Raw genomic sequence first — 221,569 nt, forward strand, 5'->3', positions numbered from 1 at the left:
ACTTATCTGTAGAAATACAGATGGCAGATTTGAATGCTCATCTGCATCGTAGGTGTGTTTAGTAGAGACTGGAGGCTTTGGAGTGAAATGATATGTGAAATATTCATTAAAGCACAAGCTGTCATCGTTACTTGGCGGCTTTTTTTTTTTTTTTTGCTTGCTTACCTTGTTTTTAAGTGCTGCTGTCGATGGTGTTTGACAAAAATGCTAGTGCTGTCAATTTTAATTGCGATTAATCCATTGAGGTCTGCCAATTGGGTCAAAAAAAAGTTAATTGTTTACAGTTCTCCATGAATTAATCACGATTAATTGCGATCAGTGCGATTAAATTGCGATCAATGCGATTAAAACTGACAGCGCTAAAAAATGCACATTTTTTTGAAGAAGAGTTCTATTTTTCCGGTTTGTCTGATTGTCTGAAAAAAAGTTTGCTCATCTGTAAAAAGTATTTAAGTATGAACCAAATTAGTACAAAAACAACCTGTAATTTGTAGCTTCCGCTCTGTTGTTGATGGACCTTTTAAAGCGGGACCCCCCACCGAGTCACGAGCTTAATCTCCTGCATCACAATGCCTGTGTGTAGCTCAGGTAATCTATTTTAATGCCGTTACCCATCGCTCAATGCCAGGGGACAGGTTCAGGAGAAGGGCAGAGAATTATCTCGGCTGGTCGCTGACATGTGGACGACCTGAGTGAGAGTCTGGACGGCGCATTGTTCCAAAGCTGGGAGGGCACCAGTAGACTCTACTGGAGGCTGCAGCACACTGCCGTGTGTGTGTGTGTGTGTGGGTGTGTGTGGGTTAGGTCTGGACTCATGATGCAGACGTCCGAAATTCATCAAATCTCCGTAAAAACCCAGAAACAAAACTGCACATTGAAAGCTACTCTGAATAAGTCTTGAGCTTATGTTTGGTAAAGCTCGGTCAGAAGAGAGAGCGAGAGTTAGCTCCAAAACATGCATTAACGATAATTACTGTAAATCTGAGCGTGTGTGAGTTTCTGTTTTGTGTTTGTGCACAAGCAGGCCTCACAGTTTTGTTGGGAACTTGCGGCAGTACGACCACAGTTTCACATTTGGCATGAATGCAGGCATGAGGCTGAAACGTGGGACCTCAGTTTAGCGGAGAGGAGAGGAAGGCCATTGTCAGCCGCACTCGCTGGAGAAAATTCCTCACATTCGCCGAGAGAGACGTTATCAGCACAGGCACCTCATTAAAAGACCTCACTGCGAGGCGAGGACCCTCAGGCCAGGAAGGATATTAAAGCTTAAGCAAATTCGCTGACGAGGCAGCGGAGGCTATTCTGAACATCAACAAGGAAAAAAAAAAAGAAGAAAAAAAAAACATCAAAATCAACAAACGTGGCAGATTCAAAGGGTGCTTCTGACTTCAGATGACTCCTATATACATAAAAAGGTGCTGAAGTCAGTAACATTTAACATTTTTTTACATAACACCTCCTCCAAACAGACAGAAAATGATGGGAAAGTATATTAAAAAGCACATCATTTTGTTTCCAATGTTTCCAATCACATGAGCCCCAGCATGGAGGAAACAATCCACAACCTGGCATCACTGCATGTTTGAATGAATGATGGTGAGAAGAAGCAGCAACAAAAAATAAACTATGCAAGAATACACTAATTCAATACATTAAAACTGCTCTCCACTTAGCAAAGTTTAAACATTTTTATTTCAGAATTCAAGGTGTTTTCCAGCGATTTGAAGGTGCCACCTTCTCCTAAACCTCGGAGCTTTACTTGTGTTCAGGCTCCTTTGTCCCTGTGTGCCACCTTCATTAATCCCCTTAGTCTCACCACCTACTGCCTTCCTATTATGTAAAGGCGGTAAGGAGGCGTTATAAGAGCTGACCAGACTGTCCCGCTGCAGACAACCGGGTGGAGGCCGAGGAGTGGAGGAGCGCGCCCCGACAGACTCCCTGTCAGCGGGTTTCCCGGCCCGGGGAGTCCAGGGAGAGGACAGAGCCAGACAGCCGAGTCTCATCCGGGCTGATTTCAGCGGTAGATCTTTGTGAAAAGGCTCCCAGGATGTTTCACAGGCTCCCCAGACTGACCCCTGGTTACATCAGGCTGCTGCAGGTGAGCGTCGCTCTCACTTTCACCATCAATAAAACACTGGAGAGGAAATTCTGTCAGCTTTAATGCTTGTAGCGAGTCTACGTTGTTCACAAGCAGTGAGTCATGTTCTGTTCTTAGTGACATTGGAAGCTTATTTTTAATTAATTCCAAGAGAGATCTGTTAATGTTTGTTGACAGGCTTCGTCCTGGGGGGGCCTCCAAACACCAGCCTCACAACCTTTTGTGAATCAGGGCTTGTCTTTTCCAAAATGATATTACTCTGATAAAACACTATTTTATTACAGCACTTGTTTTTTTGGAAAGTGTATAGAAAAAAATAAATATTTTAAAGAAGCTTTGGTGTAAAACATACTATTTGAAACAAATCGTCATAGAGCAAGACTTACCTCTTATACTTTAAAATCCACTAACGTACAGGGGGGAAAAAAATTAAACATGCAATATGTGCCTGAATGTAAAGCAGGGGCATTTCTTTTGTATCACTTGAAGGGAATTTAAAATGCTTCACATCAGAAAACATGACCATGCAGTTTGAGATACAGAAAACATGTACAAAAATAAAATAGATAAAAAAAGATTTTAAAAATGAAAGATATAAGTAGACCGGCAACAAAAAAAGATGATTTTAAGAGCGTGAATCTGATTGGATGAGAGAATTTCTAGATCTGGGAGACGTGGTTCTCTCCACCTCGCTGTTTCTTATGATACAATATTGTGTTTTGTAGAAATTATCAGCGATGGCACTGTGTGTTGGCAGAGACAAAACGAATTATTAATACATAAATCACATCCTTGGCTTTCGTTTTACATTATGTTGCTCAATAAATGCTGGAAGTGAACCAGAACGACACTCATGGTTGAGCCTGTGTCCTGAATATCATTGCATTTATTTAATTTCCATCACAAAACCAATTAAAGCAGTTCTGAAAATGTGTTTCAACAAAATAATTCTTAGCTTTACTTCTAATTAATTTCATTTTACCAGGAATTCTCTGAGTTCTCTAATGGAGAAAGTCATGATGTCAAAAGGCTTAACCCTGACCCTTGACCCCCCTGCAGCTGCTCTACACTCACTCCAATCAAAAAAAATAGTCTGTAGATTGCACAGTGCTGAGTTTTGTTTTGGTTTATAAAGAACCTTAGGAGTCACAGCGAGCGAAACAATCGACCTCTTGCAGCAAACAAACGTTGAAATTAGATTTTTTTGTTTCTTTTGTTTTGAGATGCAAAAGTGAGAATTGCCTCCTCATATTGAAAATGCATTGTCTGAGAGCAACTTTCTATCCCCTTGAAGTTTTACTTCCACCTTATATCAAATGTGACAATGTATTTCGATTTAAAACTCGACAACAAACAGACTTGCTCTGACTTGAAGACTTTTGCCGTGAGACTGAGGAACTCTCCCGTCTGTATAATAAGGTGTTTGCGAGCTCCTGGTTTTACGGTTACATCCAGAGGTTTATTGACGGAGACGGCACATAAAGCACTTTCATTTCAATATCATTCAGCCATTTTTTTTCCCCCTCCATTGTCTCACCAGACTCAGCTGAGACAAGATGATGAAACACACTGTTTTTTTTTTTATTATAAGCACAAACCCCAATTAGGAGGTATTTGGAGGCGGCTGCTGCAGTAATTGAGGGACGGCTTCTGTTTTAGCGGAGTGGTAGTCGTGTTTGTCACAAACAATGGAGGAATTGAGGCTGGTGACAGTCCATTGGGTTGTAAGTGGAAATGAGACCGGGGTGAGTGAGCTCCAGGAATGGCTTCCCAACAGCCTGTGACGCAGCTCCGTCCGAAACTATGAAGTTTCTGTAATTTACTCCTCCGCGCGTTTTAGAACCGTCAAGGGGCTCGCAGAGGAAACCGTCCGTGTCGCAGAAATAGATGAGCTTTTTGTTTGCTAAAAGAGATGCGCTCGCAATTTGGCAAATGAGAGAAGATGGGGTTTTAATGTGTGTGTGGGATTGGCGGGCGGTTTGACGCTCCTCTCTCCCTTTCAGACGCAGGCCTACCACAACGTGGCGGTGACCCCGCCGCCGGAGAGGACCATGCCGGGCGTGGCCATGCTGCTGGGCGCCGTGGGCATCGGGATGTGCGGCTACAGCTCCCGGCAGCTGGCCCTCCACCACCGGCCCTCCGCCCGCGTGCTGCAGTGGGTGGGCACGCACACCGACGCCAGCGCCGTGGCCCCGGCGGCGCACCGGACCCCCGTCCTGGACGTGACCCGCCGGGCCGCCGCCGCCGCCTGCCAGGAGATCCCGCCGCCCTCCTTCGTGGGCCAGAAAGTTCAGCTGTAGACGGGTGTAGGGTCGGCGGGTGAGGTCGGGTGTCTGTGGCCCTGTGCGTCGGAGATCGTAGCTGTGCCGGCCCGTCGCTCCGATGTGGCCCTCGTGCTCTCTCCAGACGTCTCGGCACCGATATCTGACTGCATCTGCGTGTTAGCGAAGGAATCCAGAGAGATATCTCGTAGCAGTTTCTAAAACTAGCGCAGGGCTTCGGATCGTATCGCATATTCGCGCGTAGAGGAGAGCACTGAACGGACATCAAGTGAGAACATGACTGCTGCTGGAACTTCCCAAAGACCGTCGCTGAATGTAGCTGCAATGAGCTACCGCGCTCAATTTGGAGGCATTGTGTGTCTTTTTGAGGCCTGGCGTAAAATGCTACTGACGCTTGGCGCTGGCCCCGTGTACACAGATGGTTGGCAACCGTGTGTCTGTAACCGCCCCCCCTATCCTCCTCCCCCCCCCAGCCCCTCCCGGCCCTCCTTCCCTTCCATCTTCTCTCAGGCAGAAAGCCATGTGTAAGTGCTCGAGCATCCAGTCCCCGCCCGTGACTTCGATTGATTTCCTCTGAGGAGGAGCAGGTGCCATCCATCAGAAGCCTCTGATGTATTCCGGCGTGGCGTGACTGGCTGTCAGTCAATAGGGAGACTCACAGGTTTGAATCGGCGACTGGTGCTCTCTGCTCTCGGGATGTTGACTGTCGGGGTGGATTTTTGCGGCTCGATAACAGTTTGTTTTTATTCTTCTTTAAACTTAATGAGACTTTAAATTTACCAAAGAGAAACACCTGTAGCAGCTGTCATGAAAAGTCACATCTGGTGTGAATTAAATCCAAGAGAAAGCGCACTGCTGTTTGGAAGAACACAGCTTAAGCGTCATCCACTTAAGTGTTTGTATTTACCACAACGCCATTATCCCGTTCGCCTGCTGTCGTGCGGCCCTGAACGTTAACCACACATCTGAAATTAACAAGACTTGCATAAGACTGGCACTATTGCTGGACCGCGAGTCCTAATTATCGTGACTGGTGCGTCGCGGGTGGCAGAGTGGAGCGGTGATTCCTGCCTGGATAAAGCGTGTGTCCTCGTCGGGGGATTAACCCCAGTGGAAAATCATCCCTGGCACACACACTCATTAACCTAATCTGGTATTAGAGTGACAGAGGAGACGAGAGGCTGTGAGAATCAGGCAGCGGACTGCACATCCCAACCTCGCGCCGTTCCCCCTGCGGTGTCCACCGTGAGTCTCATGTGGATGGAAGCGGCCAGATTTGCATCAACGCGTTAAAATCTCAAAGCAAATCCCTTTTGAGAGAAGAATCTGGGAAGTTTACACCCAGAGCGTCGCTGTGGAAAGAGACGTGAGATTCTGGCGAGACGCTGAGCGTGGTTGAGAATGCGTGCCGTGCCTTAGGGGAGTGTGTGGTGTTGCCGAGATTTATCAGCTGTGGAGATGGCGTTAGAAAGAAAAGTTTGCCTCTGCATGCAGGATGTTGGTGATAAAGTGAAGTGTTTGATCAGCTGGAGGTCGGACAGACCTTGAAATCCTTTTTTTTTAGCCATCCTTTATCCGTCTGCTAAATTGGACGAGTGGCTGGTGGGATGTTTTCAGTCGTCACCCCCTGGTAGCAGACCTCCAGAACACTAACACAGCAGGTCACCGACAAAATGGCGAGGATCCACTCTGCAGGGCGGACTAATGGCTCCGGCTGGCGTCCGTCTGGACAGACGCCGACACCCATAAGCAACTCCATAATGGTGTTTTGATGGTCTCAGATTCTGGAAGTCTGTAAATTTCTGCTCCACATGTGACAAGGTTTGTCGGGCATGCACCAGACACCGTCCTGCAGCCGCGCTGAGGCGGCGCACTCCCAGGACTCCCTGCAATCGATGTGGGTAAAAAGGGCTGGAGGCTGTGTAATGCACCTGGCTGGTTTTGATGGATTCTCTTGGTGCTGCAGTGGTGCACAGTGAGCACAGAGCACAGCGAAAACCTATTGATCTCAATCAGAGGGCGAGTGGGTGGGGGGGGGGGCATCTCCCCGCCGCAGCACACTTCCTGTTCCATACAGTTTATAGAGGGAGAGCCGCCGGGATGGAAGCATGCCGGGACATAAATGCAGGGGGAATGTTTGAAGGCGCGCCGTGCCGCCTGTGTCACACGTCAGTGCTCATCCATTATAGTCCGGGACGGGCGACAGACCCGAGTTCAGCTGCAGGAAGGATCTGTTCTGTTAGAGAAATACTACATATTTAATGAAAAGATGTTTGGAAGACAGTTATGGAATAAAAAGCTTTTGGCAAACACTCGGCCAGACTGTTTCTGTCCTAACCTTTATACAATCACATTGGTTTTCTTCTTGTGCGTGTGTGTGTGTGTGTGTGTGTGTGTGTGTGTGTGTTGATAAATAAATGTTTCAGTCGAGTTTCATGCAAATTTAACATAAACATGTTCAGTCCTGAGAAAAGAGAATCTCTTTGGAATGACGAAGGTCATTACTGCATGCTTCCTTTTTCCATATTGCTCAAATTCAGCTCACATTTCAGTTAATTCAAAATTTAATTAATTTTTTTACATTGCATCCATTGGTTGTGCGCTCTTTCATTCATCTATAAAAATTACAACAAAAACATTTTATAGATTGAATCAACTATGAATGTTTTATCTGCTTATAATAATTTCTCATTTCTAAAATGTGCATTTAAAGTCTCTCCAAAATAACTTGCACATCACCTGAAATAAAATAGCCAGTATCATTTTGTGTGTTGTGGAGCCGTTCATCACCGTGTAATATCTTTGCAGATTGTTTAATCATATTTCTTTTTTTCTTTTCTTTTTTTTTACTTTTATGTCTGTTTATGAACTTATAATTTCAAGTTAATCCACCAAATTTCATTGCTGGAGTCACTGAAATAGTTTTGATTCCAAGGTATACATTTCTGCCATTAGAGGTCAGAATTGCACAGCTTTTCACTATATATTAAAATAGATCAATTAAAACATGCTTTTCTGTGTATTTCGATCAATACGAACCCTTGCTGTCAACAACACTGAAAAACAGGAAGAGCTCAGTAAGGCTGTCAAAAAATTTGCCCCATTTGAACTTTGCAGATAAAATTCTGAATGAAGTATAAAATTATAAAAGACAGACTTTTAGCAGCTCAGTGTTACAGACAACAAAATACATTCATTAAAACTAAAAACAGTCTTCTATGTCTCAGCAGTTATGCAGCTTCTTTGTCTTCATGATGTGCTCCTGTGCTGCTCTTGGCAGTCATACACTAATAACTGATTATTGTTACACATACATATTGAGTCTGTATGTTGTACATTTGAACCGGTGTTTGATCCGGTGACACTGGGGGGACAAGAGGTTTTGAAAGACTAAATTAAACTGATTTGTTCCATCCTGTGGACAAACTGAACCTGCTGCATCAGACCTTAACTCATTTTAAAGGCATTTATCCAGCCTGAGGTTCATAATGTGTTTATCTGATAATCACAACTTTTAAAAAACATGAGAAATTAAATAACACCAGTGAATTTTCTTCCCAATTTGCTACCCAGACAATGAAGCTCTATTATAAAGGCTATTCTGCATCGTTACGGTCCAGTCTCATAAGACACAGAGCAATCTCCCCAGACATATTACATCTTTTTTTGACATCATCAGTAATGTTGTTTTCTATCTGAGGTTAATTTTAAAGAGAATGCTGAGCAAGTTGCCTGTCTTGTCTGAAATTATTGTTTGTCTTGGTTGAAAAACAACATCAAATTGAAGAAAAGAAAGCTTTTGTCTCAACTGTTACTATTGATCGCTGGCAGCATCATGACAGATAAGAGACTATATTAACCAAAATAAATATCAGCTTTTCTTTGTCAGGGCTGTCTGACAGTTTATCTCGGTTGTTTAATTGAATCTTTTGTCCATCAATCAGTTTGTTTCTTAAATAGCAGATCAAGAAAAGTTGAAGCAGTAGAATAGAAACCGTAATCAAATCTTAACTTTCAGCGAGCGTCTTTACACAATAGTCATGATTGATAATGTCACTCTCAGATCCTGATGATGAAGGCTGAAAATATGCACAATCTTAGTTGTTTGTACTAAAATAATTGTTGTGGTGATTTAACTAAAGAAAAGTACTTCAAGTTATTCAGACTCTGAGAGATCCAACTTTTTGTCTTCCCCACATGTTTGTGAAGATTTTTTTAAAGCAAACTCTGGAATTTTGTTACTTGAGAATGAATGTTACTTCAAGTGCAAACTGATTGTCTCAGAAAGCTGAAACTCTGTTCGATTGTTTCTCACACAACTTTGAAACCATGAACATGCATATAACAGCTTTGTATCCATAACATGGTAAAACGCACAGCTTCTTGAAATATAACCTTTACAGGTTCCTGGTATTATTCCTCTTACCTGCTTTTCATTAAATTCCATCAGTTAATGTATCTCTTGCATTTCCAGCCCTCTTGTGAATAAAATATGTTTGAAGCATTGGGGAATACTGTAAATATCGACTCTCAGAGAATTTAATGATCTCCACAGAATAAATTTCCCCGCCGCCTCAGGCCTCATGAGAATGATATCCAGTCCTGGATGCACAACAGCAACCTGGAACACTGTTGACAAACGGAGCTTTTCATTAACTCGCAGGCTAAGTGGAGTTTGAAGACCGATATTGTCCTGAGGCTGAGGGCTGCTTTGGATTGTCCCTGAGGATCAGTTTCTCCGCTTGGTTTATGTTTCTGATGACTTTTCACCTTTTCAGTTGATCTGAAGATATTAATCTTCTTCACCAAACTGTGACTCAGCGCTTCCTGTAAGAAGATCAATGAAATAATGGCAGCGAATAAATGAAAATAAGTAATTATTTGCCTTTGAATTTAATGTATGCATTTGAATTTTTTTCTTTTCCTTACTATTGATAAGTGTATTGATTTTTCTTAACTTTCTTGAGTATTTACGTACATTTTATATTCTCCTGAAGCCATTGAAATTATGAATGCAGACTTACTGAATTATGTAGAAAAAAGATTGAAATAACTCAAAATCTTTTATATTTTGCGTTCCTCAAAGTCACCACCTTTTGCTTAGACGACGGTGCTGCAAACCTTTGGTCTCTTTTGAGTTATTTCACACTTTATTGTTCACTGTTTTGTTTTGTTTTCTGATGTCTTATTCTTGCCATTTCCCTTCATCTCTCCCTATGGATTGGATCATTTTAACGTCTCATCTTCGTCTGCAATCCTTTTTTCTTTTTCATATACTTAGAAAGACAAAAAAAGGACAAACCAGAAAACACAGAGGTCTGGTTGGTGTGGGAGAGTTTCTGGGAGAGTTGTGCTGGATGGAGAACAAGCAGAGAGCGATGCAGGAACATCCACCACCTCCAGCAAGACGTCAAACCTGCCAGGAGATACCGGGATGGAACACTCCTCCAAGTGAAGCCGTGGATGAAGTACCTCCAAAAAATTATTCAGACAGAATTTCACTCTCAAACTCAGTACAACACAGTGCTTTGTAAGAAACATGCACGATTCAGGACAAAACAAAAACACACAAACTGACACAAATCTAAATCTAAATCTAAGAAGCAATCCACAGCAACTGCACCAAAATAGTTATCACCACACTGTCAGACAGTCGTCCCTGTAAAGAGGCACAAATATGAAAACTTTTGATTTTTTGTCTTGTCTTTGTGTGAACAAAAATGGTCTTTGTACTTCTTTCACATTCACAATACCATGCTATACTCAGACCACTGTTGCCCCACAGCTCTCAATTGTTCATGGGAAAGTATTCAACAGTGGAGAAGTACTTAATACCTTAAAAGAGAAACAAAACACAAATATACTATGAAACAGAACAAAGCATGCATCGCCCTCAATGTCCTTTTCAATGGAAAAGCCACATTTAATATAAGCAACACATATATTCAGTCAACATCTTTGGCAAAGTGTACAGATCAGTGCTAAAGGTGTCTCTCGGTGCTATTATGGCCCTTTTTCCACTGGTCAGACTTCGGCCTGGTCCAACTCAGGGTCAGCGCGTATATTTCCTGCTCAATGCTATCGTTCCACGCACAGCTATGGAGCACTCGGAGGAGCTGATCAGTTTTTGGTATTTCACAAGATGACGAGACTAAACTATCGGAAAGTACAGTTGAGTTTGGGAAGCCAGGCAGCAGTATGAAGCTGCAGATCACAGCAGATGAATGAGATGGTTAGCTAATGGTGGCTAACGCTACAGCAACAGTATATTGAGTTCTGCGGATAACGGAATGACCTGAAGTCATCACTATTAGGACACTTGGTGAAACGTCCAGCATCAACACCTGTAAAAAACAACTTTAATAATTCCCACAATAAAACATATTTCACATAACTTTTGATAATGCAAAGATATTCACTTCAAAAGAAGGTGAAAATTCTTACCTTGTCATGGAGGCTGAGGACACTCGAAAGAAGTTTTGCAAACTCTTCCGATGGCCTTGCTGGCATTCAGTCTGCAGACAGCGTCGGGCTTCCAGGGAAAAACAGCGTCCGTGACCTCCGCCTTCAGGTCAGCAGCAGCAGCCGCTGGTAAAGACATCACTGCGAATAACAATCATTCTGCCGGCATCTGGAGGAATCCATCAGCGAGACTTCTGAGGTGGGAGTTGTCCAAAAATAACATACTTTGCATTAAAGATTATAGTATGGAATAAAAAATATATACAGCCTATACAAAACAGGATACTTTTTTCTCATCAAACACCAATCTTACCTTCGTATCTTGTGACTCAGCTGGAGTGGCCAGCTCGTGCTTCTACAATGAAGTGAAACCTTTGTGCAGCATTTTGTCCACCAGAACCACCTCCTAGAATAAAATCACAACACACAAATATTGAACATCTGCCCTTTACAAATCTTTTTATGGAATAATGTATTCGTCTAATGATGTGAATGATGAAAACCCGTTAAAATATAAAATATTTAATGTTAAAATTGGCACACATGGAGCACTAGCAAGGCCAGGTTGCTGGAGCTGGACGACGAAGCATCTCCTTCCAAGCGGACTTGAGAGCTTGGAAACGGGCTTAGGACTTCAAGCGAGGCATCTAGAAAATATAAGTTAGCAAAACCATTTGACGGTTAACAACAAATCATTTGATCATGCAATATGCTGGGCTGGACACTGATTATTTTCCAAATGCAGAGCTTTTTACAGTAATATATGTTTATACTCCTCATTATTCTCCATTAAAAGTTAATTTTCACTAAACCTGCTGTGCATGATCAATTATGATGTAAAGAAAGCTCAAATAAGTTTAACCAGAAAGCAAAACAGTTAAAAACTACCTTTGTAGTACCTGGACCTAGGTAATATTCAACACCACGTGTTGAATATTTCTTCCTATATAGAAAGGCAGAAACCAGTAGCCAGCCAATCAGGAGCTCTGTGGAGGAAAGTCGGCGGTTCCGTACAGACAGATACCAAATGCTTGACCACATGAACTTGTTTGACCATTTTTTTATTGATTTCTTACGACAATTCATGAACAGCCCCTAATAGGTAAAGGTTCAACAGTACAGTGTAAACATTAAATGAATCGAACAAATGAAAGTCTCTCAGGAACTGGATTTATCAACTCAGCCCCCAAAATCAATCCCAGAACTGCTCTCTATGCTAATCTCAATTACGTACATTTCATTCCAGGTGCCTCCAAAGGTTTCTTCCAGAAACATTCAGTCCTTACTATCCCAGTCTTATCAACGTTATCACCTCAGATATCCTCCCTGTCCATATGCAGAGAGAAGACGGTTTATCTCCAATCCCTTCTAAACAGTTGTCAACATTAAAAGTGACTGTACAACTTCTTCACATTGTATAAAGAAGTCAGGAACATTTGAAGACAACAAAAACCATCTGCAGACACTAGTGCAGACTCTGTTCTGCACAGACTCTGTAACATACTGCCTTCCAAAATGTTTGAATTATACTATGGTACATTCCCACGAGCTCTGCAGTCTGGTGTGGTTTTACATTTGGGGAATCTGGGGAACTGTCTGTTGACACTTATGATAAATTTATAGTGAAATATAAATATTATATATTACTGTAGCTCTTTAAATCAGTATTTTGGAAGGCAACAGCACAATTTTATCCCATATATCCTCATATATTGCACACTCAAGCATTGTACACCATCGCCCCCATCAGAGAGCAATGGATTCTCTGTCCTGTGAGTAACTACGATCAACACCTGGACACTTTCACCTATGTGATTTAACTTGTGACTCCAGGGGAGGGCTGAGGCAACATCATGGATCCACGGCACCATCCACTGCAGAAAGATGCCTCTTCCTCCACAACATGAAGAGACAGCGGTCTCAGCAAAAAGCCCGGTGCTGGGACAAACAATGGAGGGCGACTGGCAAAGTACAGCGCATTGTCCCAATGCTGAGTGACTGGTGAGGTACAATGCGTCACTTCAGGCCCTGAACAGTTTCCGGTGAAGTTAAGCTTCCTCCTCCAACAAAGGACATTAAGGCATTATACACAGCAAGATAAACGTCTTCGTCCTGATGTGAAGAGTTCTGGTTTCTCCTGTATGAATCATAATGTTGTGTGTCTGGGACTGAATCTCACTGTTCCTGCACTGCATCCTGTAGGACTGTTTTCATATGTAAATACTTTTAGAACTATTTCCTGTTGTCATTGCATTGTTTTTATGAAAATGCTCTATCTTTTGTTTAAAGGATGTTTCTCAAGGTTTTCTATTTTCACAAGATATTCTAAGTTCTGCCTCTCATTGATGTTACATTTTAAACATTAATGGATATGGTAATTGATGACATTTGAAGTGAACTTTGCGATCGTTTTAAGGTCAAGGGGGTGAAGTGTAGTGGAAATTAGCGATGCCTGCAGTCTGCTGTCCTGCTGGAGGAAGTAACACCTCTGAGAATATGACTGTCATTGCTCCAGATGACGTCCCCTGCCTACACGTCTTCTCCTTCATCCAACTGTGAGATGGATTAATTAACAACTCAGATCTGAAGGTGGTCAAGAGATGCAGCAGTTATATATTTCATGTATTCATGTCTGCTTTAAAAGCATTAAAGTGTAAAATCACACGTTAGTTCTCTGTTCTAAATTGCAGGTAAAAGATGCGGTGTGGGAGTTTTTGTGATATTTTCTTCTCAAGAAAGTGCTGAGTAAAGAAACAAAGTAACCGGTACAGTTTGATCCCTGCAGATGATCAGTTCAGTGTTTAAAGAGCAAATAAAAAAAAAAAAGGCTCATTGAACAGCAAAGCAGCCAGGAATGGATTTGTGGGAAACACATTGCATGTGACAGAATAGAGATCGGGTTAATTGGCTGCATCTAAATGTCATAACATCCTCAAACAATACTGGAGCTCTTGGTAGAGCTGCCATTTGGTTTATTGGTGAATAATGTGCCAGATGAGGAGAATGAAACTGATGTGAATCCCAATTATATCTTCAATTCATTTGAACGCTGTGTCAAAAGAGAAAGTGGTCGACATCTTCAGACTGTTTTCTTCTCAGCAGAAAATGTGTAGAAACAGAAGAGACATGGAGGGAAACAGAGCATCTTTAATAATACAAAATATTCGACATATTCACCTCCAAAATGTTGAAAAGTCGTACAACAGAAGAACATTTCAAGAATTTGAGAGAATCCTCCTGTGTTTGTGTGGCAGACAGTCTCATGGGTGTGTTGTAGAAAGCTTGGTGTTCTCGTCTCTCAGCATGGGAACAATGTCTGTGATCCAGTATTGGAAGAGTGAAACGACGGCAGCGGTTTCCTCTGGAACACAGAGAGACCAAGAGAAACACGTCAGTTCCAGCTGAAGACACAGCAGCACATGAACGCTGCCTGTTTCCAGCAGAAGAGACACACACTGCTGTGTGCAGGAGGTAAAATAACCAATGCAAAGAAGAGCAGTGGAACCACTGTTATTTGTGAGAGGAAGTGAAAAACTATGCTTCCAGAAAACTTTGCTTCAGACGTCGGTCTGCAGTCGACTGATTGCCACTGCAGCAGCAGATGAAGTGAGAGGAGCTTTACTGGATTTATTTGAAAAGCTCTGAAAGCAGGCATGCATATGGATTAACTCCGGCACTAAATTACTGTTATGTTGAGGTACAAACAATGAAGGTTAATTAAAACTCCAAATAATTAAATAAATTCTCACAAATTGTGATTCATGGCTGTGAAACTGGATGCTGGATGCATCTTGGGTGCAATTACACTTCAAAACAAACCACAGTATTTCAGTCACAGCAGCTTTAACGTATTGGTTTTCAAAGAGAGAAAAACACACCTACTACCTTTATTCTTGCCTTATTTTCTTTTAACTAAAATCTATCAATTACTCTCTTGAAAGACACATTTTCAAAGTCTTATTGGAAGTTTAGCTGAAATTACATGAATTACAAAACAAACTTCAGAGCAAAGCAAACAGGTGTCAAACAGGTTTGAAAGTTTCAGATGACAAAGAAAGACTCAGATTTTTCAAATTTAATAGTCACACAAGTTATGGTTTTGCCTCAGGATCCCAACACCTGTGAACAATAATATATTTTAATTTTTGAAAAACTTTCCACCATCAACCAAAACACACCACTTGGAGAGTGACAAGACACTGCACTTATTATAATACTTGGAAATTTTATTGATTGCTTTTGTCAGTATTTCAAGATGTAGTTCATTTTTTTTATGTTTTATATTTTAAACAAAAATACTAATTTAAAAAATGTAACTAAAATCATACAGTTCAACGAGTGCTCTGTTAAAATTTTTGCCATTTTTAATTTTTTTTGTTTTGTTTTGTTTTTGATGAAGATAAATTGTGAATTATTTGCCATTTTTTCCGGATATTTCAAAAATAAGGAAAAGTTTTCAAAAGTGGACATACTTGTGATTTAAAATCAGGAAGACGTGTTTAATTGAAGGGTTAAAGGACAGCAGGGCCACCCGGAGGCGGTGCGGCACAGTGGAGCAGTGGGTCAGCCCGACGCGCCTCGTACCGGAGCAGCAGGTTGGCCGTGAGGCGGTAACGGTGGTGCCCTCCAGCGGACACATCCGGCGGATGTCGGTCAGCCGCGGTCAGAGTTGCTCTGTTTGCCATTGTTGTGCAAATTGGAGCCAGAGTTCCCCCCTCATGGAGAGCGGGGCGTCGTGCGGACTGAGCGGCGCTCGATGCGGGAGCTGCGGGAGCGTCTGTGCGCGCTGAGGAAAGAGGGGAGAGAGTCCACTGGATCTCAAGATTGGGGGCTTATTCATCGACTTTATACGGTTTGTGTGAACTTGTTACCGCGTTTTGATTGAGGAGGATAAGTGTGCGGGGGTCGGGGGGGACGTCAGGTTAGTGGACGACAGTTTCTTTTACGCACTTTTTTGAACTTTACAGGAGTTTGAAAGTTTTATTGCGCGTCACAAGGCGCGGTTTTTAACTGTCAGATTAATGATCTGACACTGGGCAAACAATCCACCTCCAGTTTGACCTGGATTACTTTCCCTGCATGCTGATGGCATGGATTGATCTATGTGTTTTTTTCTTATTTTACGCGCACGGTGGACTTGAACCTGTCAACAGTTTTGTTTGCCTCATGGTTCCAGCAGTTTGTCCTGCTGCTGCTTTCTGCCTCGCTGGGCAAGGGCATTGATTTCCCTACCATTCAAATGAGCAGCATGACATCCTTTAGACGGTCTGCCGTCGCTTTTAGTTGAAATCACTGGATTGATTCTGAGATTGTGTGTGTGTGTGTGTTTCACCTACAGAGTGTTTTTGGCCTTCGCTGACAGGAGGCACCTGCAGGCCCCCCTCCCTGGCCTTTACCCTGTGACTGCAGCATGGGCAACTTCTCCAGCAAGGACGGCCATGGACCCACAGGTAGGTCAGAGACAGGCACGGGTTGTTATTTTAACAAGTTCATCACCCCCACATCAAATGTTTTCCCCTCCTTTCCATCTCTGTGTTCTCTTGTGAAATGTCTGGCGTTGTGTGCAGACAGACGGCTGGCTCCATGTGTTGAGTTTTGTTGGAAGATGATGGCAGCCCACCCCAAAGATTTGATTCATGTAGTGAGGGGGAAAAAAAAAAGGAAAAGTGAGCAAAGTGAAGGAAAAAAACAAAACAAAAGACTGGATGAGGAGTAATCAGGAAATTGGGACACAGTAAAGGGAGAAGTGTGTGAGTGTGCGTGTGTGTGTGTGGCGGCAGGGATCTTGGCAGCCCTCCTGTGTGTTGTTCTGTGAGTGGTCATTCTCCTCGCGTCCCCGTGTGATTCGTTCTGGCCCCGCCGGGCCAGCTGTGATGAATCGGCAGAATTCCCCGGCTCAGCACAAGGGCAACGGATTAATCATACGCAGCCTAATGCTGTCTGACACACACACACACACTCTCCCTCTCTCATTCAGTCAAGCTGCCACCCATGCACATGGTTGAAGGAGCGCATTAAAGTTTGGAATGAAGAAATAAGAAGCCGGGCTGCTATGAGAGCGTTATTAAACCATCCTGTCGTTCTCTCTGGGCGATCTGGCCTCGCAGCAGGTGGTACATAACTTTACAAAATGTTCAACAACCCCCTTTTTTACACCACTTCGTCCAAAAAAGGCAGACTTTTGTCCAAACAAGGCAAAGGAGCAGTGAAAAGACGGCTGGTTCCCGTAGCTCCGGAGTCGTGGCCGTCATGGGTGGCATGCTGCTCGGAGCGGAGCCCAGAAGTGGAATTCACTCGTTCTTTTGTGTCAAGTCTGAACGTCGACTGCTGCACATATGTCTCTGTGTGGGAAGTGTGTGTGTGTGTGTGTGTTGAATGGGTGTCGCTGAGGATGAGCAGGCCAGGAGGAATGTCTCTATTAAAGCGCCGGTCTTCGGGGGCATGGCCGGGATGTTTGGCTGGTCAGTGAGGGCGGCGTTGTTCTGGCCGCATCGCTCAGCGGTGCTGTCAGTGTCAACATGCCAGACGGGTGACCGCTGAGCGCGTTTCTGTCTCCGTTACATCTGTTCTGTTCTGTCAGTGCGGAGAGGGAACCGTTTGAAAGCAGTCATGTTGGTTCATTAAAGCTTTTCTGTGCTCTTCCTCATTCAGGGGTCCATGCAGAAAGCTTCCACACCCCTCCCACGAGCCCCCAGAGTATTGAGGATGGGTTTCTGCCCGGCGTTCCCCACTTCCACTCTTCCCCCGGAGCTCCTGTTTCACCCCCGCCTCCGGCGCCGGGAGTCACATCCACCGGGAGGAAATCGCACCGCGGCACGCCGACCACCCCCACCCCCACCACCCCCCCTCCCGACTGGAGGCCTCCGCCGCCCGTCGCCTCAAACACCCCCGCGGTCGGCCCGGGAGTGAGTCCGGTGCACGGCAAACCCGGCAACGCAGCGACGGGCAGAGGACAGGCGTCCTCAGGGACGAACGGAGGGCCTCCCACCTCCACCCCGAGGACCCCGACCCCCCAGGAGACGAGCGATGCTGTCAGCCCGCTGAAGAGTCCCTCGTCTCAGTGCAGCGCCTCGCCGCCGCCGCCGGCCGGCGCGCTCAAGCATAACTGGAGGGAGCGGGACAGCGGGCTGTGTCAGTCTCTGCCGCCGGGGCAGGAATCTAAAGACGGCCACGGCGAGGAGCTGGAGAAGCTGCTGGAGGAGTGCAGGACGACACTGGGCATCGCCGCCTGTCAGGACGGCAGCATCAACACAACAGGCAAGTCAATACAACACAACATGCTTTATTGTCCCACTGTGCCATAAATGGCTTTACAACCACAGTGACCGAGAAAACATTTCCACAACAGTTACATAACGGTAACACACATTCCATGACGTTGCACATAACCCATATATACACCGCATGACCATAATAGTAAAAACACTATAAAAGTATTGCACAGTCTTCGGCCTCAAGCAGCATTGCCTCGGAATTTGATGGATGTTGGAATGAGTGAATTCTTAAAGCGGTTGAGTTTGCTGTCGAATGAGTGCATGAATTTGAGATTGATCCCAACCGGCTTTGACAAGTTATAGGAAGTCCTACATCTTACGGGATTGTCTACATGAGACTGCCCTTTTTTTAACCTGATTCTTCTTTACAATCCCAACAGCTAGCAGTCCCAGTATATTTGGATTTTCTAAATTTATTTGATGTTTTTGTCTGATGTGCTGCAAGAATAATTCAAACCACTGAGACGTCAGTCGCAGTAATAAAAACAATTTCAGTTTTTTTAACCATCCCAGCCAGTTACCCCAACTGTACAACTGTTTGTAGAGTTTTGAAACTTTCCATTTCATCGGGGGCCTCACATTTCCCTCTTTTTAAGAAGGGCAAGTCTGTTTCCTTGACATTTTTTGTGTTTGATATGCATGCCATATCTGCTGACATTTCTGTTTCCTCCCCTCAGAGATACTGAAGCATCTACTGACTGAAGTGAAAAGTCTGAAGAGTACTTTGGAGGTGAGATGTGCTTGAAGATTCTTTTCTCAATTTGAGACCCTCATGACTGAGAAAAACTACTCAGATTTCTTCTAAATTTCCATTTGAAGGTCTTTTCTGCATTCCTTACACAGCACACGCCTTTTTTTCTCTTTTTCTTGCTAAAACTGGAAGTGTTAAGAAGATTTGTCTGTAAACAGGAAGTCATGTAGAGGTCAATGTCGTACTTCTGACCTTTCAGCCTAGGAGATTACACCATAACTCCCCCTCCGGATCACAATAGGCCCTGGTATGCCCCCCCTGCTCGGCCCCCTGGGAGCTGAAGCTATGCTAATGAAGGTTTTCCTGTCCTCTGCCTCTCCCGAGAGGCCTGAAAGAGGAATAATATTCAGAGCATCATCTGTCCAGCAGCATCAAATGGTGTCATCTTAAAGGAAAATTGTGTGTCTCAACAGACAAATGTCATTACTATAGAGAAAAAAAGAGTCGCGCTTTAAACTGCGGAGTCAATTTTCTTTTTGCACGTGAGGCAAAAGACGCTTTTCCTCAAGAGATCTTTTTCTCCTTTTTCGAACCTGAACTGGAACAAACCTCGGCAAGATAAGAATGAAATACAACTCTGGAAGAATCCCCCAGTCAGCTTGCTGCAGCTCTCTCTGCTCTTTTGGGGATGCTGATATTTTGCGGTAATTTCCTGTCAGGCGTTCGTTCCAATTCCTGACCCTCCCTTATGAGGATTGTATCTGGAAGCTCCCAGTTTCCTCCAGATCTGCTGCCGATTACAGCGGCTGGAATATGATGTAGCTGCACCTCTTCCTTCCCCATCTTACGGGATCTTCTTCACTCTTCTGTCATTTATCCGAGACTAATCATAATTGTTCGCAAAAATCAAACACTCCTGAACATTGTGAATTCAGCTCCACGTTTCAGTTCCAGCACCCTGGTTTCCTTTCTTTCCTCGTACTTTCCCACAACCTTACTGGGGACCTGGAAACTCAAGCCTCAGAGAGGCCGGCGCAGCATTGAGAAGCAGACGGCGTTCTGGAAATGGTGGCGATCCAACGCTGTGTTTACACGGGCCCTCTGCGGGGAGATGTAAGCTGCTTCATGAACCCGCTCGTTCTGCCCTCGCAGTCCCGGGATCTTTTTCTTGTGGAGAGCCGGGGAAGGGGAGCGCAGTGCGGAGGAGGGGGGGGGGGTTCACATTCGGCCGTTCGGGAGACAAAACTTGTTTTGTTTTGTCCGTGCGGTGAGGTAGCGGGGGCCGAGGCTGGCCCTGACTGACTGGCCATGGAGTTTTTTTTTTTTTTTTTTTGTGCGAGCGGCACGTGAGACTGAAGACTCACAAGCATGTAGAGAAGAATTGAAAGTCTTGGCTTGGAGGAATGGCCTCCGCCCCCTCCTCCTGTCTTTTCTCCCTCGCTGTGCCTCTCTGCTTTCTCTTTCTTCATCAGTGAGCTGACCACTCCTCCTGGAGCACAAGGACTCAAACAGTTACACAAAAAAAACCTTATGCTGCAGTGGTCCTCCAACTCAGTGGTTCCCAACCTGGGGTTCGGGACACGCAGGAAATCAGAGGCTTTTGCGTCTATCGTTTTCTTTATTTGAATTTGTCTTGTTTTCTGTGTGACTGGATGAGTCCAGCAGCGTTCGGATTCACTGTGGCGGTTTGGAAAAGCAGTGATCCGAGTGAGCATCTGCTCTTTCTTAGAGCTAATCTGCTGTTTTGGGGAGGAGTGCTCTAACTTATCCTCTCTTTCCGGGTCCTTCCTTGTGCTCCCACTTCTCCTTTCACTCAAGGTTGTGTCCCCACCTGTTGATCGACCTTTATCTATTCAGTCTAAGCAGCCATAATTCTTCCAGTCACTTCCTGACAGCAGAGCCTTTCCTGTTCGCTCTCCTCGTCTGTCTTCATTACTGCTCTCTCGACTTTCCCCGTCCTTCAGGCGTGCTCGTTTCCAATGGACTGAAGTTAAAGAAGACACATGAATGCCCAATGTGCACTGGAACACCGCGCGTGTTCTCCAGTGTACCATCTGTTTGTACTTATGCGCACCACCAGTTCTCAGTTAACCAGGAGAAAGGAAAACGTTGCATTCATGCCTGGATAGTGGCTGTATGTGGGTGGCTGGTTAGATTTGTGTTCTCTCCTCGGGAGATTTGGTTGTTGAAGCCCCGACGTGGAATCAGTTCCAGGTGAGAGCCGCCGGAGATTTCCGGGAAGGATCTTCCGGCTCTTCCGGCTCCTTTTGGCCTACGCTAGGTTGATCCAACAAACCAGGGCCTGCAAGTGGAGGAATCCGTGGACGGTCACATGTAGAATATAGATTTAATGCATTTGGGAGGATTGGAGGAGGGGTGGTGGATGAGTGGGTGTGTTGAATTTGTAGTGCACGGGGAATGTGTTACTTGGAAACCTTGGTCACTGCAGACCGTTTGGCTTCTCTAAGCTGTTCCCCCGTGTGTCATTTGCCAGGAACTGCTTTCACTCTGCACTATATGTATAAAGTATCTTTCAGTACACTGGTTCCCAACCTCAAAAGACACTTTCTACAATCTTGAACACTTTGAAGGTTCCTGCTTTTGTTTGCTTGTGAGCGTGTCTGCCAGCGCTGTAATGTTTTAGCTAATCAGACATCGGCGAGCCGGTCGACAGTCTTTCTAAGATGCAATCTAGAAGGAAAGTTAAAGAAAGGAACCATTACAAAATTGACATGATTCCCTAAGTATGTGCTGGAAAAAAAAACTGGGTGTGGTGGTGAAGCAGGGACAGATGATTTCGACACACACACACACAAACACACACACTCACAAGATCTTCAATACTTGACTGGCGCATCAAACGAATGGACAACTGTTTGCACAGGGGTTGTGGAGACTGAACGCCACATCTGGTCTTGCAGTGGGGCACTGGGTCAGGTCTTGAGGGAATGTGAGTCTGTGTGTGTGTGTGTGTGTGTGAAGACTGACAACACACACCCTTATCTCGGCGTGAACTACGAAGCGCCCCTTCCTGTTTCCTTAAACAGACGCGCTCCAGTTGGAGTGTCCACGTTCAGATAACAAAGCCTTCATGAAAGGCTCGTACAAAGAGAGTGTGCCTGTGGACGCACGTGAGAAAACTGAACAGTGTGATTTGGTGTTGAGGTAGAAGAGCAGGGAGGGGTGTGTGTGTGTGTGTGTTGAGGGAGAGGGGAATATGATCTGTATGGCTGTGTGTGGGTGGGTGTGCTTCCAGTGTAATCTGGTCCAGCTGTGGTCTGAAGTCACTGGTCAGATGAGGGAGCGACTTGGCTCCGATGCTGCCGCCTCCGCCTCCTCCTCCTCCTCCTCCTCCTCCACATCTCCATCCATTCTTCATCTAATTACCATCCTCCTCATCCCCCCCTTCATCTTCATCCTCCTCTCACTTTACTGCTTTGCATTTTTCCACAGTCACACAGTGTTGTATATGTTTGTCATTTCAACCACTCTTTTATTGTCCTGCTGCTCTTCTGTCCCCGACCCTCCTGACTATCTTCTCTTTTAATTTTATTTTCAACTATTTTTTAACTTGTCTAGTGTTTATCGCTTGGCGTCAAGGGTTTAAAGGAATACTCCGAAGATTTTGGACCCATGCCCTTTCCCTATCATTGACAAAGTGAGACAAGCTCATAAATACCTTTTTTTGTGTCTGTGCGTCCAGTGGCTGGATCCCAGCTGTTAGCATCGTAGTTAGCTTAGCTGAATTGTTGGAGGTGAAGAGGAGTCAGAGCCGGACTGACGAAAGTGGACAAAATACTCCTTCCAGTGGTCCAGGGGACGGCGTATTAGCACGTGAAGTAAATCCGAATGGTTATAAAACATTTTAAAAGACGTGTTTTCTTTTCAATCCGTTAAAATAACGTTTTGATACACACAGACCTGCGCATGCGCAGTGCTCCGCAGAAGGATATACCGGAGCACAGCAGTAGAAGCCATAGACTCAGCCGCTGTGTGCCTGTATATCCTTCCGCGGCGCACTGTGGTTGTGCAGATCTGTGTGTATCAAAAAACGTTATTTTAACGGATTGAAAAGATAATACGTCTTTTAAAATGTTTTGTAACCATTCGGATTTACTTAACGTGCTAATACGCCGTCCCCTGGACCACTGGAAGGAGTATTTTTTCCACTTTCGTCAGTCAGGCTCTGTCTCCTCTTCACCTCCAGCAATTGAGCTAAGCTAACTACGATGCTAACGGCTGGGATTCAGCCACTGGACGCACAGACACAAAAAAAGGTATTTATGAGCTTATTTCACTTTGTCAATGATAGGGAAAGGACGTGGGTCCAAAATCTTCAGAGTATTCCTTTAAAGTGCCGTCTTGTTGATATGAGCCGGTGCTTTTTGTATGTGTGAGACCAGAAAACCGAAAACTTTTCTCCGTGTCAAACATTTCCAGGGCAGATGTTGCTCTGTTTGTTGAGATTAAACAGTCTTTATCTCCTTCTAGGAAGCAGTTGGAGGAACAGTTGAATGTCCAGGGTGGGTGGGGTGCTTTAAAACACATCCATCTTTTTCTTGCTGTGTTTCTGTGAAGTCCTGTTTACACAACAGCTTTCTGGGGTGAAACGGTCAACTTCCACTGTGTTTTTGGGTGTCCGATTCTGCTCGGAGCCACTGGAAACACCACCTTTTTGAAACGGCTGAACTTTTTGAAAATATCGACTCTGTTTACGTGAAAATCAACTTTCTGAAACGCTGCTATGCGCATGCACACCATAGCAGTGGTCAATATGAACATGTTCACTATTGTTGTAAACAGAGCCTAAATGTCTGAGTGGAGGGAGTAGTCACTTTAGAGAGTGTTTTATTACGCTCACCACCTACTGCCGTTCCTTTCTATTGTCCACGGTACAGCCGGTGAATCACACGGTGCAGCGGCGGGTCAGGAGGCTCCTTACGTCATGAATTTCAAGTAGAGGACAGGAAACAGAAACAGTTTAATCGATGGCTGTCACGTCAGTGTTGACACAGAAAGCGGTTTCACAATGTAGTGTTGGTCACGGTCCCAAAAACACTGTTTGGACAAGTTTCTGGTTCTTTGTATAAGCTTGAGTTATGGTTGTTTTTCAAAAGTTAAAAATTAAAAAAAAGAGAACCTTTGGCTCTTGGTTCTGTTTTTCCTCATTATAGACGGCTTGTCAGCCTTGCTGGTCTCTCTGATCAGTTCAGTTCAGCTTCTCTTCTGATTAGGTTTTGATTCTGTTTGACTCTTCATCTGATTCTATTAATGTCGAGAGAGAGTTCATCATCCTGTAGCAGGCACATGCAAGGTTTAAATATAATGCGCCCATTTTATCGGGTGGCTGTGGATCAGTTGGCAGAGCGAGTCATCTTCATATTGCAAGGTTGTGGATTTGAGTCCCGATCCCACCCCGTCCATATGTCGGTGTCCTTGAGCAAGACGCTGAGCTGGTTGGATATCTTAAAACTGATGTTGTGAGCAACACATTTGAATGAAAGCTTTTTAATCAATGCATTTGCTTTCTGCTGCAAATGTAAAAAAAATCAAACAGTTAACAATCCTCAGAGATGCGTGGCACCAGCAGTCAACTGATGGAAACGCTATTATGAGCAGGTTGAATACTGACAGTAACATAAGTTTACGCTCTTGGACCCCGAATGCATAGCTTTAGGTGATCTACATCCCGTAAAATTGAAGTTTTAAATCCCTGTGTTTTTTCCTCTTCCAGACTGAGCGTGGCGAATGGCTGCAGTTCCAGGCTGACCTCCAGGTGGCGGTGGCGGTGGCGGACCGCCTCAGAGCGGAGGCCGAGGAGGAGCTGACGGCTCTCCGGACGGCGCACAGGGACACGGAGCGGGAGCTGGCCGCCGCGCAGCAGAGGCAGAAGGACGCCGACGTGCAGCTGGCCACCGTGAGAGGAGAGCTGAACGAGAGCAGGCAGAGGCTGGCGGCCGCCGCCCAGCCTCAGGACAAGAGCGAGCGCCAGCGCCCCCGCCCGGAGCCCGACGGGCCCAATGAAGAGCCCCTCAGCTCGGACAGCGGCAATGGAAGCCAGAGGGGCAGGGTGGTGCAGAGACTGGGGCGGGAACCGGCGGAAAGCAGGAGTCAGAACGAGCCGACCAAGAACGCCGTGGGCCAGGAGGAGAGGACTGACTGTAAAGGAGTGGCGAAGCGTTACCTGAGAAATGTGACCAACGAGGAGAGGAGCGGCGACGGAGGGCGAGTCAGCGAGACACGGAGGATGTTAACCACAGAGAGGTCAAGGTGAGAGTGACCTCTTGACCTCTGATTCTATCCACAACACAGAAGACTCGGGCATGAAGCACATCTGATTTGTTTTTTGGGTTTTTACTTTTGCCAGATTTATTCCTTTTTTCTATAAGAGTTGCTTTATATTTCAGACATATCGTGCATGCCGTAAATTTAAACAGTAGCTGCTTCAAATTCCCAAATGAAGGCCCATTTACAAGACAATGTTCTCGAGTCAAAACACAAAATCTTTCTTGCATTATGGGAGTCCAGTGACGTGACAGTGGTGCTCGGAGTCACTGAGAACTCAACTTTTTGAAAAAACTCTCTGTGGAAATGAGGGGAAAATTCAACTTTCTAAAGGTGCTTGATCTCGATCTCTGTAGTTTTTCCATACATGCACGAGTAGGTGTACAGTAACAACAATGGCAGCCTTTTGGTGAGTTTTTCCACAACATTATTGTGAAAATGTGAATATTTTCTCATGAAAATGGAAAAATTGTCCATCTTTGCTTGAAATATCACATAAACTGGGCCTAAAAGTCGCCACTTTCACTATGAACCATCCCCAATTTCACTCTACTCCATTATAAATCGATCCAAATCCACAAGAATTACAGAAAAATGACCGATTCAGCAACTGCAGTCGCAGGAGTGACCGAACAGAACCACAGAGCAGCCTTGACGTGCCAAGCCTCGTTTGCTGGCAATCAGACAGTGTGAGTAAGAGTAATTTTCTGCAACTCACAACTTCACATATTTCAACACATTTCTTGATTTTCCCACAGCACAAATAAAAAAAAAAGACAGACCTGACCAAATACGGTTTGACTGTGGTTGTGGTTTCTTCTCACTCAGAGCTTCTCGAGGCCACTTGAGGACATTTTGGAAGGTTTAATTTACCGCAGAGTCAAACATCTGTCCCGGACAGAACGCCGTCTGAAACAGTTGCCTTAGCTTATGGAGTCTTGTCTTTTTAATATGCTGCAGAAGCCTGTCCAGATTACCTGCTTCCTCAGACTGCATCGCCCTGCAGAACGGACAGGGCGCCCACCCTGCGGAGACCGCCGGGCCAACGAAAACGGTGAGGGATCGTCTCCACCTTCAGGAAGCCTGAATAGAAGAGCTGTTTCATTTAATTGATATTTATTTTGTGTTTCAAGATTGCGGGGCGAGTACCGAGAAATCTGGACTGGCAGGATAGTCGGTCCAACGGTGAGACTGGTGAGTTTTCAATGCTTCAACTTTATTTAAATGCACAATCTGTACAAAATGTTCCCTTTTTTTATATTAGTACTTTAACAACTGACTGCTGTAATGTCCAAAGATAGCACTATATGTATATTTTAAGAGAAAAACCCTATTTTATTTGCTGCCTCTTTGAGTGTTTTGTGAGTTTCTGTTGCGAGTTTACTGTTACATTTATCAGGATTGGCAAACGGTGCTCTGCCCTTGAGTTCATCCTGAGGGTGAACAGGGCGTCTTCAAGGATCTCTAATTAATAGTTGAATGTTTGTACAAAGAAGGTTTATCACCCTTTCCTTGCCTTGTACACACAGCTCTGTGTCACAGTCTTGCTTGTGCATATTATCACGTTCTTTAGAGCAAATGGAATATTTGCATCTACACACAGGAACAGCGAGCAAAACAGCAGCTTTATCTGGAGTTTCGACAAACTGGAAAGCCACAACCAAAGTTATTGCAGAGGAAATTGGAGTTTGGAGCTGATAGTTCTTTAACAACAATTCATGTTTTAACCCCCCTAAAGAACAGACACTCTGAATATTTTGTTCAACAGTTAAGTTGTATTTTGAATTTCTTTGCAGGAAAACGTGAGGAGTCTCTAAACAAGTACAACTCGGCTCTCACTGAGCTGCCACCAGCCAAGTGAGTCTACAATTAAACACAAAAACGCACCGTGACATGAAGTCCAGTCCAGTCAAAACATCCTTTAGCTTAAATTAATTTGTCTGTGAAAATCAGAATGATGAGGCCGACACACCTTTTGAAGTTGTATAACCGAATCGACTCTGCAGGACCTTCCTCTCCACCCTCTCCTTCAGACTGGTGCTCTGTTTGTTTCTGCTCGCCGTCAGGTCTCAGGATGGCTTCAACCTGCTGCTGCGCCGCCACGGAGGGTCCAAGAGAAACTCGCTGCTGCGCTGGTGTCAGAATCGAACGCAAGGCTACAAGGTGACGGAGCCTTCATGGAACAGTAATTAGAAGAAAACACGAGTGTAACTTGATATCCTTGATTTAAAGCACAGTGGGGAGACGGAAAACCCTCTTCTTCTCATCTCCACTGACATAACCGACGCGCCCTCTGCTTCCCTCCCCGTGCAGAACATCGACATCACGAACTTCAGCAGCAGCTGGGCGGACGGCCTCGCCTTCTGCGCCGTGTACCACACCTACCTCCCCTCTCACATCCCGTTCAGCATCCTCAGCCCGGACAACAAGGTGAGGGCGCCGCACGGTTGTCCGTCTGTCTGACGGACGCCAGGGAGCCATTTCTCACTTGTGGATTCGATCTTTTCTTTGTCAGAAGGAGAATTTAAGTCTGGCGTTCAAGACCGGAGAAGACGTGGGGATCGTGCAGACTCTGGTAAGACCAGCACGGCGGCTGGAACCAGATGAAGGAACCGGCTCGGTGTGATGGATTTGCTTGTGGTCGTTGCTGAACAGACGGTGGAGGAGATGCTGAGAGCCGGCGGCCCCGACTGGCAGAGGGTGCTGAGCTACGTGGAGAGCATGTACCGCCACTTCGAGATGTGAGCGGCGGAGGTACGGAGCGGCGGTCCCACACAGGAGGCGCCACGACTCTTTCAACGGATCACATTCAGCCCCGCTTACAGCTTCACGTGAAAACAGAAATAACAGCGAAATCCCACCAAACACATAGTTTGATTTACACTGTGGTCAGTCCCATTTACATTTTTCTTTCAAAGTTTTTTTTAATTGAATTTTACAATCTTACAAATACATAAGATCAGAAAACCCCTCCGGAATAGATTTTCTCTCCCCTGTTAACGTTGTGTATTTCCTGCACAGCCCACAGTATTTACTTGAAGAGAGAGAATTAGGAAACAAATATAAGAAAATCCTTTTCATGTCAACTGATCGTCAGAAGGCAGACTTGTGTGATAAAGTGGAAGCTCCGGTACGTCCCCAAAAGTTCACACACAGTTGGATTTTTTTCACTGTATTGTCAACTAAAACATATTAAGTGTTTTTTTTTTGTTTTGTTTTGTTTCAGTCTTCATAATTCTTCATAAGTCTTTTAAATAAAGCATTCAGTATCTCAAAATATTACATTTCATACATTTAGATGTTTTACCTATCTTGGCCAAAACATGTTTTTTTATGCTGATGATTAAAAAAACATGAACTTTTCCACTTTTCTAAGATATTTAAATTTTCTGACAACACAAAGTCTTTTGCGCTCTTTTTGACCAATGTGAGTTTGTACTCGGTGTCTTTAAGTATCCAGGAGGATGTATATTTGCTGTAAGTGTCTCCACACTGGGACTTCACAGGCAGAACGTACTGTATTGCACGCGTGTGTTGAAATTTGGAAGCTTTTTAAGTGTGATTTTGTTTTTTTCCGTCTCGTCTTCGTCGGAACTCTACATGTGTGTGGTCCCTCTCAGCACTCTGTAAATAAGCACTTTTTCCCAGCAGCACCTTTGCGTGTGTCTGAATGCGAGTGTGTACGGTTGCAGCACTGTTCTCTTGAAAAGCCTCGAAGTTCGTGCAACTCCAGAAACGTCTGTGTCGCATCTGAGAATTTGTCCAAGATCAAGTTTCTGTTTTGGAATAACATAACACTCGGGATGAATACGGTGACCGCTGCACGGCTCGGTCCGAAACTCCAAGTGCCTGTCGGTGTTTTCACAAGTGTTGCAGTGCTGTTCTGGTGCTCAAGGATGTGCGTGACAAGAGTTAAAAAAAACAAACAAATACGAAAGCCTCCACAAGGCTGCACATCCGTGTTATCACATCTGCATCACTGAAAACACAGCTGGTGTAAAAAAAAAAAAAAAAAAAAAAGTGACCAAAGTTGTAAATGCCAAATGTACATTATGTCTATATGTAACTAATGTGGAAAATTGAATTATGCCGAAGCAATAAACAGTTAATGTGAAAAATGTAGTGTTGTGTAATCGGCTGTTGTTCAGTTGTTTTTTTAAAAAAAAAAATGTTCACCAGCTGCAGCAGATGCAGTCATGGACATCCAGAGTCTCCACGTCCTGCTGCCTGAGCAGGGTTTAACCAAGCTCGCAGCCCCATCTGGTGGTCATTTAGAGGTATTGCAAGCTTCAATGACGTTAAGATTCACTTTTCAGTAAATGGACCTAACTTTCCTCGTTATCCTCTAAGTTACTGTTTTCACTATCGACTCTAGCTAGTCTTTGAATTACATTTCACATTACTTGTGAGTCAAACAGAGTTTGATAAATTTCTCTAAAAAAAATAAAAGAATTATAGCTGTCTAACTTTTATAAAATTCTTACTCGGATACAATTCTACACCAGGGCTGTGAAACACAAGACCCGTGGGCCAAAACCAGCACGCTAAAGGATTCGATTTAGCCCAACCGTTGAATGAATGTCTTTTTTCAAATATATAAAATATATAAAAACAATGAATGTAACAAAAAACTTGGAAAAGGGTAAAATCAAGCATAATCTTATTGAATCCCTCTCCTACTGTTAATCTGTTTTTAGTTTTTTTTTTTTTAATACTTTCACACACAATTTTACACTCTTTTTTTCTAAATTACATGCTCAAAAGCAAAGTAATAAATCAATAAAAGTAATAAACTATGTAATAGAAGTGGGTGTGGCACACGTCTTATACCCTGTACCTTCTGAACACGATGTGTATGTTTCAAAATTGAAAATTACAAAGATTAAAGACCAATATTTTCCTTTTATTCCTAAAACCTCCGGGTTTTTTTCATATTGACATCGTTCATTGAAATATTTTTGTTTTTTTAAGCAATAGTTTCATCCATCCATGGGTACTTTAAAGTTCATGTTGTGAATAATGGCAGAAATACATTTAAAATAGGTTTGCATGCGACCTTTATGCATGTAAAATTCCTTGATGGCTACAAGTGATCTCTAAGAGAATGCCAAACTTTATGACACTTTAAAAAAAGCAATAAATCGACCATTGAACAAACATCAGGTTTTGACTGTGGAGCTCTAAAAAAAAGAGACAATTTGACTGTTTTTTACTGTAAGACACTGAAGACAGATTCCCTTTGCTACAATCTGAGTACATTTAAACCTAAATTGCTTTTCAGCTGCAGTGCCTCTGTTCTCTCGCTAGCTTTGGCTCCACCAAGATCCACCTGACCTTTATGTGGCCTTAAAATGAAAGTTTGCCGACCCAGTCTTACACCGTGATTTAGCCATTTTCAAAATCATAAGTCACTACTGGAATTTAAGCAACTGAAAACTGAAATTCCTCAAGCTTCTTGTGGATTTTTAGTCACATAACTCATGTATATTTCCTCTCGGTGTGTATACGACACCTGCCGGTCTCTCTGGGTTCAGCCAGGACTGGGAGTAGTCTGATCCTGAATGGACAGACGAGACACGCTCCCCGGGGCGTCAAGAGCGCCTGAACACCTGACTCCTCTTCATTCACCGCGCCCGACAAACAATCTGCGTGCCGTAATATGCTGAGATGTGTGTGTGAGCATGGGAGAGCGGCGGTGCGGTGGCAGGAGGTGGAGGGCTGAAGCAGTGTGGGTCCGACGCTCAACACATGGAAACATGAACAGGATGTGGACTCTGGTCGCGTCTTTGGAGGTTGTGTGTTTTACTGTGCTTGGATCGGCAGAAGATTCACCCAGGTGAGACATGCAAGTTGTTTTTAACCCGAGGATTTATTTTATTCCATTATCCAGGAACCTTTTGCGCTAATGCTTTGGATCTTCTTTCTCCTCTCGCAGTTCCACCTTGTTTCTGATCGCGGCTCCAGACGTGCTGCATGCTGGGACGAACACCTCACTGGCTCTCACCGTTTTCTCCGACTTCCCAGGGAGAGTGACAGCTGAGGTGGCTCATCGGGACTCCAGAGTGTCCCAAACACAGGACTTCCGAGGAGGTGAATCTACAGCTGATTGGATTTTTATGGATTTTTTCAAAGTGTGAACGGACGAGCTTCCTCTCACGCTTGTGACACACAATATTGGTTTGTAAGCAGGGATTCAAGCGATCGATCAAGTATGCACACAGCTGTCTAAAAAAGCTTACTTAATTCATAATTGTCCTACTTCCTGAATCCTCTGTGTTGTATTGATATTGGTAATAACCGAACGTATTGGTCTCCAATACAGCTGCAACAAATGTATTTCTAAAAATGTCTCATACAAGGTTTTGATTTTGCCTAAACGTGATCATATCTTCCAGGTTTGACCAGTGTCCTCACGCTTCCTCCTGTGAGTACGTCGCCCATTCGTGTCAGCAGTCATAATAAAAATGGAGACCTCAGAGAGGTTCTGTAATCTCTCTCCAGCTTCCTGGCGTCACTCCGCAGAGCTCCCCGCTCACTCTGACGGTGAGCGGCTACAGAGGAGAGACTCTGGTTTTCACCGGCTCCACCACCGTCGGCTTCAGCCTCAGGAGCGTCTCGTCCTTCATCCAAACCGACCGGTCGCACTACGAGCCGGGCGACACCGTCAGAGTCCGAATCGCGTCCGTCCAGCTGGACAATCGTCCGTATGACGGCGTGCTGCATTTCACAGCGCTGGTAGCTTCCTGTTTTCTGTTTTGAAGGAACACACACAGATCAGAGTGAAGTGTTTTTATTCTCTTGGAAGTTTGATTTCCTCTTGGTTCGCGCAGCATCCCAGTGGGAATGTGGCTGAAAGCTGGGCGTCCGCAGGACGTCAGGGGATTGTGCTGAAGGACTTCAGTCTGCCTGAAGCAGCTCCTGTTGGACAGTGGACCATCAAAACCACAATGAATGTAAAGTCAAGACAGCATGCTTTATTTTTACATTTTAGAAGACAGGAGCTTGATTCGAGTCAAATCTTCTCCTCCTTTTCTCTCAGGGTGTGACTGATGAGTCCGTCTTCACTGTGGGACATTCTGGTAATGTGTTTTCACACTGTGTGCAGTCGTGGTAGCAGTGTAAGCGCCGCATCCCGTCACATTAAGCCGGAATCTTCCTTCATCTTGCTGGCAGAGCGTCCTCAGTTTGACGTCCTGATCAAGACGCCTCCGCAGATCCTCGCTGGAGACGGCGTTTCGGGATCCGTGAGAGCAGTGTGAGTGTAACGAATCGTATCACACTGACCGGCCGAGAGAGTTTAGAGCGGCGCCATGTTTGTCTCTGCAGTCGCCCCACTGGCCAGCCTGTGAACGGGACTGTCGTGGTGTCTGTGACCTCCGACCCTCTTCTGACCTCTGCCGTTCCTTCCTTCCTGCTGACACAAACCAAAGAGGTTTGTTTAACTGTGCCTCATCTGCTGTAGACGTAGGTTAAGGATGAGGAGTGTGAAGAGCTGCGTAACCTCGTCTTTCAGATCTACGGTTCAGTGCAGTTTTCCTTCAGCGAGGAGGAACTTCAGAGCGCGCCCCTCCGTGATGCCGTGCATGTCACGGCCCGTGTTACCGACAGCCTCACAGGTGTTTATCTCTCTCGAACCGAGTCGTGCTTGAATTAAAATTCATCTGCAGCTTCGACCGAAAAGTTTTTGTTGTCGCTTCAGGAGTCGAGTTGAACAAAACGGTTGAAGTCCGACGGACGCAGAACGCATTTCAGCTCAGGTTCCACAGTCATCCCTCCACTCTGAAGCCCTCTCTACACTTCTCTGCAAATGTAAGTGAAGTGTTTCTGTTTTCCATTTTCATTTCGTTCCAGGCTGTTTCTCTCCTGACCCGCTGTGCTTGTGTCCCTCAGCTCAGCGTCTCTCGATACGACGGGAAGCCTCTCGCCTCCGAGGACCGGATGCTCCCTGTCGTAGCTGAAATCACCCAGACTACATCCGCACTCACAAATGAGTCTGAAACTCTGACATTTCCAGCACCCGAGGACGGGAATGTCCAAATTAAGTTTCGATTACAAGATCAAGTCGTGTCTCTTTCTATTCGGGTGAGTATTTTTGAGTCACGGTATCAGAGAGGCGTCAGAGCTCCTCTGGGAAAACAAGCACGCGGCAGTTTCACCGGACGTAAGACGAGTAGTTTCAGACTCCACACCTCGACCCGTGAGGAAAAATAACCCCGGGATGTATCGAATTCTTTGAATTCCCAAAGAAAAAACAAAAGAATTGAGGCCATTCTTGATAAAACCCTGGAAGGTATTTTAGATATTATTTTACACCTTTGAAACCATGTTTTTAATACTTCTGTTTATATTCAGGCCAGATTCCAGTCGGGTGAGGAGACGCTGACAGTCGACGCCGACGCCTCTCCAAGTGGCTCCTACATTCAGATCTCGCCCGTCAACGATTCACCTGCTCTGGTATCACTACTTCTTAAAAAAATAAAATAAAAAGAACATCGATGAGGGGTGTCCAACTCATTTCACTTCAGGGGCAAATACGGCTCAATTTCATCTCAGATGGAGCAGAATAGTAAATAATCCTGATCGCCTGAACTGACTCGCCACACAATGCAGACTGAAGTGGAAAAGGAATAAATTAGAACCCTGGTTTAATCAGTATGGTGCAGTTAATAATTGTAGTTTCACCATTCTGGTCCACAGACCATGCATTTGACACCCCGACACACATGTCTAAATTATAAAGGTCATTTTTTTTGCAGATCCTTCATTTAATCCTTTATTTTGTTTTGCTTTCAGATTGGAGTTCCATTTCATCTACAAGTGGAAAGCACCTTCCAACTGACAACGCTGCACTTTGTTGTGAGTATATATCTGTAAAACCATCTTATAAAGAAGACTGTGGTGATTGCAGCCAAGGATAAAACATCTTGCACATCCTCACATTACTGTAATTTGATAATGTCTTTCATATTTAGACTTTTGCTGAACTTCTTATTTTCAGGTGCATCATATCATTCACACTGAAGTCCAGCTCACACCATGTGATTCGCTTCACTGCTTTACAAAAAATAATTCAGTCATAAATTTAAATCATAAATTAACATGTATGGTTGAATGTACCAGACTTCCTGGTTAATTTCTCATAAACAGCGCCTCCCTCCTAGGTGAGCTCCAGGCGTCAAGTGGTTACAGCCGGGACCAGGAACTCTTCGTCTCTCTCTCTGACCCCGGCTCTGTCCTGGTCCCCTGAGGCCTGTGTCACCGTCTACTGCGTCCTCTCAGACGGAGAGGTTATCAGCGACAGCGTGCACGTCCCCATCAGTCAGCACAGCTCCGTGAGAACCGTTTAAAAGCGCATTTCTTCAATGGTTACAGCCGTCTTTCCTCTGATTCTCTTTGTTCTTGCTCTGCTCAGCTGTCTCTGACCTGGAGCGGTGACAGAGCGCGCCCGGGCCGGCTGGTCTCCCTCACCCTGAGCGCCCTTGAGCCCGGCGCCAAGGTGGGAGTCGTCGTGACGGGTCGACACGACGACCCGCCTCCGCGGTCGGATCTGGATTTGAAAGTGGAGCCGGTACGACAACACTTTACATCTGTCAGAGTTTAAAGGTCAGCCGGTTATGTTCAAGGCGACAGTGATTGTCCCGACTCTTGTATTTGGGCTCCCAGAAGCGGCGCTCCCCCGTAACCTCCTGAATAATTGATGTTTATGTCCGTGGACAAAAGAGCAAAATTTAATCTGTGAAATTTAAACGTCTGTGAACTTCTCGCCGAGCGTCACCTGTTTGACCGCCGTCGGATTCGCTTCATTTCTCCTTTGTACATTTCACAGTTTGGTTACAAAGAAGCCTTGGCCGTCACTGACGCACTCTTCCATTTAGATAATGTGTGTTCACTGAACCGGCTGGTCTGGATGTAACGTATCTGTTGTGCTTTGTTCCAAACCGACTCCTGTTTCGACGAGCCGGTAACTCTAGCGGGTTCAGAGCAGGACCTCGGGGTCAATAAAGGGTAGAAGATGGAGGAAACAAAGCTTTGTCACTTTTGCACAGCTCCACAGCTCTGGCGGTTTTCATTGTTTGAGACAGAAAGGATTAAGAGGGAGAAACCCACCGCCGACTTTCTCGCTGCTTCACATGTCACATCGTCTTCAACAGACCCGACCTGCATTTCTTACGCTGTGATGATTCTCACATTCTCCATCAAAGTACAACGAGGTGGTCAAACTGATGTGGCGAGCAAAGCAGACTTCAATTTTGAAGCTTATGGTGTTTTTTAGCTGTATCACAGATAATATTTAGCCCACCTGATGCCTTCCTGTGACGCTCATTTTTAAAAAATGTAAACATGAAATATATTTGTGTTAAAACATAAGAAATAAAGGGAAGGAGTTATAAAACAGAGTAATTTACTGAAGTGAAGAACAGATCTGTGTCAGATCTGCATCGCAGGAAAGAAGTGTGTGTATATCCTGCCTCTGTGTGTCACAGTAAATCGTGATATATTCTCAATATTTTGTCAAAATGCAGAAATGTGACCTTCGGATGTTGACAAATGCAAGACTGAATCCGAAGAATCAGCCTGATGGATCTGAAACCGGTAAAGAATTAAACTCCCTCTCTATCAGAGGAGCCCTCTTTGTGGCCATTCAGCATTTTTTTGTCATGTATTTTCAAATCAAAAGATAATTAGCTGTCTGATTGTCTTTTGTTTTGGAGGGATTTCAGAGGACGGCGTCCTGACGGTGCAGAAGTACTGGAGCCCCTGGATGAACGCTGCTGAGCCTTTGCTGTGGTTAGACACTGACGTGAGGTGAGGCTCGAGAGGTAAAGGTGATGGAAACTGATCAAATTCATCAATCGTTCTGTTTCGTTGCCTTTTTTCTTTCCATCTTTCAGCGGCGAGACGTGGACCAGCGAGGACATAACGGTGCCTGACGGCGTCACTTCTCTGAGGGCTTTGGCTCTGGAGATGTCTGAAAACCTGGGTCTGATTTTCACACCCGTTCCATCGCAGGTCACCGAGCATCTGCGCCATTTTCACTGACACCTTTCTAAATATGATCAACAAGGAGGACACTATCAGCTCTAAATACACATATTTATCTCGGCAACAGCTGGCTGTGTCCAAGGACTTCTCCTTGTCTCTGGACGTCCCGCCGCAGCTCATCAGAGGAGAGGAGATCGTGCTGGAAGTGAACGTCGTCAACCATCTAGAGGAGTACATCGACGTATGTCGAAATCCGTCCTTGTGGTTTTCAGTGTTGGCAGTTGGCATCACTAAAAGAAGCCCAGAGAGATTTAAAATGAAATACTTGTGAGCTGAGACACACTTTTTAAAAACGATTTACAGCTTCTTTTTTTCTTGTTTCATCCGCTCTTGGTGAGAATCTCAGACTGTGACTCAGGACTGACCTTTCCGTGCTCTTCATGCAGTCTGAAGCTGTGTAAACAAGCAGCATTAGCTTATATTGGCTCGACTGTTTAGTCTGTGGGAAGAAAATAACAGGAGGGTCATTTCATGTGAAGCCAGGAGAGGCTTCCTAATGCACCAGCAGAGATTTACACTCTGCTCCGTCATAGAACTGATGCTAATGTGCCATTTGCTGTGTGGAGAATGTCACAAGCACAGATCTTCTGGATGTTTTACAGTGGGCGTGAAGTGGTGCAGAGATGCAGAAGATGTGCAGGAAGGAAAAGGGATGTTGCACTAATTTCTGAAATTATTCTTTCATAAGTCATGATGCCCAACTTTCAGTAGAAACATGAGATAGGGCCTGGACCTTAGTCAGCTGGTTAAAAACTTTTTGCAGTAATGTTTTGAGGAGTGTGTAAGGGAACGGATCCAGCTGTGAAGGTTGTGTGGTGCTGATAGAGACAGAATTTCATGCTGTTTGTTTGAAAGGATTCTATAAATAGACGCATTTAGAGCATGGGTGTCAAACATGAGGCCTGTGAATCAAAATCGACCTGTGAGAGGCTCCGAACTAGCAAGCAAATTCGACAAAACTTCAAGGGAAACAGATATTTCTGATTAGTAGAGAAAATACTGAGACCTGAGCTGAGATATCAGTGATCGGTCAAATCTAGTCCTATAGAAATGTGCCAAAGGCAAGTAAAATGTGTTTACTGTTGCAGAAGGATGATTCTTGAGACAACCAGAATAATTATTGATTTGTGATGTTAAGGATAAACATCTATCACTGTCCTTCATGCTATCACTGCTATAACCATGTCGTGTTTTATTCCCACAGGTCATTGTGCTCATAGCACAAAGTGAGACTTTCGAGTTTGTTTTGTCAAGGAGAAGCAACTTGTCTGTTATAAACGCCCAGAAACTCACCTTAGGGAGTCACAGGTCTGCTGCAGCCCGGTTCCCAATCAGGCCTTTGTCTCTCGGGGACGTGGAAATCGCAGTGGATGCCGTCTCTGCAGAGGCGTCAGAAAGCCTTGTTCGGAGAATAACGGTGAAGGTACGGTGCCAGAGAAGTTACGAGGTGACGACTGCATACTAGATGTGCATTTACGCTGATGACTGCCACTTATTCTCTACGCCTCTGAAGCCTGAGGGGGTCGAACAGTTCTCCTCACAGACCCTGTTTCTGGAGCTGGACCCAGCGAGGAACTTCAGCTCCACACCCGTCTCCTTCTCCTTCCCGCCAGATGTGGTGCCGGGCAGCCAGAGGGCCCATGTGGCGTTGGTTGGTACGTTCGACCGTTGCTCCTTCCTGCCGTGCTGGTGGCCGCCCCATCCCAGCATCGTTTGTGTTTACTTCTAGCGAACGAGGCGTGCGTGTGATGCGCTCTCCATTTCCTTTCTGTTTAGATGATGAGTCCACAGATATGTGCTGAAAACATTTCTAGCAGTAAATGTGAAAAGAAAGGAGGGAAGGATGGACATCAAACAGGAATGTTTATGGCAGACAGATTCTGAACAGCTGTCAGGCTGTATGGCCTGGCTCCATTCAGATTCAGGGATGTTGGGCATTTGTCATGCTAGAGAGGAAAGCTTTAGGATTTTCCTGACTTGGAGCCAGAATTGAGTTTTTCGTGCTTGTTGTGACAGTGAGCTTTGCTGAGCGGTAAGCGGGACAACGGGTGTAAAAGTGGATTTCCACTTCCTGAGAATGAGTTTTATAGGTTTTTTTCTCCTCTTTTCCACATGGTGCATTTTAAAGGATTGACCTGACATTTGAATCGGACATCTACAGAAATATCATTTCAGTCTCATTTCCTGAAAAGTTGAGATGTAAAATGTAACTTCAATCTGGCTGTACTTCTTACATGATGTACAGCTCATTTCAGTTCAGGGTCCACAAACAATACGAACTCAATTAGGAAAGAGCAGTAAAATTATAGCATCGAAACCAATAAATACGGACAGAAAATATGTGAGTACATCTGGAAAATCTGCCCGAAACCGCCTGCATGTGTTCACAAACTCACTCCTCATGGTATATAGCTTTGATTCTCATGCCATTGTAACAACAGTGAGGTTGTTAACTCTGATTGCTGCACCAGTGATCTATCGGCCACGAGCGCTCTCATGCAAGCAACACTTGTACAAACACACTCCTTCCTAAATGGTTTGTACGAGTTTAGAGGGAAATTACGGTATTATATTTTTCTTTTCATGTTTTTAATTTTTCGTCTGGCACACAGACAAAAAACAGTTGTCCAGATTTGATATTACACAGTCAGTATACTGGTATCCACATCAGTTCTTCACTATTTCTTGTAATTTTAGAGTAAATTTCATTTTTAAAATATAATATTTATTTAATTCAAACATTTTCATGTAAAAGTATTGAGGCTTTTGCTTAAGATTTCAATACCAATGCTTCATCAGCTTTAGATTTCACTGGGTTTGTAGGATAATCTCAGTATTTCTAACACCAGATTCACTTTCTGCTTTCTTTCTGGGTCACTTCACACCTTGTGCAACAGTTAAATCTTTCCTCCTTCCCTCGTGTATCGCGTTACGCAGGTGATGTCTTGGCTTTGTCCATCAACAACATGGGCTCGCTGGTTCAGATGCCTCTGGGTTGCGGAGAGCAGAATATGATCCATTTTGCTCCGAGTGCTTATTTTCTCCACTACCTCAACATGTCGAGCAACGATGACGAAGAGATCAGGAGCACAGCTCTGAGCTATCTGAAAGACAGTAAGCTCCCTTTAGGATGGATTATCAATTCAGTTTTGCTACATACTGTTGATACACTGGGCTGCAAATGTATTCATACCCCTTGAACTTCTCCACATTTTGTCGCATTCCAGCCATAGATGTATTTTATTGAAAGTTTACGTGGCGGATAAACACAACATGAGGAATACTTGTGAAGCGGAAGGACAATCATACGCTGAAAAGTGTGTTGCGTGAATTCTTCCCTCCTGACTAAACACTTTGTAGAACCACCATTAGATGCAATCACAGCAGTAAGTCTTCTGGGGTCCTTTTCCTACCATCTTTGCACAGTGTCCGAGAAGGGTCACCACCAAGAGCAAAGATTACAACAGAAAAAAGATACCGCGAAAATGCAAAGGAGAAAACACAACAGCAAAAATCCACAATCCTCAATGGAAGTGCGTATTGTTGGGGAAAAATAGACTTTGTTTCAGGGGGAAAACATTTTTTTTTTTTTCTTGTGAAGGGCTTAAAATGGAACCATATAATGTATGGCGTTACAGCATCCATTTTATTGTATGTTTGATTACAAAAAGAAAAGTAATGTTATTATGACAATGTCAAAACAGTAATGAATGTTGCTGTGATTGAGCAGCAACATTTTACTTACACTTCATTAAACTGTCCTGTAATCAAAATAGTTTCTCAGAAAAATATTGTCCTACAGAAGCAAAGCCTGTTCTCCTGACCACTGCACTGTTGGGACTTCTGCTGTTGTGTTTTTTTGCCACTGTAGTGCTGCACCCCTAGAAACAGAATTTTTTCGCATTCTTCTTTTTAAAATAGTGCAACCAGATTGGATGGAGAGCAATTTTCAAGTCATGCCGGAGATTTTCAAGTGAATTAAAGTCTAAACTTTGACTTTTCCATTCTAACACATGAATAAGATCTAAACCTTTCAGCTCTGGCTGTATATTGAGGGTCTTTGTCCTGCTGGAAGATGAACCTCTGCCCAAGTCTCAAGTCTTTTCCTCATTGCCTTGTGTTTGTCTCCATCCATCTTCTCATCAGTTCTGAAAAACCTTCCTTCATGCTGCATGTTGTGTTGGTCTGTCACATAAAATCCCAATAAAGTACATTTACATTTGTGGTTGTAATGTGATAATGTGGAAAAGTTCCATCAGTATCAATAGTTTTATGAGCCATGCCTTCTGTCGTATTTCATGATGAGCGTGTTTTATATGTTGCAACAAGGCTATCGGAAGCAGCTGTTGTACCGACGAGACGATGGTTCCTTCAGTGGTTTTGGAAGCAGGGACGCCTCTGGGAGCACATGGTGGGTAATCAATGGGCCCTCTATGTTCATCCATCCATTTCTCAGGCCAGGTTTGACTCTGTTAGCAGCTGTTCAAGTGATTTAGTCCTAATTATGAAGCAGTTATACATAATATTTAGCAGTGATCTAAGTTTTATCGCTCTGATGTTCTTCTCGCTCTCTCTGTGATGCCAGGCTGACAGCCTTTGTGCTGCGATGCTTCATCTTGGCTAAACCCTACATGCACATAGACCAGAAGGTCTTGGACTCGGCCCGGACTTGGCTCATACAACGCCAAGGACCCGACGGGGAGTTCAGCGAGGCCGGCAGGGTGATCCACACCCAGATGCAGGAGGGAATCGATCGAGATTCAGTCGCTCTCACTGCTTATGTCCTGGTGGCTCTTCTGGAGGATGGAACCTTTGCTGTGAGAAATATTAACATCCACCAACAATTTGTGGTTGTTTCAATATGAAAACGAGCCTCGCAGAGGAAAATTTAAATGCGCTCATGTCAAATTTGCAGTGTAACGCGAAATCGGCAGATGAATCCGAGCAGCCAGCCCACGTGACTCTGGCCCAGACGTACCTGGAGAACAAGGTGTCGGGCGGAGGAGTCAGTAACTACAGCCTGGGCCTGGCTGCGTACGCTTTAGCCCTGACCGGCAGTCCCGTCACTGTTACTGTCCTCGATGAACTCAACAGGAGAGCCGACGACACAGGTGCATGAGAAAATTCTGCACCATTAATGATAACATCCGTCACCGCCACAAGTCTGACATCCAACCACAAATGCATCTTTCTTCCATCAGATGGAGTCAAGATGTGGAGCACATCTCCCGGTTCAAGTTCTCATGAGCAGCAGTGGCATTCGAGCCAGATCGAGATGGTCTCCTACGTCCTGCTGGCCCAGCTCAGCCGTGGCGGTTTTGTTGAAGGCATCGCTCTCATGAAGTGGTTAACCAGGCAGCTCAGCTCTTTCGGGGGCTTCGGGACGACGCAGGTGAGAGTAAAACCTTTTAACCGTCGCTGGCACAATAAAATAGAGCAGCAAAACAGTTCATTCACAACATTTTCTTTCGTTTCTTTCTTTCTATTCCTTCCTCCTCAGGACACGGTGGTCGCCCTCCAGGCTCTGGTCTGCTATGCCGTGTATAGCGGCGCAGACACCATTGAACTCAACTTCAACATTTCCGCCCCGTCGTCTTCTTTCACGTCTCTTTTTCATATCGACTCCACCAACTACCGAGAGCATCAGAGCCGAGAGGTGCGCTCGTGAGCCGCCCGATCAGATGATTTGCCTCAGCTGGAGTCGGACTCTCTTTAATCTAGAGTTTGACTTCATCTTCCCTAGCTGACTGCTGAACGTGATCTACATCTAAACATTTACATGGAAGGAAGAGGATTTACCATATTTCAGGTAAACTGTGTAACCATTTCATCCGTATCCATTACATCGCAGAAATGAGTTGCAGGCGGTAGATTTAAAGCGACCCTCACGTCGCAGGAATGCTTCTATATCTACAACATGTTTAGATCAACAAACAGCCCCACCGCCGGAGTGTGCCCAGAATAAATGGATCGCAGCAGCTGTGCATTACGGCTTCACCCGCAGCTCCGCGTCCTGCGTTATACATGCTAAATCGAAACAGCTAAACGCAAGTACTACACGATGACAGACTCCTATAGCAGGGAACATCTGGGGCACAGACCGCAGCCAGGCGCTCCTGGTGTACCTTCGCTGAGGACGACGGTGAAAAATAATCATTTCACCATGTTCCATACTTCCCAGAGATCCCACTTATGCTACATTTCCTGTTTTTGAAAGGCTTCGTAATGTTTTACGCTGAAACAAGTGAGAAAATGCAGAAATACACCTGGAGTTCATTTATTGTCTGTGGGATCAGATCTCAAAGCTTTTAACAGCACAGGAGGAACTATGCATTTCAGCTTTCCCTGGTGAGATTTCTCATCTGTTGAGTTTTAATCAGTTCTGTATTTTTGAATTCATCCAGCTTAATGTCTTCTACAACCTGGAGGCTGGAGCAGCGTCAAGGACCGTCCCACCTGTCAAAGAAGCTTTTTATCTCCACGTTAATCTGACTGATGATGGCGATCATAGTCACATGATCCTCTCTATCTGCACAAAGTGAGTCTAACACATGAAACTGTGTTAGTATAATCGATGATGTTCACGTGTCGGACTCAATTTTTGTCACCTCCTCCAGATTAAAGGACAGCGAGGCGATTCCCAGAACGGGGATGGTCATCATGGACGTCTGCATGCTCAGCGGTTTCGCTCTTTCTCCTGGAGCTGCCGCTTCAGCAGAGCTCATCAGGAAGGTGGAGATAAAACCTGACAAGATCAGCTTATATCTGGATTCAGTAAGTGTTTAATTAATGCGCTCTTTTTTTCACAGTCAGGTTCTGAACCATCCATCCATCCATCCATCCATCCATCTATCTATCTGCCCTTCATCTTAACCTGCTACATTCAGATTAGGCTTCAGTTTCTGTAAAACCCACAGAGATACAGGAGAACACAGCCTGCTCACCACTAAATAACCTTTACTGTAATTCAACCAAGCACTATGCGATTTACTCAACTCTCCTGGAAAAAAAAAAAAAAACCTCAAACCTAGAAATTATTAATGTCACGTCCTTCATTTAAACTTGAAACAATCTACATTCTGTTTATTTCACATGATAAAAACTACAATAAGATACTGTTGTTCTTGCTTCACGCCGATGCTGGTTTGGATTCTGTTAAATAGTCTGAAGCAGATGTTGTTGAAGAAAACAGTGTAATAAAGAGGACATATCCAACTTAATACTGATGTCGACTGTGGAAAATAGAGAAGTCATGCTCAGACAGAATTAAATTGACCAACAAAGCCAAGAGAAGTCTGTTTCTATTTGACCTTTATTCAACCAGACCAGTCATTAAGAACAGATTAAAGTGATGAGCTGGAGTTAAGATTATCAACAGGTTCTGAACACATGTAGGATTCGTAACAGCAAAATCAGACAATCTAGATGTGAAAGAGAGACATTGGTGGAAGTTTTACTTTATTTTAGGTGCTCTTCCAAGAACAACTCTTCCCTCATGTCCTCTGTTAATGTGAGGTTGAACGTATTTGCACTGTCTATACTTTATCTATCCCTCCATTTTTTCTAATTTTTTTCATGTCTTCTTGCAGATTACCAAGTCACAAGTTTGCATCCAACTTCCGATTGTCAGGAAGTTCAAAGTGGCTCGCACACAGGACGCCGCGGTGCTGGTTTATGACTACTATGAACCCAGTGAGTACAGTCGGTGGCTCTCAGCCATCGAAATACAGGTTAAAGGTCATGCCTTTCTGATGTACTGGCCTCTACAGTGCTAAGATGACGTTTAAGGGTCTTTGTTCAATTGATTTGTCTTTCAGCGAGGAGGGCAACAGCTTCGTACAACTCCCCCGAGCTCCACGCCGCCGACTCCTGCTTCTTCTGTGGCGAAGGCTGCTTCGACTGTTTCCCAGGATTCACCATCACCGTCTCCTCCCTGCAGTCTCAGTCCGCCGGTGCTGCAGCCCCCAAAATCACCTGCTTCTTTCTTTTAGCCGCTGTTTTACACACTGTGCTTTAATGAGAGGAAAAGCGAACAAACGCAAATGTCTTATAGATGATTCCAGTAAAGTGACATGCACTGGATGTTTCTGTTTCTCAATGTGCCTTCTGCTGTTTTTGCTTTTCATTTGTCAAAGATAAGAATCCAAACACGATCCTTGGCTGGATTGTTCTGAATTCCATACGTGTATCCAGCATATTTTTTTTGAGTTTTGCACATTATAAAACAAATAAATATTTCCACATTCCTCTTGAGGGCTGCTTTTGTTCGAGTCCACGTGTTGACTGAAAGTCATGTATAGTTGGCAGCAGAGCAAACAAAGTGGATTTATTCTCTCTCTTCCATATGTGTCCTGTTTTGTCTTGTTTCCAGCACTTTGGCCGAAAACACAGGCATTTTGAGCTGCCTGAATTCATATAAAGACTTAAAAAAGATCCTCCCTCTTCGGCTCTGGAGCTCTCTCCGCCAGTGAACGGCTGATTTTGGACTTGAAGGTGTTTTCACCCCTGTTGATCAGAAACAGTCTGACTGGAGGGGAGATCCAGACCCGGGTCAGTGTGTAAATACAGGAACCTGACGGGGAATGTGACCTCTGAGATCCTCTGGCGAGAGATGAAGCCCTTCGAGCTCCTTCGCTCCAGCACCTGACTGTGAGCCGGAGGAATGCACACTGCGCTGCACAAGCAACGCACACACACAAACACACACACACACACACACGCACGCAAGTCATCCCAGAGTTTGACGTCACAGACGTGATCATAACATACCAATGTTTATATGGAATCCAAAAGATCTGTAGATTCATAGTTTCAAGTATTTTTTTTGACTGAAGTGCTGTTTCTTTTTAAGGGGCAAAATGGTGAAGACCATGAGCTTTTGACTCAAAATAAGAAAAAAACAAAAATCAAAGAGCCTTTTTTACTCAACAAATGCACTGCAAACTGCAAAACTAAAAGTCTAAACAAGGTAATTAGTCTTGTTTTTAATAAAAATTCTCATCCCACTTGTTTCAAGATAAATTTAAGATAGACTCATTTCTGGGTGTAAAAATCTTATTTTATGATCTCTTATCACGTAAAATTTACTTGCCACATGATTCTGCAGATAATTTCACTAGTTTTACGAGTAATTTCCTCAAATTTATTGTCAATATATTTTAGCTACTCTTTTTTGCAGTGTGCAAGATTAGTAACCATTATGACTGTTGAAGGATGAAGTAAATCACAATGTAATCATTTTATTTTGGCACCAGTCTGCATGTTCTTCCTGTGTTGTGTGTGCTTGTTTATGGGTTCCTCTCTGTGTGTGGTCTGAGATAGACTGGTGACCTCTGCAGGGTGTAGACTTGCTCTCACTCAGAGACAGGATGAGCTCTGGACGCCTCCGTGACGCCAATTTAGCCAAAACTGGGTGTGAGTGATTGGTACATGTCAGGCAGCAGGTCAACGCTGGATACTGGGTCAGATCACCTCAAAACTGCAGTCCTGTGTTGATCCAGTGTCTAGTGGTCAATACCTTCATTCGATATCAGATTCATTGATGCATGTCATGTGGCTCCACAAAACTGATGGTGTTATGTGCTTTAACCTCTGCATATGCTGTGGTGTCAGATCTGAACTCCCTCCAGAGCCGAGCTTGAATATTTTAACTTTATGTTTGGTGTAAATTTTGCCCTTTGTAGATCTGAACCATGTGTTCTCTGACTGAAGTGCTGCAGGTTTTATTGTGTGCTGTGGTCACTTTAGGGTTTATTTTCATTTCTTTGTACAATGTCAACACGTGGCTCCATGTTGACAGCTTTACTCCTCACACAGACTCACACTTATTGTGCTTTAAAGCTTCATATATGCAGAAACGGTGCTGAATGTCGTCCAAAAAGTCTTTGCATTTGTTGAATCCTCACCAGCGGCTTGAGGTCTGAACAGCAGCCGCTGTATGATAATGTTTGACCTCGACATAATGTCATGTTTCTTCTTTTTGTTGTTTTGTTTGTTTTGAACATGTGCTGACTTGATCTTTGGTGTGTTAATGGATTTGCATGTCTGGTTTTATGTGTGTATGTTTTATGAGGCTCACAGCACAGCAGATTCCCTGCAGGGACAAATAAAGCCTTTCATTCATAAACACAAACAGACTCAGGATGGAAAATATGGGATGTTCTGCAAAAAGTAAATGCATACTGCGTACAGACACACACATGTTTGAGCAGTTAACGCCCGTGGCTTATGTTAGGTATGTAAAGAGTGTCCCTGAGTGACTCGCATCTGTTTATTCTCCACCTCTGATAATCACAGTTTATATTAATGAAGGAAGTTTTATGGTCAAGTACAAAATGTGCTGAGTAGGATTTCACATTTTGTTAATCCACAGAAGTTACCATCAATATATGAGCATATTTTATATTTTGACCATACATGAGCACGAGCCAAATCCTGAGCACAGCCTGCAGGCATCGTCACAGTCGCCCCGCAGCTCCTCCACTCCGCCTGAAAGCTGCACTTCCCTCTGCAGGAACACTAGATGGCAAGCTTGGTACCATAATCGTGGAGGTGTTTTAAGCTCACAGAAAACCTGGGGTCCAGAAAAGCTGATGGTTTTTCAGACAGAAAACACTTTTAGCATGTTCACGCTTTTATTTTTTTTTTTTGTACTGCGATGCTGCTGCGGTTAAATACAGAAGGTGATTATCATATTTGGAGGCTGTGGTCTCAAGATGATTCCAGGAAAGTTGCAGGCTCCTTTATGAACACAGAATAATAATAGCATCCTGTTTACCAGTCTGTACACCGCTCTAATGTTGAATTCCTGCAGATCTTTTTACTGCGTTGTGGCTCCGATTATGTATTCATGTGGAATAAATCTACACACAGAAAAGGTCACAGTGCGCGACCCCTGCCGGCCTGCACCTTGTTGTGGGTCAGGCTGCAAAAACAGACATCAATCAGGGGCGTACACTCGTCATGAGCTCATGCATTCAGCATGTCGGGGACCCGACGACTGTCTCCTGCAGCGGCCTTCGCTGACAGACGGGTCAGGCTAAGTGCAGCGAAAGTATTGAGAGTCTAAGGTGAGCCGAGGGATGTTTTTCTTTGCAAAAACCCGGATAGGCGGAGAAGAAGAAGATTAATGACCTCGCAGGGTATCTATCTTTCACCACTCTGTTGTCCAGAGCAAGAGGAGATTAGAAAGAAGATGTAAACTCCCTCAAAGTGAAGCCAGATTTATTGACAGTAATTGTTTTCTTTGACTCGTAATGAGTGTGTTTCCTACATGAACTCTGACACCTCTGAGAGACGACAGCAGCAGCGCTGTTTGTCTAAACTGGCCTGCCGATTGAGTTTCCAATCTGGTTCACAGGATGATCCTTCAAGCAAATGAAGTAATGAACTCATTGTGGTTATTTATGATTTACCTAGAAGAGATTGTACATTTTCATTGACAGATGCTGACGTAGCTCTAAGATTCAGGATTTAACAGCGGATGCCACTATTTGGCATTTTACAGAAATCACTTCTTTCTATTTTTGCTGAGGTTTCTGGGAGTTTCTGGGCAGAATCATTCCCAAGAACTTCAAAGGTCTCAAACGTCCACAGAGTCTGATGGCATTTTTATTGATATTCTCTCTTATTGATGTAGCCGTGCAGGAATAGTGCTGGCCACATGCCTGTCGCCAAGGAGACGCAAACGGGGCAAACAAAGTGAAGGCCATGTTTATTTACGAGCTGCAGCTCCTGATGGGAGCTACTGCAGAGACAAAAAATATTGTTGTTGGACTCTGTGACAGAAAGCAAGATGAAGTGAGTCTTTTGTTCGAGCAGGCGATTCACACCGTGCATGTGGATCTCCAGACTGTGCATGACTGAGAGAAAAGATGTTAAACAGATCTGATCCTCGGAGGAGTTAGCTGACAGTGCGACACATCCGACGTGACCACGCTGTGATATAGTGGCGTGCTGCGGTGATGGATCGCACCACGCCGACCAGCTCCGCGACCGCAGATCTTCCATGTAGGAGGACGCGGTTCGAATGTGCTTCTGGCAAATTTGAGGCTTTATTCAGTGCAAACTTTATCCCCAAAACAGATAGAAAATGACTCCCGGTGGCCTCTGCCCCCATGACTTCAGTCGGAAAAAATCACCACAACAAGCAGCCGCCATCTTATGGAAAACCCACTGTTGTTGGTGTGCTGACAGGAATCGGGGGTGGCAGCAGCAACAAAGATGAATCGGGAGGAAACGGCGAAGGTCCCCAGTGATGCTACCTAAACGACTCCCTCCGTCCGCGATGGGGAGGAGGATGATGCGTTTGTTTGGCGAGCCACGCTCCATTCACCGGGGCCAGTCATGGAAAATCCCTTTGAGCCTCCATCCCACCCAGAGCGAGGGAGTATTTACCCAACCTCTGGGCGACCCTGAGCGGGCCGACCCAGACAGACAGACGGATCCGCGCTCGGCGGCGGGGGACTCCACAGCGGCGGAGCGGCCCACTCCGCCGGCCTGCTTCTGGTAAAGCAGCCCCTGATCTCATCCTTATGGTATGATCCTCTCAGGTAGCAGACTCCAGGAGTATGGCTCATGCTGTGTCACCACCCCTCTCTGCGCTTGGCTGACGAGTGTGTGTGTGTGTGTGTATGTGTGTGTTTGTGCATCTAAAGATAAATACTTACGTGAGTCACTGCCTTTCGGCCTGTCAGCAACTTCTCAGCGCTGCTGCTGCTGTGTGTGCTGAGCGAGCTGCTGCAAGCCCGGCGACTGAGACTCACACACAGCTGCTCAGGTCCAGAAGTGATATGTCTGTGTTTATCTATCATCTGGAAACTCGTGGAAATGATGCAAACTGGTCGGTTTTTAGACGGCATCTTATGAAAGCGATAGCAGCATACGCCTTATTGTACATAAGTGGAAATCTGATGGAGATTCTGAGGGTAAAATAAAAAGTGAATTCTCACAGAAAATGTTTGATTCATTTGGTTCACCTTCTCTCTTTTGTTTCCGCTCCTCATGTTCGATTCCTGATGTCTTTCACCTGGTGACTTGGGTTTATAAAGGGCTTGTCTGAATCTGCTTGCTTTCCTCTCTGTCTGAACTCCCGAGTGTGAGTCTATCGCTTTCAATATTTGTTTGGGTTACGCTCCCTTAATTTTAAGTACTTTAGGTTTTTGGAATTTTGTTTTTGCCTGTGTTTGGCATTATGAGTTTCTCTATCAACAACAGCCGTGTCTGGCGTTCTGAGTCCTCATCTCCCCGCCAAAACATAACAGCCAAGACCTATCATTTACACATTTATTGGGAATCCTAAATTTAGCTTAAAAATCTGATTACAGATTGATAAAAATTAAGTTTTCAGCAGCGAATATTGATATTAAATGTATTGGCAACTAAAACTGAACTAGGAAGGACAGTAAAAAAGGTAGTAAAGAGAAAAAATCATTAATACATCTTGCATTATATATAATGTGTTTGATGTATCTTCATGTACAAACAGTAAATAACTTTCATTTACTTTCTGTACCTTAAAGAAAATTGAATACTAAAATAAATTGGAATTTAAAAAGTATTTTTTACACAAAATCACAGTTATAAAAGAGAACTGCTATCCTACATAGTTAAATTCAGTGAATGACTTTTTTCAGTGCTGTACTTATGATGTGGAAGTAATGATCACATGTTTGTGTTTGCAGAGGTGGAAAAAAATACGCAAAGACTCCTAATCAAACCGATTAAAACCAATTAGAACTGTTCCTGTATGAATCACTATTTCAGCACCATTTCACTCAGAACCATGGTTCATTTTTGATGTGCATCAAGTACTTTCCTCATTAAAATCTCATTAAAAGATTGAAATCCACAGAAATGACCACATTTTGATACCTTTTCCCAAATACGAACTGCCTGCTCACTGTAACAGCCTGGTGATTTTCGTCTCAAATGACCATTTTAAGTGTTAAATAAGCAGCATTTTACTCGTCTGCGGTTCGATATTGGGAATAGTCATATTCCTGTGACATCTGTGTACTTCCTGTTCTGTGACTGGACGACCGCTTTAGCCACTTCCCAGCCGCACGCTGACATTTATAAAAACAGAAAGAAGCTGTTTTCGTCCTGGTGAGAGGACATGACTTGCAGGAGGCTTCCACGGTCCCGGCTCCCGGGGCGCGAGCGGTTACTTCAGCCTGGCTCCGGACGCCTTCCTGACTCATCGCCTCTGCGCTCCATTTATCCGGCCTTGTAATCCCGAGCATCATGAGTCAGTGAGCGAGCGAGCGAGCGAGCGAGCGAGGGCCTGCCGGTGAGAGACAGACTAAACTCCACCGGTTTGCTTGGTTTGACCTCTCCCACCCACTCGTTTTAGTTTTTCCACTCATTTTTCACCGGGGTCAGCCTCCCCGGCCCCGGACTCGGCTGTCACACGTTTCCTCAGCCTCGGCGCCAATTATAGTAATCAGAAGCAGGTGGAAACGGGTTCACGCCGCCGCCGCCGCCGCCGTGCGCGGAGGGAAGGCACAAAGAAAAGGGAGACAATCAAAGCACGAGTGTTTATGTGTGGAAGCCTCGCACGGACGTGTCTGAGTGACGCGGGATTATTATGTGTCCAAACCGCAGAGCGAGAGGGAGTTCCTGCGCTCTGATTAGCAGCGCCCCGACGCCTCGTGAGACGTGTGGATTTGCGCGACGGAGCGTCCCGTGTGACACGAGGGGGTTCGCGCGGTAGCGGGAATCATGGGATTGATGAACCGAGGGAGCTGGGAAAATAAACCCTGGTGCTGCGTTGCTTCGCTGGCTGGATGATAATGAGGGCGTAAAAACGACCAGACCCGACTGCTGCTGGGAAAAGAGCGAGAGATGGCAGCACTTCATTCATCACATTTTATCTAGAGATGCTACGCGACTTTGAATGATCGAGTTCTGGATCACTAAAGGAGGTTTTGGAATTTCTTGGTTTAAAAAGTCACTTTTGTTCATTGAGAGAGAGAGAGAGAGCAGTTTTTGGTTGACATATCTTGAGATGCTACTCAGGGCATATATATATTTTCCAGTTGATATAAGTCGGTTCTTTGTCTTTTTGAGTAAAATGAATCTGACTTTCATTTTCTCATGTTTCCTTTCTCAGCATCTCCACCTTCGTTGCAGTGAAGTGAGCTTTATAACAGAATCCTAAGAAGATGCAATGGCACAAAGCAAGCATGACACTATTTCCATTTCATATCAGGTTTTCAGTTTAATTTCTTTTCATGATGCAGTGTTTACAGCGGTAACATTTCCAAGTGAAAACGGAACATTTTCTTTGTGTTTCTTGGGTCCATGTACATGACATCGGGAACTCAACTTTTTTAAAATGGCTCCCAAGGTGGAACTTTTATGAAATGCTACATAGTCAATAGTTACTCTCCACGGGTAGATAGCGAATGACCCCATGAGTCGGTTCACTTTACAGGGAGCGAGTGCCTCCTGTGTTTTTATTGAAAGTTGTGCATCCAAAGTATCAAACCTTGGTTGCAATTTTGTGATATTTTTTGTTCCAGGATCTCTTTGTCTTGCAATCTAAACAGTTATAATCTCCAGGTTCATACTTGTTTGAAGTGATTTCAGCATTTAATGGACAATATTTCAATCAGGTGCTTTGAAAAACTCACACTCTTCCATGTTAGTCCGTACGAAGCGAAACATCCTTCCAGTTTTAAAACAGGCCCTCCTCTCTCTGCTCTTTGCTTTCCTGTCGGTCCAGAGCTCCGGCTGGTCCCATCTGTCCTGTGATTTCAACAGACCTGATCTTGTTGTCTAAATATTTCCTGTCACAGCTAGTTTAAGGAGTTTTGCAGACGGGCGAATGGTATAAAACTCAGCAGCGTAACCCAGAGGGTTCGCTTTAATACACTGAGTGACAGGCTTATAGGGAGGCACCCTGGGTAGAGCCACGGAAGATAAGCAAAGCTCAGTCTTCCAGGGGTAAAATGCTGCCGTCCATTACCCTTAATGGCCACGGGTGTGCTCGGGTGTAAACGTTATTAGGGCGGCACTCGGGAGCGGCGCTCAGACGTGTGAAACCTTTTCATGAGATCATATATTCCGATAGCAAGGAAAAAAACACTGTAGATATAATGGTTTAGGTAATATATGAGTATATTTGTTCAAAATAAATTTGCTTCCTGAGCTCTTTTCAAGCTCTAATTCAACTTGATCTTATTCCCTGTCACAAGCCCATAAACTTTATAGCCCAGACTCTGGCCTGAGAGCCCCTCTGTGCGGTCATTCTGACGTTTTTCTCGTGGAGAATTCCAGGAAAAATGGGGCAACATTTGTCGAAAACAGATAATGTAACTCTATCCGGCTGAAGTATTCACCTCCTTTCCTACCTCTTCTCCTTTGCTTTATGATCTATTAGTACCGAAACGCTAAATTCTGGCTGATTGTGCACCTAATTGTCCTTCTCCATCTTTTGCTGCAGCTACCGTCAGGATAATGTGCTTCTCATTATTTGACTGCTGAGGTAATGTGAGACGATGTTTGGGAGTTTCTTGCAGGATAATTATAATCGGTTTCCTTTTCTTTTTTGGTGGTTACAGTGTGGTATCCAGCCACAGGGCGGGGTGAGGCCGGGGGGAACTCTGGTGGAAGCCCGTAGCGTTCATCCGACCTGATTACGGGGGCGTTGGACTAATCGAAGCATTGTTTCTGATATCTGGAGCTCAGCCTCGCAGTTTTGTCCGGTGAAACAAATGATTAAAGCTCTTGGTGATCGAATGTTCTCAACCTGTTCCCTGAATGTGTAAACAGAGATTGGGCCCAGCTTTTGGGAGCTGGATGAACCGACAGACTCTGTGTCCAGAGCAGTTTGGATTATCAGTCACTCTCGTAAATCCTTCACTCAATATTCATTACCAAAAAGAAGGCTTTGTTCATAAGAAGTTACCATGATGCAGTCCCAGTAAAATCCAGGGCTCACCCTCAAGTTACCTCACTGAGCTTGAAAAGCCGCCTCGTCATTTAGGAGAGACGGGGGAAATGTTACTTTTCTCCAACAGCGCCAACTCATGGCTCTGCATGCCAACTTTTCAGTGTTTCTGTGTGGACAAAATGTTGAGTAATCGCCAAGTTTTTCTGGAATGAAAACACCAGAATGATGAGTTTTCACTTGACACAATGTCCAACCCACCGGTGGCCACCGTTACATTTTTACCTCGGTCAAAGTAGTGATGTTTATTTGAATAACTTAACTTAGCTTGAGAAATGTATAGATACAATATTATATGTCTTAGTAGTTTTTGGAATCCATAGACAAGTAGCCATCTTAACCTTGTGTGCTTTTACTATGAATTTAATTCTGTGTTTGAAATTATTTTTTTTTATTGAACTGCAAATTTCAGTCTCATATTTTTTTTATGAGAGTATCAACAAAATTTTGTTGTGATTCTTATCAGCATTCAGACTTCCTCTGTGAATCTATGTCATGGAATTGTTTAAGTTTGGACGTTTGCTGTCTAGAGTTCAGAAAGTTGCATTCTCAAGTAATATAATTCACACCAATCAACAATGAGAATAAAAAAAGCATTACTCAATGCCAGCGTTGCAATGTTTTAGCATTTCTTGTTCCCACCAAAGCCTAGGTGGAGTTACACCATATTCAGTCCAGATTACTGCTTTATGATGACTAACTACCATCCAGAACAAGCGAGATGTCTGAAACTGCAGGGGAAAAAAGAATAACACAGCGTTTTAGTGGTACCGGTTAGTGACAGATAGAAACAACACAAACCCTCCAAACCCAGTGCGGCACTTTGACTCTCTCCTGCGGTTTCTCCTTCTCAAATACCTGCTCTCTGATTATGGCGAACATAAATGTGAGGTAAAAGGTTGCGCTGGGTTTCATCAATCAGCTCCATCACTGAAAACACGGACCTGGTGCCACCGCTCGCTGCATGCATATGCTTGTTAGCCGGAACCACGCTGTGTTTGGACCCTCATTCTAAACTCATGTGGCGTTTAAAGAGAGACCCTGTACTGAAATTAAGTCCATCAATCTCTTTCTCGTTTCCCAGCATGGTCAGTCCCAGGCTCACCGTCGGGCTGCGAACCCTCTTTGGCTCAAATCCTCCACATCTGAAGCCACCTGTCTGCTGAAGTCTTCAGTCCATCATCAGTTCCTGTATCCTAATGACTCCCTCTGATCTCCCCATACCACCATGCACCGTCAAGCCGCTGCTCGCTGCCGTTGAGTTATTGTTTGTACTCTGAGGAATTTTCTTTTCAACATCAGAGATCCACACGAGGCCAAACGGTCATCTGCTGCTTTGGATCATCTCCACCAGCTGCTGGAAATGATGCTTCAGTGTACCTGGAAAAACATCCAGCCCAGCAGAGCCACGCTTCCACATGTGATTCATGGTTACTGTACGTAAAAACACGCTAAAAGTGAGATGGAAATCATCACAGTGCAGTGATTGGGAACAAGGCGTCCGTGACAGTGTTCCGGTATTCAGTCAAATCACAGTCAGTGATGGATTTTCATGAGACGTATTGTAAACTTGGCTGTGAAGGTGCATCATTTGTCACAGAGAAACTGGATGTGGACTGTGTTACATTCCAAATCACATTTTTTCCTTCGTCGTCGTGTACCCAGAGCGGAAAAACTTACATTTCAAGGAAAAGTGTGGCCGCTTTGGAAAAGAGTTTGCTTATGTGCTGTCTTGACGGGATTAGAGAAAAAGTCAAATAGTATTTGTTTTTGTAGCCTTGAGCAAACTGGCTTTGCCAAAAGAACGAAACCGAAAACAGGATGATCTGAACTTTTAAACTGGTGAAAATAGTTTTTCCCCTTAATTTTAGAAAAATGCAACCAGCACTGTTAGGTTTCTTTGACAAAATCTGTGAATTCATGATGTCTTATTCATCAGTTAGAGCTTAACCACCAAACACCACTTTAGCAGTGACAGCTATAGGCTCACTGACTTTATCATGACAGGAAAACCAAAAGAAACTATTATTTTACACCAATCAGCCGTAACCGTCCACTTTAATGCATGTATCTAAAACAGTCTTGACCTGTGCATCCTTACACTCATCTGACATCCCTCCCCATGGTGTGCTGTGCTTCCTGCCAAGGTTGTTAGCAGAGGATCCTTTTAAGTCCTTGAAGTTGCGATGTGGGATTTCCATGGGTCCACGTGCATCAATGAGCCTTGTCACGACCATGACCCATTTGCTGGTTCAACACTTTTCCTTCCTTTGACCACTCTCGATCGATGCCGACACAAAAACACCCAACAAGAGCTGCAGTCTTTGAGGCGCTCTGACCCGGTTATCTGCCCATTAACATCTGACCCATGTCAGAGGCAGTCAAGTTGAACTCATTTCACCTTCAGGGCTCATCATGTTATCGTTTTTTGGATGTTAGGATTTTTTTTTTTCATTTGGAAGATTGTGTGAATTTGTTAAAAATATCTTCAAAATTGTTTTTGAGTATTTATGCTAAGATATAAAAAAACAGCTTTGAAGCTTAACTGAGGTATGCTTCCCAAAATATCAAACTATTCCCGTAATGTTTCTGATCCCATCAATCAGTGTTGAAGCTTAACTTTGGAGCGGACCTTCAGTTCGCTCAGTGGCGACAGCCAGACAGCGTGGATGTAAGCAGACAAAAGCTGGGAAGGTGTTGGTGGAAAAAGAGCACGCATGCTGAGCTAACCTTCCTGAAATACTTCAGAAATGTTCCATTGTCTCTTCTGTGTTGTGTTCCTTGTTTCCTCTGAGCGATGTTCCATCCATAAGGCAGAAACATCTACTGGATGGAGACGAATGGAGTCGAAGCACCCCGAACCCCCTAAATTGCTGAGACAGGGAACAAGAGTTGAAACGTAATAGCTTTGACCCAAATAGATTTTACAGCCGCTGCCTCTGAGCTCGGGGAGCCGACATATGCAAAAGGCATCAGGCGGAGGTGCGCTGCGGCAGGCACTATCATCCCCCTTCCTTCGCACGGTCTGGCATGAAATATAGTTGGGTTAAGCTCAATGCCATGCAGGCTGCAGCCTGCGGAGAGCCGGTGGGAACTGTAAAAGCCAGGCGTGCCAAGACTTACATAACCTCGTCTAGACTGGCTGTAATCCAGCTTTCCTGAACCTATATAGCGCCACCTCCTCCGCCAGGTAACCCCTGCAGGTTCTTAGAAAGTTGACTTTGAGAGAGACAGCGGATTTATTGTGTTGATAGAAAGTGTAAAGAAAGAAAGAAAGCACCGAGACGTTCAGGTGGGGGATGTACAGGAAGGTGAGGGTGGAGGACCTCGAAGGTAAAGACTGACCGAGCACCGCTTTTTCTCAGGAGTCTTCATGCTGTCTGGATTCCTTCTGATGTATGATGGAAGCCTTTTCTGTCTAATCCTGGGGGGGAGAGAGGGATGCACGTCCATCTGTATCAGAGACCGTCACCTCCCCGTCGCAGGCCTCTTTCCAGGAGACGCTACGGAGCCTCGGTCGTGAGCACCAGGAGCTGCTGACATTAGCTCATGGAAAATCTGGGCCTCAAAGCTTGTAATTGCTTAATTGGACGGCCTCACTCCCTCAACTATTTCTCTATTCTTTCTTTCGCTCTCCAGCGACAAGCATTGAAAAAAAAAAAAAAAGACAAACCAGAAAGCTGAATCTGAGATGAGCGTATACATATGTGCTCCTGCACGTGCATCTTGGTGACTGCTGGAGCTGAATTGTATCCTGCTGGTTGTGGTGGGCTGATTTAGAGCCATTTTTCCACTTCAAACCCAGGGGCTCACATGTGGGTTTCCTGGTCATGGAGTGTGTGTGTGTGTGTGTGTGTGTGTGTGTGTGTGTGTGAGCGTTCTTGTATTTCTATCCTTGTTGGGGCCAAATGTCCCCACAAGGATAGCAAAACGTGGAACGACGTGCCTTGTGGGGACCTTTTTCCGGTCCTAAGTAGGAGAAACAGTGTTTTCTTGACCATGTTGTTGTTACTGAAAAAAGTAAAAGTGCAAAAACATTTCTTTAGGGTTAGGCTTTGTTGTGGTGTGGGTTAGGGTTAGGGTAAGGGTCAGGGTTAGGGGCTAGACATGAATGAGAGTCAATGGACGGTCCCCACAAGGATAGAAATACAAGACTGGGCGTGTGTGTGTGTGTGTGTGTGTGTGTGTGTGTGTGTGTGTGTGTGAAAGGATTGATGACTTGTGTCGGCCTCTCCACCCACTGATGAGCAAAGAGCACAGAAACTGACCAGTGGAGTTACACTTCACTTTGTCCTAACTAACAGTGATTTTATCAGTTTCAGGGGCAATGAATTCTATAAACAGCCTCGTAAACCCGACAAATTATCATTCTGCACAACTCTTTGATAAAATTATTCCTCACGTGGGGAGGAATGGCGTAAAAAGCAGGCCACGTTTCCTTTAAACATCCTGAACTGACTTTTATAAACCCACAGAGAGACACTTGGCCCAATATGAGCCCACTATATACTTTACACTACAGAACATGGACTCTTCACGGCTCTCATGGGCCGCGCGCTCGCCACGCTCTCGCCACTGTGATGGTAATCCCAACATCAGATCTTGCTTTTCGGGTGGAACGCCGTGGTCAGCGTTCTTCCTGTCCGAGCCGCTCTGCCACTTGAGACTCAGAGTGATGTGAAAGGCAGCAGACCGTGCAGCTTGAAATCAGGGCCACCCGGATCCTGCAGAAGTCAGAGGAAAGTATTTGGATTTGCTCTCCTGTGAGACCTTATGGTCTGAGATGACTTGTTCTGAAAAAACAAGGCTTGCCTGACAGAACGGTTTAAAGTTCAGTCTGAATGTCTTTGTATATGTAGATAATAAGGAGAGTAACAACATACCTGCAATTCCCATTTCTCCTATTATTTTTCAGTGACCTTTTTGTCCAGTGGAACGATGATAAGCCGTACGACACGAGCATAAACATTCGATCACTGAGCTGTTGAGCAGATGCGCACCACGTCGAAGGATTTCCTCTTGTCCCGAGTTTCCACCATCCCCGCTCGTGCGTAGGAAACTTAAGACACACGCCGGCGCTGGTGTCGTAACTGTAGAGACGTTTCAACATCGGATCGGAGTACCTGCTGCAGACAGAGAGCAGGCTTCCACCCGGCATGTATGACTTAATTTTGGAGAAAAACATTTTGATTCACCTTCCCTGTGGTCTTGGCTTGCCTGCGGCTCGCCTCAATATTTTTGTTAGCGCCCGTACACGTTTTGACAGAGCACACCGGGTGATTACATTCAATCGCAGTTCTCACTGGAACATCGGAGCTGTGAAACTGTTGAGCGAACCCCGGCTGAGTCTGTGAAGGAGGAACTCAAATGAAGTGAAATCTCAAACAGACTCAAAAAAAAAAAAAGTTCAACGAGATTAATGAGCCCTGAGGCCTGAACATTCGCTCCTGGAAACGAAGTGTCCAACATGAAATCATGTTAAAATTAAAAAATGAATAAATAAATAAATAAATAAATAAATAAATAAACAAAATTACATCTTTTTCCGCATTCCATGAAAACGATACCACTGTCCTCTGTAGGTCAAGTACTTCTTGGTATCCACATCTCAGCTGACATCACCTGGAGGGCAAACGGTTCCCGTTTGGTGAGGACGGCCCACCAGAAGCTGCATTTCCTCCGGAAACTGACACAGGGTTCCCCTCCCCCGTTTCCTGCTGGTTAATGTCCTCCAGTCAGACATGGAGAGCCTCCTGACCTCCTGCTGTGGCCCCACAGCTGTAAGGACAACAGGAAGGACCTGCAGCAGGTGGGGAGGGTGGCAGAAGGCTTCATAAATACACCGCGAGTATTCTGTTCTTTCTGCTGTCGTTTTTGTCTTCATTGGCTGTCGTATGTTTGTATGAAGATGGTATCCCCTGTTTAAGTCGGTTGCTGATGCTGCTTATATTTTTCCAACCATGGTACATATTTAATGAAATTCCCGTCAAGCTCCAAACCAACATTTTTTTTAAAAAAATGTATGATTTATTGGTTTTGATCCCTCCTCAGCGATCTGGTCAGCTAAACAGTATGTTCTGCACAACAGGAAATACTCTCTCAAATGACAGCAGGTATAAAACAACAGAAAATGTTGCGTGTGCTCCGCGTCAGTGTGGAATAACAAGACTTTTTAATACACTTTCCAGACTTCTGCTATTTCCAAAACCTCAAGATCTGGACAGCATCCATCTATTTTCCACATTTCACTTGCCAGACCAGTCGGAGGAATTCTTTGTGTAGTTTACCATCTGCCCACAATCACAACAGTTAGTTTATCATTTGAGTTCAGAAAAATTATGAATAAATCTAAAGCATAAAAACATCCAATAGTCTCCTTCTTTTAAACTTTTGGACAGTTGCACCAAAAATCTGGAAAAATACTTGAAACAAAAGGAATAAAAGCAGCAATTTGTGAAAGAAGTGAAAAACAATAAAGCGCAGCTTCATGATATTCCATTTTATTATAGTAATAATTTTCACAAAGCTTTTGATCATTAGTTTCTTGTGCTTTACTGTAACATTAAATACTGCAGTAGCTTAACAGTTGTTTTACAATTTTATGGACATAACAGACTAATGCCTAACAGATATTTTATGGAGCTGCTTGATCATTGTGATATTCAACAGACCACAGATAACTTCCTTTTTAAAAAGGTAACAGATTTCCCAACCACACCTCATCCAAACCAGATGTTTTTGCAGTTTAATCTCACATTAGGTATTTAATGTCAACTAAATATCTTATTGATGTACTGTATATGAAGTGAATGAACTATTGTTTGGAAAACGGAGGCGTATTAAAGTGTCTACTAACGTAACACTGATGACAAACAATAAAAAAAGTGAAGTCCGCGACCTAAACTCAAAGTTTGAATGGGAGGTTGAGCTCTGAGTGTCTTCAACCTGCCTGATAAAAGTCATAAAAAATATTGGAATAAGATACAAAAAAAAAACAACAGCGTCAAAAACCCTCAACAGCCTCCATAACAGACACCAGTATGGCTTTGTCGTTCCTCCTGGTCGTTGCAGCTCTGCTTGTTCCTGGTTTTCATCTTCTCGTGTTGATACATTGAGTCTCAGTAAGAAAATTCAGTTATCCGGTATCGATTTGTGGTCAAAATGCTGTATATTGAGTCTATTCTTTATCGTTCACATCTTCTTTTATTGTCCTCTTGATGGGACATTTTGCAGTAAAGCCATTTAAACAGAATTCCTCCACTGATATATTCTCCACTTTAATTATTTTCATCATTATTAAAAATAGTTCATTCAGTTGTTTACGATCATGGTTTAGCCGCCACATTAAGGTCAGAACCGTTTCTGGTTTTCATTTCAGTAGAGTAGTAGTTGGTGTTTATCCCTAACTGTGGCCCAGTGATGCTAATGTGATAATGAGATTAACGGTCCGTCATTTGCTCATTTTCTTTGCAAGAAAGAAGTTCGAGGAAAAATGCATGAAGTCATGGCATCGGCTCAGCTCGACACAGTCGACTCGACCCCATTAACAATTTTTACTCCTGACACAACCGTCTGCTGAGGGAGTGAGCTCATACTTAATTCAACACATGGGGAAGCAACCTAAGTGGAAGGTGCTGATAGCAATACTTTCAGCGCTCAAGTTGCCCAAATTGATGAATAATCCAACTTAAAGAAATTCGTGTTACTGGTTTCTTTCTCCGTACGAGTGCAAAAGGAGTGAATATCCGGGTTTATCCAGGCCTCTGTCGACTGCAGGCAGCGGCGGAGAGTTTGCGTGTCGCAGCGCCCGCCGGGCCTCGTGATTACTTTCCAAGCCTTTCATGCAAATTCAGCTCCCCGGCTTTATTTTCCGCTCATTAAAAAGCAGGCCCTCAAACCCCGGTTCGACACGACAAACCTCTCCGGTCATCACATTTCTCCACTGAAACAATACAGCAGTGTGTCGACTCAGCACTTCCTGCACTTCCCACGTTTGTGGTGCGGCTGGTGGGCCCGGCTCTCCGGCTGCCATGTTTTATTGACTGTTAGAGGAGAGGTCTGGAGGCGCGCATGCTGCAGGTGGGGAATCGAGCACACACACACACACACACACACACACACACACACACACACACACACACTGAAGTCGCATTACATCACTGTGAGGTCTGGAAGTTTATGCTTCGAACCGGCGTTAGGTTACCTGGTGTTCCTCAAATCAAGAGTTCCCTTCCCCCGTTCCCCCCACTCTCCCCCTGTGTTTTTATGTGAGGGGACACCAGTGATTGCATGTGTAGACATAATCACCGTCCAGCAGGAAACGGCGTCGCCGGGATCGGCGCGATCATTACTTAAAGGCGTGACCTCACTCGGCTCTGGCAAACCAGTGTCAAACACTCTCACTGGAGTACGGCTGGTACCACAGCTATGAGCGAAAGGCATGTACGAGTTGTAGAGCTCAAATCCCCACTGTGCACTGCAGTCAGAGAAGTATAGCTCAAGAGTTTATCCATTCCACTTTTCACCTACTGCCCTACTTCTGACGCCATCCATCCAACTTTTACCCTGTTCAGTCAATTCTGAACCCATTTACACATTGTTTTTGGGTTTTTTTAACCCGCTCCGCTACTGAATTTCATGTAAGGAGAGTTCACTCCTGGTCTGGACTGACGTTAGGAATGAAAAAAAAAGAGAGAGAAAAGTCTGCATCCAGGTTTGTTTTGCTGTGCACATAAATTAGAACGAACTGTCAGGATACGGTGTTCCTGAGGTCTGTCGCATCCAGTGTTCTGGTCGTCTTACTTACAGCTCTTTGATTCGCACCTTGTTGTTCACACTTCAGTCAAACCGCACAAGAATACACTCGCAAGTGTAAAGCGGCTCACTGGATCCCGGCCGCACAGCATTCAGTTAAATTAAACGTATCCTGGAGCGAGAACGCTGTGAACACCAGTCATTATCAGAAGTGTGAATGTTGGCATCGTCACTCTACTTCACACCAAATTCTTGGATCAGATGTTTGGATATCTTGTCTCAGCCTGTTTTGATGTTTGGAAACAGAACATTTAAAGCTGCTGTCTCTGCTGGAGAGCTTTGAAGGTTTTTGGTGGATCCCTGCCAGTGCTTTTGGCTTCTTTGAACATTTCAACACTGCTGTGAATTTTCAGATGTTCAGGTTACAAACACCAAACCACAGAAGAAGATAGCGTTGTGGTGGAAGTTCACTGCCAGGTCTCTTTATCTGGTTTAGTTTGCTCTATTTTTTGTGTCGGGTGTCTTAACTTCCTGCTCCCTTGTGTTCTGATGTGTTGATGCCTTTCTACCCTCGTTTCGTCCACATGCATCTCGTTGACCTCTTGTTTCCGTGTGTGTTCGGTAAACATCCTTCATGTTGTCAATGATCGGCCAACTCTGTTTTGTTTCTTGGTTTATCAATCATATTTTAACCAATCCAACTTTTCGCTTGACAAATACTCTGTTGACCGGCTCCTGGCTGCTTTTTCTGACCACAAGTTTTAACGTAAACCTCATGGACTTGTGAGCCGTGTAAGTGACTCCTCACATCATTATGAAAATTAGCTCAGTTAGGGCTTGATTTCCTAAATTGCGGTGTTCACGTAAATGGATTTTGGTTTCATTTTACGTGCGTTTGGCGGGTGATTTACGAAGAACAACACGATGGGTGACATCATGTGCGAAAAGGAGAATTCAAATGAAGTGATTTAGAGCCACTTTATATGAGATCAATATGGAAATAATATCGCTAACATGTCAGTGTTTTTGCAGTCACCATGGAGGGCTTGAATTCCCACCGCATGAAGATATGGAAGAAATTATTAGACATGTCAGAGCGCTACAATGAGTCTGAATTTGGAAAGAGGAAATAAAAGAAATCTTGAAAGTGCAAAATTCAAAAGTTCAGTTGCAACATGAGTATTTTGTGGGGTTTCAGAGTTCTGATGATCCCTATTCATAAAGCTAAATTCAATTTGATTCAATTCAGCTTTATTTATATAGCGCCAAGTACAACACAGTCATTTCTAGACACTTTTACAGAGAAAACCCGACAGTTCCACATGCGCAAGTAAAAGCACCTGTGGAAAAGAAAAGCTCCCTTTAAAAAGGAAGAAACCTTTACAGAAGGCTCAGAGATGGCGGCTTTCTGCTATTCCGGTTGGGGTGAGCGGACAGAAACAGATGTACATCTTTCCAGTACGTCCTTTGTTTTTACGGGGTTATGAATTGGTGAAAATACAAGCATACTAAGCAAAATGAATATGAGCTTTTTGGAATTTTTTTCTGTAGGAGGACAATCCTCCATCACAGAGTTTAAACCACATTGCGCCCCCAAAAACCACCGCTAACCAGACGCCTACCGAGCTCTAACCTGGTGTGGGAGCTGCTGTTTACTAATATATGGGCAATGGAAATTACACTTTCTGTGCCAGTTAGTGGCCTCCGATTTTAACTGTTCGTGTACAGCCTGCAGCTGTGAATGGCTTGAATTAATCCCAATTATCACAAATTTTATTTTAGAAATTAATATTTTATTAAAATGTTTCAGTTTCATCCCTCACCTATTGTTTTTTTTTTTTAAATCAGAATTACGTCTTACAAATGAATGGAGAGAAGCACTGCTCTAATTTAAAAATATCCCATGTTCTTCTTTCCAACACTGCTGTTGTCATAAATACAATGGCCAGTAGATGGCAGCATTCAACAACAAACAACTTTTTAGAAGCATTTTTTGTATTGACTATTGACAGAACTGACTCAAACCGATCAAACCTTATCACACTTTATGTGACTCATCCTATGAATGTAGTGGTCATTCTTTTTAACGATTTGTTTGGGTGTTAGAAACAGGAGTTGAAGCGGAAAGTGACAATAAGGGGCAGTAAAAGACGAACCAAAATGGACTTGTCAGCCGGTAGCGCTCTGGGAGCATTGTGAGGACAGCGTCACGGGCGACTGCATAACAGTGGTCACACCATATTCTGAAGCTCTGCTGCAGCTTTTTAGTGGTTTATTGATAAATGTGGAGAACAACTAAGAACGGTATTGTCTGACATCTGTTTATGATCGCAGAAACCTTTGCATGAGGTGCAGACAACAGTAAGCCAAGGATGTTTAAACAGTTGGGGGAATAAAAGACAGTCGAACAATAGTTTCTGAGTCACAAAGAGCCGCCACACACTTTGTTGGATCGTTGGATCGCTTTCTGTTTTTTGTCCAGGCAGTTTATCGTTGCAGAATGTGACTGAGGTGAATGTCAGGACAACTCGTCAAGTCAGAATTTGACATCTGGAGTTGATCACTTAAAAGACATGAAGCATCGATTTGAAGAATATCAATAGCACTTTTTTTGTATCACCTCTTGTATTTCCAGTTATTCAAAAACTAAAAAGAATGTTATTTTATTTTATTTTTCTGTGTTTTGGGATGAGATTTGTTTTGCATTTTCTTTGAGACAGAACTCATGTCCTTCCACAGGAAGAAAATCTTGAACTACTTGTTGCAGCTTTGCAGACAGAAGGGCAGTCGGCCTCTTTGAGTCAGAGCACACGTTCGCCATAATTTGAGCCGTGGAGGATTGCTTGGAAGCCGTGACCAGAGGCCGTCTGCCTCCATGCGGAGACTGGAGCAGATCAGGCCTCTCTTCCCCTCTTAAAGGCAGGATGTCCATAAACTCGTCCAAAGTTTTGGTCAGGTCAGACGGAGGAACTGCTCAGAGGCATTTTGAGGATTGTGTAACTTCAACACGCAGATGTTGACCGAATTCAGAGAGGAGGGCAAGAGAGAGAGAGAGACAGGGAGAGAGAGAGAGAGAGTTGGAAGCACAACATCTTGAGAAATCATGGCCATAACTTATGAGGTGGCTGCAGCCATTCAGAGAAAGTTTCACATGATGCTATCTGCATCTTGGTGGTGTTGGAAATAACACGTTATAAAGCAGAAGGTGTTAAAGAGCCACAGGCAGGCCAACGAAAACTGGAAGGGGAAACAGGAGTGAAAACAAAACAGTGACGTCTGTTTACACGGAAACAGCAGAAAAGCTCAAAAACAATGTAGTTAGCATGTGGAACCACTAGTGGGTGCTACTGTTCTGTACAGAAACCAAAACACTGCACATTGAGTGTACACTAGAAACATTAACAGTGATGAGAACATGGATGACCGTCAACTCTAAACCTACCAAGTTTCAGGAGAACATGGACTGGGAGTCAGGAATCACTGGAGGTAAACATAGTTGCTGTTGTTTATCTACTCAGGCATGTGCAGAAGAGCTATTTACTACCTGAGGTGTGTATAAGCAGAAGCAGCATTTAAACAAAACAAAAAAAAAGGCTGTGTTTCCCCCTGTTTACACTCGGATGGAGTGTTTTAAGAAAGTTGATTTTTCTCTAGTTTTCACAGAGACAGAGTCAAAGCAGTTTCAAACAGTTGTGTTTTCAGTGTCTCTGAATCGCTTAATCCCATAAAGGCATCCCCAAAACTCAACTACATTTTCAGTTTTCTCTTAAAAAATGCTGTTGTGTAAATGGAACCTTATATTCCAAGTTTTGTGACTTTACTAAACATAATGGCAAATGCCAGTGCACACTTTCCACGCTCCCATAATATGACTTTCATGCTTGTGCTGTTCTGCTGGCAAACGAGCTTTTTCTGATCCATTTTTCTAGAAATGGTGGCCGGGAACAGCACTTCCTGAACTCTGAAGTCAGCTTTTGGAGCTACTCTCTTTCTGTACCAACCGTTCACATTAGCCAGAGCTTTTATCTGACAGGTTACTTATGAAAGATGCATTGTTTTCTTCATTCTGAACTAACGGTAACTTAGAATGGAAGATGTAGCTACTTTGTCTTCACCTAATGGAAGCTGTCTGAAGCAGTTTGTATTTACCACTGTACTACTGTACTGTACGATTGTACATGTTGCACATAAAGGACAACATGCAAATAAAGGAAAGGCCTGGCCTGGATTTGACCACCAAATCTTCTCAGTATGAAGTTGGATCAGAGGTGGGTGACCTCCATCAATGTGTGGTCCCCAAACACTTCATCTTCAGTAGGAGAGGGCCAAATCAGGACCAAGATGTTTGACTGGAAGTATATATAATGGTAATGGCTTCTGATTTCACCAGCTGCTTTGTATTTTCAGAAACTAGTCGAACTCCACTACTGTATTCAAGTGCGAAGTTTCAGCGACTTTAACTGCCTGAAACGATAACTCACGGCGTCTTGCTTGAAGAAACAAGCATCCATGTGGTCTTCAGTCATTTAATTAGCCAAGAGGGGGCCACTGTGTGCACGGTGGAGCCAGAAGTCAGAATGTGTCCGACTGTATCCCGTCTCGCTGGCTACACTAATATGAAGGAGCAGGATCAGACGCCACAGTAATGCACTGCTTAACAGGCCTTTTATTTGTTATTCTTGGCTTCTTAAACCTTTTAAAGGGGTCACAGGTCACGGCGGCCGCCTGGGGAAGAGATGTAGATGTTGATTAAGTAAATAACATGGTGGCGGTATCAGCTGAGCCTGGAGGGACGCAGAGACACCGCAGATCCCTCAAGGGAGGCGGAGACGAGCAGAAAGTCTGTAATGGGATCCAGAGCGGTGAGTCCTGATGTCATGAAGAGAGACAGGCGAGGCAGGCGGGCCAGTGTGTGTGTGTGTGTGTGTGTGTGTGTGTGTGTGTGTGTGTGTGTGTGTGTGTGTGTGTGTGTGTGTGTGGATGGATATATGGAGCGACAACCTTGTGGACAGGCTGGAGATATTGACACCATCGCACACAGTGTTTGATCATGTTGGGCCTGCAGTTCGAATCCCTCCTTGTTATTATTCAGATGAGATCAAATTCCGTCTTTTATTATTTGTGCATGTGAGCTGCACACAGAGATCCGTCCCTCTCTCCAGAGTCCTAACGCAGGTCTTTCAGATGCTCCATTCACAATCACACACACCGCAGTTCAGTCATCCTGCAGCTCAAGGTGTGTGTGACCTCTGAGGGCGGGAGGGGTGGGGACCGTTAACCAGCAGGTGTCACTGTTCCTCTGCACCGGTTCCTGACTCAATGACAGCAAGAAAAATGTCCCCATGTAAAAAAAAAGAAATCACAACATGAGTGACTAAAGATCTGTGACCCTGCTGAGCTGAAGTTTGATGTGAAATTATAATGTGCTGTTAACCGGCTGCATTCTTGTAGTTTATCTATCAGAATTGTCATTTTTTGAAGGAAGAGGACAGATTGCTCCTCCCTGTTGTTCAAATACTGAATTATTTTCAGTTTGATGTTTTTCCTGGTTATTATTATTCCAAAATATCTTAAGTTTTCTTATTAGTCAGAATAGAATCATTATTTTGTGTCCAGCAATTTTCAATGTAACTAATACTCAGGTGAACAAAACTGAATCTTTGTACATTTCAGATTATTTATCATTGCAAAAAATAAATAGGCAAATGAATAAATTAAAAATAAAATAAATTTCATGTTTTGAAGACTGATTATGATGAACAGTCTCACATGAAGATCAGTTTGTGTGGCTTTGGGAAGTAACCATTACCTCCCGATGGCTTTGTTACAGGAAGTGGGGGCCTAGAGGCCAGAGAGGACTTGGATTTGGGGGTTTTCAGGTTTGATTCCCATAGAGGTCACAGGTCACTAGACCCTTGAGCAAGGCTCTTGACCCCAGCGCACTTTAATGTGGCTGCCTGGCGCTCCTAGAAAGAGGAAGTGTGAAAAAGATACAGAAAACATGATGACGTTTGTTAAATTACCAATAAATAAAATCAAATAAAAGTGCCCCACATAACTTTCTTTCTTTCTTTTTTTTTAGATCAAGAGGGCAAATTTTACATCATAACATGATGGTTCTGCAGGGAGCAGGAAGTTACTTAAATGCATATAAAAACTTTGATTCCACTTCTCTAATGCACATAAATCGAACTCTTGGCTTCGGAGATGAAAGTTTCCAGCTGTTCTGACAAGTTCATCCTCAAGGAGCAACATTTAATTTATAACTTCTAAATTTATCGAGTGCCTGCAGATAGAGATGAATGACAGCAGCTTCTGCTCGTTCTTTTCTCAAGAACTGTTGCTGGAAATGTGGCGTTGTAAACATTCCGGCAGGAACTGACTCAGTCTTCCAGCAAACCTGAGAGAGTTATGTCATTTGGCTTCACGTGGCTTTACCTTCCCCAGGTTTTATTGCACACAATAAAACAAATAAATTGATAAATCACTCGCTCACTGCTGTGCGCCCTGCTGCTTTAAAGCCTCGTCATTAAGATTACTATGAAATGTGGCTGAATTCCACAGGAGAGACAAGCATGGGCACCAGAGGGGGTAAAAGAACTGAAAATTTGCACTCAAGTACAATGACTTTAAGAGTCCTTAAATCAGGGGTGTCAGACATGTGGCCGGTGGACCAAAGTCGTATTTTTAACTAGGCAGTAACTGCTGTTCCTCATATCTCCACTGGAGGCAGTGTCACAAAATAACACTGAGACCAGGGAGTGAACGGCAGATGGCGGATTGTCAGCAAAACAGCATTAGCGGCAGGAAAATTGCAAGTTTCATCTGAGTATCAACAAAATTTCAGGTTGCACAAAGTTTCAAATCTTTCATCCCGGCTTACACCACAGGTTTTTGCTGCTGTTGTTGTTGTTGTTGTTGTTTGGTTGGTTGTACAACTTTAATTAAGATGTGACTGATGCATAAAAATATACCGGTACATATTGTTACACATCTTGGAAATGCATTGTTTTTGCATTTCAGAGAAATTGCGTGTTTCCATGGTAACATTTTAAGAATGACCTCTGTTTACATGGAAGCAGCAGAAATGCTGGAAATGATGTAGTTACCATGCCAAGACATGAGCTTCTGCATTTTTTGTTTTGGTAATGAAACCACACACACACATGAGCAGAAAATGATATAAACATTAACAACGGTGACATTTTCATGGACAGATGACAAAGTTGGATTGCTCTTCTGGGAGACTTTCAACTCTAAAACTAAAAAGTCCGGTAGAATATGGACTGGGAGTCGTGGCACTCTGACTGTTGATATTGTTCATCCACTCGCACATGTCCAGAAAAGCTTTTTACTTGGCCATGCACGTCAGCAGCGTTTCAGAAAAGCTATTTTCCCTTGCTTCCATGGAGTTGGAGCATTTTCAAAAAGTTGCATTTTCACCCATTTCAATAAGCATTCTTGAAAAGATCTACCTCAGGAGGCATTTCCTACAGTTGTATTTTAAGGGGCTCCAATCATTGTTGTCGTCAATACGGAGACCCAAAACAAAACGAAAGTTTTTCATTTTCACTTGAAAATATTGTCGCGTCAGCAGGGCCTGAGACAAGTAGATGGAATTGTACTACTGTGTTACCTCCATGACTCCTGTATACCACTGCAAGTAAAATGTAGCACAAAACTGCAGGATTTTAACATAAATATGTTAAGTTATGCAGGAAAGCAGAGGAACTGTCACTGTAATAAAGTAACGAAGGCTGATCATAGGTTAAAAACATGGCGAACAGCTGAGAAACATTCACTGAAGGTTTTTTAATGAGACTTAATGAGAGTGAAGTTGTGTCTTTGCATGTCTTTTACACCAATGTGACTTATGTGGCTTCCAGTCTTGAAAATACATTCAGTTCTTACATCCTTTTTCTTTTTTTTTTTAGAAATTTGAGCCCAGACTGGGCTGTATTTGGCCCCCTGAAGTTTAACACTCCTGACTATATAACGTCTAAAATCATTGTGTCCTGGCGCATGATTTCTGTCATTTCCTTGACTTCCGCTCGTCGTGTCTGATTGTTGCTGCCTGTCCTGATGTGTTTCTCCTGTGGTGAGTGTGTGACGGTCTTCACCTGGTCACAGCGGTGTATTTTATTCCTCTGTTCTGTGTTTTGTTGTGGGTTGCTGTGTTTCAGCGTGGTTTGTGTTCCTGTGATCTCTGTGATCATGTACAACCTATTATAGAACCAAAGGAAGACAAGCCTCTTTAATAACTAACTCTTGACACAAAGTTCACACAAACTCTCGTGTTTTTTTTAAAATACATTACGAAACCATCACGTCCTAAATGGTGATTGCTGCTTAATTTGGAAAGACTTGCTGCTTGCTTCCAGATGTGATCACCTGGCACTTTGATGAATCGTTTCCATCTCTCACCCGGACCCCCGGCGGAGGAGCCTTTTGTTTACATGCAAAACGCTCCAGTCGCACACAATCTTCTGATCACACGTTGCTGCCATGCTCCCTGTTTTCCATCAGAGCGTCTGGGCCTTGCTTCCGTTGATTAGCCTTTTCATGTCCGACCATTTCTTAGAGTTGTTTTCAAATTGAACATTTCCCTAATCATCTCATCTGTGGAGTTTTATTTCATGTCACATCTTTATACGATGGATAAATCTGGGTCTTCCTGCTTCAGGTCAGGTCATTTAGAGGTCGATGCCCGTGATACACATCTGGGGCATCTGGATGCTGCATTCACACACACACACACACACACACGTAAACCATGATTCATACCCACACATGTCAATTAGTTTAACATGCTTCCGTTATTTTTAGCGACATTTGCAGAAAAATACATCCACACATGTCCCTGACAGGAAGTTTGAGTCATGTTAGAAATGTATTCCTGCTGTCTGCATTACACTAAAACAAAACCTTCTACCTTCAGATTCCTGACATACCTGCAGGCTCAGTGGAACCAAAGCCAGGTTAACCTCCCCCCCCCCCAAATTGTCCCGTGATAACTTTAAAGACCCCTAATGGCTGATAATTGGTCCCTGTCTTTGAATAGGGGGGCAGACCAGAGGGAGGACCGTCAGGTTGGAAGGTAGCGGGTCCGAACACGAACGCAGGCCGTTCCTGTTTGTGCACATCTTTACTTGGCCGCTCTCTCATGTTATCATTGCAGCTTCTCACTTCCCTTTGGGTGGTAAACAAGATGAGAAAGGGTCTAATTAATCACTCGTAAACAATCCCGAGGCTGAGAAAAGTTGCAGCGAGGCAGTCTGAATGTGATTAATGGCATGTCTGAGGTTTTTCAAACCTCGGCTGAAAAAAGGGACAACGTGAGGTTTCTTTCCAAAACGTACAAGATTAAATCTCTGATGATCCTCTCAAAAACCAGTCAAATTACAGACACCACAAATATGAGTGGTCATCTGTTTACTGATTCCCATGGCTGTCTGTCGGCCACAGTCCTCTCTCTTTCTCCGTGTTGAGTAATTATATACAGTAACTAAACCCCAGTGTGAGAATGTTTTGTTTACTGAACTCTGTAATAATGAGCTAAAGGAAACCCCTACTTTCCTCATGTATAGGGGACATCAATCCATACCAGCAACCAAACCAAAGGCGCTCAGAGGCCGTGTGACTCTCAGTTGTGGCAGAGCAACATGCTTTTAATGGATCCCGTATCCACGGACTGAGGACAAGCCCTGAAATTTTCACCGTGTACCGTATGTTTGTCTTTTTCTGTCTGCCGAGCAGTTTTGGTGGCTGTTACAGATGCTGTGAGGCCTGCAGACCAGAATCCATGTGGCCTCCAGAGAGCAAAGTCAGTGAATTCACTGAACAGAAAGATGTTTCTTCAAATACGTGTTTTTGAAAAGAGTGCATGTAAGCTGATTTCTAACAGTGAAGCACAGATTTGATGCCGATTTTACCTGCAGAAAAAGATTATAAAGGCCGAAACAGAGGAATGTTTTCATAGTATTGAGACAAACTTGGCGTTTGGCGTCTTTTATTGACAAGTTCCGCCAATTTTAGAATTGAAATATCACAGAACTCACTCCACCAACTGAGCCACAGCAGCTACGACTTTATTTCAAATTTCGTTCGTGCACATTGTCTGCACAGCTGTTCGGCATGAAAACTTCTGATCTGTGCGACGGAACAAGAACATTTCTCCCCATGATGAAATCTCACAGAAACTCCCAGTTCGACCGCATTTAAATGGATTTTTCCCACTGGGATGAAGCTTTTTTCTGAAATACTCATGAACGTAGCATCGTTTTCAGAAGACCATGAATTCCCCGGAGTTTAACAGACTAAATGTTTTATTTGGGGTCATTTTTAAATGCCAAAACAAACCTCATGGACTAAATTCGGCACCTGGCTCCATTTAAAGATAACGATGTGGATGCGTTTTCTCATCACTAATCCTGCTTTTAGTAAATTAGGTTTTTAATATAATTCCAACCAAAGGAATTCAAGCTCCACTCACACAAAAGACTTATTTAGGTGGATCAACATTAAACTTTTAAGCTGCCATAACTTATAAATTTATTTTGCCAGACTACGAGTAATGTCAAACGTAATTATCACCCAGTATTAGACTTTTACTGAAGGCTACTGAAGGTTTTTACCATCTACCAGCGTATTATATCAGTTTAATGGCCTGTAGTTTTATTGTTTTATTCTCACTGCTCTCATTGTCCTTTTTGGCTGCAACAGTCAGCTGCTTTCAGCAAAACAGCCACATTATGGCCGTAGTGATTAGTCAGTGAGGATACTGTATCTTTTGGCAAAAAAGATATTTTTTTCTCAGTAGTTGCAGGAAAACAAATAAGGGATTATGTTTAGCAGAGGTGGAAGTGATGCATGAAAAATGCTGTAATTAAATAGTGTTTTGGGGGTACTTACTTAAAAATGACTAATAGTCCAATAACTTCCAATAATCTTGCAATTTAGGCCATTTTAAGATCAAAATGTGTGAGGAGTATGCAATCTACCTATTTTAATTACCACAATCTGCAAATAGCCTTTTATTTCTAAGAAACGATCGAATTAAAGATTTCAAATTTACATTTGTTGACTGTATTAATTACAATAGTGTGACTCAATTAACATTGCTCTGAAAATAAAGATCAAATGAATGCATTGATTTAAGTTTTAGTTAAAATGTGACTAATATTTTGGGGAGTTCTGTACTTTTACTTCAGGTTTTTAACATTTGACATATTTTCGCTTCCCTGTTTTACGTTCATCATTGTTGAATTTCCTCATTAAATCCATCTGGAAATAAACGAGACGAGAAGTCCCTGCCAGTGAGTATTGTCAGTGTTGTAGTTAAAGCAGGTTTCTCATGAAATGAGACAAAGTTACAACAGAATGCAGCTCGTTGGTTTGAGCGAAACAACATATGGGAACTTAAAATGTCTCATGTGGCCATTAGACTGTTGATGATCTCTTTAAACACAATCAAGCAGGTCATCTGCTCTTCAAGCAGAATTAATGAAGCCACAATCATCCGAAATGCTTAACGTCTCTGTTTAATCACAATCATTCCACTGCGAAAAGGTTTAAGATGAATCATTTTGCTTCTTGCTTCTCTTTTCTCCATACTGTTGCATAACAAAGATGATCATGAATACATCAAAAATAAAGATGACTGGAAGTTTTTTAAAAAAAAAAAATGTATTTATGGCTGAAGACAGAATTTGGAATACCCCTTTTTTTTGGCCAAGTGTTTAAAAAAGTATTTGTCTTGTAAGCGATCACATCCGGGCTCATGGCCAGACGAAAGCCATCAATGGGACGAATAACTCTGCCTGGTGATTTGTAATTCTGAACCTTTTTTGGAGTTCGAGTAGAAGTAATGAAAACCCGCCAGCTAAAGCACTGCGCCGGGGTGAGGTGAGAGGAAACCTGCAAAACAGCTTCAGAACAGGGGAAAAATATGAACACAGAAAATCAGAATGCAGGCAAATCCTTGCAGGGCTGATATCGATCGAGGGTTTGTAAAACCAGATTCGTGCACTCGTGAGTATTATAATGTTCACACAGTGTTTTGAAAGCAGTTTTTCTCTTGTTTCAGTGATTCGTACGAACAGCTGAAGTTACACACTCGCTGTGAACGAAATGAAGCGTTTTATTCTTATCGATGCCCAGACTGAGCTCGTGCAGCGACACACACCCAGATCGGATTTTCCCTGAAAGTCACGTCCTTCCAAGTTAAGAATTACGGAAATTGGAGACAGATCAGATCCTGAGTGGAAGTGAAACAGCTGCTTTTGCTGCAATCACTCGACAAATGACACAACTGTGATTTTGTGATCTGAGATCTTCCAAACTTTGATTTTTTTAAGCCCAGAACTCGAGTCCTCTGTTCCCCTGAAGCCGAAGCTGCCTCTCAGCCAGTGTTTGCGATCAGATCTCCATCTCTCATCCTCTGAGACGTGGCAAACGGAACAGGAGGAGGTTTCTGATGGCAGGGCGAATAAATCATTTGATGAGCAGTTGTCTTTGTGCCACGAAGATCCTTAAAATGTCATCAACTGAGATATGAATTTCATGAAAAAAAAAATGTGTTTCCATTTCCACAACAGCCACTATCAAAACAAATTTGCTCTTAAATGAGTCCGGAGAGGACAAATTACCTCCTTTCTATCTGTTTCTTCCATTTTTTTTTTCTTTTTTTATGTCCAGATGTGAGACACTCGCCGAGTTCTCATGGAGGGAGAAGACCGTTTGGGCTGCGTTGCGAGGGGTCAGTCGAGGAGAGTCTTTATGGGGAGAGGTTACAGTAATTCAAATATTTCCTCAGCTCTTTGTCTGCAGGTTTACCTTCAGATGCTCCCAGCTGTTCTCAGCACAGAGGAAAGCCATGAAACCGTTTGTTTCTTCTTTATGAGTCAGAACATTTAGAAAAATATTTGTGTTTTAAACATAAAAATACCACGAAAAAGCTTTTTCAAGACGTCCGCCCCGAGGAGGTGGCTGTAAAGACTTTGCCACGTCTGGTGAGGAAACTCAGTCACGTCTTTCTGGATCACAGCTTCACTGGTTCCACTCCCAGTGGCACCGAGGGAAACATTTTCAAATCAAATCAGCACAAAAGAAGAATATTGCTTTGGATCTCGCTCCGTAAACAGAACAGTGAAGTGTTTGATGACACACTTGTGGTGCAGCTCGATGGTCAGTTCATGAAAAAAACCAGTCTAAAGCTGAGGTTTGGTGTGATCAGGCTGCTGTGCTCCTCTTGAACTGGTTTTAACCGGACTGAGAGAACACGGCTCGACTGCCATGGATCAGATGATGCTCGTCTGCCTCGTTGGGATTTCAGCGTCTGGACTGAAGCAACTCGAGCACAGGAAGCGGCGACCGCATGTTTGCAGGAGTGTTGAAAGAAAATGCTGAGGTTGTGATATAGAAATGGTTAAAAAAAAAAAAAAAAAAAAAAAAAAGACAAATCCAAGTTTATCTAAACAAACAAACAAGAAAATATCCTTCAAACCAAACTCTCAAACAACAGAACATAAAACCAGCAACAGGTCAGAAGTTTTTTTGGTTTCTCAGATCGAGGCGATGAAAGGAAAAACAGACCCAGATGGAGGGATGGAGGGATGGAGGGATGGAGGGCGGAGAAGGTCAGAGCAGGATCTCAGAATCAGTCCAGGGAGAGAAAAGACAAGACGCTCGAGTCGAAGGAGCAGCCCTGAAATGACAGGCTTCGGGGATGGAATCCATTTATTTCATGACGATGGTTTAAACAAACATACACGGCTGGCTCTTTGCTGAGACTCATCTTTCTAAGAAATAAATGATTTTAGTCATATTTATTTGTAACTAATGCCATTTTTAAAAAAAAGTTCTGAAAGTTAAAGTTCAGTTTTAAATTTTGCTTCTATCGTCTAAGTTTCTATTTTCTACATTTTTTTCTTTTTTAATATAGATTCCAATCAACACAACTAAAAATAGAAGCCCTCAGCCTTCCTTTCTATCAATTTCAAGCTTGTTCATGTTCTTCATATAAAAACTTTGAAGTCTGAACGACTTGTATGCTACTTACATTTTTTTTTAATTTTTAGGGATTGTATGTGTAAGTTGCAAATTTTACTACCAACATCACCGAAAGTGTAGACAGGACACACCGTAATCATGTCCTGGTGAGCATGAAGATGTAAAAATCCTGCTAAAACAAGGGTGAGCAGCTTATTTTCCCAAAGGGAAAGGAAAAATTAACACTTCTGTTGAGAAAGTTGACTTGAGTTTTGAAATATATTCACTTTTTAAAATGAAATTCCTTCAAACCGGGAAAGAGCTTTTTCAGGCTTTTCCTAATCAGGATCTAATGTTTACAGCCACAAACAGGATGAGACCCAGCAGTAACTGGGACACAAGTCAAAATCCAAGGTATCAGCACCAACGGAGCCCCCCCTCACCGGTCTTTAATGAGATTCCTGAACGGTGTTTTCTGCACGTGAGCCTGAACAGACATTAACGTCAGCCTCTGCGGTTTGTGGGGGCAAACTGCTGCGCCGCGGTAATTCTAATGGGGGGGAAATCTGTTGTGTTTGTGGAGGCTTCAGGCAAACTTCATGCCAAAAGAGGTTTTGTTTCTTGAAATCATCATCATTATTCAGAGTCCAAGGCTTTCACCTGGAGGGGCGACAGAAACTGCTTTGTTGAATGGCTTAGGAAGCGAAATAAAGATAGCATCTAGACCAGGGGTGTCAAACTGGCCGTGTGAAAATAAAGACATTTTCGTCACCTTTACTCCGCATCACAAGAAAGAAAATTGTCAAAGTTTAAATTTAATCAATATTATGGCTCTACTTTACCTGAAGAAACCCTTCAGCCTTGCTTTTCTCTCTCGCTCTGCCAGCATGCAGCTTGTTCAGATGCCTCCAGGTGAGATCCCAGGCTGTTGGCAGGGATGTTTTCAGAGCGCCGTCCATAAAGACATTCTTATCATAAAATTAAGCACTTGCAGCTTTTACAGTGTTGGACTCAGCGTTTCCACATCACACCTCAGCATGCGAAGCCTGTCCTCAGCTATACACACAAAGCAGGTTGTTGTTGACGGAGGAGAAGGCAAACACTGCAGTTTTCAGTGTTTTTGCTTCAGCTGGACGAGATCATGGCTGTCAGTTGTTGTTATTCTCCACTAAAAATCCCAAACCCTCTGAAATGACAGCTTCCTGTGCACACAATTACTCCCAAAAGTAAGAGGATTATATTTCAGGAGTTAAAAAAAAACATGTTGAAAATAAACAACAGATTTAACCACAATGGACTTTCATTTAAAATTGATTGATTTAGACTCAAATAGTTCATTATGAGCCGTTTTCATGACTTTCATTCGATAACAAAAATGCAGTATTGTAACTGGACGTGTGTGTAATCAGTTCCATTCGAACAAATCCTCCTGTAATTGATGCTGCATGTCTCCCCCTCCCCTTTTTGCTGCAGCTGTAAGGATGTGTGTTGTGCTTCTACCAGTCCAGATGGGCCTTTTTACAAATCATCTGGTCTGAGCGCCGATTGGAGTCATAAATCCAGTGAAACCTGCTCAGAAAACACAGGTAAACCTCTGATCCACCGTTCAAGCCAATGTCGTGCTAAAATAATACCCATGCAGGTCTGTGGAGCAGATGCAGAACAATCCATCTAACGCATGAAGAAGTGGAAGTTTAGTATATTAGAGAACGATCTGCGTGCTTTTCATGTGCAAATGTTCTGATATTCTATGAATCTCTCTGTAAACAAATTTGGTTTCATTCATAGTTCTTGCTATTTTATTAATTTTATTTCGGTTTTAATTAGTTTTGTTCAAACAGTTGGTGATGCTTTTTTTTGTCCTTGGTCATCAAAAACCTTTTGAAATATGAGTATGGAGCAGTTGCACTCAGGAAAAATTCAAACCCAGACAATGAGGCAGCTTTTTAGCAAACCTTTTTCCACTTCATGACTCAAACTGACCTTTTTTCAATCTGCTTTTGCTTAGCTTGAAATTCTTGCTCCTGGCATGTGCTTATTTTATTTAGATATTATATCCTAGCAGATAAAATACAGTAGTAAACTCTAGAATCATGACTTTTGAAGCAATATTTTGTCTTTAAAAAAGCATTTTCCAGCAAATTGCTCATTTTAATCTCAGTTCACTGAAATAAAGGCAGTTTTTTTTTAACATAGAGTATACATTTTGAGAAAGTGCATGTTTTTGCAAAGCATTTCAGAAACATGAATTCATGAAAATGAATTCATGAAAATGAATCCAGTATCAACATAAAGCCAATTTTAATTATACTGTCTGATACAAAATGCTGTGAAATGCCACAAAGCTTTGCATTTTGTAGCCTTTTACATGCATGTTTTTATATTTTTACAAACTCCCAAAGACAGCATAGCTTTGAGACTTATGTCTGTTTGCTCGTTGGCAGTGACTGATGTCTCAACTCGGGTGTCAGAGTTGAGTTTTATCTGCTGCTCCTAAAAAAAAAAAAAAAAAAAAATGCTTAAAAGTTGTTGTCTGTACACAATTCGCTTGTTCTTTTCCTGGGCCATATTCAAGCCTATCCTGGTCTGGTTTTGGCCCGTGGGCCTTACACTGTAAGAAAAGTTTGTAAAAAAAAATACAGTAAAAAACTGTCAAACAGCAACAGCAAAGCACCGTCAATTCCAAAACTGTGTATCACCGTAGTAAATACACTGAATTTCTGTAAATCAAGATACTGTAAATCATAACTGTAATTTTCCAATGTATAAGAGACAGACAATTTTACTGTGATCTTTTCAAAGTCCAGTCCAGTCCGCACGCGGACTGCTCCCGGTGGCATGCTGTCGGACTGAACTCGCCTACATTTGTTTCCAGTGGCTGTGTCAAGGACAGATAGTGACGAGGTAATGAATCTAAATGAATCTAATGGTGGCTAAACAATGTTATATCATGATGTGACGCATGCCGTAAAGCAGTCCGCACATTTGGAGTTTTTTAGTGTGCAGGGTTCCTACCACCCTCCTCACAGCTGCTTAGTCCAAGTGAAAGCAATACTGACGCCCTCAGCCCGTGACAGAGGGGTCATTCAACTAGTTGTAAGTCGATGTATCATCACAAAAGATATTAAAATGTTTTATTAAGGTTGAAAAGTTCCTTAGTGTCGGTTTAAAGAAAAACAATATTTCACAATGACAGAATATCGACTGTTGTGTGAATGTGTGACAAACTGGTGAACTGTCCAGTGAGCCTGTCCTTGCCTGAAGTAGCTGGGATTGGCTCCAGCCCCCTGTGACCCTGAAAAGGACAAAGTGGCTTGGGAAATGAACAAATATTAATTCAATTAATTGTTGAAGTGTTGTGTTTATTACTGAGATAGACTGTAATTTTGACAGGAGATTATTGTAAACAGATAACAGTTTTATACAGCAAAATTTACAGTCACTATACCGCAGTCATCTACATGGTTACCGTAATTTTTACGGGAAATTTCTGGCAACCACAGCTGCCAGTATTTTATTGTAAATTCTGCGGATTTTTTTTTTTACAGTGTATGTTTGACAGAAATCGGAAATGCCCGTGGGGTGTGACATTCGCTGGTTCAAATCCCACGGAGGCAGAGAAATAATATCCCCTCAGAGGAGAGATTATCCATTGATTATCAATCAATTATCATGAAATTTAAAGTGGATGAGCTGATGAGGAGCAGCGTTCCGGGTGAACCTACACTCAAATCAGTCGATTTTCAGTGATTGAGTTTTAGTTTTCAAAACCTCTGAAACGAATCCTACACGGATGATCAGAGTGGCTGCAGCGGATTAATTCATCCGTACAATTCAGACTCTGGAGCTGACGTTCAGGGATGTGTCTGTTTAAAGACTGTGAGAAGCTCATCAATCAATCCATAACTATGCCAAAGAAAAACAAACGCTGAGTCCAGCCATGAATCTTCACGGCGCAGCAGCCGCATCGACTGCACGACTTAGATTTATGGAGCAATTAATGTCTGGAGAATTCCTCTAAATGGAAGTGGAAGGAGCTGCGCGCTTTACTTCTGAACGCACGTCCCAGACCAGAGAGGTAAGTGCTTCCTTATTGTTGTTATCCACGGCGCTCGCTGTCTTTAAAAGGAAGAAAAGCCAACGCTATTGTTTACCTTTCCTCATTGCAAAGCGGAGCAACTATGAAGTGATGCTATTTTCATGCAGCCAGAGCCTCCTCCTGTGTTTTCTGTTTCGATCCTTCATCCGGAGGAGCCATGTGATGGATACTGCCGTTTGCTGTAATGTATTGGGAAGTAAAACATAACTTTACTGTCACTACAGCTGACACCAGTAACTCATTACAATTACAGATATTATTAATAACTCATTTTAAAGGAACTTTTTTTTTCTCAGGTTATTGATGTTGTAGGAACATGGACTTTATTCCTGCTGCACATTTAACCTCATCAGCTGTACGTGTGTCAAACACTGAGTGTAAATGAGATTTAACACACTCACGACGGCGGTGACGCTGGCACGACGTGACTCACACACCACCGGGAGCAGCTCCGGGTTCAGCGTCTTGCTCAGGGACACTTCAACACGTGGACAGGCTTTGGTAGAGGATTCAACCACCAACCTGAGGCCTGGAAAACTCCCAGCTCCGCCACACCAAACACAAGGACAGCGGTACTGAGTTGTTTTGGGATTGTGTTTGGATTTGCTGACTGCAGGAGAAAGAGAACACCGCAACTCAAACCCTCTGAGTAATAAAACCGAATCTTCTTCTCTTGCGCGTCTTTTCGTAATTCACCGCGTCGTCTCAGCTGAAGGTTTCTATTCCTCCGAGAAAACATCAGTCCGTGAGGAAAGTGTTAGAAGAACGCACTTTATCAATAGACGGAGCTCGTTGCGGCCTGGAGAGGAGGAACGCCGCCGACTGTGCCGCTGAAAGCTTCATGCAGTCTGAAACGTGGAGCCTATCTGAACGCTGTGGCATCATTAATTCCAGACCCGCCCGAGAATATGACACTTTCTGATGACATACCAGTGCCATCTGAAATTATTTATGACGGTTTATGTTGGATAAATATTATGTGAGAGTTGTTTGGATAGTAATGAACCTGTCATGGATGGGGGGATTTATTTTGCTTTCTCTCGGTGGAGTCGGGCCCTCGTGGCGATTTGAAATAAGACGTCTCGCCGTGGAGGCCGCCTGCGGGACGGATCACCGGAGGAGGCCAAACTCTCGGCCTCACAACCAGCGTGACAAAGCCGAGGCGACGTTCATTAACAGCTGCCATGATGATTTGTCTGAGAATCTCCACACAGACTTTTCCACCTGCGGCATCTTCCACTGCGAGCAGAGGGACCGGAGCAGGACCGGTCTTTTCCAGCGATCCTCCTCTGGAACAATAAATTAGAGCTGACTGCTGGTATATAGGCAACCTTGATGAAAAGTAACGTCTGCAGCTATGGCTTGGTTGAAGTAAAGTAAAATACAGATGTGGAGCCTGTAGAGCTATTTGCTTTGACTTTTTCATGAAAGTGTTAGCTAGCTTCACGTGGAAAACAGGCCCACATTCTGTTTAATGGAGGGGTGTCAGCTGCCTCTCAGATGGACGTCGTCCCCGATACTGCTGTCCTTCAGTGGAATCAACGTCAGCTGGAGTCCACCACTGATTTTCAAGAAGTTACACAATGCTATTTATAATTAGACTTACTCTTAAAATTGTGGTAGTAAAACTGAATACCTTTATCTTCCCAGACACGACAATCGTAAAATCCAGAGGGCCGATCAAACCAAAGCCCTCAGACTGTTGTGGTTTTTGCTGGAAGGAAGCAATATGCAGCCGGATGAACTAAACAAAAAGGCATTCTTTCTTACAGATGAAAAATCCCAACACAGGAAATTTCTCAAAAAGAGGATGAAACGAAAACCAAAGTCAAACTTGCACAAGGAGCCGCCACAGTCTGGAGAGGAAGAGAGAGGAGCGGGGATAACGGATGAGGGACGGTGACGGGGATAAACAGAGCGCGGAGAAACGACTGAGGATCACAGGGAGGATCACAAACCAACCGACAACTGACAAGACGAGAGGTATACAGACTCAGACCGTCAGGAGACGACGAGGCACAGATCACAGCACGCAGAGGAAATCAGCAGAGACACAACGAGACAACAACACGAGACGCACACGAGGCCCCTGTTTACACCACAACACCCAAACACAAAACTCCCGCTGCCTTTCGGGTCGCCGTTTGCTTGACGGACGCTGCTCGGAGTCACTGAAAGCGTAGCTTTTTGAAGCTCCGTCTCCATGGAAACGGGGGAAGTCCTAACTTTCTGAGAATGCAGCTCATAGCCTGACACGCTAACTACAGAGTTTCATAATTTCTAATTGTTGTGTCCAGTAACATAGATGAACTATTTTACTTTTTTAAATCGACTAATCTGTGGTAAATTACTTGTTAATGTAAATGTAGGGAGAAAAGAAGATGAATCAGTAAATCATAATCCTGAAATCATCCTTAAGAGGCCAAATTAGAATTCCGGTTAGTTTACAATGATGTATATTTTTTGTTGTTCTGAGTAAAACTGGAATTCTAGAGGAGGAAAAGCTAAATTTAGAAGGTTGGTATTCAGATGGACCAACATGTGGGCCGTGCTGGTGTTCATGTCGCCCCAGTAATCATCCCGCAGGCCCCCTCCCAGCTCGTTCAGGCTCAGCGGTCTTTGTTGTGGGGGCCTCATATCTCCATGCAGACGAGCTCGAAGCCTGACTGACAGGCGGCAGTCAGAGAAAACCATAGGGTTTGTTTATGATGGCAGAAATAAACGTGTCAAGCACAGCTGAGGGGGGGGGAAACAAACGCAAAGCTTTGTAGTAAAGCCCACCACACCGTTGGTGTTGGAAACTACAAGCAGAGAAACCGGTGATTAAGTTCAGGGTTTGGTTTGAAGTGTGGATTAGTTTCACGACCGTCTGCAGAGAGCACCTGCTGCAGCGCAGACAGGTTTCAGTCCCGCTGAAACATGACATCAATACTTTTCCTCAAAGTGAAATAATCCACTTCAGCTCCACGCATACATGCAGAAAATCTTCACACACAATCTGCACCAAAACCAGTTTCCTGCACATTCCTCCATCTTGAATTTGACTGACCATGACCTCTCGGTGGTATTTGGGCCGGCAGCCAGGTCTGCAGAGGTTAACAGAAACACATGGAGGGAATCCCTCGTCTGCACACACCTATTTCTACCTGCTCCTCCTGCTGAGTGAGGCCGCAGTACATCTTCTCTCCTCTAGAGGCTACAGAAGATCACTGCGTCCTTCAGAGAGCATGTTGGATCAGGTTGACTATCAACGGCTGCAGAAAAAAGGCTTGAAAAACTCGACCCATCCTCTTCAGAGTGTTATTACAGGTACATTTACAAGTGTTGCATGTCAGGCTTAATTGCCTTAAATGCCACCGTGGCTTTGATTACAGACTGCCTCCATGTGGTAGCGGTTACAGTTTGTTAAGACAAGCTATTGCTTCAAATTAAAACCCTTTTAATGTAATTTCATGGCTTTCTGAGAATTTGTGGCATGGTTAGACACTGTTTTTCATCAGGGGTGATGTAATCCACAAATTTAGATGATATTTGCTCACTTGGATTATCCGCTCGACCACAGTTCATTTGCTCATCTTCATTAAATTTTCCAGGACTTGCCTCGTCCGTGCTTTACGACAAGTTATTTTTCCTTTTTTTTTTAAATTAGTGTCACGTTGTTGTTAACCTGGTGTGTCGACAACTTTCTAAAGGTCCAATATGTACAAATTGAACTAAAAAAAGGTAAAACATGTTTCATTGATGTGCTGTCTTGTCCTGCATCCATCATGTCTTCAGTCTGATAAGGAAAATGGCAGAATGTATCATTAAACCCAAAATCTTCCAGCTCTTTTCAAATTACATTACATGAATTCCATCAATATAGATGAATGATTGCAACCATTTAAAAAAAAAAATACATTTAAGCTGTAATAATTTATCTATTTCATTATGTAATACAAATTTTGTGTGTATAGATGAGAGTGAGCGTGTATGGACGTATTTAACTTCACTGTAATGCAATGGGAGATGAAATAAGGATTTAGCAGGCTTTTTTTTTCAGACCCTCTTGTTTGGCAGCTTTGTTGAAAACTGAATTCGATGCTCTTATTAAATTTGAAGCTTTACGTTTCCTCATCCGGATGAACATCTATATTACAATGAACATTTCAAATCCCATCAAAAAACATTAAGAGTAAAGGATACTGCAGGAAAACCTCAGTCACATGTGGAATATAGTTTTTTTCTTCTTTTTTTATAAGAAAGAATGGATCTAATTGTTATATTAGATTGTGGCTGTTTGAATCACTGTCTTTTGTATCTTAAATCTTCAAAGCAGAAAAGTTTCCAATAATGTGTTCAGACATAAAGAAATCTATTATTGAATTTATTCGGTAGTCCAAAACTTCACAAGTATCAGCACTTGTCATGACTTTGAAGAGTCCTTGAAACTTTAAACTGGAGCAAAAAATGGGGCTGTGTTATATTAGAGCTGAAAAAAGATGTTTGTTACTGAGGACTCAGGGCAAAATGGGTTGCGGAAATGTTAGTGTGGGCCCTCGGTAGGGGTCCCTATTCTGGCCCCGAGGCACTGAGGTGGGTTAATGCAGCCCTCATGTCAGGAAGCATCATCTGGAAACAATGACATGTGGTTCTGTTGCAGGAAAAGCTCCAAACATCGACTGTTACCTTGGAAGTTACAGGGAACCCTTATAACAAACATGCTGAGATCAGATGTGTGTTTCGTCTCCTGGAATTAAAGAGAAAGAACCGGTTTGGTGTGTGTTTGCTTCAAAGAAAGCAAGTATGGATTTTATGAAGCTAAAAATATTTCAAACCGTCTCTGGAATGAAATAGAAATGTCTTCCATCCCCGGAGCAGGCCGGCTTACAGTCCCGGGGAGCAGCAGAGGCCAGGTGCAGCAGAGGTCTCGGCGGTAATGAGCAGCAGACTCTCTGCCGATCGCTGTATTTCTGCCCGAAGCGGCCAGCGGCAGCGACGTAAACGTCTCACCGCACGAATCACGGGTTCCACAAATCACTCCGTCAAACGCCGCCTGTTTGGAAAGTGAGTAACGGCAAGAGGAGAGCTGACAAATCGCTGCTTCGTTTCCCATGATGGGCTCCCTGCTCCCTGTTCGCAGGCGCACATGTACACATTTTATATAGAAAAAACAGAAAATAGGGACAGGCGGCCAGAGACGGGGGGGAAAAAAACAGCACCGAGAACATCTGCAGCTCTTAACCATGCACATGAAAATCTGCTGAAAACATCATTCTGCACTTTTATTTATTCTTGAAACCTGCGACTCTTCTTTGAAACATGAAGACGGTTCAGCGCTAAGTGAATCTGCATGCGCTGTAATGAGCATTTCACGCAGTGGGAAACATGGATGGAGACGTTTTTAAGATGGGTTTAATCATTTCAAGAGGTGGGAAATAAAAGACTTAAATGGATCATTTACGTGACTTGAATATTTATTTTTCTCATCTTGAATTCAATTATTTGTGCTCTTCAATCATCATATTTCTAAAATTGGTTCAATACTTATTTTGATATTACGTAATCACATCACTCTCAAATGATTGGTATCCCCATGTTCATTTTGCAGTTTATTCAGCAAAGCGGAGAATAATCAAGAACTTACCGATAACATGAGAGTGTGTGAAGAGAGTCACAGTTCAAGTACAGCAACATGAGAGCACAACACACTGTCAAAGTGCAGCCCCGTTTACACACAGAACAGCGTTTCCAGGTGACAACGGAAAGCTTTCGTAGCATTTTGAGTTTCCATTTACGCTACGGTGTTTGGAGCCACTGAGAATATTACGACTCCCAAGGTGGAACTTTCTTGAAGACGCTCCAACTCTTTCCCAAGGAAATGTGCGCTGTCACTTTAAGAGGGAGACAAGAAAATGTGAAGTGTAAAGCTGGAAAAGAGAAAAACAAATGTAGTCTTGGACCAAATCTCACATGATCTTGTTTAATATTCAGAGTTGCAAGGCAAAGATGGGCTTGATTCTTGTGTTTAATTGAGGGAATTCTCAGGTATGTCTTCAAGAATCTTTCACAATTCTGTTGTCTCATTATAATCACCACATGGTAGCACAGCTGGTGACCCTAAATTGCCCCCACAGATGTGTGTGTGTGTGTGTTTGATGGACATATATACCAACAATAAATGAATAAACAAACAATAGATAAAGCATCGACATTGAAAAAAAAAATACATAAAACAATAAAATGATCAAGATCAAATAAAATAGTACAAATAGACCAAACCCTCCTCCCTCAACAGCTTCTCACTTTTAGTAGTATATTGTAGAATTACTCCTCGGATAGGGTTTGTTTGTATCTAGACTTACTTTTACTTAAGGTAATGAAAATGTAGTAAACATATCTATAAATGTTTTCTTTGAAATGATCATCATTATATATTCCACTCATCATGTCTGCAGCAGCCCTCACTGAAAAACTGTGCGTTTTTTTGTTAACTTGAGCCACTCGAGAGTGTGTGAGGCTGCACAGACGCTCTGACCTCAGGCAGGATGTAAACGTGTGAAAGCGACGGCGGCCGGCTCGGCGAGCGCCGCTCTGGTCAGGATCAGGTCTGACTTGTTGGCTGAACAGAGTCGAGGTGCGCCGGGTGTTTTGATAGAAGGCAAGTGACATGATGCCCAGAAAGCAGAGGTGGATTATATATCTCACACATCTGCTGAAACTCTCAGAGAGCTTTTTGGAAAACCCCAGGAGCCCCCCCGGGACCGCCGCAGCCAGGCAAAGCCCTGCGGTTGTGTAGCGGGGAATATTTCACCCGATACGATCACCTGAGCGTGATTTCTGAGGAATTCCACATGAGGATAACTTTAAAAGTCAGGCTACATCCTGAGATAAAAACAAAAATCTCTGGACCGAAGGCGATGCAACTGTGTGGTGGAAAGTCGGGGGTTTTATAATGCAAAATATTTTCCTTAATGCAGTGTCAAAAAAGGAAGATGCGGCCATTAGATTGAATTACGTTCCTGTGCTGGAGAAAGCAACTGGAAAAACGGGAAGGTGCCAGACCAGAAAACAGGCACCAGGAGCACAAAGTCGAATAAAAACAGCAGCTTTTACTTGTAACAGAGGTCTGATGTATATTCACGATGTGCTGTTAAGATGTTTTCAGTACATTAAGAACAGGACGGATTTTCTAACAATTATCATCCTCACTCTGGAAGAATTCATTTTCTCTAAAGGTGAAAGGCATCATAGTCTGGAAATCCAGCTTTCCAAAAGTTCTTTAACTAGATGGCAAACACACAGTATTCGTAATTTCTTAAATTTCCATCTGGCTCAAACCGGGAAATCAGCAGAGCAGACATATGAACTGAAACTCTTATTCAGGTAAGAATAGACCATTCAACAGACGAGGCCTCAAGCCAGCAGAGCTTTGACATTTCTCTGCGATTAAGCCTGGCGGCTTCCACAATACGCACACAAAGAAAGTACCTGGGAAGATCGTTAAATCTGCCTGTTTACTTTGGAAGGCTCGGAGGAAATCTTTCCTCCCGTTCTGGCAGGGCACATAAACAGGGACTGTCATAACAGCAAATCTTTTAAATAATATTATCATACTTCATCCGCTCTGTTTACAGAGGCATCGGGGCTGAAATTAGGAGATGCTCAATAAATTAAGGGCCATATAAACAGCGACGTGCGCCATAGGCGGGTGCCATACCGTATCACTGTGAAGTGAACGGAAGACTGAGCAGAAGTGCAGACATGTGTGTTAAAAACACCCGACTGAAACAACTTCATGAGTCAAGTGGAAGTGAGGAAGCGCTGAAATGCATTTGGGTGTGGAAGTACAGCCCATGTTCCAAAAAAAGCTGGGACACTGTGTTAAATGTGCATATTGGAGAAGGCAAAACTCATTTTTAACGTTTAAGATGAGGTTCAAATTTCAATCCTTGGTCTTCTATTAAATTAAGTTTATCATGTCAGTTGATTGAGAAATACCAACCTATCGTTTATGAGACCCACACACATGGAGAGAACATGCAAACTCCACACAGTTAGCTCCTGGCTGGGATTTGAACCCAGAGCTTCTCGAGTTCTAACCGCTGCACCATTATGCAATCGATGAAGAAAACACTTTGCCAAAACTCAATTTTTAAAAAAAATTTTTTTAATGAAGGTATTTTAGTGAGTTATTTCAAACAAAGTAATAAAAAGAAGGAAGGTATCCACTAACAAAGTATTCTTCCCAGCATGCATTGTTGTTGCTGTTTCAGAAATCATGTTGAAAATTCAAAGTGTAAACCTATCAAAAAATTGATTAAAATTTTAATTTTTCATGAACAAATTGTCACAGTTGAAAGCTATAGTAACCCATTATTATTAAGAAATACTTCCAAATTTCCATTTTCAGTTAAAAAACAAACTCTTTGTGAAATGCAGGAAATTGGCTCCGGTGTTACTGATGTTTTTCACTTTGTTTTCTCATCTGCAGTCGTTTCACAAGTAATGAGTCATTTTTTGGGGGGTATTTGAGTTCAAATGCAAGACGTAAAATACACATCACTAGCGAAAAATATACTTAATTACAATAATAAAGTCTTTGGTTTTGTTTTGGTCTCTACTTGTTGTTCATCAGAGGTCACTTGCAGGCTGGTAGCAAAAATGTTTGTTAGCTTTGCGGGTTAGAGAACAAAACACATTAAAAAAAGCAGGAATTTGCTATAATTTGCTTTTATTGGTGTGGATACAATCCACAAACCAAATATGCTAATGCACGAGTGTGTTAAAATGGTGATAGTATCTTCATGGCGCCTGAACATCTCCTCTCTTTCCTTCTTTTTTTTTTCCCGCCTCTGGTCTGTTGGTGAGACTTTCTGCTGATTGAGTATATTTCGCCCACGCTCTCTGATTAGCGTCCAGCTTAATTTCAAATCCAGTTGAGGTGTTTCCAGTGTTTTCTCGAAGCCTCAAACAAATCTCCTGGAAATACAAGCTTTCACTCAAACCGCAGGAGAGAAAAACGGCAGGAAAATGTTTCTGCACATGGCTGGCTGGAGATGCGGAGCGCCTCAGACGGTAATATATACTCCGCTTCCCTGACACTGCCAGATACCGCTGAACAACACAAATATTGATTATGTAAGGCGAAGGAATCACTTGACCTGCTGCCGGTCACGTAGTAATGCTGCTGAAGATGAATCACTATGTCAACACATCAGGCTGAAGCTACTGTTGACTGTGATGACAGATAAGGAGGAACTATAATTACTCACACCGAACTGTAAGAAGCTGATGGTGGAAGGAATACTTTGAGGAACTCCTCAATCCTGTCGCCTCATCTTTCGTGGAGGAAGCGGAGGCTGAGGTCTCAGAGGTGGACTCATCCATCACCCAAGCTGAAGTCATCGAGGTGGTTGGAAAGCTCCTCGATGGCAAGGCACCGGGGGGGGGGGGGGGGTTGGTCTCCTTTGGTAAAAAGGAGGACTGGAGGGGAACACACTCCTCAGACTTCCCGGGAAAGTCTATTCCAGGGTACTGGAGGATCCGACCGATAGTTGAACCTTGGATCCAGAAGGAGCAATGGCCGCAGAACATCTCCATACCGTCCATAAGGTGCTCGAGGGTTCGTGGGAGTTTTCCCAACCAGTCCACATGTGTTTTGTGAATTTGGAGAAGGGCGTCCCTCATGGTGCCTTGTGGGATGTGATTTGGGAGTATGGAGTCCATTGTAGGAGTCTGGTCCGCATTGCCGGCAGTAAGTCGGACCTGTTCCGGGTGCATGTTGGGCTCCGGCAGGGCTGCCCTTTGTCACCGGTTCTGTTCATAATCTTTATGGACAGAATTTCTAGGTTCAGCCAGGGGTTGGAGGAGGTCCAGTTCGAGGACCACAGGATTTCTTTTCTGATTGTTGCAGACGATGTTGTCCTGTTGGCTTCATCGAATCGAATGCAGTAGTTTGCAGCCGAGTGTGAAGCAACAGGGATGAGGATCAGCACCTCCAAATCCGGGGCCATGGTCCTCAACTGGAAAACAGTTGATCTGCCCTCTACAGGTTGGTGGAAAGACCCTGGCTCAAGTGGAGGAGTTCAAGTATGTTTTGGTTTTATTCACGAGTGGGGGACAGATGGAGCGTGAGATTGACAGGTGCAGAGACTGCAGTGATGCGATTGTTGTATTGGTCCGTTGTGGTAAAGAGGCAGCTAAGCTAAAAGGTGAAGTCACTGGTAAATCTTCACTCCTACCCTTACCTGTGGTCATGAGCTTTGGGTCATGACTGAAAGCACAAGATCTCAGATACAAGCGGCTGAAATGAACTTCCTCCATAGGGTGGCTGGGCGCTCCCTCAGGGATAGGGTGAGGAGCTTAGTCGCCAAGGAAGAACCCGGAGTAGAGCCGCTACTCCTCCACATCGAAAGGAGCCAGCTGAAGTGGCTCGGGCATCTGTTTAGGATGCCTCCTGTACGCCTCCCTGGGGAGGTGTTCCGGGCATGTCCCACCGGGAGGAGACCCCGGTGAAGACCCAGGACATGCTGGAGAGACTATCTTGGCTGGCCTGGGAACGCCTCGGGATCCTCCCGAAAGAGCTGGAGGAAGAGTCTGGAGACAGGGAAGTCTGGGCATCCCTGCTCAGGTTGCTCCCCTGCCACCCGACCTTGGATAAGCATGGATGGATGGATGGATGGATGGATGGATGGATGGATGGATGGATGGATGGATGAATGGACACAGAGCTTTGAGGGACTTTAGTATTAATAAAGTGTTACCCTTCATTCTTCTGCTATATTTCAGCACTGTCAACTAATGGAGCGTGTCACAAAAAGATGAAACACTGGTGTGGATTTGATCATATTTAAAGTGTCAGATTTAGAATTCCCCTAAAGCAGGGGTGTCCAACACATTTTACTTCAGAGAGCAAATGTCATCGTGCCATAATAACTTTATATTAATATTTTTTTTTTGTTTTTTGTTTTTAATTTCTCTGAAATGTTTCCAACATACTTGATGTGGTGAATTCAAGCCTCGTTCAGACTGGTTTTGGCCCATGGGTTTTATGATTGACACCCCACTAAATGTTGTTTTAACTGCTTTAACCATGGTGGTTCAAATGATCCATTATCTCATCCAAAATTCAAAACTAAATCATATTGTCCACACGCCATAACAGTTTTTGCATATGATATATGTTTTCTCACTTTTCTGTCTCCGACTGATCACCCAATGACCTTCCCAATTAATCTTGACTCAAACCAGAAAATCTTTTACTATGAGGCCAGATGGCGAACTATTAAACCACTATGCAGCGTGCATTGTAGTCTGTGGTTAAAAAAAATTAAAATAAAATAAAAACAGTTGTGACACTCTAAAATGTGTTGATTTCTTAACGTGTGACTGATTATATGTTCACTTCTTGTCTTTCAAATTTTCCACATTCACATGCGATGAAAAAGCCAATTTGTAGCAGCCATGGATGGAACCAGAATTTATTGGACTGTGTGCACCAATAATAAATCATTTTAGGCATATTTATAAACTTGGAAACCGCAGTAATCAAAGGGCCTGCTTCATTTTATGCAGAGATTTTTGAGCAAATCAGCCAGCTCTGAGGATAAACATCATTTGGTCACATTCGAATCTCAACACTCGCATGCCCCCAATCTTCCCCATGTACCTGTAAAATGTTGAAAATGAAATAAAAATAACCAAATAAACAAACACACATCTGCTAACAACGCGCCATAAAATTCCCAGATGTTTACAAGAGCTCTGGGACTTATTGAGGCACTTTGAACAAACACATTTTCCAGTTTGTTCTGTATCTTCGATCTTAAATTGAGGATGTAATCCCAGAAAAATCGCCTCCATCACCATCATTAAAACCCATTAGTGTGTGAGTGCAGTGATACAGCCAAATGCAGAAACAAGTAGGAGTGAGTGTGCGGGTGTTAGAGTCCGGTCTGCCGTTTGTTCGGAGATCACACCACAAGTCTGGCCAGACTGGGACTCCAAACCGATTTCCAGCACACACATTTCTGCAACATGGACGTAGAACTTTGATCTCCCTTCAGCGAATCGCATCCAAACTTCGCTCGTCCTCACTCCGTTCTGCTACCGATAAACAGCTCGGGTCAAAGTCAGGGTTCAGAGATGAGCACAATGTCCCTGGCATGATCCAGAGTTGATCCTTGTATATTGGATTTGAGCTTCATCCAGCTGAACAGACATCACAGTCATTTTGACAGGTATTAGATATGAAACACATTTATCACTGGCTACATACTATTTATATACATTATATATACCTCATCTGATAGAAGGATGAGGCCACCCAATCGTTTGGAGAGATCTATAAAGTCTTTATTTCTGTGCTTGGCAGGCTGGATCTGTAAAACTTTTCCTTTTCTTTAAAAGAACATCTGTGGTAAGACTCACAGGATTTAAAAAAAAAAAAAAACCAGAAGACGTTTCTGACAGAATGTTCCACTCATCTGAGAAAAGCTATGTAATAAATGAAATGGTTTTGAAGATTGAAGATGCAGGTAAAGACAGATATTACAAATTAAGAGCATCAAACAGGCTTTGGAGGAGTTCTGCAGTTATGAATCCAAAAGACAATTACATCCAAACATCTACTGGAATGTTTTATTAAAGGATCACGAGAGGCTGGAGCTGACCCAACGCTTCAATAGGAAAGCAAGGCATACTCTGGACCACCACTTCACCACAGGTCCAAACAAAATTGTATGAAATGAAAGTCTTGTGTGGACTCTGCCGAGCTCGCCTTACCTCCTGATCATGTAATCGTGATAAACACTTACAGACACACACTCACTCACCCAGAGACCAGCCTCCTCCTGATGACAACGCTGATGACAGTGAAGGTCTAAAACACACCCCCTGATGAAAACAAGCTCTTTGGAAGAAAACAACACCCTAGGAACAGTACATATGGTAAACACATCCATATTTTAAAGGAAGGGTATTGAGCAAAATCCACTTTTTTGAGCTTTGTATAATGCTGTAGTGTCATTTCCCCATTAAAAAGACGCATGGAGTTGTTTCCTGAACCATTCACGCATATTTGAGCAATCCCTGAACTCCACCCATAATGCACAGCTCCGCCCCATCCTTTATGTAGTCTGCATAGCTCCTCCTTCACAGCTCGCACTCCCTCGCTCCTCTCCACTCTCAGAGAATGCGCATGGAGATGGACGCTCTGAGGGGGGCGTGTCGCTAAGCTGAGGAGATTCTTAAAGAGACAGGAACTCATTTCCAGTCTTTGAGGCAGCCTGATGCAGCGGCAAATTTGATTTAAGTTGTTTTTGACATATGCAGCTTTCACCATCCAACTTTGGGCAGAGCTGTTGCTTGTAGATTGATACTAAAGGGCTAAAAAACATGTAGTACCCCCCCCCCCCCCCCCCCCCCCCCCCCTTCCTAATTAAGGCGTTCTTCCTAGCTGTGTAAACTTTACCTGTGATCCCAAATTAAAATAACTGAATTTCTCCTGCAGAATTCTTGTGGTCTTTCCACACTAAATTACAACCATTTGAATCCAGGCTCAATGTGAAATTTATAACCGCTACCCCGTTGTGCAGCAACAAGACAAAACAAGCAAAAGACCCCTCCTGCCTAAATTGAAACCTCAATGGGGATTAAAAGGAGGAAACTAAACACAACAAACAAGTGATTATTCAGAGACTGCTGATTATGATCATCAAAATCAAGGATCTGAATGAGCCTCGATTGGAGGATAGTTTGGTAAAGATGAAAGAACTCAAACATAAGAAGGAGCCTGCAGATGGCTTTCATTCCAGTGGTAAGATCATACTGGCTCCAGGTGAATCTGAGAAAAGGTTTCTAATAAATGAGTATTATTGTTAATGCTGGTAAAACACCTAAATTACTAATGATTTTCATAGAGGCTTGCAGCATTCTTTTTATTGCTTGTATGACGAGAACCTGACTTTCATCGAGTTGTTTTCACAGAAGCAGATTTGCTTGAGGGATCAAAGTAAAGCCCCACAAATTTGTGACATCAGTTTCAACTTTGGTGAACTTTGATATTCAAATGAATGCCTCTAAGCGCCGGCGCCAAATGCTTTTGGTTCTGCGTGTTTGGGAGAACAAAGAAATGGCCCAAATAGGAAGCAATCACAACTGATTAGTTTTATTTTGACATCCCGTTAGCAGTACAATCACCTCCTGTCACATCATAGGACAGCAGGAAAATTAAGGTCATGTGTTACAAATAAAGGACAACATCCGCAGATTAAACTGATCATAGGCAAATCACTGTAGTCCTTCTTAAACGGTCAATCAATGCAGATTACAACATTATGTATTTCTTATCAGACTATCGGTATGATCTATTAGAGGCTTGAATGAATAAAAAAGAAGTATAAACGTGATATCGTGTGCACACACTAAGGATGACCGACCTGACATATACTCAAAATAGCGCATGACAGATTTAGTATCTTCATGAAAATGAAATTATGGACACATGTTTGAAGGCATACATATAGTTTATACTAGCTGGATATAGTACAACACACAAAGAATTTTTTTTTTCAAGTTTTAAACACTTTTCAAAAGATAGAGCAAATCGGCGCAGAGATGCTGCTGTTATTGTGAAGAGAAGCATTTCCTCAACTGGCTCTCCATGACTTTTGTATGTGAACTTTACTATAACATATTTTCTGTGTTGAACTTCAGAAACAATACTGCTTCTCACCAGGTTGTTCTTCTATGAACAAGCTCTCTCTCAATCTGTCACTCAACCTCTTCATCCTATCTGGGACATAAAGCCACAATAATACTTGGCCACCAAACCATGTCCTGAGCTTTGGCCTATGTTTCACTCCAGTGATCCATCTCTTCTAGCTTTTTCACTGCAGTCTTTTTCTAAATGGTATTGCCTGCCTCTTTTCTTCCTTCCAATTAGTGTCCATCTCATGGTAACCGTGGGTATCCTGACAAATGGCATCAGTAAAACATGACTGACAAATTGCAGCCTGTGGTTCTTAATTTCAAAAGACATGCATGCTGTTCATCTTCTTAAAAACTTAACTTAAAAATCTGCAAATTCGGACTAAGTGTAGTCAACAGAAGAGAGCAAACGATAGCACCAGGTTGCATGCGTCAGTTTTTTTTTCTTTTCCTTTAAGGTTCTTCTATCACTTCCCAGTTGGCTTGTCTTTACACGCACATGGTTTCACTATCAACATCTTTGTTCTGGCTCTGATCACTATTTAATGCACAGATCTGACAACAATTGAATGTAAATGAACAAACCACTTCTAATAAAAATGATCCAAACAGTCTGATTACTCAAACCATTGCGGCACCTCTCGCCTTTACTTTAAATGTTTTTCTTTCACAAGAAATAAAGTCATGATGTATTTTCCATTCCCACAAATTAAACATCTTTGTAGTAGGCGAGCAGATCCATCATCCTGAATACCTGCACAGACTCTCTCCAGAAATCTGTAGCTCATTTGGAGCTAATGTGGATGCTTTGGATTGTTCTTTAGTCTTGTTTTGTTCCAATTTTTTTTTTAATCATCAGCATTTTTCATTGTACATGACCTCATAACTGGCGTGAAACGACCAGAGCTAATAAACTTCAACTTTAACATGTGTTCCTTGAACCGGCATCCTTCAAACAGCATGACCATTTTGTTAAAGAGAAAATTAATGTTAGAAACACCCTGTGTGGTGAACTCAACGTTACTTAAGAGAATTAGAAGTGAGTCTATAACGGTGTCTAAAAGCTAAAAGATGGTTAATTGTTTCCTCAGTTTTTCCAAGGAAAAGCAGCTTGTGGCCTACTTTTGTTATAAAATGTAGAAACAGGTCGTAAGAAAGGCAAAAACAGAAATGAAACGTGTCTTTGCATCCTGATATTGAAATATCACCAGACACAAAACCTCATAGGAGTGCTATAGGAGGGCCTGATTACACCTATTTGGGCCAGAATTTCAACACTAGTGGACATAATTGCTGTGAGTAGAGGGAACTGAAATCTCTGTGGACAGGGTCCTCTGCCAGGATTTCCCTCATGTGTGCTTCAGTCTAGAGTCTGACCAAACAGACTTCCCCGCCATGCGATCCAACTCACCAACAGATGGTGATCAGCTGACAGTGCAGGTCCTCTTTTCACCCGATTGTTCAAACATACGGTGAAACAAGAATGCTGATGATCAACCTTTGGCCCAAGAAGCTCTGGCATGAAGTACGCACTTCTGAGAATCCTCGCTTGAACTCGATGTTTGTTGTAGACACAGAAGCCCAACAACAACTCACTGCTGGAGATCCGATCAGGCGTGTCTTTCCCCCCAGTCATTTCCTCAAGGATTACCCGGACGCTGCCAATGCGCTGATGTCCCCCAGCAAGACTATGAAGTCAGAATGAACAGTTCAGATGATTCTGGCTTCATAGTCCGAGTACAACAACTTGAGGTCAACTTTGCAGGTTTCCAATGGAAATAATCTAAACTCTACTGTTTTGCTGCAATTAGGAGACTGTGAACCATCAGGATGAACTCCAACTGTGAGGCTGCCAGTAGATGGCCTGCTAGTGTCCTGAGACCACCATATATCAAGAAGATGCTCCACAGATGCTTGAAAGCTGATATATATGCTTAAAATGGTGTAATCATCTCTATCTTTATACATTCATGTGTCCAGTTTGTTGGAAAGAGTGATTGGCCATCAAGCCAGCAGAGAGCACTGCTTCAAATCAACAATGGCTACGATGGTGAAGGTAGGAGGTCTCACTAATGTTGACATTTGGAAAAAGGCACAATCTGCGGCAGCGTCACAGGCAGCAATAGTCTGTGAAAACACCTCTGAGTATCACATGGCCACGCTGCAGGAACTTCCACCATTTTTCTCAAAATATTGTCATTCATCCAGGAAGGAGACATCTCAAAACAACTAAGTCAGGTCAGCTGGATCTGTTAGAGGTCTTGGAATATGTCAGCTCTCAACTAGCCTGAAGCATGAAGTGATGAAGTCACTTGGATAAGCAGGCGAAATGTCTTCCAAGACATACGACAAAGTCCAGCTGATCTGATTTGTTTGTTTGGAGAATTCAGCATTGATTTGCTTCTTATCTAAACACTGCACCCAAGATTCCTGGTGGTACTGTTCCTTTGGGTGGACAGAAACATGGACAACATGAATGCAGACTGTGGGCAAAACGGTATCTAGTAAACACCTATCAATCTCCAGCTCCTGCTCCTTCTCCACATTTCACATACTTAGAGCTAGTTTTTGTTCCTCTATAGCTCCAGACTAGAGTTACATCAACACCCATGACTGTTAATGTCTGTTAACACACCTATAACTGAACCTATAACAGAAACATGTTCACGTCATTATTTTTTGCACTGTGTCCATCAATCCAGACTCTACTGTATATATACCTCAGTGTCTATTCAAACGTCTGGTTCTCTATTAATCAGCATGCAACCCCGGCGGTGTGACCACCCTGTCGGACAGATTAGCATGCTGATGGCCAGCAGCTTGCTAGCAAGCTGTAATTCAGACTGTCAGCTGTGGCCAGGGCACATTGCACTACTGCAGCAGGAAGATTATGGTTGACTTATGGACAAACAGACAAGAGAGGGAAAAAATAAATTGCACTAGCCTCTGTAGGTCTATAATTCATTCATATTATTTACAGATGTGACGACTTTCACTAATAGCTGCAGCTGCTGTTAACATGGTGTATGGAAGTCTGCAGGGTGACGTCAGCTGTCGAAGTGAAGCTAACTTCATGTGTCTGCCACACACACGAGCAGAGTTACGGCTTTGACAATGACAGGAGTTGTGAATCTACGCATGTAGCGAGGGGCTGCGGCATAAAGAAGCACTGCAGTTTGTTTAAAAGGGCTTTCTCAAATATTTATGCTCCACTCAAAAGAAACAACATGTGAGAGAGAGCCAGGGAAGTGGGAATGTATGGCGTGAGTAATGAGGGACATTATTCAGATTTACAATACATAAATGTAGGAAAACAAGGTAATCCACATAAAACACTGAAAATCTCTCTTTTACACAAACTGCAATGAGCTTTGTCATACAAATTGTATACATTCACACACAGTAAAGTCCAACTGAAATCCTTTGTATAGAGCAGAGCGATACAACTCAGTGGCTCCAGAGAACCATGCAGCTCTTTTAGCTTTGCAGTACTATATCACAACTTTATAATAAGTAAGTTTAGTCTCAGCTTTAGTCTTTTTGGTGAAAATGTTTATTTTTAGTCACATATTTGTCGATTCTATATCGGAGTTTTTGTCTCGTTTTAGTCAGTTTCAGCGATATACTATACATGTGGTGAGCCTTCAGGTGCTGCTTGAAATTGATGGTGTTATTTCCATCTAGTTTCTGGCCACATTTACCGTCCGTCTCCCACAATGCATTCAGTTTTTCTTTCTGGTGGATTTTATTGAAAGTATGTTCATAGATCATCTCAACGTTTTCGATCACATTTGTTGACGCTGCCACCATCGTCCACCAATGAATAATGTGTGTGACTAGTGACTGCAGGCTGCGTGCCAGGTGGTGGGCGTGGCCAAACAAGGATTGGATGCGATGGCATTGCTGATACTTCTCAGTTTTTGACAGTCAGATTACTCAAACAATTGACAGAAACATCATACATTTTGAATGTCTGACCGACCACCCACTACCAATTTTTTCAAGTGTCGTCTCATCAATACACATCATGTTTCAGTCATCAAAGAGTCGTGTTTAGCTCGTTGTTTATGGTGCATTGTCTCAGTTTGCATGTGTGCATGGCTTCATGACAAAAACAACCAACAGCACCGACTCACGGCCCAACATGAAACGGGCAACTTATCTGAAACGAAGCACAAAAACAATGGGTTTTTAATTTGAAATTTTGTCATGTAAATTTGGTTAAAACTGCCAAAATAAAAAAAAGAAAAGAAAGTGAAAACAGATGAAATGGATAAAATAGGTCCTGAAACAAAACTTGATCAAATGTCTTCAGTTTCTGTTGTGCTTTCTAAATTTCATCAGCGCCATGTATTCTACAGTTTTTAACTTCCTTTCTAAACTCCTGCTAACTTCGTTTTGAAGGTTTGATGTATTTTGCAGCCCCAGATGAATCTTATTTAGAGGAAAATCTTATTTAGTCTCTCTCGGTCGTTAAGTTCTGAGATCTTTGGCGTAAACCAAAGTGTGGGAGCTTCAATCACATTTTGCCCCTCCTCCAAACCCAAACACTACACATGCTTTGTCTCACACTGAGGAGTTTAGGTTTGGTGCCGGTACTTCCTCGCGATTTTTTTTTTTTGATACATTTGAAGACATTATCGTTTACAGCTGTTGAGATCCAAAGGCAATAAAAAGAAGAAGAATTCTTGCTTCTTTTTTTTAAGTCTAAATATCTGGTAAATATATAGACTGTGACTGTTCCAACTGTTCCACTTTGTGATAAAGCTTTTCTACTATAACTTATTGGCTCACCGAATATTTTGAAAACTGCTATCTCTCACGCCGTGTTTTATATTCAGCACCAGATTCACGTGAAGCGGCGGCGTCACACGTGTTGTTCCGCCCCGATGCCTCACTGCGGTTACGCTAAAAGGAATATCGAATCTTGGCTTAATAAGGCAGTAGCCACATTTGCCTCCGTCTCTCCGGCTCACGGGCTTCTTCCTCTCAGCTCCCGATGCACATGTGTTGCGAATTAACATGCTGGCAGGAATCGCAATGCGGAGTCTTCCTGCGATGGACGTGGCCCAGGCAGACTTTTACTCATCCCCTGCTGACAGATCTTAGTGGAAAGTCTGTGTCCAGTTATGCTGTAAAAACACTCAAAGGGCAAACTTGACCAGAGGTGATCAGACAGGGAAGAAGCAGGTCAGTAGCAGTGATCGCACCGTCAGGTCACGATTATTGATTCTTTACGTCAGCCGCATCAAGACAGCTCTATTTAATGCTGCCACCGTTTCCTACCTCCACATATTTACACATTTACTTCTCACCACTGCCGTTAGCTGATCTTCGTTATTACACATGCTTCCACTTATTCCCATAATTCGCTTGCCGCTGAGGTACATGATGGGGTGTCTCAAAAAATTCAGTGATAGCTTTACGAGCGTGTTGGGAGACGTGCAAATGAGTAGGTGAGTGACTGACAGAAAAATAACTTGAGCTAAAAACCCACCCGTACCTCAGATTACGACCTGGCCTGACATCTGCCCCTGCTGGATTAATCTCTCCACAGCACAGCTCGCCAGAATATATTCAACATTTCTCACACCATTACAATACAGTGTGGCTGTAGTTGCAAAATCCCAGTTCAATTATCACTGAATCCATGATAAAACCAAGCACGGTGAGACTGATTAACTCAGTTTTACTGCTGTGTACTTGTTCCCATTACATTTATCAATGACTTTACACTATAAAAATAGTTCATGTTTTTATTCCTCTTAATAATGGCATGACCAAAATGTTCTTCTCTGCATTCAGCCACATTCAGCCATTGTGAAAAAACATATAGAAATGCACAAAGAAATGATTATTAATTGAATTTCATATCCATAAATGTTTGGATGTATGAAAGCGGGGCCAGCAGTCTAAGCAGGGATGCCCAGGCTTCCGTGTCTGCAGACACTTCCTGCAGCTCTTCTGTCTGGGGATGTTTAACAGACCAAAACAATTTAAAAGTTATCAAAGTTCGACCACAATAGACGGTGCACCAAAAAGTCACAACTTATTGCAGATGAAGCCTACAAAAGAAATTTCTGTGGTAGTTTGTCCGTCTAAATATTGAGCGTTGAGTAAATATTTGTGCAGTACGTCATTCTTCTGTAGTTTCTGGAGAATGGGAGGCAGAGCTTCTCGTGTGGAGCCAGCTCCCAGCTTAGCGAAGCAAGAAGAGTCCCTACTTTTAAAGTTGGGCTTAAGAGTTTTTGATTGAATAAGGCTTAAAGGTAGGCACTTTTCAGCAGCCTCTTCCTCTTGGATGGAGTCTCCATGTCACGAAAGACAATGAATGTCAGTGATCGGGACGGAACTGTCGACTCAGACCTGAAATTCAACTATGACATGAAGAAAATAACAAAATCAGCTGAAAAATAATGAAAGATGTCAAGGATATCTGACCGAACAAGATAAAGAGAAATTTGTTCATGTATATGTTTCCAGTAGGCTGGAATACTGTAGCGGTGTGTTTACATGTCTCATTAAAAACTCAGCTGCAGCTCATCCAGAGTCCTCTGAGCACATTATACCCGAGTTTCACTCTCTGCACTGGCTGCCTGTGTGTCAAAGGATTGACATCAAACTCTTCTTGTTTATAAACCTTTGAATGGTCTTTGGCCTAAATACATCTCTTATTTACTTGAGGAATATGAACCCTTCAGACCCTGAAGTTCTAGAGGTTTGCTCAGGGTTCAGAGTCAAACAAGGTGAAGCAGCTTTTAGTTCCTATATTTATCACCTGTGGAACAAACTTCCTGATGACACACTCGCTTCTTTTAAGCCAGAACTTAGAACCCCATTATTTGCTCAGGTCTTCCACTAAACAATACATTTTATTGATTTTACTCCTACGATTGTAACAAAGCTTTAACCATTGATTCTGCCTTTTGATGCCTTTCTTAATCAGTGTTTTAATGTATTTCATTTTTTCCTTATAAAGCATTTTACAATAAATAGTAATGTTTAATTTAATTATTTCTTATGCATGCAGTCTTCTGTGCAGTCTGATAGATTTTTACTTCATGATTTTATATTATCTCAAGTACTTTTTCTGATATGTATGTCAAGAACGTTCTGTTAAATAAGACATGAATATGGTGAGAAAATAGATGAACTTACACATTTCATAGATGTGACTAATCTAAAAAAGCATGTTTTGCACTAAAATAAACAGAAAAGATGGCATGGGTCATAAGAGGCTCTTACAATGCAACAGTTTATATGGGGAAAATCAGTGGAAACAATTTTTGCTGCCATGTTTGTTTTCTTATCAATATGGAATGTTTGGACATGTTGGTGAGAGGATTTATCAAAAGTAATCAGTATTAGATCTTTACTCCAGACAAACCTGAAAAGGACTTAAAAAATCCAACTTGTTGATCGTTTACAATGTAATTTTAAGGTACAGATATATTAAACAAAGTCCACAAACAAAGGTTTTGGGCAGCTGAGGAGCCATCGCTCATCACAATAACGTTATCATATCTGTTAAAGGCTGAGCTGATTTGAAAATACAGTAAACGCAGATGCAGTCATAATCAATGCAAACATTTTCAGATGTAACAATCACACTGCTGTATACTCTGAGTCAATTTTTTTTGTGTTCTACCTCATAGTTTTACCTCCACATTTTCTGTGCTTAAGGGGTGTTGATGCTGTTTCCAACTGATTGTTCTCATATAAACATGGCCCACATGTGTAAAACTGTCACTGAAATGCTCCTGTTTCCACTTATGTCGCTGTTTTTACTTTATTTTTCTGACTAAATCAAACACAAAATGCACAGAAACTGAAGGCACAATTGATAATGCAGCTGGAAATTATTCACAGTATCCGTCCCACATTTTGTTATGTCGTAGCCTTATTCCAAAATGGATTATAAAGCTAAGATATATACATAAGATAAGTAGTCACAGCATTTGCCATCAAGGTCAAAGTCAAGCTCAGGTGTTTCTCGTTTCCATTGATCACCTTTGACATGTTTCCTCCACCTGTCCACCTGTGGTAAATTCCATTGATTGGATGATTAGGAACGACACACACCTGTACACACACCTGTCTATATAAAGCTCCGCTGCTGGCAGCACGCACCAGAGTTCAAACCAAGCCTGAAGGCAAAGCAGTCGTCTGTAGGCAGGATGTTCATGAGGCACAAATCTGGGGAGGGGTCCAGAAAAATGTAGATATACTGTATTTGTGTGAATTTGGCACGCTGTCTGCAGGATCTTAGTAAATCACTTTAGTTGGAGTTTTTTTCTTTATGTCTCATTTGAGTGGAAAGTTATGTTTCTGTGTTAGAGATGATATAATGGCTCAATCGGCAGGACTGAGCATTATGAGACATTAGATTTGAATTAAAGCAGCTTTTTTCACACAGTGTGCTCAAGCATATCAGAAAGTTCGCCCTGAAGTTGGTGAGAATCCCGGGCTTCTCCCTCTCTGCTGCCTTTGATGGCTGTAATGCTTCAGTATCCATCCTGGCGATCACTGACAGCAGGATGGTAATTTCATTTCTGAATCTTATTGCAAACCACAGAGCAGAAACTATCTGTGCCTGTCTGTGTTTCTCCTGTTACACGACGGTTGCTTGATGTCTACTCGGACATGTGGCAACACTTACAGATCTTTTTCCACTGGTGCGAGAATCTGTCATGCTTTTTCTTTCTTCTTCTTTTTCTTTCCACTTCATGGAGTTCAAGGCCCCAGGCTTTACCAAACATTATGGAAACGTGAATATGGAATATGTGCTGTTTACCGAGATGGAGTGACTTGACAATCAGCAGACTGTGGTCGGCCAGGGGATCCCGTCATGACGATAGATCAGCTCACCACTTCATTTGTTTGTAGTTTAGTGTAAATATTCCCAGGAGGAAGTCTAGTAAGCTAGTTTTTTTTTTTCTCCCCTGACCACAGTCTATCACTTTGTACAGCAGCGGGTCATCAAAGTGCATTTCTGAGGCAATACCCTGAGCTGTAGAGGTTCTCTATTCAGCAGTTTTACACCAATTTTCATTGTTGAATCACAGGAGGTTTTTTGTGAAGTCTGGATGATCTCCTGCCCGTAACTCACTCCGACATAACTCACCAGGCAGTCATAGTCTTGAGACTTATTCAAAGTCATGGTCTAGACCAGGGGTCTGTAACCTTTATGACCAAAACAGCCATTTTTTAAACTTTCTGCCAAAGTCAAGTTGGTCTGGAGCCACAAAGCACAGTAAACCTTCAAAATGAGGCTAATGCAGTTTATGAAGTTTCTTATGCAGTTTTGATGCTCATATAAAAACTATCTTATTGTATTTATGAAGTTTTAACTACAATTCAGAATAGTGAACATTTTATTTCATCTAAACTATTTTTGTACCTGATTTGAGCACTTCTGTTCCTCTTTTCAGGCTTTTCTTATAGACAATTTTGAAATTTTAGCTGTTTTAAACAATGTCACCTTTTTTAAAGCAGTTTGGTATGCTTGTTCCAACTGCATTTAGTTTTCCTCTTTAAGAATTTCAAGACAGTTCAGATTTTTTTTTAAACCATTCGAACATGTTTTCCCCTCCATTTCTTGTAATTTTAGCTGTTTTCACCAATTCTACTTGCGCCTTTTTTGAATCCCTTTTGAACCAAGAGTGATGAACCATTTTAAATAGGGCTGTGGTGTATCACTATAATAAAAATAAGTGAAATGTTTATTCTCATTTCATGTTGTGAAAGCTTCATGGATCCACTACAAAGGGGCTAAAGGGTCGCAGGTTGCAGACCCCTGGGGTCTATTTCACCAAGCAGGTTTAAAGAAAACTCTGTGTTCAATAACCCGGAAATGAGGGAAACTCTGAGATTTCCGTTTCACAAAGGGAGATAATTCAAACCGGAGACAGAGGAGTAACTCCAGCCTGTTTCACAAGGAGAGGGAACTTAAACTGTCGCTCAGTTACCGCAGTAGCACACTCCGTGACTCTAACAGAAGCAGGTTTTTTTCAGTCAACCCTGAAGTTTCTCTCTGGCTCCGCCCCCTTTCAGCAACAAGCGCTGTTCCATTTCCTCATTCTTTCAGTCAGCTGGCGAGTTTTTGTGTAGCTGTCAAAATATCATGTCCTTTTATCAGCGGATGAAGGAGCAGCTTTACTGCAGCGTGAATTGAATACTCGTCAGGACATTATTTACAGACCGCGCATACATGTTTTGGCGTTTCCGGACAGTTATCTTTTTGAACAGTACCGCTTCACGTCTCAATCCATACGCCATATTCACAATCTTGTCCGTCCATACATTTGCAACTTAACCAACCGTAGTCGCGCACTCACATCCAGCAGATATTGTGTGTTGCGCTGCGGTTCTTCGCAAATGGGAGTTTTTTTATATAACATTGGAGATGCAGAGCACTTAAGTAAGGCCACTGTCTGCAGAGTGGTCAGAAAAGTGTGCCTAGCCCTGAAACGACTTTTACCAATCTTTGTCGTTACCCATGCCAACCCAGGCTGATGACCCCATATCCAGACCCTGAACCAGGCCCCCAACACAACTTGAACCGGGCTCACTGCAGGACCAGAGCCCGGGTGGAGATGACCATAGGCCTGCTGAAAGCCCGTTTCCAGTGCCTACGTTACCTCAGGGTGACCCCTGAGAGGGCCTGTGATATTATTGTGGCATGTGTTGTTCTTCATAATAGAGCCACTATTGGAGGAGAGCAACACCCTACACCCCATCTCACAGTGTTGATCTGTGATGTGGAAGTTGAGGGACCATCCTGCTGCTGACCAGCCATGATCTGTTAAAAAGGATGACAATTTGAATATTTCAGTGTCGGCTAAAAGTCAAGCTCTATGTTCCACAGGAGTATTCAGAATTTTAATGGGAAGAGAACAATCAGTAACGTACCTCGATATGACTTTCTGGATCCTCTGTGAAGGCAGCAGACACGGTTTCATCCTCCTCATCCTAGATAAATAACATCTTTCAGTATATTTGCATATATTTTTCCAAACTAACACTCAAAATATTTTTGGCAAATATTTCCTACTGACAGTTTCGAGGTTGGTTGTAGCATGAAGGGGCTCCAGCAGGCAGATAGAACCTTCACAATCTATCGGGCCAAAAGAAGAAAAGGACATGAAAGACAAAATAAATATCTGTATCAATAACATTTTTAAAATATTATACTCAAATAGATATTAGATTAAATAGGATTAATTATTTAACATAACATGATATAGATGTGTGACATAAAACAACTGCACAGTCCATCAGCCACTTAGTATTTATACTATACAATGTTAAACATGTTTAAAATTATTTACCTCAATAAGATTATGCTGAGGTCTTACCTGTTTGAACAATGTTTTTAGATTTCATCTTTAGCTGCTGCCATGTTGGCTTCATCCCCGCGGGATTACTACTAAATTAAATACCTTAATTGGTGACCATTCAAACAGTTTTCTTGAAATAATATTTAATATTAAATAATATTCTGACATAACGGGCTACATTTAAACTTGCACATTGACACGGGCAGCAACTTTCTGCCACGCCATCTCCCTCTCTTTCGCTGCTGCAGCGGTGTTGCATTTTTTTTCTAAAAATGTGTTCCAGTTCGGCATACGAGTGAATTAATATTTCCACCTCAAGGGGCGTGAAAAATGTCGCTCTCCACTTCTCTGCTGCCATGGTGACTCGTCAAATCGGCGCTCCATTGATGCTGGCTTTTTATCGTTGTCATGCACGCGCTTAACTCCGGGTGAAACTACTTCCAGTTGAGTAATCCAACTCAAATCACCTGTTGTGAAACCAAAAACCCGGCGTTTTCCCTTTCAGAGTAGATCAACACAGAGTTCTAGATTTCACTCAGTTTTTTCAACCTGCGTTGTGAAACGGGTTTCTGGTCTTGACCCCTGGTCTTGACCCCTTAAAGTCTTCATCTGGTCTTGATCTTGACTCGGTCCCGAACTTACGTGGTCTTGATTACAACATGACCGAGCAGTGAGTTTTTCAAACAAAGCGTGCTTGTCCTTCAATAGCTGAGTGGGTTTTTATTATGTTTGCTACGTCGTCGTACGTCTGACACGTCTCAAAACTTTAGTAAAACATCTAAACAAGCAGTAGTGGAACCAAAATGAGGACAGATTCGGCAGCAGAGCAGCCCGTTCTTCACCTCAGACGTTCACAGAAATACTTTTTGGTGAACTGTTTGACTAATAAAAGAGAAAGTTTGACAGATCCATCATCTTAGTCTGGTCTGAACTCCGGGAGCAGCAGACAGGCGGCGAGACGACATGTTTGTACAATAAAGTGCAACTACGTCACTCTGAGCCGTGCTACATGCTGAAGAGTTCCCCTCTGTCCGTGCAAACCTACTTTATGGATTCCTTTGCACAAAATTATGTATTTTTTGAAACTCATGTGTTTCTATGCTACAGTTTCGTTCAGCTCATTTGAGATGGAGGAGGTGTTCAAGAAAACCTTAAATTCTCACCTAACTGTTATATAATTACTTTGTCCTCTAGAGGTCACAATCAGCAGAAATATAGGTCATTTTGTAAGCTCTTAACAATCGATTTGGGAAAAGGTAAACTCCAAAAGAAAACATACAATTTTAATTCAGCAATTCCATCAAAAGGTGTCTCGAAGCACTTGAGGCAGCTGCATTAAAAGGTGGGTCTTTCAAAACACAGCAGAGACGATATTTTGCCCTGCCCCGATCAAAAGGGCAAACCTAAGTATGCTTGGAGCTGAAATTCAGCAAACAAACCCATTAAAGGCTCAAGGAACACATTAAATCATCCAGAGATGATACATTAAGACGACGCAATCCAAGAGAAAAATCTTCTAATCTGTTAGAAAATCAGCGTCTAGTTCTCCAGCGTTTCCACTTCCGAGCATCAGTAGTGTTTCGTCTGTCAGGAATGTCTACACCATGGAAAGCTTTGGTTTGTGGTTTGTTAAAAAGAAAAAAAAAAAAAAGGGAAGAAAGCACATGTTGTTGCTTGCTGATAATTTATTTAAAAGTGTAACCCTATTGTTGATGTATTGCTGCCAGTATACGAGCTGCAGCACGACTATAAAGCCAGCGCGTAATGATTTACTGCGCCAGTCGTGAATGTGTGTGGAAGGCATCTCAGCTGTGGACATTATGAGTCACGGAGCCCAGACGGCTCTCAGATCCTTCCCTCTGCAGGTACGGAGGGGCCCAGCGGTGGCACAACCGGCTGTCTGACGGGTCGGCACCATGGAAAGTGTGGTTTTGTGGTTCATATGAAAGGACAACAGTGCGAGGCCAACAAAGGCACCTTCAGTTTTACTGCAGCTTTGATTGCTGAACCTATAGCGAGAGAAGTCTGCGCAGCCGCACACGGCAAAGGTGGAAGATCTAAAAAGTCCCAAGTGTTACATCATTATTATTATTATTATTACACTTGTGTGGGATAGAACATTCTAAAAATTATAGTATCAAAAAATATAAAAATGCAGATAGTATTTTTTTTTTTTTAATAAATTGTATGCTAACTGCATTCTTTTCAGCGTTTCTGCTGTTTCCTTGAAAACAAAGTTTTTCTGGAATAAACACAAACAATGCATTTTCATTTGACTCAACATGCAAATGGGGCCTCATTTCAGTTTACATGAGTAAAATATCTGTTCTGAAAAAGCTTTTAAAAACAACTCGTTAGCAGTTTGTTATGGAAAACGATAGAAAAAATGTTTTTTCTTTTATAAATGTATAAGAAACTGTTTTATTTTCAAACGGTGTGTATACTCAGTTGTGCCCTATGACTTTAAAAGCAGTTGACTGGCAAATGTCTAAAAGTAGATTAGATGGTGTTAGATGGTGTTAGATTACCTTCAAAAATCAGCGATTAGGAACCATGGTGTTAAACACTTGTTTCCTATGCTGTTAAATATTACTTGTCCTCAACTGGCTCCACAAAAAGCTGTAAAAAAAAAAAACTTGAAAATCACATCTAATGCTACTTTGTGGCTCTATAATAGTAATCGATTCTTGTGTATTTATCAGTGACTTAAGTTAAATCTAATTAAAACCATTAACTCTACTTTTAAATGAAACTGCATGCTTGAAAAGTAGTGTAATGTGAATTTCTTGTAAATAGTTAGATCCAGCCGCGGTGGAACCTCCAGCAAACTGTTAACGGTTGCAAGTTGTGCACGTGCCTCCGCAGTGTAACAGGACCTCTGCGCTTTCCCGTCCAGGCTGCCGTCTGAAGAGGAGCTCCGTTTACATTCAAACACACCAGGGGAAAATATTTGCATAATCTGGATGAGGAAATAAGGTGACTGAAGCTGACACCAGACAACACAGGAATGAACCACTGTACACACACTTTCACTTGTTTGTTCTCAAGAGGCACTTTCCATCCTTACAAAAAAAAAAACCAAACTCCAGTTCCAGGAACCTAAATCATTGTTTGGAGTCGGTGATTCAATGGAATAAGAGGCTTTGCAGAAAAGTCACCACAGTGGAGCTAAAAGATGAGGCATAATCATAATCTGAGTCACGTGGTTGTGAAGTGTGTTTCCAGGAAATGGATGCAAACTGTGGAATTTCAATGGAGAAGTGCAGCAACAGGTGGTGTCAGTCATTTTCCAGCATCGGTTGCATCGGTTCTTTCTTAATGAAGGGCAGCGCTATATGTTATGAAACTTTAGATCACCTGGAGCCTTTTAAGGCCTGACTTTCAAAAACTGTCACCTCCAGAGAAAACGATCTTTATCAGCAGCGCTGGCTGTGGCAGCCCTTATTAATCATCTACTTCACGCAACAACTGTATTTATTTTGTCTTTTCAAAAGTTAATTTAGAGGTCACAATTTCCATCTATTTTTTTCCCCTCTCGTGCTCTGATGACATTCCTTTCTGAATGATGTATCCCAAAGGATCCAGATAGCAGAATAATGAATATTTGGGGAGTACAGAGCTACTAAGATTTAAACCCTGGGGGTGACGGCTGTCTCTGACATTGTTCTTTAATATTGAGAAATAAATCAGACCTTGTGTCAGTATAAGGTGGTCTGGCTTTGGTGAAATTAACAGTTTTAAATGCAAATGAAGCCTTTTCACAAATGAAGAATAAATTCTTAACTACTTTTCTGAAGAAAATGCAAATAAAATGTGTAAAAAAAAAAAAACAGTGCAGCTTAAGAATAATGAACAAAGAATGAACAAACAATGGAAAAAACTAAGAATAAAAATGGGAAATAACCACTATAATATAACAATTTACAGTGTGAAAGTAGAACAAAGCAACTGTGTGCAAAGTAAGCCTTTCTGAATCCTGATAAATCAACGTTCAGGAAAACAAGCTCATGTACTTTTTTCAGGACTGAGTATTTCTGCTGTCAGGTCATTGATTCGGTCTTTACAGGATCCTCCTTGATGGAACTGATGTTGCAACAACACATCGTCTCATTTCCATCAGTTCAGAGGTGTTTCTGAAAACTATGGCACAGCTGTGGATCTCTCCCGCTCAGGAGGGAACAGAGGCTGTTCGGGGCAGGGGGTGTGCAGACTTTGGGGGTTTTGGACCTCTGCCCTCGAAGAGGCTCCTCAAAATCAGCCGAATCCCAGACACCAACACGGATTGACACGTTGGCCAGCATCCCTTCCCTCTGCAGGGCGGAGCTTGTGGCAGCCTCACTGGCCCTGACACAGCTCCACCCCCCTCTGCATGTCTTTATGAACACACTCATGCTTCTTTGAATCAATCACGAATCTGAGAAATAAAAATAATGCTATCGAAATGTTAAAATTGCACCATTAACTGTCAGGAGTTATTCTATTTTGCATTTATCTTCATGTTTACTTATTGCATTGCATTCTGGGAGCATTACAGGAAGATGAAACTTGTTTTCCCCCTGGATGTGATTTCTTTTTACACTGCTGACATGACCAATTTTTGATTTTCCACTTTGACATGCAACAGTATTCATTTGAAAAAGAAATTTTGAGTTTAATTTCACAACGGATTTATGAGCTGTTTTATGAAAGACATTCTCACTGCTGAGAAAATGTCACTGATGTCAAGAGGAATGAGCCAAATCGTCCCACGGCAGACACAAGCAACTGTTCTCCTGCTGGTGTCCAATTCGTCTGCTGTTCTTCCCAGTTCTACGGCCAGATACGCCGCTGTGTGTTTGTCCGTGAGGTCAAAACAGTCTTAACAAATATGACTGTAGCTTGAAGTCACTCATACAGTGACATATAACAGACGTGAAGCCTGTTGTGGTTCAGCAGTGTTGGTGGTCATCTGGATTTTTTTTCCATATCGTCTCTTACTTTCCTTAATTGGTGTCAGGTAGCCTATTCTTCGATATTTTGGCAAGTATCAAGTTGAAGTACACTGAAAACACTAAACCCACACAGTACGATAGGATTCTCTGATAACCAGGAGCTGCTATCGCTGTAAATCTGAATGAACCAAAGCTTTAATTCTGACTGCGGCACAGCAGATGGCTTCCAAAGACCAGGCAGCGCAGAGCATCACCAACAACTCCAGACGGGACATTCCTCTCAACCACAGCTCGACTGCGCTCGCCCTCGACCGAAGCGCAAATGGAGTAGTCTGTGCTATTTTCAGCGTTACAAGCTTCTTCCTAATGGGAAATTAAAGAGTGAGTCAGGACGCGCTATTTACACGGGGAGATAATGAGAAGCATTCCTCGACGCTGGAGCGGACTGCGAGCCAGGCAGCGGACTGCTCACCGCCACGTCACGTGCGGAGGCATCCGTTAATCAGCCTCCGACGGCATCTCTGCACAAGATGGAGCGCTTGGTCATTTTAGGTCATTCAAGCGTGTAACCCGCAAGTGCAGCAAGTCTAAACACTAATCCGTCATAATGGCGACAACAAGAGAAAACTTTACTACCTTTCTCCAACTCCAATTAAGCTGAAAAGACGCTCTTTATACTGAAACGAGTAAAAAAAAAAGGTGTTGATGTTTTAGTAAAACCATCTGTCAGAAGAAGATCAGTTTTTAATTCCTCCACTTAGTAAGAGTGTGTCTCGTTTCTTCCTCTTACAGTACCTCCATTTCTAAAGCTGACGGACAATCGTGACGATCCCGACAATGTCAGGGGTTGGAAGGTCAACGCGTTAGGCGCAGACCACCAACACAGACAGTGGCGCTCTTTGTTCGGCGAAGCAACCTCTGTGGCCACCGTAACCATTAAACCCCGGGCGCGAGTTACAGCTGCCCTGAGCTCCACATGTTGCTGAGTGGCACTTTTGTGGTTGTGGTTATTGGGCAGACGCTGCTCGCACAGAGAAAATTGGTCATGCTGCTGGTTGTGTGTGTGGGAGCCAGAACAACAGGGACTCCTGTGTGCCAGGGCCAAACTTCTCCCATTGTTCCACCGCTGCTGCAACTGTATTTGTGACTTCGTATTTTCCATATGATCAGGCCAATAGTGCAGCGGTGCGCTCAGTGTGATGTTATGTTAAATTAGTCATAAGGGCTTTTTTTTCTTTCTTTCTTTTGCTAATACCTGCTTCCACATTCTAAAATATCATTGATGCTGGTGATTCACAGGCAATTAAAAGCGCTTTACCTCAAGGTCATACATCTTGGTAATCATTGCTGCTGCTGTATGGTGGCGTAGCTTTTAGCAGACTTGCATTACTGCAAATATTTCAGCAGTCCGATTGGGGGATTGTGTTGAGTTTGCATGTTATGAAGTTTTTTCACAGGTAGAACAATTCAATATCATAATTAAAAAAAAAAAAAATGCAGGTGAGGTTGATTAATATCTCTAATTTCTCCACACTTGCAAACGTGTGCGCTTGTGTTCACCCGGTGATGGACGGTAATCTGGCCTGTGATCTGCCTTCACGCGAGCCTGGAACAGATAAACCTGTAGAGAAAATGGATAAGCCACTGAAACGAGCCGAAAACGTCACATTAACAAATTACAATCTAAATCAAATTTCATTTTTTTTTTTTTTTACAGCATTAAATATGTGGAAAAGAGAGAACTCCCTGGTTGCTGGATACACTGGTGCAAATAGTTCCTGAGAGCTTGTTAAATGAAAGCAGCTGCATCTACTGTAGAAACATTTACGAGATTTATGACACCAAAGCCAAACAAGTTAAATCTAAGACTCGGGCTGAAAACAGCAAATCTTTGAGGATCTGCAGATTTGGCTCGTTCATCACTGTGAAAAACTCCCATCACAATTCACACAGCGATTTCACTCCTGTTGTCAAATATTGAATATATCAGCTGTAAACACATGATAAATGGAACTCTCACTTCCCTGAGACATTTACGCTTCAAAAAGGGAAAAAGGAACGGCTAAAGGACACACCGCAGGTAGCTCAAACGTACACCAGGCTGAAGAAATCATCCGGCTCAACTTCCTTTTTCAGGAGAACACTCTGGAGCTGTGTGTCGGGCAGAACACCCATTGCAGTGCAGCCTTTCTGAGTCCACAAAATAATGTCTCAAATATTTGCGCCTGGACTTGTGTGTGAAGGGGACGGCGCTCCTTAAGCTGCAGCTCTCCATCCAGTTTCTGACCAGCGTTCCTGCCTTCTCCACGGTGACGTGGAGGTATGAGGATGAGCGCTGCCTGCTCGGCCGGTGCTGTCGGGATGGAAAAAGCCTTTACTGTCATCAGTGCAGGCCTGCCCAAGTCAGAGACTGAAACAGAAAGCGTGTTTGATGGAGTTCTCCTTTCCGGTGTAACTGCAGACTTACCAAGGTTCTGGAATGCTTCTGGAAAGTTATTAGAACTAACTCCTGAGGATTTCGGTTATTCTTAAGTAGTTCTGGGAACAGACGCAGTCTGTAACAGACGAGTACATGTTTGACTGTTGGACCAGAATCCTCCCTGACTGTAATCCTATAATAAGTCCAATTATGCAGTTTTCTTTTTCTATTTTAATGAACTAAATAATAAAGAACAGAGTTGTCCTCTTGTCATTTTTCGATTATTATTACGCCCGTCCTTCCCCGTCCTCTTCTTTAAGCATGTCTGAGAGGAACCTCAATGTGCCGCCTGCGTCATCCCTCAGAGGGTTTTCAGTAATTAGGAAAAAATTCTGGTTGTGTCTTTTTGCTTCAGCGTGCAGCCAGCGAATTTGAACTGGTTTGGAAGAATGTGATCTTCCACCCCTCTGCTCAGCGTTGCTCCGACTCATCTGGGTTGAGAATAGCAAGAGCTTTACAGTCTGAAACAAAAAAGCATATTTCTGGTTCCTGGCAGCGTCTCTCTGGGTGCGGGTATTGAACCCTTCCAGTCTACGGCACGATGCTGAGGAGGCGGCCTTTTAATTTTCAATCAGACAGAAACCTCAGATGGACTCGTTTCTCGAAACGGGATTCGGTTTGAGTGTAATTATCCGAAAGAAAGTTCAATCACTCTTCTCTTGCTTTGCTGCCATGATCCGGGACATCTGAGTTCACGTCGGACAACATTCAGCTTTTTTTTTTTTTAATACTGTACTTGTACAGTATTTTCACTTTTTTGGATAAATTCCCAGAGTCAAAACATTTCTTCATACTGAGAGAAAAAAAAGGGAAATCAGTGGCTATTGTAGAGAAAATTTCCCACTATTCTTCACTTCTTTTTTTTCCCCCCCAGTTAGGAATCATGCAGTTTGAATCAGAGTGAAATCTGTCTACCGCATAGCAAAACCAAGCTGTGGAAGAAAAAAAAAAATTCCTGCAATGTGTGTGTTTTCCATTTAAGAGCTGTAATTAAAGACACCAGAGGGGAATAAAATCATCAGAGATCCATCTGAGTGCAGTTTGTTTGGTCCCATGCTCTGATACAGGCGTCCCGCTCCGCTTTGACATCATGTTATCAGCTCCACGCCAAGGAAACCTCTCCAGAAAGAATTTAAGAGAAAGTTTTTACTGGAATGATTGTGGAAAAATGACACAACAGCAACAGTTTCCAGCGATTCATGGTTCCTGATGTGTTGTGTGAGGGGACGGTGATTACAAAGCGGCGCGATCAACAAAAGCCGCGGACGCTTCGGAAATGTGAGCCGTGCAGCTGCGCTTTGTGGAAATAGCTGAAAAATCTTAAAACCCTTCAGAAAACAACAAGAATCCCTGGCTTTTAGTGTGAAAACCTCTATAAAACAAAAAATTGTCCATGTGTGCGTGAGGGTGGCAACTGTGTCTCCATTATGGATGAGAATTTATTGATATCGATGGTAATGAGTCTGGAACCTTTCAGTTTTTAAGGGAAGTGAGGAGGACAAACCTGGAGGGGAGGCGAGTGTTTTGGGGACCTATTGATTGTTCCTCTTATTGCAGCTTACTGGTACATACACCTAGCCTTGGAAACCAGACCCGCTCACTCCTCGCCCACATTTGGATTTGGAGTTAAGCTTAGTCTGGATAGGAGTCCATAGAAACTTCTTGCAGGGGGCGTCGGTTACTCCTATGACTGACAGCGCACTTCAGTCAATCAGCGCTTCAAAACAAATGTGTCATCAAAATGCATTCGTTTCTCTAAGGATTAGCATTAGCTCATTAGCTCTAGCTTCCTTACACGCAAAGACACGCAAAAACGTCTTTTCCTGTTAGAAACTCACCAGGCGCAGACTCTTGCTCTTGCTTGATTGTTGTAATACTTGGTATTTTGGCTCTAACTTTACTGATTGCAGCTTTCAGACGATGGCTAAAGTTAAAGTCCGTCATCTCGGCTACGCGCAGCGATAGCATCACTTCCGGTTTAGCCCCCCGAATTCGCCAAAAAAATTTGAAAACAAAAAGCGGCAACGCTGATTGGCTCGGTCGTTTCACGACTAAGTGAAATCCCCCTTCTATGGGCTCCTACCCAGACTGAGACCAACTCCGAAATTCAAACGCGGATGAGGAGTGGGCGGGTCTGGTTTAGAAGACAAATATACACCTGCAAACGAATGGCGCCCTGCTGGCCTGCTGGCGCTCTTCCACAACATCTTTGATGTGTCTGCTGAATACACACAAACACAAATTTAGATGGCAATAGATAGATTAAATGCACTGAAGAAGATGTAGAAGAAAAAAGTTGTTAAAGGACATCCAACCTGACAATAATGTTGAAACTGAAGAACAAACAAGTCATGTACATCCTCGAAGAATTAACTTTGCCAATTTCAGCAAGATGAGGAAATAAATGCACTGAATGATTAGAATCCTCTTGAAACCGATGGAATCCCTCATCTGAATGCATTCTGGGAGCCTCCCCTCGGTGGCCCCCCCCTCCTGCAGCCTCTCTGGATCCTCCCGGCTTTCTTCGGTCATCAAGCTCAGCATGTAACACGCAAGCATCACTTCTCTCAGACTGTCTGGAGATGTTTTAACTTTAATACAGTAAAAAGCAGAAAGAACTCTGCGCTTCCAAACACCGGACGTTAAACTTTCACAGCAGATGGAAAAATTGTGCGGACGAAGCGCAAACAGTGGAAAGAATCTCCGGCTCTGGTTTGAAGGTTTCTAATTGAAGCAGACGTCGTCTGCCTGCACAGACAGGAACCCTCTTCTCTGTAGATGCTTTACAGCAGAAGCCTTTCAGACCGAAATGACTCGAGAGCACGTCTGGAGAGAAGAAGGCTCTGTGTCAGAGTGTTATCTGGCTTAGTGACAGACAAAACACGGAGGATGCGCTCTAATTATCGCGCCTGCTTGCGTCTTTCCATCATTACCTGTCCGCCACGTCTGCTTTTCCGCCTCTCCTCTCAGGTAAACTGTTTTCATGTCGGCGGCTTTCCGTCGTCCACGGCGCCGTCAGTGTTCCAGCCAGGAAGAATTTAAGGACTTTATTTTACCCATAAAGCAAAATCAGCTCAAGCCTCACTTGGATTAACGTTAAGAAAAGCACAATTCATCCCCCTCAAGCAGCCTGTGGAAATAATTTGATTTGATTTACTGATCTTAATGGTTCGGAGCTCCTGATTTTATTAGCGGCGCTCTGGAACTACCTGATGTTGAAATGTGTACGGTTTTGTTCCTGCTGCCTTTCAGTTTGACTTGATGCTTTCCAAAAACATCCAGCTCTCCAACAAAAACCACCGATCAGCTTGTAGCTCAACACTCGCATGTGTCACGCACTCATGAAACATTGCATGTCTTTTCCCCTTGAATGATTACAGATGCAGCACGAGGCAGCGGCCGAGTCTGAACCTGCATTTTTAGGAAAAGGCTGAATCTCTCGTAATGGTATTTTCTGATATTTAAAGATAAATGGAAATTATACAAATGTATAAAGATTGGTTGACCTTCTGAGGTTTTTGACGTGATAATGACCAAGTTTAAGCAGATTTCTCAAAGACAACAGCTCAATAAATGGTTGTAATTATGCAATTTATTAATTATACTAACCTTGAATTTTTTTTCCCCCAAATTGATTTATTTTTTTGTCTTCAATCTCACAAATCTATCTCACACATTGCCTTCTTTTTGCTGAGCACATCAACAAATGAGCTTAACGCATTCAGGTAAAACAGCAGTCTGCTTATAAACTTCATTACTTGTAGAATAAACACTTAAACTCCTTCGTTAATGGGGAAATATGGGTCATCTTACTATATATTCAATAGATAATTAAATGAAAAGTGACTTTGGTGTCTGACATTTCATCTTGAGGCTTAATGCTCTGTAGTCTTAGGAAAATTCTGTGTCATGTCTGTCAAACAAACGGGCCAAAATCAAAACAAAAGTCCGGTCCGGGCCGCGGGGGGACACTGACAAGGGTGAAATTCACTGAGACACTGAGTGGAATAAACTCCTGATTCTTAACCGGGGGTGTCAAACACAGTTTAGTTCAGAGGCCACATACTGCCTAACTTAATCTTCAGGGGGGCCAGACTGGTGAAATAGTCCCAAAATAACCTTTACGTGTTGAAGTTTGTCTTTGTGGAGCAGAGTGTACGTGATGGAAATGCTGATATTGTCAGAAAACCAAACAACTAATCACATTTTCCTCAACACCATGGAAAACTGTTACAATCTCAACATGAAGATAAGCTTTAAGTGAAACCTTCTGGTGCAAATCGCAGTGAAATGTCCAAAAAAAAAAAAAAACCTCTTTCCTTTAGCCGTTTCTCTATGCATGTTTTTATAAACTCACCCTGAAGCAGCCAGGTAGTCAATCTCTCATGGCACCACTGACGTCTTTTTGTGTCCACTCCTCTTCGGAAATTTGAAAATATTATAAAAAAAACTTCTTTTTTTTTAATGATTTGCTTGTTGCGTTTGCAGGCCGGATTGCAGCCTCTCGCAGGCTGGTTTGGGCTCATGAGCCTTATGCTTGACACCCTTAGCTTCTATGTTTTGGTATTTTGGTCGGAGTCGAGGAAATAACACAAGAAAGAAAACTGGGCTTCTAGATAAGTGATGCAGCAGTGAAAATTTGCTTATTGACCAGGTTAACTTTGCTCAAATTGATTGTTAAAAAAAAATGGTTGAATGTTAAAATTCCACTTGAGGTTTTCATGACATTTCAACTTACCAATGTTTCATTCATCAAATAAATGGAAACTTTTTCATAAAGTATTTCTTCTTAGGACTTAAACAGTAAAAGGGAAGCTTTTGGAATTGTCCAGAAATTAGTGAGCAAACGTCATTTTGCTGCCATTTTATTTATCCTGCATATTTTGAGATGTGCTGACTCGATCCTTTTGTTATATATTCAGGCTTCTATTTCCACGAATGGCGGATTTTCCTTCTTTTTTATTGCATTGTTGATGCTTTGCAGACTTGTCTTCACATACAGAGCGATCACTTTGCTTATATTTGTTTTTCCTTGTAATCATGTGCAATGGAGACATTGATCTTGGACACTACAGTTGAATTCATGTCAACACTTAAACACTTATTTCCCCCTCTCAGTTATGCTTTATAAAACTTTATTTTTAACAATGTGATCCTTTAATGGTTTCCCTCTTCTTAATATAATCGTTCGGTTCAGACCTCAGCCGGGGTTTGAGTGATCCTCTGAGGTTTTGAGGGCAGCGGGACGGTCAGCAGGGCTGGAGGACTGATGAGAACGTCTGTGTATGTGTGTGAGTGTGTGTGTGACAAGTCTATCTCTCTCTCTCTCACACACCCACAGACCAGACGTTCCCTGTCGCTTGGAGGCAGCACCGTTCCTCCGGCCGGTGGCCACAAACATGGCCAGAGGAGCCGCTCGCTCTGGTGAGAGTCCACGAGGTGACTCACGCCTCCTCAGGTTTAACTCGGCGTGTTCGCCTGAACGCCATCGTCCAAAGAAAGCAGCTCCACAAATGAACGATAACAAACCTGTTCTCATTTGTTTCTCAGTCGTTTCCAATTTAACAGAGAACATGGCAGAGACGCTCAGTGAATCACACTCCAAGAATCTTCTGCTGGTGATGGTTCTGCTGCTAACATCAATCATTGGTACTGAATGGTGCTCTTTCTTCTTTTTTTTTTTTTTGGGGGGGGGGTGGCCATTATTCTTAAATGTATTCAGATTACTTTCATGTCTTGAGTTTAAGTCAAGTTTACTGTAAATCCAGTTAGCAAAAGCTTTTTTCTATTAGTTTAATCAATCATGGTGTATTGAGATGTAGAAGAATTACTGCGGTTTCAAATGCGTTTTAGTTTCACTGTTGAAGGGCAGTGCTTTCCTCTATTAGTGTGCAAGTTACTCATTAGCACAATAAGTTAAAGCGACAGTTCTCGTGTAATCTGCTCATCACAAAGAGCCCAGAAGTACTGGTACATTCCTACAGTCACGAAAAATAATAAATATGTTTTAAGAAAAGCTTTAGCTGGACAAAGAGAAACAGCAAAACAAATGACTAGCAACCTCATGGAACACTGATGTCGAGTAAACAGTGCAAAAAAGAGGAAACATTTCACTAATGTGTTACATAATGATGCGTTATTCCTGACACTGTTGCTACACACAGTGTTTAAAGTCTTAAATCAGCTGATTGTGTTTTAAAATTCTGTGAGGGCTTGAATATCGTCTTGGAAGGAAGAAGGATAAAGTGATACGTTAAGTCAAGAACAGTTAATCATGATAACTTTTTCATCTGAAGGGAAGATGAAATCACCTGCCCCAGGCGCTCTGAGCAGGTGGGTTTTTTTTTTTTTTTTGTGGGGGGGGTTATCTCTTGAGAAGTGGGTAACTTCAAAGGCATCCTGATGATTTAATGCGGAACTAACTCAATATCACGTCGACTTCCCTCATCAGTGGCGTGCTGATTGTTATCTGACTGCTCAGACGTCCGAGTGGAGACGGGAGGAAAAAGCTTTACGCTTCCACGTTCCCATCTAATCCAGACTGCTGTGCGCAGTGAACCCCCGCGGGACCGAGGAGGAACGAAGCCCAAGACATCTGCCGAGACCTGGCTGCGTTTCCAGTCTCATCACTGAAGCACTACGGCGAGCAGCGGGTAATGGAGAACACATGGAGAACGCTGCGCTCTCATCGATAGGCGCAGTAAATATGACAGTGCGTCCAGAGCGTTGGTGATAAATGGGGGGAGAGCGCCATATATTCATCGAACGCTGCCTCTGATATGAGCGGGACTCGCGGTTCGGTCTGTAAATGTTCTGGCTGTCGTCAAGAAAGCCGAAGCTCAAGTCTGTTTTGCAAAAACAGAAAATTCCGACACACACGGCCCGTTTGAGGCCGGCAGCTGCCTCGACACTGGTGACGTGATTAACGCCCAAATCCAATCACTGACTGCATTGTGGGCTGGTTGAGCACATTTGCTTGACATGATGCGGCGAACCGAAAGGCCACGGCCTTTCTACTGCAGTACAAATCACCGGATAATGAGAAAGTTGGAGTAATGTGTGTGAACCATCCGTCGACTCACAAATAGATGACTTCAGCAGAAGTTAATGAGTGACTCAGCCGTCAGACTGACCCACACGGCGCTGACAGAAGGCAACAATACGTAATGTGCGCATTGTCGAGAAGCTAATTGAGAAATCGAATTAAAGTCATGAATCTAACTTTCCAGGAATCGACCTAATTCCAAATTTGTTAGTTAAGTATTAACTTGCAAAGAGGATCTGCTGGTGAGGGGAAACATTGACACGTTGAAACGTTGAAAAAGCACGCCTGATTCCAACCATAACCTTATTTTCGTAGATTTGAAATGCAGATGTGTAAAACACCACTGTGTAGTGCTTTTCATCAGAACTCCTGATTGTCAAATCATATTTTGTGAAATTAAGTTCTGCTGATCAAAGGGAGGAAAGGCTCCGTGTGCAGGAGTTAGTCGCAGCTTCTGTTTCAGAACCTTTTGTCGATTTGTTCCTTGTGCTTTTCGCTGACAACTGGCCTTCTAATATTTCTTCTTCACGGTTTCTCTGGTTTTCTTCAGTTCACTCAGATGTGCTGTCAGTGAAATTCAGTATTAATGGAGGTTTTTGGTACTTTGTTGTCAACTAGAAAACACGACAAACACATTTTGTTTGTTTCCTTTAAGGAAGAATGTAAAAACATCAAGTTCAGAACTGAGAGCATTGGATGCTCATTTGATTATGTGCAGTTACAGTATATTTGGAATTAGCCTGCTTTGCTGTTTTCAACCACATCTCCTCTTTATACCATGTGAACGGAGCGATCTCGGCTCTCCACCATCCTCCTGATTGAGAACCTGCAAGAATTCAAATCATTCTGCAAAATTATAGTGATCCGTAATGCGGGTGAGCGCAGTTTGGCTTTGGACTGGTGATAGAAAAATTGGGCTTGACAGTAATGTAAGCACGCAGCTTCGAGTTTCCTGATAGGTTTTCTCCTCTCTGGCTTTCTGCTGACTCCTGGAAGGTTGCGGCTGCGTTTTGAATCATGCTACCTACAAAGAGCAGCTAAACAGGACTACAAAACCACAAAGTAAACTCCATGAAGGATGGTCAGCCCCTTGAATTTGGCCGAGCCGTCTAACCGCAGAGCAAAGCCTCACGTGGCCATGTGAACGTCGAGATGTCTGAACAAGAATAATCATGGGTTACATCTTTTTCGCTCTTTTTTCTTTCACCGGTTATTCGAAAGGGTGGAAAACCACATGATATCCTGCTCCGTCCAAGAGCCAGATTTTTACACCTTAAACCACAGAGTCATAGGGACAAGTTAAATGATTCGGGATCTGTTTCAGCTCACATGTTGTGTAACATGCCTCTGAGATGGAATAGCAATAATAAAAAAAACACACAGCCAAAAAGAAAGCATTGTACCCATAAGAAAAATAAAAAAAAGGGCTCACAGACAAGAAAAGTGCCTGGACTGTGAGGAGTCTCTGGTGTCTCCAGGTTCTGCCTGAGAGGGGGAACAGTTGGATCTTAAATTTTTTTAAAATATGGAATCAAAATCCATACGGAGAGCAGAGTAAGCCCCATGAACCCAAGCAGACCCTCAACCACGGAACGGTTTGGCTCACGGCTGAGCGATGCAGAGACAGAGTGAGTGAGGAAAGATGGATCCTGACAGAACGATGGGGAGGCCTGAAGCGCTCAGACATGGATGAACATCAGCTTTAGTAGCCGCGGTAGTGACGGACGACTTTCCAACAAAACAATGCAGATAAATATTGAAGCTTAGTCGAACCTTGCAATGTGAATATATTGATGTGATTGGACCATCTGGGTCGATCCTCTTGTTCTACCGACTACAATAACAGTCTCAGTAGAAGCAGATGAAAATAATCCAATGATGAACTTCGTAGCTTGTATCATTTTTTTATTACTCACTATCCTTGAAATAGCTCTCATTGCAAACAGGCTGCAGATTCTTGACGTTGACCCACGATCACATGAGGCTGATCTAATTCCAAAAGAATGGTCCACTGAATCTACAACACAAGCTTATCCAGTGTGCTCTGACTCGATGGATATTTAATGAACCTACCTGGTTTCACCACCAACAACAGAAAGTACAAAGAAAAGTCAGCGCTCATTGTTTGTCTAAGGTTGAGCACAGTCCAACAGACCATCAAACAAAGCACGACTATCACACGCACGCACCATAAAAGTAACTCAGACAATATGTTATTTTATTCACAAATCAAAATGCCCTCATTCACGACTTCTAATGGGAAAGCCTGTGTGCTGACTTGGCTCAAGAGAGCGAGGCGGTGTTTAAACTCATCGTCAAAATGACGACTCAGCAAGAATTAGCAAGAATCTACTACAAACCAGATGAGGAAAAGTGCATTGTGGGGTGTGATAACCATCAGTGTCTCTCCTGTTTGATATGTGAGCGATGTGCCGAAACCTTACTAAACATAATCAAAGGAATCAAAAGATGGCCATAGTGGAAGACATCCAGAAGACAGCTTTGTGTTGTCTTGATATATCAAATAATATCAGCAATTCTTTAGACTTCCATCAGACCCTTTATTCTGCAGTACAAGTTTGTGCCTCAAGGTGGTGTATTGAGTCATTCAAACACAGGAAGAAAATGGGGCAACACAACAATGGATTACTGCAAATATATAAGTCAAAACAGTGGAAAAAGAGCCAAAACGGTGAAATTAGACCCAAGTAAAGTGATCTGAAGGAACCAAATGTACTGAAGAGACATCACAGAGCCCCTTTTCAACACAAAGAGGACACATGCAGGAATTATATGCGGTCACGTTAATAGAAACATTGTTACAAAAAGCCACAATGCAACAATGTTGGGTGTTTTTTCTTTATTGAATTTTGGTTACATTGTTGCTGTCAATGGACTGGCAGTAACAAACGTCAGGATCCCATTCCAGGATGAAACCGTCCCTGCTGGTTTTAGGTAATGATATTTAGTACTGCTATTTCAGTGTTTACTGCCATTATTCATTTTCCAATTTGCTTTGAAATAACTAAAATTTTACCTCCTTTTACTTGGAGCTTTGTAACTTGCAGACATACTCAGGATTAAAGGTGGAACCTTGTTAAATATGTAATATGAGACGAATTCTGGCCATAAAAATAGTAAATTCAATAGTTGCTTTTGGTTTTTGGGGGTTTAAAACATGTCAAAGTAAATTTTTACGCATAGAGTTTCAAATGTGGTCGAAACTCCAAGTCATTCACTCTCCTGAAAAGTATTATCTGGAGCGCTGGTGCCATCCGGATTCCACAAGTCTGCCAAACCAATGAAACAGTCATTTACTCAGCAGCTGGCTCACATCGAGATTCGAGGACGAAGCCCAAATTACAAACTTCAGCAGGACATCAAAACCTCCCATTCATGATTCATTCTAAAACGACATGAGCTCACACAATGATTTGACTATTTCATTCAGCAGCAGGGGGGGGGGGGGGGGGGGGGGGAGAAAAGACAAAACAGAGCAGAAAGTTTGATTAGCTCTGGCAAAATGGTCAAACTGCCAGTAAAAATGACAAGAGGCTCTCAAACTTCATCACTTTAAAGCAGTAATTTAATTTCCTCCGATCTTTATGAGGCCCTTTTTTCCAGAATCGTGCAAAATGTCAACTTTGAGTTCAAGTTCAAGCGACGAAATGACGAGAAACATCAGGATGGGATGGAAGTTCTGATCTCAATTGTAAAAAGATGAAAACCTTTGTCAGTTTTATATTAAAATACAGCAGGATCTTATTTTAAATACTGGTTCTAATTAATCCTTTGTTAGTTCTTTTGTTTGTGGTTCTCCAGACTTGCATTATTTCTTTTCCCCAGACATGGAAATCATGAGAAGAAAGGCCTCTTGCTGCTCAGATGAAGATTTATTGGAATCATTAAAGATTAATGGCTAATCTTGCTTCAAAAAGACCAAACTGCAGGGCAGATAGTTACAGTAAATTGCAGGGGGTATTAAGCCTTGTTCTGAAACAGGACAGCAGAGTGAGTCACACTTGTTTTGACTGGAACCAAACTGACTGGATAAAACCACCGTTCACCTGAACAGTCACTGAGAAAATGGTTTATGATGCCTACTGTATTTTCTTTATGTCTGTTCCCCCCCCCCCCCCCCCCCCCATTTCTTCACAAGCAAGATGTTTTTCAGCCAAAACCTTATATCATGCATTTATGCAGCTCTAAACTCCAAAAGTGACCAGACAGGAAATTCTTTCTGAGTTGAGAGTATTCACATGAATTTAAAAAAAAAAAAAAAAAGAAGAAACAAGTGGGCCTGACAACAGTCTGCAGCTAGATTACTCACTACGACATCGCAATGGACATAAAGGTGCTTTCAGCTCGATGTGAAGTGGGAAGTTTTGAACTTCATATATGGAATGTTATAAACTTTCCAGGGGAAATCCTCCCTCTGATTGTGTGAGGATGAAGTACCGTAATTTATTATTATAACTGGAACAATAATTTAATATCTATGAAAGTGCCGTGTTGACAACTATCTGTTTCTGTTAAGGTAATGAAGTCTTTTTCTTTTTTCTAATAGCATTCCTTTGGAAATAATATTTACCAGTATCTCTCTCCTGAAATTATTCATTTCCCCACTTGGAAGTTCCAAATTTGACAGCAGTCAGATGTGTTTTTCCACACTTGGAAAAATGAACGTTACTAATTTCCTAATTATTCATGAAGGCAGAAGAAGCTCGAAGAATCTAACAGCTGTCTTGGGGTTTTTGTTTTTTGCAGAGCAGCGCATCCATGCCTCTGGTCTTCACACTGGTGAAAGTGGCAAAGAGGGAGAAGAGAGGACCATGACCGATCTAATGAACGCCTCTCCTCACCTGCTGCTGCCAAAGAGCAATTGGAATTTCACTTTACCACACCCTGGATATTGTGTAGCACACAGTATGCATTAAAGAATGCACTGACACTCTGAGGGCTGTATGATAATGAACCATCTGCAGGGTCCACACATCTAAAACCCATGAGTTCTCCAGAAGTACGTTCGGCGACTGCTCTGCGGCCATACACGTGTTACCAGGCAGTTAGAGTCACAGATCACTTGGATATTAATGGAGTGGACTCCCTGACGGTTCACATAAGCGGTCACTGGTCCGAGCGTCATGGACCACCTCACAGGACAGATGAAAGCTGTTCTTGTGGCATGAAAAGGAGCACAAAATTAAATGACAATTACATCAAACACAGCAGCAGGCTCATCCGGGAATCTTGTTTTATTCCACCTGCATCCCTTCTCTGTCATCACCCTATAGGAGAACCTTTGGTGATCAACCCTCTTCTGTTATCTTCTCCTCGTCCCCGCCCTCTTCCATAGTCAGCTGGGATCGACAACCTTGAGTCAATTTAAGTGGTACAGAGGATGGATGAGTGAAAGTAAAATGAACAGAGACAATGAAACAACATGAAGGGCTTGTTCATCACAAGTTTGTGTTAACCAACCCGAATCTAATGATTATCTCAGTATAATATGTCTCTTTACATTTATGAACAGCAGTAAACTGTTGATAATCAACACCAACATAACCAAATATAGAGAAGAAAAGAAAATATTTAGCTCTGGCTAATTCCTCAGTGCAGGTGGCTGAATTGGCTCTCTGGCCTCATGGTCACTTTGAGGCTGGAGGGTCTTTCTGTTTGGAGATTGCATGTCAATTGGTGTGTCTCTAAATTGCCGGCAGGCTTGAAAGTGATTTGTATCTCTCTGTGAAGGCGACTTGTCCGAGGTGTGTCCTGCCTTATTGCTCCAGACCACTGCGATCCTGGATAAAGCTGCATGGAAGATTTTGTTTTCAACGATATCCAACAAATGTGAGTCTGGATGTGTTCACAGGGCTTGTGGTCCCTGGTGACTGGTTCCCTCATCCAACACACCTGAAGCCAGTACAAGAGCTGTCGGCAAGTGCCGTAAAAGCATGATAATGAGCCCTCATTTTAATTCAGGTGTTCTGGCATCTGAAACACAGAGAGAGAGTTTTACATCACAGATACAGTCTGTTTTACATTGTCCTTTTCTCTTCTAATTCAAATCAGGACCAGCCGCCAATACGTATCATCTGGTGAGGAAATGTGCTTGTTGCTGGAGCGGACAGAGGGGGTGGAGGACTGAAAACTCCCCCGGTCATTTTGCGGTTTTTCTGAAACAGCTCAGCGGCGAACAGCAGACAGTGATCGTCTGTGAAATCCATCACCGATAGGAACAAGATTATAAAACCTCCGCTATCATCCGCTTGGAATGTCCCTCCCACACGGATGAAGACCGTCGGTCTTCATAGCACCTCCCGCACATCGTCCACCCCCCCCCCCCCAACAACTCATTTAAGGTCTGAGGGAAGAATTACTCATGTCACCCTGTGGGAGCGTTCAAAGAAGGAAGCACAGTCACAATGAGTCGCATTATGATTTGATGTGCTTTATCTATAATAAAGATGTACAGATAGTCTCCGGGAGACCTCTTATGAGACGGTTTAGCCGCATTTCATTATGGCGACAGTTCCAGAGGTCACTGTGGAAACACCAAGTCAACGCTGCAACGTGCCGTCTGCTCTGTAACCCGACCCGAACAAGTTCCACCGAGACGACTTCAGAGCTTCAAAGGGCCTCAAAATGACCAGAGAGGGACGTGGAGAAGAGCTGCCGTCAAACTCATTCAGATGATTTCTCCATTCTCAAAAAATCACACCAAAAACTAGCACTGGTTTTACAGTTTTACAGAACAGACATTGAACTTGCCAACGCCACCTTGAGTCGGTCAGACTGGTAAACTAGAGACACATTAACCTTTAAATGTAAACTTTTTCTTTGTTGTGGTGCAGATTACAGGTGATGAAAATGTCTATAATTTCACAATACGAAGCTATTCTGCATGGCTCCAATCTCAATATAAAGCTAGTGATAATGGTACCTTCTGGTACAAAATACAGTGAATGTAAAAAAAAATTCAATAGTTATGTGTTTCAATAGTAGTTTGCTATCTTTCATTGCAGCATCACCAGTATCTCCGCTCAAGTCTCTGTTTTCATTGTGTCTGCTACTCTTGAGAAATCAGAATTTTCTTTGAAATTTTTACAGTTTTCTTGGTGGCTTGGCGGGCCGCATTCGAGTCTTTTGCGGTTCGGATTTGCCCCTAACGTTTGGCACTCCACAAACTAATGCAATCTGTGAACCTCAAGTAATGACCCACCTGGAAACAGATGTTCAAAAAAAGAAGGAGACTTTATGAGTAATCCAATTACAAGAGAGACTCACACAAGTAAACAAAGCCAGTATAAGATTACAAGATAAGGAAAAATCTACAAAGTATGTCTAATAGTACCACAGAAATTACAGCACAATAAAACACGTGTATTTTAACTAAACACATAAAAATGTTCCTCTTTTCAATTGATTTTTCATACCTTAAGTTGTCTTTTTAATTGATTCCGCATCCAGGGAGCATGAAAGGACTTTTTTTTTCCCTAACTGTGTTTAAATTCATGAACTTTAAGGACAACTTGGAAGACGATGGCTCGCATATTTACGACATTACAGTGTAGGACAATAGCACTAAACATGACTTTATAACCTCTAGTAGAAATTCAGTGAGAAATATTATCATTTTTTACCCTGTAATTTAAGAGACATGTCATAGTTTTCTAGTTTCATAGTTTCATTATTTACCGCTATGCAGATGACACCCAGCTCTACCTCACCAATCTGCCGCTCACCTCCCTCACTGACTGAAGCGCTGAAATAAAAACCTGGATCACCTTAAACTTCGTTAAATTAAACAGTAATAAAACTGAGGAGCTTTTCTTTTCAATCTCACATCAATAACATTACCAGGTCTGCCTAATTCCATCTAAGAAGCCTTATCGTCTCCACAGCCTCGTCACTTGCTGTCTGCATTACTGTAACTCCTCTTCGGCTTCCCTCACAAATCCCTCATGAGCTCCAACTAGTCCAGAGTTCAGCTTCCCGTATCGTCACTGAGACCCCCTCCAACCACAGCATCGCTCCGGTCCTCCAGCAGCTTCACTGGATCCTGGTTCAGTTCCGTATTCAGTCTAAAATCGTCCTGTTGACTTTCAGCCTGACCCCTCCACATCTGTCTGACCTCCATGTTGCCACTCCCTCAGATCCTCTTCCTCTCTTCACTTGTCTGTCCCCTCTTCCTTTCTCAACACCATGGGGAGGAGAGCGTCACTGGAATCCACTACTACCTCAACTAAGAAACATAGGACAATTGGCATCGTGGCTTGAACAGATGTAAAATGCGTCTGTCTTGTACTTGTAAAAAAAAAGTATTATTAGTATGATTATTATCATTATTATAAACAAATGGCACATAACTATAAATAAAGGCATGTACAAATGGAACTTTTCCAATGCCCAAAGGATAAATCCTTGTTTCACTGACCTCTTGACCTTTGGTCTTGCACTAACCTTCCATCCATCTTTTTTTATGATCCTTATCCAAGGACAGGGTTATGATGGCAGCAGGCCTGGGAGCCCCATACGTCTTTTTTTTTCTCAAGCCACGTCCCCCCAGCTCCTTCTGCTCTTTCCTGAGCAATCTCAGAGCTTTTCAGGGTCACGTAGGATAATTAATCCCTATGGTGTGTTTTGGAGTGTGCCCTCCACCCAAACCGCTCCGCCGCGACGGGATTATCCTGACGAGAAGGAGCGGCTCTTCTATTCTGAGGAGCTTCCAGATGTCTGAGCTCCTCAAAGTGAGAACACTCGGTGGAAGCTGTTGGCTTTGGGATATATCTGGACCAGAAAAAAAACCAAAAAAAAACCCACATCTTGTTTCACACCTATAAATAAAGGTGAGGCCCTTCCGATGAACCACAGAAGAAAAAAAAGCTTGTAATCTTCTGTTCTTTAGTGAATAAGGTGGGGGGCTGAAAAAGGTTACTGCTGTCATCTTTGAGTAAAAATATCTCCAAAGCTTTTTCATTCCTGCAAAAGAGTTTTTAATGGCTCCTACAAGTTTATTATATGCTGCAGTGTCCAACATGGATTCCATTAACTTGTAAGTTTTACTGCACGATATCAAACGCCATAGAATCCGAGAGCTTCAATACACAAGAACATCTTGTGACTTCAGATGAGAAATAAAATAAACTTACCATGGAATGAACTTTTGCCCCACTTGCATTTATGTACAAGAAAAAAACTCTTGTTTTAGAAACAGACTGAGAACATGCAGTCCATTGATTCACTTTCCTTGGAAATCTGTAAATGATCACTTCCTGCTGCATTTTTATGGGTTGTGAGCGGCCATTAGTTGTCGCAGCAGGCACATGGTGACGGATAACCCGTTTCAAGACATTGTCACTGGCAAGACTGACAGCCAGCATTCATGAACCCCTCCCGCTGTAGAAGGAACCGGGTTCAACAAAAGCTTTTGCCATGATGGCCCATTTTCCATCAGGTAGCCTACTTCTGAAAACCACAGAGTGCACCTGCTCTTTGAGCTAATGCTTTGCTGAGTGCGCCGATTGTCGTCATCTTCTCGAAAAGGTCATTTCTCCCTCACATTATCCTCGAATTCTTCGGTGCACAAGTCACGGCTAACCCGGTGGAAACCGGTCCAGTCTCCGAGGCGCTGGCACAACAGCACCAAAACACCATTGTTGTCGTCGCGTCTCACAGTGAGCAGGAGGTTCGCCCGTCTGCACCAAACATGTTTATCGCTGCGGCCAAAAAAAAACCCTGCGTTTTTCATCTGTCCAGAGCAGATTTTCCAGAGGACCCAGCCACTGCCTCCATATTTACTGGCTCTTGTGTCCTTTTTGGACAGTGAAGTCTTTTTCCTGGCACACCTCTCCATGCAGGCCAAACCTGTGAAGGCTCTTTCTCATGCTGTTCAAATGCACTTGGACGTCCACAATTGGGACAAATACCTACAGATCCGATTTTATATGCTTTGGCACAAATAGGTTGCTTTAAATGTGTGCTACTTTTAGGTAATTTTCACTACTTTAGGGATCTCTTTAATTCTGTTCATATGAATTCAGTAAAACTGATATTTGTAGGAGTTTGTCACTACTCAGAAACGATGTAATTTCCCATCATAATCCATAATACTGAGATGTGTTGGAAGCCATTCTGTGATCGTGAAACCAAATCATTCTCAGGTTTTTCTGAAATGAAAATGCAAAAATTGTTTTCATGTGGAACATTGTATAAATGGGGCCTGATGGCCAAGAAAAGCAGTAATCTGGAGGCATTGACTTATTTTATTTAACATACCTGTCCCTGTGCGTTCTGTGGAATAACCTAAGATCATATCAACCAGTTCATCCTAAAAACACAACTGCAAGACATTTTTAGGTGGCATTTGATTTTTATACTTATTTCCTAGATAGACACAACCCAAAGCAGAGGCAAAACAATTGATAAATTCAAAGCAGTTGTAATACTTGAGAATACTGTTAAAAGTTTTACGAATTGTAATTCAAAGGACTCATTTTCCAAACCTCTTCTCTAAATGACATTACAATGGTAACACATGGTATTTGTGGTCTCGTTAAAGCCAGGGAATCCCACTTTAACTTAATGTTTTCTTAGGAATTACTCAGTAACACTAAAATCCCACTAAGTAATGAGCAATTAAACAGAACTGCTCATTCTCAAGCATCTTATTATGGTTCTCTCGAAATCAGAATATTGCATTCTTTATGGTTAATTTCCTCGAAGTGAAAGAAAAAAAACAACAGAATGACAACCTCATTTTTTTCCTCTCCTTATTCAGTCTTTCCCAGAACAGCGAGTCGTTTCCTCCCAGACGTCTTCGGGAGCTGAGTCACGGAGACTCTTCCTCCGCTGGGGGTTCGCCGCTCCGACAGCTGCCCGGCCCGGAGGGAGGGAGTGGGGGCGGGGGGAACTGGAGAAGACTCTCGCAGAGTCGCTCACTCCACGAGGAAAAAGTGACACAGCACATCGTTGACCTCTGGAAGCATTTTTTTCCCTCCGTCCCCTCTGGGAAGGCCGGGCCAGTGAGAGTCCGGGCCCACACACCATCTCCCACTCCGCTGTCTGAATGAAGCCGGTATGCAGCGTCGACTCGCAGCGTCCCGCAGCATTCCAGCTACTCTGAAGGAAGCGGCTTGTGGATTCTTCCAGTGTTTTATGATTCTTTAGTTGGAACGCCGTCATTTACTGATCAATACTTTCCAGCTTCTGAATGAGAAATCCCCACAGTCAAATCTAGAAGGTCAGCTCATGATGAAAGGGATAAAAGAAAATCGGGGTTTCTCTCTACTCCCTCTGTTTTTGGCATACATTAAAAGTATTTTATACATTTGTACCTATGTCATAAAGTTTTGTGGGCACTGAGGTTCTTAAAGGACAAAAACTCAATACTCTCAGTCCTTCAATCCTTTAACGATGGACTCACTGTTCCTCGTTTCTTGGCAAGAATCAGCTGGAAAAGACTGAATCTTGGCCGCCTGCTAGATGTGGACGTATAGCAGATCGGCAGTGAGCTAAGTGCTTCGCAAAGACAGAAGAAAGATGAAAAAGTTAACTTGATTGTGTCAAACATCCCACCAATGACCCCGAAGAGCACCGTTCACCTTTAACAGACGAGATGATGTGATAAGTCTGCTAGACGAGCAAAATGTGTTCTGAGCTACACTGACAAACCAAATCTAATTGTGAAAATGTCTTCTTTCAGTCTTCTAATAAGATTCAGTCAGCAGCTGAATCCATGTCAGCTCGTCTAACAACCTCAAACAATCCAGCGCTGATTTCGATGCCTCTTTTGAACAAACATGTGAAACGTATTGGCAACGCCGCAAAATTAACGAGTTCAAGTCAACGTTGTTATTCTGAAGCTTAAATTTCCTCCACTATTTACGAAGCCAATGTGCCTGTGGATGAAATGCCAGGGAGAAATAAACAGCTTAGCCTTTAAAAGAAAAAGCGAAATGAAGCCAGTGTGTGAGTTTGTGAGTAGCCCCATGGGTAGTCATATTTTTGAAGAGTCTCAGAGTGTGGTAACTCTTTCTCTTTCCAGTCTTTGTGCCAAGTTTCATGGCATAATATTCTATTTATCTACTGAAAAGTCATGATCCTCTAAATGTCAAACTCTTCCCTTCAGATCCCACAATATTCTTTACATGAGTCACACTGATGGGGGGTTAAATCATGACACAATTCACACAGCCAAAACATGAGATCCAATCTAACTTAACTTTTATGGCTCTTGAACTTTGCCCTGAGTAATTCCTTTGTGACCTCCTGTTTACCAGAGCAGCAGCTCTGTTTCATTCATGGATTAACTTGATCATTATTGCAAGAGAAATCTGAATATTAATGGCCCTAAATAAACTCTAGTTTCAACATATTAGAGTTTCCTTTCAGGTATTTTGACAATTTCTGTAGAACATAAGGTCCTCTTTGAGCGAGTGCAGGCAGTGGAGACATGCAGGTGAAAATATCTGACTCAAACAATGAGTGATTCACTGAAACGGACCAAAATAATCCAGAATAATGTGTTTGCACCCCAGTTTGGCTTCTCACTGGACTGATGTAACTTCAGCTGAACGTAATGAGTGAATCGGTCATTATTCTGGCTCACAAAGCGCCGACAGCTCGATTGATGCGTCACACTGTAATTATACAGCGATGTGCACATCGCTTTAACATCCTAATAAGAGATAATAAACGGACAGAGCTTTTCCAAGTAAGTAGAATCTCGAATTAGATCATAATATCTTAAAGTGTCCGCCCCATCAAGCATGTATAGAAACGTATAGCAAATGTGTTTCCTCTTGTCTTTCACCATATAACTTCTGTTATTAATTTCAGATGTGGAGCTCGATGGTCACAAACTTTTGCGTCTTTCCAATGAAATCCGGCTTCTCCGTTTTAATGAGCCGTTGTTACGCGATCGGTACGAGCTGGCACACACCCCGCCCTCGCTGCATGTTTGTCACACTCCATCGTTCACTGAGGATGGATCGCTTTGGACGTGCAGCTGCGCCGGGACGCCCGATGTGTTCGGTGAGAAATGTTAACTAGAGTCGCCCACAAAACGCTCGGTTTCCGCAGCGTTTGGCCGAAAGCGCTGGAAAATACGACTCGAACGAGAGGGCTCGCATGAAAACGAGATCGTGTTATAGGTTGACGTGAATTATTTCCAATGGAATGCTTCACAGTGGCCTGGGACGATTTAAACCACGTCCCAACAGGGAGGAACAAACATGTCAACTAGTTAGTGTTGGTGGAGTCCGCCCACGCTGGAGGATAAACTCAAGACACAAGAGGATGATTTTCATCTCATTCGGTCTGCAGACGAGCATCAGCAAGCGTCTCAAGTTCAGAGAGATCCGCAGGATGAGTCTCACCTCATTACCCCTTCAGCCACAACAACAAAGCATGTGAGACCACCCTCGTCTCTCGGCAAACACGCCGCCGCGGCTCTCCCCGCCAGAAGGAGGTCAAATATTTTGCAGACTTCGGCGCGGCTTTTTTTTTTGCGGGGATCAAAACACTTGTTGGCCTTCAACCGGTGATCTCCACAGCTGTGCTCTCCATGTGCTGCTTCCTGTCGCAGAGGGCAGCGCTGTGAAGCTCGCCGAGGGCGTGCTGGACTCGCAAAAGTGGAAGAGCTGTGAGGAGAAAGAGCCAAAAACACAGGACAGAGTCATCGAAGGCAAAAAGTAGAACGCTGGCAGCGGCATTAACAGAAAAGCTGAAGAAAATAGAACAAATCTTTCATCCAAATGACAGAGAGAAGCTGGCGTGGAGTCAAAGGGAAACAGTGTGAATGTTGTGGGCGATGAGGATAACACAACACAGATGAATCAACCATCCATCTAATTAAAGGTCACTGGGAGGCAATCCCAGCTGAGGATGAGTACAAGGAAGAGGACACACACACACACACATGCACATACACACAATCCACCATTTAGCCTGAAGCTTAAATCCACAGTGGTAACCTGTTAGCAATAATATTTGCTGCAAACACAAGCTCACTTCCCTGACTTCCCGCATTCCACCTCTAGAAAACTCAGGCATGCACAGGAAAAACGTGCAAATTTCGCACAGTCACCCGGAGTCTTCTTGCTGTGAGACATGAGGGTAAAGGTTTGAATCTCAACGCCCCCAACCCACTACCCAAACCAGGTTTTGAGTCCCTCCAAAGAATCTGTTCAATCTTTTTCTCCCCTCTGTCCTCTAAACCCAACAGAAAGGCTCCACCTCTGAGTCTGGTTCTGCAGAAAGTCTCCAGTTTTGAAGCCATAACAGGGAAAAGTAGCATTATTGTATCGGATTCAATCAGCAAGAGCAATGTTTTTAGTGTAATCTGATGTTTTTAGTGTAATCTGATGTCTTTTGGGGTGGGGGGTCAAAGTAGTGGACTATTATCAATAACAAACAGAATCAACCAGTTGTTAATCTCTGAAGTTTAACATCAAGAACCAAAGTCCTCTATCAAAAATTCTCGCTGAGATACCATCCAGGATTCTACTCGTCAGTAAAACCTGTGGCACAGAGCATCTTCGTCCCAGTCTGGGGAACATATGAAGACAAGTAGCAGGGTAAATCAGGACAATGTTTTTCACAAGATCAGCTGGAGAGCTGTTTTCTCTCCTCCCGTATTCAAAGCGCTGCTCTGTTGTTCTTTTATGATCTCAGTCAATGGAAAGCGACTGTCTGAATGTTTGCCCTTCGAGTTCAAAAGGACCTCTTCATTCCTTCTGTACATTTTGGTTTCCGAGCCAAGAATCAAAGCCTCTGTGCTTCTAATGAGCGTCTGCTTCAGGGGAAAGCAGCTCACATACGTTTGTGTGCTTCTCTCAGAGAGAGCCACATTAAAGCCAGATGTTGAGCAGAGATACATCATGATGTGACCGTACAGTTTACAGGACGGCCGTGACTTGGGAAGCGATGAATGCATTCATCATATTAAATTATTCTGTTTGCTGCACAAGAAAACTTGAACATGATTCCAGTGAGGAAATTAGAAGGGAATATTCATCTCATGTTGAGGACCGTCCAACGAAAAGATTCATTATGGGTCTTCTTTAATACCCATTAGTCAGCGTGGCCCATCCCATCGAGGAGGAGGCGGCGAACCTCAACATCTCGCCAACAGAACGGCGTGTCTGAGGAAGCCAGGGAGAACGGACACACTTAAATAGAGTTGGTCTTTTTTTGCCACCACAGCTTAAGGTTGTGGGACGCTGTAATGTTTTTATACAATGTCAGCTGGGCTTAACTCCAGTCGGGGTAATAGAGAGAGAGAGAAAGGGAGAGAGGGTGGATCACACAAAAACGTACATTATGGCAAAAAAATTCTGTTGGAGGAAATTGGAAGATAAAAGAGAACTCATGTTTTGTTGGGTGAGTGAGCATATTTAGTACCTTGAATCAGCGTGTCATATATATATATATATATATATATATATATAGTATTTTTCTTTTTGTAACCAAAAGTTCACCTCTGAGGCCCTCAACTCCCGTCTTCAGTACAGAATCCATCATAAACCTTCTGCCAAATGAGAGCAACCAGATTAGATGATCTGCTGTGGAGCAGGCGAAATGCACCGGAGCCGACTGTGAGGTGTGTCAGTTTATCGAGCCGATCATCTCGACACACTCAACCCTGAAGGTTCGTATTGCGAGCACCTTGCGTAGCGGCCGCTCACCGTTTCTAATCTTTGAGCTTTTAAGAGCTTCCAAAGATCTGCTGGCAGATGATCAACAGTGTTTCTATGCTGTGAGTGAAAAACTTGTACATGTTTAAAAAAAAAAAAAAAAAAAAATCTCAAGAACCAAAACATAAGATTAATATTTCCTTCTGCGTTGATGTATAAATGGATGCTGGTGAGTTACAGCGTCCAGCTTTAATATTTGATGTTTCATGACCACATTCTCTATCTCTGGGTTGTAATGATTAATGTAGCGTACATTATGAGCAGAACAAGAACATCTCCGACATTTTCACCGAAAATCAAACTCCTCCATATGTTTTTCCCCTCTCGCTGCATGTGATCTCCATTATTTCGCCGTCATCTCGCGGATTCTTAACGCTGGCGCTTTCATGGCACTCCTAAATGTCCACATAAAACTTTACTTTTCAATCACTGGTGATTACTTTTCAATACCCGATTCATTTAACTTTTGGCCTGGAGGCCGCACATGAGGCAGGAATAAACGCTCTTAAACAGCTGCGAGTAATGACATGAAGTGAATTGTGAACCGTTTAACAAAAATGCAAGAGAAATGTCTCAGAGTGTTCTTTAAAGTTTTACTCAGTTACGCGGCCCTGCAGTAAATCAGCGGATCGCTGTGGTTGAGATTTTTTTTGCTTCCTTTGAACCTCGATCTGTGTTTGTGACGCGCCAGCTCTGATATCGTAGATCTACTGCTACGGTCCAGAAACACTGTGAGAAAATCTCCAGACAGTTTGACGACCTCTGACCTCCTGAAAACGTTTCTTCAAAGCATATTTCCTTTGAATTAGGCAAAACACCACCGTTTGTGATAGTAACGTCTCGTCATCCGCTTCAGTTAGTTTTATAGGGCATATGGTAGGAGTTTGGTATTGTTCTCCTCTTTCACTGAGTTTGATGACATGCTAGACTGAAGAGCAAGTGTTTTTTTAATTGAATATTCTGTTAAATGGTGCAAGAGCACCTAGCTGCAGAAAAGACAATGGCTGCCTTTTCCAATCCATACTGGAAGTCCTTATTGGAAGTTGACCGTGGAAGTGTTGGCCGTTAGTAAATTGCAGTTAAAATAAGAACAGATGCTTTAAAAAAACACGTACATTTGCTTCTTTACTTACCTTGTGCATTTTTTGCAGTTGCATGTTTGTTACAACGGTAGGATTTAATGTGTGTCCACAATGTGTGTGTCGTGTGTCCATGTCTTTGATTACTATGAGTTAAAAGCCTACAACAAGTTCTGAGTTACTAAAGGAACAATGAGGGATTGACTATTAGTTAACATGCATATACAGTACACACACCTGGAGAGTGTGCCTCAAAAAGAGACGGAGCTGCAGCGTGAGGATCACATGATCATTGAAGTTATGCAAACCACCTGTCCATTCCTGGTATCTGTACACCATTTTGCGTTTGATACACTGTCTGTTGTAAGTTGAGATGTCTGTAATGGGCAGAGATAAGTGCATTAATGCATATAATAAAAATTACATTCAGATGACTTTAACTTTGTATTACACCTTCCACGCCAACCACTCTGGCTTTCCAGGTGATCAGCTTGGCTTTCTCCAATCCAGGATTTCCTGGACACAACTCACGTGTTTCTTCAAATGGCACCAACTCCCTAGGGTACTGGGTTCAAGCTGTGGCCTCTTCAGGGAGAGGGACAGGTATTTTTTTGTTTTCATAGACATATCTCACTGTTCTCTCCATCCCTGGTGTGAGGGCTTGACTGACAGGGAGCGTTGTCACTGGTGATGTTGCTGGTGTGATTGTGGTCTGAGCTGCAGTCACAAAACGTTCTTTGCGTGTTTGAAAAAAGTGCCACTTTCCAATATTTTTATGGGGACAAGATGTACGGGACTTTGCACGGGGGCAAAGCCAAGTGTTCTTCTTTATATTATAAGTGACCATGACTCTGCCCAAAGTGCTGCAGTAATGCAATGATAGTTCATGGATGGAGAGACAAATTCTACTTTGTGCACCACCAAGTTCCACCAACACAGATAATGGCACATCAGATTCTTCGGCTTCCTCTTGTCTCTTTTCACAGAGATCTACCTTGGACTCTCCAAAGAACTTATTCTCTACCATCTCTGCCAGAACCTGGTGTTGCAGTTTTTAATCTCCTCCAGTGGTTACACAGTAATCCACGGAGCGAATGTGCTCACACAAGCTGTGGGAGACTCCATTACGTTTCGCCAGTAAATGATAGTGGTGACAGTCCTCCATCTCACAATGAGAAATATGTTGCTGGGCCAAAGTTAACCTCTGAACACGGACAGGTACACTGAAACCATGTGCAGTTTTCATCACTGCATAAATACCATTGTTTTGATCCAGACACATACTTTTAAGGTGTGAGCTGGCTGTGACATCTCTTTGTTGATTACGTTTTCTTTGGATATGTAACGGTGAGGTGGTGCCATTACAACAGATTTCTTAAAGCATTCATTGACATGTGGTGTTACGCTGTCTTTCTGGATTATGGTTTTTCCACATAAAGGACAATTATAATGTCCTCTCTTTCGACAAGCCATGTGGCACCGGCAGACTGGTGTTTCTGTAATGGAGTTTTCTTAAACATAAGATCATACATTATAAACATAAAAGATGTGGTACATGTTGTACCTTCACTGAAGAGAATAGCTTATCAGCAGACCTCAAATGAGTGCAACTTGATTCTAGCACTGCCTAAATTGTACATGTCTTATATACTAAAAACACAAATATGATTAAAAGTTGCTCTTACAAATATAAAATCAATAAATTACTTGTTATCAACATACCATTGAAATGAACTCCACATTCCATCTGCTGCTGAAAGTGCCTCTGAATTCCCCCCTCGTTTTTAGTTTGAAATTTGGGACAGAGAGGACACCCAAAATCTCCAGATAAAATATTTGTCAACAATTGAAGTGTGCATCTGTAAAAGGAGACGCCAAACACTGATATGTGAATATTGTCCATATGTTTACAATAGTGGATGGTCTTTAGTGGATGGTCTTTAGGTATAGGCTATGTGTAACTACACTGATGCATTAATAAACACAACATGTATTTTTACACACACCAGGAGCTGTAGATTAAGGGCTCATAAAAGGGGGTTTATGCAAAGATCAACACGCAATAAAAATGGATAACATGTGGACGCAGCAGTACATTACGCATCTAGATGGTGTCTGACAAATATAACATTATTAAACCCCCATACTGACATTAGTAAAACGTAGAGCAACAAAACTACGGTGTAGTAATACTAAGGCTAACGTTATGTTAGCAGCAGCGCTAACATTAAGCTAATTGATTGTACCAACGTTTTTTGGTAAAGTTGCATCATATGACATTTAAAATAAAAACTACTAACACCCAGTGGCGGCTGGTGGTGAAATTTGTTTTCACACACGTACACATTTACGCACTACAAAACGTGTTCCAACCTAACTTCAACGACTGATCACAGATAGCCTGCTACAACTGTTTGGTGACATGTAGTGCCGAACACGCCTTCAGTACAACAGATAACCTCAACAAAAGGGAGGGCTCAGCCCTGTTAGCCCATTTATACCAGCCGTCCCTGCTAACAGCCTTATCGTTTTGTAACACTTTCGCCACTCACATTAGTGCAGGGAGAAACGTTTACTTTTGTTCACTCACGAGAGAAGCGAGAAGGCACACCGTCTTGTCTGCAGCTGGGTGCCTCTCAAATGGTGAGTGAAAATGGAGGAAACAGAAGATCAGAGCAGCTTTTTTCACATATTGGAAATACAGGAAAATAACATCAAAGGGTTGAGATATAATGCTGACATTTCAGACTGCACCAGTTATCAGTTTCTTATAGCAAGAACAAAGGGTAGGTCAAACTAAAAAATGGAAATTCATATAAACCCTCCCCAATAAACCTGTTATGAGATATTTTATTGACATTTTAATAAATGGAGCATTTCATCACTCGGGCTGTTAAATAATATTTGAAAACATGTTTTAACTCAGCTGTAAAAAGAACATTTTTGACACTGGAAAAATAGCGTTACTATCTGTTTTTTTGTTTGTTTTTGTAGCACTCACTCTCTAAGTTTACGAGTTGCCAATCAATTTTATCATATACATATTATTGTAAATAAAACATTCACTTGCTCATCGAAAAAGTTTTGGTGTGGCTGGTTGCAGAGTAGAGGATAGCATTTCTTTTTAAACCTGTCCTGCCCAGCATCAGAGCAATAGAATAGAGGTCTGGCTGCTGTTATGTGGCCGACAGATTTGTTTTTCCAAGAGGAGCTTATAAGTATAAAGCTCCTTTGGATGAGTTGATTTCTTACTTCTTTTTAGAATTTATTTTGAATACTGATACATGATATTGCTGGACCTGACAGGGGGACAGAAAGACTGAAAGAGAGACAGAGAGTGAAGAAAAACAAGTGAACAAACAAGCAAACAAAACAGAGTGGAGAGAAGGAAGTGAGAGCAAAGACCCCTGACCCTTTAATTGGTACTGACACTCCAGACGAATGGCTTCTACACCTGCATAAAGATATGATAGAGGGCATCCGATTGACTTTTGTTAGAGAACAAAGCTAGTAGTTATCTGGGACATCCAGGTATCAAATTACAAACCAGGGCATCAGTAGAGGTCTAATTCTGAGCCACAAGCCTAAACCACCACAAAACAAGGGGACTGAGGCCACATGCAGAATATGAAGAGTGATTGAAGATGAGTGTGATCATGCAAATGTGACAGTGATCATGCAAATATTATCTCTGAGAAGACCAGAAGCAGGCCAGAGAGGCCCTCAGGGCTTAGACAACCAGCAGCCATCCTAAAGCCCATATCCCAGCCACCCCAGTTCAGTTCGCCTGGCCTGTAAAGATCACTTGAAAGAAGAAATAACTCATGGAAGCCATGAAATAGTTTGTTCCCCCGAGTTAGGCCACCGATTTTGATGAAGTGAGATTCACAGTGCTGCGTTTGAGCTCCAGAGGGACAGCGCAGTAATTTGTGTTCCCTTTGGACTCAGATATGTTTGCTGTTCCTGAGGCTGAGGAAAGCTGCACATAAGTATGTTTCCCAAATGTCACATCTCTCCTTGAAGTCTTACTCTTGAATACATTTGCTTCCTAAACAGCTGTATGCACAGCTGTTAGGGACGCCTGGTCTGCTGTGTTTTTCAAGGGGACAACAGGAGTTCGTTATGGTAACGACCACGAGCTCCGCTGCAGCCCCCACTGAAAGTCCTGCCACAAACTGGACGCAGATGCACGTCAGATTGTCAACAAAGTCAAAGAAACGAGCTGACAAAACCCAAACGGGATCAAAACCAGGAGGGGCCGTCACATTTTTGTCGGTTTCAAGGGAGATCCTGTCTGATTTAGATAGTGCTGCTTTAATGAAAAAGGTGGATTTAGTGTTGCCATGGTTACTGTCATACAACAACTGTGTCAGAGCGATCCAGGTCAGTCTCAGCCCATCCTGCAGATCATCAGAGTCCCTCTCACACGGACGTCACAAACTGCGAACAATCCCTGAAGGAGTGTCCAAAATATCTACACTGGGGGTTCACAACTTCCTGGCATGAGAAATGGAACAGAGTGTCGACGTTAGTTGTTTTTCTTAGATTCATATAGTCTCCTGATTGTCACTAGATAGATTTCAGACACTAAAGTCCTTCTCAGTTCAGTTTGTGTGAATTAGGAAGTGTGAGAAATGAGCCTTCATCGTGTTAATCTGCCCCAAATCCAGCAGCTTCAGCACTGCTTTTCTGAGCTCCGTCTTGTTGGACTCCGAATCACAAAGCGATGTGTGAACTGAGGGAGAGATCACATTCGGTCAGACAGTTGAAAATTCTCAAATTCCACTTTCGCACATTCATGCGTCAATCACAAGAATGCCATGGTTTCACGGAAAATGAACCCGAGGTGCTGACGCATAATCCAGAATTAAAAGCCAACTTTATTGCAGACGGAAAGAATCCCAAAGGAGAGGAAAAACATTCTCAGAAAGGTGGAAGTAAAACTGAAAACCTGAGGACGGATCTGAAATCCAAGAGAAAGAAAACAGGGCAGTGAACTCAGGTTGATAACCCGGAAGAAACCAGGATTGAACCGGATGCAACTGGAGAGAATTTCAAACAAACTGAGATCAGACAAGACTGAGGACAGCGGAGGAATACACACAGGGAGTTAGAGGACAACACGGCACAGCTGAGGACAATCCAGGGATCAGGGATTCAGCTCTCGTGGTGAGAACATCCCCGGGTCAATTCCAGGTTATACAAAGTTAGCTAACAGTGATTGCTAAGCTAATGGAGTCTGATAGATCAACTTTATTGGAGTTGAAGGGAAGAAAGCTGAAGGCAGTGCCATTGACTTAAGTTCTCAGAAACTGATCGTTTCTTATTGGAAAGTTCCCAGTTTGACAGCATTTAGATGTATTCTTCACACTACGATGTTGGAACACTCCTGCTTACTTCCCAGTGAATGCAGCCAAAGGTTTTTTAATAGGTTTTGAAATAAAAATGGTGGAGTAGTGTTTTGCCTCATAGAAATATTCAATGTGGAGTTTGACAGAATTTTGACTACCCTGCTCTTTATTTAGTTTTTTTCTTGTTAATCTGAGCCACAAATCCCTCTATTTCCACGTTAGTCCCCTGGACTGGCTGGATGAGGCCATAACAAATACCATTAAAACCAAAATTAGAGCCTGATGTGTCGGCGTATTATGAGCAGCGTATCACTAATAACAGGTGTGAACATATTACAACAAATGCTCACTTGAAGAGACTGTTGCAGTGAAGGAGGTCAAGTTATACTTGAACTCACACTAATAACTGTTTTCATCTGCGTCTTCAGAAGAAGAAAGTTTTTTTTTTCCTCGTATTCTGTAAATAAAACACTCTCACACATGAGCTTCTGACTATTTTATGACTTGCTGCAGCTGTTCGCCGGCTCTTTAAGATCCCCCTTCTACCAGGAAGTCTGAATATTTTCCAGCACTGCGTCGCAATTTGCACATCAAGATATAAGAAATTAAAGGGTTTCCAGACAGGGAGTCTCGACCTCGATCCCTCAGCCGCCCCCACTTCGGCCGTTATCTCTGGCATTTCTGCAGAACTCCCCCTCAGAAATGCTTCCCCCTTCATCACAATAAACAGAAACGCCGTCACTCGCTCCTCACCTCATGCCTCTCCGGTTCCACCATTAGACATGCTCGCTGGCTGGAAATCCTTTGAGCATTTCCAGATCGCTGGCGCCGGCCCAGCCAAGTTCGCATTGTTTGTTTGCTGATATCTACTCATAATCGTTACAGCCTGGCGGGAAAAAAAAAGGTAAGCAGTTGCATGTAAAATTCCAGGAGGGAGTTTGCATATTGGGGAAGTTGTTTTCATACTCCTTTTGTTTTCTTTTTGACGCAAACGGTCTATCTGAACAGCTCAAAATACCTTTACTTGGCTAATGCTGATTAGAATGAGTTTTGACACTGAAGATCAAATAAACATTTGACTTTGGGATATCCAGTAACGGTGGATTTGCCCTTTAACTTTCATGAGATAATATTTTATGAATAAAATAAAATAAACACACCTCTTTCTTCACTTACCTGAAGGTCTCATTTAGCCGCCTGTTGTCCTCGGCTGCTTTATTCCCCTTAAGGAAATATTTATTTTAAAATAAGGATTTTTGAGCCTCCAGGCAAATTCCCAACACAAACCTAAATTAGTGAAATCTGAATTTGATGAAAAAGAAAACAGAAGGTGTGAACATTGGCCGCAGACGGGCTGAGCAAACATGATGATGATGATGAAGAGGAAGTCGAGATTGTTGACAAGGGACGATGTCCGACTCCAAATTGAAATTCGACCTCAAAACTTAACAGATCCTGAAGTAACAATAGGTTCATTTAATGTCAGTTAAAAGATTTTATTCTTCTTTTGGATTTTTTTATTGAAAGTATTTTGGTTTGTTGGTTTGAGGGTGTCTGTTAAAGCTCTTTCTCAATACTTTCTCAACAGGACCACATCCTTTCCTTCTCATCTTAAACCCTTCGGGTCTTTTTCACCCTTTCCGACATCGTCCTGCTGAATCCTGGGAGTTTTTCGGGCCAGACGAGGTTCCTCGTGCCTTGTGGTTTCTTGACGTGAATATTTTGCGTGCGCCGTCATTCTGCCTCTGCCCACACGGTTCAGGTGTATATTGTTATGTATTTATCGTTCATCTTTTCTTGGCTCAGCTGGGCGAGACTGCTTAACCGAATTACCCCGAATCGGATAAATAAAGTTGTCTGGGTCAAAAATCCCGCTTGGCGAAGCAGTTCAAGAGAAAACAAATCCAGTCCAGAAACACGCAGGCAGAGTCTAAACAGTTTATTCTGCAGGCCTGATCAATAACTGTTGCTCTTTATTTGAAAATAGTCGACCTTTTTGGCGATTGCTCATCAGTGCTACTGTCGTTTCGGGGGGGTTTGACGTCCTCAGCTCACCTCTGGAGTCAGGCATCAAAGAAAAACCGCAGAGCCACAGCAGATGCTACATTTTCAGTAGTTTTATTGAAAAATGCCTCTTCTGTTTCAGAAATAAATAAGAAAATAAGGCTGTGTGGAATTCACAAAATGTGCAGTTAAAAACATGAGAAAAGCAATCCTATGTCAATAGTCTTGCCACCAAATCCAAACTGCATCGACAGAGAACAACAACTATATTCTGACTTAGAAATCCTCTCTAAATATACAACACAATCATGCAATTCCACCTTTGGTAACAAAACAAAATGCGTTTAGTTATTATTTGGTTTACAGGCCATACAAAACGTACACAAATCTTTTGGGAATAAAAAAGACTTTTCTTTCTTTTCTTTTTTTTTAAACTACCAATGGAGTATCTGAAACAGCTTTACATACTGACATGTGACCAAAACAACACGGGCAGCCAGGAAGAGTTCGGAAACATACACACTGAAAGGTCTTTGGTTTTCACTCGGTTAGTGCATTACAGGTGGGAGTCCGATAAACAACTGCAGTTATATTACAAGCAGACACTTAAAGGAAACACTTAGCAAGCACACAGGTTGGTAACATGAGGGCTCGTATCGCTGAGTACTAGGTTTTAGTCGGAAGCTGATTCGATAGCGCTCGGTCTTTAGCTCCTCACTTGCGGCTACGACGCTAATCTTTCTGTTTTGTCTCGTGGTAGCGATCGCTTTCCTCGCTGGTCTCGTGACTGTACTGTCTCAAACTCTCCGGCCGGCTCCACGGGTATAGACGCGACCGCCGGGTCGGGCTGGTAGCGGTTGGCTAGAAACATCGAGGAGGGGGAGGGGAGGTGAGGGGGTTTCGGCCAATCAATTCTCATGCACAATTTAAATGGTATTGCACTGTGGACTTGGAATAAAATGCCCTGTGTCAAACTACTGCTAACCTTAAAGTACGACAAAAACAAAAGAGAAGAAATAATTTTCTAAAATGCTCTGATGACATTCACAACAACAACAAAAAAACCCCATCAAGGTATTAATATGTAGTAAAATAACCAGCTGATACTACAAAACACACTTGGAAATGGCAAGAGAGCAACATTTAGCACCTTTTTTGACCAATGTAAACAAACAAATAAACAACAACAACAAACAAAAAAGATTAAAAGTACAAATGAAACATGCTTCAGTCTGGACCAGAGCTGTTTAAGTCATAAACGGAGGTTATGCTGGTGGTAAGTAAGCAGAGGGTTACGAGGCACAAGCTCAATACAGATGTTAACTTGATTTTTTAGTGAGACGTCCTGATTCATACAATCATTTACAAGGCATTAAAAAAAAAAAAAAAAAAAAAGAAAGAAACAAATGTTTTATTTACACGTATCACCTCTACATTTACGTTGTTCTCAGTTCTGAACTCCTCTTTGTTAGTAGCTGGTTTGGGATGGTGTTTGTTTGTACATGCTCCTTCCTTCGTAGAAATGCTCAGTCTTTGCGTTTTGTCTAGTTTCCGACCGCTCGTGGTTCAAGATGCAAACAGGCCAGCAGGTTGCCATCGCTGTAGCTTGTAGCTGTGAGATGATGTTAGTGCCAGTCCGCTCCGTTCTGCCTTTTTTTTTTTGTTTTTCGCTCTGTTTTATTTTCGTATCATCTTTTTTTTTTTTTAAATGTTCAATAATTCTGTCCTTTGGTGATTATCCTTAACGCGCCCAACAGCAAGCGGGCCAACATCTCAAAAACAGGACTTCAAAGTGTAAGCGGCACAGACGACTGAGCAAGCTTACTATGCCATACCTGAAAACAGTTCAAAGAGGGTGTTAGTTTTCTCTGTGGAACAAAGTTATTAGCATCTTATTTAATGTAACGTAAGTCAACGTACTCTAAAATGCATTACATGCCAGTTCTTTTTTTTTTTTTTAAATTGACATCGAATGTATGGAGGAATAACGGAGGAGCTCCCACTGGATGGACTTTAGTAGTGATTGATGAAGTTTAGTTGAACAGGATTGGATCACTTCAATAATGCCTGTCAAGCTTTGGTTTTATTCATTAAACATTTTACATTTTTTCCATTAAAAAAAATGAAAATGTCTTTCCTTGCATTGGTTTACTTTTCCCCAAACTTGGAAAGGGCTCAAAATTAGACAGACATTTGCTCTTCTATCAGAATTAATTTGATACATTTCATTCAATCATACAGTCACAGTAGTGAATTATGCTGCATTGGATTGGAAACAGTTCCAAACATGAGCTAAAAGCTGGACAGGCAGTCTCTCTCTGGAAACCGCCCCTCGGCGTTCATCTCTCCATACATTGGCGGTCAGGTGTTGCAGTGCGTTGCGGATGTCATTAGTGTGCATACACTTAGTGTTTCCTCATGTCGTTCCATGCAGCACTGAGCCGGGCCTGAGCCTACCTGTGTATCCTTGTCCGTTGTAAGGAATACCAACACACTGAGAGGAGTCGCAGTATCCAGGGGGTCCGGGTGGTCCCCTCACCCCGGGAGTACCCTGACGGCCCGGAGGGCCGCGAGGCCCGGCGGAGCCAGAGGGACCCGGGGGTCCTGTTCGCGATTCTCCCGGTGGTCCTGCAGGAGACGGGGGAGAGCGAGAGAGTTGAGAGAGAGAGAATGGGAATGAGGCCAACTGGAAAAGGAGTTTTCCCAGAATGCAAAACCTCCTGACATCGGCCAGGAAGCCGCTCTGGAAACGTTGGGAGCTGGGAGCGGGGCCGCGGCACCGGTAACGTCAAGTTTTCAATGGTTCAATTAAAAAGCGGCGAGATGTACTGAGTGGAGGAACCCTCGGCCCCGTCTGTCTAGACGCTGGAAACGGCATGGAATTTTTTTTCCCCTCTATTTTTCTCTCCGTTAAGTGAGCCCATGTGTTGTCAATGAAGCCACCAAAGAAAGCTCGGGGTACAACAATCTGATTCTCACACACACACACACACACACACACACACACACACGCACTGTGTGCTTCTCAGCCGTTTCTCGCTCCATTCACAGAAGCAGACATCAATAAAGGTTTCCTGCTGTTTGTCAATCTCTTCCCTGGGGAAAGAATGTTTTTTTTCTGAACTCCTTTTTAAAGAGAAAACACTGAATATTATTCGGAACTGCGTCACAGCTTCGACTGGAGGCAGCCCGAGGTCCAGAAAAACAGAATCCGTCGTCTTAACAATGTGCATAAATGCCTTCCGTTCGCTGGAAATATGTTTGGAGGAGTTTTAATGCACACATGACATGAATCCCTCGGAAAGGAAAGAATTGGAAATATGCCTGGAGGGTCTCCAGGAGGTTTATGCTCTGCAGCTGCTCAGACCAAGGTGCCTCAGACACACTGCAGGTAAATTTCAGCCCCTGGCTGGAATGTGTCATTTTAATTGGACTAATGGGAGTGATCGGCGTCTGAGAAGGGGACCGGGAGGAAGGTGTGGGAGGTGTCGAGGTGGAAGGTTGAGGAGATGAGTTACCTGGTGGCCCCGTGGTTCCTCTTTGTCCTCGGAGGCCGGTCCCTGCAGGGCCTCGCTCTCCCTTCTCTCCCGGCAAACCTGCAGAGCGGAACCAGAAGAAATCACATTTCCGAGGGTTCAGAACTCATCGTTGTATTGACTGTCGCTCTGAAACACACTGATACAGACAGTAACAATGAAGCACCTCTTTCTCCCGGACTTCCAGGTAGACCTGGGTTTCCAGGGAAACCGGTTCGACCGGACTGCCCGGGCTCTCCGCGGGAGCCCTGGTTGCCAGGGGGTCCGGGGGGGCCGGGCGGCCCCGGAGAGTTGCTGCGATATCCGGAGGGAATCTGGTTGAGGAGCATGTCGATTCTGCTCATCTGGCCTGCGAAACAAAACGTCAAGATCATTTAAAGGACGGACGTCGTGGATCCTTTAAAGACGATTAAAGAAGCTGGATTAGAGAAAGTCGAGCTCACTGTTGACCAGCTGCTCACAGACTTGTCTGGCGATGGAGCGCATCATGTTCTGGGACGCAAAGTCTCCCTGGAAGCACAGGCAATTTGATGAAGACACGTTGAGACTTCCTTCATCACTGGAAGAGGTTAGTTTGTATTTAGATTAAAAAAAAAAAACTATCAACGCACCCTTTCTCCCTTCTCTCCTTTAATTCCAGCAGGTCCCTGTTGATGAAGCAAACAAGGTTAGAACAAGAACCTCTCTGAACAGTGGGAGAGCAGTTTCAACGGAGGAAATAACTGAAGTTAAGACTCATTATCTCTTTAAAACTGATGGAATGAACTTGGAGGACACCAGCGGAGTCGACACTCACTGGGTTTCCTGTATCGCCCGGTTTGCCTGGTTTTCCAGTAATTCCTGGTACACCTGGATTTCCAGGGCTTCCCTGAAAAGAAGAGAGAGAGAAAAAAAAAAGAATTTTTACAGATTGAAGTGCCGTTTGGTATAAATCACTGCGCAGTGAACGTAATTGCAGCGTTTAACTTCTGCTCCCTCAGCGGTTGCGTAACGAGCTGTAGGTTGGGATCCATGCTTTGACATCTGCAGAGGGTAGGTGGGTGTGTGTGTGGGGGGGGAGGGGGCGGGGTGGCACAGGCTGCCAAGAACACCAGAGAGGAGGTGGAAACACACACACACACACACACACACACACACACACACACACACTCACACTAATAGCTCCTGGAGCGCTCAGGTTGGTATAGTGCATGTGAATGGTACGCTGGCTCGCTGCCTGTTGGCTCGGCGGCTGGATTAAGTAGATTCAGACCTCCGCAAACCGCAGGAAAAGAAAAGAAGGAGACGGAGAAGCGTGCACCGCGCCGGTAACGGTGGCGGCGGCGGCCTGAAGACTACAGTCTAACGTTTTAAGAGCGGTTCCAGCGGAGTGCGTCCGCGGAGCCGGAGGAGGGCTCGTCGCAGACATATCAGGGAATAAAGCGATGCTCCCAGGAGCGCTCATTTGGCTCGGTTTTCACACAACACAAACACATATACACTCACCATGGGCCCCGGCGGGCCTCTGGGTCCAGATGGTCCCTCCTTTCCTGGTGGCCCCTAAAGTAGAAACAACACAACAATCGCACATGCGTTACAACACACCGGGGACCCCGGCGGTGCAATACATCAGTGTCACGGCCTGGTTTCTGGGTCCAGCCGGGACCGTCCCAGGTCGGATCGACAACATGCAACGTCAACACCACAAGGCTCCTGCTGAGTGAAACTTTAGATCCTGCAGAAAGCGCTGGCTTCATTATGCGCTTGGATCCGTTTACAAGCTTTTTGAGCGCGGTGTGCGCACAATGCAGGGCTGGAGGTGGACCTTACCCGTGCTCCGCTTGGTCCAACGGGGCCCAGAGGACCGCGTGGCCCTGGAGAACCCTGGGAAAAAAGCAGACACACTTAATCAGAGCTTAATGATGAAGAACAGGGTATTTATGTAGCTCCCCGATGCCTCTGCTGACCTCGAATTTACTGAAAAAAACCTGCAGTTTCCACCTTCTTCAGCCAAAGATAACATATCGGTTTGCCTGTGAAAACTGGAAAATATTCCCTTTGTATCCCAAAATGTGATGTCTGTGAGGAATGTGCGTAGACAGTGCTATTGCAAAGAGGAGTAAGCAACACGTTTTGGCCAATTGGGACTTTCTCCCGTGTCTGAATTTGCTTATTCGGAACTCAGAACAACCAATAGTGATGCTCTCTCCGGCTCAGTGGTGGGAGTTGTCTGAATGACGTCAGCCGGATGAATGAAGGGATGTTCGGCCAAGAGATGGCTCTGTAATGCCAGCCCACTGAAAACTGCCCTCCTAACAAAGGATTTCCACACAGACAGAATGTATGAAGCGAGAGAGAGAGATGCTGAGCTGCTGCAGCTATTTGGTTCGCCATCTTGGATAACCCAAATTGGAGAAACCATATATCCCTTTATCAACCGTATTTTCTGCTGAAACTTGATATGGAGTCTGCTTCTCCAAGGATTGTAGAATTTCAGAAAGTTATGGCAAGCCTAAACAGTTTTGTTTTGAACCTCTCGAAGTACCACAAACGCTGACGCTCTGGCCCTTAGTTTAATTACTACCAGTCACTGTGCCTGTTTGATGCGTAAAATAAACTATGACACCATGTTTGATCACTGTAAACACTGTCAAAACCATGTCAAGTTCTGTTTGTATACTCATGTCCACTTCATCTAGGTACTGGTTTTGGTGACACAGTATGACAGTAGCATTCAGGGATATAAAGAATAAGACAATGACTTTTTTTTAAAACCTACTGAGACAGTTAAAGCCATGGATTTTGCAATATGTGTAATTTTGTTAAGTCTTCTTAACAGATATTTCAATTCTTACAAGGTCTGTGTCACATAGAGTAATTGTTTCCATTTCTACTGCCTTTAAAAAGTTGAAAAGTTTCCAAAAATATTTTACCAAGGCTTTCAGATCACTTCCAATCACGTCATTGGGCTGAAAATGACAATTTTCAAGTATTTCAGAGAGTGTCCCATGAAGGGTTAAAGAGTTTTGAACTGTAAATCACTGTAAGAGTGATTTTATTTGACATTCATTTGCATCCACAAACTCACCAACAGTATTTTTACTAGAAGTTAAAGATGCTCAAACTCCAGACAGACTGTGAGGCTCTACTAAGTCACAATCGTCTCCAATTACAAGGCTGGAGAAGAACATGTTCCATTCCCCCATTTCCCCTTCGGTAACACGAGTCTACGCTTCATAATAATTTAACTGCATCACTGGCCTTCTCCCGGTTGTCAATCAACGGGCTGATCTGAGAGCGTGTGACTCCCTGAGGATGGCATGGTGAACCTCCCACTCTGAGTGTGGTTTCAATCTGGCTGTGTGGACGGAATCCAGACTCCAGTAGCAAAACCCCGCTCTCTGCGGATGGTCTCCTGTTTCCTGCTCATAAACCGCAAAAAAAAAAAAAAATGTGCGAGGAGTGCTTACCGGCACGCCGGCCAGGCCGGGGTCTCCAGGATCTCCCTTTGGTCCCGGGCGACCCTGAAGATGAAGGAGGGAAAAGAGCAGTTAGCCGTTAGCGCCGGTCCTTTGTTCTGTCCATTTAGCTCGCGATTGTGATTGATAACATGTTTTGACAAGAACATCTGCAGGTAAAGGAAATACTGAAGGCTTCTGGCAGGCTGTCTGGAAGTGCCTGAGAGTAGAATCGATTCTGACACCAGTTACAGTGCAGGTTCACTCACAGGCTCTCCGGGCAGAGACAGTCCGTTGGGGCCTTGTGGACCCGGCGGTCCCATGGCGCCTGGAAGTCCCGGCTCACCGCGTGGACCCATCGCACCCTGAAGCCAAAGACACCAAATGGTAATCAGACCTTCAACGACTCACATTTGCTTGTGTGAAAATATACAGTCGATAACCGAATTCAGATGTGTGGCGTGCTCTAGCGACTAGCTTAGCGTTGATGATAAGGTCAATGTGGTTCGGTCATGCGAGTTAATGAAAATAAATTATGAAAGAACAGCCAGTGCAACGACGATAACGATCTGTAGCATTGTTCAAAGTGAGGACAAGATGGACTCACAGCGCTGCCAGGGTCTCCTCTATCTCCTCTTGGGCCTTTAGAACCTGGGCTGCCCTGAGAAGACGGAGGAGGAAGAAACAGAGTGAGCGCAACAGAAAAATTGCTGATTCCAGACGCCCTAAAACTCCAACGCATACAGAATCCTTGTGGGATCTCAGTGAGTTCACCAAGCGCTCATATTCCAGACTTCTCCACCAGACCTTTCTACTGTTGTTCTTTCCAGCAGGCGTTTATCTCTTGACACTTCCCCCTAAGCCCACATCGCTCTGCATGCCGCTGGTCTCATCCTCAGCTGCTCTTTACAGAGGAATGAGGGACGCAGCTCGTGGAAGAGACATCTCTGAGTTGGTAACACTAGCAGAGCGCAGTATGGCTTTCTCATCATCATCTTCCACAGGTGTGACTTCTGAGGAAACACTTTTATCAAGGCGATAGAACAATGGTGGGAGTGTTTTTACCTGATGTCCAGGGGGCCCCTGGGGGCCAATGCTGTCCTGTGTGCATGTGCACGAGTGGGGAAGCGAGGGACACTTGGCCTCGTCTCTCTGAAAGGAGCAAACGTGAAAGAAATGAATGAGTTATTACAGCACAGTCCCAACTGTCAACATGTCCAAGAGCAGTCATTAAAATCTATTCACCACTCACACCCGAGAAGACTGTATGGAAAAGATCTATTCAAGGCGCAGTAGACTTGACATTGTGCACACACTCATACTTAAGTTGTGTGTGACTGCTTATGTTTGAAAAGGAGCTGCAAATCAGCTCAGCCTTCAGCAGAGACGCTACTGTTATTGCGGTCAGAAGCATTTCCTCAGCTGGCTCCCCTCAGCTTTTACTGGAAGATATTATCAGAAGACGTCTTCTTCGTTTGCCCGACAATCTTTCTTGAATCTCTTCTGCTGCTCTTCTTTTTTTTTCCAGAGCTTGGCCTTTTTAACAGATCCTCTCACAAATTCTGTTTTTCTTTTTCTGCTGAGTTTAGATTTATTTGCTGTGACGCTCCAACATAATTGATAACTTCCTCCACCAACACATCCAACTCCGTGGTATCGCAGATCATTTTGTGCTTGTGAGGGTTCGGCGCTTCTTCCAATCACTCCAAGGCAAACGAAAAAATAAAAATGAACACAATACTTTTTCCATCCAGGGCCTAGTGCATGCACAATCTATTTGTGCGAGCATGTGACTTAGCAAGGAAAAAACACACCATCAAATGAGTAAAATTAAAAAATCCTGAATGGTGATAATGTTGAGGCGGTTTGCTGCACGGACTTCACTGAGACTTTGAAAAGAAGAAAGTTTACAAACACTCCACAGATGACGAGAAAGAGCACATAGTGAGGTGCTCTAAGAAGGAATTCTCCAAGACAGTTGTGTATTTATAGGCACGAGTCGTCAGCATAATGTGTTACATAACACTGAAATTATTGACATGATGCATTAATATCTGAGGCCAATTACAGATGAATTATTTATAATTGTCCATGTTCCTGCATCCGGTATTTACAGAGCTGAATGAAAATAAATGTGATTTAGTGGCTGCTTCTTGATGTGAAGCAGCTTGTTTTCATGTAATTGGATGGTCATGCTGGCAACAGTCCGATTAGCACAATTACACAGGACACAAGGTTGTGTTCAGTCTGGCTCAAGTACTCAATTCTCAAACTGCAGTCCAGTTATCAGCATTGCATCTCACCTATTTACAAAATACCAGCTGTGCTGTAAAACCAGAGCCCCACCTATGTTTACTTTTATCGAATGAAGGTGATTATTGGCTGTTTCGTGTACGTTTGTGAAGTGATTGTGCGATGGATCAGGATCTTACTGTAGCAGGCAAGTCGCAGCATCTGTCTCGGCTGATCCAACTCAAGCTACAGACAATATCGAACATCTGGAGCTGGAACTGCTCAGCAGAAGAAAGACAAAAAAAAAAACATAGAAAAAGGGTGTTACAAATGACTCCAATTCACAATGAAAATCTACATGGCTGGAAACAAAGAGGACCCTTTGAGGAATAGAGGGATGCAGGCTTACATCCACCCAACACTCACTGGGAGCCATTAGAATTCAATTTACACACAAGCGGTTTTGCTTATTTGATTCGCTGGAGAGTTGAGCAAGATGCTTACCCGAACGTGTTTTTCCAACTCTTTGCATTTTTAACAAGTCTCTTTCACTCACCGTAGCCGACTGCCTCTTTCCGCCTCCAGACTTGACCATCTTGCCAAGCACTTCGTAGCCGTCCAGAGTGATGTTGTTGGCCTCCTTGATGGGCTTCTCTGCCACCTCTTGGCAGTCCACGTTGAGCTTGACTTTTTCCGGAGAGATGGTGATGTGAAGCTGCAGGAGAGGGTGGGATGGAGCAGGGACTCTATTAGAAGACATTCTTGCCTCCGGCTGCCAAGTTTGTTGCGGCACAATTACTTGGCACACAGTACTGAGAACATTTGAGATTTTGAGAAGCTTGGTTTGGCATTGGTCTCAGGGTTGGAGGGGACAAGGTTGCCCTTTAAAGGAAAATCAAGATTCTTTTAGAAAGTGCAACCAGAAGGCCAGAAACAACCTCAGCGAAGCTTTATAAGCTCCATTGTCTAGAACTTAAAAAGACTGTTTTCTACATAATTGCTCGAGAGCATATTGTTTAGTCTTTGCAGAATCAAGTTAATTATAGATTGTGATATTACCTCAGAGCGGTTACTGATTTGGCATCAGGCTGCTCTTTGATGCCTCCACAGATGAATGCACCATATGAAAATTTTTAAAAAAAAAGGAAAATACACTCGTGCTGGCCTCTTCTTGCAGCATTATGGCGCTGTAGTGAGTGATTGTATAATAACACGGTATGACAAAGTGCCAGATTCTGAAATATCCGGTCCAGAAAAACCAGCTCCACATCTTGAAACAATATCACTTGTGGTGCGCCATCAAAAGTCTTACACTTTCCATACTTTTCCCTCACAGTTGCAAATTTTCCTCCGCTCCACAGTCAGACAAGCTTTCTTTATGTCAGGAAAAGCAAGCTACCATTTCTCTCTACTAGGTTCACAGACCACAGACGAGGCTGTGCTTCTTGGCCACCAATCACAAAATTACAGTTGACTTCCTTGGCAACAGAACAAACTGTCTGGTTGACCACAAAAAGAGAGGGGTGTCGTTTATCCCGGGGTCCTGGCTTGGATGTAATACCCCATAATGCTCTGGAGGGCTTACCGAAACAACTTCGGATGGCAAGCCGGGATGGTCAGTAATGAGCGTGTACACATTACCTCACCGACCAATGAGTAAACACAGTAATGACACTTCAGTCTCTGGAAAATAAGGTTGCAGAAAAACTTAGCTTTCAAGTGACCACTGCTCCGTCAGACGATGCTAAGTGATACATTGGTTCTGCCGCAGAGCGCTGACAGACGAACAACTTTCATCGATTCATCAACTGTTCACACATAAGGTTTCGCAGGGCTTCGCTGTGTCAACACTTCAAAATCAGAGGACATGTGGTACGATTTCAGCCGGACACCAACTCCAACACACTGGATATGTTTCCACAGTTTCTATCAGATTAAGTTTTATTGTTTTTGGACCCATCCCGGGTGTTCCTTTATTTTTCTAAACCCTATACCTTGAAAGACTCATGACTCGGTTTTAAGAATGCACAAGTAAGTAGGTGTGACTGCGCTTTACCTTTTACTGGGAATAAAGGAAAATAAATGTTCCATATAGAATCTCCAGTTTTGATTGCAAACAGTGCTGCTACTGATCCAAAATTACAGTGATTTTCAAATAGTCACAATGATGGTAAATGCTTCTACCAACGTGTTCGTGAGCTTTCAGCCCACTCCATCTGATCTATGGAAAATATCTTCGTGACAGAACTTAACAGGAAGGTTGCCTCTTCGGTCTCCCACCACTCAGATGTAGGAGGGGAGTCCCCAGCGGACTAATGCGTGGCTAGCATCTGCTATAGTCATAAGAACTTTCCCACATGTTTGACTGGATGTGGGCTATAATCTCTCCCAGTCTGATTTCCTATTTGTGAACAAAAATAGTTAAATCAAGAAACAACTTCTGACCCAACACATGAAAGAAGATTTGTAGAAAGCTTTGTCCTGGACTCGAAAACCCTTGATTCAAAGTACCAAAGGTACAGCCAAAGGATTACTTGAGTAATCTAATTTCAATAAAGTAAACTTTTGGGCTTGGATATGTTACTTCAAGAAGTCATTGTGGCTTACAGGAGTGAATGGTGTGATCCATTAATAGCTGAACTAGCCAAGTTCAATGTGCTGAATTTTTCTTCAGACATCCAGCCCTCCTGTCATTCACATGAAGAGTATGACTTATGGTCACTCTGGGCTATTGTGTGTGTTTGTTTGGCAGAGCTAAAACATACAGGGTGGTCATTCTGTGAGCGAACCGCGGACAACGTGTTGGAAAACCGCCGACAGCATGCAGAAACACGCCACCACTGCAGTCGGTACTTAACGCAGGAGACCAGCAAATAAGCATCTAGGTAGACCGCTGCACACACGCCAGCTAGTGGGACAGAAAACTCAGACTACAGTCTCCACAATGGCCACAGAGTGTGAGGGAGAGCTTTAATACATGCACACACACAAAGATCGGGCTCTCCTTCCAACTAGACCAACAGCGATGTAATTTACATCCAACGTTTTCCCAGGTCCTGGCTGTTCGTGAAGCTACCATACAATTAGTTGTGTATACGCAGTGGTCAAAGTGAAAAGCCTTGCTCAGTAGGCTATATGCTGCAACCTTTCAAACTCTCCTTAGTGGGCTTTTTCTTTTTTTTCTTTTTTGTTCCACTAGCATTGGAAGGAAAAAAGAAACTGTATGCTAAATATGTGGCGTCCAGCCTTCTGGTTTAAACTTAAAGGCAATTGGACGTGACATGGAGCACACTGAAACCAGCAGTTTCTCCTTCAGGGATGAATTTTGGATCTTAAGTCATCCCAGGTTGACGTGGAAATACGGAAAAATAGGGATCCGTATTGTCTTACTTTCTACAACAAAAACCATAAGAGGGGGTGTTTTATGTTCGTTGTTGTTTTGCATTGGACGCAGACATGTTTCGCTGTCTTATTTTACCTCCCGTATCGACCCCAGGAGCGACAATACTGTACAAAACGCAACGAGCAGCGAGCCCGGCATGTGGGCCCAATATTACAATTAAACCACTGACGAAGAACAGAGTTTGGAAAACAATACCACCACTGTGGGCGCATGTTTGAAGTCGGACGAGATGTTTTGACAGGTTGTTTTAAGAGTAATCGGTGATCAGCGATCATTTAATAGGCACTGAGGGAGATCGAGCACAATTTTGTGCATGGAAGGACGGGACAGATGAGGCCACGGATCTATTTCAGAGAGAAGAAAATCATCCGCAGACATCTGGATTCAGATTGTCATGCCAACGATTTTAATGTTTGATTGATTTTTTGCTTTCATAACTACAAATATACAGCTCTGTCATGCAGCACTTTCAGATTCAACTTTTTGTTTAGTTCAGTACCAATCTTTTTTTTTTTTGAGATTTCCAGAGTCAAAACGAAAGTGTTAGACAGGCAGGGAGAAAAAAATCTTGACTCAATTTGTGTATTTGTCTGTAATCGTAACATTAAAAAAAGAATGTGAAGCTTTTCGAAACTGTCCTTGATTTGCCCAAGAAACCAAGAAAACCAAACCAGCCTCAACTGAATCCCAAGAATCGACACGGAGTCCTGTGCTTTGGTATTCACTTAACTACTACCAGGATAACCTCCACTCTTTATGTGGTCAGACCTAATGATTAGCACTAATAGTTTGCACATTACATCGGGCCACTCGGGCATTACACTGTCTCTCCAAGCACTCTTTAAACTTATTTATGGCCCCCAGCACCTATTTATCAAAATTAATCACCCGAGGTTCAATGTCGAATCATAAACAAAAAGGGGCAAAGACCACTTTGACAGCCGACTTACACAAGATTCATGGCAGCGGAACATTTGACAGGTAACATAATCCGGCCTCGTGACACCGGCTGTTTGTCAAGGCTTTCCAGTAAAAGGCAGTAAATGTTGCATGCAAGTCACACGGAGAAAGGAAGAGGAAAGAAAGAGGAGAAGCATTCAGAGAAAGAATAATCAGCCCACGACTGACAGTGAAACTTTAACGACTCCCTCTTTATAAGAATCACGCCGTGCGGTTTACCTTGTGGAAGCTCCCATGGAAAACCCGCTTCACAGCCTCCTCGTTAAAAGTGGCTCTTTGGATTTCTCCTCGGGTGTCCTTGTTGTAGAACGTGATTGTTTTGCTGGAAGCTGAAAAGAGAGGAGTCTTTGATGAATCCCTGACGGTGCGTTGCGGCGCGGAGGCACGCAAAGCGCAGACGGGGCTATAAAGAACACATGCTCGCAGAGGGATAAAGACGAGGCTGGCTGGGATTAGATCCATTCTCGTAATTATTTGCATGCTTCTACCACCTGTGGGAGTGCCACATTTGTGAAATATCCTCATTTAGACCCATCTGATTGTAGTAGGAAGACGCGGTTTGACATTTAACTTCTCCACAGCTGTTTACACGCCTACAGCAACAAACTCTTTCAGCTCATGGCAAATCCACGATGGAGGACTTACGGTTAACCGTGAGCCCAACCTCGGGGTTGTTGTTTTTGTCTGAAATCTGCCAGATATCAAAAGGCTCGGAGGGCGTGTCGGGGAGGAGGCGGAAGAGCAGGATGATGGTGTAAGCTGGGGGAAGACCCTCGGGATGGATCTCCCTGTGAAGAGAGAAAAGCAGACATTGTGTTGAGTCACGAGTCCAAACTGGGAAATCACAACATCACCCTCCAAAGACCAATGGCACAGCAACTGGAGTGTCATCCATGGTGTAGATTCTGTAAATTATTGCCACTTTTGCCCTCAAGCTTTGCCCAAATTGCCCACACATTGAAGTATTTTCTGTCCTCTCCACTTTCTGCAATTTTGAACTGCTTCCATTTGCGTGCATTAAGTCAATGGCTGCACTATTATTATTATTAACAAAATATCCAAAATAATGAATTCAAGGAACACTTAAAAGGAGACACGGCGCAGCGTCCGGGGGACATTTCTCCAGTTAATGAGGCCTGCTTCAAGAACTTTGCCATCCAGAGTCATTCCTGCTCACGCTTCAAGCTGCAGCAAACTCCCAGAGCAAATAGTGCTGTGGTTTAGTACCAAAGGGCAGGAGGGAAACCCTTCTTAACCCTCATTATGAGTAACGACTGTGGGCAGAGCACAGACTTTCAGGCGAATAGGTTGAGACTATACACAAAGGGAACTCACAGATTTTTTTTTTACACAGAAGTGGTTTTTGCCTTACTTGGTGGGCTGGTTGAGGAAGGAGTCCTTGTGCAGCCTGTAGGCGATGTAGCTGTTGAAGGAGCCCGGCTCCATCGAGATGCCGTTCATGCCGGCAAACGTTCGGTCCGTGATGTTGAAAGCCTCCAACATCCTGAAGCCTGGAACGGACAGATCGGGTTAAGGGGGCAGGAGAAGAGAGAGTTGAACCCCCGGACAGGAGTCTGGCGATGGGGCTGGCTTACCAGGCGTGGTGAATCCATTGATGTAGATCAGAGGACAGGCTGAAACACAGCAAGAGGTTACAAAGAGTTATGAAAGCAGATCAAAGAATGCAGTCTGTGTCTTTTTAAGCGTTCCTCTGGCAGAAGATAAGAAGAGATGTACGTCATTGGTTCAGCTTCCTCTCCACCTCAGCAGGTGGGCGAATGAGCTGTGACAGAATTTGCAGAGTTGTTCCTCCTGGCGACGCTTCAGCCTGTGACTTACTCGAAGTGGCCGTTTCACAGATGAAGGTGATGAGGTTGTCCTGGATCTTGGCGAAGGCGTCGTAGTCGTCGACCACGAACACATGTCTCTCGCTGGGCTTGCTGCCGATGTTCCTCAGCTCTGCCATGTCCACATCAGCCACTCCAACAACAAACACACTGTAGCCTGTGGAGGGGAAGCACGCACACAGCAAACAAGGCCATTGTTAGGCTTCCAATAACCGCAGGCACTTCCATCAGTGCACGGATTATTATGTGAGTTTATTAAATCGGCCACAAACTTTGGCTCCGACGAAGGAAACCAAGTTAAGCAGCACAGTCTTGTCATATTATCAAGAGGATCAGTCCTTCCCATGCAATGCAATTCAAACCAAATCAAATCAAAGTGATGAATATTTCGACACATACCAGAATGCTGCAGCTTTTCGGCGCTCTTCTTGACTTCGTCCTGGGATCGTCCGTCTGTCACAACCACCAGCACTTTGGGGACGTTCCTCCTCATCCCGCTGTCGGAGGTGAACACTTTCTCGTAGACGTGCTTCAGAGCGATGCCTGAATGATGCATCAGAGCGGAGAGATATGGTGAGATCTAAATATTGCACTGATCAACATCTGGTTCAGTCACTGCACTGGATTTGTGTGTTTCCACTTATTAAAACATCTCAGACCTGATTATATCTGATTTACTTTTACATCATAAAGCACCACGACCCCTCGGACCATGTAAAGCAGGTTTACTCGGTGCTCCCATTATCAAAACCAAACAAGTTCAATCAGACTTTAGTTTCTCTGCTTCTTTGCAGCAAACTTCCAGAATATCTGATTTTGACCCAAATCGCTACAAATTGAACTCATCAGCAAAGCAGATGTGCAACTCACTGTTAAGATCTTGTGTAGCTGGTTGCTGTTATGCTGTCTTCATGTTCGATCTCAAATTCAATTTACTGCCACGATTTTTATTTTTTTGCGACACTGACCTCAAACTGACTTCTAATGTTGCTTCAAGGATTTATTTTAATGGAATTCTAAATTCCTCTAAAGCGCCTTGAATTGCTTCATCCTGATTTGAGCAATATTGAATAAACCTTCCTTGTGTGGCTCATCTTCTATTGTGCGTATGTGCCTGAAACCTGGAGTACCTGTCTTGGTGTTGCCTCCTCTGTAGCGGACCGTCTGCAGGGCTGAGAGCACGATGCCTTTGTCGTGGTAGGTGTTCAGTTTGAACTCGGTCTTGGCGTCATCGCTGTACTGCACGAATGAAACCTGATAGAAAGGATTAAAAAAGGTGAAAGGCTATGTTGAGTCTGCTTGTTTTCAATGTATGGACGGTAATCTGATTTCCTAAAATAATCCAGAGGCTTTCATGTTAGGGTTAAATAGTGTCTCTGCGAGTGTCAAAGTGTGTGCGTTTGCTCGGTGCTAGAATTAGCTCCAGTCCCCTGGTGATTCTGAAAGAAGGATAAATGGGAATCAATGTTCCAATCAGCTGACCTGCATGCCGCTCGGGCTGATGACGTCGAAGGCCGCCGTCATGCTGGTCACAAACTGAATGACTTTATTGAAGCTCTCATCCCCGATACTCCAGGAGCCGTCAATGAGGAAGACCAGGTCTGCTTTGGCCCCTTTGCACACTGTGGGACATTTAAACATTTAGAAATCACACTTTCTGATTCTTTGCTTCAACCAACAGATGTCAACAGATGTCTCTCCTCACCGTCCAGTGCAGGGGGGACTGTTGCAGGAGGAGGAGGGGTGGGGGGTTCGGTTGGCACCTCGGTGGGCTTGACCACTGCAACAAATCACAATCACACTCATAAAGTTGAAACAATTTGCTGAATCGAGTGAAACTCAGACTTGACATCAGACTGTCTTCTCACATGTCCTCTCCTTGACACTGACTCCGGGTCCCTCCAGGTTGGGCGTCTGGGTGAACACTGTGGCGTTGTAAAGAGTGTCTGGACTCAAACCGTCAAAGCAGTAGCTGCTCTCAGATCCTCTGACGGTGATCTCCTGAGCTCCGCTCTTTGAGGCTTGAAGAGAGACAAAGGAAGAAGGGAAGAGGACCCGAAATCAAACGGATTCATTCAGCTTTGATCAACTAAAATAAGAGCATGACTCAACAGGGTCCTCACTGTCAAAGGGATTGGCTTTGAGTCTGTAGGAGGTGGCTGCTCTGTGAGGGGCCCATCGGATGCAGAAGGACTCGTAGCCAACATTGTAGGTCGTCAGGTCTGTCACATTCAAGTACACTAGAAGGAACACAAACAAGTATGAGTTTACCTGATTCTACCAAACAATCTTTAACTTACCCTTTAAAAAACAGATAGCACCATCATCCACTCACATGTGGTGCCCTGGCCGTCCAGAGGTGCGCTGACGCCTGTGTTGTACTGAGCCAGGACCTTCAGGTCATAGGTGGTTCCAGGTTTGAGGTTGTGCAGCTGGTAGGAGGTCACATCTCCAACGGCCACCTCCATGAACTCATCAGAGCCTGAAAGGAAACAATGATGTTACAACAAGCGCCTTTAAACAATGTACACCACGTTGGGCACAATCAGAGTGTTTTATCATCTTAAACCAATTGGGCAAATGGTTCAGAGTAGGGAGTTCAGATCTTAAAGATTAGTATCGACTTTGCGAGCCGAATGGAGTTCAGCACCGACGACCCAATGATTAAAACTGTGTTCATATGAAAGCCTTCATACCTTCAGGTCGGTACATGAGCTTGTATCCATTGACCCTGGAGGGCGCGGGGTCCCAGGCCACTTTGAAGCGGGTGTACCACTCGTCAGAAACACGGAGGTTTCTGGGTCCGAGCATACCCACTGTGGAAAACGGGACAAAGCAGCACAGTCAGCACTGGCCAAGGTTCACAGTTACAGCATCCAGAAACCCTGAATTTCACCATTGTGACACAAAAGCCTTGGTAATTAAAAAACACAGCTCAGAGCTCAGTTTAAAATATTTCCACATGAAATCAATATGATGGCAAATTTCGCTCATTCAAAAAAGCTGCAGAAACAACATCTTGTTAATTAATAGTTTCCTGAAGGAGCAGAGTAGCATTACGATGTTTCATAATGTCTCCATTGTTTGAGCAGGCAGGACATTGGCCAGCACTGTGAGTATGAAATCCTTCTCCGGGCTGTTTATGATTTCCTGGCACGGGTTTCCTGGTGCCTTGGCATTCCAAAAAACTCAAGAATATTTCTCATTCCACTTTTACCATACTATAGAATGATTCATGAACCTAATCAGTGGATTCGCCCTCCAGTTCTGTGATTACTTGTGCATGTGTAGCATGAACGGAACCGTTGGTACAGTACCTGTGCGTCCGTCTCCCTCCAGCTGCCCCCCTGGTCCGTCCGGGTAGATGGCGGTCACTTTGATGTTGTAAGGAGTGTCTGGATCCAGGTTCTGCAGGACCACGCTGTTTCTGTTGCCTGGTACTGTCGTCTGCAAACACATTTTACATCATGAAGACGGGGGACTAAAAAGACAACAAAGCAGGATTATATCTTTGTGGGTGAGGATGTGCTTACGTATTCCTCGATGGGGTCGCCAGTCGTCTGGGCGTAGGTGATGCGGTACTGCATGACGGGACCTTCTGCGTGTTCCCAGCTCACGGAGAGAGTGGTGGTGGTGGGGTCGTACACACGCATGTTCCTCGGGCCACTGCGGGGCACTGAGGGTGGAAACAGAAAAAAAATGTGTGGGAAATCAGCTCCTTTACAGATCGACACGTTGGCGTCGGTACTTACGTGTCTTTCCGTCATCACTTATGGCGGGGCCTTCACCGTCGCTATAAAGAGCAACAACTCCCACATTGTAGTCGGTGTTTGGGAGCAGCTGCTGCAGCAGGGCGGTGGTGGTGGTTCCCGGTACCAAAATCTGTGCGAAAGGGATTATTTTTGAGTTTCGGTGCCGAGGACATGACACTTGACCTCCGACGAGTCAAATCAAATCCAGAACGCAGGAGGAACCGTCACCCGACGCTCACACAAACAAAGACCTTTCCTCTCCTCTGACAGCTGCGTGTGTCAAACGCCACCTCTCACACCCCTGTTTTACTCAAATAAGCTCTTCGCTGTCAACGCTGAGTGAAAGTTGGAGACAAGTATTCCTTTGATGTTCAGAGGCGCGGCTGCTGGAGAGGATCTGAACGCCGGCGCTGCAGTTCAGGGCAGCCTGACACTGAGGACAGCTGATCGCACCTCTCCCTCACTCACACTTTCTCTCTCTGTCTAGGTAGAGCGAGGTCAAAGCTCCCCGGGGGGGCGATGCCCTGCTGATAACCTCCTCAAGGGAGGGACAGAGGCGGGGGATCAATACTGGTGCAGCAGCCACAGGTGGACCGGGGAGAAGACCGGCTAACCAAAAAACTTTTATATAAACTAACTTATATTTGATCGAAGTTTGACATTTTAATCAATTTCATTCGATCTGAGTTGAGATGTTTTTGGAAATAACAATTCAAATTGGATACATTCGTATCGAAGACAAATGGCAACGTTTTAATCATTGGTCCAACAGGAGGAAACGGGCTAAATGTGCAGAAAACCCACTGCAACGCACATCACATTTTAAGTTTTTATGAGGGAAGTGGTGAACGAGCTGTTGGTAACGATGCAATCCTCCTGGCGGATGCTTAAAGAAACACTAACGAAGCAATGTAAAGTAGTACCAGGTTGTTTTGGTGGATTCTTTCAGCGACCCAGACTCCTTTTACAGAAGAAGTTGCGGGTACTCGGATGCCAGACGGCACATGTTGGAGCTTGCAATTAAAACATTTCTGCCTTAATGATCATGTCTTGGTTTTAAACTTTAATAGATAGTTACAGAAAAGAATCCAAATGGCATTAAGTGCACACATGTAAACACGCCTACTTCATCCCATTTGGTGAACAGACAGATTGCTTCGAGCAGTAAACAGAGCCTCCTGCATATGGTTGGCTGCAAATGGATCAAAGTAGTTCTCGGTTTAATCGACGAAGAAGGTTAAAAACTTACCGACTCGGCGGGCCGGGCTCCGGTCAGAGGAGAGTAGACGACCCGGTACTGCAGCACCGGGCCCGTGGCGGCTTCCCAGCGCACGTTCAGGGTGTTGGTGGTGGGGTTGAAGACCTGGATGTTCCTGACGGGGCTGCGCTCCACTGCCAAGCCGGAAAGGTTGACGGGACGGCGAGGTGGAGACGGAGATAAGGAAGGGAAAGATCAGGGGTGAGGAGAGAAGAAGACGATCAGAACAACGATAATTACAGGAGTACAGAAATAATAATGCATGTGTTATGTTAAGATCCATCTTTTCGTGGAGTTCGTCTGAATGACAGCCTAATGATTCTCGTAAGTGCTGCTGCCGTCTTTTGTCTCAGTGCAGAGAAACATGGTCCACAGCCAGAACAAGACCGCTCTACATGAGAACATTTCAATAAAATTGTAACAAAACATCCCAGTAACCATCCGAGACGGGTTTAAGACAACATTTAACAATAGCGCGATCGGCGGGACGCTTCCTGACAGTGCCCTAAAGGTTAATGAAAAGTATATACAAGGCGTAGGTGCAGCTCTGTGTGGAGGAAACTTGCCTTCTAAAAAAGAAGAAAAAAAAAAAAAGAAACCAAAGCAGATGTTTGGAGGCTTTGTGCTGCTCCCCATTATAACCCCAATGAACGCCGGGCGAAAACACAGTGAGAGAGCTTCCGTACTTTAAAGTTTCACACACCAACGCCGCGGCTCAGAAAGCTGCTTTGAGTTTTAAGACACAATAAACACTCACCGAACAGCCAAATAGTGAGAGCCAATCCTTCCTAAAATCAGAATATCAGCTGAAGCATTCGCATTTTTCTTTTTTTTAAACAGGGTTCCAGAAGTTTACAAGAGAAAGGTTAGCAGCTGCTCCAGCCGACATACTGTACATACTGTATCAGAGTTTGGTGAAAAAGACACTCGACATGAACTTCCCTTGAAAAATAGGGGCAACAGTAGCGACCACGGACCATGACCATGACCAAGTGAGCTCAAAGCCATAAAAGTAATAAAGATTTCCATTCATTTTTTTGCCCACCCCCCCCCCCCTTTTCTTTTTTCCCCTAAGAGTGCAGCCAAATCCTCAGTGTATCCCTTCCCCCCATTCCCCTCCATTATCCCGACCACTGCCCTTCATTCAAACCTATAAATGGACGACATTACGGTAAAGACAGAGGAGACACCATTATAACGCTGCCAGCATGGAGGAATTCCTTCCTACGCAATCACCCCACAAAACGCTGACTCATTCCCGGCAGGCCTCGGTGGTTTTTACTGTGGGAGAAACTTACAGGGTTCATGTTCTTTGAAGAAGTTCAACCTGAGCCGGCTGAGCCTATATGCTGTCATTTTATGGAGCGTTTCATGTCCGATTATACATCTAATTCACGGTGCGTGAGTTCGATCAGCTTATAGTCTCTGGAGCGGCGTGGATGAGATGACAGAACACACCAGTTGAAAGTTAATGCTTTACAGAAGGTTCCTGATGGCGAGCCAACCAGCCAGGCCACTAAGTTCATTCTGGACCGGCGTAAATGGATTCCTGACCGAGGGAAAAAAAATCTTCCATCATGCACTGGATGCAGTCAGACTTACGTGTTTTGCCGTTCTCAGACATGCGCTGTCCCTCTCCGGCAGAATAAACGGGAACCACGGTAGCCGTGTAGACGGTGTCGGACTGCAGGTTCTTCAGCACCGTGTTGTAGGTGCTGCCTGGAACCTGCACCTATAAGCATGAAGGGAAGCAGAAGCACGTCTGTTGAGCTCTGCTTGGCGGAGGTGGACTCAGCGGTTGTTCGGTGTCCGTTTCTTTTCCTACCATCTCTTCTTCTCCTCCGGCTGCAGGGACGTAGTACACCTTGTACTGACGCACGTTTCCCTCTGCAGGTTCCCACAGCACGTTCAGGGTGCTGGTTGTGGGGTCTGTGACCCTCAGGTTCCTGACGCCTCCCAAAGGCTCTGAAGGAGCAGCAACACCACATTCTCATTCATCGAAATTAACTATTAATATCAAGATGTTTGAACTCAGGACAATATCAATATCGAAATAATCAATATTCTACACAGCACTCAAAATTGTATTTAGCATTTTTTTTAAATTAATATATTTCATGTTTTACAAGAAAATGTTGAAAAATAAACTTTTTTCACATCAAAAAGTTTGATTATTATTTCAAACTGTGGATATATACTCTAACAATTGATGATGATTAAAGAAGAGAGGATCAAATGGTGTAATTATACTGAAATATTACTAAAAGCACTTCTACAGGCCTGAATGCACTCAGAATTAAACACATTTCTCTGTGTAGAATCCTACTCACTGGTTTTTCCAGGGCCAGTCAGATCTTTGCTAACTCCTCTGGCGTAAACTGCAACCACGCTGATGGAGTACTCGGTGTCAGGGGTCAGCTTCGGCAGGAGGACGGTGTTCTTCTTTCCTCCAACCTGAGTCTGAAGGGGGGGATTAAGAAAAACTCCCTGTTATCTAATACAAATATTGTGAGTTTAGAAAATTTGAAAATGTAAACTGATCATGAGGGATTTGTTTGGTTAAAAGTTGATTTAACCGGTTCTTCCTTTATAAACACATCTATCTTTCCTGCTGTCACATTCAAAACATCCTTATGCAACAATTTCCAAAAAGAACATCTGATTTATTTTTGTGGGGGATAAATACTTCTCCATGAGCTTCTTAAATCGATAACCTGATGGAAGGAATTCTTCCTGAAGACGACGAGGTTGTCAACCTTTCGGGAGTGGAATGTTTGGGGTGTTTTGGGACGCGGTTAGAACAGAGTACAAGCGGCCAAGGTAAATCTTCACGCTGATGGCCGAAACAGTCGGATGTCTTGTCAAAACTGATCCTGAATTTACTGCACAGCGTTTGGACTGAGGTATAAGGCTTTCAGTGCAGGAGAGTGCAGAAGCATGTGGATTTGTGTGTGATAATGTATGTGACCGCACTGTATACGTCCAATTTAATCCACTGTGGGATTGTTCAGTCACTGTAAAGCTGGATAAATGTGCAGCCGGCTGAGAAAACAGATCCAGAGCTGCGCTGTTTTGTTTCCTGGAGTACAAAATGTGTGTAAAACCCTTCCTGAAAGCACGACTGTTGTCCCAGATGAAACAACGCAAAACTCTTGGCTTGCTGGTCGACATTTTCAGAGTGACCCAAGGTGGTTTGGCGACAGCTGGTGTGAAAGCCTCCAGTTTTCCATCAGACTTCCAGCATGATATCACCCAGACAATCAGCGTAACTGGATTTCACCGAAGAGCAAAATATTCCATCTTAGTGGTAACAGGGAGACAAACGGTCAACAAGTGACCTAAATAACAGCAGCTTGAGCTGCTTTACACATAAAGTCTGACAAGGTAAATTACAAGGAGGGAAAATTAGCTGAAACTTTGAGCTGTTTTCTCCCATGTGACGGATGGTGTGCGCCATATGGGCTTTTCCTGAGAATAGATAAAAGACTGAAATAATGGCCGGGTGCGCGAACGCAGCACTTCAAACATTATCTGCTGTGTAATATACGACACCTGTGGCACACTGCTCTCTCATTACAGACGCTGACCTGACAGGGCAAGTGCTTCACATTTTCCACACATGCAAAGTTTGCCATTGATCATCGCAGCAGAGCGAGGGGGATTACGGTAACTTTCAGATAATCAAATCTCAGTACAGGATTATCTATTTTTCGCCAAGTATGGAGGCTTTCCCTCTTGAGCAGTGAAATGTGTCGATATTAGAGATTTAAAGATCTGTTTTGCGACTCATCAGCGAAGCGATCAGTCTGAGTCTGAGCTTGTGCGTGTGCGTCGGAACAATTTACCGCCGCTCGGTCTCGCTTTTAAGTCTCCCTCATGGAAGCGATGAGAAATGTCTGAGAGCAAATTGAAACCAAAAGTTCAGCTGTCATCCAAGCAGATTTTCTGCGAATTCAGTCGTCCGGCCAAATATGCACGACCGGCAGAGACAGTCTGCAGTGTCAGGGAGGACTGAGAGAACGTAGGAAGAGGTTCTTTATCTAATTTATAGCTCTGATATCCAAAACACGGAGTGAAAATTTTTTTTTTAAAAAAACGCGTGACAGTCTAGAAGAGAGAAGTCAATGCCAGCCGTTTTTAGCTGGATTCCCCATGAGCCCCTTCTCTGAAAATCCCCCCCTGCTGTTCAGTGACTTACGGTCTGGCTCCTGCCTCCTGCTGTGGGCACATAAGTGATCCTGTAGTTTTGGACGCGGCCCGGAGCGGGAGTCCACCTGGCGTTCAGAGTGGTGGTCGTTTCGTTGTAAACGACTAATCCGGTGGGGGGAGCCAGGGGTGCTGTAAAGCGAACATGCAAGCAAATATATCACAGTTACTGCCAGGCCGATATGTGGTCTGTACCATTCGAGTAGTTCTCCTTTCAGCATCTCTGAAGTGTGCTTTAAAGACACGGTCCTCGTTATCTGAGTCAATTAATGTTGAGACTTGTCCTTTTTTTCAAATTGTTCAATCATTACTTTAATAATAAAGATGCTTTATTTATGGGAGAATAAAAATGTTTTACTGCTAATCGGTAACAATGACCGCAGCTTTAAAGAGGAAAAGACAATCCTCTTGGGGATTGTGACTTTTCTGAAGCAGGATGGATTTTCTTGAGGAGCAATGGACTGATGATGATGATGATGATGATGATGATGATGATGATGGTAATAATGATGACAATGACAGACTGGTAAATGCATGGATTAAGGAGAGGAACAGATGGATGGATGAACGATGGATGAACAGATGATGGTTGATGGAATGAGCTTCAAAAACGGGGACTGAAGTCCCAGTTTCGCCGGACATGCACGGCGGTGGAAATCCATCCTCAGCCATTTTTACGTGACCGAGTGCGGACAAACTCATGAACAAAGCCTCGGACGACACAGAAAACACAGGCAGTGACAGACACGACACGTAATGGCACCGGACTGCGTCGGCTGCAGCGTCGCTGGAGTGGTGGATGGGTTAGGGGTCTTGCTTGATGGATGGAAAAAGTCGTCCAATGAACAACAGCGTCGATGACCGACTCAAACAATGAAACATGCGCTGGTCTGCTTGAGACGGAAAGCATCCTTTCGCTTTACCACGCACATACTTACATGGTCTACTACCACCACCAGCGGCCACTACAGAGGCAGAAATAGAAAGGAATAATGGGAATACCCTTGACCGAACATTTCATTCAGCATATTTCAGGAAGGTAAAAATCAAAAGGTAAGTAACTGATCGTTGTCAAATTCCAACACTGGAAATGAGTAACATGAGCAAACAAATGATAAGACAAAGTTTTGCTGAGGTGTTATTGCAGACCTGAAGGCGTGAAGCGACTTACATGTCCTCTCGGTGCCCAGAAGGTCCTCGCTCTCCGACTCATCGGGGTAGATGGCTGTGACAGACACGTCGTAGGGCGTGTCAGGCTCCAGGCTCTCCAGGACGTGGGTCGTCTCGTCATTGTTCAGGATAGCCTGATGAGGAAAACACAAACGCAAACCGAAGTCAAGCAGAGCAAGAGCAGCACAGAAGAGATTAGAATTGAATTGGTGCAAAAAGTCTGTTTTTCAGATGTTCTCGGCGCCTCCATCAGTGATCTTCGCCAAAGCCGTGACTGTGGGACTCATCAAGAAAAACCTGTATGATTTATTCAAAGCACAAACATGTTGGACAGATGGTTTTCTCTTACATATTGGAAGTTGCCCTCTCCCTTCTTAGTCCAGCCAATGCGATACAGAGCCACGTCGGGGGCTCCGTGCTCCCAGGTCGCCCTGAAGCTGGTCTGGGTCACTTCAGAGAACTGGAGGTTCTTTGGTGCTGGAACCACGTCTGGAAAGACGAGGAGCAAACGGTGAGCGCACAAAAAACGTGGAGCTTTGCTATCAACATTTTCATCAGAGTAATGATCTACCTGTGATGGCCTGTCCCAGCATCGGCTGCCCATTTCCTTCTTCATAGATTGGCGTGACGGCTAAGCTGTACTCGGTCTGTGAGATCAGGTTGTCCAGTTGTCTGGAGGTCACATCTCCCCCAACTTCCAGCTGGAGAACAAAGTTAAATATTATTACATGAAAATCAGCAAAGTAATCTGGATCCAGAAATGTACCCCGATGTACCCCAACACAAAGAGTTACAGCATTATCCATCCAGTTGCTGCAGAGCTTTATGGTGGCTCATTTATTTAAAAAAAAAAAAAAAAAAAAACGTGTATGGTGGGGGTGCTGTAGGACCAGGAATGCGAAACACTAAAGAATAGCCTTGAAAAGAAGATTTGTAAATAAAATAGGGGAGAAAAAAGTTCAGCTGTTTTTCTCCTCAAGTCAAACACACAAAAAGTTGCAAAACATTGAATCATTCTCAAGTTTCCAGGAGCATTGGCTACAGCTTTAATGTGCCACTAATAAAACTAGTAGTAAACTTGACCAGAAGGGATAAAACTACGGGAAATCGAAACAAACACTAATAATGACAAGTGCACCTGTATTTATTTTGTAAATGATCCATATGGATTGTTTGTCAGTGAATGTTAATTGTTACTGTCTGTTTGGGCGGATCAGCTTTCTCTCGCTGGGCTGTACCCGAATCAGTCAATTTCACAGTATAGCGCTTTGGAGATCCAGCTGATTTAGAGAAATGAAAATGGAAAAAAAGACAGTGGTGGCTTAAGAACTCCCAATGGAGAAGGTGCAAATATCAAGTATTATATTCTCTACCTTCACTGCCAATTTTTTGGGTCTTTCCAATTCCTGTTCCGATTGTTTTAAAATCTTTTTACTGGCCTCCAGTACTTTCCCTGATGTCCACCCAACCAGCTGCAGTTTGCATTACGCTGGCAAAGTCAGTCTAATAAAGAATTTACCAGTTTACTTCACCTGTGGGTGGTCCAAAGCTCTGAAAGCAAAGTGGCAAACTCACCTCTTTAGGCTCTCCATCCTCAGGCTGGTAGGTGATGAGGTACTTCTGAACAAGACCGGGAGCAGCGTCCCAGTAGAGCCACATGGTGCTGTGGGTGACGTCTCGAACCCTCAGCTCACCCGCTGGTGGCATGGGCACTAACCGAAGAACCAGCATTTTTAATCAGTTTCTTTATATTGCACGTGAAACATAAATGAAATCAGGTCAAGATGGTTCAGTCACGTACAGGTGACTCCCTGCTTGGTCAAGGGTTCACTGGCTGATTCTCCATGGAGGGCGAAGAGGGAGAGCGTGTAGGCCGTGTTGGGGAGGAGCTTCTTCAGCTGGACTTCGGTAGTATCTCCGCCGACTCTCATCTGGAAGGACACCAAACCAAACAAGCAACATGAAGTCAGATGGAAAAACTGGGACTGCTATGTGACAAAGAAAGAAAGAAAAATGTGCGTATAAACAGTGAGGGAAATATGCTTTTCAAATTACATCTGCTTAATATTGTTTTGACCCACTGGGTTTTACGCCTCATGAACAAATGATGATGTTCCCCTGGCAGAGTGAGCTCATTTTTCAACTATTCCGTTGTGACTAACATTGTTTTTCTGTATTATGTCTTTTCTCTCGCCTGCTGAGTGATGAAGCAAACAGTGGCTGCTTTGCAACATGTTATTTCACTGTGTGGCGTCTGTCTTTACTCAAAGACTAGTAACTGTGGGTTAAAACGTTGAGCCACTTCTGGTGTTCAGCAATGCTTGGCGCATATGAGCCAGCTTACATAAACCTATGTGCACGCACTAATGGCTTCCTCACAACCACAGCTCTCATACCGTTTCCCTCATGTTCCCAGAATGCATCTTACCTCCTGCTCGACGGACGGCTGGGTGGCATTGATGGCGCTGTAGAGCAGCATGTAGCCCGTGGCTCCCGGAGCCTCCTCCCACCTCACGCGCATCGTGGTAATCTGCTCATCATAAATGTCCATCCTCCGAACAGCGCTCAGGGGCACTGGACAACAAAACAAGGATGTTCAAATTTATGAATGCCTCTAAAGCCATCAAGCCAATTTTGATTCTCAGAAAGTGTATCAGCCATTTTTGAAATTGAGATGTTTTAATGGATGTTTTTGAGAAGTTTTTTTGTCATTATTGCTGATCAATGTTCAAATAACAGTAACATGGGGTTCCACAAGGACCAGTATTTGGCCCACTTAAGTTCTTCTTATTCATCTTTTAATTTAATCTCATCATAAATAAACAAGTTGTTTGCCATCCATAGTTTGCAGATGATACACAACTATATAGTTTTATCCAAACAAATGTTACTAGTGGGTTAAAAACAAAGAAACTCTGTGCCTATCTAGCATCTTTAATTGGATAAAGCTTTTTTTTAACTTGAATAAGGAAAAAAAAATTAAATTGCTGTGATTTGAAAATCTTTTACTTTATTTTCAGCAAGACCAAAAAGACCATTTCAGTTGATCATCAGCAGCCTTTTTGATTTGAGTTCATTAATCTGACAGTATTCCACTTTAAGATCTGCAAATGTCGTTTTATTGAATATCAACGTCTTTGATTTTTTTTTTTCACGATTTCATTTGTTTCATTAGTTTGAGTATTTGTTTTCATTACATCTGTAATTTTATCATCTTATTTCTTGCTTGCTGGTAAAGAGCAACAGTAAAACAAGAAACAACATCCCAAAAGAAACAAATGAAGAAGTTAATATTGTGACTAACCAAAGTGTGACTATTTAATCAGTCCTTACTTTTGCTATTTCTGTGTGGCCACAGATGGTTTGATAAACAAGCCCAGGATAAACCACCTTTGAACATTATATAAATAAAGACCACACAGTATTCACCGTCTCCAAGTCCATTAAGTCTGTTACGTAACTGAGAGATTCACTGATGGCAGCCAACTCAAAGAGCAACTCTTCATAAAAGACTGAGGGGGTGCAAAAGAGAAACGTTGAAATTGAAACAGCTTTTCACTGACAAGCCAGTTTTTTAAGTTTCCTAAAAGGTGGAAATCTTATATGTCAGACTCTGAATCATCAAGGCTTTAGAGCTTTACTTCTTTAATTAAGTGTAGCGTATAACGGTCTGAGGTAAAGTTTATCATCAAAGACTACTTAGGCTGGTTTTACTAGTGTTAAATGTAATGCTGTTTACATTGTAAAATCTGGGTAATTTACATCCTCACTGGCAACATTTACCATATGTGGATTTTCTTTTATGAGTGGATCTCTTTACATCAAAGCCAAGTACGGAAAAAAAAAAACCTCAGACAAGAAGACTTACATGTGGTCTCCTGTCCTTTTAGGGGTTCGCTGCTCTCCTCTCCCACCACGGCATAAACATTGACCAGGTACTGTGTCAAGGGGTTAAGCTTCTGCAAAACCACCGTGGTCTCAGTCCCATCCACAAACACCTAATAACAGAGACAAGAGACTGTTACTGAAGGAACAATGTGGAACAGAGTGGAGAGCATTCATGAGTTACAAGCTCGCTACGTTTTTCAGTACATACTTTCAGAGCAAAATGTAATTTATTACTTTTACATGTGCAATTTGATTTGTTGGTGTGCTGGACGTGGGAAAACGGGATCAATTTAGCAGCCAAGCAACCAATTATCCCATTTCCTGGATTGATTTCAACTTTCTTATTAAAACCAGAAATCCGTTGAGATTCACTAAACTGAAAATCAGCATGGGCTTCCATCTTCAATTTATAAACAATAATAAAGCCTCATACACAATGTTAGCTATTAAACAAAACCATGGGAGCTGGATGAAAACAAACATTTCCTACATGTAATTACATTCAGACGCCAAAATTGCTTCACTTCCGCGCACTTTGGAGCCAAGACGCAGCTTGGCCGGTGAAGCTATCATTCATGAAATCAATTATTTGCTTTCTAATCTTCTAACACTGAGAGCTGTGTGTTTTTCTTTCCTTGCCCCGTGTGAAGCCGTAATGTAATTAGACACCAAAACAGTAAGACCCCAACACAAACAGAGAGCTGGAAATAGAAGCCTGAGTGGAGTTCTTCATTACAATCAGAGCCACGGTTTGGAACACGTCCTAATCAAAAGCCCAAACAGGAAAGCTTCTGCGGTCTGACGCGTGAGTGAGGCTGAGGATGTGGCGTTTACCTGCATGGGGCGTCCGGACACAGTCATGTACTCCACGCGGTACTTTTCCACCGGTCCGTCGGGGGCGGTCCAGGTGGCTCTGAAGGACTGGTGAGTCACTTCTGAAGTCACCAGATCAGTGGGTGCATCTGGTGCGCCTCCTATTTACATGTAAGCAGAGGAGGACACAAACCGATGCATGAGAAACCACAGCTGGCATTGGACACCGTCCGCCATTGACCAGCTTCATTTTCTCCTGAGAAAAAAAACCCTCACTTGGCAATAGATGAGACTATTACATGCCTCTGTGGCGACAAGTCCTAACAGAACAGAGCACTTAATAAGAGCTTAACGTTGTATCCCTCTTAAGTATTATCCTGACAGGGTCCAATAGCAGGTATTTAAATTGATTGAGTCGGTGATTTCCTTTTCCAGACTCAGACAGAGTATTAGGAGAAGGAGCAAATAATACATCTGCAATAAAGCGTAAGGCTTTGGCTGGTTCTCTGCATCTCGTGTTGCTTTCCATGGTGGGTCAGACATGTAGCTGTGTGCGTGTCTGCGGTATTGTACACTACAGTCGGCTTATCAAATATCTCAGAGCCAAGCAGTTGGCTTCAAATCCAGTACGGACTTGTTATTAGTTCTTGTAAAGTAAAAGACTTCTTGGCTTGGAGCTCTTTCCGCTGTTCATCGGGGCTTCAGTCAGAGATGAGCCTGGTGTGAAATAACACACATACCTGGTCCCTTGACACTGTTACAGAGGTTGTCAGTGACTCTGTCCACAATGTCCAACAGGAAGGAGAAATCAGCCACGTTGTACATATGAATCTCATCCGGGTCCGTGGCGATGGATCTCAACTCGTTCTCATCGGCGTTCTTCACACCTACGAGACGGAAGTTGAACATATGTATGGTTTTAAACATATGTATCGCACAGTGAGCCCCCTCAAACCAGGAACGCTGATCTTTCTTTACCGATGGCGTAGAGCTCAATGCCCTCCTCACGAAGGTTCTGAGAGTTGACAATGACGTCGTCTTGGGATTTTCCGTCAGTGATCAAAACGCCGATCTTTCGAGCTTTGGGTCGCATCCCAACGTTCTCTTTGAAGTTGTTCTGGAGGAGGTAGTTCAGAGCCAGACCTGCGTTGAAGACATGACAGAACATTGGGCATCAAGACCGCTACATCACTCACAAAGGGACGAATGCCATGTGGGAAAATCTAAGTTAACGAACCGGTCATGGTGTTTCCTCCTTTGTAAGGCAGGCCAGCGACGGCGTCCAACAGAGACTCCCGGGTTTGATGCGCATTCAAATGCCATTCAGTCTTTGGGTCTCCACTGTACTGAGCAAGACCTGAAGACCCCAAAAACCCTCAGTAAGTGTTTGTTCCTTTTGTTCGATTGGGTTAACGTCAATCATTATTGCCTATACTAGGCAGACGCACCGATCTGGACGCGGTCAGGCCCGATGTCGAAGACTCCCACCATACGGGCAATGAAAGCACGGATGGTCTTGAAGTTCAGGCGTCCGATACTCCAGGAGCCGTCCACCAACAGCACGATGTCAGCCTGTGCATTGCTCTTACACATCACATCTGGCAGGACAGAGGTTCGTGTGTCACAATGGAACGGGGATCATATGATATTCAACGAACACGCAGGCTGGACAGAGTGCATGGTGGGAGATAACGGCGTGACAAGTGAATGAGGAAATGTGGCAGGTGAAGAAAGAAAGAAAGACAGGTTCATGTCATACAATTTCATCATAAAACAATCTGTAACAAACATCAGGAAAAAAAACAGGACATTTAGTGAGTATTTTTCATTCCACTTTTCCAGATTTTTAGTTTTTTTGTCAAATTTGTCAGGTTTAATCATCACGGAGTTCTGATTATGCTCTCCATGTCTTGCAGCATGTTGAGGCAGTATTTCTCTGTCAGTCCCAGGGGCGGATCAGGAGAGCATGACTTTAACAGCACATGACACATCAGAGGCCTCCACTGGAGAGATGGCTGTGCCCTCCAGAGCGACGGGGTAATATTCATATCCTGTTTTTCCAAACACCTGCGTGATGACAAGGAAGGCATCCGATCCTCGGTACCTAAATGAGGGCTGCGGGTGTCGCAGCTGCAGCATGCAGATGGTGCACTAACTGCTGCTGTCTGCAACTGAAAACAGGTCATGCTTGATTTACAGGATGTTTTGCTAACAAAAAATTGAATTTGCAGCTTTACAAAAACATATTCACATGTCTCAAACTGGTTTGTCCGTTACAGGCAAAGTGGGGGCTGGGCTATACATCAGTTTCTTTAAGAAGACGTCTAAAATGACTGCTGAGACCTTATGTGCAGCGGAGTGCTTGTAGAGGGAATTATCCAACTTTAATTATGACTGGTTAACTCAAACACACCAAAATAACAAGTGTGCACAACCATCTGTCTTCAAACTACCACCAGCTGAACCAGTCATTAGGCTGACAGCTCAGAACTGTGTCACTACTTTGCTTTAACACACAAATTACCTCCTCAAGTAACTACTTGTGTTTGATTTAACACTTAACATTTGTAACAAATAAAAAGATGTGACACTTAATGAGCCATCACAAAGTGAAGGACGTGATGCTTCAGTGCAGATGATGTTATGTAAAACTGTTATCGGTAAATTAGAGGGAGACATTAAAAAGAATGTTCATGTTTTAACATGTGCCACACCCGTTCAGGTCCAGAGGCGGATCAAGAACTAACCTGTAAAAGGACATGTACAATTTTTACACCTCATCAATTTCATCCCGTACAGCAGCAAAATATCAGCAAAGTGGGCAAACCGACCACACTTAGTCTCACACTTAGTCACACTTGGCCAGTAAAAAGGTTCTATAAGTGCAAAAACGTTCTATGTGCTGGAAATTAAAAGCGGAAGCCCGAAGTCACAGTGAAGAAAACAAGAAGGAGGCAGACAGATGGAACTGCCATTACCGCTATCATTGCGTGACACAATTAGCTCTGAGGAAAGGCATTTCGAGGAACTCTCCAACTTTTACAAGGCGTGGGGCTAGCGAGTATTTTCCTTCGCAAAAAAAATTTACTATGTAACCCAGTCTTCACTGTTTGACTGTTGCCTCAGAAAGACAAAACATACTGGAGACGCTGCCTTTCAGGTGATGACAGACAATCTACAGGACGACAAGAACCATTCCAGCAACTTCTACCATCCAACATTGTGCTAAGTGTTCCCTATTGCGTCACAGAGCAACCGAAACCTTGTAAACTGGGTAGAATATTGGGAAACTTTACTTGGCTCAAGAGGAAAAGATGGATCAGGTGCATCGGAGTAAGTGGTGTACTCCTCTCCAGCCAGTGGCATACTCTCTCCCCCATCAAACATACCAAAGACATTCACCATGTATTTGGTAGCAGCTCTGCAGACAAGGAAAGGAAAACAATCTTAACATGTTGAAGGGTAAAGAGAAGACTTTTGGACGTCTAGAGAAAATAACTTCCAGACAAACCTGAGCTCCTCCAGCACCACAGTGTTGTCATAGGGACCAACCACAAGCTGTCCCAGGTCGATATCCTCCCCAACGGGGTGGAAAGTGACTTTGTAGCCCTTGACGTCGCCGGGAGCAGGGTCCCAGGTGACACGGAAGCTGGTCCTGGTCGGCTCTGACGTCTGAAGATTTCTTGGACCCTTGTAAGGAGACACTGGAGAGAAGCAACAAGCTGGTTTCACGGTTTGTGCATTTGGTATGAAAAATAATGCATTGATGGTGTAGCACACGGATCATGTAATAATGGTCAATGATGTCAAAAATTTGATCATTTGAGATGTGATGAAGCCAATAACAGCTGTACTTTTCATTTGATTGAGGATTTCCCAGAGCAAAATGATGTCCAGGTCTGGCATAGCAAATGACAAGCCAACGTACATGTTGTTCCTTCTCCCTGCCTTGTTTTGCCTTCTCCGGTACGGTAGACGGGCAGGACGGTGACCTCGTAGGTGGTGAGGGCAGTAAGCCGTCGCAGCACCGTGGTGGTATTGCCGCCGGGCACTTTGGCTGCGAGCTGGCGCCCTCCCGCCTTGGGTTTGTAGGTGACGCGGTAGTTGAGCACGTTTCCAGGAGCTGGCTTCCAGGTCACCCTCATGCTCTTCTCCGTCTCCTCTGAGACAACAATCGCTCTGCCAGCGGCTGAAACTGCAAACGGAGGGGGGAATAGAAACGAGGGTTAAAAGAGAAAAGATGATGAATGAATAGAGTGACAGGGGAACGTACACTTCGTGCCAAGTGAGGATGGAATACGTGCTAAATGTGCATTTAACCACCCATGTTTCCAATATACCTTCGGAAATATAAGCAGCATGGCTTTCCTCCTGGTAAGTAAACTAAACAGCAACACGCTTGACTACTTTGCAGCCTTTCATCTGGATATCTGTGCAGTTTCCATATGCGTGTGAATGCGGGCCCACCTAAATGTTTCAGCTCTCCACAAGTATACATTAAGCAGGCACCAACGGGTATGATTGATCGTGTTTAGTTGGGCGTTTTTGGGGCCGGGGCTTGAAGAAAGCCCATAGTTTTCATTTTCCATCGTGTGAGAGTCTGTGGAGTTTTTCTTACTTTGGGAGCAGGAAGGCTAAGTGTGAATTGTCAGACTTCAAAACAAGCTGGGGAAAATATTCAGAACGCCCTACTTTAGAAGGCCTTTTTTTTTATTAATGGAAAATGGCAATGCATCCAAGTTTGCCGTGTGTGGCTCGGCCCGAGGAGACTTGAGATTTGTGTGAAGCAGAGGGAAAGAGAAGAAGAACAGATAGTGGGTGAAAGCAAAGGAAGGAATGAGTGAAGCGAACATTTCTGTCTACAAAGCGGCCTCATGGTGGCATTCGCTGTGTATGCCACCTTTTGTGCTTGCCAGAATCAATAAACACGAACGACTGCTGGAAATATTTTTCCATTTTACGAACTGGTGCACAGGATCCCTCCCAACCGTTGCGAGTTTCCATTCAATGTGCTTTTCTCATCCGAGCGTGAGTGTAGTCTGAGTAGGGGAGAGGCCGGCGTCTATCTGTCCTGCATCTCCCATGAAAAACCGAGCGCAGGTGCATCGGACATGAGATCACCTCTGTGAATACATGTGACACGCACGCACAGTCTTTAAGATGTGCACATGGAGTCCTCTTTTTTAATGGTTCCAGCAAATGGCCGCAGCCATGACGCTATCTCCGAGCTGAACTGAGCAGTAGGTGATGCTGACCGTTTCCATTTTTCACAAGAAGCCCAAGAAACAGAAGATTGCTCAGCGATGATTTCTTAAATTACACTGGTGGCTTAACAGACTCGTAAAACTTTAGGGCTTAAAATGTGTTTATGAGAAGAACGTCTGGACCTGCGTTTCTGGGTTTTAGCAAAATCCCTAACTATTAAATTTGGGGAGGGGGGGTTGTCCCTCTGTGGTAATGGAGCTTTCATGCTTTCATTGCCGTAAAGTTGCATCACACATACTTAGCTTGACACTTCTGAAGTAACCCTAAGATGAGACTGCAGAAACTCCAAACACAACATGGAGTGAAGAAAGAAGGATGTCAAGAAAAGGAAACAACAGCGAGGAAAAGAATAGGTGGATGATTGATGGATTAAAGCAGCCAAAGTAACTCACTATCCGTGGTTTCCTCTCCAACCAGCGGCTGGCCTTCTCCGTGACCGTAGCCGGCATACACGGACACCTGATAGCGTGTCTCCGGGGTGAGACCGTCCAGAACCGTGGCGGTGGTGTCTCCTGGGATGGACTTCTCGCCGGTCTCGTCGCTGAACAGAGACTTCCACCTGATCCGGTACTGGCGAACGTTCCCCGGGGCGGCGGTCCAAGACACACCGAAACTGGTATCGGTGACATCGTTAGTCACTAAGTCTCTGGGCGAGCCAAGTTCTGCGGGGGGAAAAGAAAAGACCTCTTACAGACAGAAAGGGTACGGAAGCTCCCACCCTCCCCCTGTGTCAAAAAGGCCAGTAAAGCCAAACCCTGGCAGACAAACTCACTGTCGGTAACAGACAAAGTCAAAATAAAAACCATGTGTTGTTATGGTTTTCTCTCAAATGATCAGATCTAATTTTGACAACCAGCAGGCAAAGCCTCAGAACCCCCCGAGAACTAGAGTTTTCAAAGTGTGGGAGGACCATCCTCCCCTGATGTTTTTCAAAGATATTATTCTTAACAGCTGTCGGGATCTAAAGGCAATAAAAAGCATCACCGGTTCTCGTGCTGGTTAGATCATTTCATTAGAAATATCTGATTTCTTCCAATATGTTGTCCAATTTACCATTTTTAACTATTGTATCCATTTTAAGCTGCTTTATTCATTCAGACTCACTTTTAAATGTTTGTCCTTTTCAACTTTTAATTATCTTAACAGTTTTTTGCAATCAAAAGTTTTACCCTCTAACCTATCCGTTTGAAAATCTACAGTTGCATAGTATTTTGTCAGAGCTTCGCAGAGTCTCTGCAGAGGGACTAAAGAGCAACATGTGGCTGCAAAGCCTTGATTTAGTGCAAGAAAACTCAGCTAAAATGGTGGTCTAAGTATAATATTGCTTGACGGAATTCCAGCACAGTGATGGCTTACTCCAGCTGGTGCTGATTTCTAATGCAGATAAATGGAGATTTGAGGAAGTGAGCGAGACGAAGAACGGTCAAAATGAACAACCCCGATGATAAAGCTTCAGCAATCACTCATCTGTCTCCGCTTTAACCCCTCAGGAACCGCTTGAGCAACCCCATTTTCTCCCTTCCATACTACAAGACCACTGGAAAAAATTCTGCAAAACTAATCACACATCACATATCCTCAGCACCTCTCCCAGCAGCACTTTAATTTTCCATTTTAACAGAGGAAACTCGAGCCACCGAAGCGTGTTTGCTAGAATTGCAGATGTTACGCTCCCTCCCCGCCTCGCTCACTTTTCCTGGGAGATCATGATGAAAGGCAACACGGAGATGCAGAGGAGGGGGTTTTGTGGCACCGCTTCACAATGAGCGGCTAACATATGCCTGGCTGAGATGGAGACCAATGTTTAAATGTACTCTCCAGCCTGGCTGCTGTAAAGAGGAGCTGGATTTACCACATGAGGATGGGCAGAGCCTTCCTCACAACCTCTGGGGTCCTGATGCTCAGGCTTAAGCCCTCACATGCCAGCAGCTAATGACAATATAATCAGAGGCAACAGGCCGTGGAGCTGGGTGGTCTGACTCAAACCTCATTCATCAGATCCCTCCAAATGAGGTTTAATTGAAAAGGCAATCACACTGAACAAAAATGGAAGCAAATTTACCACAAATTAAAAGCATCTACGGAAGCCACTGTGTGTCCGTCACCCTGTGACTCCCTCATCAGTCCTGCTTCCATCCATTCGGACTCTACTGGGAACTCATCTGAGCAGAAACATAACAGCAGCCTGGCAAGCAAGAGCGGCCCGCATCTTGAAACCAGGGGCTACTTATCAAGGCAAACGAGCCCGACCGCTGCCGACTAATGAAGAGTTCCAGATTTCGGGAGGACCATGAAAAACAGCGCGGGCCACCAATAAATACCGCAATCATTCCATCAAAAGAGTTATCCCTGCCAAGCAAAGAGCAGCAGATGAACTTGACTGACTTTTCCGGCTGTGTGTGTGAACCAAGGGCAGAAGGATCACAAGATAATGACTTCTGCAGACAGTGGCTCACTTTTCATCAGTACAGACAAGCTAAAAGAGAAGGGGCCTCTCAGAAGCATAGCCTGAGCATACACGAAACACATGGTCCACAGACCAAGCAAACAGCTTCGGGGAATGGTAAATATGATTCAATATTTTTTCAGTAAGTGTTTTCTACGCAGTTTTCTAATCAGTAATAACCAACGCCACCGGCCCGTCCCACTCAATCAAGCTGAAGGACTCTCACATTAAGATCTACCACTGAAGGAGTTCACCGATTCACATTAATGCCTCACCCATGTCTGTGGAAAACCACACATGACACAACCAACGATTATAAGATCTCTTTCACAGGGCATGTGCTGACATCCCCTTCACATCTGCAGCCAGACATGTCAAAAGCTTGAAGGTATAAATGATTGCGCTTGAGAAAAACTATCATGCCAGCAGGCAGGGAAAGGGCACATGATAATCAGTAGTCAACCAGCACACTACTAATTATTTTATATACATGAGCTTTGGATATCTTCAGTTTGGCTGCATCTTATCTGGATAATAACAGAACAGTTGTTGAAGTAAATATTGACTCAAAGGCTGCACTGCAAAATCCTTAAAAACAACTGAAGAAAAGCCATTATCATCCCAGGCTTGGCACCCTCAGTTCAAACTTCCATTCCTTTCTTGCTCTTCATTCACTGAGACCAAAAAAAAAAAATATGAGCCACATGATAAAGTCTTCAGTGACTGTCAGCCATGCTCGCCAGCCCCTGACTTTTTACCTCAAAGGACCTTTAGAGCGGCTAAGAACAAAACATTTCCAGTGAATATGTCTGGCACTGCCTGAAAGTAGCTGAAGGCATCGGTTTTATAGGAAATCAAACCGAGATGGGAAAGTTTCACCTGGCGTCATGCTGTTCTGCGAGTTAAAGGTAGTGAGGAGAAGCTAAATCCCCGTGCCACAGGTTTAAACATTTCAGATGCCACGCAATTAGTTAAGAAATGAGTCAAGCTGGTGCTTAGGGGGACTTGAACGTATGACCTCTTTATTATGGGCTGAGCTTTTCATCCACAAAGCCACCCAGAGGCATTGTGGTTCTCATTGTTGGGATTTTTTTTTTCCTCGTCTTCCCTTCTTTGCCTCTGCCTGTCCTTTGCCCCACCCTGCAGGAAGGTGAACAGACGGCTTCACCCTGAGACCAGACAGTCAGACAGCCCAACCAGCTTCCAAGGTACTCTGAGGTAACATCTTCCACATGCTAAATAAAACTCCCTCCTTTTAAGTAAATAATTTGCGGTTGTTTGTATATATTATCCACATTCACCTAAGCGTTCCCATCACACTGTCTCTGAGCGCCTCCCAAGTCATGCCAGGATGTTATAATTCTGTCCTGCTGAAGACTTCTGTATTGGCTCCAGTCCCGTGGGCGACAAGGGAAGCCTTTGTGCAGGCCTGCTCTTCCAGTTCTCGCCCACATGTGCTTCACAGAGTGGGTCACTCAAAAAGAGTGGCACTCAAAACAATGAGATCAGTGTTGGGGCATGCTCACGTCATGTCAGCTTGATGGACTTGACAAAAAAGCAAAGTGCTTTGTCATGGAATTTGATTTTCCTGTGGGGGTGTATGGCTGATGACAGCACAGACCTGACCTGTGGAAATCCACTCTGTCATCTAAATCACGCCATCTGGCCAATGTGGGAATGGTGGAAAAAGAAGAAGAAACCACGTTTCTCATTGTTGGACTAACCAGAAGGTAAACAGACATTCGGATGTCTTCACCGGAGGATCAAGATAGGAAATTTTGCTCAATTCCGTCTGAGGCAGGATCATGTGATTGAATAATTATTGCCTCGATTAAATATGAACACAGCAAAGGGGATCTGACAGCCAAAAAAAAAGCATTGGTGAAGTTTGAGCTCAAACTGCAGCTGGTTCCAGGTTGAGCACAGCTTGGACATGATTAAAAACAGACTCATGGTACTCTTAAAAAGTGAGAAAAAAAATACAGTCCAACTGTTTCTTGCACTCACATCTTTAAACAACCATAACAAAATCTGAAAAATGAACCCCATCCAAGCTGATTGTCTTTCCAAACTTTAATGACACTATTGCCCAAACAACACTTCACTCTTTCTAACAGCAAACATTTCATCATCTCTAAACCAAGCAGATGATTTTTCTGTCAAAGGGAAATTCAGAGGCTGATATCAAAAAGGTTAACAAATAGCAGTCAGGGTCAGTTTTCAGATCCAGTCAACAGGTTTCAAGTAGAACTGACATACATCCAGTGACATGCTCTACAACAGGACGGGGTACCTTGTTTCATAACCCATTTGAAAAATAAGGTCTCTTTGATTTTCTTTCCTGCAGTGTAGCACCATAACAACCTATCTCACATGCACAGCAGGCATGCCCCTTGTTGTGTCTTGTATGATATTGCCCACAGCTGTCAATAGATAACTTCTGTCCAAGGAGTCAGAACTCAGCTGCAATCAGTCACAAAAAAGTCTGTTTTTCATCACAAAATGTCCCCAATCTGTCTTGTAAAGCCCTGTAAAACAGTAACTTGTATGTTCCAGGCAGGCCGAGATGTAAAGGCATTAGCAGGCATAGGGCTCTCTCAGCCCGTTCCAAGTCATCCCGTAGGTTTTCTAGGTTTACAAGCATTCCACATCCATTTCCATCTCACTGCCGTCATGGGCGGCAAAGCCACCCCTACCTGCAGTAAGTGCCAAAGGAATTACATCAAGTGCCACATCCCCCTCTTTTCCTGAGTGACCACAGCTCATATACTCAACCAACCTTGCAAAGTTAAAGCAACTTATATAATTTTGATTTATTCCCTTGTGAGAAATACCAGATGCTACATTTTTTGTAGGGACTTCAGGAGTCCTCAGAGACGATCTAAATTACCTAAACTCTCAGGTTCATGGAATGCCAGACCCAGAAAAGCTTGAAACGCTGAACATCTTTCCCTGATTGTCAGTGCTACGCTATCTGAGGTTTCTTGAAAAGAAACAGAACACAACAATGCACTTATCTACTCAGCAGTTCTGTCTTGCTGAGCCCACAACCACAAAGCATGCTTCGCATTCTGTCACACATTTGGCCACAGAGCTAATCCTATCATGCCCATTGGCTTCAAATTAGACATTAGCAGCGTGACATTTTCTCTTACCTTCTAATGTGGTTCCTGTACCCAGGAGAGGGTCGCCCAGACCGGAGGAATACCGAGCACTAACAAACAGTTCGTATTCAGTGGTAGGCCGGAGGTTCTTCAGCAGAGCCTGGGTGGTATCTCCCTTAACGGAAATCTCTTTCCTCTCGCCTCCGTCAGCAGGTTTGAAGGCGATGCGGTACTGAACAACGTTCCCCGGGGCAGCCTCCCAGGCCAGCTTCATTGTGGATATGGTCTCATCAAAGACACGAAGGTTACGAGGAGAGCCACGGACTAAAAGTGAACAAAAATGAATGAGAAAAAAACCAAATGCAGAAAAATTCAGGTCTCAAAATACTTTACTTGTAGTTTTTTGTACTCACCTTCCTTGGTGGTACCATCCACCTGCATTGCACCTCCTACACCCGAAGCGTACTCAGGAGATACAGACACGCGGTAGGTGGTGATGGGGAAGAGCTCCTGGAGAACTATGGTGGTTTCTGGTCCAGTGGTCTGAGCCTCCAGTACTTCTCCTGCTCCACTCACTGGAGTGTAGGTCAGGCGGTACCTGATCACTGAACCTGGAGCAGCTAGCCATGATACCCTGAAACTGTTGGTTGTCTCCTCCGTCACTCGTAGATTCCGTACAGGTCCTTGTTCTGAAACAGCAAAAAAAAAAAAAAAAGATTCAATTTTGAAAGACTTTTAAAAGATTTCCGCTGTCGTGCACCAAATCCAAGCAAATAACTCACCTTCCAGAGTGGTTTCTTCACCAGTTAAAGGGAAACTGTCTCCCTTTTCATACTGTGCAAATACATTGACTTCATATGTGGTGAGGGGGAAAAGGTTGGGCAGAACAGTTGTGGTGGTATCATGGGGAACTGCCATAGAAATGTAGTCTCCTGTGACATCTTCAGCCTTGCGGAAACGCACAAGATAAGACAGGACATCGGCGGCGGCAGCCGTCCAGGTGGTGCGGAAGCTTCGGGAGGTAATCTCTGAGAAACTCAAGTCTCTGGGTGGAAGCAAACCTGGAAAACAAAGATTACTTTTGTTAAAAATGTCTGTTTTTCAAGTCCAAATCACAATTGGATCTAAACTCCTGAATCAAACTGTAAATCTGCTAAATTTATGAGGCTGGCTGAACTTTGCTTCTGGTCTTGATCTTGGAATGTTACACTGACTAATTGGCGAATGTTTTTGGATACAGGCTTCAGTGTCTGCAAGCGCAGACTGTGGAACAAGACCATTTCACCGCTGTGTAAAACCGCTACAACTTTTTTATTTCTCTAAGCTTGAGTTGGACTTTTCAGTCCAACTATGACCATGTTAAAATATCACTGCTGTTTCTGTAGCTTTGACATGAGAAAGTGTGAAAAACACTGAAGAAAAAACCCAGTGTAAGGAGTATATGTATTGTTAACTGGCAGGCAATGAGTAATGAATCATTATTTTTTGCTGTGATAGCTTGACAACAACTTAGTATAAATATTGTAGATTTAAGAGTCAGTCTGCACCTTCTGACAGAACTGGCGCTGAACCACTATGCTACTAAAAACAATCTGGATAAAACAGTGGCTCAATGTCCAAATAAAATAGAGTTTTAGAATGGCCATCACTCAAAAGACAATAACCATGGGTCATGCCAAGAGCTTAAGACAACCAACTGTGGACGCATTCCAGGTCGTAGTTGATAAAATCAGATATTCTGCTATCATACTTACTTCTCTTTTTGATGTTGAGCAGCTCCTGTTCAATCCTCAAACAGATGGACTGAGTCAGTTCTTTGGAGATCCTCTGAAACGCGTCAAAGTCCTCCACCTCGTAGACGTGAGTTTCCGATGGCTCGTTGGCAATGGCCTCCAGCTCTGTCCTGACGGCATCCTTCACACCAACGGCAAAGATCTCCACATCAGTATTCCTCAGCTTGGTGGCCGCATCCTTGAACGAGTCTGATGACTTTCCATCGGTGATCAGGACCATGACGCGAGGGACGTTCTGTCTCGCGCCACGATTTTGGATGAAGATCTTCTCGCGGACGTAAGTCATGGCCTTGCCAGTATTAGTGGAGCCACCACGGTAGGGGAAGGTGCGCACGGCTTTGACGACGGCACTGATGTCGTGGTGGGTGTTGAGAGCAAACTCAGTGTGAGGGTCACGACTGTACTGAACCAAGCTGATCTGGACCTTGCTGGGTCCAATGTCAAAGGAATTGACCAGAACCTCCAAGAAGGCACGGACTTTTGCAAAGTTTTGTAATCCAATACTGTAGGAGCCGTCGACCAGGAGGACCACATCGGCCTGCACATCCACACCCAGAGAGCACTCTGTTGAAAGACAGGACACAAAGGGAGAAATTGTAAATAAGCAGGGAATCAGAGAAGAATACAGACATGTGCACAAAAACAAATGACTGTACCGGTTGACACTTTGACAGGCTGGGTCTTTTCCATTGCCATGATTGATTCGCTGGGGGTCAGACCTTTGAGGGCATACAGGCTGATCTCATACTCGGTCTCAGGGGAAAGGTCACGGACGTTGATGGATGTTTGTGTAGGTCCGATGTACAGCTCCTGGCGTTTCATTCCAGGAAGCATGGGAATGAGGGTGAGCTTGTAGCCCGTGATTTCCCCGAGTGATGAGTCCCACGTCACCCTCATTGACTTTGAGGCAATTTCTGTGACCTGCAGGTTAGAGGCTGGCTCCACCACTGCGGAAAAAAAAAAAAATCAACAAGAAATAAGAAAATGTTTTACTTGGATAATAAAACTCTTTTGCATCTATTTTGAATCCCACATGGACTTTTAATGAACAATATTCAACTCACATTCTTCACCGCTGACAAGTGAGCTTAGCTGGTCATCGACACCGGAGCACACTTCATTGATGATCTTTCTCTGTACTTCTTGGATCTGGTCAAAGTTGGGCACATTGTACACGTGCTTGTTGTGAGGCATGGAAGCCATTTCTCTCAGCTCATCTTCATCTGCTCCTTTGATACCTGAGTGAGGAAATTTAAAACCAAACCAATAACTCACGTGTTCTTGCTGTCTGCTGCACAGCTGTGACAGACTGTTGACAGTTTAAGACTATTGTCTATGTTAAGGGGGAAAAAAACAGTATTACACTTTCTCTGAGCCAAATGTGGATCTTGCAATGAGCAATCAGTGGAAAACCAATTGGTTTCCAAGAAGAGGCAGTCTTCCACATGGGAGAGAGAAAATTCAACAGAACACTGAATAATAAACCATACCTAGAACAAATATTTCCACTCCGATGTTCCTGAGCTTTCTAGCATGCTCCTCCACTGGGTCCTGGGACTTTCCATCGGTGATGATCATGGCTACCTTTGGAAAAGCTTTCCTGGATCCAGCCGCCTCAGTAAAGATGTTTTGTATCAGGTAATCTATGGCGTCACCTAAAGGAGAGTGCGCAAGCTTTAAAAGAAATGTACTCGCCACAATGTCAAATTCATCAAAATCACCAAATTAATGAGCACATTACCTGTCATTGTGTTCCCCCCTTTGTATGGCAGTGAGTTGATGGCTTGGAGCAGGTCTCCTCGTCTGGTGTAGCGGGTCAGGGGGAACTCTGTGCGGGTGTCAGTGCTGTACTGAACCACGCCCACTCTGGTCTTGTCCTCGCCAATGTCAAAGGCTCCAGCCAGGGCGCTAATAAAACTACGGATGTGTTTAAAGTTTTCTCTGCCCACGCTCCATGAGCCGTCCACCAGAAAGACCAGATCTGCAATTGCACTGACTGAGCACTCTGCAGAAAGACGGTGGAGAAACATGGCGGTTATTCAAGATCAGAGAGTATGCAGCATGTTGTGATCGATCCAGAGTAGCAACAGCTTGGGTTTTACTAGCGTTTAATGATGAGTGTAAAAACCCAAAATGCAGAAAACCACATCTTTATAAAGTCTTAAATTAAATTGATTTCCAATCCAAAGATGGCAAGGCAGAAAAAGCTTGATCTTGGAAAAATATGACATATTGGTCCATTTCTCATGTCCGTCTACATAAAATCAGATCCTTGACAGTTAGTTGGATCGCAGAGAGATGTGCATTCTGACATCAAAGGAAACGTCAGACTGTGCCAAACAGTGGGCTGGTAGAGTGATTCCAGCAGACAGAGGCAAAAAAAAAAAAAAAAAAAAAAAAGTGGCTTCATAGACTAAACATTCTACAAAGGTTCCACCAGAAGATTTTACTTTTATACTCTCAAATCCACAGGGTCTTAAATCAGAGGTGATATTTTCTGGAACATTTAAGACGACTCTCTCGGAATGATTGGCCAGGCCTTTGCGGATGGACTTTAATCCTCGATCCCCCCGGCCTCATTGACTCTAAATTTGAATCCTTATGTCTCCGAAGCCACACAACCAAGGGAACTTTTATTAAGTCAAAGGGCTCAAAATTAATGTTGAAGAACAATGGTTTTAGTGCAGGAGATTAACAAAGGCTTGTTTTGGAATTGTGCTCACAGTTTCAAGTCGTAAGGTCATGGAAAAACTGCCAGTCATCACAGATTCGACATGAGTGGAAAATAGTTTGGCAACTCGATTAAGAACGTAGCGCTTGATTCTCGGTCTCGGTGGTACAATAAAGGCATCACTGGTTGACAACCCCCATGAAACATAACATAACCTTTTTCTCCTGGCATTAAGCCCCCTGTTGGTTTTTTTTCCTAAACCTTCCCACTGGTTTCAATTAAAGGAACCAATGAGTGCTTTCCCAGTCACTGTCAAAGTCCTGTCTGCTCCCCCAGCAACCGCCCCAAAGGAAGGTGCATGCATGCCTGACCAAATCATTCCACCGGTAAAAAAAAAAAATATTATGGTGGCAGGTCGGAAAATACATCTACATTTTTTGGAAAGCCACTTGGGGGTAGGGAGTGAGAGGTGGCCCAGTTCAAATCCTGATTGACATCCCAGTAAACATACTCACTGATTGCATCGGACTGTGGCCTCCTGACTCGCTCACTGGTGTTACTGGACTGAACTGAAACACAGGAAGCACACCCTCATTCACTATGTGTCCAATGGAAAAAAAGAGCAAGAACATTGACGCGCCATGAAAGGCTGACCCAGAAAGTGAATTCAGACACTTAACTTAGCAATAACGAGCAAATATAAAGTCTATAAACAGATAGAAGAGAAGCTAGATGTCACCAGTGCACCAGGTCAATAATGTGATTGAATTTATTCTGTTGCAGAAAGAGAGTTTTCGGTATTGTTGAAGAGATTTCACTGTCTGATCCTCCAGAGGGCAAATGAGATTTCTTCAAACCATCAGCATGTACTTACTAGTCAGTTGTCCAAAGATTGGGATGCTCTCTTCTGTCCCATAGAAGGAGTTTATGGACACTGAATAGTCCAGGTCAGGTGTCAGATCAGTGATCGAGGTCGTGGTGGCGTATGCATCAAGGGTAAAGTCTCGAGTCGGTTCATCTAAAAAGACAATATACATCATTAATGAGGTCCAGCTTTCTTATACAGTGTTTTTGGTTTCAGAACATAAGTCTCTACCAACCTGCATCTGAGGTTACGTATATTCTGAAGCCCTCTATACTTGATGAGGGTCTCCTCCATGACATTTCCACTGAGTTTTCATTTAGAATTTTAAATTTCAAGTCTGAAGGTGGTTCCACTGCAAAGGAGACACAAAATAGCATTAAATCCCAATACATACGGCAAAAATGTATGATTCTGATTTTATTTCTGATCAAAGTAAAGGCATTTTCAATCAAGCATTCAGATTAATTCCCAACGACAAACGCTTCAAGACTGAAGCGGACTCGTTTGTTGTTGGGGGGCAGAGACACACAGCAGTGACGTCCATTGGCGAGGGTGACAGGAACAAGGAACGACATTGAAAAACAGTGTGAGAAGCCATTTTTTTGGGGGGGGTGGGGTTGGAACAAAATGGCGCTTGTTTGAGTTGCCCGGCCCGGAACGGGCCGGCAACTCAAGCACTTTCATACAAATATCATGAGCACGACTCCACGCAAACACTGAGTGAACCATCCAACACATGCTGAGTGCAGTCATTACATCGCATGCCCCCGACCACACACTGAAAGACTGAGCTCAGGGTACAAAAAAACAACAATCATTCTCAAGTTACTGATTATACAATGGAATCGAACTGGCCGTGTACTTGTTGGCGTAAATCTCCACATAATTGGACACCATATGTTTTATATACGTTGTATATAAACATATTTGACAGACAGAAGAGGTGGTTTGGTTTTTATTTGGTTAAGACTCTTCAGTGAGTAACACATCCATTGCAAACCTTTTAAAAAAGAATACACAGTTCGTCGCTGGAGACTCTTGTGTACTTTTTCACTGACAGCACAATGCATGAGAAGGCATGAGAGAACAAGACTTCTGTGGTCAATCAAATACACTATAACAGAGAAGGTGTACACATTAATTTAAAAAAAAAAATCAACACACACAAGAAAACAGTGTGACAGGATCACGCTCCTTCACACCGAGCTGATCACAGCGTCATGCATCATGTACATGAGAAAGTTGTTTGACTCAACAACTTTGATGGACTGGACAGTATTTTCCATGTACAGTTGGGACCACACAGACAGAGACGACAAACATATTTTAAAATGATATTCTTATTCTGAGGTCTGGAGGGCTGCAGGTGAGGGGAAAGGGCTTGTATTATTTACATGCAAGTAATCTGAAGAGATAAGTACCAAAGTGTCCGTTCACCTTGGGAATCTCTTCTCTTTGCTGTTGTAAAGCAAAGTATTTAAACATCAGTCCTTGTTTTACATGCAAATGGTGATAGAAGCAGGATTTTTAACAACTGAGGACGAAGTCATGAAAACAGGGCTGTGCAACTTTGCGTTGAAGAAAAAGTCATAAATTAAATGTAACGATGTAATAAATACCAAGACTGAATGATTTGTTGTAGGTGCAGTGGTCACATAGATTAACTCTGACTTTTATTTTCAAAGGGAAAGTTACTGCATATGGATCTGCTGTTGAATAATGACTGAAAGTACAGGAAATCCAAAATTCAACCGAGTTTTACTATTTCATCCAACAGTGAGTGTGAGTTTAGAGTTAATGAGGACTTGACAGCTCTGCTTTACTTCAGTCTTTAATGAAAGTGTTTGTGTTCTTTTTACGTACCGTTACTCACTATGCCGTTGAAATGAATTGTTTTCCTGCCAAATCATGCAAAAATCAGATAGCATTGTGTTTACATGCAACCTAAAGACTCTCACATGATCAATTAGTATTTAATGGAAACTTTAGTAACTTAAACTTGGTTCTTTTGAACTTGGTACCAGTGCTTCATCACTGGTGCGATCAATCGTCATGCATTAGAAACCAGCACAGAGCTGTGTCACATCGGTTCATGCCTGCTGTTAATAGGAGGAGGAGGAGGCCAAGAATATCATTGTAAAATACACTATGAGGACAAAGCGCCATAGCTTGGGACACACTGAATGTACAGGCAGACGACGAACAGGAGCCCACCAGATACTCAGAGACTGGGATGGGAGAATCACCAACCTGGCACTTCAACTCAAGGAGTCCCGATGGACCCTGTCTCCCTTCATTTCTCCACCAGAGAGCATCTCCAACACTAAGGGGGGGGTGTAGAGGTGTGTGCCGGGGCATGGGTGTGTGGGCGTGGCCGAGACGGGTGAGTTTGGAGCATGAGTACGACGGAACGAAGGATTTAAATAAATCGAGAAGGGCTTTTTTAGGATGATCTTCAGTTGCGTGACGCGCCTTCGACTCCCACGTCGGGTCCTAGCGAAGCTGTCCGAGCACGTCCTTTCAATCTGTGAGGCTTTCTCGGAGCACATGTCCTTGTGGTTTTTTACAATGTAATCAAGAAACAAAGGCAGTAAAGTTGGGAATAACAATCGTGGGGATGAGATTTGGATGTTGCGGTCGCGTGTGTCAGATGGAGGTCCGTCCCATCGGTTTCTAATATAAAGGGCACCTCTGGGACCCCGGAGGGTCCGCGGCCTGGCTACTGTTGCGTTACCTCAACCTCCAGTCAGCCAGCAAATCCCGAAACCGAGCCGCTGCCAGGAGGAGAGACCGAGAAGGAGGAGGGAAAGAGCGGCGACTCTCCCAAAGAGGCCGGACAGATGCCAAAGTAATTCCGCAACATGTGCTGACATTAAACATTACTGCATATTAACTTTCCATATGTCTTGCAACTCAGCATTTTTTTGCAAAAAGCCCGCAAAAAGGAGCCGAGAGAAAAAAGGCTCTTTGTCTTTGTGCTGTCTGCGGATTAATTGGCTGCTCTCGTATTTCATCTTTCCATTCCGTTAGTGGAGATATGTGAGTGAAGACTCCTCTCACCGCGCAGCGGAGCTTCCAAAGCAGGGGGGGGGGGGGCAGCAGTTTTCCATACTTGCCATTATTTTAGACCAAACTGTGTGCATGTGAAACTGCGTTCAGCAATTATACTGTCAAAACTTATTCTTTATCGTCTTTAACTTGACGAGCACACATTGATTTAATCCTGATTTAGCATTTCAATACCTAATTACCAGGGATTTTGCTCCCTTTTTCGTTTTTTTGGCTATGGAAAAAGCACAGCCGTCATAAAACTAACACAGCAAAACTTCAAATATTTACGAGGAACATTATTTTACAATATAACTTTCGGCTTGTAGATTCGTGCCGTGCTTTTTTTTATTGCATCTAATTAGATACTGTAAAAAGAAACTTCATCATGCTTGGTTTGTTGTGTTTGCCAGATCTGAACGAGAAAATTGCTCCCGAAAGTATCGGTTTGGAGCAGGAAAAAACTAAAACTGCAGCCCCGAAACACGAGTAAGCCAGACCTGGATCTGGATCGGACATCAAAAGCTTGTAAATGAGTCTCGACAGACAAATCTGACAAAATATGCAACGAGTGAGGCAAAAAGAAAACATAACAGTCATCAAGGAGTCAATCACATAGTCAAAATAGCAAACACAAGAAAGAGACTTTATTCAGTTTATCAGTACAGACAGTCCGACGCTGACAAAGTGATGACTTCCTGACATTGAAGGGATGGATTACACTATTTGAAGTGGGGCTGAATGAGGCACTTATCCATAATCCTACCAAACATGGCAGCTGGAATAATCTCTGAACTTTTTAGACTGGAAAATGCAGAGCTGAGGACAAAAGAAAACTGAGATTTTAGCTCTTTTGAAAGGATCAAACACGCTCCAGACCTCAGCCTGACCACTTCTCCAAACCGTGCTGACCCCGGTGATAAGTACCACATACAGCCCCACTCTCAAAACATGTCAGCCTTCCCTTTAAAGTGAAAGGGGTAATTCCTGTAGCATAAATTACCAGAGGGGATAATAAGAAGAAGGAGGGAAAGAGGAGGTAAAGGAGAAGAGGAGAGTGTGTGAGTGGAGAGGGTCCAGGTGGTTTCATTTACCTTGAGCGTCTATGGAGGAGAAGAGCGCTGCCAGGAAGGCAGCCGAGGCCAGCGACAGCCCGAGCTTCATGTTTGGCCCTAAAGAGTCAGCAGCGCATCAATCAGTCTGCGGAGGAAAAGGAGAAAGAGTGAATTCAAGCTACAGATCGGTGTGTTTTATAACATGCAAAGGAAAATCCCAGTCTGCTTTGAACTGAAATTACATAACCAAAGGAGCGCGGGCAAAAACGCTCCCCTTGAGTTATGTTACTTTTAATTTGAATCCAGATTGATAACTCTAATTATTTAACCATCTATCCATCATAAGCACAAACAGAGCAAGATCCATCTAGACCCTCTTGCACAACATGTGCCACACCTCGCTGCGTTCAGCTGACACCCAGAGCCGGAGGCAGCGAGCGGCAGGTACGCAGCTACTGGGGAAGAGAAGCAAGGAGCTGATCTTTATCGGGTTTGACTTCATAGACATGCATCAGGAATGCAGTGTTCTCTGGTACTGGCAGATCGAACATGGTCATACATATTTGGTTTTGACTTGCTTAGAGCGTACAAGTCTTCCCTCGCTTGGGTGGAAATCACCACAATTATTCACATTAATGTGATTTATTAAGTAGTATCTTGTTTGTTCTCAAGTATTTTATCTTACACTCAAGTACAATTTACACTGTCTGCACCCACAATACGAGCTAGATAGATAACATTTAAATTCATTATTTTAACAAAAAAAAAAAAAAATATCAGCTTGAAATCTCTTTTTCTTTACAGTGACATAACTTTTCAGTTCTGTGCTCAAATATTCACATTGGTGAACTGGACTGAATGCCAGCGGTTGACAGTGAAACAGAATGTAGAGGGAAAAGCAACTTGCAGTTAAATTTTTACTGTCATCTCAACATTTTCCTGTTTAATTAGTTTTCAGAGCTCTCCTCCTCTGGTTGAAAGCTTGAAAAATTTTAATGTGCTTCAAAAAAATATAGATTGGGTTGATTAAAACGTTTTTTAATCTTGAATGTCCTTGCTTATCTCAGAACTTTATTACAATCTTGCTTTTTTTTTTTTTTTTTGCAGCTTTTGAAAGCAGAATGTGTATTTTAATTAAGTGGACCAAATTCTTCTAAAAAAAAATATTTTAAAAGAAATATATATAAATATAGATATAGAACCAGTATTAACTTTTTTTTTTTTCTTTAGAAAAACGACAGGCAGACCAGTTAGTTTAAATGTTAAGACAGGCTGTGCGCCCCTCCTGGTGCCCAAGCAGGAACACTGCAGCTCCAGGGGCCGAAACCTGTCTTCTGGCTCCTCAGACAATAATAAAAAAAAAAAAAGTTTCTAATAAAACAATGCCAAATAAATCAAACATCACAAAAAAACAGTCTTAATTGCTATGGACGCACTGCATTTCCATATTGTGCTGAAAAAATCCAACATTTTCATTCAAAACTATTCTAAAAAAAAGAGAGATCAAACCATTTATAAGTGTAAATGAAGTTATTTATCTTTTTCCAATAAGTTTTGTGAAATTTTCAAGTTTTACAGCTGGATTTTTGATGGCTTTTGTTTGGAATATGGGTGAAAATATTTGATGCGCAATTGCGCACAAAATGCGTAAAACTTCTCTAAATTCTATTCCATGAAAATAAATCATCTTTGACCCTGAATGTGTCCAAAAATGAGAATATAGCTATGAATAAAATGCTTTTTTGTTACTCACCAATTCGAATCCCCCCTAAAAAAACGAGCAGCCTGCCTGTGGAGAAGTCAGAGAGAAGTTTCGGGAGCTGCGGCGGGACGCGCTCTCTCCTCTCTCTGGCTACTGGAAGCTCCGCCAGCAGATGTCCGAGCAGGGAAAGCCTCTTTCCAAGTGGGAAGAATCTTTCCACCATCAGCTTCTTAATAAGGGAGGGGGGCCGTTCCCGGCTCTCCGTTTACCATCATATAATGCGCCTCTTACGAAAGCTCTGCCTCCCGCCTGATGCATGTCCCCCGCTAAGACCGATCCGGTGTTGGAAATGATTTTTTTCTCTCTCTTTCCCTCCCTCCTGCATTCCTTTGGTGAGAGATTTAATGAGTTTCCAATGCCAGTATGACTTCACAGCAGGGTCACATCTGGCCAGACAACAACCGGGGAGGGGAAGCGTTTTATTTGCGCAACATGCAACCCCATCCAGCTTATTTACTCGGATGTCAACTGGAATTAAAAAAAGTTTTATTTTCTCTGCTTTTTAACAAAAAATAACCTCCCTGTTTCACAACTCAGCTATTTCTCATAATGCTCTCAAGATGCTGCGAGAGAAATTAGTAAGTTTCCTCTTATTATAAATGCAATGTGCTGCTTAATGGGAAAAGTTTGGTCCGAGCCCTCACTCGCTGACTGACAGGTTTATTGCGCCATCTAGTGGCACCAATTAGGAACTACAATGATTATTAAATTAAAAACAAACCCATACAGAACATTTGATATTTAAAAATAAATTTGAATAGATTTGTTTTTTGATTAACTGCTACTCTTTGGAAGTAAAATATCACAATCTGTTAAATTAAGGAGTGAAGTTATTTTATCAGCAACATCAAGAGCTGGCCTGGGCAACAAATTCATTATTTTAGTCCCAAAAAAAAAAAGAAAATAAGGAAGATTTAGGACGCTAGTTTAAGGTTAAATCAAAGCTATGCCTGTTCATATATTTAATATAGAATTCATAGACTACATAAAATATCATTATTGATAAATGCCACAACACAAAGCTGTTTCACGCTGTGTGGGCCGCAACATTTAAATTGTGACGTCCAATGATTTTTCTTACACATGCAAATTGAAACATTTGGAGCGTTTTTTTTTTTTTTTTGTTATATTTTTCATCATTTCAGCTTGTAATGAAAAACACAGCACGTCAGGACATTTGCCTTTTTTGTGTTTAATCTGGAGATCATAATAACCTCAACTAAATATGTCTAAAGAGTGTAGAAATTAATGCACTTTGCGATGGGATTCAACATTTTTGAAATGCACCTGTACTTCACAATTCAAAATACATAATTCCCTCAACATTGTCACAGACACGCATTGAATCTAGAGCCTTGTTACAAGTAGAACATATTTAATCTTTTCAATAGAATTTGCAGTCCATGATTTATACCATCAATAAGTGCTGATTTCAAACATGAAACCTCCTAATATTGACACTGTAGTCTGCACAACAGAGAGGTGACGCTCCACACGCGGCGTCGGCATCTTTATCCGGCGATAACGTCCAGCACGGCCGTCCTGGGTCACTGCGGCTTCTTGGGCATGGCGGCGCTGAACAGCTCGTACACCACGTATCCGCTGCCTGAGGAGAGATTAAACGAGAGCCTGAGACACCAGACAACCGACGCCTCATGAGCCATCATGGTAATGACTGTCATTTTACTGGGAAAGGCATTCTGTGCGATAACAGCGTGGTCGAGGCTATAGCTAAAACAACATGTGAAATGAGTGTGACTCATTAAATGTGGACTTACCGAACACGGTGAGAACCATGGTGGCTCTGTAGAGCAGAGCGTCCTTCGACCCGCCCTTTAGATGGATGGGCATCCCGTTATCCTCCTGTTGAAGACACAAACCACAACATCTTACTGTTTGAAGGAGAACTCAGGTCAACAAGAGATTTGTTATTCCTAAACAGTGTTTTTTTCCCTCATAACAGCTGTGACTGCGTTGTTTTCTAATCTCTGATTAATCATAGCAATAACAGTCATAGTATGAATTACACTAAGCAATGAAGCAGAGCTCACTATGGGATGGAAAGGCAGTGTGGGAGCTAAAGTCATTTCTCTACTGCTATGCAGGGTCAGCAGAGCCCGCCACTCTGGGAGGAGACAAGCATCTGCCACGGAGTTTTAATCAGCAGCCTGGAAGCAGAATTAGACTCCAGCCAGCTACAGGCAAAGGTCATTTAGAAACTACAGGGGGGTAAACTCACTGGTACTTATCTGTCAGGCTACAAAGAAGATAAAAATAGATTCTGTCTCCAGAACCTAGGAATAAAATAGAAACTTTAACATTATCATTATCAGAATAGACACACCTCATTTAAAAACACATGTTGAATTCACAAAGGGGAAACTAATAAGTTATCACACCAACATTTTTTGATAGATTATCTGTCATTTATACAAGAATACAAATCAAACAAGTTACAAACCAAATCTCATCAACAACCAGATTTTTTTCTGTTTTCACATTAACTGTTCTGTCTATGACTTGTCTATTTGCAAAGTTTGTTCTGTGGGACAGAAGGAGCCGGGCGCTGTACCTGGAACAGTTTTTGCTTTTGCTTTACAGTATTATCAAGCTGCCTGCGGACGCTGCTGCTGATGGTCCGCCTGGACAGCTGCTGGAGACTCTGCATGCAAAAAACATAGAAACAGTTAATTCTAAGCATGATTATTAGAAAAGAAATCTAAGAGAATGGAATGAAATACAAAGTACAGTGTATAAATTAAGATATGCTGACCTCTGCTGGTCACTGCTGTGTGCAGCAGTGAGTCAAATCAGAGGTCAATTCAAGAGCTGTCACCTCTGGTATGTGGAAGTTTGCTGACAAAAACGTCCAGGAAATCGATATTTCCTGGTTAAATATTATACTTTAAGTCACAGTGAACAATCTGTGGTTTGACAAACAATAGATAAAAATGGAAATGTATGTAGATAATTATGGATTCGCAGTGCTGTCTGAAGTCATGTAACACTGACCTCATCTGACTAAAATGTATCCTTGAGAAGAGCTGTTGGAGTTCAGCTATGAACTTGATGGAACAAGGTTTAAGGCCCCCCAATATGTGGGACATGTTTAGATGTTCAAAGAGCAGGATATGGTTACTGTGGGTAATGTGAATGCGAAACGAGAAGAAACGTGTGTGTGTGTGTGTGTGTGTGTGTGTGTGTGTGTGTGTGTGTGTGTGTGTGTGTGTGTGTGTGTGAAGACAGGTGTCACTGTCTTTAATACTATTGTTATAATACTATATTATACTAGTATTCATTATTTTTAAGCAATGTTAAGATGATGACAGCAGGGGGCAAGGTAGTTACTAAAACAGAATGTCGCATGTTCCGTGTAACGGATTAATTGGTTTCCCTGTTGACTTGTGACCGACTTCCTCAAGCATCTTTTGACACCGTTAGTAACGACAGATGTTAAAATAAGACCCAAAAAGAAACGAAACCTAATTGTAAATGCGGCTAAAAGCAGCTCACCGAGACATCTGTGGGTTTTATTGGGTTTTTAATATCCGCTTTTACGAGCAGCAACAACGAGTCGTCAAAGAAAGTCGGTCACCAGTCGACACGGATACCACTTAATCTGAAACACCCGTTTTATTGCACTACTTGTTGCTTTCGCTAACAGAGCAGAAATTACCGGTCATTTACTGATACAAACACACAACAAATATATCATACAGCGACAAACGTTTAATGTATTCCCTAAATAAATCAATATGTTTTACAAAGTTATGTTCCCTAGAGGTTATACAAAGGTTAGCTGTACCGTTATTCTGCAAAGGGAGCGGAGTGTCGGTACAAATCAACAGAAACATGATCAATTCAACAACAACATCATGAAACTGTTTCATGTTAAAATATAAGAATGTTTGTCTCACCTTAAGCTGCCGGTACATGTCGGTAAACTTTGTTGTGCTGAGGTAAAAAGTTACAGTCACACCACAAGGACGGGCACTGGCTTACTGGCGTCCCACAATCCACTGCGGCACTGCTGCGTCACGTGATTTTGTTTGTTTTGTTTTTTTAATTTCAGATCGACACAATGAAAATTAATTATTCTGATTTATTTTAGAATATTAATAAAGATTTTCCCTTTTAGCTAAATTGGATGCTTCAGTGTTTTTCAGTCTGCTTTAACAGACGTATTTACTTTATTGTAAGGTCTCAGTAAAAAAAATAATAATAATTTTGATTGCAGCTCATTCAGAGTCCTCACCAACACAAAGAGGATATCTGGCTGCCTGTTTGTAAGGGATCCACTTCAAAATCTGACTTCTTGTTTATAAAGCTTCAAATGTTCTCCAAAATAAAAACATCTCAGATTTATTTCTAGAATATGAAACATCCAGACCCCTGAAATCCTCAGGAAAATGTTTATTCAGTGTTTGCAAAGTCAGATGAAACCAAGTGAAGCTTTTGGTTCTTACGCTCCTCACCTGTGGAACAAAGTTTGTGTAAACCCGAGGACTGCTGACACACTCATTTCAGGCCTGAAAAGATTGATATTGTCTCAGGCTTTCCATTAATAGGAATTTAGTACCTTTATCTTAATAAAATATTGCATGATGTTCTTCATAACCTTAATAGCTTTGTTTTAATTTTGTTTGGGATTAGTTAAATATTTCTCTTCTCTTGTAATTCATAATCACCTTGTTTTAATGTGTTTCCTTAATTTCTTTGGAAAACACAGTAAATTACCTCACCTTTGAATTGTGCAATGCAAAAAATTCTACCTTCTCTATAGTGTCAATTATAAGAACAGTCATCTCAAGGTGCCTTTGTGCAGATAACAACACCTTAAACACTTGTTAGGTCCACCATTTTAATGGTAGGAGTCTTATTTCATTTACTATACTGTGTCAGTTTTGCTGTGCAGTCTTCCTATCTGCTCCCTTGGGATAAATGAAGTACTTCTGATTCTGATTCAGGCATACTTACTGGTCTGCATTTATGCAGTCTCATATGAAATTAACTGTGCTGCTCCGCTGTGTTCTGATGTCTCTTCATAGAAAATTACATTTAGTTCTGCAGCAGTTTGACCAGCAGGCGTTTTTATGTTGCATCGGACCAATCGGACCACGCTTATCTTCCCGTTCAGCCAATATTTGACCACGAGCAATAACTGCATTCTCAATGTGACATGACCAAGTGATGGAGCCACCAGTCTTCAGCTTTTATACTTGTTCATATTTTCAAATTAAAAAAAAATAATAATAAATAAGTAGTAGTTCTTGAACGTATGACATTGCACATTTCGGATTAGTTTCCTCATCCTGCAGATGTGTCTTGACTGTCCTTTGTTGCTTTGGAAGCTGGTTGTAGAACTTAAAGATGGATAATGTTAAATTTAAGTTTCAAACCTGTGGGTGGTTCAGTTTATTCTCACTCCAGCTTAGAGCATCGACTTGCTGAAATAGGCTAATGCTGCTACAGCAAAGATATTTAAAAGAAGGGCAAAAAAAAAAAAAAGAATCACAATTTAAGAAGAGAAAATCTGATTTAAAAAAAATCATAACGTATGAGAAAATTAAACACATAAAAGCAAATCACAAATTACACCAACGCAAGTTCTTTAATTGGACCCTACAAAACTTAAAAACCCCAGATCTTCCAACTGAAACAAATGTCCTATTCATAAACCAGGAGTGCAGCATGGTAACAGAAAGAGAAGATGAACAAAGGAGCAAAACGAACTCTGACACTTTCGAAGTGCAAATCATTTGGTCAACTCTGAGAAATGCATGGAATTTAAGACCAAATTAAAAATCTTCAGGAATTTGCCTGAATCAACCGCAGTCTCCATCATATAGAAGTGAAGCGGAACACGCCATCCCGAAAAACCTTCATCTTGTAATCAAAGTGTCCAGCATGAAAAACCAGTCACAGCAGAGGGTAGAGCATCATGTTTTTGGTATTTACTACAGCTCTCTGAGGATGTTCGTCCTGTTAAACAAATGTCTGACAGAAGTAACTGCACACAAACAGGCATTTTCTTAATCTATTTTAAGGTAACAGAGGTATGTCAGTGGAATAGTACTGTATATACTCATATTCATCAGCAGGACATGTAACGGTGTATAGTATTGACAAAACTTGCATTGAAACTACAGACATCCTTCAATAATGAAGCCATTCACAAAGCACTGCTAAAATAAAACACAGGTAATCTGACAATGTACAGATAAATAAATGAAATTAAAAAAAAAAAAGGAAGAAAAGCATAGGTGGAGTTGACATGACGGTCTCAGCAGCCAGCGCGCAGCTACATGCACAGAAACGCAGAGAAATGCCTTCGATGCCCAACGCAAGAACACATTCATGAGACATGTACAACAACGGCGGCCCTTAAATAATCAATCGACGGACACCGACAGTGCTTCTCAAGCTAAAATCCGATGAGCAGTCCAGACGGGACCCGGCGGGGGTCACCCAGGCATGCAGGGGGCGGAGAGGCGGATTAGTTGGGGATATCTGCGCTGTTGTTGCGGGTGTCGTATTTGTGGTGGATGATGAGCAGGACCACGCCCAGGAAGAAGCAGATGGAGCCCACGGTGATGTAGGCTATTCCCAGGAAGGGGTTCTTCCCTCCCATCCAGGAGATGGTGCTCAGGATCATTCGCTTGCGGCCGTCGAAGCTGAGCACGGGGTAATCTGATGACGGGTGGTTAAAGGAAATGGAGCAGAGCTTCGACAGACAAGATTCCACGCATTTACAATCAATATACAGCAGAGTGCCGTGTTTTAAGGATGATGCAGCAGGAACGAGCCAAAAGGATACTGTAGGTGATGTCCAGGACGTACTTCCCACTGGGGAGGGTGGGTGTGGTGCTGGACTTCTTCTGGATGATGCGGTACAGCTTCCTGAAGGTGGGCAGGGCCGCCGTGCGCATCCACACGATGAAGTCCTCGTTGATGAAGCCGTTGTTTTCCGGGTCCGACGGGTCCAGCTCGTACACGGGCTTCCTCCAGTTCACAGGCTTACTGGTCCCTGAAAAGAAACCGATCCAGATTCATTAAGATAACAGATAAAAAAAAAAACAAATATCAAAAGATTTTTTTTTTCTCCCAGTCATTTTAAAGCGTTACCTTGAAAAGCTACAGTGAGGTTTGCGTTTCCGCCTGGATTCCTGAACTTCACGTGCTTGTCTGTCCACCACGCGATGCCCTTCTTCACCAGAGGGATTGCATTTCTACTCCCATTGATATCAATATGATACAAATCCAGAGTGTCTGAGATGGAGAAAGGTTCGAGTCAGAGCACAAGCAGAAGGGATCGTCACAGTGTGGGGTAGGAAAACACTTGGGGGCGCCAAAGAGCTACGGATAAGACAGTTCAGGAGGTCAGGAGTCTGCCTTTTCCCAGTAAAATATTATATTGTGATGTTTTTATAAGAAATCCAGATTAAAAATAAAGTACAAAACACTCATTGTGACAGTATTGGAGAATAACTACATTTATAGAATAAGTTTTCTGATAATAAACCTCCTCACAAGAACAGCCAACAGGAAAAATGTGAGCTTCTCTGAGCCGTAACTCACCGTTGAAAAGGCTGTTAGCTATGGCTCCACACGGAGCGATAGGCAGTCCTTCACTCGTGCGATACGGCTCACATTCCTTGCTGGGGCTCTGTGGAAAGCAAAGCGAGCTGTCAGCTGATGAAACAGTCGGTTATTCAAAGAGGAAAAGCAGAGAAGGTCAATTCCAAGGCGGGTACCGTCAAAGCGGAGCTGTCCCCGTTCAGCTGGCTGTCGTCTCTGGACTTCACGTAGCGCCGGTGGTTCTGGTAGAAGTTGGACAGGCCGTAGTACATGAAGACGTTGCTCTGTGGAGAAGACACCACTGTTAGGCATGTAGAAATGCTACAAGACTCTTCCATTTCCAACCATGTTTCATGGATCTCTGTTCAATGAAAGTTTGCAATCTGTCATATCAGAAAGCATGAAAAAAGACACTAATGATGAGCACTTGTTGCACAGAGGTATCATTTTTAGGGAGATGCAGCAGTGATACACACAATAAAAAGAATTATTCCTCTGCACGAGTGTGTTTAATCTCAGTAATGCAGTGATGCACTTTGGGAAGTTGGATTCATTGTAAATAACCTATATTTACATAAATTCTATTATTTGTTTTGCAAGAAATGAACACAGGATATCTTTAAAAGGAGTTTTCCCTTCATGAGATCACTCTGTTTTAACCTGACTGCAGTCTGGAGAAAGTGAAATCTATCTCATCCAGAAACTGTAGGGATAAAAATATAAGCAGCATTAAACCTTTTATAAACAATCAATTGAATTCTCGAGAGAGCTCATCGACCAAACCTTGAGTGTTCCTTTCTTTAGACTCAAAATAGAAAACTGCATCAGAAGGGCAGTTTTTTTTCCCCTCCTTTTCTCTTGCACGGGCAGCACTCTGGGCGTCGGTGGCGGAGGCATGTATTATTCATGGGTTTCGGCATTACTGGAAGCCCGAGCGGGTCCAGGTCTCACCTCGAACGGCTGCTCCAGCGTGAAGTCCACCGAGCACACGCACGGCGTGGTGCTGTTCCAGCTGAAGTTCTTGGCGCAGCTGTAGCACGGACTGTTCATGTCCACGCCGGTGTAGTCGATCTGAAATCAAAGAGCGAGTCACTTCAAAAGAGCAGAACTGAAAACAGGAAGTGCAGCTCAGTCAGAAGAATACACGCTGTCTGACAGTTGGTGGCATTTCAGCTATTTGCTTGTCATAAAAATACAACAGTGCAGGTAAATTCTACACTGTCTTCCCTTTATGAAACAGTACCAAGAGGAAGATCTTTTTTTAACCACAGCTTTGGGCTCAAATTCCATTGTTTTACTAACTTTTGGGACCATTTTCAGCTGTTTGAAATATCAACTATGATCAAATGTTTCTGAAACAACACTCAATTCATAACATTTACATCCAACACTGTCACACAGATGCATATAAAGCATTGTTTTTAATAAGACAGGTTACTTAAACCTCACAACCGCTGGTGTAATATAATACTAACAGAGCAGTTATAGTTATTTTAGGGGCCACATATAAAACAGATAGATAGATAACAGGGATCTTAAGAGAAGTACAATCTGATGGCAATCAAAACATACATTTCCAATTTTCCAGCACATTTTACACAATTAATGTGAAATTTCTTTTCGAAATGTTGAATCAGAGAATTTCTTTACCGCAGTATTCATATTCAGACTAACATTTCTAAAATCCTGCTACAAGGATTTCCTCACTTTTCAACATTTATATTGAAATGTTGAAAAAGGTAGCTCAATTTTCCTGAAGTATTGATGCAATCAGCTGTTTACTTCTGAGTCACAGCTAATCTATCTTATTTTGAATACCTTCAGGCAGCAGTATTTGCGTTTCTAAACAAAACAAAAAAAAAAAACAGGAGCTACAGTTGACAAATGAGGAAGTGAGGAAGTGGTTCAGAATAATGCAAGCATTGCTTTTTTTAGTGGACTCTGAACAATGCAATACCATCATTTGACTAGATTGGACCCTGCTGAGCCTGTTTCGATCGAGTGGGCCCGATACAGGCATTAATACATGATCAAACGTAGTCCAGCAAAACTGTAGATCACTTTGAGACTCTTTTTAAAGGACTGTACTGACATAATCACTATGAGAAGAAGAGCAGTGTGTGGTTTAACGATATCAACAGGTTTTCAGTGAGCAGGTCGTGGTGCTGGTAGAGGAAAAGCCTGGATTGTCCCTTTACAGATAACCGAGTGGAAGCTCCTGGACTGTCCTAGCACAGCGGGCTGTAAACAACCCGGACCACCTGGATCGTACCTCGAACTCCTTGATGTTGTTGGATGTCACGTACAGGCCGATGCCGATGGGGATGAAGATGAGCCCGATAACGAAGAAGGCAGGCAGCACGGTGCCCGCTGTCAGGATGGGCTGCCAGGCCGGCAGCCTCTGCTGCTTGAACGCCGTGTTGTCCGGCTTCTTGCTCTTCGCCACCCCCGCTCCGCCGTGGCTCGCGGAGCCGGAGTGGTGCCCGTCCTCTTCCTTAGCGTTGTAGCTGGACGCCATCATGGCTGCGATCCGCCGCGACCAAAATAATCCACTTTAGCCGACAGACAACGGCCTGCCGTGAATCCTGCACGCGAAGGAAGGGACGCGGCGTCCGGACAAAGCGCGAGGTCCTCCTCAGACTCAACCCTGTCCTCGATCTAATCGAAAAATCGACTCATTTTAGTATTGATTTGAGGTCTTGTTAATCTCTTCGAAGAGGAAGAAGCCGGAAGTCGCTGAACCAATCAGAGGGTGGAACGCGGGGTACGTCATGACTGGCTGTGGAGACGCCCTCTTAGTCACGTGTTCAGCTGAGCGGGGACATCTGCGGCATGTAAACATCTGGGACTTTGACATCTGTATAGCAGTATTAAAGGGTTGCACTTGTTAGTTTCTTTTAAAATATATTTAACTCTCAACATTTTTTCATGTATTTTCTATGCAAATTATAACAAATGTCTCTCTTAAGGTGTTCAGGAACTTTTACAGCAGCACCCATCAGGACTTCTTGGCCTTTTTTCTTCCTTGTGTGTTTTTAATCTTTATTTTTCCTGTGCAGGGTTGCAGGACATTGGACTCTATCCCAGCTTACTCGCGGGCCAGGGCAGGATACACCCTGTACAGGTCACTAGTCCATCAGATTACAACATACACTCACATTCACACTCTTACCTAGGGGCAATTTAGAGCCACCAGTGAAACCTGCATGCATATTTGGGATCACGGGAGGAAATTCTCCACAGAAAGGTCTGGCATTTGAACCCTGACCTCCTCACTGTGAGGCAAGAGGTGCCTCTATTATGCAAAGTCTTGGAACAAATGTGTTGTTATTTGCATGACATAACACAAGGCAGAGAGTAAAGATATGGACATTGCATATATTTTTATGTTTGCAACAAATCATGCTTCCAATCTGAGTTCAGAATAGGAACTTTTATTTAGTTTGTGCCATGACTGGCACTGAGACCGGACTATGAGCCGACCTCTTGCATAGGCCTTGAATTCTCTTGATGGAAATGGTCAGTCACAATGTTTGACTGCTTAAATGTTCAGTCAAAAATATCAGTCACAAAATTATACACATATGGCTCAGACAATATGAATATGCCATTGAATTTCCTGTTGTGGCTGTTTTATGCTTCAATGATTCATCATTTTCTCCATTAACAATACATTCTTGTAATGTACCAATTTATTGATGTCAAGCGAAATATCTTGAATTTTTTTTAAGAATGTTTCTAAAATTGCTATGCCAATAAACTGATAGGCTTGAATCAGTAGTAATGCTAGTACTACACTTAGTGAAAATATTGAGGCAGCACTACACCACTGCATCACAATGCTGCCCTGTCCATGTCAATAGAAATATAAAACTTACTTTAACCACATAACAGTCTGTCTTGTTGCAGTTTTTTCTTTGCCAGTTTCTTTCTTTGCCACATAAAGAGACATTTCACACTTTCTTATGACTTTATATTTATTTCAAAACATTTTCAGTAGAAATCCAAAGGAAAGAAAATAACCATAATTTACACACATTGAAGTCCTTATAAAACATGTCAAACACTTTATATATGAAACATCCACTCAAAGCAAGAGCCTGTTAGTAGCAACAAAGTCTGATATTTCTAACCCAAATGCCCATGGAAATACACACAGTCAAAACAATGTATATGTTTCAACACATTTATATGAGGCATACATGTAAAAAAAAAAGAAAACAAAATACATAAAATATTGGCTTTTTTAACTGCTAAAAATAAAGAAATGCCATTGTGCTTTATAATGTATTCCTTTAGCACCATATTGATATGTCAAAGTCTTGGTACAATTATTTCGGTCAGACTTTTCCTCCGTTTTGAAGGGCACTGCTATTCACATTGGACTTTTTAACTTCTATCCTCATCGACTGACTCTCTGCACGTGACTCCAGCTTCACTCCGCTCGATATCCCCAGGGATCCCAGCACAGTCTTTCCTGTCTTCAGGCTCTTGGACATCGGGATGCGGGTCAGCCCTGTGCGAGGTGCCTGGGCATCATGCCCGGTCTGTTTGACAATAGGAATAGAGAGAGTACAGTTTCTCAGGCAGGAGAATTAATAAATCATGTCAAAGTGGCCAAAACTCATTACAGGAATGAAGTAATTCAGAGTTTCCAAACAATATGGCTGATCGCATGTGCTACAGTGACTGTGTGAATGAAAGTGTAAATATTTATTCAGTCCTTGGGTGAGCTTTTATCCAGGCCTTGTTTCTGCTGCGAGGCTGTTTTGTGTCAGACAGAGGGCACTCAACCATGCGTGGCTGTTTGTGAATGTAAACACTCTCTAACTACTATAAATTACGGCATGGCTGTAGCAGGATGGCAAACTGCCACATCATTACCTCTGCTGCTCGGAGGGCCACGTCTGTCACGCCACCCATTTAAACAAAGGGCATGTTATGAGACTCAAACTGAAAGTTTTCAGCTTTCTCACAAAAAAATATCAAAGAAGAATACATTCACATGAAACCTACCGGGGTCTGTGTGGGTCTGGAAGAGGTGGAGGTGACGGGGGAAATGGTTATACTGCTCATCACTTTGCTCTGTGTGCTCCTGGTAGCGGTGGTGGTGATCTGGCGGGGGGAACGCAAAACCGTCCCTGTGGATAAAGTCATTTCCTTGCTCTCCGTCACAGCGGCCACTGGGCGCACCACCATCTTTGGGTTGTTGCTGTTGCCGAGATGAATGTGGATCTTGTTGTCGTCGGTGGTGGTGATGATGCTGGTGTTGCTGGGACCCTTTCTTACAGGCATTGGGACCATCTGCTTCTCAGGTGTGACCTTGAACACAGCGCGGCCCATGGTCATCTCCTGGGGCTCTGGGGAGGCGGACGCTTCAGGCACAACAGCGGTGCTCACTGTCATGATGGAGACCGGGGACAAGGGCCTTCCTGAGGTAGTAGAGGAGGCTCTGCCACTCTCGGGGGACTTGGCTCGAGATATGGCTGTGATGGTGACTGGAGACTTGGCTCTTTCAGGGCCCTGCGGGGCTGTGGGGGCTTTTCTGCGATGGGTCGGAGCAGAGTAGGTAGGAATGATTGTTATTCTGGATTTTGGTTGCGATGGGTTGGGGCTGAGGGGAGCTGAGCTCGAGAAAACATCTTCAGTCGTCGGACTGCTGATTTCCAGAGTGGCCATGTTGCTTTGGTGGTTTGGTGTTACTCTGATGTGTAAAGGCTGGCCTTGCTTTGGGGACATGGTCAGTTCAGTGGGTAAATGATTCCCATTGATTTGCAGACTCTTTTCCAGATGGGTCTCCTGGTTGGAGCTGTCCTTTTTCCTCATCCAGGGAATCCAGGATTTCTTGATGCCCAAGTCACTGCTGGATGAAGCACAGCGCTCAACAGCGCTGTGCTTTTCTGCGGGCTTCTTCAGACATCTCTGTCTGAGATTATTCATGATATGATTCTCTTCTTGGACAGACTTTCTGATGAACCCAGCAGGGGTATCTTCCTCCGATGGCCCATTGGAGGACGCCTCCGTTTGTACTCCAGTGGATGTGACGGCAACATCCACTATCCTCCTGCCATTTAAGCTTGGCCGTAGCGCTCTACTGTGCCGTTTGGCTACTTCCAGCTCTTTGGTGAGATGGAAAACTTCAGTGCCCATATTCTTGGCTTTCTCCTCCTCTTCCAAAAACCTCTGCTGCAGGAGAGAGTAGTCTACTTGGAGCTGCGAAAGTTGATCTTCCTTGTGCATCAGTTCATGGATCTTCTCCTTGAGGGCTATCACATCAGCTTGTAGTTCCCTGGTTTTGGCCTCCTCCTTCTTGCAGCGTTGTCGGAGGTCTTCCTCCTGGCTTTCTTCCTCTCCCTTCTCAATTGCTTTGTTCCGCGCTATCTGATTCCTCATTTCCTCTACCTGCTGGGAAAGAATGTTGGCTTTGTCCTGCTCAGTCATAAACCTCTTCTCCAACATATCGTACTGATCCTCTGTCTTGATCAGATCCCCCTCCAGCACCTCCAGTTGTCTGAGGCGGTTTTTCAGGCGCTCAATTTCGAACGTTAGCTCCTTGACCTTGTTGTCCTCCTTTTTCATGTGGTCAGACATTTTGGTCAGTTCACATTTGACTGAATTCTTCACAGACAGCTTTTCTGCTTGCTCCAGCCCTTCTAACCTCTTTTTCATTTGCGTGACCTTGGAGTTAAGATCGTTAGTTTTATCAATTTCATAAGACAGCTTTGAGCTTAGTTCCCCTTTTTCAAGGGTTAAAGTCTCGACTTTGGTTTCCATCTCCGATTTCAATTTCAGAAGCTTTTTGCTTTCTTCTATCAGTTTCTCAGTCACCTCCATAACTTTAGCCTGCTCAGTTTTGACCATCTTGCTCAAATCATCTTTTTTCTTCTCGTCAGACTTCATAGTTTCAATCAGAGTTTTTCGCTCATCCATCAAAGCAACCGTCAGAGATTTGAGCTTACTCAGGTCATCCTTAAGACTCAACTCTGATTTTTCCAACTTGATTTCAGAAGACTCGAGCTCTTTCATGCGAATCTTGAGAGCTACAACTTCATCTGAAAGCTCCTTGGTCAGGCCCTTCTCTCGTTCCAGAGCAGTCTGTAACTGGGCAGACTCAGCCTTGCTAGTGCTGAATGCATCCTCTAGTTTTTCTAACTCCATCATTCTGTTTTGGAGTTTCTCCACTTCCAGCCTGAGGTCTTTGCTTTTTCCGTCTTCCTCTTGTAGCCTCTTCCTCAGCTCTTTACACTGATTTTCTGTCTTGGTAATTTCCTCATCTTTTCCTTCCATCTCCAGCACGCGCTTCCGCAAGTTCTCTAATTCAGCAATCAAGTTGGAGTTTCCACACTCTCCCTTGCTGATCTTCTCCCTCAGCTCCTGCAGCTCCTCCTCAGATTTCCTCAAGGTTTTGTTGCCTTCTTCTAGCTCTTCCAGCTTGTGCGTCAGCCCCAGGAGTTTGGCATTAAGTTGACGGCTTTGGAGCTCCTGACTGGCCAGCTTGGCACTCATCTCCTCGTGCTGCTGAGTGAGCTTGCCAGATTTCTCTTTCAGCTCAGCCTCTAGATTCTGCACCCTGTGGCCGTCTTCCTGCGCGCGCTCCTTTGCCTCGCTCAGTGCCTGGTCCCGCTGCTGTAGCTGCTGACTCAGCTCCTGAGCCCGTTGGCTCTGTTGGTCCATTTGCTCCAGGTGCTGTTGGCGCTCGTTGACCAACATCAAGGCAAAGGACTTGAGTTTGACCAGCTCCTCTCGCACCTTGGCCAGGCGTTTGGAGTGCTCGTTTTCTTTCTTTATCTGGTAGGCTTTCTCGTTTTCAAGCAGCCTCTTCAATCTAAAAATGTTGAAGGAACAAAAAAAAAGACAGAGCATTATTCCAGTGTTTAATTAGCCTTTTAACTGTTGATAGAAGCAATTCTGCCATTAAAAAAAATATGATAAATGCAGCATTGTGGATAAGCAATAGTGACAATCAAGAGTCTGAAAGAATGTTTAATGCTGTAATAGCAAACTGAAAATATTAACAATTACAAGTTGTAGTTTCATCAACAGATCACAGAATAAATCACAGGTTTAGAAAGGCTAACAAACATGGCAATATTTTCCGATACAAAAACTAATAATAGAGATTGCACTACACTGAACTGAAGCAACAGAAATAAGGAATAAGTAAAATTCAACAAATATTAGTAGTTGAACAACTAAAGCTGGGATGGAGAGCCAGCTACACACTATTCAAGACAGAGACCCCTCACGAAGTGGCTGTGTTTAATCTCTGCTTCCTTCTATGCTTCTCATGCCCGTTTCTCCTCTTCAGCTCCAACAAAATGCATGCAGGGCAGAATGCATGCAGTCTTTCTCCTTGTACACACCCAGCGACATTCAAAACCATGTTCAACCTGAACAACTTTGCAATGCAAAATAAACCAAATTCGAACAGGCACCACCGCAGCAGGGAATATGGTGCAGAACAAGTCCAGCCGCAACATCTCAGAAACACACTCCTGCTGTAACTTACCCACTACAGATGCTCAACAAGCAGAACATTAGCCTTCTTTGCCATTATGCATAATCCACTGAGAATATGTAAGAAGCAGCGGGGACCTCGCTTCCCACAGATCCTCCGCCGTCACATTCCAAGCATGCAATGAGGACAATGGAAGGTGAATAAATACAGTTGAGTGGAGCGGTGCCGAGCCTCCAGTGAGTAATGTCACCTCATCCATAAAAGGAAGGGATGTGTGTGAGCGCATGTGTGCTGCTCTGGTTTGGACACGCTGAAGGGGGTGGGACCCCTGCCACAGAAGGAGTGTTTAGCAAAACTCTCTTTTCTTGATGCCTGGAAACTTCTGATAAGCTTCATTTAAGGTTTAGTCGTTATATTCTTGACAGTGACATCTCAAAGAATGAATACCGTTCTGTGAAAAACATTCAGGTTCAGAGAAAGCCTAGAACAAATTAAATTACATCTACATTTTTATTTGAAGCGTACAGGATATTGTCTCTGCAGACTGGAAACCCTAATCTCCCTGGTACGGGAGACAGGAGCCTGCTGGAGTTCCACTTGAAGATGAAGTGGGTTTGAATGGGCTTCCCTGGAAAGTCTAAATGATGAGGAAGCCATATGTGGATGAGTTGTGTGCCTCCCTTGAGGTGAACCAGGACTGGGAGGATGGAGCCGTGACAATATGTTTATGAAGCGGTACATCCTGACTGTTGTTTGGTCTTAGCTAATTGACACGAGTTGATTTTCACTCTTGGGATAAACTGCGGCACTAATTCCTCTCAACAGCTGCAGTTAATGCCAAGTGGCATTGGTAAACCTGGCCACCGTACAACAGATACATCTAGATCTGAAAGCACAGCTCATAAAATCCATATTCACACAGTCAGATGTCATTGACGCCTTGGAAATTGGCGCTCTAAAATTACATGAATGCAAAGGTCAGACTGAGGATGCCAGCAGTAGTTGGCACTGATAGTGAAGTCATGTAAGAACTACTCTAGTATTTGAAGTCGTGCATTTCACATGCACCTCAGTTTTATTCACATGGCATTTTATGAAATCCTGTGTTCTCTGGGAGATTTGCTCAGAGGCACTGCGGCCCCTCTGAGTCAGGAGGTTGAGGACTAGAAGCGTTGCCAAGAAGCTGCTTCGTGAAGTAATGGTCGCTCTTGACAGAGAAAAAACATTAGGCTGGAGAGCCGCAGTGGTAATGTTCAGCAGAATGAAAACTGACGTGGCGTTAAAAGAAAGAAATCAGAACCGAAGTGGATATCGGAGGCTCGCGTGTGAATGCGCATGTGGAAAAACTGGGACTACGTGAGACCTGCGTTTACATTTAGAGCGATTTGAAACTCATCGAAGCGCCCTTGAGGAGTGGAAGCTGTTATTTCCGCCGGCGTGCATGCATTCCTCCACGCCACTTAAAAATGTTAACTTCTTGACATATAAATTGCTTGTTGTCTAAGTGGGTGTTAATAGCTGATGGCTACCAGTCAGAAACAGAAATAGCTGCTTCTGTGCCCATCGCCTGCATTCCTGCAGATATTTGGTATAAGACCTCTGACTTTTCTCTCCTCACTCCCGCCGAGATGGCTGGAGGAGATCGCGCTGGTGCAGACGGGACGATGACATGCCTCCATCTCACCTGGGAGAGTGAATGTCAAACAAAGCGCTGCCAGACATGGAAGATACTGTAGATGGTGATTTATGCTTGTTTTTGTGGATGTGTTGGCACTTATGTTGCCGTGCGAGGCTCTGAGTGTGTTTTTCTGCAGCATGTTAACCCTTTGAGCTTGAGGCTTGTTCTGAAGTTTCCACTTGAGGCTGCAGACAGGACAGAGTTGGTTGAACAATTCTGAAGTGAGGCATGACCGTGTATGTATTCTGTTCACGTCATTCCTGTTTCTGCGTCCCTCCGTGTGTTCGGGTCCTTTCACAGCATTAAGAAAAGAATCTGGGCTCTGCAGGTGTTGACAGAAAAACACTGAGCTCATCCTCTTCAATCTGCTTCAGAGGTTAGAGAGGCCGACCTGTGGCCGAGCCAGAGAACCTGCTGGAAACCACCTGGCATTGAAAAAGAGGTCAGCTCTTCCACGCATGCAAACCCGGGATCAAGTAGTAGTAAAGTAATCGGTTCAGTTTATGCTCGGAGCTGAACTTTGGGTCTGCTGTTTCATGTCATTAAGGATTTTTACTGCAACACTTTCCAGCACCGGCAGCCCGCTCACACAAAGGGCCGGGTCAGCCAGTCCAGACTGGATCAGATGCAGCAGGCTGACATTTATGGTTCTCGTGCTGAAGTGGTGCATTGGCAAAATAGATTTATAAATAAATGGATGAATGAATTTGAATGGTTTGCTGTGTGTGTGTGAGTGTGTGTATTATAAGCTGTGTGTACACTATTTGCTTTGCACTGCACCTGCACACGCAAATTACAAACATGCAAATCTGAGAACACACACACACAAATCAAACTGCTACAAGGCTTAAGTGTGAAAGTCATGAGTTTAACTCTCAAAGTTCACAGGTGGCACGAGACAGCTTATTTCCACTTATAAATTTCAGTATGTGGTTGGAAGTTCCCTTTAAAAGATTTTGTTGTGAGCAGTTATTGTGATCCACAGGCAGTAAGGAGCAGAACGGGTTGTTCTATAAACTTTAGATAAACTTTAACCTGCTGCACTCCTGGTTGTCTGGTCTGTCTGTCTAGTTACCGCCTGAATCACCCTTCGTCACATTTTAATTACATTCATTTAATAAAACAGATATCATATCCATGCTACTTATCAAGACTTTTTTATCAATAAAGTTTGCCCTATTTCAAGAATATGCCTAATTGATTTGGTAGAATCGGCATCATTTCAGCTGATTTAATGCCGACTCGCGTCTCTTCTTGGTGAATCCAGCCTGAGGAGTAGCTGCAGGCTGCAGTCTGTTGTTGGAACCCCAGCCGCCGCTGCAGTGACGGCAGAGCAGCTGACACGTCTGTGATTTATTTTCTCCAGTCGGTCTCCTGTGTCCTGCAGTAAAGGCTCGAGGAAGAGAAGTGGAGAGCGCCGCCGCCGGGGCGCGGCTACAAATGAACTGTTTGACAGTTCATGAAATGTAGCATATAAGTGATCTCTGGTCTGTTCAACAGATGACTGACTGCCTGCTGCAGGAGGAATAGTGTTTGTAATATCAGCTTTTCCATTCATCCAGAAACGAGGGGGAGAAAAAAAATTCTAGGAATAAAGCTGAACCCAGTAACATAAATTGGTTTATTCTAAACCCAAATTCGCTTGTTTGTGATTCTGATGTGTAATCTATCTCCTGACACAACTTCAGCCTCCCTCGGTCAACTGGAATCTGGTTAAATAGTAACTAATGAGGCTGTCAGTGAGTTTACAGAGCGGGACGAAGTGAAGCAGCAGACGCAGTGATCTCACTCACATTTCACTGTTTTAACTGTGTTAATGATTTTATGAGAGAAATCATTTACTAACGGGTTCAAATAACATGTTCAGTTTATTCACAACACTAATGTTAGTCACCATTTGTAGGTTAGGGCATTGTCTGAAGAGAAAATTGACTTATACTGTAATAATTATTGCTGACAAAATCTGCCTTTCTCTTAGTGGCTGCATGAAGCTGCAACAAAGTTTAAATCTTCTAATTCCACTTTTTCGTCGAGGGCCTCTTTCATCATACAGACTCTGAGCTCATCCACACACTGAAAAGAGAGCTTGTTTCCTCTGAGAGGCCTCCACACACACACACACACACACACACACCATGTGACCATCTCCATCCAACCTCTCGCCCCTCATCTATCAGCGACCAGCAAACCAGGTCACAGCCTCGGCGGTGATTTCATCTCACACATGAAGTCACGCTACGCTCGTTCTTGAAAAATGCCCTGTTCGTCCTTCACCCGTCTTTCCCCCGTCTTTCCTCCGCCCGGTGGCTGCGCCTCCTCTCTCGCCTGCACCCGAAAGGGCCTGACCTCCTCCTCACCCACGCTTTCCACTCTCCTGCCTTTCGCCGTCTAACAGAAGTATGCAGGGTTATCACTGAGTAACACCCCCTCCTCCTCTCCTCCTCCTCCCCTCCTCCTCTCCTCTCCTCCTTCCCTCTCTCGCGCCTCAGATGAGGCCATCTTTCACACATTCTCGGGTGTCCATGCATTCCTTCACAGCACGTTATCCCTGGATGCTCTCACCTCTGACGCCTAATATGTTCCACACTTGTTTTATAAACCGCGCCGGCGGTAAAATGTCATGTTTTCACTTTCTGTGCATTTTCTCTCAGCCACTTTACTCCCCATCAGTGTTTTCCTCCAGCTCTTGGTATCATATTAGAGAGAATGACTTTATATATACGCATATTACTAACTAGTACTTTTTTGAGGTTCAGAAACCTTTATGACCACAGCAAACTATATTAACTGAGACAGGTCATCATTTTGTTTTATATATAAAAACCTTTGTTTCCAGAATCACTATTAGGAAGTGATGGTATTGTATTCTTTTTTCAAGCAAAAATAAATTGAAAAATAACTGAATTATTAAAGAACCATCCATTAATTAACTTTAAATTCATGTTTTTGGGCTGTAGGTGGAAACAAGGCTACATGGATGCACAGGGAGAACATGCAAACTCAAAAAGAAAAGCTCCCAAATCAAGACTCAAACTAGGGATATTCTGACTATTAAAGAAAATTAAATACATTAATAATAAAAACAATTTAAAATGACGATGATGATGATGATAAATAGACCTCCTTTAAAATAAATTAACCTCATAGAAATAATTGTTCTATTCAGGAAATAAACAAAAAGAAAAACATAACTTTATGACTGAAAAACTTAACAAATCTTGTGTTTTCAGTGTGTCTAACATAAACTTTACATTTTCCTTCCTTGATTTATTCATGTTTTCATCATCTGTCTCAGTAACCATAAATCAGTATTCCATTAAATTCATGCATTTTTTTTTTTAATATTAAGAGGTATCATCAAATAAAGGATATTATACTGTCAGATAATGTAAATGTGTGAAAGCAGCGTGCTAACAGTCTGCAGGCCCCCGCTCTGCCTCCAGCGACCCTGCCGTGTCACTCCCTCACCTCTCCCTCTCCTGCTCCAGCAGGTTGGTGAAGTCGTCGCTCTTGTTCATGTAGTCGGCGTGTTTGCGCTTCTCGGTGTCCAGCTCGTGCACGGTGCGGCGGTGGCACTTCTCGGCCAGCAGCAGCTGTCCCAGCATCCTCCGGTACGTCTCCCTGTGCTTCTCCTGCAGACGCTCCAGCTGAGGGGGACACGCAGGGACCAGGGGAGGGGGGGGACAGGGGGACACGTCCAGGACTGCTCCTCACGCTTCAACACAGCACAGGCGTCGCCTCCTCACCTCGACCATGGGCTTCTGGTAGACACTGTGACTGTCAGGCTGGGAGTCGGCGAAGCAGCCGTCCCTCTGGAGGGCCTGCAGGGCCGAGCCGGGGGCCGCCGAGCCGTAGCGGGACTCGAGGGCCTCCGGGGGAGTCTGTTTGGACTTCAGCATACAGATGACATCTTCTCTGGCCTGAGGTTACACAAATAAGAATAAGTTCAAGAATCTTTATTGCTCTCCAGGGCGACATTAAAGAGGAAAATGATACACGGACCGTCCGTACAAGACACAACCCACTGAACAGAGTGATGACAACAGGGACAAGCAGGGAGAACACACTGAGACCAGTTTTCAAATCTCTCCACATTTGCTGACTTTCTCCTCTTAAACTGCCGTTTTCAGCCACAAGATAGAGCTATTGTGCAAAAATTGCAGCTGGACTTCAGGCACAGAAAGAGCTTTTTTTTTCACTCTGTATTTTGCAGTTTTTCTCTGTAACTCCACACACACACACACACACACGCCTCTCTCACACACCCACCTGAACCTCTCCCTCCATGATGCCCAGCAGTTTGAGCAGGTCCCCTTTGGACAGATCCACCATGCCTCCCCTCTCCTCCCCGGCCTCGGGGGAGTCCAGCAGCAGCAGCTTCTCTTTGTCAGAGATCACCTCCACCTCCAGCTTGTCCTGGCCTTCCTCCTGCTGAACCTTGACCTTCAGGCTCTTCACGTCCTCCTCCGGGCTGATCTCATGGTCGCCCTGGGGAACGCCCAGCACGCCGTTGACTGGGCTCTCCACCCCGCTGCTTTTGGACCTCATCTTACCTGGATCACAGATGGAGGAAATATTTTTAAAAATATATCTAAAAGCAGATTATTTAAAAGCTGTTCTCCGTCTAGTGTCATTCTTAAGATTGTGCATCCATATGGTCGGAATTTAGATTTTTTTTTTTTATGGCTTTGGCCTTGACTACCTTTCCTATCATAAATCCCCTCTCACACTGCTGCTGACCCACTTTCACTCAATGATATGCAAACTCGTGCAAATGCAAACACGCTGCACACATTACAACCGGACAACAGCGGCCCGTATCAGCAGCGCAGGAGTAAATATCCATAATTACTCAGACTGTCTGTGTGTGTGTGTGTTTTGTGCATTGTGTGGCCGCCTGCTTTCTCACACAGATTATGTATCCCATGCTGAGTGTTGATGGTCTGGAAGCACGTTTGTGGCCCTCGTGGGCGCCGGACGCCTCTCCGCTGACCGAGTTAAACATTTTATCCAGATCCGTAAGATAAATCCATTGACGACAGACCCTTAAAATTAATTTCTGCTGCATTAATCTTGTGAGAAGATTGATGTAGCCAAACAGGATGCGCGTTGTTAATACGGATCTTACCGAGGTGTAGCGAGTTTATTCAGCAGTCCTGATCATTTAAACACATTGAGGGGTGAATGTATGCAGTTCACTCAGGTGCAAAATAAATCAGCTCGTGGCTCCGCTTCCCTTTTCATGTTCCAGATGAGTGTTTTATAGGAGGGGGAGGCCTTTCAGTCAGTCAACCAGAGGCGCTGCTTCATGTTAAATTCACTTTCCCAAAGACGGTTTGGAATCAAGTGGCAAAAATTGTTTGTCCGTCCGTCTTTTGTTTGTCGCTGGAGCCAACAGTGTGCATCCTGGACAGGTCAAAAGTACATCCTTCTTTTTAGGATTGAAAAATTATGAGACTTTGTTAACTTATCCAAGTAAAAGCTGGGAAAAAAAAATACTTACGACTTTGACTTTCAGTCAAAATGACTGAAAATCACAGTTTTTGAGACATTTTGCAATCATTTTCTGAGACCAAGCCAATTATGAAAGCAATTTTGTGGACTGTGCATGAAACACCAGGGATCTTCTCTTCCTTTTATATATATTTTTTTCATTATTACGTTATCTATTTACACTTAAATCAGACTTGATGTGATACATGCAGTAACTCCCAAAACTAAAAGAAAACTAAAGTATCATCCCTGTCAAAAATAAGAATAAGGAGGACAGATGTGTGTCTTAAAATGTACAAAAATGAGTTTCAGTTAAAAAGCTAAACAGAACACTACAGTCCAGTTATTAAGTGTTCAAACCTGACAGCGATAGAAGGCGAAGGACGCTCTGCAAGTCGTCAGGACCGATGTTTACTTCTTATTGACTGACCTCCAGTGTGTTACGTGCACATGTGTGGATTTAACCCTCCAAAGACAGCGAGCAAGTGTTTTCCGTGTGATTGATTTCAGATATTACATCAACATCTCTTTTTAATTGCAACCAGAAAGACGCTGCAGAGCCCCGAAAATCCCCCTCTTTGGAGGAGCCGGTGATCTCAGAGCGGCCGACCTCTGAAACATGTGTTGAGACATCTCAGACAAGCTCGCCAAGCTGCTGAGAGCAGGATCGATGCAACAGTGAAGGAAGCAGTTTAGAAGATAACAAGGCATTCTTTGACTTCTGAAAAGTGTTTTTCTTTATCATCATGATTTCATTGAAGGAATAAGAAAGAAGGAAAAATCCGTCAATTCTATTCCTTGACTGTGTCCCATTTTGAAGGAATTATCCTGCTGAAATCCAAACTTAAGGCTACCAAAAGTTTAAAAAGAAAACTTTATCTTCTTCTGTAGGAGTAAAGAGTGCAGGGAGTAATGATGCATGAACCCCAACTCTTTGAATCCCACCAGTTTTCAGGGAAATACACACAAGAGCGGGAAGCCCGCGAGATAACAGGGACCTCGTCTCCCAGTTCAAAGGGGAGCAGAACCAACGCTTTCAGCCCGTTCTTTATCTTAATTCTGGAGTTCAGTGAGTCCGCGCTGGCTCCGAGGAGATCTTCTTCTCCCTAACTGAGATTAATTGCAGCGCCTTCTTCCCCGTCCACAACTATTAGTTTCAGCTGCGGGCTGCAGATCAATGGGCTCACAGCGGTGGACAGGAGCTCTCACAGCGCTCACGGCGCCATTCAAAGGGTGCCAGGCAGTTTGAAAGATGCCCGGGGGGTGGAGGGCACCGCGCCGCCCGCCGCCCGGGGCACGAGAG

General features: G+C 43.4%; 6 protein-coding genes across 8 annotated transcripts; 2 read left to right on the forward strand and 4 right to left on the reverse strand.

Annotated features, from left to right (window-relative positions):
* The first annotated feature begins 15,511 nt into the window (after positions 1 to 15,511).
* LOC115407335 (cytospin-A) lies at positions 15,512 to 29,179 on the forward strand. The gene is made up of 12 exons (XM_030117730.1): positions 15,512 to 15,694; positions 16,181 to 16,292; positions 17,494 to 18,099; positions 18,794 to 18,846; positions 24,542 to 25,077; positions 26,053 to 26,146; positions 26,226 to 26,286; positions 26,889 to 26,949; positions 27,159 to 27,255; positions 27,406 to 27,522; positions 27,608 to 27,667; positions 27,748 to 29,179. Exons 2-12 carry the CDS (start codon positions 16,253 to 16,255, stop codon positions 27,835 to 27,837), a joined length of 1,815 nt encoding a protein of 604 aa, XP_029973590.1. The 5' UTR covers positions 15,512 to 15,694; positions 16,181 to 16,252; the 3' UTR covers positions 27,838 to 29,179.
* Positions 29,180 to 30,848: 1,669 nt separating this feature from the next.
* LOC115407111 (CD109 antigen-like) lies at positions 30,849 to 134,114 on the forward strand. Its single transcript, XM_030117471.1, has 27 exons — positions 30,849 to 30,928; positions 31,028 to 31,182; positions 31,488 to 31,516; positions 31,615 to 31,827; positions 31,923 to 32,045; positions 32,132 to 32,171; positions 32,266 to 32,336; positions 32,983 to 33,174; positions 33,445 to 33,546; positions 34,254 to 34,424; positions 34,505 to 34,660; positions 35,616 to 35,685; positions 35,805 to 35,898; positions 35,985 to 36,102; positions 36,203 to 36,316; positions 37,340 to 37,558; positions 37,649 to 37,790; positions 39,073 to 39,249; positions 40,465 to 40,546; positions 40,721 to 40,952; positions 41,084 to 41,246; positions 41,337 to 41,527; positions 41,636 to 41,799; positions 42,753 to 42,909; positions 43,725 to 43,827; positions 43,953 to 44,087; positions 134,005 to 134,114. The coding sequence occupies exons 1-27, from the start codon at positions 30,849 to 30,851 to the stop codon at positions 134,112 to 134,114; spliced, it is 3,603 nt and encodes a 1,200-aa protein (XP_029973331.1).
* Positions 134,115 to 144,645: 10,531 nt separating this feature from the next.
* On the reverse strand, positions 144,646 to 197,188 carry col12a1a (collagen, type XII, alpha 1a). 3 transcript variants are annotated; one of them, XM_030116680.1, is made up of 66 exons: positions 197,051 to 197,188; positions 195,337 to 195,442; positions 191,430 to 191,546; positions 191,204 to 191,347; positions 190,845 to 190,898; positions 189,400 to 189,663; positions 189,149 to 189,313; positions 188,723 to 188,896; positions 188,315 to 188,605; positions 187,620 to 188,222; positions 186,648 to 186,926; positions 186,279 to 186,554; positions 185,917 to 186,189; positions 180,708 to 180,977; positions 178,979 to 179,245; positions 178,562 to 178,754; positions 178,347 to 178,471; positions 176,499 to 176,648; positions 176,288 to 176,407; positions 176,029 to 176,193; positions 175,791 to 175,937; positions 175,072 to 175,211; positions 174,218 to 174,347; positions 172,778 to 172,923; positions 172,151 to 172,280; positions 171,925 to 172,061; positions 170,921 to 171,050; positions 170,699 to 170,838; positions 170,351 to 170,483; positions 170,118 to 170,144; positions 169,172 to 169,311; positions 167,304 to 167,433; positions 166,799 to 166,938; positions 166,576 to 166,705; positions 164,965 to 165,107; positions 163,716 to 163,845; positions 163,497 to 163,639; positions 163,281 to 163,410; positions 162,660 to 162,779; positions 162,299 to 162,445; positions 162,087 to 162,203; positions 161,832 to 161,984; positions 161,669 to 161,743; positions 161,446 to 161,585; positions 161,094 to 161,217; positions 160,363 to 160,506; positions 159,956 to 160,120; positions 159,712 to 159,750; positions 159,489 to 159,627; positions 158,762 to 158,904; positions 158,336 to 158,445; positions 154,310 to 154,468; positions 153,954 to 154,031; positions 152,587 to 152,673; positions 152,129 to 152,182; positions 151,791 to 151,886; positions 151,534 to 151,587; positions 149,894 to 149,947; positions 149,570 to 149,623; positions 148,881 to 148,952; positions 148,696 to 148,731; positions 148,528 to 148,594; positions 148,251 to 148,433; positions 148,067 to 148,144; positions 147,006 to 147,176; positions 144,646 to 145,409 (listed from the first exon to the last, which is right to left on the reverse strand). In XM_030116680.1, the coding sequence occupies exons 2-66, from the start codon at positions 195,404 to 195,406 to the stop codon at positions 145,273 to 145,275; spliced, it is 9,342 nt and encodes a 3,113-aa protein (XP_029972540.1). In that variant the 5' UTR covers positions 195,407 to 195,442; positions 197,051 to 197,188; the 3' UTR covers positions 144,646 to 145,272. The 3 variants fall into 3 exon arrangements, with proteins under 3 accessions (XP_029972540.1, XP_029972541.1, XP_029972542.1); XM_030116682.1 differs by lacking the exons at positions 144,646 to 145,409; positions 197,051 to 197,188 and adding an exon at positions 146,172 to 146,383 and having other exon boundaries at positions 195,337 to 195,406; XM_030116681.1 differs by lacking the exons at positions 170,118 to 170,144; positions 197,051 to 197,188 and having other exon boundaries at positions 145,273 to 145,409; positions 195,337 to 195,406.
* Positions 197,189 to 198,213: 1,025 nt separating this feature from the next.
* On the reverse strand, positions 198,214 to 201,087 carry cox7a2a (cytochrome c oxidase subunit 7A2a). The gene is made up of 4 exons (XM_030116684.1): positions 200,977 to 201,087; positions 199,632 to 199,721; positions 198,838 to 198,922; positions 198,214 to 198,665 (listed from the first exon to the last, which is right to left on the reverse strand). The coding sequence occupies exons 1-4, from the start codon at positions 200,992 to 200,994 to the stop codon at positions 198,607 to 198,609; spliced, it is 252 nt and encodes an 83-aa protein (XP_029972544.1). The 5' UTR covers positions 200,995 to 201,087; the 3' UTR covers positions 198,214 to 198,606.
* Positions 201,088 to 202,651: 1,564 nt separating this feature from the next.
* Positions 202,652 to 207,377, reverse strand: tmem30aa (transmembrane protein 30Aa). Its single transcript, XM_030117178.1, has 7 exons — positions 206,910 to 207,377; positions 205,589 to 205,708; positions 204,814 to 204,921; positions 204,638 to 204,725; positions 204,185 to 204,328; positions 203,877 to 204,086; positions 202,652 to 203,749 (listed from the first exon to the last, which is right to left on the reverse strand). Exons 1-7 carry the CDS (start codon positions 207,156 to 207,158, stop codon positions 203,556 to 203,558), a joined length of 1,113 nt encoding a protein of 370 aa, XP_029973038.1. The 5' UTR covers positions 207,159 to 207,377; the 3' UTR covers positions 202,652 to 203,555.
* Positions 207,378 to 208,687: 1,310 nt separating this feature from the next.
* Positions 208,688 to 213,187, reverse strand: LOC115407310 (filamin-A-interacting protein 1-like). The gene is made up of 3 exons (XM_030117696.1): positions 213,147 to 213,187; positions 209,654 to 212,462; positions 208,688 to 209,184 (listed from the first exon to the last, which is right to left on the reverse strand). Exons 1-3 carry the CDS (start codon positions 213,173 to 213,175, stop codon positions 208,978 to 208,980), a joined length of 3,045 nt encoding a protein of 1,014 aa, XP_029973556.1. The 5' UTR covers positions 213,176 to 213,187; the 3' UTR covers positions 208,688 to 208,977.
* Between the last annotated feature and the right edge of the window lie 8,382 nt (positions 213,188 to 221,569).

This window comes from Salarias fasciatus, chromosome 19 (assembly GCF_902148845.1).
Source record: "Salarias fasciatus chromosome 19, fSalaFa1.1, whole genome shotgun sequence".
In the NCBI taxonomy this organism is placed as follows: domain Eukaryota; kingdom Metazoa; phylum Chordata; class Actinopteri; order Blenniiformes; family Blenniidae; genus Salarias; species Salarias fasciatus.

What these genes read in the sequence shown, in the direction of transcription:
- LOC115407335 (XM_030117730.1), top strand. Translation starts at nt 16,253, where the DNA reads ATGGGCAACTTCTCCAGCAAGGACGGCCATGGACCCACAG. An exon ending in GTCTGAAGAGTACTTTGGAG is followed by an intron (nt 18,847 to 24,541) that starts GTGAGATGTGCT and finishes TTCCTCTTCCAG; the next exon opens with ACTGAGCGTGGCGAATGGCT. An exon ending in CCGCCGGGCCAACGAAAACG is followed by an intron (nt 26,147 to 26,225) that starts GTGAGGGATCGT and finishes TTGTGTTTCAAG; the next exon opens with ATTGCGGGGCGAGTACCGAG.
- LOC115407111 (XM_030117471.1), top strand. Translation starts at nt 30,849, where the DNA reads ATGAACAGGATGTGGACTCTGGTCGCGTCTTTGGAGGTTGTGTGTTTT. An exon ending in TCGGCAGAAGATTCACCCAG is followed by an intron (nt 30,929 to 31,027) that starts GTGAGACATGCA and finishes CTCCTCTCGCAG; the next exon opens with TTCCACCTTGTTTCTGATCG. An exon ending in CCTGCAGTCTCAGTCCGCCG is followed by an intron (nt 44,088 to 134,004) that starts GTGCTGCAGCCC and finishes TTCCTGTCGCAG; the next exon opens with AGGGCAGCGCTGTGAAGCTC.
- col12a1a (XM_030116680.1), bottom strand. Translation starts at nt 195,406, where the DNA reads ATGAAGCTCGGGCTGTCGCTGGCCTCGGCTGCCTTCCTGGCAGCGCTC. An exon ending in TACAGGAACCACATTAGAAG is followed by an intron (nt 180,978 to 185,916) that starts GTAAGAGAAAAT and finishes TTCCCCCCGCAG; the next exon opens with AACTTGGCTCGCCCAGAGAC. An exon ending in AGGAGGCAACACCAAGACAG is followed by an intron (nt 160,507 to 161,093) that starts GTACTCCAGGTT and finishes TGCATCATTCAG; the next exon opens with GCATCGCTCTGAAGCACGTC.
- cox7a2a (XM_030116684.1), bottom strand. An exon ending in AAAAGCAAAAACTGTTCCAG is followed by an intron (nt 198,923 to 199,631) that starts GTACAGCGCCCG and finishes TGTCTTCAACAG; the next exon opens with GAGGATAACGGGATGCCCAT. An exon ending in CATGGTTCTCACCGTGTTCG is followed by an intron (nt 198,666 to 198,837) that starts GTAAGTCCACAT and finishes ATCTCTCCTCAG; the next exon opens with GCAGCGGATACGTGGTGTAC.
- tmem30aa (XM_030117178.1), bottom strand. Translation starts at nt 207,158, where the DNA reads ATGATGGCGTCCAGCTACAACGCTAAGGAAGAGGACGGGCACCACTCC. An exon ending in CCTCACTGTAGCTTTTCAAG is followed by an intron (nt 204,087 to 204,184) that starts GTAACGCTTTAA and finishes GTTTCTTTTCAG; the next exon opens with GGACCAGTAAGCCTGTGAAC. An exon ending in CGTCCTGGACATCACCTACA is followed by an intron (nt 203,750 to 203,876) that starts GTATCCTTTTGG and finishes ACCCGTCATCAG; the next exon opens with ATTACCCCGTGCTCAGCTTC.
- LOC115407310 (XM_030117696.1), bottom strand. Translation starts at nt 213,175, where the DNA reads ATGTTCTGCTTGTTGAGCATCTGTAGTGG. An exon ending in TTGTTGAGCATCTGTAGTGG is followed by an intron (nt 212,463 to 213,146) that starts GTAAGTTACAGC and finishes CAACATTTTTAG; the next exon opens with ATTGAAGAGGCTGCTTGAAA. An exon ending in CCAGACCCACACAGACCCCG is followed by an intron (nt 209,185 to 209,653) that starts GTAGGTTTCATG and finishes ATTGTCAAACAG; the next exon opens with ACCGGGCATGATGCCCAGGC.